Below are 283,881 nucleotides of genomic sequence, written 5' to 3'. Positions count from 1 at the left end.
GAATTTTGGACTTTCAGTCCTGTTTGATATTCACATACCAGTGAAGGTTAAACATTCAACCACTGTCTAAAACATAAGCAGAAAACAACAGTCCAATCAATACATGCATAACTGATAAAGAGAGCTATTCTTCACTATCTCAATCATTCAGACCAGGAGGAGTGGCGCCTATTCTGCAGCCTTTGATTGAGTCTTTGTCAAAGACAGAGGGCGTGTTGATTTATCACAGCTCCTTTCAAGTCAGGCATATGAAGAGACAACAACCACAAATACCTATCTTAAACATAAATCTGCAGGTTAAACTCACAAGTCCAACAGTATGGTGGGCGGCCTCAGATCACCTCCAGAACACAATTTACCGCTGCGTTTTGACAGAGGTTAAATCCAGGCTTTCTCAAAAAGGTATTTCAGCAGAGAAGTCATGTTTTCCAGGAGAGTTTTTTCAGGGTAAATATTAGGATATGACATTTCACAGTGATTTAAAATGCCTCTTAAACATTGCCACTGTTTAATATTATGTCAATTTTCACATCACAGCTGGTGTTCCTGCTACGTTGGAGTTGGGGTCAGACAAGGAATCCGTACTTGGACCAATTTACCTACTTGAGGCATTTCAGGAATTTTCACACACACACGCACACATACATTTCTTCTTCCTCAAGCCGTCTTGTCTACAGAGTACATCATCCATCTTCAGGCAATGACCGCTGTTTATTGGATTCATATGGGGAACCTAAACAAAGACGGGAAGGAAACACACTGTCTGCATGGGCGGACACAATGGGGAGCTGGAGAGAGGGCACTGAGTCAGTGGAAAAACATTCACCTGAGAGGGCAGACATGACATTCCAGATATCAAAGCACTTTTTGTTACGTTTCAGTATATGTGAAGACATTTGTTTTGTTTCATTAAAGTGTCATGAGTGCATTTCAGGTTTTTGCTACAAGCTGTCTCTCATTATCCAATAACAGTTCTCTCACCAATTTCATTGCGGCAAGTTTGGGACACAGCTTCACAATATGGAGTCTATTAAGGCAAGAAAAACACAGTAGGATGATTAAATATTCCACAGTTCATAAAATTTTAAACCACTCATTTGCAAGTGAAAACAAAAGTGAAAACACATTCAAAGTGTCTGTTACAATGATTAATTGCATAATAAAACTGCATGCTCCAACTACTATAACTAAAATGTGTTGAGTGAACGGTTATGGATGAAGATTTCTCCACAGAACAATTCAGAAGTTTTTTTGTGTCCACATCTGTGAAACATCTGAAAAACATGTGATACATGCTTGTTTCCTAAAATATGGATTATATATTGTTTTAGGTTTCCTTTCAAGTGTATTGTGGTTACAATTGTTAGTTTATATAAGGTTTTATTTCACATTAACTGCCTGTTTTATTGGTCCCATTTTCAAGTGCATCACTTATGGTCAACATTTAATGTATTAATTGATCAATTGAATAAAATGAATTGTTTTTAATTCAGTGGCTGGGCAAGCTCCCAAGCTACATTAATGTCAGTTGGAATATGTGTTAGTTTGTGTGTTAGTAGCAGGATCTCTTTCATACGTCGTCTGCTGTGACCTGTGACTTATATCTCTTTTGTTATTTGTTACTGTGGCTGGTTGACTAAACTGGTTTCCCCTCTGGGCATTAATGAAGTTATCTAATCCCAGTATGGAACCATAGGTCAACCAGGAAGACTCACCCCAAAATGTATCAGATGTTTACAACAGACATGAGCAATAACTTTACAAAGAAATGGCCTAAATACTGTAAAATGATTAATGTGTGGATCTCTCTTAAAGTTGTCTGATGGTTGGTGTCGTTTGCATTGATGGACTTTGTTGCACAGCTGTGACAGTGGACTCAAATCTCAGCAATAAAATTTGGAGGAATAATCAAAACTGATGGGAATGACATGTGAATGGGACATTATTAGAAAACTACTTTATATGGTTATGTTTTTGTTGTTTATATTAAAAAACAGCAGGAAACAGCTATTTAAAATTTTGCAGAAACATCTCTGTATCGTTACTGGAAAAAGTGCTAAAATATTTTTAGTCATACAAAACCTTTAAAACTTGTCTTTCAGCCAAGAGTAAATTTCAACTCTCTTAACAAACCATCTGTGCATGGCGGGTCTTTCTCTCTCTCTCCCTCTTTTAGGTTTCAGTCCCGACCCAGAAGTGAATGACCAATCAGTGAAATTACTCTTAGGTTACGCAATCGACCTCTCGTCTCAGCTGCATTGTGCTGCACCCTGTAGACGGGGTAAAAACATGGAGGCCCTTCATTATAATCACACTGCAATCTCCTTGGAGACACTGTAGCTGCAACTGTGCAGCTCGCTTGGCCCCAGGTCTGGTGGGATGGCCTGAGTTTCTCACAGACGCCTTTAGCATTTCAATTAGGTGAAGAAAAACACTTCAACTTGAGACACACTGGCAACTATTTTTTAAAAACAACATGAGAGGGAGGAAACTGTGATTCTTTTTGAACTGATATAAATGCTGTATTTTTTTTCCAATAAATGATCTTACCCAGAGAGAACATCACTCCACAGAACCATTTTAATGATGTATCCCTGTCATGTTGCATCCAGGTTTATTCCACACACTACAGATATTAAAAAGTCATTAGGAGAAAAGAGATTTGGACAAATTGCAGGCTGTTCCATCAACAGTGATTTAATTTGTCTTACAAGTATGAAAGCCCTTGAGATATACACATCTCATGCTCCACAATTTCTTATATCTGCCAAAACTCAACTTTGTGATGTTTTTTCCACCTTCATTCCTCATAATAAATGCAGCTGCCAATAAGAGCAGGGAGGGAATGACTGTGAATGAGGGATGATATTGTACGAGCTTCTATTGTATCGCTGTTTATTCTGGCTGAGGTCTGTGGATTTCAAAAGAACAGTGTTTGTACTGTGAGGCTGCAGTGAGTCTTGTCTGTGACTCTTTCATCAACTGTAAACATAGGTCTTAGGGTTACATGGTGTGTTTCTGCTCAGAATATTTTGGACTATAGACTCTGATTTAAACAAGGAACTCACAAAATGTTCTCATGAATAAAATATTGTTCAAATTAACCTTTTCACCTCAGTTATTGTGTTATTGACAGATGTGTTGCCAGAAGGCTTGATAAAACAAGCAAAAGAGGTGATGATTTTTTCATTTTACCTCCTCTTTTAAAAAAAAAAATTAAAAAAAATTGTGGTAAAGAATGGTGTAACTTAGACATTAGTTATAGTGAACAGTAATATAATGGTAATGTAATGTTGATTTCATGTTTGAAATATGTGTTGATTAACACATATGCACAAAATGTTTCATAAATTACCATTAATGTTTACTGATGCATTTGTCTGATCTGTTTTAATTATATCTTATTTATAACACATTTATTAAGGCTATAATATGTAACTATTCTGCATTAAAATGTTTAAAAACAACTATACCTGTTACATATTTGTTAAGTTGCGTACTTACATTATCCCAAATATTTCCAACAATTTTCAGACCCAGAGAAATCTGTAATTTAATCAAGGTAATGGTCCTTTTCATTTGGTCGCCTGACAATGGCATCATACCCCCTCTAACAAAGAGTATAAGCATACAAGGTAATACGTTGGTGTAGTGGTTGTCTGCCAGAATCTGTCATGAATTGACTTATATTCAGTTTTAAGCCACATTTTTACGATAAACTTTTTAGATCTTGGCTGTCTGTAACTGTATCTTTTAACCAGGTGAAGGATTTTAGTCATTGGACATCTGGATCTTAAGTTATCAGAGAAACAAGCTGAGAAAACGTGAGCAGCAGCTCGGCTAGCAGCCCCTCCCGGAAGTCCTGTGCCTGTCTCCATGGTCTGTACCTTGGATGACTAGTACCATCAGCGTCATGAGGAACAGAGGACTCAACTCCCTCACTTCCTTGCCCAGCAGCTGGACCTTAAGTTATCTGAAAAAACAAGCTGCGCAAATGTTAGCGGCAACTCGGCTCACAACCCCTTCAGATGTCCTGTGGGATAAACACTTTTTTAATGTGAAACTGCTTCATTCAGTGTTTTTACCTGTTTTAATCACCTGGTCTGTTTGTATCCGCAGAAGAGACCTCTGCGGATAATTCGGCTCCCGCTAAAAACCTCCTGAATGATGAATACTGACGTAATCCTAACCCAGAGAAGCTGGTTGTTTAACAATGAAGACAACAACTCCCATGATCCCATGCTACATCTCATGGTTGTCACACTCCGCCTTTTGTTATTGTTTTGATCGAGAAATTACATATTGTGCATTTAGCAGTTAGGTTGGGCTACAGTTTACATGTATCATACTTTATGATGCCTCTATAAATATATTAAAAATTGTTTACTATTTCTTGAAAAAAGATTGCTGTCCCTAATCTTAAAATGTATCAAAAACATATTTTCTGTCACTCTATCAGCAGTAATGAAAGATGAAAGTTATGAAGTACTGACAACAGTTTCATTTTGTGGCACCACATGCACAAATCATGGCTCTGGAAACCCCAAAGTGAAGGAAATGGAAACCAAGTTTACGCCATAAAATCATCATTTGATCGAGAAATGAACATAGCTGGAGGCTGCATTACCCGGGAGGGGATCGAAAGGAACGTCCGTAATCTTGATACTTCACTATGTTTGACAAGACTCAGAATCTGCTCTCCAACCTGAATACATGGCAGTGACTCCACATGTGACAGAGACTGGTTTGTTTTACAGTTGGACAACTTTTGTTTTGATATACTTAAGTAATAATTTATTGCAGATCACAACACAAAACAGGGAGAAGATTGTTCATCAGGACATTGGGGTCATGTCCTCTGTATTATTTTTGGTAATTTGGGGATTTTTCTGTAGGAGTTCACATTCTATGATTACAGACAAGTTACATGAATATCCTAAGTCACTTTCTGTTTTTACAGGGAAAAAAATGCGTTGAATTAAAATAAAACAGATAAACAAGATATATTTCTCAACCGGAATACCTGGCAGTCTGGAGAAACATTGAACAGCATTTAGACCATCATGTAGAGAGACAGAAATGACAAAAAATAAAACTTAATGTGAAAAACAATGTCTAGCTATGGTGCGTGACAGTTATCATTATGGCATATGACAAATATATATATGAATGCTATATTTAATCTTTTTTCAAAGTGTGCTCATGAACACGACTTTCTGGGAAATGACAAAATGTAAAAATGTTCAGCATATTTTTCTTGCTGACAAGCCTTCATTTTTAAAGCAGATACAGTCAGACTGTGATAAGGTAATGCTGCTAATCTGTGGCCCTCTTGCTGTCAGGGCAATGCACAACAGAGCTGAATATGACTGATGATTTAGTGAGGCGCCTGAGCCTGGGAACAGCTCCCCTGAACACTGTGTGAGTCTGGGTGAAAGAAGCAAAAAGGGGAAAACAACACAAGAGCTTGTCTGCACTATTTCCTGTAATGACAGTAATTAAAACAGAGAGAAGATAGCAGCTCTGCTCCCTAATGGCATGCTGGTACATTTTAATGTCCAGTGTGTGCGCGTGTGTTTGTGTGTGTGTGTGTGTGTGTGTAGTTTTCTCCATTGTGCATGTGTGTCTTTGTTTGTGCAGCAATCCTTGTTAGGACATTGCATTGACTTCCACTCATTGTGGACAGCCTAACACAACCCCTAAACCAAACCTTAACCAGGACCTCAGAAGTGACATTTTGCCTCATTAGGACCAGGCTTTGGTCTCCATGAGGACTGGTCCCAACAAGGTTGGTGTTTATACCAGAAACATACACACACATACACACACCTCACCATAGTAAAGTGTTATCTTGAAATATTCCCTCAACCAAAAGAAGAGATGAAGAGATGCTGAGATGATGACAGTTAATAAGCAGTATGTAGCCCTGAGGTGTTAATGGCTTTGGGAGTCAGTGTAAGGACATGGTTAGTTGAATTATCGATTAGTCGAAGAAAATTAATCAGCAGCTATTTTTGTGATCAATTATTCAGCTAATAGTTCAGTTAAGTCAATTATCAACAAATGCACCGAACATGCACTGGGTCCAGCTTCTCAAATGTGTCCATTTGCATTTGAAAACCTTATATCTAAAATTGTTTCTTTGTCAATCTTTCAGACAAGCCAGTTCTGCCAAAAATGGGTTAAAAAATTAAAAATCTAATGAATAACACACTGCAGCTCATTGCCCACTAATGTTTTCTTCTAACTTCTGATTATGTGTTTTCTCCTAATTTGTTCTACTAAGCACTCTGCAGCGAGTCAACACAGCGTTCAGAGCTTGTGTTGCTCTGTGGAAGTGGAGATATTTTCATTATTTAGATTTGTTTGGATGCTTCATATATTAAACAATAAAAGGAAATGAACATAATTGGGTCCATTGACTTCCTACAAGTCTGGCTCACTTGTCATGTGGTGAGTGGGCACTTCAGTTATGAGAGAACTCTGAAAACAGCACAGCTCATTAAATATCAGTCGCTCCCAGTGGAAATCTCTCATTTCTTGGCTTCCCGCTTTATTGTGAGTGTACACATTAGTTTTTTAAGGATTATGACAACATCCCCTCAAGCTCCCAAATGTAATAAAATGGTCTTTTTTTGGCTCTTTACATTCCAGGTTCATATGAGACAGCTATCAGACACACACTGACTCAACAGTTTTTAATGCTTCCTTGATGGCATCCTCCATCACTTTTGACACGTATCTTCACAATGTGGAGCACATTATCATATTATTGTGCTGCCAGGCTGTCATCTTATTGTGATAGCAGAGCTCTTACCCTTTGCCCTTAATTGTGGTGCTTCAGCTTCAGCACCACTGGCAAGTAATTTGCTTAATTTAAAGATTCTGGACAACTGTTGCTGATAATGGATCTGGGATTGGTTATACACGCAAGGAATTGTTGTACTTTACTTTTACACAAGACTATTCAAAATCCACCAGAGGAAGTGTCATTTTTCTTCATGTAGAAACCCACAGGAACTATTTCAGGAACCATTTTAGGAATCAGGAACTTTACCTTTGTTTCGATCATAGGCGCAGGCTCTAATTTTGGCTCCTTTATCATAGTTCCTGGCCCCCAAAAAAGTCCCTACTGTGGGAGTAATACGGTACTTTCCGATGGCTCAGGAATTATCAGGGTGGAGTTTGCAGTGCTGTACGTCACTAATTGGTCAAACACAAACTCTGCAGTTGCTACAACTTTTGTAGTGTAAATTTACATACAATGTGCAGTAGAATTTCACATCATGTTACACACAGTTCATATTTTTAAAGAATATTTTTGATTGTCTATAATATTTGACTTTTTAGATTTTTCTGCCATCAATTTACAATTCAATTCTATAATTCCCCCAAAACAGTCAATCTTTCTTTCTTTACCTTAAAAATAAGGTAAACACTCATTATTCTTCAGCATGACTGTATTTTTACAAGGTTTTATTAGTAAAAGCACACCAAGAAATTCATTTTACATTCAAATTTCATGATGAAAAAAAGCAAGGCTTTTTACAGTCAATGATAGTGATTATACAACACAAATGTATATTTACATGGTTGTGTTCGTAAAAAACACTTTAAAAATTGACTATTACAAGTAAAATCTTTAATGTCACAAAAGTGACAGACCTTTCTTTTAAAAATAATATGAAATGATGTTGATTCTACAAAATAGCTCTGTTAGGCATTTCTTATAAGGGTTATTGATGTTAAAAACAAAGTTATGTGTAGTTGACAGTCACAGTTCTAGATGTAGGGAAAACAAACAGAAAAGGAACAATACGTTCCTGTACAAGTATTGTGGCTCCTTAGTACCTCGAACTATTTGCTCAAAAAGGGGCATAAGGAGGAAAACGGGGAAGCGCCAATGATAATACAAAACAGCCAAGTTTGTCCTGTAGAGAATATAAGAGAGAGGCTATCGTGAAGAACGAGGAAAAAAGCAGCTGCAGTCTCTCATAAGCACAAAGTGACAGAGTTCAGGCTTGCACAGACATGTATGTCATATGTACACCATATGGGAATAGTACACTTTTTTTACACTGACACCCTGATGTTCTTATCATTTATCTAATGACATGCATTCTTTGATGGTTTGCTTATTGTGTATAATAACTTTGTTAAATCTCAGAGATCTGTGTTGACAACAAAAGAATATTTGTCAGTTTTAATTCAATTACGTATACCTCTGAATCATCATTTTGTACATTAGTATTGTTGCTGCTGTTAGGTTTATATAGGGCCAGCCTTAATAAATAATAAAAAAAATATACTGTCAAACTGTAATGGAAACAGTTGCATTTCTGTATGTCACTTTGTTTATCAATGGCAAAGTCCTGTGTGTGGAATTTCCCTTTTAATAGCTTATTAACATTGTAGTATCCTGTCAGGCGTTTACATGGTATAAATATATAGATGGTCTAAATCTCTGACAAGTTTCACTGCCTGCAAGCCAAGTTAAACTTAGCCTCTGGCAGTCTTGGATGACCCACTGCTCTTAGCAATCCAAGAAATCTAGAAAGCTTGCATCCTATCTTAAGAGCTCCCTTCAACCCAGTGAGTTACTGCTGTAAATGCTAAATCCCTCTAATACTGATTGGGTGCCTGTGACAGTCTGTTTTGCAAGTTAGAATACTTACTGTGGAAAGAAAAATATAATACGTTTTTGGTATGTATAAAAATACCCTGCATTGCCTCTTTAATAAAAGTCTTTACAACACTTTCAAAACTGCTGAACATCAGTTGCAAATACAGTTTTCCTAAAAGGAGCCTTTGGTTTGCAACAGTGCCGCTAAACATTATAAAATGATAACTTTCAACATATATGATATGTTACTGGAATCTCATGAATTGTCATGAACTGTAACCTGATAATGAAACTATACTAATCATCAAATAAGGTACATTACAGAATATGGAGCAATAAAACACGTCCCTACAACATGGGAATAATACGTTTTCATTAAAAATGAATCTGCAGCTATTTTTGTGATCAATTATTCAGCTAATAGTTCAATTAAGTCAATTATCAACAAATGCACCGAACATGCACTGGGTCCAGCTTCTCAAATGTGACCATTTGCAGCTTTCTCTGCTGTGTACCATTGTGTGTACAATTGGAGTTTTTCACACAAAAAAGCAATTTGAAGACATGTTCTTAAAATAACCATTAGTTGCAACCCCAAATGGAATATTTGACATTAAGGGAAATTACAAACCACATTCAGTATGTAATAAGCATGAATCACCACTTACATCTCTGACCCATTTGTCAGACATTCAAATACATGATGAACAAATGATGTAAAACAAAGGCTACAGCCTTTATCTTTGGCAGTCTGACGCTGTAGAGCGTAGGATATCACTAAACCACAGTCAAAACAGTCAATCTGAATCATTCCTATTTCTGGATATTATCACTACAGTAACTTTTTATGAGCAGATAAATTTTGGGTGTATTCATCCAGTTCTTGTTCATTATATTTGGACCTTTACTTGTTACATTTATGGAATATTTATGTTGTGGAAATGTGGATTTTGCAATGACCCTTTGCTGTAAATTAGACATAAAAGCTTTTTATGTCGACTAAATAACATCAACTTATGCTCTGATCATGTTCTTTGAAATTATAAAAGTGGACTGAAGTATGTGTGTCATGGCTTATTGTAAATGAACAGCATCTAACATTGGCTTCAACTATCATAGACTATTAATTAAATACATGACAACATATGAAAGCAGCAGCTGGAGCTATGAGTTTGCATGTCAACATATCTAATGAAGTTTGATACGATTTAAAACTTTGTAGAAAGCTATTAAGCAGATGCTGAGTTGTTAGTGCCTTACATTATGTTTTATACCTGTATCTCATATGTTCTGATTCAGTAAACTACATAAATAGCCATTTTAGTCTACTCGTCACAAAACTATGAACTTTATCTACCATGCCAGTGTTGTCTGTTTATATAAATGATTGCTATGGATTATGGCCGCTGTACAAGATGGCATGACAAATTGATTGAGACAGCTGTGGAAAAATTTCTGTTCACTGATTGCCAAAATCTAGAGGCACATTCTTGGTCAGTATTTTTGGGAAGACAAATTCCAAATATAAACCTCTCTTGAGGGGGAGCACATGTAACATATGCACGTACAGTCATCATCTCCTCCTTTTGTAGTGCACCATGACAACCACAACACAGGAACATGCTGCAGCAGGATGAGCAAACTTGTGTTTTTGACTGTGACTGTTGTAGTTTTTAGTAGTTGACATTAAACAGGCATTCCAGTGAAGCAAATGGAGGAGTAAATAGAGCACATTCTGTGTTTGCCTGTGAGGAATGTATGCTGCTGAGGCACTGACTTCCTGATCTGAGATATTATGACAACAAGAACTTCTAAAAAAAAATGTTAATACACAACAACCTCTTCTGTACTTTTAGCAAGCAAACTTAACTGAGGCATATTTGTCCAGCATTTCCACTCACAAATAACAGGAGGTAAACCTATTGTAGATAATTAGTCTATATTGATTCCATAACTACAGTAGCATGAAAATTATGATGATAAGTGTTTGATTGATCCTGCTTCCCAGGACACAATGAGGAAAATAAACACTGTATACTCAGTGATGTTTTCTGTACTTAAATTAGTGATAAATGCAAGCCCATTTGAAAACTCCTCCATACATAAAGAGATAAAAATGTGAAATTAAAACTTTTTTTTTTGTGTTATCTATCTAGAATAGCTCAAATTTGGCACAGCAACAAAATAAATGCAGGTAGAGGAACTGAGACTTAGTGTGGTGGTTTAATTAATTCACACAACTTCTTAAAAAATAAACATCATCTTTGAACTCAGATCTATTTCGACCTCACTGAGACTATCACCTTCGTCTTTACCTTGAATGATGCCATCATCCGCCTATCCTAAGTCATGTGACTGACCTTAAGAGGCTTGGCTAACCGCCCATAAGAGCATCCAGCTGAATATGCCTCCTCCTCTTTGCTTTACTCGCCTTCCGAGACCAGTAGGTAAGACGTGTTTGGGACTCCACTATCAACAATCCGTCTCTCTGGTGCAGGTGCCTTGTGTCCCTGATGACAGTGTGTGGTTTTCTTTTTTCTCTGTTCCGCTATTGTTGATAACAATTTGTTGGTGAGCCTTTCATGGTCTTCACTTGCATTTAAATAGCAGAGGGTTACACTGTTTGTGTTAACATCTTCTTTTCATTTCAGGTAGCATAATTTCTTGCACCTGGTGCTAAGCAATTACTGTAGCTTGCAGCTTCAGATAAGTGCTGTTTGTTTCATACTGTATGTTTCATAAAGTTTCTCCCTCTGTTAAATTAAAAGTATTATTGCCCTGCCAATTTCCCTTTTCACTTCTGTGTGCAGTAGGTGGGATTGTTTGCTTTTTTCTCCCTGTATGTGAATTACATTGGGATTTAAGTTGGTAATTGTTATTTTTGTTAAGTGCTGATTGTATTGCCGTTAGCCCCTGTTTGTAATGGGTGGGCTTCTGATTACTTCCCTTGTGAGGTTCCTGATTATTGGTTCCCCTTTTTCAGCTATCCATAGCTGTTGGGCATCTGCTGTTTATTTTCAGTTCACATTAAAAAAAAAAATTACATTTAAAAAAAAAAAAAGGCCTTACAGTTGTGTCGTTTTTGCCAGGGCATCATGGACCCCTGTGATGGCCATCGTGAGTGTCCTTTGTGTTTGGGCATGGCACATTTATTGGCAGATGTTGAGAACCCCTGTGGGGCAGTTGAACTGCCTGTGGAGTAGTGCATTTGAATAGCCTGACAGGTGGAGCAGTCTGTTCATGCTTGGGCAGTGCGGCCTCCACCCACCCAGCTAAGTGAAGGGGGACACGATTCTAGGAAACATTCCTGGAAGTGCAGATATGATCACACCCCTGATTGTATGCAGGGGCGGGGCCCAGATGAAAAACATGAAAAACATGCTCCCCAGCCTTCACATAGACCAGCTGGTGCTCTGGGAGATAAGGGTCACCAGGATAACACTCAGCTGCAAATCCTAGCTGCCGTGTGGTCTGTTAGAGAAATTGGGTAGAATTGAGGCCCAGTGTCCTGCTACAAGAACCACATCAGAGCCAGGACACTTGAAAGGACCCTCCCCTGACAGGTTACCTTAATTTTAGGGGGGGAATATTGATCAATCTGATGTTCTCTCTCTTTATGCTCGAAATTCCCCTTTTGGAAGTGATGATCAGTCTCATGGCACTGCTGGGTCAGAACAGCTCAAATCCTTACAATTTGAGGGGGCGTCCAACCTTAGCAATATGGGTGACAGTGAGCCCTCAGCCATGGACATCATCTCAAAGGTTATGAGTGGGTCAAAAATTGTGGAGCTTAATGCTACAATCAAGGCTCCTGCTCCAGTGGATGAAGTTTGGGAAGGCATCTCTCAGTCTCAGCAATCAGTTTTCTGTTCCTGTGGCTGGAGATTATTTGCAGATGCTCAGGAAGGCGTGGAACACCCATAGTGGAGTGCCTCAATTCAATTGACTATGGTCCAGTATGCTCCTGAGAAATGGCAGCCTTAACATTTCTGGGTGCAGAATGTGTGACTGCTAATCCATGCTGTCCAGTGAAAGAGTGCGATAAGACTGATTGACTGACTGGTGTGTTGGACTTACAATGCAGCCACAAAGGCAGCCCGGTCAGGCAATGCACTCGCCATTTTATTGGCAGCTCTCAGGCGAGTGGCCATTTCAGAGGAACAGGACACCATGAGCCTGATAGACTCTGCCCTTGTTACCCATTCCCAGCTTACAAGGGACATTGGTGCAACTGTGTCATCTGCCATTATGTTACAAAGGCAGGTTTGGCAAACACAGACATCTCTGCCAGAAAATATTAGGAAAGAGCTTACCAACATGCTCATTGTACCAGCACAAGTGTTTCACCCTGACTCCCAGGGTTTGTTAGATAAGGCTGAACAGTCTCAGCGTTAAAAGATTGCATTCAGTACACATTCAGAAAGACCACGGTTGCCAGGTATAAACCTATGGGCTCTCAGCCTCTGCACCAAACCTCTTGGGCTCATCAAGAACTGTGGGTGTATGGCAGGTGACGGGTGCAGGGTTAGGGCCTCTGGGGGGTGCCACTTAGGGGTGGGGGGATGGCCACCAAAGCTCATTCCCATCTATGCCTGGACAGCTGGGAAGCAAGAGTGTCAGACCCATGGGTACTGGCTACAGTGTCAAAAGGGTACAGAGTTCAGTTTTGGTGGCGTCCTCCTCCTTTCTCCAGGGTCTGTTTGACCATGATCAGGGATCCAGTCCAGGCTCAGATCTTGGCCGAGGAGATTTGGACCCTTCTGCAGATGGATATGATTATGAAAGTAGGTTACTGCCTTTTACTCCACATATTTCCTCATGCCGAAAAAAGATGGTGGATTACGTCCGATCTTAGACCTAAGGTGGTTAAATACCTTCATAAAGATACTGCCATTCAAGATGAAGAACACGGGTAAGATCTTGGAATCTATAGAGAAAGGGCGTGGTTCACATCATAGATCTACAAGATGTGTACTTCCACATGCACATCTGTCCAGACCACAGACCCTCCCTTGGTTTTGCCTTCCAAGGACAAGCCTATCAGCTCCAGATCCTGTCACTTGGCCTTTCCCTCTCACCGAAGGTGTTTACCAGGGTGGTGGGGGCTGCCTTGTCTAAGCTCCAGATGGGATAAAAATCCTTCCGTATTTGGACGACTGGCTGATTTGTGCTCCATCTCTCAGCCAAGTCATAGAAGACACAAGGAAAGTGATCTCACATGTACCGTCCTCGTGTTTCAAGGTGAATGTAAAGAACAGCAACCTAAAGCCAAGGCAGCAGACGATTTTTGTGGGAGTTTGCCTGAATTCCCTCACAATGCCGGCATCCCTCACCCCTCATAGGGTGATGAAAATTCTAGCCCTCCTGGACTAATTCCATCTTGGCAGGCAGTTAGAGACTCAAGCTCCTTATGAACCAATAGAGCAGTCCAACCATCAGTTTCTGTCTCACAAAAAAAGCTTTCCTCTTGGCTATATGTTCTGCCAAGAGAGTGAGTGAGTTACATGCTCTGTCTGTAAGTGAGGAATGTTTGAGATGGAAGGCTGATAACACAGGCGTGTCTCTCTGGCCAAATCCCTCATTTTTGCCTAAAGTGGTAAACCCTCAGACGGTTAACCAAGTGGTTGAGATCATCGCATTTCAACTCGATCCAGCTCTCCCACAGGGGGATGTAGGCCTGCTTACTTTGTGTCCAGTGAGGGCACTAAGGGCTTATATTACACGCACTCAGTCTCAGATGTTTACATTCTCAGTTGTTTGTCTGTTTCAATCAGGGTAGGAATTTTATGGCGGCCACAACAGCCATGGCCATCATTGCCCCTCACTCTGGCCATAATGCCCAAAAAATGATTGTATACCCTATGGTCACCATGGTATTTATGCTCCTGCTACTGTCAAAATCTCAAGGTTACGTCAGTGGTCTCTTGGATTGGTTGTGTGCCTCCTCTCCAGAACAAACATAAATGGTGATTAAACCGGTAAAAACACTGAATAAAGCAATTTCATGTTCAAAGTCAATGTTTCTCTGACCATGTTCGACAGACAGAGGATGTTGGGATGGGCTGCTAGCCGAGCTGCTGCTAACATTTGCTCAGATTGTTTCTCTGCCCTTACAAAAAAAGCACATGTGACTTATCACATGTGAAGTGCTGTTCAACATGTGATAAGTCACATGTGGTTTTACATGTGAAACATTCAAGGGCACACGTGGTTTTCGGACGTTTCACACTTTTTTCGTAAGGGTGACAATTTAAGATCCAGACGTTCAGGAGGTTTTTACCAGGAGTCCAAAATATCCGCAGAGGTCTCCTCTTCTCCAAAACAAATGTAAACTGGTATTAAAACTGGTAAAAACACTGAATAGAGCTGTTTCATGTTAAAAATCAGTGGTTATCCCATGCTGTTCAGTGGACACAGGACATCCGAAGGGGTTGTGAGCCGAGTTGCCACTAACATTTGCTCAGCTTGTTTCTCTGATGACTTAAGATCCAGACATCCGATGACTAAAATCCTTCATCTGGTTAAAATATATAATTAAAAAGGCCAAGATCTTAAAAGTTTATTGTGAAAATGTGGCTTAAAACTAGATAAAAAGTCAATTCATGACAGAGTTTCTGGCAGACAACCACAACGCTCACGCATGCGCACAAGATGATCATCATCTTGTGCACTATACTCTTTGGTAGAGGGGGTATGATGCCTTTGACAGGAATGAAACAGACCATTACCTTTATTAAAATTACAGATTTCTCTGGGTTTGAAAATGGTTGGAAACATTTGGGATGATTATGAGTCAGATTAAAGCCTCTATTTCTCTCTCTCTCACACACACACACACAGAGTATTGCATTTTAATACTATGTTAAATACTCTGTTGGTCCCAACAAGACCCCTCCCACGGTTCATTTTCATTCCTTTATTGACCTCTTCAATTGTATGACACACACCCTCCCTCCATCCCTAGAAAAACAGGTATGGCAATTGAGATTTGTCAGAGAGTGAGTAGAGGGTGCTTTACTTCCTGTTTTTTACTGTAGGTTATAGTAAGAGGCATAACATTAAAGAGGCATATAATATAACAACTTCAAATGCTTGTGTTTTTTAGTGATATTAAAAAACTGAATAATTTACGTTTTTCATGTCATTTGTGTTTTTTATTTTTCTTATTGGAAAGTCAAGTTATTTGTAGACTCCAAATCCTCTTATTTCACTCAGAGGCCTTTGTGCCTAAAGAATTTTGTGACACCAAAGGCCAAATGGTCTTGCCCCTAAAATGACAGAATTCCGAGCCTGGTTTCAATGATAAAAACTTGGGGCTCCTTGTGTCTAAACAGTGTTTATCCCATTGTATCAGCAACATGGAATGCAATCTGTACATTTTATAGATTTTACAGAGTCAATGTGGCATCCCCTGCACCATTGGGTTACACTGTTCTGCTCTCAGCTGCTAGGTGAGGAAGTGAAGGAATGGAGTCCTCTGTCCCTCGCGACACTGATGGTATTAGATAGATTGTAAGTTATACCTATAACTATGGATCTATAGCACCGAACGATGACTATCACCATCTCTTGTTGCTCCAAATGGCCTGAGGCATTACAGGCAAGAAGAGTAGGTGTGTTCACCCAGATGCTCTTATGGGCAGTGAGCCAAGCCTCCCAAGGTCAGTCACATGACTTTGTTGATGTATGGTCTCGAGAATAGCAAGATGTTGGCATCATTCAAGGTTCTCTTAAATCTATAGTTAGTTATAACTTACAATCTACATCAACTTTTGATATTTCCTCTGATATCACAAAATTCACTCAGTGTTAGTCTGCTATTTAAATTCCTTTGTTGTTGTTGTTGAGACTCAGAACAGGCAGGGTGGCATTCTCCACCAAGTGCAACTCCCTTTCAGGCAGTGGAGATAATGTGAAATAGAATAATTTCATTACTTCAACTTTATTAGCCAAGTACAACCAAGCAATTGATTTTCTGCAGCACACTGTTTACAATTACAAGTGGTGTGTTGATTGAACAGTGTCTGAAGCATATTCAAGAGCTTTCCCCAAGAGCATCCCTGGCTGAAATGATTAAACTACCTGTGCCTACCACCAACTTTAAGGAATCAGTTCACACATGAAGTGTTTCCTCATCATGAAGGTGAGGGTACATGAAAGATCATGAATTCATGCATGATTTCATGAAGCCAAATATCAAGTCACAAAACAGTCATGCTGAGTTAATCATGATTACAACACTTGGAATTCAACAGAATACGTTATGCACGAATGTGACTGGTCAGTTTTTTTAGCCTGTCCCTTTAACAGCGGACTTAGCCATGAAGAAGACACAAACATGGCATGCATGAGATATTGTTAATTCTTGTATATTCCTGAGAGTTCATGGGGTATTACCTTAATTAATTCATGCTTTTTCTGGCATGAATCTATAACAATTTATTTACCCTTACCATAAAGTGTTATCCTATAAACACATTTTCTCTCTAATGGTCTCCAACCATGCAGATTTTTCAGTTTTCAGATGTCTTCCTTCACCCCAATATAATAGGAGTGGACTGAAAAATTACATTTAGAAGACCTAATAGGAAGTTGTGTTTCCAGAGTCAGTGTCATTGCTCCTCAGCAGACCCCACCGTGAACAGTGTTCATTGGGACTACTTTTTGTCAGAGGCAAGACTTTTAGTTTACATGAACAACGCTGACTTGATGTTCTATGGATTATCCAGGGTAAAAGAGATATTGATTCTGGAAAGATATTTGTCTTTTATTCAGTGCTGTGAGCTTCACAAATCTTATTTCAAAACCGGGACAAATGAAAACAAAAATGCATGGCTAGATATAACTAAAGGTAAAATATTCAGCAAGTCAGCAAATGATTTATTACTCCCTCAAAAAAAGGTCTGTAAATTAAGATATTCTGCCTTTTGTTTGAATAGCTGAATCATGTTTTAAACAAAATGTCAAGATAGATAGTCTCATCATCACAGAGCCAACCAACTTGAACGATGTACATACATCATTATTATAATGATAGTTTTGTTCAATTTGTTTACAAAACTTGCTTAGAAAAGGGCACACAGTGGGCTGATGTACTTCACACCAATAAAATTATGCTGCAGGGAAGTTGTACCCAACGATAAACCAACTGCCTGTGTTGTAAAACTTGCAGCTAATCAAAAGGCTGCCTCAAGATTTCATCATCACAATATATTTGACAATATTTTCTTCAAACCACTGTAAGCTTGATGCAATGGAGGCTTGCCTACATGAGATTTATGTAACATTCATGTGAATCACTTCCTCTGCGACTCTCAAGAAGTCAGAGTTCGAATTCAAGTGGTAAAAACTTTAAATACAAAGTTCTCAACACATGAGTTGGTATTTAAGATGTTTATCTTTATGGGAGAGGAGGGTCTAATATGAATTCCAGCTCAGCTTTATGGAGGACCATGTTGTCTCTTCTGGCCAATAAACTGTGAGAAAAATATTTTACATAAGTATGAAAGATTTAAGGAGTTTAAGTGTTGTAATAAGACCCCTCACATTAAATAGAAAAACAAAAAATTAAAACATTTTTGTTGTGAATCAGAACAGTTACCTTCAAATTGTGTTTTGTGGTCTTTCTCTGAACCCTGTCAGGCAATTTCTCTCTGAGAGGCTCTGCTGTGCTTCACAAGGCACTTGACTCACTTCTCCGTGAGTTTAACAGTGACACAGTAATCTTGTATACAGAAAATGGGAGAAGTACATGTGATAAATGTGTAATACTGTATGTTATAGTATTATTCCTATTTACAAAACAGTTCCTTCCTGACTGGTGCAACATGGATGTGATCATGTTCGAGCTGCATTTTCTATAGGCAAGCTGTTTACACAGGCATGCATGTTGCTGTGGTTTTATGGCCCACATTAATCACTCCTTATGTACAGTATTTCCAGGACCTTCTGTGACCTTACATTGTTGGACTAAATGAGGGGAGTACAGGCAAGAAAACAAAATAGCCTGGTGTACTTTGTCCTGATTTCACACAGCTAGTGCCTGTGCTTAAAGGGTAATTCCAGTCGGGAGACAATGATGGTCAATTCCAAATGCCCTTGTTCATGTCCAAACATAAAACCTGAGGGGGATTCTGTGGAGATTAAAATTCCTGTTGTTCTGCCACCTTTGCTGTCTGGTCCTTGGTGACTGAAAGGGGAAAGTCATGTCCAGACCTTTGTTACAACTTTCTCAACAGGCACCCTTCATAAAAGGTTTATAAGATGTAATTAATGGCTTTGTCGATAGTGAGGGGATCATTTTGTAATGCTTCATTTATAGACCAGTTGAAAGTAATTAATAAGAACATACTTGGGGTTGTCAGGTTGTGAAAAATCTCTCTGGCTGGTGTTTATCCTATTTTAGCATGACACTCTGAAAAATGGTCAATTTTATTTGTCTAAAGTGCTTTACAATTTGCCTCTCATTCAGGCTTTCTCACACACTCATGCACCAATGGCACACAAAGCTCTGGCCCAACCATCAGGAGCAATTTGGGGTTCAGTATCTTACCCTTTGGACATGGTGACATGTGAACAGGCATCCTCCAAAACCTGTGATTAGTGGACAACCTGCTGTACTTCCTGAGCAACAGCCACCCACACTTGCTTTGTTTAACTCAAATTAACCCCTTATATTCTGGGAAAGTGCTGCAGAGGTCTCTAACCTGATGTTAGTGCCATGAGTTGGTTTAAACCACTGTCACTGGCTTTTAATGTGTACAGCTGACTCATTTTAAAACAAGAACCTGGTAAAGGGGTCTTAAATGTGCAACTCAGGGCTCCATGCATGATGTCGTGCTAAAACAATGAGGCTAAAGCTGCATAACCCTGGCAAAATGTCTGCATCCTCACCCACTGATGATCCATAAAAAGGCAGTATAACATTCCCTAAATCCCCCCAAAAATATTAGCCTAAACACACAGTGCCACAGTGCTAGTCATTCTTAATGTAATACCACAAACTAATGTAACCTTGTTAGTTAATGATGTGCTCCTTGGCCTTGGAAGAATACTGTAAATATGCCAGTTAGTCGAACATGCTAACGATTAGAGCTAAAGCAGACAAACACACTGGTCAATCATTCCTTACGCTTTTGCTCTAGTGTTTTTGGTTATGGAAAGATTAAAGACGCAGAACTCCAAACTCTTGAAATGCAGAGACCACTTTAACTACCACCTCATGAACACCACTTTAACATGTGTACTGGTGCTGTGGCTGTAGTTGCTAAGTTATCATTGGACAATTGCTGTTCAGGGGAGGGATTTGACAAACAGTCAATTAAAGAGTAAATAAAGACAAATAAAGTGTCGCAAGGAAAGACATCTAAACCAGACAGAGATTTGTCATATCCTGGCAACCCAAAAGTTGTTCTTATTGAGAGTTTATAAATGATTTTATATATATATATATATATATATATATATATATATATATATATATATATAAATCATGAATGAATTACTAATCATATTATAAAGTGGTGCTGGCCCTTTATCAACATACCACACATGAAGAAACAGATAAACAGGAGCAGCGCATGGGGGTTGTGGGTATCCATGGTGAAGGACAGACATTGCCTTTTTGGCAAGCCTAGTCAGTTTTCACATGGGAAGCTGGTTAGAGCAGCCTCTTGTTGGGACTCAGGAGGAAGACAGGGAGAGGCAGGAAGCCACAAACGAGAACAGAAGCTGTTTATATGGTCTTGTGCATACCAGACTGTCCATGTACACAGTTGGTTTACCCTCAGGGTGAGTGGTCAGATGCCCCAGGGCCACAGACCACTGTTGTGCGTGTAAACAAATTCCCAAATAATGTAATGTCTGTGCCTCTGTGTACACGCTCTCTGCAGGTGAAATTTAAGGCCTCACAGTACATTTTTACCCCCCAACACCTGTTGCAGTTTAATCTGCCTGTGTAGTTGTGAATAGGAACTTGCTCCTGAGTGAATTTCTTGTTTAAAAAAAAAAAAAAAAAGTATGGGGGTTAAAGGTTGAACAGGCTTGTGCAGAGGAGGACTTATCTCCTCAAGCATCATGCTGAGCAAACACTATGGTGAAGCAGAGAGTATCTGAGGATCTGAGGTCACACTTTTATCTACAGGGATAGAGTGTAATCTTCCTACTGTAAAACACCATTTTTACATGAACATATTGAGTCTGGAGAGATCAGTCAAAGCCAAAGAGCATCCTTCACAGCTTGATATATTATTCCTCTGTGATGTGAAGCCATGCTTGTAGCTCAGAGAGGGTTAGTGCTCAATCTCTGCAGTTTTAAGCAAAAGGATGCATTTCTGAACAAACTGGAACATCATCTCAGCCTTGTCAAGTTGTTCAAAAATCAGTTTCACAACACGAACACAGATGCTTAACAAGCTTAAGAATTTCCGTAGTTTGGGGCCGGATGCTATTCCAGTATCTTTTGTTCCCAAGGGAAACCAAGTTGATATATCCCCTGGGGTTATGTTTTTATCATCTAAGCAGCAGCCAGAGCAGTTTAAATGGTATTGTAAAATATATCTGTAAAATGTAATTCTTGGTGTTGACAACATTGGATAAAACGACCCAAAACCTACAAGACAAAGTTTGATTGTCTTAAAACTGTTGAAAGTTGGTAAGATAAGAGCCTCTACTAAAGAATCAAGGCTAAAAAACATGGCAGAGATTATGATCAAGTTGGCTAACAGTTATCAGACTTCACTAAGACAAGCTGAACAGGAAAACCCAAACAACGAGCCGCAGTGCAGCAGCTGCCATCGGTCTGGTGAGTTCAGTCAACCACAGTGGCTGTGGTCTGGAAGCAATTACTGCTGGCTCACACTGACGCTAAAATTGCAACTATTACTACACTTCGGCCTAGAAAAAAAAGGTCCTGGTTGATTTTTAAGGTAGTAATAAAGTTCACTTACCATGACTGATATTGACCAGAGAAGCAAATTTCAGATGCAGATTACGTATAATAAATAAAGATAATTACATTGTTATTTTTAATGTTCATATTTATGTTTTTACATTGCACAAGGTCTTATGCATTAGAAAATCACTCAAAATACTTAATGATATTCAGCAATTTGCAAGCCATTAAGAGGCCTTCTGTGTGTAATTCAGGCCCAGGTCATGAACAGATGGGTGACAAATTATGGGAAAAACCAACATAAAGTAAAGTAAGGTGTTGTGGCACCAAAAGCTTCCAGAACAACTCAACTGCTCCTTGACATAGATTTCCCAAGAAATCTACTTCTCTAACTACTCTATCTTCCTAAGATATTCCCTCATTTGGTGTTTTGATGATGGTGGTGGAGAGCGCTTACTAACACGTCGGTCTAAAATCTCCCATAGGTGTTCAACAGGGTTGAGATCCATCATTATTTCCATACTCGAACTATTTAGTAACCACTTCTGCTCTATATAATTTATTCAGGTTTTCCTTTAATTTGTCATGTCTGTTTTTGTGAGTGCATTTATGGTCTTGAATAACAGAGATGTTGGTAGTCCCTGAGAGCAGGTGGTCTTCATTGTCTGCTGAAACATTCACATGAATCAAACGTGCAATTAGTATTCTGTCATAATTCAGGAATGAACTTCCAACCTCGACTTTTAAGCCAACATTCGCAAGAAGTCTTTAAAACACTTGACAAAAAAAAAAAAAAAAGGAATCTACAACTCCACAACAGCTGAGCAAAGAAACAGCTCCCCAAAGACAAATAACAGCGATTATGTTTTACGTCTCGAGAGAGTAGTTCCTTATAAGGCAGATGCAACCGCGCATGCGCAGGATAGTTTTTATTATAAACAACTATTCAACTTGTATGAAGTTATTGTTAGAAAATAAAGTGCTCTTTACCTGGTTGTGGAAATGTCCAGTTATAAACTCAACAGAAATTCCACTTTTTTCCTTCGGATCCTGTGTTCTACTGTTGATGGCTGGATGCTAAAAAGAATCCAAGTTTTGATCCCAAAGTTACATCAGTGCTTACGAGCAAGACCGAGGTAACGTTAGCGTTGGCTGTTGCCCTAAGTCTTTCCCTCTCAGCATGTCTCTGAATACTCATAAAAGTATGTTTATATAAACCCATCACATGCGACGATTTCTTCTTGTGCGTCAGAAGATTAGCAGATTATAAATTTCTCAAAGACCTTACGATAGTTAAACAACTAGTACAAAGTCTAGCGAAGCTCTGTAAACAGAACCGCATTCCCGTGCAATGCACAATGGTGTCTGCCATACAAGGAACTTTTCTCTGGAGACTGAAAACGTGATTGCTGTCATCAGTATTTGGAGCCATTTCTAAACCGTCATGACTGGAATCTCTGTGGCAAAGGAAAATGTCACCCAGCGCGACGGCGTGACATGTTTTTAGCAGTTTTTGGACAACAATGAAGGCCTTCGGCACAAAATACAATATATCAGGTTTTAGATACACGTGCAGTGCTTGCAAGTAGGATGAGTTCATTGTTGGTTTGGCTCTGCTCATGAGATTTGTTGACAATAAGAAAAATATAGAAAATTGTCTTATCCTTTAATGACTGGCAGACAGAGTAAAAAGTGTCACAGGTGGTGTGTATTAAGCAGCAGGGGAAGGATCCAAATGCAGACTACAGAGGCAGGCAGTTGAGTTTATTATCAAAAGAGAAGCTACAAAAGCACACAGGCATAGGTGGCAAGACCAAACAGTCCAAACAGCAGTTGTATTAAATCCATAGAGTTGCAGGGACGAGACGGGACGAGACAGTCCAGACAGGCAGGCCAGCAGGTACAGGTCCAGGTAACAGGATCCAGAAAACAGAAGCTCGAAAACACTGACAAAAAGCAACATGATAACAACAATCTGACAAGGTAAGAAAGGATCTGGGCCGGTATATAAAGTAAGTGGCTGACGAGGGAATGAAGTGCAGGTGGGGAGATGGGCAGGGAAGCTCAGGTGAGGGGAGTGAGGTGATTGCAGTGATTGCAGGGCAGATGGGAGTGGCATGATCTGGAAAGCAAGGAGAAAAGTCTGAGGGCATCTGGTGGACTTGTGGAGAATGGCAACTAAGGGACCTGAGGAAGTGGGAATGCAGCTGGAGAAAGAGGCGTAAAGCCGGACTGTGACAAAAAGAGTTAAGAGCTGCCCTGAGGCTATTAGAGTGAAGTAGTGATTTTTTTAATTATTTTTTTTTAACTGTCTCTTTTGTTTGCATCCAAAGGAAGTTGAGAGGTCAGAGGTCAGGATCAGCTACAGAAAGGCGACCTTGGAGCTGGTTGAGCCTCAGTCCTGATCTTCCTGTCTTCCTTCTCACTAAGCCACCACACAGCCACTGATTATTTGCATCTATATAAATATATTTGTCTGCTCTGTCAAATTGAGGCAGGGCCAATTTTATTTCATGTGGTATTAATCAATCGGACTCGCCAATGAATGTCATCACAATATGTCAAGACTTTTCCACAAAGTTTAAAGGAAGCAATATTTGATTAATACTTTTTTGTTCAAAAATTCATCACTAACACGCTGTTAATGAAAATGAATTTCCAGTTATTCTAGCTCACACTGCCGGCTCTCTAAAAACCAATGTTCCTTGAAATTAGCTGTTTCTCATCGCTATCATCCAGGGCATTGATCCATTACCTGAGCTCAAATTGAACGGCACCTTTTCACTCTAATTAAGAAAATAGCTTCATAAGCACACATCTGCCAAATGGTGGAAACAGAGAGAGGAAAGGAGAAGAAGGTGTGCTATGAGTTGGAGAGAAGGGATGAGTGTAAAAGACAGACACAGTAAAACAGCCAAACAAAAAAGGCAAGGAAAATGACTAAAAGCTCCATTTTAGTCCCTATTAGTTGCTTAGTTGTTGATATTTCTGCATCAGTATTCAAAAGGGACTTTCAAAGGTATAATGGACATGCTGTCCATCAGTGTTTCCAATATCAGAAGCATGTGTAAGGACTGAACAGTCCCTCCAGGATTTCCAGTTTTTTTGTGATTATTGCAGCCAAAAATGCTTGATTTTGCAGCAGCTTTTCTAAAAAATTGCAATATAATTTGCAATGCTTCCTGTGTGGAAGCATCTGTTCATTATGTTTCTCCTCTCATTTATTCAGGTTTTTCCTTTAATTAGTCAGTTAAATGAAAAACTTTGCAGTAGAAAAGTGATGGTCCAGTGAAGATTTCCACTTGTGGTCTACCACAATGTTACAAGGAGTACAAAATATGTGCTCTAATGTACTGTAAATTATTTGCACAGTCTATGGCAGTAATTTTTGTTGTCCATCTTCCACCTGAATTCGCGCTGCAATGACATAAGTTACCACAATATGAAATGCCAAAAAGTTGCAGTGATTTAGCAAAATTACAAGCTCTTGCAAATATTGCTGAGATTTCTTGAATTTGCATTAATTATTGTGATCGCAAAATCACAGTTTCCTGGAGGGACTGACTGAACACAAACCTCTCTCAGGTTTTTGAAAATTAAATTCTTTGACATCTTTGTAAATGCGCTTATGAGATTTCTTGCTGACAGATAGATGAGAGGATCGATACCACTCTCACGTATGTACAGAAAATATGAAGCTAACAGCGTCTATACAGGAAGGCACTCATAACGTTGCACTTTTTTGTGCAAGTAGTGGAAATAGTTGTGTAAAAAATGACAGGTAGCTACAGAGACACTTTCTCACCATCACACAGCTGGCCAATGGCTGCATGAAGTGACTGAATGTAGGATTATCAGTTTTGGAAAGAGACAAGAGATGTCGGAAAGGTGTGGGGGAGGGAGTTTCCAAAGCTGTTTGACCATCTGACAGCTTCAGAAACTCTGATAATGAAGAATACTGGCACATTGCTGCGAGAGAGTTAAGTGTCAAACTATTTTTCTGGCCAGTTGCAGTAACTTAATGTCTAGTCTACACTGTACATATGCATATGCCACACACATACGGTGGATACACTTATATATGCAAACACATTTGTCATTGTCCACGGCTAATATCTCTCTCAGCGCTAACTGCAACCACGTGTTCCCAACTTGGAGGCAGTTGAGCTTTTCCTAAATATTTATGTGCTCCAAGTGGCTGCTCTCACACAGTTTCACAGCATCCAAAAACCCAGCTGAGATTTTGTTTTTATTGGGTTACACAGCTGATAATGTCCTCAAAGGGAAAATGCAGTGATTTCTATGAGCGGATATTAATGCCGAAGCCACTCCTGAACTGAGGATGAAGAATAGCTTTATCACAGCTCAAGGCCTTTGCTTCACCCCACACTCCAGGGATGAGGCATAAATCAGCTAACAGAAGCGGTTTTGATATCTGTGTTTGATCACTGGCAAAGAAAAGCACCTGAAATTAGTTTCCAGTGGGAGCTGAATTTGGAAACTTTTCTGCATGTCTCATAATTTGGAATTCAGCAAACACTAGTAATCCATCTCGCTCTTAGTGGCGTTGAATGTGTCCAGACCTATTTTTCGATCATCTACAGAAATACTCCAAGTCCCTGGTCCTCCTCGCTGCCCGAGAGTCTCATGGTCCACAACAATTCTCAGGATGAAAATATCTCCCTCCTCGCAGAGATTTGGCCATGGTCAATGTCAAGAGATCTGTTAGGCCTTATTTTGGGACTTATTTACAAACTTCCACACAAAGTTTATTTTGACTCATGTACTTTTTCCCTTTTGGCATCCAAAAAGATTCTGAGATGATCACTGTTTTGCTGTTCATGTTTCTTTGCATATTATGTAAACCTCCTAAACTAGAACACAGGAGTTGTGAATTTTTCCACAGTTTGTTGAAATGGCTACAAATCGCTCGCATATGATCCTGACTCATGATTACTCACAGCAGCAAATCCACATTATCTGTTGCCAGTTATCGACTCCGCTGTGAGGACGCACTTGATGTCCACACACGGTGAAGGATCCTGGAGCTCAGATTTATAGTAGGAGCAAAAACATATGACCCCATAAATATAACATCTACCTTTGGGAATGATAACTCTGTCCAGCAAGGAAAGCATCTCTCTTCTCAGACTTGGTGTGATGAGGCCTCCCAGTGAGGAAACATCAAATCATAACACAGCACAGCTTCTGTGCACCTCTCCCAGCCACAAAAAAAAGCTCCAAAAGATGAACCAGTGGTGACTGTGTGATGAATCTCACTTATATTAAGACATCTGACAGAAGAGACACAAATTTGCATGATATAGATTACCTGAGGGCTTTTCAAACTGGGTGACTGATTCATGCTGACTATGGGTCATGCTAATTTTACACTCACCACCTCCATTGTAGAGATTCAGGAAATATGATTCTATCAGACCAACGTATATCAGGGAATGCAGTGCAAGCCTCAAAATTAAGAAATAAACTTAAAGCAGCTTTAATCAGTTTTTTTAAAATACTATAAACTATGGATCAAATGACTGTTTGTATATGAAAATAGTCGTGCCGGGTGACGAATCCATGCAATTATCACCCAACTCTGTAGTTCTGGGTCAGTGTTACTGCTCTTGTGGCCTTGCTTTTGGTTGCAAGCTCTAAAAACCAACTGTAGTCTATACCTGCTCAGCACCACATGGCACATAGTTGAGCATTTATGGGTTCACCTTATCACACGTGTGTGGAATTAGACTATTCATTGGTTTAGGTTCATTGTGTGTCAGGACACCCTGAGAAAGGAAAGTGAAATATGGTGTATTTTTATGATGGACTAACCCATATTTATTTAATATTCTATTTTTATTTATTCTATTTTACATTTGTATGATTTTTTTGACTGATTATTACTGTTTATTGTCATCAGTGTATTATGTTGTAGCAGTCACCCATTCATGGGACTCGTCATTTCCCTGTCTCCCTGTTCCGGACAGTGGACAGTAATGCTTGTGATGAAGATGACTTTTTGGGTTTTTTGTGAAATTATGTGAAAGTAACTGTGTGAAGAACATGTGTAAAACAGCTAGGAGGCGGTGTTTTATTCGTGGGACTTGCTGTCATTTCCCTGTCTCCCTGTTCCGAATTCGGATAGTTGCATGTCTGGGTTGATTGGAGGGTTACTCAGATCACCTGTTGTGCAAGGTGTGGGGACTGGCTCCCAAATAGTAATTGAGGGCAACTGAGTTCATTCCCCTCATGGCCAATCAGGGTGTGACAACGCCCTTTTCCTGGTCACGCTGTTCTTTCCTCAACTGGTTGCAGACCTCATTTGTAGAGATTGTCAGACAGAAACTCTGGTCTGTTCAGGTCCTTTTGAGTCCTCTTTCTGGTCTTTTGCCTTTCTGATTTGAGGGAATACTAAAACGTAAACTTTTTGACCAAGTGACCTGCACTGGGTTGACGTTAGTGCTATTTGTGCAAGTGGTTGAGCTTGCACAAATAGCACTAACCCCTGCAGGCTTTATGTTTTGTTTATTTATTATACATATTAAAGAGGCATTTTTTCATTATAATTGTTGAAGAGGCATTTGTTTATTAAGGGGATGTTTCCCTATGTACAAGAACCTTGTGAGGTGGTTTCTCTAAGTGACTATTATTTATTTATTTATTTATTTATTTATCTATCTATCTAATGTGGCTGGGAGCTGGTTCTCTGGCTACTTTCCGATCAGCTGTGGTCTGGAGGATCAGTACCACCACAATGTGACCTGTGTGTTTAATGCCAGGCTGCAAACCAAATTTAATTCAAGATGGTAATAAAGTTGAATTGTTTTTTTTTTTTCTAATGCCACGTCCCACCCACTTTTTCCTTTTTGAAATCATTAATTACATGTTTTATATAGACTGTGATTCTACTTAGGCAGAGGTAAAGAGATGTTACAAACATGCCCTGACAGGCTTGTGGCAGTCAAGCCATGAGAACAACCACAATTATGAGGAAAAACCCAAGTTGAAAAATACTGAAAATTCCCTTTAAGAACATGAGATTTCACTCTCAACATTCACCACTTCAACATTGTGTTCAGACTGAACTTAGTTGAATTCTTCAGTATGTTCATGCTTCTTCTTGGGATGTGATGGAAAACTGCTGCAGGGGCAACGACCTTCAACTCAAGCACATACCAGCTAAACCACAGCTGTGTTGTAGATGTTTTTTTAAATACAGTGAAGGCAGCAGGGGCTCAGAGCAGAATCGTGTTTTCATGAGGAAAAACCAGTTTTATATACTGACAACTTTTCTTGCTCTATACAGGGAGCCTTGGGTGACCTCGGCTCGGCTGTAGAGGAGTCTTGAGGCCACGGTCATATTATCATTATCAGAAACCTCTTGCTGCTTTCAAAGACCCTTTCCAATGTCAGATGTCTGGGCTAACCAAACAGACCTATACTATGAGAAAGAGTGTCTCTTCCCACAGAAAATGTCTTTTTGTTTTTCTATAAATATGTTTCCTATACAAGAAAGGCCTCCTGTGGATCCCAGCATCTTGTTTTTGCTTTTAATTACAATGTGTACATTCTTTTTAAATGTATAAGACATTTTCTAAAGACTGGAGGGCCTTTGATGGGTTTCAGCAACTCAAAATAAACCAATTCACATGAGAAAAGAAGAATGAGAGTGGGACGAGCACAGTGCACCTGGATCTGAAGGAGGACAACATGTCCCTTCTCTTCAATGGAAAAAAAAAAAAAATCGATTTGCTTCCTGAGGAGAACAACCTTTGTTGTTACGTTTGTTTGGCTACGTGTAATGCCCTGGGCAAAGGGATGTATTTACAAGTTTTTCACAGGATATTCTGAGAAACCGAGCACCAATGAGGCAGGCAGACTCACCATCAGTTCACACAAACTCAATAGGTTTTCATTAAGGCCTCTGAGCTGAGGTCATGTGACGTCCTTGGCTCTGTGCTCTTTTGGATCAATGAACAAAAATGAGTCTTCTCACTTTACTTTGCTAAACAAGCAATATGTCACACCAACTGATGAGTTGTGAACAGATTGCCTATACTGACAACTACTTTTTGTACATTTTTGTGTTTGTAAAAAAAAAAAAAAAAAAACCTAAAAGCAAGTTCAAAACTCTCTAAAGAGATTTCGGGGTAACTTGGGTCACTTCTGTTGGGTAAAACAACTAATGAAGACAGTTCAATCTGCAAAAAATTTCCAAAGTCCACTCTCATACTGCACACCACTTCACTTTGTATAATTACTCTAGATCACGATTCAACAGTACAGCATATTACAAGATAAAATAATTGGAAAGGACAACAGGGGGCTGCTACAAAAATCCAACAAATTCATCAGCCAAGTTCTAAATAGATTCATGGCACACATGAGCGAAGACAGACGACTCTGAAATTTTTGGCTATCTCTGTCTAAAGTACATCTAGCATATTCCAAATCACAATGTCCTAAAACAGTCCACCAAAACAGAAAGTCAGATGAAAACTGTCAAACTGCAATCCTGAAAGAAAAAAGTTAATTTTATGAGCACAGTTATATACTTTATATATAAATTAATTATTTTTGAACAGGAATTATTATTTCTTCATTTGTTATGAAGCATACAGACTAGTATAAGTGTTCGAAGAAGACTCCAAGTTACAGCCATGCTAGCAGCTTTATGAGGCTGTAAGACACAGCGGTGCTTTAAGCTAAATGCTAACGACAGCATGTTAACATGCTCACAATGACAATGTCAACGTGCCAATGTTTAGCAATGTTTACCGTGTGTTCACCATCTTAGGTTAGCGTGTTAGCAAGCAAGCATCTAAACCTCATGTTGACAATAGAGGAAAAGTCAGATGATTAACAAAATCAATAGGAATGAATGTCTGCACAAAATGGCAAACCATCCAGTAGTTGTTGAGATATTTCAGTCTGTTGTGGAAAGACCAACCAACAGACTGACGTTGCCATCTGTGGAGCCGTGCCACTACTGTGGATAAAAATCCTCAATAAGCACATCATCATTTTTTATGATAAGTAATCCATAACGAGTCTTACTATGTGTATAACTTACCAAGAATATGTTTCCCTCTCAATGTCTTTCCTCAATCTTTAGTTTACTCATGCTGCTTCATCTAAATGAGACAGGTAGGACAACATAAACATTACCTTGATATATTATGAGAGTGCATAATTTGAATGAGTGGCTTTTACTGACAGTAATTCATTTAACTCTGAAGGCTCAGCGCCAAGTTTAAATTTAGTTTGCAGCACAACGTTGATTAACATACAGAGATGTGCTTATCATTCACCCATTGATTTCACAAAGGTCTCCATTCCCTGTTTTTTTAATTTCCTTGATGGGCTGAGACACAGCCGGATATACGCACTAAGAACTGAGTGTAACAGTGTTAGTCATAATAAAGATCTAAATTTGTGATTCTTGTAACTTTGGTTTCATTCGCATCAGCTAAAGGTTTGGTGTCAAAGAGAGACGAACAAAGAAAGCTGAAACACTATAATTTTTCTGATCTGTTCTTATTCTCACGTCAATACTAGTTTGTCAGCTCCATTTGTTCCTCTGACAAATAGTGCACTACACACTTACAGCCTTACATTTACATTCTGCACACTCTTTAATCACAACCTGTGCCAAAGTGACAATCAATCTCAAGTTATAAAGAAAGACACAAAGATGCACATACACGCACACACACACACACACACACACACACACACACACACACACACACACACACACACACACACACACACACATTCCCTTCAAAATGTGCAAAACATTTTCCCCAAGCACAAATTGCTTGTTACTTCCAGGTGGAATAAGACGGCATTCAAATAGATTGCTTGTATTCAAATTGAATGCTGATGTGCACATTCAGGCCTCTGAATTTGGAGCAAAATTACTACAATATACATTTTTTTTTTTTTTTTAGATGATGGAGAGCCTTAGGTTGCTACTAACATGCTATTTGACAGAGCCAATCGATGCATGTGTGAAGAACTAACAACCTGTCATTGGAGGTGAAATAGGATTCTTTTCTCTATTTTTTTTTATTATAGGTAAATAATCACCTGAAGGCTTCTCTAATCTGTGACTGCAGCGTGATATCCATTGGTATTTCTTCCGCATTGGTAAGAAAACATGCAGTGGACAGCTTTATGAAGTATCAAGGATGTTGCGGTACCCTGTGGTGGATCAAAGACTTCATCATCATGATCCTGCAGGGGAAACATTGAAGACATAACAAGTCTCACTCTCCTCACAAAACCTCAGAGGCAATCATCTAATGGTTGGGGCTCACCGCGCTGCTAAAGTGTCCACTCAGCAGCACTCTGTATGTCGAGCCTGGGCTCCTGCCAGGCCATTTCCAGCCCCGAGCATCATCGACAAAGAATCTCCTCTGCTAAACACACCTACCTACAACCCAACTACAGTCCGCTCCATCAGCCTCACACACACACATATACACACAAAACCCCTGCTCCCGATCCTGTTTTTGTCTTTGTCCAACAACCTGCTCTAACACATTGATTTTGCAGCCATGAGTGTTTCTGATGGGGTCAGCCAGGAACCGCACCAGAGCTTTATCAAATTTAAGTGATGCGTCCCTACAGACGCTGCTTCCAATTCCCTTTTGTCAAAACATAAATAGTGCTTTAGAAAGTGCTGGACTTGCATTTTTCCCAGGGAGGGAGGAAATCACCTCTTTGCCAGCTGTTCATTTCCAGTAGGGCAGGTCCCATATCGATGTGCGGCAGTAAATGCTCCTTTGCTTGTTGTATATAACTGTATGGGCAGTCACTGTGACTGCGTGGGCAGGTATGATAACTTATCCTGGGTGGCCAGTAATGTCGAGAGAAAGAGAGAGGGAGGGGGGGAGGAGGAAGGGAGAGTTGGGGGCTGACAAAGTGAAAGCCAGAGAGAAGCTGAGTAAAAAGATAGTGTTTCAAGGTATCTTCTCCCAGATAAGCTCAACCATGCCCTGGGCTCTTTACAAACAAGAGAAAGGCTATTCATCTGCTCTTTTGTGAAGCCGAAACAGTTCTCCTCTGGCTCACTGGCAGCCGAGCAGCATTGACGAAATCCACTTTCTTCTCTTTTCATTACTCTTTACCGACTGAGCCATCCCGAAGCTGTAATGTAGCTGTGTTGTCCTTAAATTATTGTACCACTCTGCTCCAAGATCCACAAGCGCAAGAGTAATTTCCAAATAGTTTAAACTACTCCAATTCAAATGAGACGAAAACAAACGAACCGATTGGATCAGATAGATAAAGTCACTGTGTCAACAAAACTGTTGCTGTAGATGTTAAAGTTCTAGTTTATCGTCAAGCATAAGAGAAGCATTTGCAGAGGAAGTTCACATTACAGTGTCATCAACACATAATACCCACAAATGCCAGCAATAATAGAACAAACTGCACCAACAGACATACGTGCACAGTATAATAATAAAAGATAATAATGATAAAAAGGGGAAAAAACTATAAAACGGAAAAGGAGAGTGAAGCATGTGTCTTGATTTTTTTTCCCCTCCCACTGGTTTAGAGCACTTAATACATAAAAAAACACTTGGTGTATAGTTTATTCACTAGTTCACTGAAAGAAAACTGGCACTATTCAACTCTCTATGATAACAAAACTGCTCCTGACAAGAAAATAATCGATCTCACTCTGATGTTTCAAATTAAATCCAATCTTGACCTTACCACAACATTTCTCATAGCCTTTAACTCCACTGTCTTGTGGCTGACGAAACCCAGAACCTGAGTAAGGAGAGTGAAATGTAAGGAAATTGTCTGGTTGCTGTTTACACACAAATTCCAATTTGACACGGGACAAGGGAGGCTGGGAAGGCGATGTGTAACGCGGGCGTTGTAAAGTATATTAAGTGATAGCTGGTCAGGGCTGTGTACATAATATCCACCGTCTGCAGGTATTTCCATTTGCTGCAGAAGGCATTTGCAAAGCAGCATAAATAGATCTGCATTCATAAAACATTAGGGCTAAAATCAGCAGTCTGACATATGGGTAGCATGGGGACATGGTTTCTATTCATCACTTCTACATTTCAGCTGAAAAGCTTTGGGCTTCTTCCACAGTAATTTAGCACTGCAATAATCACTGCAATACTATATTTCTGTGCACTGTCAGGAGGAATCTGTTTTGCAGCTGCTGATTAAAGACAAGTATGTCTATAAGGATAAAAAATATAAGACACAAGAAAAGACAGCAAATGGTAACTGGTCAGTTTATCTGTGGAGTTTAAGTTGTCATTATTATCTTTCGCTGCCTGTCAAATCGATTCCCAGTAAATTCCCACAGGACATTTTAACTTCACTTCTTATTTTAAGTGACAATTTTTGGAGGCTTGGACAGATATTTGGATTTCTTGTCCAAAATCCTAAAAAAGAAAGACTCAACAGCAGCCGCAGATGTCTGTTGTCGGGGAAACAAAAATATTAACTCAGCCACTGCCGGCATGTGTCTGGTTTCAGTGATGTGGTCAATGGGAAATGTGCTTCTAGGTGGCTACGCCTGTCACATCCACAAGCTGAGGTGTGAAACTGCAGCTCACTTGAAGGAAACCAGACGGGATCGCTCTTTGTTTTTGCAAGGGAGGGTTCACTGTTGAAAAGACAGAAGAGAATATATTGTTCAGTAAAATTGTGATATGTGTGGAAAGCTTTATGCAGTAAGTGCTGAAGGTATAATGCACATACTTTTTGCGAGAAAGGCTTTATCAGATTGCAAAAACAAAATAAAACTTAAAATTTGTCAGTGTTGACTGTTAAGTTTGCACTAATTTATTTCCTTACATATTATATTATTGTGATAGATTGTTGTGATAGATAGATAGAAACATAGTGATTAGATCCATTATTAAAGGATAGGTTCACAATTTTTCAAGTCTGTCTTAAAACAATAGTCAGGTGCCCAAATAAACATTGTCACATGTTTTTCTTGCCATAATCATTCCTCCTGTTCATGCTGGCCATTAGAAGATCCTTTCATAATGCACTTTCAATGTAAGTAATAGAGGACAAAATCGACAGTCCCTCTTTATAAAAATGTATTTAAAAGTCTATTTGAGGCTAATATGAAGCTTCAGGCATCCAAATTAGTTCAATATCTTTCAAAGTTACTGCCTTTTTAGTGCCAAATTCCCTCTTTCCACTGCAGCTGAACAGGAAAACACTGTACATTGAGACACAAAGAGGGTACTAAAAAAACAATACTGTGGAAAATACCCACTTAATTTGACTAATTCAGACAGCTGAGGCTTCATATTATCTCCAGATAAACTTTTAAATAAATTTTGCTCAAAACAAGGACTGTGGATTTTGGCCCCCAAACTGCTTTCACTTCCAATTTACTCCTCCCTCTTTTGTTTGTCCTTTGTGCGAGGAAGTGAGCAGAGCCACCAGCAGGGCAGCTGAAAAAAGGTGCTGGAGCCTTATTCATACAGGTGGAGGACGATCTCTCCACCAGCCCAGTCTGACCCATCAGACAGTGTGTGTGATGCTGATTGAGCGAATGAGTTTCATCTAATAGGAAATGTTGGCTGAGTTCATCTCATCTTATCCGCATTCTTTGGAACACTTTTTGCTCAGCTCTGTCTGTTTTCCTCATTTTCTCTCTCTCAAATTTAACACACCAGCCTTGAGGGTGAGAAGCCAGAACTAAGCGGTGTTCATGATACCTGAGTAAAGACAAACCTATACAACATGGACATTAAGTTTCTTAAATGGAATTATGGTTCATTAGATATTTTTTTTACCTTTTGTACTTGCAGTGTTTTGTTGAATGAGCAAAAGTTTGAAAGATTGTTCCAAAAGTATTAATAACCTCACTGATGACAGATTTGTTCTCTCTCATAATTGCAGATACACGCATAGAGTTTATTTTTACAGACATTACTCTAAACTTGCTAAATAAAACTTCCTCTGAGTGATGGATACAGAGCTTCAATCCTTCCGTTATTGGACAATGTGGTGTATCCTGTTATCTATGATTTTTAGGAGCAAAAAAATTCTCTCTGAGACAAGTGTTTGGAGAGGAGCGACAAAACTGGAAGAGCTAATCGTGTTCTCTATCTTGGCTCCTTGAGTCTATTTATGGTTGTTCCAAAATCACATTACTAATCCCAAAAAACAGTTATACAACAAAAAGTACTTTCTGGGTCTCAGCATATTACACAACATCATCCATATATGGTGTGGGAGAGACTACACCAGCAGGCAGCAGCAGCCCACTCATCCAGGTGGGCTGCTATAGATTAGGTCTGTGTGTGGGCTTCACTTCCAGCTGGCATCTATCTGCCAAATGATGAGATAAAAACTTCCAAACAACTACAAAAGGAGCTTTGCCCTCAAATGGGAACTATTGTTATATAAATGCAGACTGTGAACTGCTCATTTGTTTTCCGGGTGTCAGATTTGTTGTCAGAATCGCTGTCAGGTTAGGTCAAAAGCTAACGGGAAGTGATTATATACGTATATGTAGCTTCTACACCTCCTGTGAGTTTGACATCATCTGAGTCAGACCTGACAATTGCCACAACTGTCATTGTGTCACAACTGTCATATAGTGCTGTTAAAACACTTTTTCTGCAGTTAATCCCAGATCTTGCTGCACCCGAATCAGTCCTTTGTGCGTTCAGTGTTATGATAAAAGGATGTGTCGTTCAAGTTGAATAATGCCGAACATGTGCTCTCAGTGGCTTTCAGCAGAAGCAAAGGGTCAAAGGGAGACTATCACCTTTTGAACTCTTCACAGCAGGAAAAAACATTCAACTAAGGCAGCTGAACTCAACCAGTGTAATACGGAAGATCTGTAAATTATCCAGACTATTGTTTTATATCGTGACAAGCCACGTCAGACTGAAACAAAACTCACTCGAGTTTGAGAGGCAATCCTTAAAATATAACAGTTTCAACAGAACTGTACAAAGATAAATCGTTGACATTGAAAAACAAAATACGCCAAATGTGGAAATGTCTTTATCTACAGTCTAGAGAAAACATGTTCTTATTTGATTAATGGATAAATGGATGAAACTAATGACAAATGACTGCACACAACTACAAGCCCTGTCTTTAAAAAGAAATCAAACTGCTCCACGTCTTATGTAATTCAAGATTTATATTGTTTGCCCAGCCAAGAAGAAAAGTTGATCCTCTCGAACTAAAGGCAAATCCTCAGCACTGAAGCACACAGACAGTCAGAGGATGTCCCTGTAGAAGTCAGATTTCCAGTGAAAGATATGAGACTTTTCTCCATATTTCTCTCACCTGGAGCACTTGGCAGCAGGCTGAGCAGCAGAATCTTTTACGTTATTTGAAAGCTCAGTGTATTCAATCAAGTGAAATGGGCAGTGTAATACGCTTTATCCCAAGCACTGAAATCCAGTCTTAGATATGAATTGGTGTAATTCCAGGTGATTCATCTTTCAAGAAGGATGCTCATAATACCTGAGTACTCTGGTGCCTGTTGAAAGGTTGAGACACTGCGTAAGCGTCTAATGCCTAATCTCCTCTGAAGGAATGCTGCCCCACACTGTAAAAATTAACTTGATTTGCAGCTGAGGGTGATTGAGCTCAGAAGGGCCAAAAGGTCCTTGCTGAAACCTACATTTATTCATAGTGGTTGGTTGTGTTATACATATATGACTCAAGTGTTTTGTGTTAACCTTCAAAACTTCTTTAAGTAACCTTGAATCAAGGATGAGACCAAAGTTGTTAAAATAGTTACGACTCACTAAAAGTTTTCACACAGCAGCGAACTGAGTAAACTTAAGTTGTGAGCCTTGTGTTCAGCTAAGATTCAAGTTAGGCTCTTTCTTTGTTATAGTAAATACACAAAATGATGAATTACGACCTCATGAACCTGACAATGAGACAAACATAGAGGAGGGAGATGGCTGAGAAGAAGGTGGAGACAAACACCAAATAAAGAGACATTCATTAAAATTCACTTATTTAACTTTTCATTACAGTCATGTATTTTAATTCTCCATTTCTTTCAGAATTAAAATATAGTTTCTGAGGGATCTTTAGAATAAGCAACATAAATGTCACATGACTCTTCAGCTGAGAAACATCTATGACCATTTAAATCTTGTCCAAATTCATGAAATGCTCTACTTTTACGTTTGGTTTGGGTTTCCTTTGTGTTTCTATGCTCTGAATACATAAGAGGTGGAAGCTGTCACTTTTTGGTTAAGCTGTGAAGAACCTGTTAACACTAAATTGTTATACAATACAACTTTTATTAGGTAAACAAGTACATCTGTACATGGACAGCATATTTTGCTTCTTATAATGTAACGAGAATGTGTTCCTCCAGTTCTTCACACCATAATGTGTTGTAGGCATACAGAAGATACAGATACAATACAATACAGAAGATTTAAAAACTGAACTTAATGAGCACAGCAGAGAAGAATCTCTGAAGATCAATGCTTAAAATTATTGTGTTTGTCTGAAAAAAATTTTTAAAAAAATACAAAATTAACACATTAAACATGCTGATTCTAAAGGAAATCAATTTTAAAAAGATTGCTTCATCTTATCATCTGAACGTGGCTGAGATAATAAACTGAAGCTCTAGATAAAGACAATAAAGTCAATGCAGTTTAAGACTATAAAGACTAATATTCTATTTTGGATATCAAATGTAAAATCTGGTATTAAATGGTTGTAAATGTCAAACATTCAGTCTGGTTTATGAGTTAAAACCACCCTCAGAGTTTTAAAGATCCCTAAAAGGTAGGAGTTTGTGTTTATAGTAAATTACTGTCCAATAAATGGTTGCAAATCTTTGGCAGGTTTCTTCTGAGGCACCTTTTGCTTGTATTTATCCTCCATCAGTGTTGCATCATAAGTAACCTAAAACCTCTTAAACAGGAGGAACCACAATTTTAGGAATGTGTCTGAACTCAGCCCATTAAATCAGTCACTCCTCACGAACTGAGCTCGCATGCAAACTGAGATTACTTTGAGGGACTCTTGCGTTTGACCAAAATAGGAATCTATTTCACAAGAAATACCTGTTGTAGGAGAGAGGGATTGTATGTGATTTTATTATCTACTTTTGAACTTAATCAATTTGACCTTCCAGGCTTAATCTTTTAAGCTGCCTGCCTGAGCATCCTGAATATTTTCGGGGACCACAAAAAGAAGGAAACTGATTAATTTCAAGGCTTATTTACACTGGAACAAATGAGGCTACGATTTTAATTTTATATGCTGCATTTTCTCCTTTTTACTGCCATGAAAGCATATAAGACCTCTTAACTTAAAATCAACAATAGGTGGCTTTGGCACGAACTTCTTTCACTTGTAATTGTCCAGTTAAGCACCCTCCCACAGTGAGGATAAACAAATGCAAGACACAAAGAGGCGCTTCTCTGAAAACGCAACTCTCTGCTCCATCCCGCAAAGTTGCATAAAAATGAAGCAAATAGATGTTTTCTGTGGTGTCACGGCTCCTCGTGTAATGATGCGTCATGCGCGCTTCATAGGCTCGTGTTTAGGTATGTTTGGTCAGTATATGGCAGAGCTGTGTGTGGTGGAGAGGAGGCAGGAGATGACTGCTGCCCCCCTCACTTCTCCACTGAGCCCTCAGGAGAGTGGTGGGAGCGGGACTGCATGGGGACTGTACGACTGCACAGTAAACTCTTTTCTCTGATGAAACATCTCAGCACCGATTTGGAGACAAAACTGCAAACGCGCAATTAAACCATGCGGACTTAAGGCCATCTGTGCGGTTTATTTGTTTGTTTACGCTCTTTCGTGAGTTGCAGTTACAAGTGATCTGAAGCCTGCTATGGAGGACCTCTCGAGTCAAAATGAGTCTGAGCACTGACAATGTCACAAACTTGTGGAAAAATGGTTCCTCGGAACTCGACGGGGCTCCGGGTGTGTCATCCCAGGTCAACTTCACCAACAGCTCCGGGGGAAACCACACGGAGCCCAGCGAAGTGGCCCTTACCCGAGCCATCCCGCTCGCCTTGGTGCTGGGGGCTTTCATCGTGTTCGCCATCGCGGGCAACATCCTCGTCATTCTCTCGGTGGTGTGCAACAGGCACCTGCGGACCCCGACGAACTACTTCATCATCAACCTGGCCATCGCCGACCTGCTGCTGGGCACTACGGTGCTGCCAGTGTCGGCCACGCTGGAGATCCTAGACTACTGGGTGTTCGGTAGGATCTTCTGTGATATCTGGGCGGCGGTGGATGTGCTGTGCTGCACCGCGTCCATCATGAGCCTGTGCGTAATATCCATTGACCGCTACATCGGAGTGAGCCACCCTCTGCAATACCCGGGCATCGTGACCGAGAAGCGGGCTCTGCTGGCCATGCTCGGGGTGTGGGTGCTGTCGGTGGTCATCTCCATCGGACCGCTGCTCGGGTGGAAGCAGCCGCCGTCGCCGGACGACACGGTTTGCCCCATCACCGAGGAGCCTTTTTACGCGCTCTTCTCCTCCCTCGGCTCCTTCTACATCCCTCTCGTCGTTATACTGGCCATGTACTGCCGGGTGTACATAGTCGCCAAACGGACCACTAAGAACCTGGAGGCCGGGGTGATGCGAGAGAGGATGAACTCCGGCGAGCTGACCCTGAGGATCCACAAGGGATCTCAGGTGCAGGAGGAGCCCGGTACGTCCAGCACCAGCAAGGGCCGCGCGCACCAGGCGAGAAGTTCCCTCACGGTGAAACTTCTGAAATTCTCCCGGGAGAAGAAAGCGGCCAAAACTTTGGGAGTTGTGGTCGGCATGTTTACGCTTTGTTGGTTGCCCTTCTTCCTCGCCTTGCCCATAGGTAGGTTCAATGGGTCAGTTCACACTGTTCCCTCGCGCTCATTTCCTGATGTGGTCATAAATTGGCTTATGATGTTGACTTATGATCATTTCATTTATGATGTAAGTCATAAATGCAACTTATGTTTGTCCATTAACAAAAAATATAATACTGCAAACATTCTCTCACAACCGGCTCCAATTTAAAAAACCTCATGATATTCAATTAGTTAATGAGACTTGCAGAAAAGATATTGCATTCATCTAAATGTCTGTAAGTTAACGCGAGGCAGTTAAAGGCAGCTGCAGGCCTTGTAAATCATATCTATAGCTGGCAATGGAAAAGTCTCTGGGGTAGCATTTACTGCTCTGAATTGTCACCAAACCTATGAGTGGGCTTTGATATACTGTGGTGGTCGTTTTAAACTGCAGGGATATAGAATAACATCACTCATATATTATTGCAGCATTTAATTTAGGGCGCAGTAACAGTATTATTTCTACAAATACTCAGCCTCTTTTATATATAATTAAGTTAGTTTGCGTCATATTTTCTGAGCCAGACTTTATATTTGTACAAATTTTCCAATTCTGCAGCATTTATTCTCCTCATGTCAAAAGCCTCACTGCCACACTGACGTAGTCTCTGAATTCAGGGCCCATAAGGAGGGATAGAAAACATGTTTTTTTGGAGTCAGAGAAGAAATTCTCCACAAGCATATCCAAACATTATTAGTGTTATCTGTGCATTATTCACTGCGTCTCAGTTAATCTGTTGGTGCACAACAAATACACTCCTTACGTGTGCCAAATGAAGAGTAGGTGGCCTCCATCTGCTCTGGTCAGTTGATCCAGAGGCCTGTGGGGCCTGTCAGGGCCCCCTGATGCCACTGAGACTGGCAACCACACCGTCATGCTTTTTCAAGAAACTGCAGAGGAAATTAAACAATATATTCTGAGGTGAAATGCTCACGCTGTGGGCCGTGTGGTGGCAAGGAGGTTAAGAAAACACTAAGTCTTTATTTACAATGGAGTGCAGGCAGAAGGGCTCACTGAGCAGAGTCTGAACAAGCAGAGCTGCTGTATTTTAGATTGTTTGACCGGTTCCCTGATTGCCATTGATCCCTTGTGACACTGTGGGTTATGGTTGTATATTTATGTGAATGTGTTTGTTTATCAGCGTGTGCCCTTGTGCGTATACATATACTCATATGGGACAGTGTTTTTGCCCTTTGCTTCGAGCTGCAGCACATCACATCCTCACATGGACATACGCACATTACACATGGGGCATTCCTAGTTAGACGCCAAAAGCACAAAACAAATGTAATTTTCCAAAGATTGTCAGATCTAAGAGACTACAGAGAACAAAGGGGACTGAAGATTCAGGAAGGGCCTGTTTATGTAATACTAATCAACAAACTGCCAAGAAACCCCCAGAGGCTACTTTGCTGTGTACAATCTCTGGTGTAGCATACTGATATATTTTGACAAAGTGTCATACGGCGCAATTTCATGCTAATTTTTAACTAGCCTGGAAGATGCGTGAAAGAAAAACCACGTCCAACCGTCTTCTGGTGGGGAATTCACATAATGCAACCACTATAATCCAATTATAATATAATCCATAATATAATTTATCAAAGCAGGACACAGAAACTGCTCTCTTCCCCTCCTCCTCTATGTCTAAAAATGGGATATTTCTTGGAGATGTTGTTGTTCTTCAAATTAAGTTTGTTCTTCTGCACACTTCTGTGACTCATGTCTGAACTTACATAAAGTCTGACAGGGCAGCGGAGTTCTCCTCGTGTTGCTCCGTGAGTCTTCATTAGCCTCCACCCACAGAGTGGGATTTCCTGTCTCACACTTGTTATTACCCTGCTCCTTCCTCTGCATAAAGTCACTGATATAATGTATGCAGAGGTTTCTGGCTGTCAGTGTGTGTGTGCATACGCTGGTGGTGGTGCATGGCACGTGTGTTTTTGTCTGTCTGCGCGCGTGTGTGTGTGTGTGTGTGTGTGTGTGTAAGGGTGCTGAAATATTTATGTGTGTTTATGTGTATATATGCAAGTATGTTCATGTGGGTTTTTGAGTGATTGTGACACTGATTTCTAAAGAATTAAACACCTACAAAGATGATACAGAACCCCTCTGACCTCTGACCCTTTAAATCCTAACTGCAGACGATATGTCGTTTAAAAACCTCCTGAACTCCTTTTTCACAGTTGATCTCACCTTTTTGTTTCAAATTCTGTAAATACCTTGTTTTTGTTTTTGTACATAAATGGCAAATATGCAGCTACAAGTCCCAGAGTTTGAGTCTCTCCTTTTCAGGGTTTGAATTAGCATGTCTCCTTTTACGCCTTTAACTTGGAGCAAAGTAAGGTATACAGACTTCGGGATTATAAACATTACATCAACATTTTTAAGTTACTGTTACTCCAGGCAAGCTTTCTTGGACAAAAAGCAGCTCAAAATTTCACACACATACTCACCGAGCACTAACTTAGCTTGTTTGTCAGTAAGGGTGACATATATAAACTTAAAGTTACTTTCTTATATCACATTATGAAGAAATGACACTGCAACAACCCAATTATACAGAAATAATCAGAAACTAGAGCAGAAATTTACCAAAAAAGGCTTTTTAGGGAGGCAACCAACAAAAGCAGTCAACATTGCACAAAAATGCTGTTTTATCTTTGATGATAAAAAAGTATTTTTTCTTTGATACTATAAAAACTGCTCCAACTGTACCTGTCCCACCAGCAGGACTCCATGAAAACAATGTGTTGAGCAGCGAAACATTGTTTAAACACAAACACACAGACTTTATTTTAAATTCAAGTCCAGATTAGTTTCCAAAAATAAAATGTATTTCTATTATGAGAATTATGCACAAGACATTTACATTTTCCAATCTGATGTTATAGAGCAGTCATAAAATGATAACTTAGATTAGAATACTTTTTATTTCATTGATTTTGCCTTTAATATGTAACAGACAAAAAATAAACAATCAAATTCATTGATTAATTAAAGAAATTCAGGTTAGATGTAGAATATAAGCTTAATATTGTTTCAACAAAACATCAGAAAAAGCAAATAAAGAGTCAATAGACTGTAAAATAAGGTTGCAACTTTTATTTTTGTCACAGTAGTCCACAATCCAAAGATATTCAGTTAGTGTCATAGAAGACTAAAGAAACTAGAAAATATTCACATTTAAGAAGCTAGAACAAGAGCATTTAAGTATTTTTTTTCTTTCACAGCAATCAATTATTAAAATAGTTGGCAATTAACTCTCTGTGAATTGACTAATCGTTGCAGTTCTAATAGAAGACGAATCAGCTTAACACACAAGAGGAATCAGACTCCAGTTGGAAGCAGATCTCAATACACCTGCACACAAGGCTAAAGTCAAATGTGCAGGAAATTTTCACTATATATTAGTTTGCAAATAGTTTTCTTGATTGATTGATTAATAAAAAATAACCAAGGTGATCAGATTGCTTGTTTTTATCTGACCAACAGTCTTACTCAGTTGTAAGTATAGTAAAAGCAGCAAATCCTTACATCTCAGAAGCTGGTTCCAGTGAACCTTTGGCATTTTTGCTTGAAAAAACAACAAAGCTAAACGAAGCTAAGCAGACATAATCATATATAACTATTACAAGCATTTTTGTTTTTTTTAACTTGTAGAATTTAAGAGAAACATGAACTTCACTTAAGTTGACGAGGTTAACACATTGCACATGAGGGACATGTCTACATTTAGGTGTCTCAATGAGCTCTTTTTCTCATCTCCCAACTCAACCGAAGAGAAATCATCAGTCCTTGGGGGATACACGTGTTATTTCATTGCACACATTCTCCCGCGGCTCTTTAACACTCAGCACAGGCACTAATGTCCTGTGAAGGGCTCACATTAGGCAAGTGGTGCATGCAGTGTGCCCAACTGTTATAGAAACCAACGCTTTAAGGTGTTAACCAATTGTTTCCTTGTGTATGTGAGGGTTTTTTTGGAAGTTTTTTTGTGTGTGTGTGTGTGTGTGTGTGTGTGTGTGTGTGTGTTTGTGTGTCTGTGTATGTTGATGATATTTTTACATTGAGCTGGCCGGCTCAGGCGCTCCGGGGGTAATTGAAATGGTTTTTGAAGGGGAAAAATAATGAGGGTGTTAAGTGTCGGAGCAATGGAGAAGAAAGGAGGTGGCAGAGCTGACTTGAAGGGGCCACAGGGCAGCACGGGTGAAAGGGAGTGTCTCTGGGACGTCAACCCAATTTTCCAAAAATAGCTTCATGCTATGGTTTCATTGAAAGCAATTTGCAAGGGCAATAACACTTATGTCCTTTTAGATCAAGACATATTAATCATATTTCCGGGTGTGTTATGAAACAGGATGTGTGAGGTTTGGGAGATCAGATTGTCTGAATGTATGTGTGTGCGTGTGTGTGCGTGTGTGTTTTATGTGGCACAGAATAGGCATTGCTTCTTCCAATTAGTTAGAATAACAGGATGCTTTGTTTTGTTGAGATGTTCCTGTGTTTCATAGTGAGATGTGTGTGTTTGTGTATGTGGGTGTTTGTGTGTGTGTGTACATGTGTGTGTTTGCGCCTGTCCTCAGGAAGGAGGTGCAAACTTTTCTCTTAACAGAGGGAGCAAGACCAGCAATAACCCTCACATGGTTATCTATATACCATTGTCTTACAGCCAAGCGCTCGCATCCTCTGCTGTTTATACTATAGCCTTTCAACACAAACACTCTTCAAGGGACAAAAATGGGCCACATTCACACAAAAATTAAATCCACAAACATGTTCCATATCTGGCTACAGGAAGATCTGTTGTTAACCAGATTTCTTTCTGTCTTTCCTACACTTTTATCCTTACTTGTATAGAAAAGAGGGAGAGGAACATGCTGGCAGTCTCCCACCTTTTGGTCTCTGAAGGGGTATCCAGATGTTTAGGAGTCCTTCCTTGGAGGCAAGCAGAGCTACACAGCTGTGTTTGCCCTTGTAGATATTGTTTTTCTTAAGCACCTAAACTTAGTGCCCGAGAGGCAGTGAGTTCAAACAAACGATGCCAACTGTTCTCATGCCCATGCTCTTCAAAAAGTCTCACAACTGCCACCGATTATGCCTTACCCTCTTCACCCAAACATAGATGTTCTTAAGTCCATTATGTTAAAAAAAACAGAATATAGGTAACACATAACAATTAGTCAATTAATTGATTCATCAAACGACAGAAAATGTATAAATTTTCAAGTAAACACTCTCAGTTTCCAACTTGTCCGATGTTAGGATTTGCTTTTCTGTTTTATATGATTGTAAAATTATATCTGCCTGTTTGTTGGAACAAACAGGCATATTTTTCACTCTTTGTAAATTATGTTCATTTCAGCTCCAGCACAGAGCACAGAAATACTTATGGACGCTGTAACAAAAATAATAAAAAATGTTTTGCAAAATTGTTAGGACATTTTGGATCTTTGCCAGTATCAGACGGCTTTCTAATCAAGAATATTATCATTAAAATGACTGTTTATTATAAACTGCTACTAGAGTTATCTAGTACTGAAAAATATATAAATATTAAAATAGATAAAATAGTTGATTAATCAGTCAACTGAAACTTAATGACCTCGGTATCGTTTATCATTTATCATGTAAAAATACAAAACATTTAATGGTTAGAGCTTTATAAATGCTACAGTAAGCTCAGCTTGTTTCTTTTTTTCATTTGCTTTTCTTTTGTTTTGGCTCAGACTAAGAAAAACTCCAAACAGGTAAAATTGACTTGTGAGGTTGTCAATATTTACAACTAACTCAACCAACAACCAAGAAAGACAGCCAAAAGATGATGGAAGGAGAGAGAAATGAAAGAATAACCTCCACCCTACTCTGTATCCCAATCACAAGCATAACTCACGCTGTTATGTAATCGCATTTAAGTGCCGTCCAGAAGCGAAAATAGCATGTGAAAATACCACTGCCACTGTATCTACAATACAGGAGGCCAAAACACATTCAGACAGCATTCTCTAGTTTCATCTAACAGTCTGGCAATCAGAGCACGCGCACACACACACGCACACACACACTTGCAGGCACTCTGTCTCTCCACTTGTCATTTAAGAGCCACTTAGTTAAATGAAAGTTGGAAGTGACATATCCTCATATTGTTGCACAATCATTTTCATCACACGGACTGGAGCTTTGTGTGTGTGCGCGCGTGCACTTTCTTGTTACCTCATTGGGACTTTTTTCAGTATTTCGGTTATTGTTAAGGTTAGGGTTTGTGTTAGTCTGTCCACAATAAGTGGAGGTCAATGCAATGTCCCAATAAGGATAGCTGCACAAGCCTGTGTGTGTTTCTCTGGAACTTGAATGACGAAATAGACCTTCTGTGATGATAAAGGCTGCAGGTATTTCCACACATCAAACTGAAACTGATGTTTTTGATTATTTTCAGCTAACAAAGTGGATGAAACTCCCTCCAGCCTGTGTCATTTCAGCCCTTGGTCATGTATTATAATGTACCTTGTATCGTTTAAAATAATTGTAAAAGCTGTTGATCTGATATTAATGGAGAGACAAGCTGAGGTGTCCATCTGCCTGTAATATCTTACCAGAGGTAATTTCACACTTGAAAGCCTGAGATTATAGTGTATCCATGACCTCTCCAGGAACATGATATTCATTAAAGAATGTGGGTTGGTGCAAAGACACAATTTTACTCACATCTGCCCACATACAAACACACCAAGTCTTTCTTTCACACTAATCTCACACTTGCTGTGCTTATTAATTCCTCAGTTTATATTCCTCAGGCTTCCCCTTCTCACCTCATTAGCTTGTAAGATATTCTTTCTCCGTTTAAGCTTGGCTGCAGTGGGAGAAAAGGGTAGATTAATGCAATTCAAATCAGGCCTGACTCACTCATTAGCATACATGATGTTCATAGGTGTGGGAAAAGTCTTGCTGAGTCTTATTGACAACATACCTTCTCCGTCAACACACACATGCACTTACAACTTCAGCTGTTTGCCTGTATAAATGTTTTGCAACTGTGCATGCTACTTGACACTATCTGCAGGTGCAAAAAAGGGAGCTGTGGTAATGTAAGTAATATAACCTCAGTAACCTTTCGCAAAATAGGCTGCCCTTTCATTTCAGTAACATGTCTACTCTTTTCTCTAAGCAACACATCTCTCCCACAGTGTATTTATCCAGAAGAGAATTCAGGGTCATCCCCCTGTCCCTCTGTATTTGTATGAAAGTGCTCCAAATGAACTGTGAAAAAGCGGCTGAATTGGGTTTTTTGAAAAAGGGAGCACTTTAGCTGAAGGCCTTCCTAATGCAAGGTCTTTATTTAATGGCAAATAAGATGTGGAATTGACATCCTCTCTAGGCTTGACTGTAAAACCCTTTACTATTCTTAATCAATACTGCCACCTATTGGGTAAAATGTAGAGAGGATCACCAAATCTAAAGGACAGACTCTCAGTCAATCTGTGTTATGAGTATAATTCAGTGTTTCCAGTATCAGTTACCATCAGTCATTCATTCAGTCACAACAGGCTGGCAACTCATGTTACCTTACATTTATATGATTCAACAAATCCCACACAGGGAGAGATTCATACTTTGTGTTTGTTAAAAAAAAAAAAGAGAGAGAGCGAGCGCTGGTATCAGATTGTTTCTATGAGAAAATACCCTGAGTTGATTTATCGGAATCAGTATCATGAGAGAAAAGTTGGATGAGTGCATCACTAAATGAGATTTAAAATCGGCAAATTATGGCAAAATAAACAAATTATGTTCTCTCTTTCCCCTCCTTAGTAACCTTAAGGTTGGAAAAATAATCTATTATAGGGTAATTCCATCAAACTGAAATATTTTTAGATGTCTTCTGCATCATCATACGTCAACATTTCCCAGAATTCATCCTGACATATTTGGTATCTTTGAAAACTTTGGGATCTCAACTATAATTTATATCAAAGTTACTGAATGAGAAGATGAAAAATGTTGTAATGCCTGTCAGTGAGGTTTAAAGATAAAGTTTGACATTTTGGAAAATGCTCTCATTCGCCTTCTTTCCCAAGAGTTAGATGAAAAGATTGATATGTCTCTCATGTCTGTGCGTTACATGTGAAGAGCTAAGTGTAGCATTTAGACTGAAAGCAGAGGTAAGTGGATTCTGGCGTCTCTGCTTGTTGCTGGGCAACATCACAGTGATAATCCAGGAAGTCACTGCACCCAGCCGCTGTTTGTTACAACACAAAATCTCTGTTTGTGTATATATTAAACAAATATGATGCAGTGTGTTTATTTGTGAGCTTTAGAGGTTTTGCTTCCATCTAACTCTAAGCAAAAAAGTGTAAAAGTGAAATAAGCAGATTTCCCAAAATGTTGAACTATTCCTTGGAGGGATTTTGAGGTTTCTTCACAAAGCCACTGACCACTGAATCTAATATTTTCTCTCTCACCTCTCCTGTTCCCAGGGTCTTTTAATGTGAACCTGCGCCCTCCTGATCTCCTCTTCAAAGTGATCTTCTGGCTGGGCTACTTCAACAGCTGCCTGAACCCCATCATCTACCCCTGCTACAACCGTGAGTTCAAGCTGGCCTTCATTCGGATCCTCCGATGCCAGTGTCACCAGCGTAAACGTCCCGGGTGGAGGGCATACAATTACCGTTCCTCCAACTTCAGCTCCTCTGGACACTCACGCAAAGGCTCCACTGATCACAACTCCAGCTGCTTGAATGGCAGTCAGCGTACTCTGCCGTCCTCAGCCAGTCCAAGCCCCAGCTACCTAACCAAGGGTCTGGCACCTTGCCCTGAGGGGGAAACATTATACATCTGGGGGGCCACCTCCCCAACTCCCTCCACACCCAGCCTGCTGCCTGGCAGCGCCGCAGACTGCCAGCAGGTATCTCTGAGAGGGGAGGGAAAGGGAGTGAAACCAGCTGAGGAGACTACTGGTGGTATTTTTTCTTTCTCGTTTGGGAAGAATAGAGACAAGGGAGGCACCAACAAAGACAGCATCATGCCTGATGACAAGGTGTGAGTCTTGTTGATTCATCCCTCTATAGGGATTAAAGTCATCAACACAACGTGGATGTAGGACTTCACAGGTTTGCTGCATTCACTGTACATGATGTCATGATCATTCATCAGTCAGTGGATTGTCATTGTCATTAGTGGTCAATGTAAGATGATGATGATAACTGACTATGCTGCTGTATCCGAGGTATTTTGTCTTATGTTACTGTATCTGTGGTTGACATAGATGAGAAGGTTTCCTTCAATGGACAGTCAGACAAAAGATTTTAGGGAGAAGCTCAAGACACTTGATCAAAATCACAGACTGGAAAGACACCAGTGCATGCATTTTGATTAAACAAAAACGAAATATGAAGGAAAGAACTGTACACAACACAGCCTTTTAGTTAAAAGTCTGTGTAAAAAGACTGAACATGACAAAGGAGCTGACTTGTGTAAAATGTGTGATAAGAAAACGATCACCCTTCTGTTGAAATCACTTGATATCTTCATGGTATGTTGTGAAAATAAAGTATAACCTGGTTTATCTGCTGTGCGCACAATAATCAGATATCATCTTGTTTGTATGTTTTGATCTTCAAAAAAAAAAAGTTTGGAATATGGATATTAGAAATGTGTTCGATACATGAATAAACTTGTTGCTCAGATGCTGCTTGGAGGCAGACTCTTTAATCGCTCTACTTTCTGGATGTGGAAAGAATATTTTGAGATGGAAAGTGATTCATTATCATGGATGAAAATGTCAAACTGATGATAAAAGATCAGCAGTGAATGTTATTTGTTTAAAGGCAGGATGCGTCCTGAGTTTTGAGTGTCTGAGGTAAAGCGCAAACATTCATCTGTAATTTAGAGGAACATTACCCATGAACAGAGATAAATACAAGGGTTTATTGCTAATATAGAGAGGGACCTGCAATCATAACTCAACCATAAGACAACAAACTGTATATATCTACCTGTCCACTTACCTCATGGCCCACTGACTCCTGGAACATCCCAGTTAATCATTTACTCCTGATGGGCTTTGTTTTGACGTGGATCAATACTGGTCATAAGCACACCCACACACACACACACTCGAACAGACAAATAAAGAGAGAGTGTGGTACATATCACAGGACATGCAGCCCCATACGGTGAAGGAACACAACGATCATACAGGTTTAGATTAACCAGGCAGACATGAAGGAAAAGGCATCTAAGCAATGAACCACTTGGATTTATGTTGAATGTCTGATGGCTCAGTTCTTGCTGCATCATGATTTACATCCCAGGGGTGAACACCTCAGACAACAACAGCCTGACTACTGACGGCAGTGATTCGGCTCTATTTCACAGCAATACTATTAAAGTTTGTGTACTGTGTCTGCTCCTACCCATCCCCATCTTTGCCATCATGGGAAATCTTTTGATCATGGCTGCAGTGGCACGTTTCCAAAGCCTTCGGACACCCACCAATGCTTTTGTGGTTTCCCTGGCAGTGGCTGACTTCCTGGTTGCTGTGCTGGTGATGCCTTTCAGTCTGGTGCGATCCATCGACGGCTGGTACTTTGGGCATTGCTTCTGCCAAGCTCACTTCTTGCTGGACATGTCTTTCTGTACATCCTCCATTTTTAATCTCAGCTGTGTGGCGCTGGACCGATACATAGCAGTGTGCGACCCACTGCACTATCTTTCCCGAATGTCTCCCAAACGTGTGGCCCTGCTGCTACTGCTCTGCTGGATCCTGCCTCTGATCATCTCTTGCCTTTGCGTCTCCTTCGGCATGTACACCCAGTCGCCTCCTGCTGCGGAAAGCAGCGTCGCACAGCAGGATACTCAGACCTGTCAGGCCTCCTTTCATATCCCCTACGCCTTTGCAACCTCAGCCATCTCTTTCTTCATCCCCACGGGTTTCATGCTGTTTGCCTATGGCAAGATTTTCATGGCTGCCCAGAGACAAGCGAGGTGGATTCATGCAATCGAGCACCATACTGGGCAGCTTCAGATGAATCAGAGCTCCATGAGGACTGACCCCACAAGACGAGTCCATGTGGAAAGATATTCTCTGAAGAAGGAAAGGAAGGCTGCTAAGACATTGGGTCTGATCATGGGGGTCTTTCTGTTGTGTTGGCTTCCTTTCTTCTGTGTGAATGTGGTCCACCCTCTGAAGGGCTACAGCATCAACCCCCTCGTCCTGGAGGCCTCCATGTGGCTTGGATACGCTAACTCTTCTCTGAACCCTTTTCTCTACGCCTTATTCAACAAGAACTATCGTCATGCATTTGTAACCATGTTGGGTTGCGGGTCGTTGGGTAGGCACTTACGAGCAGGTTTGGAATACTCACATTTTTTTAGGCAAACACACACTGTTGTTACCTTAGAGACTATTTCAAGATGATCATTCAATGTTATATTTAATTTAAACATTTTAAGAGTAGGGTTTGAAAGTCCAGTCTAAACAGAAATTGACAAAGAAACCTCACCACAAGGTCCATCCAGTTGCTGTTCTGAGTTTTTGATCTCCAGATCAGCTAAAATGGAAATTTGAATATCTATAATTGAGTAGCAGTGTTTCCATTAACCTATTATCGCATCAGAAAAGCTTAATGGAAATGTGAAAATTTGAAAACACTTTTATATATGTATGTATTACTACTTATGAAAAAACTTCTGTGGAATGGAAATGCATTTGTCACATAAATGACGTAGCGAATGTTTAACTCACATAACTGATCAGTTGTTTCCACTCTCAGCGTCTTCCGGCATCTTCCTGGATATTCTCTGGCCAATACTAGCTGACATGAAAGAACATTTACAACTTGCCCAATTGAAACAAATTCCTGAAGATCTCTCTCCATTTTTCTCTCGTCAAGGCAATATAACTATTTGTTTTGTTTCCAGTTGGCAACATTTACTTCTTCTACTCTGGTTACTGGTGGATTATTTAAGCCTATACCACCATCTTCTGATCTTTTGTCTCCCCCATTTACATCTTCTGACGTAACCTAGTTTATTCACTTCAAACCAGTTGATGGAAATACACTTAAATCCCATTTTCCTTCCCTTTTTTCAAAAGTTTGTTTAAAATTCTCTTGCAAATCTAATGGAAACACGGTAGTGACAACTGGGCAAACTCTTTCTGTTGAGGAAGATTGTGAGATACAATCAAAAGCAACAGCTACTAACTGGACCTTATGGTGGGATTGCTTTGTCAGATCCCAAGAGGAGTGTCAGACAATGCGGAGACCTTCCTGTAGGTTGCATAATTGTAAAATGGATGAAATGATTAACTGCACTCATAAATAAACAAATTAATTTTAAAAAGGCAAATATGGCTTGTGATATCTTTAGCAGGTGTCAAAGAATTAACATGTTGTTGTCATGGAAACTGTTGCTCTACATCCACTTCACCAGTGAGGAGGAACACGTGGTTGAGTGATAAGTGGGACCAGGCCAGTGCGCCTTTTAATTGCCCTGTTTAGCTGAAGTGCCCATTTGGACAAAATAAATACATAATAATAATTACTGTTATCATTTTTACTAAATAGCTGTATTGTAGCTGTTGCTGCCACTGCTGACATTCTTAGGTTTTAAGGTGAATTTAACACCATATTAACTCATCTTTGTGAGAGAGTCTTAAGATGTATTCAGACAAACCACAAAGCAGTTTCAGAGGTGGGATGATTGTAGGAAAAGTCAATGGAGAGATGTGAGTGGGCACCAGAGATTTGCTCTAGGCGTCCAACTTGAGATGAAGATGTTAAAAATTTCAACTTGAGTTGAAATTCTGTATCAGCCACTTCTTTCTTGTCAGTGTGGGTGCTTCAGTGCTCGCAAGTGTAACAAGTAGCTTCCTTAGTAGCAAGCACAGTGTAAATACTGTATATATACTGTACTTTCTTTTATTTAAAAAAGGCAAAATAATTTTGTAAAATAGCTGGGCGCTGTGCTTTTTAGCAAACCTATGTGGACTAATATTTCTCCTAGAAATCAGTCTTTGTGTTGTCTTCAAGATACAGTATTACCAGTTCATAAAGTCCTCAGGGTGAACATGTTAGCAGCTTATTTACACATTAGCAGACACAGAAACATTATCATTAATGCTGGGTCATGTTTTAGTCAACACAACATATATCAATATCAAATTCATTCTCTTTTTACCTCTATTTTGGATCACCTACTCCTGATGTCTGGCTAGCTGCTAACGCTCCGCTATGTTCTTTGTCTGTCTGCTGTTTGGTGCTGGGCAGGTACAGTACACTAAAGTGAGTTTATCAGAGCTTTGTCACTAAAAAACAACAGCTGCGTTTTGGAAACAGGAGCATCCGGAAACAATGTTGATGAAATTAGAGTCCTGAAAACCAATAAACCCACATGCATTGAGCTGAGCAGACCTCTTCCACATTACACTTAAATCATTTTATTGATCGTTAATATAAAATATTCATATAATGATTGATTCGCTTTAAATATATTCTTTGGCATAAAACATTTACCCATGCTCCTGCTAGTGGTGAGTATTGCAGGAAAACATCAAGAACATAATCCAGGCAGCATTACAATTCCTACAAAACTTATTTGCTAATACAAATTACAGAAAAAAACTGTATACAAAATACATTATATATGTGCACATAACATTCACTGATTTTAAGTTTACAAATGCCCCTTGGTCCTTTTGTATAATGATAATATGATGAATGATGAGAATCTTCACTCTTCAGTTTTCTGTCAGTGCACCAGCAGCAGGGATGAGTGTGTATTTCGTTCTTCCTTGAATTCTGCAAGAAAAAACAAAATACAGCTGCTATGACTGTTCAAAACTATATTTCTTTATTAATTTTATAAATTATATTATAGTTTCAATATACTATAGAGTGTCACACCTGAACAAAAGCGCAGAAAGGTCTCCCTGGCTCAGGCACATTACAGGGACTGAAATTATTGTCATTATTCTCCTGGTTCAGTAACACTGATCAGCTCTGCTGAAGCAGAACTTATTTGGTTAAGCAGGTAGAGCAGAGGGAAGCTGCAGCTCAGCATCAAGTGTGGGCTCTCTGCTTTGAAGGTAATTAATCATCTTCCAGCTGGCTTTGTATCCTTTTCTTCTTACTGTGTCAATGAGGCAGCGTGACCTTCCCGCTCTGGCAGGGTTCTCCTGTGGTATTGAATATGTCTCCCCATCATTCAAGACACCATCCTCCAAAAGGTCATCCAGCAGCTGACTAATGACTTTGTTGTACACTCCCTCCTAAAACTTCAGCCTCACTATAGCTTCTAGAAAAATAAAGTCAAAAAATTAAGGTGGTTCATGGTGTTACAGATGAATACGCCTATTAAAAATATTATGTAACACTAATATTCAATGGACAGCCATATATTAGCCAATACTAATATAGCCCATATTGTTTCCTTACTTAACTTCAACAGGTAAAACCATAAATAAATATGTCTTTAGCATTATAGTACGACTCTGAGATCTATTTTTAAACAAAATGGGTTTTCTTACTCAAACAAAATGAATTGAACCAAATTTAATTTCATCCTTATACACCCATGTTAATAATTTGGCCCCTAATCCTCAACAAATACTAATAAATAAAACCAAAATAGATCCAAATGAGCAAATAAACAATTACATTTTTCATTGCTTTGGCAGCAAAAATCAAATATCTCATAACTGAAAATATATACAGATAGTTTCAGTTTTATATGTATTTAACACTGAAACTATCTGCATGGCTACCAGATACCAGAGGTAAACATACAGTAGCTTAGCAGGTCTTAATATCATTATTTGTTGCAGATTTGAATGATTAATATTACAGTTTATTCACAATGTGAGTGTTGTGTGAAGAATAACATCAGCTATTACAATGTATTAAAGTCTGGTGGTGTTAAACCATTTAACTTAAATTATAGCATACCCCCCAAAAAAAGTCTGACGAGGGGAAACAACTCAGACGTGAGCTGCATGCTGACACGCTGCTGGGTAAATACTCAAGTAGGATATCTCAGAAATGTATGAACAAGACGATCATCGGGTTTGTAAACTGTATATGGAAGATCTACTCCAGATTTTATGACACTTTAAACTTCTAGATACTCATCAGTGTCTTCTCATACATCACCTGTATATCACCAGTGTTTTATAGTCATCTTAAATAAAATGTAGAGAAACAAAATATGGACATTTTTAGTTTTGGTGATGTTGTAGTTTTATTCCCTAACAAGGTGTTTCAGTTAAATAATTGTGGCACATAAGTAGCGTAGATACACAATATTAATATCGTTTTATAACCACTGACCTTTTCAAACTGCACAGGTCCACACTGGTCCAGACTCATTTTTAATGTGAGCTTGATGTTACTCTCTGGATTTTCAAAGACTTCTTTGAAGACACTTCAAAGATATTTGGTTCACTACTTTCATATATGAGCTTTAACTTCTGTGGGAGAAATATCAAGGAGAAAAGCAGAATTAGACTTTGTGCCAGGGTTCATTTAGAAAAAAGTGAAAACTAATACTTAATTTGTCAAATAAGGTAAAGAAAAATGTTTTGATATCCTAATTTGGATCAAAGCGGTCTTAAGGCAGGGAGCCAAAGAGAAAGAGGAAACCTGGTAATCAGTGAGTATTAGAGGTGTTAGGAGGTGGATTTTGTTGCCTTTGGACAGAACCATGTTGGCTGTTTCCCCTGTTTCCTGTTACGTTAACCGTCTCCTGGCTGTAGCTGCATAGTTAACAGGCAGATATGAGATATGATATTGATCTTCTCATCTAACTTCTGGCAAGAAGCGTGTTTTCTAATATGTCAAACTTTTCAACCTTTAGTTCTAATGCCCCAGAGTTTGTTTTAGTAGAATGTGGATCAGTGTGGTCTTGGTTTCTGATATCTTTTGGAAGATGGTCAGCAGCGCAATATTGTCTTTGAAAACCCTGTTATATTAGATATTACAGGATATCTTTGAAAAACATTTCCATGGCAAAAGCTACTGGCCATACTGACAGCTATAAAAACAAATTATGTTTGAGATTATAATTAAAATGTTTTTTTATTTTACATTCAACAACTTTAGCTATTATGAAGGCCTAATATATTTCAAAAGCCTATGAGACTCTTCTAGAGTAACATATAAAATTAAAACTGTACTGCACTGTCCATATCAGCTATGATGATGAAATTATTGCACATTTTCAGGGACTTCTCTGGATATGGCTTTTGGATCATTGTGTATCCGCTGGATAATTCCTTGTTTTTTATTGTCTATGGAGGGAGTTATTCTCAGCACAATGAAGCTTCGGGGTTACAGTAGCCAAGAGTTTTGTCTGCCTTTTGAAGCATGAATCAATATGTTGGTATTAAGATTTGTCATAACCTGTTGAAGAGCAGGATCACAAGGGATCAGATGAACATGTAGTGTCAGGAATGCTTTGTCGGTCTTATATATTAACACTTCACAGTTAATTTTTTACTGGAAGGTTGACTCTCATCAGGACACCTCATGGAGAGAATATTGGCTGGGATAATTTGACATGGGTTGGTGTCACCTTGTTAAAGTAAAGTTTATTTTATTTAAAGTGCAAAATCACACCAGGGTGTCTCAATACACTTTTCAGCAGCAAACAATGTTAAAACAATCGACCAATATTAAGAGAGTCGAGGAGGGACAACACACACAAAAGGAGGGAAAAAAAAGATAAATTTAAAAGTGGTCCAAAACACAGAAAACCATCTGAGGTAACTCATCATGTGAAACATCACTACAACTGAAAGCAGGAATCGAGATTTTAGTGCGACAGTTTCCTCAGTGCCTCAGTGGGGTGAGGGAAAAGACTATATCAACCCATGTCAATGTTGTTAAGGCAGGTCATATGATTGTAAGAATAAGTATGTTTTGAGTCTAGATTTAAAGATTTCAACAGAAGTAGCTTCCCTGATTATAAGAGGTAGCTGGTTCCAGAGACAGGGAGCTCGGTAGGAGAACACTGATTTTTTTCTTGATTCTAGGAACAGTAAGATATCCAGCATCATGTGATCAGAGTGCACGAGGGGGAGTATAAGGGGTGATGAGGTCAGAAAGATATGAGGGTGCAAACCCATGTAGTGATTTATAAGCTAAGAGAAGCATCTTAAAATCACATCTGGCTTGGATTGGGAGCCAGTGAAGGGAGATTAGGACTGGAGTGATATGGTCAAATTTTGCAGTTCTAGTTGTTCCACAACATCTCCGCAGGTATCTATGTGCAGAACATCAAGGTTGTTAACTGCACAAAAGACGAGTCCATCAAGGTTTTTACAGACCTGCTATCAAACATTAATAAAGTTGTCACTTCTTTTTTTATTACGTCATGCTATCTTACCTGTGCAGATCCAGTGAGGCAGAAATACTTCCAGCAATGACGGTGATGTCCAGTAGGGGAGCTCCAGTCATGGATTACATGGTTTCCAGTCTCTCCATGTGTTCCTCCCAAGAGCCAAAATGGTACTTGAAACTGACGTTTTACTCACAAACCAAGCACAAGCCAGAGACACTGAACTCAGTGAGAGTCACCTGCTTCAGACTGTAGGCTAATTTGAGAAAGGAAAAACAAATACATTTAGCATATTTATTGTTTTTATTTGCTGTTGAATGTAACATGATCATAATAATGGTAACAACACTGAAAAATATCTCAGTTCTCCTTCTGTGAAAATTTGTATTTTGTCAGTATTGAAGGTTTTTTTTTTTTTTTACCTGCACATTAAAGCAACTTGTGCATCTACAGTTCACCTCAGGTTCAAGTGTTGTCCAGTCATCCTCAGGGATTATGTTGCATCTTAACATTCAACATCTTCATCATCAAGTCTAATCTAATGTAGTTGTAATGATGTTGTAATGTAATAATTCATAATTAGATTCTTAATTAATGTTTTTGTAACAGCAGGATGAAAGCGCCTTTAAGAATTTCAGATAAGACTATGTCTTCAAAAATAAGGTAAGTATTATGAAAAGACCTTCTGGGGGTTTTTTTACAGCTTGAATTCTATTTATACAGAAAACTTTTAAATTACCTACATTTGAATATTGATTTTTGAATGCAATCATCAATTCACAAGTCTCAAATGTAAAATCAAGGATACAATGAGAGGCACAGAGTCCACAAGTCAGTAAGGATGCTTTAGACAGTTAAGGATCTTCTCACTTTCACACTTATCCTGACATTTCCGAAAGTTTTCTGGCTGCTGTATCAGTCATCACTTCCCCCGACTGAGCAATTAATCTAAATAGTGAAGGACAACTGTCATTAGTTACTCATGGTCATTGCAATCTGTTTCTCCAGCTGGCAGGAGGAAACATCAACTTAATTTATTTATTTACTAATCTTTTAGTTTATAAATTAGCTTCACTGATCAAAACAGAGATGGCAGTACAAAACATTTTAACTATGTACAAGTAAAACATGACAGGTTTGGTTTTACATGAACATAAAGTACATTAAAAATAAAATAGTGTAAAATGGCAATTTGCATTAACAAACTAAAGAGATACAGCAGAACTATAAATATTTTCCTGGTGTGATTGTATAAAACATTTTGGGTATCACTATAACATTTATTTATTTGTCTTGATGTCCTCAATAAGATGCAGCTCCAGTTTCTCATCGATTCTAGAAAACATTTTTTGCCTCCAACTCTTCAGAATATCAAGAAGTTCCCTCATATTCTCCTCAGAGGTACAGCAAGTCCTGATTTTTTTGTAAGCTGTATGTTGAATAACCCCCTTGGTAAGGAGTTCATCCAAAATTGTTTGAATGTTGTACTTCTTTCTGTATTCAAGTGTATCTGATGGGCATTCATATTAGAAGATTCACACTTTAGATTTTTAAAGAAAAGTTCTTGAGATTGTCATAGTGGTTGTTAGATGTTACAGGCCTCAGCGTGCAATCTCAGTGAAACAAACGAGAGGACACCTGTGACTTCCAGTTAAGACTAATTGCTTGAACAAGGTTATAAAAGAATCTGTGAACACCACAACCTTCTCAGTTTTTGGCTTGAGTTGTGTCTAATGCAACATGGCTCCACATGGTGATGATCTGTCTGAACAAGTAAGAAGAGAAGAATAAGATAAGAAAGCTTTATTGTCATTTTACTGCTGTGCAAGATGACAACACAGTCAAAAAGTCAAGATTACTATAAAGTACAATATAATATATAAAACAAAATAACTATACAAAATAGTACTCAAGGTGTTATTAGTGTGCAAATAAACAATGAATAGTTAGCAGCACACAATTTAGCCACAAATAAACAAGTAAACAAGTATGGCATATGAGCATATTGCACAGGAGACCAGATTGTGAGACTTCATAAAGATGGGAGAGGGTACAAGAGGCTACTGAACAGAAGCCAAAACCTCAAACAGTGTATGAAGTCAGTCTCAACAGACGACATCCAGAAAGAAAAGCATTGCTCACAAAACAGCACAAAACTGCAAGATTCAATTTTGCCAAAGAACATGAAGAGAAGCCTGATGAATACTGGCGGCACATTCTTTGGTGAGATGAAACCAAAATAAATTTGTTTGGATCAGATGGGGTCCATCGTGTTTGGACTACCACAGTGACTGCACAGTGCCGACCGTGAAACATGGAGGTTGGAGTGTGCTGATGTGGGGCTGTGTGAGGGCAAAAGGTGTAGGGGAGATGACATTTATAGATGACACAATGAATGAAAGTTTGTTTACCCAAATACTGAATGAAAAGATGACTTCCAGTCTCAAGAGGTTTGGCAGGAGAGTATGACAATGATCCCAAACACACAAAACGCAAAATTCAGCTGGAAATAGAACCTCTGAAACTCACTGGCTGTCGGGTCCGTCAGCGTGTCTAATGAAGCATGTTTGGAGGCCATTTCTCACAATTCTACCACCCCAGAATAGGCTATATAGTCCGCTCCTACTTAACAACAGTCGTACTTTCACCCGACCATGAAACTTCACCTCAGGACAGAAAGCCTGTCATCTGAAGTGCCTGCAGGTAGACACACACGGTGCCTTCAAATGTTGTTGGAAATACACAGATCATTCCAGTCTTCTTCTTCTTCTTTGAGGTTTATTGGCAGTTAGCAAAAAACAAATTGGTGCATGCGAATGTGGATCAGAATGTTTAGTATTTACAATATTCATTAAAAATTCATTAAAAAAACAAACAAAAAAACTCTCGTATCTTTAATCAAATTTGATAACACTCATTTCTTGAGTTCAAAGTGTACTTTTATCTTTCTGAGGTTTTGAATCCGATGCCTTCTTTCTGCCTCAAATTCCTGACAGTGCATCATAACATGCTCGACTGTTTCTTCTTGCCAACAGCAGTCACATCTGCCTGTATTATGTTTACTTGTTTTGAATAGTGCTCTGTTTAGTCCAAATCTAAGTCTTGATATTATTGTCTCATCTCTCCCGTTCCTTCCTGCACAACTCATTTCTCCCACTTTGAACTCTGTAAAACCATCATCCTCTCCTCTCTTCCTCACATTGCTTTTACCACCTCTCCTTCAATCTGCTTAATAACACTCTTGATTTCTCGCTGAGTCATTCCAGTCAACCCAACAACATGGTGCTGAGGGTCACTTCATATCTGTATTACAGGCACAGGCTTCATGTATTTCTTGTTTTTATATATTTATGTTGTTACAGTGATTGAATTTAAATAATTATTGAAAATGACTTTTATAAATTTGGTGTCAATGTCAATATTAACACCAGCATTGATGTGTTTCATCACAGTACAGCCATATAATTTAGTTTATAGCTCAAAAAACATGTTTAAGTGTGCAGAACCTCTTTAATGTATTTAAGATATTAATCTCACATTTTTTTCTCACTTTGAATTAAACACATGCAGACATGTGTCTCGTGTAGCACAAAAGATTAAAGAGTGGCTGACCCACTGAGCATTTTTGTGTTATCGATCAATAATTATTTAATGAGACAAAAAATATGAGAACCAATTGCACAAATGTCTTCTACATGTGCGTAGACTTCAATATCTTACAGTGTAACAGTGATTATGGGCTGTGTAGCCGCAACTAGAAAGCTTTCATTTGACACTTCACACTTTGGCTTTTGCTTGATTTTGTGGCTTTTTTTCACCTTGTTTTATATTAGGTCTTCTCTACCTCGCTCTTTCCCTTTTCTCTTCCTATAAATCACTTTGTAACCTCTCTTTTGAAAAATGCTGTATAAATAAAGTTAACTTGCTTGCTACTAGCTGAGAGAAACAAGTAAGTGCATTGTTCACTTACGACAAGAATGACCTGCACATCAACTACAACTTATTGATATTCTTAGATGTACAACTTATCCTGATTCAGGGCTGTAGTTAACAATAAATTGATTATGCCTTGTTTGTGCCTAAATAATTCATGCCTTCAATGTCTTTGACTCATTTCAGCTGAAAGAAAAGTGGTTCTGTTGAAAAGCTCCATGTTTCATGTTACAGCACTTTTCAGGCACACACTCTCACCAATCAATAGTCTTCTCAGGGATTAGAGCTGAAATTGTCAATTGATGGATTAGTTGATCAACAGAAAATTAATCTACAACAATTTTGAAAAACAATTCATCTTTTAAGTAAGTCTGTAAACAAAAATGCACTGGTTGCAGCCAAATGTGAATATTTGCTGGGAGGTTTTGATAGTAAACTAAATATCTTTTGGATTTTGGACTGTTGGTCCAAAGCACTGACAGATTTCTCAGTGACCACAGGCCATAATTGTAACAGTTAATATTCATTGTATACAGTGTTGTGGTGATTGATGCTTATCTGCTGATTTGGTCTTGTTTGTTTTTTTGAAGCAGTTCCTCTTCAGGCTTTTCCCAACATGAGGCATCACATGTTTTAACCACAGCTGCTGACTTCAGTCAAGGATCTTATTTTTTAATAAGCGCTGAATCTCAGAGAAAATTGAAGAAGAAGAAAAGAAAATCAAATGCCTACAATCACCTCTGTTTAAAGGGCGATGGTCGTAGTGTCTTTTTCTACACTGTACATGTTCCAGCTTGCAAAGTAACTGAATTTCATGTAGCATGACAGAACTGATGGAAAAACCTGATGCTAACAGACACGGGAAAATACTTTGGATTTTTGCCGAATGACAACATTGTAGCACAAAACACAATGCGACAAACTGTCTTGGACGACACCACTGTCATTTTTTGACATACATCTGTCAACTTACAGTGTGACTGGCACATGTTTTGGTATGAGTGGGAGGAGAAGAAGAGTCAGGGTTGGCAGTGATTCATAAAGGTCGGAAAGAGTTTCAGCAGCAGGCCACTCCTCTTCTCTATTTGTCTTATAAACTCCCTCCTTACTTCTTCTCTTCTCTTTCACCAACATGGCTTTCACTGGGAAATATGAGCTGGAGACTCAAGAAAACTATGAGGAGTTTCTGGAAGCAATTGGTATCATGTTTTATTATTTTTTATTAATACACAAAAACCATGAATATCACAAAATAGATAAATGTGACTCATCAGGCGTCACTGGCTTAACTTCAACTTGTCAAATGTCTGTTTTTGGAATGTCGCTTGCTCTGCCGCAGGGCTTCTCAACGCCAAGACAGACCACAAAGTGGTAACAGAGGTGCTTCAGGATGGGAACGACTTCACCTGGACACAAACCATCCCCAACTGGACCTGGTCCAATAAGTTCACCGTAGGACAGGAATGTGAGCTGAACACAATGATGGGCTCCAAATTCAAGGTGAGTTAAAATAAAGATTTGAAAATATCTTAGAGCTGATTGGATGATTTCCTCTGTGACCCTTTTCTCCTTATGACCTTATAGGCTCCTGTCACTTTGGAAGGCGGCAAGATTTCAATACAGTTTCCTCAGTACCTCTTCACAGCAGAGATCATTGATGATAAGCTTGTAATGGTAAAAGAAGTAACCACCCACTAAATAATAATCCTCATTGTAACTTCAATAACATGAATAGAAGTCGTAGTTTGTTATCATTTATCCTAAATTGTCTTTTTAACTTCTCTTTTGTCCTCTAGAATTGCGTAATTCCCGGAGAGAAGGGTGTGACATTCAAAAGAGTTAACAAGAGGATCTAACGCTGCGAGACCCAACACGCTTCAGCGGAAAAGAGGAAGATTAAAACAACATAAAAATGCTTGATAATGATTTTTGAGGCAAGAGGAAGTGACGAGGAGCGAGTGCAACATGTCTTGGCTTCACAGGACATTTAACTTGATAGAAATGATGAAACACTATGTACTGTATTAACACTGATGACACAGTTTGCCTGTGTTAATGTTTGATCGTTAATGTGATTTTCTTTCACTTGTTTCAACCCATCAATGCTGTATTAATGTTTTTCCGTGTATAAAAAAAAACAAATATATGCATTAAATTTATTGTTAGCATGTTTACTTACTTACTTGCTCCTAAAGATAAAAGAAACTCAAGTGTCGTCTCCTTCTCAAATGCAGGTTTCAGTTTCTGCTAATAGTCTTTACTGTTGATACTGATGTTTTTTTCTGTGCAACAAAAAACCACCATTTCACAAGAAGATGAGACAGATAAATGTTTAAGGATAGATGTTATAGTTCTTTAAATGTTAAAGTTTGAATCCATAAACATGAGCTGATATTAAGGCACAGACGCACGCAGCTCATTTCTACTGAACAAATGTAAAGCTCCTTTCTTCCTCCAGTCATTTGTATCTCCAATAAGCAGAAAATATTTCTTTTTAAACATGAGAGAGGAGAAGAATATAACCTTAACTTGATTTTTCTTTTGTTTTCGCTCATGTGGTTTGGATTGCAGTAGGCCTGCCTTTTTGAATAAACAGTACAATCGTAGGTGGTCAAAATGAAACTGGTCTTTGTTCGTTTTTTTTGTTGTAGGTGGGATGTTGTTGTTTAAAGGTCCCCTGTTATATTTAGTGATATGTAAAACATTTTGGTCAGAAAGGATAATCATGCCTTTCATGGTTTGTGGTTTATGGCTTGCAGAATGTGTCCAAAAACTATAAATGTAAAGTTAGCTGTGGCGACAAAAAATACAGAAAAAATGTAAAACTCAAAATGCTAAACTTAACTTGAACTTTCCATGTCATAATCTAAACGTTTAAATACTTGCAATACATGAGAAAAAAATCATATTATTATCATTATTATTATTAGCAAACTCTATTTTTAGCCCTTTATTGAGAACACAGAGCTCTAAAGGATATAAGCGTTGATCTGTTAAACCATTTTGGTCTGTTTGGAAGCAACATCTGTGGCTGCAGGCAGAGCTTTACATCAAAATGATCTTGAAAACAGGTTTTAAAAAGCTTTCCTCATTCTGTGCCAGAGCGTGAATGAGAATTATTGTTAACAGATGAATGATCAGTTACCTGTTAACACCGTGAAATCATTTGCCAGTGGGCACATTTCTGCAGACATATCTTTCAGTACGACATTGTGACAATTACACAAATCTACACAGACACAAACAGATGCCAGTTGAGTGCTTGAAACGAAATGATTTATTGCTGCATCTTTAATGCGGCTTATTCAGCACTCGTTAAATGAAGCAGTTCATTGTATCTTCTTGCTAATCATCTTGTTAGTAATTCCACCAAAATAAGTGACTCGGGCCACTTTATATGCTGTTTCTGTTCTGATCCCATCATGCAAATGTTTGGACAGGGCTTATATCTGTTTTTTACCAGTTTAGCCAAATTCACTGCAATCTTTAAAGAGATACTCCTGTAACTGAAGATCTGCAGTCGGTGTTTTTCCTGACATGCAGCTTAATAAGCAAATTAACAGCAGGATTTTTTTCCATCCCCATTTACACATTTAGGTTTACCCATCAAAAACTTACAGCACATGAATTATTTTTGTGTTAGTTTTGAACTCTAACATATTCCTGAAGAGAGTTCTGTGGCACAACGTTAAACTGAGTGCACAATTCACCCAATAAATCAAGGAAATTAGGCCGGAGGTAACATAAAGTGTAGTTTTTATACTTCATTTTTTTTGTACAGATTAAACTAACATGTTGATTAGTGAGCTTTAGAGTTGTTGAAAGGAGGATTTTGTTACTTTGGACAGGGCCAGGCTTGCTGTTTCCAGTGTTTGTGCTAAGCTAACCGGCTGCTGATTTGCAGTTTCATATTTTGAGTACAAACATCAATCATCTAATTAATATTTCCCAAAATGTCAAGCTATTGCTTTAATAGTCATCTATCATCACTGTTTGTGCAGATGCCAAAGAATGCGAAATAATAATTGTATAAATCAAACGTCATTACCCATGATTACCCATAATGACCCAAACACATCAGGGGCCAAGTCTGTATGTATGGACACAGTGTTTGTTTGTATATCTTGTGTGTCTTATGATTTGTAGACCAAACAAAGAGGTGCCATGGCAGTAGCATGATTCCAAATCATGAACTAACTTTGGTTTTATCCTCACCCACTATACAACAGTATCTCGCTTTTCACTATGCCCCGTTTCACTTATTTGAATTGTGTCTCTTGCTCATATTAAAATTTTACTTCCATCTCTGCAGGGTTATATATTAACTAACTAACTGTGGCCTCGTGGCAACTTGTCCCACCATTACTTTGTCACACTATGCTATCACTTTGGATTTTACAACAAAATTGAAAGAAATCTTAAACTCACAGTACAAAGTGATCTACAAACAAGTAGAATTAGCTTCTAAAACATCAAAAACAAACTTTTGGTTATCTCCACACATTCCCTGAAAATCCCCCACAGTGTGTAACTACATCAGACAGTCTGACACATCGTGCCAGATCGACTACCATCTGTGGTTTTTATTTCCTCTTCTTCTATAAAAACCTGCTCACGTCTCCTGCTGTCATGACACCAACAGTCCTGCCTGTGTACCCGTTACAATGACGCAGTCTGCCGTTAGAAGACCAAATGCTGCAGTGAAAGACTGGAAGGTCTCACAGCTCCATTATAAGCTTGATTGATTGTCAGGGATGATCAGTAGCCACCAATTGCTTTCATTCACACCGACAAGGAAGAAGGTGTTGACAGACATGACTCAGCCACCTCAGGCCTTTTTCACTGCATTGACCCAGGGAGGAAACAAAGTGAAGTCAGTCATTCCCATTGGTTATGAATCAGTCGGTTTTTACTGGAGTGTTTAGACTTGTTTTCTTTTACTTTATTGTATCTACTTGAACTCAGAGGAGGCCTCTCTATGAGTCAATTATTTTATGCATATCTTGTTTGTCTCTCACTTCATATTTCTGCTTTGTCTTATTCTTTAAAATGCAAATGCACTAAATTAAACCAAATGTCTGCTGGGGATGTCGGTCTTTTGTCAGCATTACTAAGCAAAAAGGAAGTGCTGCAGGCACAACATCTGAGCAGGGCCAAGCCTCGGCTTAGCCAAGGTGGTAGAATATATTTAAATAGATATTTGATTAACGTCTAGTGTGCCTGAGGGGATTCTGGCTTCATAAACACAATATCGTCAACACCTGCGTAAACTATAACAATCCAAAAAACTACCTCTGTGAAACATATTGTTGTTAAAAGGTGTTCATTCAACTTTTTCAACAGCTACTTTTTAATGTTGTAGGTTTTTGGTGTTGTTTTGAATTGCAAAGACTCCAGTATATTGTAAAATGTTAACAGGCCTTTTTCACAGCAGACATTTCGATTTTCATAATAGGAGAAGCACAGTTGTTACTAATAATGTAAACAATGGCTCTGTTGTGTCCCAGTGACCCATGACATGCACAATACCAGGACCCTGAAACTGGTTGAACTGGACGGTTGTCACTGTTGCCAGTTGCCTAATTTAAAGAGCAAAGTGCAGCAAAAAAAGAGAAGAAAAAGTGAAGCAGTCACCATGATTTCATTATAAAAAAGATACACAACTTCCGTTTGAAATGACAAAGCAACACGGGCTTCAGAAACATCCACTTAACTTCCTCTTACCTGCTTTTTGGACACCAAACCTGTTGTTAACACTGAAGTGAAGGAAAAGTGTCCCTTTCACCTATATTCACAGTTGTCAAATGTCTTTTTCATGTTATCACTGTGCATTTCTGCTCTGCCCCTGCATTTCCCTGCATTGACCACTAAGAGGCGCCCTCATTCTTCAATGAAACACAAGAGCTCCTTTAAAGGAATCTAGGTTAATGTAGTTCACTGCATAAAGTCATGTTTTTCTGCTTTTTGCAAGAGGAAGCAACAATTTTAAAAAAAGATCTAGAGAATTACTGTTTCATTGTGTGACTAATTTTGCAGCATATGACAACAAAACTCACGTCTGTAAAGCTGTAATTATTCAGTAATGTTGATGATAATCAATCATCTGTCCTATCAGCATTTTGGGATACAGATGTTACTAATCTTACAAAATATTACAAAGTTTAGCGTTTTTGACTCTTTATGAGAGAAACAACGTTACAAATTTAATGAGTAGAAGTTTATTATTATGTGTTCTTGTGAAACTCCAACACCCTGCTCCCTCTGTTACCCATCTGGACATCAGACAGTCTCGCTGACATTCACCCACTCCTCCTGGACATTTGACATGCCACATTTCACCATGAAAAGAGATAAATGGAAAACATGCTCATCAAAGAATCTGCTGCTGTATGACAAAAATCCTGCATATGGTATCACATCACAAGGTTTCTGTCATGGAGTTGGACTGTATAATGAGTGTAACATCACACGTTACAAGTCACTTTTCTGTCATGTGTAAAATGACACAGACTGGACTCTCATTGTATGTTGTGACTTTTTTCAAAGGCCTGTTTTTACTTTTGGATCACTGAGAGGGGAATGGATGATAAAATAAATAAATGTCATGATGATAAAGATAAAACATGATCATGTATTTAACTGCGAATAAAGGAAACATCATCCGAACAACTACCACAGATACTGTTTACTGTGTGTGGTCATATTGTGTGTTAAAAACCACTTTAATGGCCTTTTTTTACCACAGACATCAACCAAAATTAAACAAGACAGAATTTATTTTTATTATTGATATTATTTGGATGCCACTTAATTTCCACATCAATGACTTCCCTTGAAAACTGACACAATGCTGTCATTTCACCACAAATAGACACTGTTTACTTGTTTATGTGTTTTAGGAAGGCCGGGTCTGCATAGGTTGAGTTTTTCACAGCAACACAAATGTCTAATGTCTTCCTCTGATCCCATCTACATCTAAGTTTATCTGGTGAGAAGAAAGATTTACACTAAAATACATTATTTTACATCATTACAGATTATTTTAGTGTGTACAATTAACAATATATTGAAAGGGAGTGTCACCTCAACTAATAGTGCAGCTTTGAAGCATCACAGGAACACGTCATGTAGCAAGTGGATGCAAGAAAATGATGTTTAAGTATACTGTACATGAAAAGAAAATCTTTGATAGCCCACTGGCTTCTTGCATTGGTAAACTAACATCTTTTAATGTTGATATGAGTTCCCTGATTCCTGCATTACTGTTAATTAAATGTACTGTAACCTTAAAGCACAGAAACATCCACCATAAACACAATGTGAGCAGCTCTGTGTGCACCCCACCTCAGCCTTTTCCCAAATTCTTTCTTGAGAGCACATTTCAGTCAGCCAGCAACTTCTTTAGACCAACATACAAAAGCTTACAGGAGACTGTGAGAATGATCCGTTACCAAACTGACGGCTCTGACTGCTGCACTGCCCCCCTCTCTCTCACCGGCCTTTACAGATGGACAACTTAGCTCTTTAAATCCCGAAGTACATCCTCACTAAACACAATCTCAAGATCTAAACACACATTTTTACCAAATGTTCAGTTAAAAAAAAACCCAACACAAATCATGTAAACAGCATGAGCCAAAATACTGATTGCTCTTTAATCTGTATGCTGAATTAATTACATTTTGATCAGTCTCATTTGGAGGAACGTTGTGCAGCTCTATTTTCAAGTCTTTCCTTATTTAGCTTAATGCTAATTAACGATCTGTGAGCTGATATGATTAGGCATTTGTACATGATTATATGTTTCAGGGCTTGAAGCTTAAACATCGACAAAAACTTCTTAATTTCATGATTAAATAAACTCTTGTGTTTGAGAGAACAGAGCTACGGCTCAATCATTTTCCTAGTCCACTGTGCTGTGTCCAGCACAAGAAGGATGGTCAATTTGCAAGCATTATATAGGAGTATAATGTGTTGTGTGTGTGTGAGAACACCATCGCTGAATAGTTTTCTATATATCAGAATGTCAAGAAAACACAGAAAGCTCTGACTGAGCTGTGGAGGCGGAGTTAAGGAGCAGAGGAGAAACTGTAACTTTGTCTGTATTCAGAGAAGTATTTCTTCTTATGGATGTATTATTCCACCCATGGTTACCAGTGTGGGAATGAAAGATTAAATTATTTGCTTTTGATATGACCTCAGATACAAAGCGTACTTTAGTTTGGTTGTGTGCTATACAGTGTTAATGCATTGAGAGCATGAGGTCACAGCTGGAGAATTGTGCATAAAACCAGCTGATCTTATCTCTGTTACATCATTCATCTGCATACATCATCCTTCTGAATCAACAGTAGAGATGCAGTGGAGCCCATCATTTCTCCCAAGAGCTGCAGGCACTTCAGTCATGCTTCCTGAGAAGAAGAAACACACTGACACAGTCGAAAACTCAGTTCACATGTGTGTTTATTCTCCCGTGGCACATCATGATAAAAGAATCCCTTTTATCGGTGTCACATAAAGCAAGACTACAGATTGGTACAAAAGGATATAAAAATATAAATTGGAAGTTTGTGGTGTCATTTCATTACTATCACATTAGACAAGTGTTGTGTGGTGTGAGTAATATCAGCACCTTTACCGGGAGAGGAAAAAAAAAAAGCACAGTAAAACTCTAGCGAAAGACAAAAAGCATTCAGTAATATCTATCACTCAAAGGAGGTGGCTGCAATATGCAACATATTCATTGTGTTCAGAGCCCACTGCCCTCTAGAGGAAATCAAGCTACAGCAAGTCAAATCACACAATTATCAAAAAAAAAATAAGTTACAAAAGATGAACCAGTGGTGTACACGAGACAGTGATGGCTGTGGTCAGTTTCAACAGAAAAAACAACATATTGCACCTTTGACACCTCAGTGAGAAGTTGCTCATGAATTATGAGGAAAGAGCAAGTTGACCTCTATATAAAAAAACAAAACAAAAAACTACTTCACACCAACAGCATTCATCATGAAAATCACAAAAAAAAGCTTTAACTAAAATACACTGAAAACAAAGGGAATGTAAAAAATATAACAAAACTGTACACAAACAGCAAAACAAAGGCATAGTATCTTCGTCACTGAAAAGCACATAAACATGTCTGTTTCAGTGGAGGGAAAATGTCTAGCTGTATAACATTTGGTGATACGTGATTATATTAGTGTTGCCGTTTCAGAAAGCTTCATGTAGTGTTTTCTGAGAAATACAAATGTCTGACTATGAAATCATGGTTCACAGCTCAAGCCTGTCAGCTGCTGAGGACGAGGCACTGACATGTACGATGTCTGGTGTCCACAGCAGAACGGTTGGAAATGTAAAGTCAGAACATTCAAACTAAACGCAGATCAAGGTTTATGTGAGAAACGGCAACCGTTATTAATAATTCCTTCCAGAAGAAGCTCACAATACTCCGCGACACTGAGAAACCGTTCCTTTCAGTCAACAACATCCGAGGAGCTGGTGTCCATGGTCGTTTTAAGGTATCACCATGGTAACCAGTGTGCAGCCCTCATGACTGGCACTGAGAATCTGGATGTGGTTAGACTTTAAACAGGAAGTAGGAGATTGGGAATTGCAGCTTTAGAAATCTGGAGAGCAATTACAAACTGGCTGCAGATGTTTGTGTGTGTAACCAGTGACCATGAGGCTGTTCCACTAGGATGCAAACAGACTGATTCATGCATTCAGTTAACTGAGTTGGAAGCAGAGTATGGTCCAGTGATGAAGAAGGGGAGTATTTCAGACCCCACAGATGCAGCATTAGCATCTACTTAAAGCATAATAGCACAGAATGATGGGAAGGCTGCTAGTTTCAGCCTTAAAACCTGAGCCTGAATATACAGTTTCTATGAACATGTACAGAGAAAACTATAGTTATTCAATGGTGTGTTTCTAAGTTGGTATAAAAAGCTACTCTATATCAAACAAATGAATTAAAAAAAAAAAAAAAATCAAGAACAAGAAAAAAATTAGTCATCATAAATAAAAGCTATGGCATGTTTCAATGGCATCATATTCAAGTAATCTTGTTCAAGTCCCTGATACTTAGTGGTTCATGTAAACATCATTAACACAGACACAGAACCAACAGTTCATAAGAAGGCAGCAGCAATTCATATGTACAGTACACACAACCGACTTCCACGTCTCCTTCACCACGCTGGTCCAGTCACATCAGTTTGTGTTCAATTCTTTGAGTGGAGCTGGAGACACAAATTAAAACTTTAGTATGACAAAGCCTGTGGCTGAAGTGAGCCGCATGTTCCCCTCCCCGGGGTGTGTAAGGCTCCGCCACGAGGCTCGACTTTGGAGATGGGAGAGAAGAGATGACGAGGACAGAGAGGAGAGAGAATTTTTACTTAAAAAAAAAAAAAGCTACACACTGCAGGCGTGTTCGAGCTCCGGACTTCACCTGCTGTGCGCAAAACAATGAATTCTTCGTCCCCTCTGAGGACTTATGCAGTGAGGAATTCCCAGAGGGGCCCTGACACAGACTACAGGCATTAGATCAATGTTCACTGACATTCAGGAGACGCAACCCGTTATTCCTTGCCAGATCAGCAACAAGCCCTTTTCTTCTTCCATCTCTCGCTCAAATGATGGCTCAAGAAACAATACCAGCCAATTTTTCCACCTCTAAAATGTGTTCAATTTTTGGGATTAGAGAAAAATATGTCAAGCAGCAAGATATCCTTTATCACAGATACTTTGTGTTCTGTGTACTTCTAAAATTGGCTCAGCTTTCACACAACTGAGAACAGGCACTGAATGAGGTGGGAGTTAGATCACACTGCTGCTTTCATCTCATTCACAGTGATGACAGTGTCGTAATAACACAGATTTCATAAAACCAGTTAGGAATATGGCAGTAGCATTTTGCAATGCCTCAGTATTTTAAACAAGTCTGTGGAGCATTTGTCATGTCAGTGTGATGACTTCCACCGGGTCTGTCTTGCCTTTGGACCTCTGCTTGCGTTTGAGGCGTCTCTGTGAGAGGGCCGGGGGAGTTGGACTTGCTGAAGGTGTTGCAGTGCCGACGGAGAGAGAGAGGAGGTCAGTAAGTGGATGTTTCCGAGTAGTAAGCTGGGGCGGAAGCATGGCAGTGAACTCCCGTAGGGGTTTTTGTTCCCTCTCCGTCTCCTGGCGTCACCTGTCGAAGCAGCCGGCTGTGAAAGTGTGATGGGCCCCCAAGTAGCCGCCGCTGTAAGCCATACTCAGGCAGTGGCGTGGTTCTCCCGCGAGGGCCATCTGCACAGAAATGGGGCCCTGCAGCGGCAGCGCGCGAGCCCCTGGCTGGAGGCCAGAGGTCAGGCTCGGGTAGGAGGGGAACCCACCTCCAGGAGTAATGGAAGGAGCCCCAGTAAGCAGGCCCATCCTGTGGCTCTGAAGAAAGTCCTGAGACATGTTCACCACAGGCCCCAAAGTCTGGGAGTCGGCTAGCGCTTGCAGCTGGGACAGGGAAGGGGAATGCTGGGAAAGGTGTGGGAAGCCGTCGGGCTGAAAGAGCAGCTGTGGTGTAGTGGAGGTGGAGGAGGAGGAGGAAGCTGGTCTCTGGATGGCTGACACCGGAGAGAGGTGAGAGGTCTGCGGCTGAGACTGCAGAGAGGAGGGTCGGTGCGGAGGGGTGGATTTGGTTTTGTTGGCCTCCTTAACATCGTTGTCATGAGCACTGTGGAACAAAAAGGCACACATATCAAATCATTACCGCATCAAAAAATGATGAAATTGAAAACACAAGGGCAAGCGTGCGACTACTTGAGTGAGAGCAGCATACGGGAGAAAATGGCTGCTCAGAGAAATGCATCAACAGGAGCGTAGATAGGTCTGTACCGCCCCTTTTAACTCCCACACAATTAGAGTGAACATGTGCAAACAATTACACTTACACAGATGCACACAAATTAACACACCCCGCTGACCAAGAAATGTGCAATCTAATTACGGTTGTTCAAATACTCGGCACTGCGGCTATCAGCTAGGATTATCAGACAGACAGGCTTCATCAGATGATACACTCAACAAAATAAGCTTCAACGAAATAAGCTTCTAGTGATTTAAAAGAAAAGCTCTCTTGTAATCCAAAACCATGGCAACCAAAAACACTAACCCCACACCCTGAGAGGCTTGTCTAAGTATAGGTTTTTTTTGTTTTTCTCTCCTTGAGCGTATGTGTGTGTGTGTTTGTTGGTGTGTCCCTTACAGCAGCATGAGTTCAATGCACTGGGTGAGGTGGTCCCAGGTGTAGCCTGTCAGGAGATGCAGAGAGGCCGTCCAGCTCGGGGAGATCTGAAGGCAAATACGAGATGCTGCCACACACGCAGCGGCAACCTGGGATGGTCGGAAACTCAGGAAGGCGTGGTCTATAAAAACCCAGAGACAAGAGGTTCATAAATTCTTTGAAACTACTTTTAGTCATATCACAAGCTAACCATGTCATGTCCAACTCCAAGTCCAGTTCCCCTTCCTCCTCTAAACCCACCTTGTAGTGAGACTTCCAGGAAGTAGTGAGTGTATTTGTCCATGAAGGCCTTGGTCTTGGAGAGGGAGGACAGGGGCCAGCCGTTGTATAGGTCGCCCTCCTGCACCGAGGCATGGAGGTAGTAGTCAATAAAGTGGGCGGGTGTGGGCATGCACAGATTCCAGCCAAAGGTCTCCAGCAGCAGAAGCTCCATTTTGATCAGATCCCTCTTGTTGAGAACCAGGTTCAGGCTACACATGAAGCCCAGAGAGTTCAGCTGCTCCAGCTTGGGAACCCGGTCCTCCTTTTCCTCAAATTTACCTGGAAATAAACAGATTCATCAAGGTTACAGAACACCATCTGCTGCAATTTCACTTTCATACTCGACAGCCACACTTGACAGTTTGAAGTGACATGATGTCACCTCATAACAGAAAGATTACACACATATTTAACATATTTTGTGCATCATAGACAGTTAACTTCCTATGACAGTTCACATTTAAATACAACAAGGATTTTCTTTGTACTGTATTGGGCGTTTTTAACAAGATGAAAGTGGCATTACAGCAGCTGAACATTCTCCACTTTATCTTTTGGATTTTGAGATTTAAAAAGATTTTGAACAATAATGTGAAAACACATTATCTGATGAAAACAAAAAAACAAAACAAACAAATTTGGGTCAAATATCGAGATAAAATGCCAAATATTCCAGCTTCTTAAATGTTAGAATTTGCTGCTTCTCTTAGCTCTTTATCTTTGTAAAGTTAAAATCTTTGAGGTTTAGACTTTTGGTTGAACTTTTTTTTTGGTTGAAATTGTCCCCTAGTGCTTTGGATATTGTCTTTTTTCACCATTTTCAGACATATTATAGAGCAAATGATTAATGGATTAAGCAGAAAGAATAGCCATTGACATCACATGTTCTAACAAGTGGAGCTTCATTTGTTTTAATGCTCATGATGTCTGCATTAAAACATTAAATTCTCACTTTAACTAGTTTTAACAAATGAAACCCAACTTTTCTGCTGAAAATCTTGAATCCAGTCATCTTGACGGGGGTATGATGATAGATCTTTACAAAAGAATGTTTACTAATTGCTTTCTTACCAGTATTACGATGAATATGATCATCTACAGTCACATGCAGCAGGTTTATGGTCAGCCTTTAAGAGCCTTACTCCAGCTTTCACAAAACAAGTGCCTGCTAAGCATTAGCAATTAAGTTGACTATTACTGAACATCTGGCCATAAAGCTAAGCTATTACACTAACAAGCCTAGGAAGCATCACTATTGGCATACAGAGTGTAGGGCACTTACTGTGGATTATACAAGCCTGACACTTTCTATGAAAAAGCCAGTCAGCTTGATCCCTGATATTTCTGCGCCCCCTCCCTCGCTCACTCCAGATCCTAGCAGACATTACAGCAGTGCCATTATGGTGAGCCCCCTCCCCAACTCAAGACATCCTCCCTTCCATAGCAACAGCCCTGAGGCCTCAGGGGTCTGTGTGACCAATGAAGAGGGGTGTTTCTGCCTTTAATCTAAGAGTCCAACAGGCCTCCTTTGCTCAAACTTTAAGAATGAGGGCGGAGGTGTCAGGTTACTCTGATACAGGCTTCTGAAAAACACCCTGTGCCTTTAAGTGGGAATATGGGGGCATACAAGATAGGCTTAAAATGGAGCTGACTGGCACCACGATTATTCTTGATTCATCAGATTTGTGGAAAGTACAGTTAGCACGAGTCCAACATGAGTATTACATAAATACATTTGCATCAGCATAGAGCGCCCTTCACAATTTATATAAACATGCAAACAAGCACACGAATGCAAACACACTGTGCCGCTCAGTCGCTTTTGTGGAATTACTTGGCTTTACATCCACGAGCTAGGATTAATAAGTTATGTATCGGCTTTGTCAAAATATCCATCCAGCTGAGATTCTGAACAACCCTCTAGTGGGGTAAATCTTGGCCTCAAATCGAGAACCATGGCAACCAAACATTAGAAATACGGGCTTTATTGACTTTTCCAAGCTGCAGTTAGAAGTGGATACAGTGAGTGCTCCAAGCAACAATTGTCATGCCATACCACAGCTATTGTGGGAGTCTTTGATGGACCTCATTCACCTCTTTATGCCCGCATCTAGGGGAGTGGACCGTCTTCCAACCGAGTGCGAGTTTTACCACTGATGTTGCGACCTACCATTAAGGGGGGGTGGAGGAAGAGAGAGGGAATGGTTGAGAGAGCTTGAGTGGAGGGGTGTGGGGGATCTGCAGCACAACAGGCCAGAGGGGTAATTAGCAGAGAGGCAGTAATGGCGTCTCTCCACCAGAACAGGAAGCACTGTGAAACAGGGCTGTTTACACCCACTGGGGCTCGTTCCACGGACCCAGTCCACACTTGCCCCATTCTCTCACCCTCATATCCTCTGGATCCAGGGCTGTGTCTGCTGCTAGACTGCTATGTCCACACAGACGCTGCCATAAAAAGCCATCAATACCCCCAATCTCCACTCGGCCTCAGCCCCTTTGATCTTAAGAGAGACACAGTGCAAGTCAATCTCCTCATTGTGCTCTGTGATTACTCCTTTGGTTGACTACTGTGAGTGAGTAGGCACATGAGAGACATGGGATGCCGAAAACCTTTGAAAACAAAAAACAAAGCTTCTTCAGAGGAAGTACAGTATGATTTAAGCCGCAAACCGGTTTGACTTACTGTAAAAAAAACAAAAACAAAAAAAACGACTCTTGTATATATTACAGTCTGTATGTCTGTTATCTCTCACAAAACAGAGGTCTCATTCATTCCAACGAGTTGGCACAGCAGGGGTGCAACCGCCGAGGTGCTCCAGGAAAAACCACAAGGTAGTAGTTGATCCTGGTTCTACTTTTTCTGTAGCACAATGCAACATCATCAAGCAACAGGACCAGGTATCATTACAAATCTTTAGATAACAATGTTTATTAGGGCTGCAACTGATGATTATCTAAATTAACCATTTATCTGATGATTATTAAGAATATTTTAAAAATAGCCATCACATCCTGAAGCTGGAAAGAATATATTTTTGGAATTTTTGCTTGAAGAATTACTTTAAATGATTAATCTATTACCAAAATGTCGATTGGCTAATCCACAAATCGTTTCCGCTGTAGTGCTAATATGACTTTTTAGTGCTGATACCAAAACAATTTTATTCATTACTTTAGTTTGAGGAATATAAATATGCTTTAAACAAAATATTCCAAATTTCTCAAAGCATTTGTGTTTAATGTCCAAACACAAACAGCTGTACAAGATCTTTGCCTGCATTTAGGCAATGTTAGCTATTATTTATATCAGGAAATGTTTCATGAATTAAAAAGTAAACAAGAATGTGAAGCCAACTTCAGATACTTGATAGTTTTTGATACTTGATGCTACAGACAAATTTCAGTCATGTTAAAAAATGCTTTGGTTCAACACCAAACAACATACTGCATTGGCCAATAAAACACATGAAAGCACACACACACCAATTTTGAATACCCTTTGGTGTGCATGCCTTATAGTATTGTTCTATTTTGCAATTTACCTCATGAGCTTAAAGACAAAAGAGCCCTGAAAACTAGAGGTGTAGCGCTTTGTGTATTCGTCCCTAACTGTTCGGTACAGGATGTTCGGCATGCTCCCTGACCCAAACAATTACTGTCAAAATAGTTTAATAATCCACTTACTCTGACATGCAGAAAAGTTATTCTAGTACTTGAGTTCCACCTGGAACATTTTGGCAGTGCACCACCTAGATGTAGCATGCTCATTGATGTATGCTAGCCGGCTTAGCCAAAGTTAGCCTGGTTACCCTGGTTACCCATGCTCATGTAGTGTCGCTGCCATCATTAATATTGTAATACATGCCATCATCCCCTTATTTTAAAGATATCACTTCTCACTGTCCCTCTTCCCTCTCCGTGACAGTCGGCTTTGAGTGAAGCTGTTCGGAACAACTATAAACAACTTTGATTTCTAACGTGGTCGGACACGTCGTCAGTTCTGAGTGACCATAAATCAGCATAAAACAGCTGTCAGCAGATGTCTTGACTCCTTGCAAGAAACAGAAAAGTTATTTTCCTTTTCCATTACAGCACAATTAAACTGTTTCAGTAATAGTTTTGGCCAATGAGCCATTATTGGATGTTTACATTTTTCAAGATGTTATTTTCTACCTCTCTTTTTTTCTCTGATGTACTGAAAACGTACCAACCATGACCCCAAAAACCGAGGTACATATCAATTGAACCATGACATTTGAGTCCCGTTACACCCCTACTGAAAAGGGAGTTGTACAATCCTGCCTTGAAGTAGTGTATGAACAGTCATGCTGTGACTTTACATTTGATAAGATACAACAAACTGGACTTCCTGATTCACACTGTATTTTTCACACCGATTACTAACCCTATAGTAACATGCCAAGAACAACGCAGTCCCTTATACTGTTCCGCTACAGTGCCGTTGTCATCCTAAATGCGGCCTTTGAGAGGGGGTGCATTCCTTGTCTGTGAGTTCAGCCTACCTGGAATGCAGGCAGCTAAATGATCCTATCTTAAGTCAGCGAGCAGTGAAGGGACATAATAATGCAAAAAAAAAAAAAAAAAAAAAAACAGCCCTCCTTTTCATCTACACCAACTAACCCTCCATAGACTTCCAACTACAGGACACCTATCCTTTCTCATAGCACCCACAGGTGATGGTGACGATGAGAAAAGGTCGAGTAAACAGGGAAGGGTTAGAGGTCAGGGGTTAGGGAGAGGTAAGGGGAGGATGCAGGGCCTCCTCCCAGGTGTGCTGTTTAGGGAGGAGGTGGGGGTTGGGAGGGATTTTGAGTGATAGGGGCTGTTAGAAACCTGAGAGCTGTATTCTTACACAGAGAATATCCTCCATTTCTGTTTCTCTCCATTTAACCAGCATCATGTAATTCATGTCCATTTCGCTCTCTCTCAGTCCCTCTCAAAGAAATGTGAGGTGACTAAATCAATTCTGTGTCTCTCCAAATAATTCCTAAGATAACAATTCCACTTGTGCCGTCATATAGACATCTTTAACCCTGTAATTTCTCTGAAGAAATTGTAAAAATGACAAATATTTAGTTTAAAAACTATTATACTACTATTAAAAAGGCATTACAGGGACTTGGGAGAAAATGGCGCCCTCAACACAGGTTAAATGAAAGGAGTGGTGTGCTCAACTCACAGTCCTTAGAGAGTAATGGGTGTGGACACACACACACACACACAAAAAAAAAAAAAAAATCACAAAAATAACAAATGGTGACATTGGAACAGAACTACAAATGAATCCATCAACATGAATGATGGAAAAAAGTGTTTTAATGTATTACCAAGATATTTTTGTTGTCAATTTTGCTTATTTCTTGCAAATAAAGATTTAGGGGGAAAAAAGACTTTTAGGGTCTTGTGAGCATTCTTCATTTTCTTCTTCATTCTCTCTCGCTCTTTCTCTTCAACTTGACAGCCATGGAGGAATTTCCTCTGCTCTTTAAACTCCTTTTATTTGCTGGTTCATCTTTCATTGGGAGTGTGAAATTGGTCACAGCTCCATCACAGAATCTCTGTGTTGCCACCCCTGGCCCTGACGGCTCTCACAATGCAGGCCCGAGCCGACCCTTGACCCTTGATGCTAATGCCCGGGTGACCAGGGAGAGGAGGAGAGGAGAAACCCGGCGCTGCATATCTACAGTATGTGTGTGTGGCATGTTGTTGGGGGGGGGATAAATCAACTGAGGGTGTGAAGCGCATTGCCTTATGGATGATGAAGGCCAACACAGAGAGCGTGTGGGCAAACAGAGCCTCAGGCATTGCACAACAAGAATTCTGTTTTACAGTTTGTAGATTATAATTCAGTAACAGCTCTCAAATAAAGAAAAAAGGTGAATGTGTGCTTTGGTAGCATCTGATAACAATGAATATCATTAACTTTTCCAAACCCATTAATACAGCCCTACATCATTTCTTTAATTATGGGAGCCCCACATGACAACAATTCCATCAGAATTATTGTCAAACCTCTGAGAGGGGAATAAAGAGGGAAGTGGGTTCTCTGTTAATCTACATTTCAGGGCACCCTGCTGAGTGGTTCAGTTCTAACATGTCCCATTTTGCAGGCCACCACCTCTCCCTCCCTTTCTACCCTGTTTAACATCAGCAGCCGACCTGCCTTTGAAGTACTGCTCCACTCATTTCCCAACCCCCCAGGGATGTGGGGCTGCTTTTACTGGCTGCCCTGTCCCAGGACTGGCTCGCTCTGCCTGTCCCTGACAAGGTGAGAGAATGAGGAGGAAACAGAGCCGGCAGCGAAAGGTAAAAGGACACCACCAGAACCTGGTCAGTTAAACTGCTATGTGGCAGTAACGTAATGCCCCTTCAAAAGGAAACTCTCTAATGTATTAGACTTGAATGTGGATCTTAATGAGGTGATTAGGGGGAAAAAATCCATAGGTTTATCACAAGGTTGCCACAGCGACCATCTCCTCATTTAGCAATGTTAGCTTACGGCAAGTCTCTACCATACACTCACACACACATACACACACACACACACACACACACACACAACCTCCAGCCCTCAGTCTCTGCTCCCCTCCCCCTCTCTGGGAAGGGTCTGGCTGGCTGTCCTGCTTGCATTGACGGGCTTTTGTTTGAGGCCTGACTTGGAGAGCATATGGCAGGTGCCCCTCAGCACACAGTTCCTCCCCACCCCCGGGCTCCGAGGCCTGTGTAAATGCACTGTGTCGTCAATATGACTGAGCTTCTTGTGTGTTTCACAGGATGCTCTTTTTTTTTTGTAACAGATCCTTCACTGAATCAGGTTCACTGAACAAAATAGATGAAATTCATTGTCAATCATAACTTGCTGTCGAAACACGAAAAATAGATTACAAGAGCATCCACGGATCACAATCGAGAGCCAAGCAACAAACGTAACAAAACCTATAAATACAGCATAAATACAGCATTGTGACAACTACAGAATGTGTAACATTCTTGTACTGGCTGGCAGCAGCGGAGACAAATCAATGATGTCATTTACCATAACAAACAGCTGATGTATGCAGAGCTCTGACTTCAGGGACTAAGATCTGCCAGGAAGACTGATGTGCTCACTGCAGGACTTCATGGAGTGCAACACAATAGAAACATAAAGTTTGGGTATGTTGACTGATTTTTAAATAAAATAAATGGAAATATAAAGTATATACATGAACAAACTTCACTGAAAAACTTCCCAGGATTTTTTTTTTTTTCCTGAAATACTAGGCTGTAGTTAGGTCTCTAAACAAACGGTCAACAGTCAATAACACTTAATCCCTGTGGGTTAGAAAACTGACCATAATCTTACTCTTGCAAATGAAGAAGAGCTCATCCATTAACAAACATGCACACACAAACACACACACACAAAGGAGTAACAGGATTAAGCAGTGACTGCTGAGAGGCACAAAAGAGGTAGCGATTAATTAACTGAGTGCGGAAGCCAGAAAAATTTAAAGAAAGACAATGTGTATGCCTGTCAAAGGCATGCAGGGGGAGGCAGTTCAATAACTAGGCCAGATTCCAGAGCACCTCAGGACAGATAAAAAACCGAGACAACTTTGAATCAAACGCCCTTTCAAGCCTTCATCAATCATGGCAGAGACTCCCTGGAGTCCTGGAGGAGTCAGATGCAGTAGAGCGGAGAGGAGAGCCTGAATAACCGAAAGACACAATCAAAAGATTCAATAAAAAGCTGATTAATCTATTATAGATAGAATAGAAGACGAACATCTGTCCAGGTTGGGTTGATAATATTTATATCACTCCATGAGCAAACTCTCAAAGCTATTCTTGGATTCCCATGAGATTGCTTTTAAATAAAAACCTCTTTCAAGTCTCATATTCAAATTTATCCCACCACAGAGACTACTCTGATTGCAAAGATGGCTTTTGCGTCAGTATGCATGCACACACACGCACACACATACGCAACCGTACGCCGAGCCCTCCCAAGTGAGAGGGCCCTGCTCCAGACTCCCACTTTGACGGCATCATTAGTCTAATTACCCATGTTGCCAAGGGCTGCATTAATGTACCGAAAACCTCACAGTCTGTTAATCACCAGACAGACACAGAGACACTAATAACTACCACGCAACCTACACGATGCATCAGCAGGGGGAGAATGAGTAACACACCTGCTTTACATGAAACACACACACAAAGATATGGTTTTATATTTAACGGCAGAAAAGTACTTTGGACACTTCACTCACTTCTACAGGTAGACGGACTTGAGAAAGGCGGCAACTATAAGCAAACAATAACATCAAACAGCCGACGAGAGACGACGAGATAGTTAGGAATTCAAATCCAAAGCTTTAACTTGTTTTCAATCTACACAGCGCTATCACCAAGCATGCCTTCAGTCAGACAACAATTTAAAGGATAAGACTGCTGTTATTTTATATTTTTCCATCAAAGAAAAGACATCAAAACCAACCATTCGACAGTCTGTCTCTCAGTAGTGTCCGACTAGTAGTGCACCAAGCCCATTCGCCTAAGACATCAATCTTTAAAAATGGATCGAGATGTTTTAATTTTAATTTTTTTAAAAAGGCCACAGATTACACAGTTGGTGCTCTGGTGGCTATTACCGTTAGCACTACAGTGTCTGTGGGATCAACTGAAAATAAACTACAGTGTCCAAGTTCATCATAATGAAGGAAAATGTCACCCGGTGCAGAGATGTAGCTCAACAATGGAGGTCTCCGGATACGTCAGCTTCAGCTACACAATATGCTTTAATAGGATCAACTGTTGCTTTTTTTGTGGGATTTGCTGAGAATAAAATATTGAATATCGTTACACATATCCTTTAAGTATGAAAACATGGAAAAGGGAGAAGTGCCATAAGAGAATGAATCTCAAGCTAAAATGGATTCATATGAGGAATGTAGGTCGACTGTAGCAACAAACCACATGGCTTCAATGACAGTGAACAAAAAAAAAAAGAAGAAAAAAAAACATTCACACCTTTGATTGAAGGACATTTTGACCTATGCAGGTGTGATACTAGCTCATCTCTAACTGACTGCATGGGGCTTTGGTAACAGCAGCATCCCCAGACATGTTATTACAGCCAGGATCAAAGACATTCACAAAGTTCAGTAGACAAGAGCATAATCCCCGACAGTCAAAGCAGGTTTCTCCTAAAACAATGGAACAGTCATCCTACAACAATGGCAACATCGCAGCTAGCAGTAAACTGTCATTACAGGCTATCAGATCAGTCTGAAAAGTGGAGCGGGAAGAAGAAGAAAAAAAAACAACATCATGGTCTCCTGAGCGTAACTCAAATTAGCCTTGTTGCAGGAAGTATTTCACCTTGAGCCATCTGTGCATAAACCACAGCCGCAGTATCTCTTTCAGCTAAGGCGATTTACGCTGTAGCTCTTCTACATTTACAAGTTCAGTCGAAATGAATCCCAGAAGTTGTCGTAAATTGACTCTTGAAGATTGAGTGACTAATCTAGATGAGGATACCTCTGTTTTCTATGCTCTGCTGTGGGAAATCCAGTTTCCAAAACATCAATTTAAGACCTCAGAGTCTTAAAACCGCAAAATTTAGAGTTGGTTTTAATAAAATGTTCCTGTTAGGGAACCTAAAACCTAAAGCACAAAACAAACATATTGTTACATTTAATGAAGGAGGTGGAAGGCTGTTATTGGACTTACTAGCTAGGAGCAGACAGGAGAGGGCGATGACATAGAGCTGCTTGACGGCCACATCATAGTGGTCCATGAACAAGTCCAGCAGGTAGACGGCCAGGTGACGTGCTGTGGGACAGAGCTGGTAGCGATTACTCAGGATGGCCAACAAGTCTGCAAAGTACCGACGCATGCCGATCTGTGGAGAATGGGCCCGGTAGACCGGTAGCTTCAGCTCCTGGAGGAGAAGAAGAAGAAGAGAAGAGGGGTGAGGGGGGGGATGTAAATGACGGTGGGGGGGGGGTGAGAGGAGCAGGGTGGGCAGGAGGCAGCGGTGGAGAAGCACAGGGGTTGTAAAGAATATGCATAAGAATAGTGAGGCATGCATGTCTCTTGCTGGCTGGGTTTAACAGCTGTGTGTCCAAAACACTCTTATCACGAATCAAACTCCATTTAACATCAGAAACTCTTGATTATGCTTCGGCCTCATTTCAATTCCATTTAATTCGCCATCGCTGCAGAGAACAGGAGATAATTTGGGTCACTGCAGATGTCTTTGAGCGATGGGCTGAGGGTGCTGGTGTGTGAGTCTGTGTGTGGTTGGGGGGGGGGGGGGTAAAGGGGGGGCACGGTTCCTCCAGTGGAGGTTGATGGGTAGATAGGATTAGGTTTCACCCCTAGCACATCTCCTATTCATGTTCAATTAGCTGCATGTGTTTCAAAGTGGAAGGAAGATACTCAGGGGGCATTAGCATTGAATCAGCCTCGGGTATCTTCCCAATCAGCTACAGAAAACAGGAGAGCTTCAAGGATCCAGTTTCAAAACCTACCCCAGACTAAGAAACGAAAAACATTTAAGCACTGGATGTACAAACTCACAGCACGGCTACTTCTTCTGGATTTAAGCTGCTTATACCAGAAAATGTTTTTGTTTTCAAAAATGTTTTTTTTTTTTTGCTCTCTGTCAATCTGAGTAAAAACAAGGGCTTTTGATTTGGATTTGATAAGAGATTGAGGATTGGTAGATTAAGCTCCTTAAATTCAAATAGCGAGGAGTTCTTACATGAGAAATACAGAAAACATCCAAATCAAGTCAGGACCGTTATTGAGTAGCGTGCATGATTAAACTGTCCAAATGTGGCTTTCAAGCTCAGTGTTTCATCAGTAATTCTTAGAAATACAAGCTACAGTCAATTTGCTGTGAGCGCAAAATGTACCAACACTGTCAGGTTTACACAGACTGTCTCTTATTTATTTTGAGCGCAACTAAAACAACACTTGATTCTCAGACTGACACTTCAATGGAATCCAAAAATAAACAGTATCGCCCCTCCCAAATCCACATAGAGCAGCTCCACCCCCGGTGCCACAACCAACCATACCATCCAACCCGCCTACTGCTTCAGCCCCTGCCTCTGGTCCATCTGTCTGTCTGGGGGTACAAGGGCAGCAGGAGAATAGGGGTGGATGTGAAAAGGGTGGGGTGGGGGGGTCGGTGGGGGTGGGGGGTTGGGGGGTGCTGGAGTCTCAGGGGCTCCGGGGGGTTTGTGTGGGGTGGAGAGGTGCCTTTGTGGGGGACCCGCACCGTAATTAAGGATTCCACAGCTGCCTCCGCCTGATTTGCATGTCTGATAATTTGCCACATGCTACACACCACCGCTATCTCCCACATCAGGGCATTACCACCGGAGCAAACGTCATTAAGGCTGGATGAAACTGTGGGGGAGCAGGCGCCTTGCAGGAAAACACTGTGTGAAGGCCTTTTTACACACAGCTCTGGTACCAATTCCACCATTCTTCCCCCATTATGCATTTTACTGTGGTTTCAACGTACCCATATCATAAAATACACACATGCAGGCGACAAAAGTTTTCGAACACCAAGACTTTGAGCATTTTGGGTTGAATATAAAGCAATCTGCTCATTGTAGATATCTTAAAATTATAAAGCTGCAACAATTATTTTTTATCATCAATTAAGCTGCCAATTGTTTTTAGTTACACTGTTTGGTAGATACATGTTTTTCAGTGTCAGAAAATATGGAAAAATGTCTGTCATAATGTCGAAGTGCCCAATACGACTTTTCAGATTGCTTTGTTGTCTGACTAACAGACTAAAATCTAAATGTAGACAGTTTATAATCATTCAAAATAAGAAAAAAGAGAAATGCAAATGTTTAGCTTTTTTGCTTGAAGAATAACTTAAACTATTTGATTATTAAAACTGTTTGTTTTCCCAACTGTTGTCCTAACTTTCTGTCAGTGCACTAACCTATTAATTGACTTTACTATCTTTCAGGATAACATAAGAGGAACTATGATATGAATTTGTAGATCCTTAAGTACAAAGATTTCAGTCTTCAGTGGAACAGTACGGCACTCAGATGTAACCATGAGAAGTAAATGTACTGTAATGAATGCCTTCATTTAATAGTGATAGTGGAGTGAGACAGGAAATGCGGGGAAAGAGAAAAAAGATGGTCTTTCTGGGAAAATGCCAAAAATCTTTCAGTATCTTTATGCATCATGAGTTACACTATTAAAGGATATCTAGAATCTGGGAAAACTCTGCTCTAAAAAGGTCTGGCAGACATACTGCAAGAACTGTTGTTAGAAGTCAGTTCTCAGACAAATATACAGTATGTTTTCAGCTACAAGTCACTAAAAAAACATGATCAACTCTTATGTGTTTCCATTAAAATGAGAAGCATTTCTTCAATTCACTTTATGTATCAGATTATTTCTATCTTGTACCTTTGCCACATTCATGATAAATGTTTTATACGACTGAGTACGTTGTGTAGTGAGCCTGTTGCTTTGGATTTAACCAGAAATGCTGATACAAGGTGATCAAAGCCTAACATTAGACAGACAGTTCCTCTCTCTCTCTCTCATTATCGTATATATGTGAAAAGAGTGGGTGTGTTGTTTAGCTTCAAGCTCTGAATACAGATTTTCAGGCGTGCTGACAGCTCACTCTGAGTCACACACTGTCCAGCGTGAGTAAACTGAATCAAACCGTATGCGTACGTGAATGACTCATTACAAGGCTCACAAACATCCGATGCATAATCTGATATCTACGGTCTCCGGTTTACACATGCGTACAATCTCCGGCACATTCGAGCACCTCATGTCTAAAACCTGATCTGTATTCTTCTCCCTCAGTGTGAAGCTGGCAGGAGAGTCCCAGCTCGAAGATGCCAGTCGAGTGACAGATGTCTCAATTAAAGTGACACATGGCAAGAAATATGATCACACTTCGAGGTTAATTAAGACATTCTCAATTAATGAGCCTTAACTCCTCCATGTAATCTAATTTAGATCATGTTTAAATAGACAACAGGAGCATGTAATTATATTTCCTTTCAAACTTTCAATACACTGTGTGGTACATAACATGCTAAGACACTGCTATCAAATATCAACACAGTCCTGCTGGTTTGTATTGTCTGATTTGTACGGCTGCAACTAATGATTGTTTTCGTAATTGATACATGTGCCAATTATTTTCTTGTAATTATTATCATTTCTCAACTCATCATTTAACTCAGAAAATGTCAGAAAGTAGAGAAAAATGTCCATCACAATTTCTTTCTGTTTATCAGTTAATTGTAAGGCTGCAACTAACGATTATTTTCTCGTTTTCAGAGGCCATTGTGACTTTTTAAGAAAGCTTTGTTCGCTCCAACTAACAGTCCAAAACAAAAATATATTTATTATGATAGAAGAGCAAGAGAAACAGAGAAGACACGTCTGAGAAAAGGAAAATAGTCATTCTTGCTCAAGCTACTAATTAATTATTAAAATGGTTGCTTATTAACTTTCTTAACTAATTGGTTGATCAATTAGTAATTGGAGCTCTAATTAATTATTTATCCAACACCCCATTTTAGCTTTATTTATCTGTCCATTGTTTAAACATTTTACACAATACAACACTGCTATTTTCAGGTTGTTGGATGAATAAAAAGTTAAACAGATTGTATGATTCAGGTTTTGTATAACACACAGTCTAAAAACAGGTTAGACTCTTGCTATCAAACAAACAAACAGTTTCTTATCACAGTGAAGGAGTGTTTTTAACGACAGACTCACCTTGATGCGGAGGGATTGATGGATATCTGCAGCTAGCTGTCCTTTCCACCATTGCAACTCCCTCTCCATCTTTCCCATCCAGAGGAGACTTCAAGGATCAAGTTTTACCTGCTGAGGCAGATGAGCCCAAAACAACACACAGTTCAAGAGATTTAATGAAGTGCTGAGGACAGCTAGAAAATATAAACATTATATTTACTTAAAAAAACATTTGATAAGGGGAGCGTGAAGTTGATTTAAAGTTATTCACAAATTTCCTGATGAAAATTGATTTTTTTGGATATATAATAAACTAGAGACGTGTGTTTGTATTGACAATAAAAACAATGCTCTTTCATAATATAAATATTGTTAAGTAATCTACTGGTTTTGATAAAGTTTTTGAGCACCTTGCTAATCCCACAGCAGATGTCTCTCTCCCTCTCTGCATAGGCCATTTTCTCTGCTGGGTGAATTAAATGGCTCAGTTAAATGCCCGCTCGACCACGCTGTAGGTCAAATGAATCAAATCACTCTTTCATTAATGTCACTTTTTGACATGTTTTTTTTCCCACAGCGACGGAAAAATAACCATAAAATCCACACTTTGTCATTCAAAACGCGTCTGCAGCACCACGAGACAGCGGCCAAACAGTGAGGCTGCACAAGTTAACTGCCCACCGAGCTCAGAAACACTCGTTTAAAAAACACACAAAAAACAGCCCGCCGTGATAAAACTAAACGTCTCCACACGGATACAGCTCGTCTCTCTCACAGGACAACAACCTGGGAAACTTTTCATCTCGCTGGTTATTAATTGTGCCACTCACCGCTCCGACGGGAATGCCCCCCAGACCCCTTTGTCTCAGTCCGACATCCTGAATGAGAGAACTCCTCTCCGGCTCAACTTTGAGAAAGCCCTCTTTTTTTCGGCGATGAGACAAACTTCAAATCCTCTGACAAGTTCATTCAACAGCTGCCACCGCCAAATCCCGACAACAGGCGTTTCGTTGCGCCGTTTTCTCCGAACTGTTTACACTTTTCCGAGCGATTTTTTCCTCAGCCGTTTGCTCTCCGGTAGCTCCGCTGTAACAAAGTAGCCTCCTCGGCTGCACCAGCTGCTGCTGTTGCGGCGCGAGGCTCGTGCGCTTCGACGTGAAGGTCCCTCCTATAGCCTGGGAGTTGTAGTCCGTTAGAGGTCAGTCTCAGAACTACAAATACCCAGTAACCAAGACAGGGGCTTTTATAGCCTACTACTTGTGAATTATTATATTATATTATATTATATTATATTATATTATATTATATTATATTATATTATTTAGTGGTGGAAATTATACGGTAATTATGTACAATTTATAGGTACTTGTAAATTATTTGAGTATATCCATTTTATGCTATTTTCTACTTCTTCTTCTAGGCTACTACACCACTATTGTAGATACTCCATTACATTTGCTCAACAGCTCTAGTTGCCAGTTACAGATTCATATTGTACATAGAAACATTGGATAATATACAATGCATTGTTAAAGATTAAACCAGTGATCTTGTCATATTTCAGGTGGTGTTAGCAGTTCCACCAAAGAGTTACTCCCCCTCTTAACTGTTCAGATGGTTTAATTTAAATAACAATTTCAGGCCAAAGAAGTAAATTATCCAATATCTCACAAAACAGCAAAGATTTGCAAAGAAGAATTCTGTTTTTTCGTCTCTCCTATGCCATTAATAATCTCACAATCCCCCAGAGATTAATTTTGTGAGTGAGGGGTCCCAACCTCTAGGTTGGGAACCACTTGATCAAACTACCTAACCATTTTTAAAGTGTACAAGCTAGCTCCACTTCAACCAGCTACAAAAGTAAATGCTGTTTACACTTTGTTTGAGCACATTATTGTAACAATCTAATCATGTGATAATAATATATCAGTCATAGTCTTTCTCTCTGCAGAACATGTACTTTTACTTTTGATACGTAGTAGTATATTATAGTAGTATATTTTGCCGATAATACTCTTACTTAAGTGGGATTTTAAATGCAAGACTTTTACTTAAGTAAAAGATCTGTATACTTCCTCCACCACTTATAATAATCCTTGTGTGAATTACTAGTTATTACTACAGTGTTTATAGTTTTTTCCCTTGTTACTGAGGAGTGTCACTTTTAGGTTTAATTTACCCATAAAACATCTTTAACAGCATATGAAAGTTGCCGCTGTAGATGAGAGGTGGAAAGTACACTTTTGAGGTACTCAGAAGGAAAGAGTGTTATTTCTACTACATTACATCTTTTTGACAGCTACTTGGTACTTTGTGCATTAAGAGTGCAATTAAATGACAATCAGTAGAGGGAAAAATGAAAATGTAATTTTTCCTTCTTTTGTTCATTCTTCCCGTTCTGATCATGCATCCTCTCATCTTCAATCCTATTAAATAAATTAATGGTTAAATTTAACAGTTTCTTCAGTTTATGGGAATCTGATGAGCTCTCTTGGTGGTGCATAGACCCTGATTTGGGAATATTGTAGTAATGCATGCTAAGAACACTCATTATTAGTTGAGTCAAGCCAGATTTTTAATGCACTACAGTATGTAAAAAAAAGCTTAATGTATAAATTACACTATCATAAAAAAGTACAAAAAAATGTTCTAAATATTCTGTAAAAGAGTAAAAACTGGTGGTCGCCTTGTGGCTCCTGTACAGTACATGATTCTAAAAGAACCAAATATGGGAATGAAAAGTTGAAAGACAGTATCAATTATCATTTTTTTAAATATTTTGTGAGAACTATAGCACCATGAATGATATTTCAGCCAAAAGTTATGGCTTTTCAGTACTCATGCATTGTTTAGTAGTTCCCCAAATGCAGTTGAATGTTTTCTTTCATTTGGGTGCCACCTGCTGTCAGGACTTGTTAAAATACTGAAAATTCCTGAAGCCTGCCATTGTTGAGCAATCTTTTCCAAAATTGATCTCCAAAACATTTTGGTATGAAATAAAATCAATTATGGAAACAAACTTATTTCAGGATTAAAGTATTAACTGCCACTTTCAGCATTAGCTTTTCTATCCGCCTCATTGAGATAGTCCTGGTCAGCGTAGATAAGGAAGCCAGTGAAGGTGCTGTCTGTCCAGAAGGGGTCAAAGAAGAGTCCGTTCTGCTCCGAGTAGAAGATCTGCAGCCAGACCTGGTCTAAATGCTTCAGGTGGAGAACAGTGGAACCAGATGCCACATCATTGTTCCCTGTATTTGCATCAAATGTCTTAATCTTGTACTGTCCGTTTTGGACCAGCCCGATGGCCAGGTGCTTGTTGGCCAGTGTGATATCATAAGTGAAATAATAGACCCCAGGGATAGCACAGACAAACTTTCCACTGCTGGCATTGTAGTGGTTCCCCTCATTCAGCAGGATCCGGCTGAAGCGGATGGGCATGCGTTCTTTAGGATAGCTCTTTGTCACAGCCACAGAGAAAGCTGAACGGGCTTGGCTGCCACAATTGCAGCCTCCAGAAGCTCCTTGCTGGCCCGTGTCACCCGCATCTCCTTTTTGTCCCCTTTTTCCACCCAGCCCTGCTTTTCCACGGAGCCCTCTCAGCCCCCGAGGTCCAGCCTTGCCGATAACACCCTCACGGCCTTTCACACCTGGCTTGCCTGGGTTCCCGGTCCTCCCTGGATCACCTGACAACAGAGGTAACATTATGAAGAATGACAATACTTACATTTTACATCTGTGTGTAATATAACCACAAATATTAAAAACAAAAACTCAGTAGAGCTAAGACTGACTCTGACTTAATGTGTTACAGTTTATCATTTGCAGGAACCTGTTACTGCTAGTTATGTACAGAGGCTCTGGTGTTTATCAATTTAACATTCATCATTTGTGTTTTGTTGACCTTGGCTGTACTTTCTCATTGTTTGGGGTCCCACAGACGTCACTGCTGTATGTGTACAAATAATAATACACACTGTGTAGAGGGCGACAATACACGGAAATGACCATAAAGAATTGTATTTTTCTAATGTTTTATGTTTTATATGTTATATGAGCTAAAGAATACATATTCTTTTTGCTTACCAATAGTCATTCACAGAAAAATAAAGGATGTTATCCAATACACGTTTGTTTAGTGTCAATTAGGCACCAGAAAGTTCTAATTGATTGTTAGACCACGTATGAAAAAACTGTTATAAAAATCCAATAAAAAGAAATCCAAATAGACTTGATAGATTTGGGTAGTAGAAGTATTGCTGTGTAATAAATACTATCTTTGCATTTAACCATGTATTTGCAGCTCTCTGAGACCCCAAACAGATGTAAAACAACATTTTCTATAGCGGATTTCTGAAACATTCAATTCTTATTGAATCAGCAAAAGTCATGAAGTATAAAGACAATGAAAAAATGTGAAGCATGTGGTTTTAAAGAGGGCGAGAACAGATCTTTAGGGTTAACATAACAACAGAAGAGAGTCAGTCAGTAAGTACCTCTATCTCCCTTTTCTCCCTTCTCCCCATCTTTCCCATCTGGGCCATCCTTCCCTGGGGCCCCCATTGGCCCCATGGTCCCCGGTGAGCCAGGGGCTCCCGGGTTTCCTGCAGGTCCTGCTGGGCCTGGCAAACTACAGACCAGCTGGGAGGAGTGGATAGTGATGTTACGACCTTTCTTGGGTGCAGAATATGTTGACTGGGAGAGGACGACTGACAGCAAACAGAAGATCACACATATCTGGAGCATGATGGTCACTGTGGAGTCACGAGAAGATGAGGGAATCAATCAATAATTGTTGTAATTATAATTACAATGATAGATTTTCTTTCTTGGGAGGGGGATGGGGGGTCTGTCGCAATCGGATGATGCAAATCCATCAACAAAACAACAACAAAATATGCCATCCGTGGTGGTAGAGTGCATGTCTTACACTGCAGAATCCCATGAAAAAACATATAAACAGCTATCAGTAAATGGTGCGGTCATGTTTATGTTATGACTGCATGCTTCATGATAAATATGAATACATGAATGATGAATGATACATGAATTCCACACGGGTTAAATCAAAGCAAAGAATGCAGCTTAGAGCGTGTTTTTGCAAAAGAGAGTGAATCAGATATTTTAAAAATGCAGAGAAAGTACTCACCAGTTGAGAAGTTATGACGCATGGGCATTTTTCGGCACTCTCCAAGTCCTTTTTCTGCATGAGAGTGCACAAACTTTCCTACATGATTTTCCAATAATCAAGAGACATCGCATTCTTCAAGAGAAGCGCTGCAAAGAAATGTGTATCCCAGTGAATCATAGTCCATAATATCCGCCCTGTTTAAGCAAGTGCTCTGCCAAAAAATACTTTCACCATGATGTCATTAAATTCAAGTCAGTGCAACAGTATCGCGCAGCTGAAGCAGTGATGCATCCAAAAAACTTGTACCATGGAAAAACACGATGTTATACAACAGACATGATTAAAAAAAAAAAAAAAAAAAACCCCGAATAAGCAAAGTCATCTAGTTTTTGTTATATATATGATTATATTATATTATATAGGCTGCAACTTTGTGCATTTTGATTTTAAAAAAGTCCCAAAAGTACTTTTCTAAGTGAGTAAGTAAGTGCAAAATCAGTGGACGGTGTTCTGCAGCCGTGTATAAAATGCACTATGAATATGACCAGATGTGTTTGTGTTTATTGCTGTGATGCAGAGCCAAGACCTGAGAGACCAATAAAAATGTTCCAGCTGCTGGACGAGGCAGTGCTTTGTGTTGAGCCATCTACTGTATTCATTTCTAACTTAAACCATGTGAACAGAAATAACATAAGGAGTTGTTGCAATGTTTGAGCTTCTTGAAGTGAAACGGTTAACTTAAAGTCCTCTTCCACTCTAATATGTGTTTTGCATATTGTTACTTCTTTTGGATGTTTGGCCTTCACTGTGCAGAATGATAAATGTGCAAAGACTGTTTACTTGTTCATCTGCTGAAGACATTTACGTACAAGATGATTTGTGACATCATCAGTTTTGAAGCGAATTGTAGTCCAGTATGTAACCTACACAAGTGTAATGTGGAAACTGAGAATGGACTTTACAATGAATTAGGAGTCATCTTGTCTCCACAAAGAAACATTTGCATATTCATAGAAATCCATCATGCTGGATCATGGAGGGATTTGCGAGGTAACTGAACGTTTTTGTGGAGAAACCACATCAGACAAAAAATATTATTCAAAGCATTGTCTTAAATCTTGTCTGGAGGGGATCTTTTACATCTGGTCAAGAGAAAACACTTGAAAATGAGCATTTTGGCTGTTGATCAATTTGCACTGTCTCGGTAAAATAAAATACAACAATCTTAAACTTTTTACACAACACACAGTTTTAGACAATTTTATTTAAAAAAATGCATTAATCCCACAAAAAATAGTTATGTTCCTACAATTACTGTCAAGACTGAGGGCGGCTCCATGTTGCGTTTAAAGGTCATCAAGACAGAAGAAAACTACTTTTTACATTTCTTACATGGAACTGAAAAGCGCACATCACTATTGTCCAATGCTCTGTCATCTGTAGTCCTGTGGCAACCAAAAGTGTAGAAAATGACAAACAAAATATTGTACAACAACAGGCTCCTGCTCCAAGTTTACGAGATCAAAGTTTAGTCGAATGAGTCTCAGACATTTTTTTTTTCACCGAGCGACAGCTCTGGTAGAGTCCTTGGGAAAGGTTTCTGGGAGTAAGCAGGAATAAAGAGAGGTCACTGTCCCAGGAAGGAAGCCATGGGATCATCTGGCCGGCTGCGTTTCATGCGGAAGGCCTCCATCTCCTCCTCAGTGGGCGCCTTCACTTCCTGCAGGCTGCTGTACGGCCTCTTCCTCTCATCCAGCTGCATTATTGCTTCCACATGCTTCACCCTCTTGTCCTCTGCTTCCAGGGCCTGAAGCAAGAAAAAAGAGGAGGTCAGTCACAGAAAACAACCACACCAGGGTTACAAACAAAGGAATGCAGAACCAATTAAAGAGAAAAATACTTTACCTTCCTCAACTTCTCTTTCTTCTTCTCTTCGTCCTCTGAATCGCTGCTGTCAGAGCTGTGCTTCTTGTTCTTTTTGCTCTTCTTTTTCTTCTTCTTCTCTTTCATCTTATCCTGATGCATCTGATGATTGAGAGCATCGACATGAAGGACAGACAATGAGAGCCACATTTGTTACTGACGATAAAAAACACAGCCATTTTGATTATCAGTAACTGCTCTTCTACAGCGTCACTTACCTCCAGCAGTGTTTTGGGTTGTTCTTCCTCCTGCGGCTCCGTCAGTCCCTCCTCAAATGGAACACAGTCCGTGTTGTTCTTCAGGTTATTAAAGAAGAGAGAATAAAAAAGTAGGTAGGTTACAAACAAACAAGTTACAAAAGCAAGCAGATATACCTGAATACTGTCAGCACATTGACTTACTATTCTAATTCCAGCCTCTCCTGTGCAGTAACTCTGTTTGACCATGGAGTGGCAGCACTTGTATCCCCAGAAGCCGTCCTTCCAGTAGGAGCCCCAAATACACTAGATGGGAGAATTTTATTAGAATACAAATGAACAAAAAGTGATTTTTTTTTTTCCCACAGGAGTTTTTTCACAGTATGCACTGCCGTCCTTACAGTGTGGTTGTTGATGAGCACATCCTCCTCGTACTTGGAGCGCGCCACGGCCTTCTCAAGACCCTTCAGTACAGCGCCGTGACGAGAGTACTCCACATAGTCCTCCGTCTGGGCCAACAGCAGCTCCCGCGGCGGTGCGTCCAAGTGTTCTTGACCTCCATACTGATTAACACACACAAAAGCACAAACTTGGTAAGTGAAGTCATCAGCCAGTATGCACTCTTGAAGCCTCTAATATGCTGTGTGATTTTAGGCTCTGCTAGAAAAGAGCTGAAAATCGAGGGAGAAATGTAACAAACATTTTCATAGTCAACACAAAAATGTGATCCTAGATCACACTATGAGACATTTGGTGAGCAAAGATGTAACAAAATTCTGGTAGTGTCCAAAGTCAGGACCAGTCTCTCACAGTGTGACTGCTGCTACGACCCATGACTAGATATTAAACTAGCACGACGCAGAATACATTAGCTGACCATTGATGGCGTCATTTTTTTATTGTTTTGCTTCATTTCCAAAGTATGAGAGCAGCGCAGATGGATGTTGTGACACATCTCTGCTTGCATTTTTGTCTATTTACATCGTTACGATCATTCACCAGGCATTCATTTCACTACTTTATATGTCTTAAAATTGATATCTTACAGACTTACAGAGATTTTATTAGACCCATCACACACAATGTGACATTTAGACGAGATTTCTGTTAATGCACGGTGTGCAGTGGCTTGAAATTTTAGCTGTGTACCTTCTCCAGGATGCTCTCCCTCTGTTTCTCTTTGAAGTCCTCCTTCTTGACCTTGAAGGACCGGTGGAGCAGCTCCAGCTTGGTGGGGTCTGCCTGCAGATGCACCTCAGAGCCTCTCTCATAGGCCTCCCAGGCAAACACTATCAAGAGAACGCATTGAAACACATGCTACATACATATTTGGGACTGGATGTAATTTGTGAGGTCCTATCAAACATGTGAAAACACTTACTCACAGTATGACATAACTGCTATCAATCAATGCTCTGTACATAATATACTATGTATCACAGCAGAAATGGCATTTATCAAAGACACATAATTCAAATAGTATGTATAGTCCTGATGTTCAATATTAGAAACATGTGAGCAATGTGTTTTTGGACCTTCAGGGCTCTTTGATAGTAAAACTGTTTATTTTAACCATGCCTGCTAGCTAAGGCGGCCAAATCTCATACTATTAAAAGTAATTATAGGATATAACTTAAACACATAAAACTAGAGACCACTGCTGTGAACAGGCCTAACATTCTTTAAGATATCTGTGTAGCCTTTAATTTAAATGTTGCTGATGTTCACTTAGTTACAGTACACATTCACTGTTGACGTCTTCTTTTAATCTTTCTATATAATATATAATCTATTTTGTTGGCACACACCAGCTCCAACCCCTGAAACTATTTGGTCTGTTTTAACAACACCTGCATACAAGTAGCTTCAATGTCTCTTCACTGTACAATGATCCAAGCTAAAAACATAGTCACTTATTACTGCAGTGGTAAAAATATACTATTTGTAGTATCAAGAAAATCTGACTTCCACAACTGAGATTGACTTACATTGTGTTTGAGCCATGGTGATTGTGTCCCCAGAATAGCGAGCAAAGTTGTCTCCAGCGTACCCGACTCTGTCAAACGAAACAGTGCAGGGGAAATTATGTCCATGTAAGTTATTGAGAATTTTTTTGAGACACGAGGAAACACAGGAAATAGAGTAGCAGTAACTTACTCGTCGGAGTTCTTGCCAGTGTTCGCGTACGGGCTCTCTCTCATAGCTCGAGTCTTTGGATCATAGTAGGCAGAATTTGGATCCAGATTCCTCAAGTACTGTGAAAAACAGACATGAGAAATTCAGTGTTAGTAACAGTCCGTAGCCTCTCACTTCATCAAACATGTTCCACCACAGAAAAAAAAAACAATAAGCCGAGAGTAATATAGTAGTTAAACACAGGCGATATGCCCGGACTCTTTACTTTTGCTGTGTCTTCTCTGATACGCAGATTCCTGACGGTGATTCGTCTCTTGGAGTCAAAGTTCTGACCGGGCATGTCGATGTCATCTGCGTATTTATCTTCATCCTCGTCCTCACTATCATGTTCCCGCTCCTGCAGAGAAAGATTCCATGAATCAAATCTCCCTTTTATCTCTCAAAGTGGACGACAATTCTATTCATTCTTATAGTCCAAACATTAGTGAACACTTACAGTTTGGTCCAGTTTTCCTGAAGCCAACTCATCCTGTAGCTTCTGTGCCTTCAGTGTCCTTTTGGCCTAAGAGACAAACAAATATAAGAAATCAGAATAATTAGGTAAATTGGAGATCAATGCAACAGAAAATCCCAGTAACGTCTCTGCACTGTTATTTACCTTTCATAGCTTTCAAACAGATAAAAAAAATGTGCACAAATAAATCAGCATTCAATAATGCTGTATTTACAACTGGACTGCTTACCAGATCTACTTTGGCGTACTCCTCCACGATGCGCTGGTGTTCCTCAGGATCGTACCCGTTCCAGCGATCCCGCTTTCCATCATAGTCCAAGCTGAGCTGGACCTGACTGTGCTCATCTGGAGCTATGCCTGTCCCTGTGAACTTTGCCCCGACTTTTCTGGGTCGCTGGTGGGAGAAAGGTTAAGGTCAGAGGTTGACGTTTATGTATACAGATATAACATTCTTTTAATGTACAGGATTGAAAATAGTTGACAGTTAATCTCTTCTGATAGATGAAAGATTGATTTATCCATTTTACCTCCAAGCAGTCTTTCTTCTTGTGTGTCATGGCGCCACAGTTTTCACAAGCGCCCTTACGAAATTTAGTGGTAACAGTATTCTGTTGGAAAAAAACGAAATGAAGCTATTAACTTTAAAGTTCATTTGATTTGAATATATGAAAGTGACTTGTTGATTCACTCTCACCTCTTGCACTCCTCTCTTATACCACTCTCCGATGGATGAATACTGTTCCTGACTTTCTGCCTGTGGTCTCTGATGTTTCAGTGTGGGCCTTTTGGATGGGTCGATATACCATGGCACTGATGAAATATACTGAGGGATGTGAGGGTTTATGTCCCTGGAGAGGAGAAGAAGCAGAAAAGAAGTGGCAGTAGCTTCATTGTAAATGTGACAGTAAAGGGGCATGTTAACAGTTTTACACGTAAGCAGTTCTACTCAGACTATTATTAAATGTCTTCTGTGGCACTGTCTGTCAAGTCAGAGACAATAACCTGATGATGTTATCAAAGCGTCGACTTGGAGACTACAAATTGGAGCATGTAGGACATTTTGCCACATTCACATCATATAGAGACAGAGCACAACGCGTCATACTCTGAAAACCACAACCACCAGAGGGGAAAACAATCAGCACCATAATATGCAACCAAGGGCTGAAACACTAACAGCTAGCTAAAAACATTAGATTTCAGCGTGTCAAAGGATTATTTTTGCATCATGTCTCTATGAGAGGAAAAGGTAGTTTATAGTATATGCTGGAACCAGTTACGTTGTATAAGCTAAGATGCAATACAAGAATACAAACTCCACCACATGGCAGGCTGGCATGACACTTTTCACAGCTGATATGGTGACTACAGTTTGTAAACACAGGCTTTTTTTACAGTTAGCATTTCAGCTGAATGCAGATTAGCTATTCTGTGATTTAAACGTCTATTACAAACACTGCATACCTTTCAATTAAACAGCTGTTCTGTTTTTACTTTCAACCTGCGTGTTCTCTGTGACTAGCAGTGTGTCCAGGTATATGTGTCATTTTTACAGAGGTTTTTGAGCTGCAGACTGTCTGTGTGGAGCTCAGGTCCGATCTGTGTCTTCCACCACACGGCACACAGCCCTGTAACATCCACTTTTGTCCCCTTAAAGGTTCAGTTTTTCATTTCAACAGCTTATAAAAACTTAGTTCTGGGTTCTTTAACCTGTTTTTAGTGCATCCCGCCACACAACAGCTTTTAGGCATTTTTCTGTTGTTTGCCAGCAGACAAAAGTTACAAGGAGGCACTGTAACTCAATACAAAGTCAATGGAGAGTGATGAATTGTTTTCCCCTCCAGGCTGGGCGAGACTTAAATGCGCTCTGTCTCTATGGGAAGGATGGTAGAGATGGGAAAGATTCCCATGTTTGCGACTTGGGAGCATTCATATCAGTTGTTGTATGAGGCTTAAAAATACAATGCATCAGAAATATAGAACAATATCCAATAAATTCAGTTTTCTTCTTTTATTCAGTTCAGTTTCCTTGAATGATGGATTTTGTTGATGTGAGGCATGCGTGTTGATCTGGTTTTCCTGAATTTCCATGTTATGACGCACCAAGTCAGATTTTTTTACCCCCAGAAATCAGAGTTTCTTAATTATGGGGTGGATGCTGATGTGAACACTACTAACAAGTCGAAATCTGGTATGTACGTTAACTCTAATATGACATGAATGTAGCATTCACCAGATAGGGGAGCACTAATGAAAGATGCTACCAGGTTGCATTATGGGAATTGTAGTATACAGTGTTTTAGGAGTTTGACCAATACTGAGGAATTAAAGTCAGCCGCTACTACATTGATGTTGACCATTGTCTCTCACAAGTATGCTTTAAAGAGTACTACATCAATGGCTTCTGCTAGTTAGACTTTTTAAATGACCAGATATAAACATTGTACTGTAATTGCAGCGTTAGGAGCATACTCTGGAGGAGCCACTTTCTGTCCAGACATGAACTTACTTTCCCTCCTCGTCCACCTCAGCTGGAGCGTTTCCCAGCTTCCTCTGCTCCTCCAGCTCCTTCTTCTTCCTCCAGTCCTCCCTCGTCATCTTCTTGGGTTCATCCAGACCCACGATCCCCTCCGTGCTAGCGTTAACGTTAGCGCTAGTCTGCTGCTCGGCCATGACTGAACCTGCCACCAGAAATAAACATTATTGCAGCCGTCTAACACAGTGACATGTATAACACTGAAGTTAGCTTCTGGTTTAGTGTTTAGGGGAAAATAAATAATGGTATTTAGCGGCTTTATCTCCGTTTTTTGACCACTTGCACTTAAGAAAGAGTGTTAGACATTGAAGCTAAAGCCTTAACGCTGCTTAAACCCGCTTTCAGATTTCTGAAACTTTTATTTTGCTTATGAAAACAGGACAGAAAAGGGCGATTTCACTGATATTTCTCCCTCCAGACCACATTAGACCAGGTCCAGATCAGAACCCTCTATATTAGAGTTGTAAAATCTGGACTGGATTAACAAGGAGACTCCAGAGACTCATTAAACTCACAGTTTCAAATTTGTGAAACCTTTATTTTGCTTATAAAATCTGAAAAAGGCGAACATGCTAACGTAACTTTAGCTAAGTTAGCCTAGCTGTTTTCCACTTGAGCAACATAAAAGTGACAGAAATTTCGTTATCTCTAATAAATTCATTTAATAGACAACCTGGTTACCTTAATGAGATCCAACAATGAAAACAATGATTGACGATAACTTCGTAAAAACGGGAACGTTCACAGAATCGTACGATTTTTTTAAGATCGTTAAATGTGTTTTGGTTTTGACTACGCGACCGTCGCCATTTTACATCAACCACAGCTACGTCACATCCCTTTTCTTTCTTCCTCTGTGGTGCAGAGATCACAACTTTGACGTCACTGCCGGAAAGTGCGACATCTATCGGACACAGCTGCCTAATCGATCAGTTACTGTTCACCTCGATTTACCTCCTCAGCAGCAAGTTGTTGCATAACTGCGACGTCATTATCTCATCAGTAGTTATTTTCTTCATGTGTGGTAGATACTATATTTTTTAAGAACACTTCTAAAATGTAAAACTAAAACACAATATCAAGTGATATAAGGTGGGTCTTGCATCAAAATCTAGTTTTATAAACTTTTATTAAAATTGTGTGCTTATATAAAGTTTAAAAATATAATATATATATTGTTAATTCCTAACCCTAAATTTATATATTTAATCAAACTTAACGGCAAATCTGGGTCCAGGTAGTATTCTAGCATAGAAACTATATACATTGTACAAAAAATGAGAGGAGTGAAGAGTTAAGTCAGAACCCAGCAGCTAATTTAATCCAACTGTAGTCATTTATCATGCAAGCTCCTTGCATGATAAATGACTACAGTTGGATTCAGCCATGTTTAACAGCCTTAAATATAATCACAATGCAATACATAATATAAAAGACTACAAGACTGATAAATCGAAAACATGGTCAACATAAAGCACTACTTTTTATCAAAAAAGGCTTATTATTATCATTATAGAAAATAGACTGTAGTTAAAACCCTAATAGTTACTTAACAGCCATACCTAATGGGAAAGAAGTCAAGCTTTCTGACATTATTTGTAGTAAACATCAGGTAAAAAAATAATCTAACAAGTTACAGGAAGCTCACTGAGTACCAAAAATAAACTTAATTTCGAGGTAAAAACTTGCAATTTCTTATCTCTCTCTCCTACTGCTAATACCGCCTACTCATTTATCAAATATGTACAAAAATGAACACAACATGATAGGTTGCAGCAGCTAACTTAAAACGTAGCCTTGTGATGTTACTGTATTGCCCCGACTCTTACAGACAAGATTTCTTCTGCAAGATGTGTGATGTGAGGGAATGAAATACTGGATACCAAGTAAATAAGTACTTTGATTTTATTCTAACTTGGAAAAACGAGACAGTATGGGTGCAAAAGCAATGTTAGTGATATCTGATGCATTTAGACACGAAGATGCACATGACACATCACTGCATGCCATGACATTATTTTATTCCTCTGTGCCTCTGGACCTGAACTCTTGACTTACCTGTCGGGTGGACAAAAAGGATGAAATTACAAAAAGAGCGGACTGCATTTGTCATGAGAAGAATCATCTACAGTTTTGATGACTCCAGTGGATTTATTGTTGCATTCCTCAGAAGCACCAAGCAGGTATCACTGTGTCTAACTGTAACACGGACCAGTGAGAAAACTATTATGACCACTCTTGTAATTAGAAAGACAAGGTTAAGACAGTAACAACAACAGAAGATGCCCTTGATGGTGACAGTTTGGTCAGGAGAAGCTTCTCACCTTTTTTTGTTGTATTCCAAACATTTTTTTTTTTAAAAAAGGCAAAAATGTAAACAATGTCGAGAGAAAGGAACAAAAGAACATAACAGCACCAGACACAAATAAACATATCGACAGAAGTATAAAGAGACTGAGTGAATCAGTCTTCGAGCCTTAGCACCAGTACGCATCCCCTACTGTCACAGTTCAGCAGTCTGTGGATGAGAAGGCAATTTAGTACCAAAGTGAAGGCAGCGTTGCGTTCACGTGGGTACCAAAATAACAAACTCTTTTTGTCTTTTCAAACGTTTTTGTCCTTTGAATGTTTATTGAGAGTTTTAGCTGAGTATTCATGAAGGAACGGGTGGTCACTTGTCATCATCTTCCACTCTCCCCCACTCCTCCAAGTCCTCCCCCTCCACCTCTCCATCATCAGCGTCCTCATCCACATAATCACCCCAAGTTTCATACACATTTGCTCCTTCATCCTCATCCTCCTCCTCCTCCTCCTCCTCCTCCTCCTCCTCCAGCAGGTCACCTCCATACAGCGGCTCATCCTCCTCATCTTCCACTATCTCCATCTCTTCCATTTCATTGTCTTCCTCCTCTGCTTCTTCTTCGTCATCGTCGTCGTCATCGTCATCCTCGTCGTCTTCCTCGTCGTCTTCCACCTCTTCCACCTCTAACCCACACACCTCCCCATCCTCCACCTCGCCGTCCTCTCTCTCGTCCTTGGAAGAGGTGGGGGTGGAAAACCCTTTCCCTTCAGTCCTGTCTGTGATGTAAGACCTGCTGGTGGGGATGAAGCTCGAGGTAGCGGTCTTTGTGTTGATGTAGAGACGAGGAGGAGGCTCCTGCCTGGCCGACCCAGCTTGGCCAGCAGGGGAAGTGACGGGAGCAGAAGCAGAACTGGCTCTTCTGGAGTCTGGGATCAGAGAGGGAGCGAGAGGTACGGCCCCAGGCCTTGCAGAAGGTACGTATTCACGAATCTCCCCTGGCTCCAGCGGGTCGGGCCCACAGGGGTCGTGCTCGCTGCAGGACAGCTTGCCGTCCAGCTTGGAGATGAAGAGCATGCCTTCGCGATGCTCCTTACAGTAAGAGCTGGGGCACATTTCACAGAACGAAGCTGCCTCTTTGCCACAGATGTCACACTGGTGCCATGGACACTCCCATCGCCCTGGAGACAAGATTACTGTCATTACTCAGGAAAGAAAATATATGTTTGAGCTTATTTTAGGTTAAAAAGATACAAACAGTAAAATGTTTGACCAGATAGAGGTTTATAAAACATGATCAATCACATAGTTTAGCATAACTAGACCATCTCATCAAGTTCATAGAAGTCTGGTGAAAATTTAGATAATGAGAGATAGAAATCCAAAGGCAGTCATTCAACTGGCTGTGAGTTTGAAAATGTCTGTCTCAATAACCAGCATGTTATCACCAGATATTCATGAACATTATTTTGTTGGATAAACCTGGTCCATCTGTAAACATTCTTCATAACATAGTCATAAAAATGTTTGCTGTTTAGTCCACTTTTAGCCTAATTAGTTCTTTTGATACTTTTTGATTCAAGTGTATTTTGTGAAAACTTTCCATTTTAATAAGTATGAATCCCATAAATCATTCCTTATATATCTGAGGGTTTTAAAAAAAGAGTTTAGAGAGAGAGAGGAAACATGGTAGAAAGAAGATGACATGCAACAAAGGTCTGCAGCCAGAGTCAAACAGCGGACGTTGTGGTTACTGTGGTTAACCAGCAGGCTACCGGGTCACCCCAATAGTTCAGCTTTTACTTTCCACCACAACTGGACCTAAATTACACAACTGACTGTTGGGAACATAATTAGCTTTCTATTCCAGCAGACAGATGTTTCCTTCTTTGGAGAACTATTGTCAGTCTCTGCCCTCAATTCACCCAGTGTATATTTATTAGTTTCCTTGTGTGTCTCCAAAAATGCTGCAAGCTTGATAAGAAAGAAGTCTGACTTTAACAGGAACAATCCTCCTCCTCTACTTGCCTGCAGGCCTCTTGGCCAGGTTGAGACAGTCAGCATGATAGACCTTCGGGCAACCTGGCTTCTTACAGGACACTATCTGGCCCCCGTCACCACAGCTGAAGCACTCATCCTCCCTCTCCTTCATCACTTCTTGCTTGGTTTTCTTCTTCATGGGGATCTTCCTCTTCCCTTCCTTCAGTTTCATTTTCTCAGCTGACGGCTGGTTCTGAACAAGTCCAAGAAATTAGGAGGGTTACAAAGCAGGAATTCAATGAAGTTGTAAATTTAAATGGTGGTCAAAGGGTCATCTGAGGGGTGAAAGTGCGCTCAGGCAGTGCTAAAACTGTTTGAATGTAAGCTTTTACCTTTGGCCGAACACCCAGGAAACCGCTGCAGTTTGGTGCTCCACATTTACAAGCAGTCTTCCCGTTGCCAAGACACTCCAGGTTGTAGTTGAAAGTCAGCTCCTCACCTAAAGTACATGTTGTATTAACTCTATGCTGTGCAATTATATACAATACAAAATACCAGAAAGAGTTGTAGCCTGTCACTAAAACCTTTTGCAATGTCTTGTAGAGCAAACAGCCCGACCCTGGTGTCACCGTTCACAGTCCACTTCTGAGTCTCACAGTTTGGGTTGCAACTGTGGTTCATGAAGCGAGCCTGGTTCCCTTTGGGCCCAGCATCAATGATCCGGTCCTGGAATAATATACAAACTGGTTTGTACCAACCATCTGAAGAGTAAAGTGTGTTGCTAAGCTGTACTACATAGAGATTATTGTGTTTGTGGTCATTGGGCGCAGAATCACCTTGTCCAGTGTAAGCATGTAGAAGTTACAGATGTCGTTTTCCTGAGCGTGTTTGATCCTGGCTCGACATTCTTCTTCATCGATCACCTCTCCCACATATTCACTCACAAAAGCTCCCTGGGAACAAACAGAACAAGAGCAATAGACTTAATTCATAATAGAGAGAGATAAGATATTTGTCATGATCTGATTCCTTCCAACCCACCTTCTTGATGTCAGACACAGCACGTAAACCCCAGCCACGCGACAACGTCCTGAAAATCTCCACAGGTGTGTACTGGCGCTTTGTGAAGGCCTGGTTCTGACATCGCTCCCCTGCTGCGCACACCTGAGGGTGGCACTCATACATCAGCATGTGATTTATGCACTCTGAGTCGACGCCGCATGGGTTCTCATCAGATGCCTTACAGTTACAGCGTGGGATCTCTGACAGGTCAGCTGTAATGATCTGCACCTTCCCAATTGGCCGGTTTACCTTTTGAATCAGAGACAGGGTTATGATTTTGTTTTTATTTTGTCTTCGGTCAGACTATAAAAACACAAATGAGTATTTGGTGACACACAGTACCTTGATGTGCCGGTATGGAGGAGGTTTCTTGTCATTCTTTCTGTCCTCCTGAAGCTGCTTCATTTCCCTTTCTGCCTGAAGCTCTTTGAACCTCTCTGCTGCTTCATTAAGGGCTATTAACACAGACATGATCTTTACTCAAACCATTAAAACACAAACACGAGCTCCAGATAAAATTTACGATGTGGGAGAGCTCATTTTAACTTGAACATCATCAACAATCTCAAGTACATACCCTTCTTGTACACTGCGTCTGCACCCTTGCCCATTTTCTCTATGTTGTGAGTGTCACCCTCCATGTAAGGGAAGACTCTGGCCTGGTATGTCCACACGAAATCTTTGGAGCCAAAAAATTGCACTGGGAACTCTCCCACCTCATGTTTCATCCTCAAGATGTTATTTGGAACATCTTTGGCCAGACACACTTCTGCAGGCCACCACCTAAAGAGTCAGATCAGGGTTTAGAAGTACAAATAAGGGTGCATCAGCTGTTGCGTATGAAGAAAGACAATTGTTGTGTCCTTACCTGTAACGTCCCCATTTGACCCACAGTATGTCCTTAATACGAGGCTTCTTTCCAGCTTTGCATTCATTGCAGAACCAGCTGCCCTGAGGCATCTCCATATTCAAACATTCCCGATGGAAAGCAGCAGGACAGGCTTCACAGCAGAGTAGACTGCCCCCTACAAAAATCATAACCATTTGAAACCTTATACATTCTGATATATTCACTTTCTGGTAGATATCTTGTGTTAACATTTGAAACATGAAGACAGTTTGAAAAACGGTGTGAAAACAATATGACAAATTAAGGGAAAACCCTAAATAATGAATGCAGATGTTTCCACACAGATGCACTGCATTGTACAATTAAGCAATTACCATCCAATCATGCTCTGTGACATGTATAAAAATGCTGAGCAGGCCCAGTTGATTCTGATTGTGTATCATGATGTCAAGAGGAAAAGATCTAAGTCATTGTGAAAGAGGGTTCATTGTTGGGGCACGAATGACACGAGCTTCAGTCACAGAGACTGCTCAACTGGCTGGTGCTTTAATAGGAACAGTGACTAGAGTGACATCTGCATTTAGATCTAGGGGAAAGACATCAGTACATAGGGTCAGAAATTGTGGTTGACAGTGCCCATTTGATGACCGTGATACTCCTGCATTAGTATGATATGTAAGGAAAAACAGAAGAGTAACTCTTTCTCAGGTGACTGAGAATGTCAATGCAGGACGTGATCAAGCTGCGTCAGCAAGAACAGTTCGTCGACAATTACATAGAGAGGAATATTATAGCAGGGTTGCAGTGCATAAACCTCTCATTACAAAGACGAATGCATGTTTCAGAGTTCAGTGGTGCAAAAACCATCTAGGCACTGGTCTACAGAGATGTGGAAAAAAAGTGATATGGTCAGATGAGTCATCGTTCACCATATTCTCGACAAGTGGGCATGTGTGGCGTCCACCAAGAGAACAGTACAGGCCTGAATGCTTGACCCCTACAGTGAGGGGGTCCAGTGGCTCTGTTATGCTATGGGGGGCATTTTGCTGGTATGGTTTAGGTCCACTTGAGTCACTACAAATCAACACAAAGTTGTTCTGAGTCATCACCTTTATCCTATGATGTAACATTTCTATCCTGATGGATTCTTCTAGGATGACAATGCCCCCATCCACAGGGCATGAGGGGTCACTGAATGGTTTTATGAGAATGAAAATGATGTGAATCATATGCTATGGCCATCTTGTTAGACAACACTCTCCACCATCATCTTTAAAACACCAAATATGGGAATATCTTTTGGAAGAATGGTGTTCATCCCTCCAGTTGTGTTGCAGAATCAATGCCATGGCGCATTGAGGCTGTTCTGGCAGCACGTGGTAGCACTTTACTAAGACACTTTATGATGGTTTTTACTTTAATTTGTCACCCGTCTGTATATGATCTTAGTAGTATAACTGCTTTGATAGTGTCGCTAAGTTACAATAATCATGAATCATGACCAAACTCACCTTCCGAGCAGACAAAGCACCAGCTAACATTGATGTGTTCATGGTTCTTGCAGCCCTTACGGGGAGTGAAGTGGTTTGGACAGAGAAAACTGTTGTTTGCCAGCACCAAGCTGCCCGCTGCCATGCAGTTGTCATTGGCATGATAAGCCACAGGGCAGCGCACACATCGAGCCAACCGACCTGCAACAGAATACACGAGAACAAAGAGCACTTAATCTCTGTAATTGAAGTTTTGTAATAACTTTAAAATACACAGTGCTCTCAGTCCACTAAATGCTTTATGGAGAACTTTAAATGCACTTTCACCAAGCAGTTTTCTTCTCTTTTGCCTTTTTACACTGATCAAGTTGATTCAATTTTAGGGTTCAGGATTATAAAAAAGAATTGCACAAAAAATAATTTAAAAGTGCCAAGTTTAACTGACATCCAGTAAACTGAGTCTAAATCCTCTGCTGTATTTTTCAAAAACTACATATAGAGCCAAATCTCTCTCTTGTTACTCAAGGTAACACACACCATTTATGTTGTAGTATCGGGCTCTGTTTCAAGGATGTTAGAAACAAAGAAACTCAGGCTTCTGGCACTGATCTTCGTGGCACATGAACAAAGATGCAAGAGTTCACTAACAGTCACTATATTAGGTTTACACAACCAGCTCACTGCTCCACACAGTGAGTCTTTTAATCACCAAAACAAGTCCTGACAATTGCAGGCATGAGACTAAAAACATGAAAAATAATGAGTCTAGAAGAGAAGTTCAAGGTGATTTTTTAACCAACGAGTAACATGGAAATAACCAAAGATGGTCTGCAGAAACTAAGAACATGCAACTTTGAGCAAAACAACACCTTGATGGGCTCCATGACTGTCAGGTTAGAACAAAGAGGTGAAGCTCATTGAACGCCCTTAGTGCATAAACATTGTTGTTTAAGAGGTGTATCCTATCAAGGGAACAATATACCCTTTGGCAAGTGGATACAGGAAGATAAAGCACCATTTTAAGATGAATTTACACCAATGGGATGCATAGTTCCCAGATCTCAGCTCGATAAAACAGGAATATCTAATACGTCACATTCATCATATTATGTAGTTCAGTAGAGTAATGTTGGAGCTTACCTTTAGAGCTGCAGATGTTGAGAGGATTGGTGATGTGGCAGGACAGACAAACATGCAGGGGGCAGCGGAAGCCTTTGTTATGTGGCTGTGTGGCTGAGAAGGCCATTATACAGTCTGTATGGTAGAACTTCCCGCACAATGGTATCATGCATCGCTTTATCCCGTTACTAGACTTCTTGCACACAAAACATGTGTGCGCACCTGAAAGGAACAAAAAATTTCAAAAATTTTTATGTCTTCCTTAACTTTAGTGGATAAGGATCACATTTTATTGCTTTCACACCCTTGTCAGACTCAAGTTGTACCCACCAGTGGTGCATTCTCGACAGAGGAATTTCCCCTTGGGAGCCACTGACAGGCCAATACACTGCGGGTGATAAGCTCCATAGCAGTGGCCTTCACACACCAGCAGGTCTCCTGTCCTCTCACACACCTGTACAAACATACACATAAATACACAATAAGAGACATGCTAATGGTCTGTTGTTACAGATGATGGATGTGTCTGGGACCTAACTATACAAAGTAAAACATAAACTTTCTGGTAGATCATCTCACCTGACAGACATTCTCCTTTAAGCATGCAGCTCCTATTTTCCCTTTTACATCCACCTGGGACGAAAGGCTGTCATTCAAACCAGCAGACAGCACCTACAGAGATAACGAAATGGTGATGACGAGGATGACAAATGACAACATTCTGATTTGAATAAGCTGAACAATATAACATGCACACCTCAAGTTTGGGAGTTAGTGTTCCAGTGTGTACGTTTTGCTTCTCCTCAGTGTTGCAGACTTCCATCTCTGCCTCCTGCTTGGGGGTCTTACATCCTTGAGGGCTGGGAGGTCCATTTGGAGTAGGAACCTCAGGGAGATCTTTGTCCTCCGAGTGCTGAGGGGCAGTAGCAGGAGCAGAAGATGTGCTGGGTACAGGCTTTTCTTTCTTTACGGATCCAACCTGTCCAAAACAAGATTTAATTGGCTTTACGATGCTTTTAGCATCATATTGTTTCTGGTGGAATATGAAGATACTAACAGGATTTTCTTTGAGCTTGTGCTTTTGTAGTACCTGAGTGTTCTTGACTAACACCTTCACCTCTGAGGTAACTCCACTGTGTCGATTTGGCTGCTAGAGGACAAATAGATAAATTGTGAACATAAACATTTTCAAAACAATTTTAAAATACTAACTGGAATATTTATGTACTTATTTCCCCTCACAAAGCTTGCTGCCTTCTCAGTCACAACATACCTTCTTCTTTGTTGGAGCAACAGACACTTCTTCTATGGTACATTCCAGCACCTTGTGTGAAAGCTTCCTTGGCCTCTTTCTTTCTTGGGCTATCAACCCCATGCCTAAGGTCAAAATAATTAAATTATGTAATATTCTGTCCAGCAACACAAACCTATTCAATATCATACAGCAAAATAGTTGATACTGGATCAAACATAATATTTTAAAGAAACACTTATTTACCAGATTCAGGAGGTAGATCAGTTTCTTCTGCAGTCTCTATGTTGAGGGAGGGCTGTGTAGTGGCTGGGGATACTGAGGGTGCTGCAGGAGAAAGTTCATCCTGAGATGGACTATGTTCCAGTACTGATGGAGCCTCGGAGGGCTCTACAGCAGATGAGGCTGAGGTCGAGGTGGAGGTTGAGGTAACAGTCCCCGATGTGGTGCTCAGATCTTGGAGTGCTGTCATCCCTGATGTCTCCTGCGAAACATTTTCACTGGCTATACCAATAACCTGAGTGGCACACATGCAAACAAAGCACTATTGGAATACATTGTATGTAGTTATGAATATAATACACAGGGTGTGTTTACCTGTGTTCATAGGCAACATGTTACCGACTGTTGAGTAACAAGTTGAAATGCCGTTTTACTTTTACCAGACATAAAACGTGTAACAAACTGCTATCTTTTCTATGTTTTCATAACTTATCAAGAAGACCATAAGGGAGGGATCACAAAGCCTATTTGTACAAACATACTTAGGATGGTTTATTTATTTCCTATAAAAGAATTTCAAAGCAATTCACATGATGGATTTTATTTAGTCTCTGGAAAGTACTAGGACATCTGTTGAATCTGCTAGATGAGTTTGAAAATATCTTCATATATAGGACTGTGGCGTACCCTTTCATACATGTACACAATGTAGAATTTTCTCAGTGCGACCTTGGAACACATTATATAGCCTGCACAATGAACAGCAAAAGGTATATGACCTCAAGATTAAAAAAAAAAAAAAAAATACTGTTATACTGCAAACTGCTCTGGATGTTTACCCTTTTATTTAAACTTAGAATACTAGAAAAACAAATGGATAAAAGACACTTTATATTCACATTCAGTCAGTGATTTCTGTGCACTTCCATTTATACTGTATGGGACCAAATGAAGAACATCTTACCATTCTGGAAGATTCTGAGGTGCTTCTCTTTGATTTCTTTTTTGGAGCAAATATTTGTTCATACTCCTCAGTTGACTCCAGGAGCCTTTTAGTTGGTTTCCGGAGTCGTTTGTTCTCTGAATGTCCTGTGTAAACAAACATAATATACATTACTTTCTTACTCATTTTACCAGCTCTCTGGTTCTCACTCAGACTAAACAGCAGCATTTTGTGTCTTACCGACTGAGCTGCTCGTCTCTGAGAAGTCATTTTCTGCCTGCTTCTCAACTCCCAGATCAAGATCTGGAGATCCTCTCATGAGGTAAGACCCATTCATCTCAGCAGGCACCCCACTCATAACTTCAGCCATTTTCTCAGCAGCACTCTCAACCATCTGCCAGCGCTTCTTTGGAGCCACTGTGGATTCTGTGTTCTTATCGAGGTAGCTGGCCGAGGGATCAGCAGCGACAGGAGGACCAGATCCAGGACCAGCTAAGTCAGCATGGCCACTGACAAACTCCCTGCCGTAAGCCAAGTCGGCCAGGTCTGAAGACAGGCCAGGTATGCTGAGTTTCAGTTTCGCAGGCAGCCTCTGCTTTCTACGCTGCTTGTCTGAGCTGCCGATCTGAGAGTGAACAGGAAAATTTTCACAATGGTAGGTGTCAGCTGTCATGATAGCTTTAGTCCTATTCTTGGTTTTTGCCGCTGTGTTTTGGGATGTTGTGGATTTTGTTGACTGGCCATTCTCTGTTTTGATCCCTTGACCATCAGAAGAACCCTTCAACGGGTCACCTCCTGTAGAAGTAGGGATGACCAGGGGTTCCTCCTTGATCAGGACTGGTGATGGTGGGAGAGTCAGGGGTTTACCTTCTTTTTCTCTGGTATCATGCATATCTTTCAGGAGCATAAGGAAGGTGCTGAATTTATAATTGGAATCAGGACGAAACGCAGTTAACTCAGAGTCACTGCTGTCCTCCTTCACAAGAGATTTAAACATTAGTTCCTTGACATCCTGGAAAGCATCCATGGGAGACAGTGATGAGGAGGGGGAAGAAGAAGATGATAGATCTGGGACAGCGTTTTCTGTTTTGATTTTAACAGGTTGCACAGTGGAAACACTTTTAGACTTTATCAATGAGCCATTACGAATTTGTTTCTTATCGGGCTTCCTTGCACGCCTCTTTGGAGAGCTGTGATTTGCAGAGGATGATGCACTGGTGGGTGATTCCCAGTTGGGAGACACTTCAATTTTGATTGGCACAGCATTAGTGGCTGTATTATCAGGACAATCATCAGTGTGGGCATCTGTTGAGATTTGGCTTGTGGCCAGTGCATCTTTGAAATCCGTGTCTTCCTCCGCTTTCAGGGCCCTCGTCATAAGACGACTGCTGGCAGGAAGATTTAGAGAGTGCTTTTTAGCTGAATTGTACAACAATTCATTACAGCTGCCCAAACTCTGTTCAGAATTTGTATCATTAGATGTCCTTTTATTTGTTGTAACACCTGAGGAATCATTGAAATCTGTAGAATGCTTCACTTTTTCAGTAAACTTTGTTTTAACTTTTGTTGAAGCCTGTTCTTTTCTGACCGTTCTGTCTATATCCTGTATCGGGGACACTGTTGTGCGTTTAGGACGATGCAGCATTGGAACTGTATCCAGGTCTGCATAAGGTGAGTCCGTTGGCTCTTCTTTCAGTGCACAAGTTGTTGTATGGAACTGGTCCACAGTGTTCGTGATGGTAGATGACTCCTTTGATCCACCAACTATATGACCAAATATGTCTGACAAACATTTCTTTTTCCTCTTACAAGCTTTGCTCTTATTGGTCTGAACTGCTGCAGAGTTTTTGATGAGATGCTGCTTATTTCCATTGGGGGCCATATTGGGTGATGGGGGTCGACCTAGGTCCACAGAGAGAGGGGGGGCCTCCTGTGGCTTTTCAGTAGGGAGTGGGCTGGGTACACGCTCCTCTCCATTGACAGATATTGTAAGCTCACTCTCAGCATCCCGTTGTCGACCAGGGAGCAAATACTCTGCTTCTGCCACACTGACTTTCCATGCAGTCAGTAAGCTTTTGGGTATCTGCCAAGAACAGAAATAACATCAGAATCAGAAAAAGGTTTATTGCCAAGTAGGTTTGCATATACAAAGAATTTGCCTTTGTGTTGTGGTGCATAACAATCAAAATATGCAAAGTAAGAGTAAATACAACTACCACAAAAGACAGGTGATATAGATATATAAATAACCTTTGATAATTAAAAAATAAAACATGGTAAATATAATAAAAATATATTTCAAGTGAAAAGAGGTGTTGAGTTTTAAAAATATTGTACAAGATATTGACCAGGAATATGCAAATGTTCAGTGTAAGTTCAACAGTATAAATGGTACATGTAATGTGCAAGTGTAAAAATACTAATAATATTATTATTAAAGATTATATGATCATTTTTAAGTCGTTTTATAAATTTACCGTATACTTGTAGTCTTTCTCCTTCTGCTTCCCTCTCCTTCTAAGCACAGGAAGGTCTTCAAACTGATGGCCTCCCTCAAAAGGAAGAATGGCGTTCCCCGGGACCCAGGCACACTCTATAATCTCCCCAATAGTTTCCAGGAAATACATCCGACAAGGACGGGGACTGGGCACTGGAACAACAACAACAAAATAAAGGTGAGTTTATTAGTGACCTTACACACTCAGTATAGTTCCCTTGGTTGATGTTAAATAAAGGTGTTAGATAAAGGTCAAAATGCGGAAAATAATTTGATTATTAAATCCACGTTAAAAATCAAAACCTCTCACATCAACTGCTCTTTAAGAATGATACCTCACCTTTCATCTTAGTGTGGATCCCTTGGTCTGAGTCGATGGTGACTTGGCAGGGCCACCAGGGCCGTCTGTTGAATTTAGCCCACACCAAGTCACCTTCCATGTATTTCACTGTAGGAAGAGGCTTTTTCTTTGGGCTGTTGGACTAACCAGGACAATGAAAACAAATGAATAAGTATCAAAATTCCTGTCATGATTGAACAGACATCCTGGGTAATAACACATTCAAAAATACAATTGCATCCCAATACTTTTGCAAGCAATAGTAGCACTCCTACTGATTAGATTTCCTCCAACGAAATACATAAACATGATAAACCTTGACAACATCATGTAGCCTTGGTAATACTGAGGTTATAATGTAAGTATCCCAGGTGTTGCAGACTCACATTAGAGTTGGTGCCAGCTGGTGAAATAAGTTCAGGGTCAATAGGAGAAGTAAGTTCACCATCGCTGTCTGATTCCTCATCCATGCTCCATCCATCTCTCATAGTGATTTCTGGCAGTGCGCTGGGGCTTAGTGTAGGGTTGAGTTCAGATATAGTTTTAGACATCAGATTAAAGACAGTAGGTTTGTATGTTCGTTTGTCCACCCCTGAGCTGCATGTGCTCTTACAGTCAGTAGTAGTTCGCCCCCTACTCAACTTTGGGGAGTGGTGAAAAGGTGTCAGGTCCTCGCTACTGTCGTGCTCCCCCTCATCGTCCTCCTCCTTAATGTCACTGCTGTCAAACAGCGTGGACTCAAAATGCAGGTAACCGTTGGGGATAGGAGAACAGCGCTCCAAGCTGTCAGGACTGTGAGGGGAGAAGCCATTTCTCTTAACGTCCTGCAGAGTCTCAAAAGGCCCCATGTCGTCATTGCCAGGAGAAGGAGGCAGCTGTACAGGCGGTGCCTCAAACTCATCATCGTCACTGATTGGGCTTGCACAGTGCAAGTGGTTCCTAGGATGGAGGTCCCTCTCTTGGTCGGGCCTGTTGACCACAGTGTTTAGGTCCTGAAGCCTCCTCAGCGGGCTGTAGCAGTGAGATCGGTCCGGCTGATTGTACCCCAGTACGGCTGGCTGTTTGAGACTAGAGGATGGTAGTTGCACGGCTGACAGTTGGTCTGACCCACGCTTCACAATGCCACATTGGTTTCCATAGGAAGTGCTCATAAGGCCATTGCGGGGCCTCAGCTCTGGCTGGCCTGAGCCAAACACTGAGCTTACCCTAACAGCCGGTCTGTATGACTGACTCATGTTGTCATGGCTCTATCCTGTCAAACAAACAAAAAAAAGAGACAGATTAGACCAGTCAAATATGCAGTTTAAGTTTCTCACTAACTGTAATCTGTAGATGTTATTAAGGTTTTTACACTGTATAAAACAATCAAACATGCCAACAGACACATAAAAACATTGTGGAAATAGAGTCCAAGCCATATCCAGTCCGACAGAAACCTATAAAGAATACCAGTCATAGAGTGCACACACACACACACACACACACACACTCACTCACTCACTCTCTCTCTAATAAGCCGACATTGCATGGCCTCCATACTAGAGGCCGGTCGGACGACACAAGGCAAAACACAAGACACAATCGCTGGCCCGCTCCGTTCACACATTTCATTCACAAACTATCAGAAAATAGTACCGCTTTGTGTGATGACTGTAGGTCATGGCGATCGCTGACTAGTACAATCAATGGAGGAGCGCTCAGTCTGTAGTAGAGGTGGTGACACTGAGCCATCACAGAAACACAGTGAGTGGCTCACACAAACAAGCTACAGCCACACACCGACATAGGAAGCTACTATTAACTCACAAAAAAGGGGGCTGATCGGGGACTAAGTTCACAACACTATCAACACGTGGAAAAACGCGAAAAACTCACCATTTGGAGGTCGGTCACCGTGAAACCAACAGCGGATGTTTGATAATGTGGCACAAAGCGAGTGTTTTGCTCGGTTTGTGAAAGCGGATCTGCACAATCCCAGCTGCAGCAGCACTAGTAGTAGGCCAAGGCACAGCTCTCATTCTCTGCACTTCATCGCCTCATCAGCGGCGGCCCTCTAAAAAACTGTCACCTTAAATACTAAATAACAAGTAAATCTCCATTCCGCTGCAACATCATACAGCGGCGAAACTCAGTGTGCCATTACCGGTCCCCTAGCAGCCACAGCAGCTTACTACATGTTTTTTTTTTGCCTGCTGTCGAAGTGCCCCTGGTTATGTTAAAACAAGCCCAGACTGACTGTGGTGAGCAGCAACCAATCGGCACGGCTACCCAACCCCCCGTCTGCAGAGGGCCGTGACACTCACTCACCCTCCTCACACACACATACACACAAGCACAAGCACGCACGCAAACACACGTATGCCCGTGCACGCGCATGCACATCCAGGTGAAGTTTGTAATTATACTGGTATATAATAAAGGATATATGACATAATAATTAAGAATGAATGAATGACCTGTTTTTTTTAGTGGTTTGCTCTATTTCTGCGCATCTGCCCCATTGTTTTCTGAGTTAAACGCTACTGACTGGTCTGGGCCTGTACGCGTATAAGCGGCAGGAAGATCGAGAAAACAAAAATGATTGCAGTGCGCAAACAGCAGTTCACACACACGGCCTCTCCGGTCAAACTAAAGTCTGTGCGCCATGTTGCCTCTTCAGAGTCCTCTGACATGAGGAAACAGGCCGCTAGGCGCCGAGGAAAAGAAGATAAAGAAGGAGTCACGGGCTTTTAAACGCTCATAAGAGTCGGGTTTCGCTCGGATAAAACCACCAGTGGTCGTCTTCCTGCTTGCCCTCACATAACACTAATGAGGATTTAGTGCGTAAATCAAATTGATCCACATCCATATACGCGCAAACTTGCAGAGAGCACAATAGGCTCGCAGCAGTGGGCCAGTCCTTGAAGATCAAACAAAGACCATGCAGTCACACGCCGACTTGACAGAAGAGGAACGAACCTCTCTGCATATTTTTTGCATACTATCAGGGTTGTTTGCTGAGACGCCTAAATTTATTTCCGCAACCGTTTTGGTGAATAATCCGGTAGAAACCCCAGGTTGATATGATAAGTAATTTATCCACCTACACCAATGGATCACCAGCCTGGCGTTTATGGTATAACTCGGCCCTTTATTGGTCTTTTTTTATTCGATTTTGCTCTCAAATCGTGTTCAAAAAGTGATAAAATTAATGTAAGTATGGCGTAATTTAATTTAACAGAGGGTAAATGGAGGTATTATTACAAGATGATTACTTTAGTCTGGGGACACGGGCCCTCTTGTGTGTACAGGGAGAATTGCATGCTGTCAATATGAGGAAATTGTTGTGTGGAAAAGACAATTTATTTTATTTTAGTTTTACATACAGCACATTAGCGTTTATTACAGTCAACAAAGCTTTTTTTTTTACTTCTTCTAATGAACAGCACAACATACAAGTGAGTCTGAGGACGAAAAGAGGCTGTTATAATACATAATCAAAACCATTATTCACAAAGTGCAGAAATAACAAATACTGTGTTCAAAAGGAGATTGTGCATTGAATTTTTACCAGTTCAAGCGGATCAAAAGTGTAACACAGTGCTCCCATTTTAGGTATGATGCAGGATAATATTTTTTAAAAAAAATGAAAAATACATTGCACTGGACAACACAGAAAGGACAACTACATTCACATAATTATGCACAGGAATAGCTGACATGATTGGCTATTTATACTAAAATGCAACTTTTATAAATGTAGAAAATATCACAAGAACCTGGTCATAGAAATGTTAAAGCAGGGTAAGAGAACATGTCACTTCTCAGAAACAAATGCCTGACGGGGAAAAAGATCCACTCCTCTGTGAGGTTTGAACCACAAACTGATAAATACACTTTCTCCGACTGGTGTGGTTAATTCATACGCATGCATCTCTGCAAAACAGGATTTTAACATACTTCTACGTAGGAGTCATTTCCGTCATTTATCATGAGAGAATGAAGACAATGTCAAACGCTGTACAGTGAAAACTTGGAGTCATTTCTAAATGACAAGAAGTTCTTTCTTCCCACGTTTCAGATAAATGTTTTGCTCAGCATCCTCTTGTTCATGCACTCAAATGTTTTTCAAACTCTGCGGAAAAAGCTTCAGAGCTATTCGCCGGTTTCGTCCACTTTTCCGCCAGGCTCAGAGAGGTCTGTTTTCTCCATCATGGTGTAGGGAAAAGGTGGAACATCACAGCTAGTGAAGTCCAGTTTCTTGGAACCGCCGCAGTTGCTAAAGTCTAGTTTCTTGGCGCTGTCACAACCAAAATCCAGCTTCTTGAGCCGAGCTAGACTCTTGATGCTGCCGGGGGGCCTGCCGGGGCTGACCTTGTACCCTGCCGCTTTGGTGGTGCCAAGGGGCCTCCCTGGACTGGTTTTGAACCCAGCTGCTCTTGTGGTCCCAAGTGGACGTCCAGTACTTGTACGATAACCAGCTGACTTTGTGGTCCCTGATGGCCTCCCTCTCCTCCCGGACTTCACTATGCCCTTCTTTTTCTTAGAGCCATCGGGCCCTGGAGCCTCACTACCCCTGATTTTCACTGTCTGAGGCTGAAAGTCGTTCTGGGCGTCTTGCATCTGACACGCCATGACTTTGTGCATGCTCTGTGGCAAAGGGCCGAGGCCGGCAAGGGAAAGCTGCAAAGCAGGGTTTGTCGGCGTTGGGTAGAATTTGTTGATTGTTGATTGAGTGCTACAAAGATCAAAGTGGCTGGCTGGATGACAGTCCTCTGCCAGGCCACTCATACAGTAGTCACTGCTGCTGCTGGTCACTTGATGCATCATTTTCTGTTGGGGGTGCAGAGAAATAACATAAAAAATTAGGTAGGAAAAACTGAAAATGTACACGTACGTATAAACAAACAGAAAATCCCTAGGGAGCAATTTAATAGCTTTCTTTTGGTGGAGCAAACAGGCCTTTTAACGTTGCAACACTTAAGTTAACCTCGCTTTGTCTTAACACAAGCTAAGTGCAATTACAGTCTGCAGATAAACACTGCACACACAAAAATACATTTTAGTATTTACTGCGGAAATGCCCGACCATATCAAGAACGTAAAATGAATAGTTCGTACCTCATTTGTTGGTGGATGTTGGATTAGAAAGGGTTAATTTCGTATCGCATACATTTTTCTTCTCTGACAGCCGCAACATCTTTGTGATGGCGCCGCACAAACTACGCCCTGGTGTCCATGGGCATTGACTTGAAGCGGGACTGCGGTTTCTGCTGGCAAATTTATAATCATTTAATCCTTTAGACAGAGGTTAAGATGAGAGAGGCAGCCATTTTCGCCTGGAAAAAAAATTTAGTACAACAGGATGCACCGACCGCGCATGCGCACGTGGGCTTCCTGCAAACGCAGGACCCCATCACCGCTGATCCAATGTGGTGCTGACAAATGAAGCATATTAAACAAAGAAGCACCTTCACGACAATGCGTATGCCTCTAGTTACAACGTAACCAAGATTATAATATTTTACTGCAACTAAACAATTACATCATTTATGAGAACCTCTCTCTGATTACTCTGTTTAATAAACAATGTATCTACATCACCACCACAGGTCATTGTTAGAAAAATATGTGCCAACAACTGTCACAATCACAACAATGGGGCATTTTCCTTTTTTATTTGTAGAGTTTTTATTAACATCCAAATGAACTTAAGCACAGACGCTGGATTTATGGAGCAACTGCAGTGCCAGGTAGCAATATACATTTAATCAGCATTTCTCCCGATGCTCATCTCCAATCTTTTGCAAGATTAAGTCCACAGGACTTAGGTTTCCCTGATGAGCTTGGTCAGCTTCTGAATCTTTGTTTTTGTGGACATGTCCACATACTTGTCGCCGATACTGACGATCATGCCACCCAGGATTGAAGAATCCGACTGTTGAAGAGGATAAAACAGTTGAAATTACAAACGACTCTCAAAATTATTACTTTATTTTCTGTTAATCACCTTCAGTTACATTGAAGATGAAGTCTCAACAATTTCCAAAAAGGTAATTTGTATGATTCTGTGATCACACATTAAAATTATACCTTTGTTTCCAGCTTGATGGTTTCACCCTTCTGAAGAAAGCCCTTGAGAGCAACTTTCAGTTCAGCAAGATTGGCTTCATCCAAAGGCTGAAATGAATAAATATTAATTGGGTGATTTACAGGGTATCTACAGTAAAAAGCATGTAATTTGTAACTTTGAAGTAAAATAAGTAATATGTGATTCAAAGAGGATGTGCATGAACAATCATACTATACATGTCCACCCATTTCATACCTGAGCAGTAGTGACGGAGCAGATGACCTCTCCACGGTGTGCGCTCATCATCTTGCCAAAAGCAGTGATAACATCACCAGTAAGAGTCAGGCGACCATTGTCAGCCAAAACATCTGCAGAACAAAAAGGCAAGATACACATGAGTGAGATTCACCACTTCTCCATTTCTTTTCCTCTGCAAAATGACCTTGACTTGAGAAAACGCCGTTATTCAATGCATAATACTCAGTCACTCACATCAGTTCAAAATAAATATATATTTTAAAAAGGTTTTGTCCTGTCTGGCTCTTTAAGTGTTCACTTTATGTCTTAATTTTAAACAAAAGCTTCAAAATATATTCACACCAGATCCAAGGTCACACAGCACTTAAAAGATGATTGAATCATAGCTTATGTGGTAATGCTGCAGTGAAAAATCCATTGTGGGACTGAACAGTTGGTGAACTGATTTTAATCTAGATAATTTGTATTTGAGGAGTCGTTTTCACATAATCATAGTTGTCCTGATTAACTGAAAACCTTGTTTAACAGACTTCTTTCATATTTGTGCTGGGGATTGTTTCAAACAATCCTTCCAAAGATTCTAAGAGTCTACAGAATGAATAAAATACTAACCAGCCAAGTAATGCTTGGTTGCAGACCATTAAGTCTGACGGTTGTTAGCTCCCCGTGACCTCCATAAAGGTCAAAGGAAACCAAGAAAGACACAAGAGCTGCTGCCTATTTCAATATGTTTCCATGAGCTTAACTATCCATCCAGTTGTCTTTTTTTTTTTTTTTTTAAAAAAGGACACTGTCCAGATAAAGGATTCAAGTAAACATGTTTTTTGTGAATTAAACTTCACATAAAACAGAAATGGTTTGTGTATACCATTCAACACATGTTTGTAAAACATTTAATTTGGCACAGATCATAAAAATAGACCTATATGAGACAGAACCAAGTCTGTTACATTTATGTTAAAAATACATTTTGAAACACTGCATGTTTAAGTTTTCCCAATGCGATACTTCCAAATAACTAAAATGTTGGTAGACATCATGCCACCTGACAAAAAACAAACCTATACAATGTAAATTATTTGCATGTTTATCCTAATGAGCAAACATATACCATGGAAACATGGTCATTCCTGTGATTTTATGTGCAGTATAATGATTAACAGCATTAATATTGAATCTGTTGGTGGACTATTGTTCATTTTACAAACCGCTTTTAATGCTAAGAGTGAGTACTGGGGAAAACCTTAGTAGGTCAATTTAAATTCCAGTAACCTCTGTTTACCTAAGACTGAAGACTCAAACTTATTACATTCACTCACAACACCAAAAATGGGTTGTTTATGTATGATTAGGAAAACCCCCATAATCAGCAAATCAAAGCATTGAAGCAAAAAAGACCACTTAGCCCACATCACTGATGACTCACTGATGAGGTTGACAGTGATAGGGGAGACTTTAGCCTTTGCAAGAGCATCATGGAAGGTCTTCTGCTTGAGGCTGCGCTTCACATGGGGATTCATTACAATAGTGGAAATCTTGGGGTCCTTGATGAGGGTCTGGGGAAAAAGATGGCACACAGAAATAAGGCAATTTAGTTTATGTGTGAGAAGAAAAACTACATTTGGCTAAAACGGCCTGGATTTACAAACACTTTAACTTGGACAGTGATAAGATCATTCCTTAGATATAGAGTACTTTTAGACTTCTTTATTATATTATATCATGCAACACACCTGTAGCAACATCGTCTTGAGATAAAGTGTTGCGGAAAATAACTACCTTCATCATGCACTGCCCTGATGAGCTGTGATCTATAAAAACTGCATCCACATTTAGAGCTAACCTCAAAACCTTCCTATTTTCTCAGGCCTATGAACAATATTAGTGTGTTTTTGTGTGTGTGTATTTGTGGTTCAAGAACAAAAAAAGTTGTACACATCACACCATTAAAACCCTGCATTGACTTCTAATCATTTTCAGAATCCATTTCTAAATCTTTTCACTTGTTTTTAAAATCAGTCAACATCTTTGGCCTAAATACACTGCTGAAATGCTAAATCATTATGAACCCACTAGACCCCTCAGATCATCAGGGACCGGTTGATTCGTCCCTCAGATAAATACTAAGTAGGGGGGATGCAGCTTTTAGTCACCCTACTGCCCGTTACTGGAATCAGCTTCCTGACGACATAAGACAGGCCCCATCTGTAGATTCATTTAAAACCAGAATAAAAACCTGTTCTCCAAAGTCTTTGACTGACTACTACCTGTGATCTCAGCACAGTCACTTTAAATGCTTTATGCGTTTACATCATCATGCTTTTATGCGTTTAAAGTTGTGTTTTAATTTTTATCATGCTTTTACATGTGTTTGCATAGTAAACACTCAGTTTTACATGTTTAATTTATTTTCATTGGATTGTTTTTTATTTTATTATCTTCACATTGGATTTTTTTATCCAATAACTTTAACTGTTCTGCTACAATATTCTTTTTTATTTTCTGTAGAGCACTTTGAATTGCCCTGGTAGGAAATGTGTTATGTAAATAAAGTTGCCTTGCCTTTAACCTATGAAAATGTGTGCTCTGTATGACCTTGCTATACCTAGTATGTGTGTATGTAGGTATTGTAGTGTGGTATGAATAAATATATGTTGTTTCTTTATTATTTATTTAATCTTTTCATCAACTAATTTCTTTTCTACCACTGCATTGCATATGCTAATTGCTTTTATGTCTATTTTTTTTATGTAAACCACATTGAGTTTTCTTGTCATGTAATGTGCTCTATAAATAAAGCTGTCTTGCCTCTACACCATTAAACTACAAATATGTGCTTGCATTAAATTATGTATGATTTTTTTTTTTTTTTTGACTTACAGACACTTTTCCCAGCTCCTGCTCCACTTGGTCCAGTTTGTTCTGCTTACTGGCAGCTGAGAAAAGAGCAGTGGCATAGCGGCCCTCCACTCCATACACCTGGATGGGAGGCTAGAAGGAAAGATACAAACACATGACCTAAACGACCACTAATCATTTATATAATGAACTGCAGAGGCGCCGTTTTGTTCCGTGCAGCCTGACGTTATTTACCTTAATCAGCTTTGCTGCAGGTCTGATCACAGACGTGCTGAACTGGCGGGCCTGGACAAGCAGAAATAGCATTATTTCAACACTGAGAAACCAGAACTTGAGCGGATAAACTTGAGCGTTGCACCGTTGACGTTAAAGACAGTTAGCTAGCAGGCTAACATATTAGCAGTCATTCAAGTGCAATGCCTTGTGTAAGTGTTTTTGGACATTTAGCGTTACCTCTTGGTCTCCAGAAAGCATACAACACTTAGATAAGTTCTTACGCTATAAAAAACTCAGTCAGAACTATTATAAAAGGATTAAAATCACCAAAATCATTGAATGTCTTACCTGCTGTCCTAGCATGTGTGCTGCCATTTTCTCCTACAGCTGTCCAGAGTGGAACAAACGACTGCGCATGTGCAACTGACAGGAAGACGTCTAGCTATGGGTAATGTAGTTTTTTCCAGTGTAGCACATTCTGTACGGAGGGGGAGAGGCCATCTAAACTACCACAAATGTTTAAAAACGCTAAAAAAAAATTAAAATAATAAGAGCCATCAAAAACTTTATAAATAACGTTATTCTTTTATTTTAGTACATTTATATTTATATTTCCTATCTGAATGAGGAACATTTCTTAAAAGCCCATTTATGATGGTATACTACTGACTGATGAACTTTGCTTTTTTTTTTACCACTTGACATGAGCCCACCTCACTTGACGAAATGTTTTACGCACAATAACCCCTTGCAATAGATATGCTTATCCTGACAGGATGAGATCTCAATTTAAAATACTTTTAAACATGGATATAAAGAATTAATTCTTCTGAGGGGCAGTTCAATCCCACCCACGCTCTAAAACTAGCTGGATATCGAAGAGACTCACTGTTTTGGATAATTCATTTTCACCACTGGGAAACTAGTCTCATGCTTCATCGTAGATCCATGCAAAGAGCCATGTAAAAATATATATAGTACAAATTATAATTTTATACAACACATACACACGTCTGGACGACACACTAAATCTTAATCTCATCTGATCCACTCATCAGTGTTAGCCCAATTTGAATAACCCACTGACACAGTTTTGTAAATGGAAAGTTTCCAATAGCTCAGAACTCATTAATTATGAGGTGTACTGATGTTTTAAAATATGTTGGCCGCTACCAAAGTTGTTTTTCCCCAGGTTTTCTTGTGTATTCTTTACTTATGTCAAAACATGCTGTTAAAATGCAAAAGCACAAAATCATTCAACATTTCTGAAATCGATCAAGAATATTTTAATTTTTGTCTGTTGCCTATCTACTTGGTTGGTTCTTATAACATCAACAACTTGAATGCCTACCATGTGACATATGAACCCATGGAGGTTGTTTTTTTTATATTTATTCAGTTGTTCAGTCATTCCCAAATATTATACTCAAATCAATAAGCCAGAAACTGTGATATAAAAATAAACTCATTCACCATTCTTATAAAGAGAACAAGATGATGACCATTTTTATCTGTCGCCTAGCAACAGTGTACACAAGACTTAAACACAGCAATTGAAACTTCAATGAAGCCAATTTCAAAGACTTAATTTAGAACAAATGAAACTGAGTAATGGGCTAGTCCTGAAATGTGAAATGAAATTTGACCCGGTATATAGTTATATGGACAAATCAGTAGAGCTATGCTTTATTGAGATAAATCACTTGGCTAACTGCTAATGGTGCAAAACTTAATATATTTGCTGTTCGCTAAAATATTTTATTTTTTGAGTGGTACCATTAGGTGGTCTTAGAAAGTTGAATCAACTAAATGAATCAATAATAGGCTTTTTCACAGCAGACACTTTGACTTGTAGAAGAAGTCAATTAAACCATAGCAGCATGACAGTGAGGCAATACACACAATAACAGGACCTTAAATGAAACAGCTACATGGAATTCAGCCATCATTATTTTTTATTATTTACACCTGTGATTTTCCTACTGTGACATGTAAAATGTATTCTGTGAAAAAAGCCTATTATTTTACATTTTCATGATTATTTTAGCTACTATGTTGTTCATACGACTACTATATCGTTTTAATAAAATAGTCATAAATCAGTAAGAATATTTTTCTTTATAGCTGCATTATTTTTTATTATTTTTTGGGTGCCTTGGGGCCAGAAGTCCACAATAAACTGAGAAGGCACATACATCAAATATCATCACCTTTTGAAAATGTTACGGACAGTGTGCTGACAGAAAAAAATCATATTTACACATCCAACCAACACATAATATCACCATTAGCTTAATTTGTTAATGTGTTTGGCCACCTGATGGATGCAGTCCAATATTCTGTCTCCTTTAGCTAATTATAGTCTCCACCAACTCCAGAGACAATCTGAATGTTACTACAGGTTTGACTTTTGGCACAAAATACCTTCTAACTTTGTCTGTCAGCCAATTGGTGTTTGGCAAGTAGCATACAGTTGTTTCATCAGAGCTTTTTTATGTTTACCTGCTGCTGGGGACACCATACAATCTACTGTATTTGTGGGATATAAAACCAAAACAATGACCCAAAAGAGGCAAGAGGCTCGAGATCACAAGTTAGTTGTTTCGTTATCTTGAGAAAACAAGCGTTGTTATTTCGAGGTCACAGGATAATGCATGTCATTCCTCCATGCATTGACCATTATGTTGAACCAATGCTACATCTATAATAGTGCACTCATAATAGTTATTACACAATTGCTGTCACAAAAGAGAAATCATGGAAGAAGTCTGAAGAGATGCACTCGGCGGTGGCACATCTCACTACTACACTGTCCTATAGCCAGAAGTCAGACTACAAAGCAGAATCTCTGATACTAAAAAAATACTTAGACTGATGTGTGTCTCCATGAAAAGATAATAAGTGTTTCCCCTATATTTATTTAGCAACGCCGCTGCTAAAATTTCAGACAATCATTAATATAAACGAGCGACTCATGATTATCACTCGCACACTGTGCAAGCACAATAACACCCTACGTTATTGTGGATTTAGTCATCCTCCCTCTCTTCGTTCTTCAAAGGACATCTACGTGAAAGGTACAAGAGTAGCGTAGCTCCGTTAAGGAATAAGGCAGTGCGTGTGTGTGTGTGTGTGTGTGTGTGTGTGTGTGTGTGTGTGTGTGTGTGTGTGTGTGTGTGTGTGTGTGTGTGTGTGTGTGTGTAAATGTGCGTGTGTAGTTGTGCGAGCGCAGAAGGTGAGCGGCAGAAACATGACATGAATGTGAGCGGAGCTGAGGAAAAGTTTAGCAATAAGTTGTCGATCTGACAGTAAATGTACAGTACAGGCTGTTTGTCAGTTCATAAATGCTGCATCTCCTCCAGATAAAGAAAGTACTCAGCTATCGAAGGGGGTTAGCCCCGGAGTTAGCAACTACGCGTTAGCTTAACTTGACCTGGCTCACTGAAGGTGGACTGACTTTTAAGGTGGAATTTTAGTGTCAATCTCAGCCGCTGTTTAACAGAGAACAGAGAAATGTCTGGTTGATGAGTCTCTGTCTTGAGTTTTTCATATGCCCCCCTCCCATATGACAACATCCCCCCGCTCCAACGCTGTCAACCTAGGGGAAACACTGTATGCATTGTTATATTTTCATTAGGTTTATTATTATTGATATGAAAGTGTTAGTGGTATAAACTGGACCATTATGATAGCCAATGGAGTACACTATGCAGTGAATGGTTATGGTTATGCTGATTTATTTAATATCCTGAGGTTTTGAATTATTGTTCACATGAAATGGATAACTCATTCATGCATTCTCACTTATGTTGTCAAGTAAACATAGCATATCCATGTGGCTTGAAAATGAAGAATACATAGTTTTCAACATCCGAGAAAATATGACCTCTCAACCTGGTGGTCCTGGTGGATGAAGGGTCTATTAGCAAGCTCGTTTTCTCGAGATAACGAGATAAATAACTCGTGATGTTGAGATAAAGGCATTTAAAAAATAATTGTAAGCACGGCCGTCTCGTCTTCCGTACTTTTAGCTAAGTTAATGCCATAATAAATTACTGTTTTAGATAACTTTTCTTTGAACTGTAGCCTATGTAAGCACATTATCTTTAAATACATTTGGAAAATAAAGACGATTCAGATTTCCTCTTTGATCTTCCTTCGTAAATTAACGTTGCTGGCTCTGATTTTATAGCAAATTATCTTTAAAACTAGTGTTGTATAAATTAGGCCCACTAAATCACATTGTAGTAGTTTATTTTGTTTTTTTCATGAGCATCAAGCCAACCCAACTCAACTGACCCCAACCAAAGCCTACTATGTTATCGTTGTAGGACAAAATGTATATATTTTGTGGGCTACAGTTTAGCTACTTACCGACCAACGGTAGCTAACCAATGAATGTCTTGTTTTATTTTTGGGTGATGTTTTTTTTATGTCTGTTGGTCCTGACTTTGCCCTGTTTCATCCAGAAGGGGGCAGATAAATCAGAAATTACACTATTCAAACGATACTAAAAAAGTAACTGCTTGACCTTGGTCGTTAAACGATGAGAAGTACATCATTTATATATCATGTGAACTAGTTAAAACACTTTAGTCCCCACCAACCAAACTGCAGGGACGCACGACAGTTGACGCATTCGTTTTTGGCGGAGCGCGCGCACACACGCACACTGCTGCGAATGACCAGAGAAGAGCCCGCGAGGACGTAACTTAGCGTAGTCGGGCCATCAAAACGTAACGATATATAGCGAGAGAGGTTTTTCCTGAGGGATTTTAAAGCTGGTCGGCTCGCTAGCTGACGGCAAATTAGGCATGGACGACAAGTCATTCACCAAGGAGTTGGACGGATGGATTGAACAACTGAATGAGTGCAAACAGCTATCAGAAAATCAGGTCAAAGTACTCTGCGAAAAGGTAAGCTCTGCGCCAGGAGGGCAGGCAAGCTATTAGTGTACCCATCATCCGCTCTCTAACGTTAGGATGCAGCTAGCAGAGCGTTACATGTTATGTCGCATGGTTTGTCGGGATCAGTACATGTATTTGCTGCACTAACGTCAGCCAATGCATGTGTGGCCTTGCTTTGGAGCACACCATTTGGCTGCAGCTGCACGCAGTACATTGCTAAAAGGGAAACCACTCGCCAAGAAGATGGAGGGGGATGCCTGAGAATATGTTTTCCCTAGCTACGCCCACCCTTGGTACCTCTTCAGCACTAGAGTGCACCGGCACATCAACAGCATGTAATAATCAAGTATCCTCCACAATCTGAAACTGGATAAATATTCAGTGTTTGGCTCTGACAGACTTGTTTACAACACATGTTCATTGTGCGCTCCTACACTGCACCACACTGTGTTACCTGTTTACCAGCCTCATCCTGTGTTTTTTTTTTGTTTTTTTTGGTACCCCTCCCTCTAAGGCTAAGGAGATCCTGACGAAGGAATCCAATGTGCAGGAGGTGAGATGTCCGGTGACCGTCTGTGGAGATGTTCATGGTCAGTTTCATGACTTAATGGAGCTGTTTAAGATAGGTGGGAAGTCTCCAGACACCAACTACCTCTTCATGGGAGACTATGTTGACAGAGGCTACTACTCTGTGGAGACAGTTACGCTCCTGGTTTCTCTTAAGGTAAAAAAAACTGATGCTTTAATATTAATCTAGATGCCAAGGAAATTTCAGATATAGATTTGGAGCGGGGCATGTGGTTTGTAAATTCATTTTTCTTTGCAGGTGAGGTTTCGTGAGCGAATCACAATTCTCAGAGGGAACCACGAGAGCAGACAGATCACACAAGTGTACGGCTTCTACGACGAGTGCTTGAGGAAATATGGAAATGCCAATGTTTGGAAGTACTTCACAGATCTGTTTGACTATCTGCCCCTCACTGCACTGGTAGATAACCAGGTGAGACGATGTAGTACATTGTGTGATGTACCATGTGAAGCACAGATACATGTGATTTATTTTCTCTTTCTTTTTGTTCAGATTTTCTGCCTACATGGAGGGTTGTCCCCTTCAATAGACACCCTGGAACACATCAGAGCGCTGGATCGCTTACAGGAGGTTCCTCATGAGGTAGACTTTACTGTCAAAGCATTCAGATGTTTACAGATTTCTATTAAGGATTATGTACCAGCAATGGTGCTCCAACTTTTGCCAACTGTTTACAACATAACTTATCCTGCTAAGCTTGCACATTCTGCAGATTTCCATATTACATCCTAAAATCTGTAATTTTACAATATGTGACATTTTCTCATACTGTAAAGTTCTGTATATATATATGTAGATTTTAAGCGTAACAACGCTGCTTTCCTGCATGTTTCAGGGTCCAATGTGTGACTTGTTATGGTCAGACCCAGATGACCGTGGTGGTTGGGGCATCTCCCCCCGTGGTGCTGGTTACACCTTCGGGCAGGACATCTCTGAGACTTTCAATCATGCAAACGGCCTAACTTTGGTCTCAAGAGCCCACCAGCTGGTGATGGAGGTACCTGCTGAAAGCAGAACTTTTTTTTTTTCTTGGAGGCACCAAGATACAGCTACTACAGTACATAACATGTTGCAAATTTAAAAGAGTTAACAAATCTTGTCATTTAGGGCTATAATTGGTGCCATGACCGAAATGTAGTGACGATCTTCAGCGCACCAAACTATTGTTATCGTTGTGGAAACCAGGCAGCAATCATGGAGCTTGACGACACATTGAAATACTCCTTGTAAGTAATCTTTTAAAATATGAATTAAATTGTGTTTGACACGTACATATAGTATTCTACAGCTCTCTTCACACACAACATATTTTTTACTTCTTCATCCTAAAATTTTATTTATATATTTATACCACCTATCTTTTGTGGTAGTTCTATTTTTCTCCCTTTGTATAGACACTTTTTTTCTCTTACCTTACATTTTTGATTGTTATGCACCACTACACCAAGACAAGTTCCTTGTATGTGAAAACTTACTGGGCAATAAATCTGAATCTGATTCTTAAAGACAATTTCTTGTTTGTTTCTATTAAGGACATTTGTCCTTAAAAAAAAAATCTGAAAATCCAAGTTGATGTGTAGTCCTTCTCTCTCGTTGTTTCAGCCTACAGTTTGACCCTGCACCACGCAGAGGGGAGCCCCACGTGACGCGGCGTACTCCCGACTATTTCCTGTAAAGATCTCCGCACGTGGGAGGGTGTTGAGCGGAGCTGGTGAGGATGGCAACAGGCCGCACGGAGGCTTGAGAAAAGAAGCATTCATAACCCCATGGACCAAAAAAATGTGTGCCATAATCACAATGAAATGGAAACTATATTAACTAGCTAATACCACCACCCTTACAACCTTTTTCTCTCTGTGCATGATGTTTTTATTGCTAGAAATGATTGCTACTATGAACAATACCTTCACAAATACCTGCTGGTTTGTCAGGAAAAATGAATGAACTAATGCTGAGAATAACAACTAAATGTAAGTGATCTTTGTGATAGGGCATCAATGATGACCAGAGTGTGTTGCTATATACAGTATATAAGCTGCATCTTTCACTTGGCATGGCCTCAAATCAAAGGTTGCAGTAAATACAATGTGAACTTATTTTCTTTTTGTAACTAAAGCGCAACAACAGTTTATTTTGTGAAGTGAGATGATTAGGGTTAGATGTCGGGAATGTTCTCTTTGCACTTTTGTATTTGATTTTTATCACATGGCACTGACAGACTGCGTTGTTTTTTATACCCTGTTACAGTGTAAGTAGCTCTCTTTTTGCTCTGCTGTCTCTACTGGGAGTTAATGTTATTAATTTAAGTAGGCAATATTGGTACAAATGACATCAGTGGTAAAAGTAACTTGCTGTTTTGCAGCCACAACTATACAAAATAAAGTCTGAAGTTGCTTCGTCATTTATTTCTAACAGGTACATTTTTTAGCTTTACTGGCCACAGCTCTCACCAGTCACCACTAGATGGAAACAGACACCCAAAAAATCTGATGAGAACTGATGAAATAATCTGCATGGCGATAATCAGCCTTACTGTGAATGTGTGCAGGTAACAAGGGAATTAAATTTCTGTATCAGTTTATTTTCATTACAGTCATATATTTATGATTTGAACCATGAAGGGACGAACAGCTGGTCTGCTGCTGCCATTCAAGCCATGACTAATTATGTATTTCATTTAGTTTTGGGGGGTTTATTTGGAAATGTTGACAAGCACAAAATATAGTGAACATGTACTTAGACTAATATTTCCTTTAAAAAAAAAAATACAATAAAGAACATATGAATCCACCTGAACATGGAGTACATTCACCTAGATGAGCAGAGATTTAAAAAATATGAATGAGGTCAAATTTAGCCATTCTCAATGTCATTATGTGTATGCATATATATATATGTTTATGCATACATGCTAGCATTGATCTACCAGGTAAATACATAGTAAATACAATATACATACATAGTAGGCATTTACCCAAAAACATTTTAAACATTTGGAGTGGCATGTGGAGAAAAACAGCAGTCAGACTTTATCCAAGCTCTGTCGTGAATACAAACTGACAAAAACTAATAATGATAAATATAGAAATAATGAAAGTAATTGGTACAGAACAGACAGATACAATTATAAGGATAAAAGGAAAAAAATATAAGAAAGAAAAAATAAATGTGTAAATCTAAGCAGTGCTATTAGTCAAACTATATACACTGTGGTCTACGTGATTAATATCCTGAAGTGGAGTAAAAGCTGCTATAAGTTTACCTCAATATGTCAAAACCGGATCCCAGATGCAGAGGAATTTGTCCCTGGATCCCCTTGTGTGTTGTTTTTAATTTTGTTATTTATTTTAGTTTCTCCCATGAACCAAATATAATTGAATAAAACCGTTACATTAAATAATTGCTTTTTAATTATTTCGTTTTAAGGGTCACCTTCTTCTTAACTACACACTCGTATTATCTGATAACGTCAGGCTGTTGTTTTACTAGTTTTAACATTATATATTAATGATTTACTGCCTGTGCATCAAGTCAGCGAAAATGTCATTAACGGATGTGCTGCTCAGCGCGCGTGCGAAAATAAAGTTGAAAGTGAATTCGTCACCTCAGATGTTTACGTTAAATTCAATTGATTTATAGAAGAATATGACATCATTTTGTATTGTCTGAACTTTTTCCTGTCGGTTACTGATCGATGCAACTACACTGTTGTTCAGCGACTCCCTGTTTTTAAGGCAGGACTTTTAGTTTCTTAGTGAGATTCCTTCCACTGGGGGATGTGGTCTGTGTGAGTATATGTGTGAGTGAATGCGTGTGTGTGAGTGACTGAGTGTGTGTGCGTGTGTGTGTGTGCTCACTAGCTGTGCTGACGCTGCTGCATGTAAAATTAGCTGGCTGCAGCCTTTCAGGGACACCTCTTGCGGACCGCCGGAGCCCACAGTGCAGTAAGTAACCTCTCCGCATCTTTTCATGACACACAAAGATGTCGAAATTCAAAAACACCAGCGTGCACGTTTCGTCTCTAATCGGGGGGGACGGGGGTGTGGGGTGGGGGGGAGAGAGTCTGTCATTTAGACGCGAGAGTCTCCTTTGAGAAGCCCCGCTGGATGTGGGGATGTGGCAGGCTGATACTAGTTGAGTCTGGGGGCGCACAGCTGGACAATTATCGGGCTGGACAGATGTTGCACCTAATTAGCCGTTTGACAAGGATGATATTTGGATTATTATTGTTTGGTGGATGCTTTTCACCGCTGTGCTCAGCTGCAGGAGCACCTTCCCAGTCCAGATTTGACTGGTCTACGTCGGGTTGAACAATTAACCACAGCATGTTTACCCTCCCGACCACTGAGAGAAAGCAGCTTCTCTCAGTGTCATAGATGTCGGATGTATATGAAACGAAGGCTTATATGAAATCAGTCTCCAGATGCTGCTCGTAAGCGATATCTTTGTTTGTGAGGAGTTGCTGTGAATTGCAGGTTAATGTGTAGCCACGCAGGCCGCCTTTGATTGGCTGAGAGTGAGGGCAGAACCAGCTGAGGGGTTTATAGATCAAAGGCCGTGTCAGTCCAAAGTTCAGTCGTCTGATATAACCTTTATTAGTAATTTAGCATCGATTAAAGCTGTTAACATGGCTTTGACTGCAGCTGCCTCCTGTACAAATCATACCCACTGTGTGTTTCAGTGTTTTGCTGGATAAGCTGTAGTGAAAGGGGTGTTTTGTTGCCATCTCGTGAGAATCCCATGGAGTTTAATTCAATTTAAAGAGACAGCACGCCTCATGCACTTTAACAGCCGCCAGCAAAAACAAAGAGAGAGAGAGAGAGAGTTTTCTGTTTTGTTGTCAATCCAGCAGCCATCTTTGGTGCAGTTTCAGGTGGAGGTTCATCATGCTGCTGCGAATCCTTGTATAGCCTTGATTTACTTTGGCTGTGCTCGGTCCTCTTAGAGGCACAAATGGTTAAAAACCAGATCAGACTGGGTTACATGGACCCACACACACGCACACTGTCCTTCACTGGGGAGAATGAGCATGCATGCACACATCCACAAAGCATGTTTTTGACAGTGCAGTGTCAGTGCAGGCCAGTTTTATCTGGTTGCAGATTGTGAAATCATAAATGCATAAACATTTAATGAAATACTCACTAGAGGTGATAAGAAGCCCAAATATTGCATAACCTCCTGTGCTTTGCTCACTGTACCCTTATATGATTTGTAATTTATTGATAAAAAATTAATGATTTGTTTGGCCGTTTGCAGTCCTTCACATGCAGAGGGCTTCGTCACTTTCCAAGTGCTGCTTTTCAGCCATAGTTTGGGGGTTGGTGTGTGCCCATAATAGAGCTTTGCAATTTAGCGCTTCACAACCCTTGTGTCAGGTCAGCCATTGCCATAGCAACATTATGCTGAATTAGCAGCATGGCAATCCAGAAAGGAGCTTTTTTTTTCACGAGTCCTCCTTCTCTGACTTGTGTCTGCAAAAGAAAACAAGGACTGAGAGGCTGCACAGCGCTGGAATTCAGGAACAATATGAGTCACTATTAGCGTAACACAGTGTAGTTATGAAACACTTTAGTTCACTGGAGTTCCACTGTTTCGTGCATTGAGAAACCTCTGATATGATTTTTTATAACATTTCCTTTTCACCAGATAAATATGGCAGCAGAGCTATCCACTTCCATAAACATCAAGGAGCCCCGGTGGGACCAGAGCACATTTGTGGGCCGAGCTAAACATTTCTTCACTGTCACAGACCCCAGAAACATCCTCCTCACCAACGAACAACTAGCACACGCGCACAAAATCATCACCGACTACAGGTGAGCCAGGCTAGAGCTACAAGGACAGATGTATCAGTAGAAGTCCACTTAGAGCCGCTGTTAGGAGGATTTCTGTCTTTACTGTCTCTCAGGCAAGGTATAGTCTCTCCGGGGTTGACGGAGGACGAACTGTGGAGAGCCAAGTATGTTTTCGACTCAGCTTTCCATCCCGATACTGGGGAGAAGATGATCCTCATTGGCCGCATGTCAGCGCAGGTTCCAATGAACATGACGATCACTGGATGCATGATGACCTTTTACAAGTAAGAACTTGTAGGAGTCTTATATCAGACTATAAAATTGTGACTCTAATTCCCACTACTACTACTACTAAAAATACGCTACTACTTCTAAAGCTAGTACAACCACTACCCCTACTACTAATATAGATATAAATATTGTGCATTTATATATATATATTACTGGAGGACATTTGTCTAGAAGAAAATTTAGTTTAATCCCAGTAATTTAAATCTTTCAAACTCTTTCTAAAGAAGTCAAATTTCAAAGTTTGCAAATTGAAACCAGAAAATCTAAACTTTAGCTGTAAAATAAAGCTGCTAGAATGAAAACTGCATCTTTACACTTTCCTCAACACAAACTGCACTGTTTGCAATCTTGCAGGACAACTCCGGCTGTGTTGTTCTGGCAGTGGATCAATCAGTCCTTCAATGCAATAGTCAATTACACCAACAGGAGCGGTGATGCTCCAATCACAGTCAGGTAAGAGACGGACGTTTTTTTGCCACTGACACCAGCTCATATTAACCCTTTTTCATTCAACACTGTTTGTGTGGACTGCTGATGTGATCGATGACTCTTCTGTTTGCAGTCAGCTTGGCACAGCTTATGTGTCTGCCACCACGGGGGCAGTTGCCACCGCTCTAGGACTAAATGCACTAACAAAGGTATCAGTTCATCTAACCCCATTCTACATCTCATTTTAATGTATTGACCTCAGACGATGGCGTCAGCCATGCACATATAGTCTCTTTGTCATAGAAGAGCCATATTATGCACAGGGTCATGCTCTGTAATCGGCATGTTGTCCCGCTAGCTATTAATAAACGCTGATTTATAGTAGAAAAGCATAATGCATATACACAATATCAGAAATATAACCTGCAATAACCCGCAGTCCTTCACTAGTGTGAAAGGTTTGCGCCAAGCAGAGTAATGTGATGTGATTCTGTTTCATTTCCTTCCTTCCTATTTTTGTGCCTCCTTTCTCCTGCTGCAGCACATCTCACCCCTGATTGGACGGTTCGTTCCGTTTGCTGCTGTAGCCGCTGCTAACTGTATCAACATCCCACTGATGAGACAAAGGTAAGGAGAGTGCATGATGACATACATGATCGGAAATGTCACTGATATCAAAGATTGTAAGGTCTTTTCTCTGAGTAGGCTAAATCCTCTTCGCTCCCTCCTGTCCTCAGAGAACTTCAACACGGCATTCCCGTAACAGACGAGAATGACAACAGGTTAGGAGAGTCGACGAAAGCAGCACAGCAGGCCATCTCTCAGGTCGTGGTCTCCAGAATCCTCATGGCTTCTCCAGGAATGGGTATGAATATCTTTGTATCATCAGACAGCTGTTGGCATCATTTAATTGACAGTTTTAACTGAAAATGCATGACGTAATAATATTTTAATTGTGTCTTTTCAGCTATTCCCCCGTTTTTAATGAACCATTTGGAAAAGAAGGCCTTTCTGAGGGTAGGCATGTTTCTGATTTAGTTCCATTCTTTGAGACACAAACTCACAAAAGAGGAACGCATTTGCTCCTCGACATCAACTTCATCATCACTGACTTCAAATACCGTGAAGGTTTAAGCTAAACTGTGGGAACTCGGTGTCCCACTCTGCCTCTGCCACTCGGTTTCCTTTTAGTAATCACACATCAGAGCAATGAAAAGCACCGAGGACATGAGGCCACTCTAGTATGGGAATTCACCACTGCTTTTGTGCCCCTCATTCGTTTTTCTGCCTGGTCTTTTCAGAAGTTCCCATGGATGAGTGCACCTATTCAAGTCAGCCTGGTGGGATTCTGGTGAGTCGTCAGAGATGGTCCACCTGATAAGCCACCATGTGTAATTCCTTTGAAAGTACAACCTAATTTCTTACAACATGGATATGAAACCCAGTAATCTTAATGTTTTTTATATCACTTTAAATGTTGTTAAAAGTTATAATCAAGTTCTCTTGTCACATCTCATTGTAAATAGAGTTCAGAAACCTAATCTGTGGCCCAGGCATTCATATTATATTGAGGATAAACTGCTAGTTGAGGTCAGAAGGCTGATTTTTACCATCTTGACCAATATATCCTGCACTGAGTTTCACTGCTTCCTGGCTTCACTTAACCTCCTCTGACCTCAGGATGAGCAATTACACTCATGTGTAACATGCCTTTAGTTCAGCTCAGATGACGTGACAGTGATCAGCAGCACATCCTGTAAACTAGCACACACACACACACACACACACACTTTATAGACGTGTTCTGTCAAATAATTTGAGACACATGCCACAAATTTTAAAGCTTGTAGACAGGAAACAACCACCTCGCTCCGACCACTAAATTCACCCTCCGTCATGTTCATTGGATATCTTTTTAGCCACACTAACGGTGTGGCTCAGCAATCAGTCGGTCAACCACATTTGTCCAGACTGAAGTCTCTCAGAAACAATTTAATGGTTTGCCATAACTTAGCACATGAAACCATCTTTTAATATTTGTGCAAAACACCCTTTAAAGTTCAGCTGAAATATGAGGCTTCAGCAGTCTTGGGAAAAGTGTTTCAAAAAATTTGAACTTTTCCTTTAAATCAGCGGTTCTCAAACTTTTTCACGTCAAGGACCCCTAAACTGATATAAATTAGACCACAAATCCCCTTATGATAAGATTTAGCTTTTAGATGTTTTTTTTTTTACAGAAATTGTATGAAACCCATGACCAAAACACTCATACATTCAGTCATTGTGTTACTTATGGATGGAAATTATAGTGAAAATAAATGATTCCCCTTTTTGCTGGAGACCCCCTGGAACCCCCTCAAGGACCCCTGGGAGACCCCGGATGCCACTTTGAGAACCACTGATTTAAATGTCCCTGGAGGATGAATCCTAATGACTTTGGGGATCCCCTTACTGTTCCTCTAGCACCACCATGAGGTGGACATCTTTGTGGTTTAGTCACATGTGTCGACAACTGGATCACCCTGAAATTCAGTACAAGCTCTCACGTCTCCTTTACGACCCCTCTGAATTTTTCTCGTATTATCATCAAGTCAAAAGTTTAATTTGTCCAATACTTCGGTTTAAACTAATGACATTCACATCAGCCTCAGTTGTACTGTCAAAGTGCTAATTAGCTCTTTAGTGCTAAGTAGCAAATGTTAGCATGCTAAACTATGATGATTAACATGGTTAACATTATACCTGCTAAACATCAGCATGTTAGCATTATCATTGTGATGTTAGCGTTTAGCTCAAAGCACTGATGTGAAGCAGACAGCCGCTAGTGTGGCTGCAGACTGTCTTTTTTGACAGGTGACGTCAGAACAGGAAGCTCTGGACTGTACGTGTGCATGTTTCATCGGTCTGTTTTTATTTTCAGCCTTGTGTTTGCCACCCCACTGTGCTGTGCGTTGTTCCCTCAGAAGAGGTGAGTGAAAGGTTTAAACTTGATTGTGAGGAAAAAGTTTTAATTATGCAGATTCTCCGTTGCATAATACAACTTAATGTGTTTGACGCATTAACCCCTGCATTTCTCCCCCCGTCATCCAGCTCTATGTCAGTCAGCGGCTTGGAGCCGGAGCTGCAGGAGAAGATCCGGGCCAACCACCCAGGAGTTGAGAGGGTGTACTTCAACAAAGGGCTATGAGTGTGCAGCCCCCTCATCCAAACACTGCCATAACACAGCTGCAGGCTCAGTCCTCGCCTCTCTGCCAGCCCTCCTCATTCAGTGTGCCAAAGTTAAGTTTGTGTCTCCTCATTTCCACCATTCAGATGGATGTCTGAGGACTCCCTCTCTCAGTCAGTCTCTTTGTAATGAGATGTTTGCTTTTGTCAATGTGATTGTTGATTTTATTGTTAACTGCTTGAGAAGATTTTCTCCCCGAGTGGGCTGGATGAAAAGTATGTTTTACCATGACAGATATAGTGGCCCGTGTAAGACCGATTTAAATGGACATTTTACTTTCTGTACAGTATTTTCTTTTGTAAAGTTGGTGACTTGTTGATCGTATGTCGCCGCCAAACCATTTTCACACTCTCCTACCTAAAGTTGGCAGGCAGTTGATGATAATAATCAGATTTTGACCATTGATTAGTCAAAGACCTCTGCAATTCATGCATTTGCCAAAATCTGTACTCAGATTTTTTTTTTTTTTTTAGACCTCTCAACGATTGCAACCTCCTACTCTCAACAGTGTTATTTTAAAGAATGACATTCACTTTTCTTCACTTTAATTCAGTTCGTTTTGCCAAATGAGTGACATTCAACAATCTGAACACAATTTTCCAGGGATCCACCCTATAAAATGTGATGCTATGAAGGTGGCAGCCATTGACGGGCCAACACGGTGCTATTTGATGTCTTAATAATCAGTGTTTATCACAGTATTTATTCTGCTTGCCAAACATGCATGAACAAACCACTCCGCATATGAGCATCATGGTATTTAACTATGGGGCCTCTGCTTCAAAGAAAAATTCAGGAGAGCTGAACAGTGGTGACAAACAGTGTTGTTGTCAATCTTTTCAGCAAAACACGCCGCTTCCATAATCCCCAGTCCAGGATTTTGTGATTTCAGTATTCCACCAAAATTGAATTCATTCATTCATGCCTTACACAGACCTATTTTTTTATGTGACTCACTCTGTCTTCTGTACCTTTATGCCGCATCCTAAGAGGTTTGATTTTTACCGCACATTTTAGATTTATGTAGTAGTTTTATCAATTGTTTTCCAACTGTTATCGTACATTTTTATATTCATTTGGAGCATATGTTCGATATAGATGTGAAGTTTTGGTGAAAAAAATGCCAAATATGCTCTCAAGATCATATTTTTCAAGGCAAGGATGAAGATATATCGAAGGATCCATCTGTCCAATTTATGTTTAAACTCTAACTTTAGTCATTAACATTGCAAAGTGAAACATTTCAAAATCACAGTAAACGTAATCACTTTGATCTCAGCCTGATGAGTTTGAGAAATGTGGAAGTTCCCAGCTAAAAGCTTGAATCAGCAACAAACATCCTGCTTAGAGTTTCACTACAGTATTTCATTGTGAAAGTGAGAAACATGTGCACTGTAATAAGCACATACAGTTACATCAGCACACACTATCTCAGCTCTGGCCTGGTGAGCTGATTAAAGCAGGTGAAAAATCATGGACACCTTGTCAGTCTGATGTTCAAACTTTTGTTCTGTACTTGTGCTGCAGCGTCAGTATTCACATGATGATGCCAGTATTAGTGTGTCTGGACACAGTTGGCGTGTGTGTGCGTGGGCCTGACGGCTGTTGTGGTGTATAAGACCGATGGCCTGTCTGTGCCACATTAACAGCGACTGTATGAAGTTGGGGTTGTAGGCTGATCTCGTATCAGAGAGACTGGACAGCGAAATCATTGGCCAACTTTAAAATCAGGGATCAGAGGGAAAAAGATGGACTTGAAGCCACAAAATGTTTTAGCAAGTTGTTTGACCAACCTCGCCTCATTTTGAAACTTTAAAAAAAAAATCATGTATTTTTAAGGACCCAGTGTGTGTTGAAACCATTTGGTCCGATTAATGCATATGTTTACATTTGAAATTTAAATACATGAAAATGCTTGTGAACATTGATTTGATGACATTGCATCTTTTGCTCATCATGGTGTGTGATTTCCGTAAGGTGTTTAATGTTTAATATACTGTAAATCTACTAACATATATTGCTGTATAAGTAAGTTTATTTTAGATTGTCAGTGTTTCCAGAGCGAGTCGGAGCCGTTTCCCCCCCCTTGCTGGTTTGAAGTGAAGTTTGTTATTCTAGTGCTAAAGGTAACTGAATGTAGCATTTTCCAATTACAGCTGTTTTCGGTGTGTTAGTCCAGAAAAGCACAATGTTGTAACAGATTTCAAATGCTGCACATTTTTAAAAACTTGCTCAGTTTCCGGTCCACAACGCTTTTCAGTACATCTTTGATCAGCGAGGGAGAGACTGATGATAAATATTAAACTTGCCCTCTGGTAGACATTATTTCTGAGTGTCCTTTAACCTTTAACTGCATCTAACTAGACCTGATTCCTCTTTAATGTGTTCAAAAATGTAAAAATTAACTCCTTAATAACATGTTCACAAGCTTCAATCTACCAAATCAAAATCAATGTCACTACAGCCAAAGCGATACAAATCGACTTAAAGGGGAATAAGTCATTTACAGTTTGCATTAATTGAAATGAATATTTTTAAGAAAAAGAATATTATGACAAATGGTATTTGATTGTTTTGCAGTACACTGGGGTGATGTAATGTTTAGACTAACTGGATGAAATAAAGATGATGAAATATTGTATGTGGTGTTGGTTGATGTTGACGGCTCCACAGCGCCATCTTCTGGTTTAAACCGGACACAGCAGGGTGACGTTACAAAAGCGTTTTAATCCAAGGCACATAATGTTCATAAGAACGATGACGGACAGCAAACATGGACTTGCTTAATTTGACTGCACATAGATCAGAAGCGCTTAAGGACATCATTACAAAGTAACACACAAACAACTGATTGGCATAATTGTGCTCAGCAAGTTTTCACAACCTTAGAACATAATGCATCATGGGAAAGCGGCAGGACAAACTGATAACTCAAAATCAGCGGAAAAAACAATCTATTAGGAGTAGCTGGAGTTACGCAAAAAGTAAAAAGAAAATCTTTGTAATATTTTACAGGAGAAACAATAAAGCACAGACAGTTTAACAGTAGCTGTCCATGACTGTGAGATGTAATTAGTGTGAAACTTGAACAATGTGATTTTATTTAACAATCTATTTAAATCATCAACATTTGTTTTCTCAGTAACTTGTTTGGTGAAACTGTCGGGACTCAGCTGTGTTTAGTCTGCTGTTCCTGTTCCCCTGGGTTTAAAGATGTTTCTTTGATCGAGTGCAGTAATGTGAATCATATGGAAAAGTTGAGAAATGAACAAAAGAGGTTGAGCATCCATGATTTAAATTCTTAGAATCAGAAAGAAGCTTTGAAACAGTAACACCATCTTGCTTGTTGTGGTGACATAAGAAACACAAATGAATTCACAATTTGGCCTTTTCACAGCAAACTGCATCGCAATACAAAACATCTCTTTGCGATAAGCAAATAAAGTAATCCAAGAACAGTGTCCTTCATGTAACAACTTCTGTTTAACAGTAAATAGTGTTCACATTCATTGACAGACATCTCACTTCATTAACCAAAGAACCAGAGGGGTCGACACAATTATAGAGTTTATAGGCCACTTTGAGAAACTTGTGACCAAACTCTTCTACAGTTGGCATCAGTCAGTTTTCTTCAGGTCTCTGCTTTAAGTCCTTGACCTTATCTCTGTTGACACTTTTGAACATTATGTCCAAGGTGACCTCTGTACAGTGCTATCTTTGGAATGTGTTGGACTTTGCCAAGGTGGCGATTTCAATTGGCACTTGGGTAACGCTGACATAGACAACTCACTCCATTAGCATTCTGCACGTTTTGCAGCAAGTTACAAGACTTCTTGGATTGATTCAGTTTTTTTTTTAAGCCTTCCTTTGTTCAGTAATCACACATTTTGGGAGAAAAAATGCAAACTGGCATTTGGATTCAACAATTTCAGTTTTCACATAGGATATAATGAAAATGAGATAAATAAGGGTAATATAAATACTCTGAAATAGAATTATACAACAATGTTATTATAATTTTCCATAGAAGGAAAATTAGTTAAAATATAACTCTGTAGTGTCCACTCCTACATGGGGCACCACTGTTAAAATGTCTTTGGATATATGTTAAAGATTGTACTGGCAGATGATCACAGTGGCGGAGTTGATCATTACTCTGCTTCCTGGTTGTGGACATCTGCTTCAAGGCTCTGCAGATGCTGAAGACGCCCCCTGCACACTCAAGAGTGTCAGAGGATCAAAGTGTTAAAGGTTTGGTCGGAGAGTGTGCCCGAGGGCAGTGACCTAAACAAAAGAAAGTCAGCTACTGAAGGAGAGGAAGTCACCCCAGCATGCTCTGAAGTGCATGTGATCAGCTAAAAGAAAACAAGGGGCATATAAGCTCTCTTCAAGTCGACAGAGCGGCCCCCCCGAGGGCACCTACAGCAGATGGATGGGCCATTATCCAATGTAACCCTTTCAAGCTTAGTGTAGCCCACCCTTGAATAAATGCAGTTAGTCTACTTCAGCATACAAAAGCCTTTGCTGGCCCATGTGAGCGTTACATATTCTCTTCTCAGCAAAACTCCTCCTCACACGGCGCCTCCCCCACCAGCAGCGAGTGTTTGTCGGGCTCGCTGAGCACCAAGCTGTTGAGCGAGTGCTTGTCAGATCGCAGGGAGTTGATGGAGGCGCGGCTGTAGTTGACGATGCGGTCCAGCAGGCTGAGTTTAGGGGAGGGTCGACGTAGCTCGCCCATGCCGATGTGGACGCTGACGTTGGACAGGCTGCCCTGCTGCCTTCTGTTACCCAGCCGGGCCTCCAACTTCTCAGCACTGGGCTTAGTGTAACTAGACAAAAATATCGAAGGGAGAAAGAGAGACGCAAATGTTTTTGTTTTTTTTTTTTACATATAAATACACTCAAAAGGCAGAAAAACAAAGCATACAGATAAGAAGTGACATTTACAAACATCAAACAGCTCATTACCATTTGAGTAGAAGTGAGGACAAAACCACAGAGACAGATGACAACGCCATCGCAGCAGAGCCCATCCATGGCTGCAACACCAGACCAATGGGGAGGAATACACCTGAAGACAAACACGGCTCAGATTATTGTTACAGTCAAGGTTGTCAATGTGATGATATTATTCCTTATTATATATTTTTGGGGGCATTTTATGTCTTTATTATAGCGACAGTAGAGATGACAGAAAACGAGGGGAGAGAAAGAGATGGAGAACAACACGCAACAAACGTCCACTGTCGGATGTTGCTGTTATGTGGCAAACATCTTAAGCAGTAGGCTGCCGATTTTATCATTTCAATAAATCTTGTGGGTGGTCGCCTACCTGCTGCAATAGGAATGCCAACCAGATTGTAGATCAGAGCAAAGACAAAGTTAATCCTAATCCTCTTGACGGTCTTTTTGGAGAGGTCGATGCTGCCCACCACATCCAGCAGGTCATTCTACAGACAAGACAAGAAATGCTATGAAAAGGCCAGTAATGTTACTTTAACTATGTCTCCTCTGCAGAACAGTTAACAGTTGAATATTTGAAAACAGAGGAAAATAAAAAATATTAAAAAAACAAAAAAATTAAATCTAGAAGCATTATTCTGACACTGTATATGTGAAGTGTCAGAATAATGTTGAAATCATTGACTGTATATAAAGATGGACTTCATGACAGCTCCCCAAAAATGAAGCCAAAACATCTGGATTGCCCCCTAGTGGCTGGCTGGAGTATAGGTCATAAATCCCGCCCCTCCATGTTAGCAGATGGGACATGAAACAAAAACAAAAATATAAAAGTACACATGAATTTTTTTTTTCTGATAAGTTTGTCTTTAATTTGTTATTAGACGATATAAAAGGGGGTGTGACGTCATGATTGACAGCTGTGTAAGCCGGTCTCAAACTTCCATCAGGCGGCGGGACAGCTGAGGCGGCGCGTCCTGCGGGCCATTATCTCGTCACCCGGCTCTACTACGCAGACTCTGGCTGCAAATAATGTCACACAAGCAAGATGGCAGCTCCCGGAAAGGAGATATTTTGGCTTCACTTTTGCCCGGCTGTGGGAAGTGGAGACGCATCGTCCGTATTTATATGCAGTCAATGGTTGAAATTTAAAGTCTGTGTTGCTGTCTTGCAAAATATGACATATTGCAGAATCAGCTATTATTATACTTTTAATATCACGGCCAACATATGATAGTGTCTTGTACACTGTGTTTGTTCTGTGATACTGTCTATTGCCACATCCTAGGATTCACACTGCGTCCGTACTGCAGTATAAATATCATATTTGATCAGCTTCCGTGTTATGAAACAGCTGATCTGTAGAACAAACACATACATTCATGACAGACTTTCAAAAATACTCACCCTGATCAACACCACATCTGCTGCCTCTATGGCCACATCTGTCCCGGTTCCTATGGCGATGCCTACGTCAGCCATGGCCAGAGCGGGCGAGTCATTGACACCGTCACCCACCATTGCAACTCTCTTTCCTGCCTGCTGCAGCTGCTCCACCTTGGCCACCTTGTGGGAGGGCAGCACCTCAGCAAACACCTTCCTGATCCCCACCTGGTAGAAGAAGCAGAGAGACAGACAGGCTCAGAAATACACGAACAAACATGATGGGTTTCCATTTACAACTTAATACACAAAAATGGTCGAGCTGTGCAATAAAAAATTACATTTTGATATTTTTCAGCTTTAATTAATTTGCTTAAAAATACAAAACAAGATATTGTACGGGGATGTGTTTATTGTGACATTGTGATCATATCTTGCTATACATGTTATATTTTCTGGTTTAAAGGCTACCTTTACGTCAATGTTACTGTTTTCTTTGCAACCATAATCACCCACTCCGAGTGTAAAGATGTTTGTATTTTCACAATCAGCATATCGTCCACACCTGAGCAGCGATGGCCCGTGCTGTCTTGCTGTTGTCTCCCGTCATCAGCACCACTTCCAGACCCATGTTGGTCAGAGTGTGGACTGCCAGCTCAGCCTCTGGTTTCACTGTATCTGCTATGGCTATCATCGCACACAGCAGATCTATGAACAAAACAAAGTGTTGAACGGTAAGAATTAAAGTATTTTTTCTACAAAACCATTAGTGAAGAACAGATATTAGATTTCATGTGGTACTCACTGTCTACAGCTACCAGGACAGCAGTGCGTCCTCTGCGCTCATGCTCCGTCATGGCTTCATCTATATCTGGTCTGATCTGCAGGCAATTCCTCCTCATCCACTCTCTATTACCAATCAGGACGGTGTAGGTGGCTGACTGCACAAGGCCTACACGTAGAGATCACATGAGTTAGATTCACAACAGCAAGGAAACATAAAGGGGAATGAAACACAACTGTATAAATGACTACAAAAATGTTTCCCAACATACTAAGTGGCTGTGGGTCCATGATGAGTGGATGGGAGCTGGTTGACACCCGGGTGTCACTGATCTGGACGAGGACACTGTTGCGCTGGTTGTTGTCCTCACTGTCACTGTCCGCCTGTTTCAGCAGGGTCTCTGTGTTGCTGACCTGACACCGGATGCCGCAGCCCGGCACTGCCTGAAAGTCTGTGCATGAGCCAAGAGACTCTGTGCCAAGTTCCTGCACACACACAGATATTAATGGATGTTTAATATCACTTTTAATTGTAGATCAAACAGAGGACTAGTGATCTAAGATGAGGACTTGCTGGAGGCCATATGAGGGTTAAATCTAAGGTAGAAACCAACCTGTTTGCAGTATTTGGTGATAGCTGCTCCCAGAGGGTGTTCGCTGTTGTTCTCCGCAGTGCCCACAATGGCCAGCAGTCGGGAGCGCGGCATCTTGTTACCCTCCACAACTATCTTGACCTGGATTACCTTCGGAGCACCGTATGTAATGGTGCCAGTCTTATCAAACACCACTGACTGGACCTGTGTGTAAAAGGTTGTTTTTAGGGTATTTAATCAAAAGAGAAATATCTACACTGGTGTTGTACTGTAGCCTTGGAACCCAAAAGCATTTCATAATGTGTTTAAATTGACAGTTGGTCTGTTACATAATTGGCTGACTACATACAGTATCAGAGCCATCACAATATCATTATTAACACACCTTATGTGCCATCTCGAGTGGCTCCCCTCCCTTTATCAGGATGCCATTTTGGGCTCCAACCCCTGTGCCCACCATGACAGCTGTCGGGGTTGCTAAGCCAAGGGAACAGGGACAGGCGATGCATAACACTGTTATGGAGGCCTGGAAGGCGAAGCGAATCACTGCCTCAGCCCTAGAAATGCTCTTGTCATAACCCTGCAGGAAGTAAAGGGAAATTTTAGCTTTTTTAAAATTTATTACAAGCATCTTCACCTTCACTGATGAAACATGTTAAATAGGCAGAGATATTTATTAATGTTACTTTTTATATCTGAAAAAAGGATTAGAGAGTAATGGATGTGATTCCCTGATGCTACACTGAGGAACAATTAGACATTTAGATTAAAAAGAAGACTCACAGGAAAGTACTTCTCCACCAGAGGGAAGTCCAAAAATCCAATGAAGATCCATGCGATCAATGTGAGGACTGATATGCCGACAATGAAGGGTACAAAGTAGCCACTGATCTTATCTGCATACTGCTGGATGGGAGCCTAAAAATAAAATGTCAGCTATCAAACACCTGGACCATGTGAGAGCAGGTAGATACAATGCAGATCTCAACCCCCATTATTCACCTTTGAAGTCTGAGCCTCTTCGACTAGTTTGACAATCTGAGACAGCGTTGTGTCCATGCCAACATGTGTAGCACTGACCAGCAGAGATCCATTCTGGTTAATGGACCCTGCAATCACAGAACTCCCGGGCTTCTTAGTCACTGGCATGGCCTCACCTGGAGTCACAAAGCAACAGCTGGTCAGAAAACACAAAAGTCCAAAGCAGCAGCAAGTAGCAGCAAGTCATCTGGAGCAAATGCTGGTGCTTTGGCAGAAACCTCAGCTTCTATAATAACCACAGACTTCACGTATGGTAGGACTGGTAATTGATTATTTCATATTATGACAATGTTTTCAGGTTGAACACTGATATTACCTAATAAAGATAAATTAAGGACAATAATCCTTGTACAGTATCTAGCCCTTAATAAATAGTAACTAACACTTGCCCCTCCATTGACTGTGACCAACCTGTGATGAGAGACTCGTCAGCCATGGAGTGCCCCTCAATGACTCTGCCGTCTACTGGAAACTTCCCTCCAGGAACGACTTTCACCACATCACCTCTCTGCACCAGCTCAACATCCACCTGCTCCTCACTGGAACATACATCAAACAAATTTAAAAGTCACCATAAATAATACAGTTCCAATATTTTAATAAATGTTAAAATATCACTGTAGTTTTATATTTTTTGATACCATGATTAACAATTCTATTTAGCCAGATTTTTCTCTGCAAGACAGAAACAAATGAAACTCTTTTTTTTTTTAATAAGGTCCAATGTGATGGACATAAGAAAGACCTGACTTGAGATTTTCTGAATCAGATATTGGTACTAGGCAGTCCTGGGAAATGTAAATACTGTATATTGCTTGAAACTGCATAATGCCTTGTTTGTCAAACATGGTATTTATAACTGTTGGAAAATCACTTGCAGCTTGTTTATGTAGTCTTTGTTATGCTTTGTTGGACTTATCTACTGGCACTTCAACTGCAAAGATTCAGATATGCTGTAATCTACAGCCAACTAAAGATATGAGAGGTTCTTGTAAACAAAACAAGTGAAGAGAACAGAAAGTACCTGAGAATAGACATGTCGCTGCCAAGAGTGACTACTGTGGCCTCAGTAGCTTGTAGAGACATTAGCTTGGACAAAGCCTCGGATGTCTTGCTCTGAAAGGAAGAAACAGGCAAACAAAACCATTTCAAAGTGACTAATAAATACTATCAAGGTTCTGAATTTTATTATGGTACATTAAAAGTCATAGATATCAATAATGATAACAAGTTCAACCTTGGCTATCTGTTCCAGCCAGCGTCCCAGGGAGATGAAGACAAAGAGCATAGGTGGTGTGTCGAAGAAGGTAATAGGGTTTATTTTTGCCTTCTCCACCATAGCCACTAACAGCACGACGAATGAGTAGGTGAAGGCTATGGAAGTGGCCAGAACTATTAGCACATCCATGTTGGCAGATCGGTGTTTCACAGCTTTGTAGGCTTGAATGTAGAAGTAGCGTCCTCCAATAAACTAAAGAGAGGAAAAGACAAAAGGCTGAGCACCAAATATTTCTTTCTCCATCACATCTGGTGAAACTGCTGAATAAGTGCCTCTTTCACAATCCCAAAAATGTGCAGCTGAAATTTCCATATTATGTTTTCTGGGAGTGCAGTTAATCCATCCGAATTACCTGTACAGGCACACAAAAGAGGAAGGAGAGGAGGTTCATGATGGAGAGTCCTGGGAGCAGCTGTCTCTCCAGGAACATAGTGGAGTGGTAGTGGTTGCGGTCCTCTGCCGTGGCGTTGTGTTGATGTGAGGCATTCATCTGGTAATCCATGATGATCATGTACATCATCATGCCCATCACAGGCACGCAGAAAATCAGGCTCACCAGGAAAGATTTCTTCCACCTTGAAGAGCAGAGACATTTGTGCATTATTTAGTTATTTAAAGATATACATTTTCCTAAAAAACAATGTTTAGGCTCATTTAAAAATAATCTCCCAAACATCACTTATGACCTAGAAGTGTGTGGCAGTGTATTTATCTGCAGAAACCATGTCCTTTGCCTGTATTTTCTTATTATTTTGCTGTGTTCAGATGCTTCTTGGCATCAACTTTTGGGCAGTGGGTGTGTAGCCCTCAGCCAATAACAGTGTGCAGGGTGTGAGGTCGTGACTTGTAGCATAGCGACCAGGTTACATCACTGTCTCCGTCTCTCTCCTCTGCTCCGCTCTGCTCTCTGTCTCTGTCTCTGTGTCATGGATGTACAAAGAGCAGCAAGTCTGTGTGTCTGCTTGAACGAGGGCGGGGCTGAGCTACACACACGCAGAGCTGAGAGGCCACAGTGGACAGGATGAAGCTCTGCATTCACACAAGATCTGGCAATGTGGCACCTTCCCACAGAGTTGTGCAGAGGTGTGGGTGTGTTTATCTGTGCTTTAGAACATAACCGCCTTGAAACAATCACAAAATAAAGTTTTATCTGATTCACAGCTTTGTTCTCGCCAGCACTGCTCGCTCTCTTCATTCACTCTCTAGCTCACTCGACTACTGCTGCTTTACCTATAAATATACATTTTATTTTGTGATTTACTTTTTAACTCTGTTTAGAGGAAATGTACGAGATTGTTACTCATTCATGAATGTACACAGTGTTTATTCACTCAGTGGCCACTTTATCATAGGGTGTACGTAATAAAGTGGTCACTGAGCATATATTTACACATATATGCAAATATATGCCTGCACACCTGCTCATTAAAGTAAATATCTAATAAGCCAATCATGTGAAAGCAACTCAATGCATAAAAGCAGACAGATCACAGGGTTCAGTTGTTGTTCAGACAAATATCTGAACAGGAAAGAAATGTGATCTAAGCAAGTTTGACTGTGAAATGATTGTTGGTGCCAGATAGGGTAGTTTGAGTATTTAAGAAACTGCTAATCTCCTAAGACAACAGTCTCCAGAGTTTAGAGAATGATGCAAAAACAAACAAACAAACAAACAAAAAAAAAACACAACAATGGGCAGTCCTGTGGGTGAAAACGCCTTGTTAATTAGAGAGTTCAGAGGAGAGTGGCCAGACTAGTTCAACCTGAGAGGAAAGCATCAGTTACTGAAATAACAACACATTACAACAATGCTATGCAGAAGAGCTTCTCTCAACGCACAACATGCGGATGGGCTACAGCAGCAGAGGACGACGCCAGGTTATGCTCCTGTGAACTAAGAATAGGAAACTGAAGCTACAGTGGGCACAGGCTCACCAAAACAACAAAAACATCACCTGGTATGGCGAATCTCAATTTCTGGGGGCAAAAGGAGGTCCTACCTAGTATTAGAAGGGTGAACCTAACGAAGTGGTTGCTGAGTGTATATATTATTATGTGTGGATAATATGTCCAAAATGAGCCAAAACCCTTAACCCTCATATCCTTCAGTCCTCCCCCAAATAAAATCACATGCAGTACCAGTCAAAGGTTGGGATGGGAATGTATGTTCAACCTGTATGTTTCAAAACATTTTTCCCCAACTAGAGGTTTCTTAATTGTCATGAAACTCTCCATAGACTTCAACAGGGCTTCTTGTCTTTTCCCTGGCACTAATGGTCCAAGTTATATGGAGAAAAACTGACTGGGTGTTGTAATCCCAGAATCCATTGTGTAATGTTAAGTGGGGGTGTTTCCATCTCTGTACAAGCATTTTAGCAGTTGCCAGACCTAAAAAAAAGAACTCTTTTTTTTTTTAGAAATAGTAAGATGAATAGTTGAGTCATCATTTAAAAGAAAAAACATTTGGTGTAATAGTAATTCAAGCTCCAGTTAAATCTAACAACACACAAGCTATGTGAACAAAGTTGAAGTTCGAGAGATGGATTAAGATTGACAAGCTTAAACTGGTGCTTTTACATGTTCTTGACCGTAGACAAGCAGACAGAAACACGCACAAAAACAAAATGCTTCTTACTGTCGTATCTCTTTGCTGTGGTCCAGATGACTGGCAGTGCGGTCCCTCTTCACCAAAGATGCCTCAAACCCCAGGTTCTGCAAAACAGTCAAATTTAATCATAAGGTTATTTATGATTATAAGAGTATAATAAAATTCACTAATTCTCTGGTTTGCATGAATATGAGTTGGTGTCAACATGCAATGAGGAACATTGCTAAAAAATAACTGAACAAATGTATAAATAACAGGAGTAATACCTCAATCAGCTTGATGATGTCTCGCGGCCCTATAATTTCCGAGTCGTACTTAATGTGTGCTTTGTTGGTTGCTAAGGCAACAGAGGCATATATAATCCCCTTTTCTTTCATAAGGCTGGATTCAATTTTGTGAACACAAGAGGCACACGTCATTCCCCTGACCTGAAAGAAGGTGAAGAGGAGCAATCAAGTAGAGAAAGGGACAAAAATATATAAAAGAAGGGATGAAAAGAGGAGCTGACATGATTCATTTAAGCTACTGAAAAGCAGCTCATATGTATTAGATATTTCTCTCAACCAGGGATGGAACTGTTTATTTATAGTTTTCATGTTGGAAATAAATTACTGTGTTGAATGCACCTTGTCTTTTTAATACAACATGAACATAATTTAAACGCAGCCTTAATCTGACTCACCACTAGTTCTAGGTTTCCATCTGAGCCTTCATAGTTCTCCATGACTGAGGCGGTGAAGCCGAGCTCTCTCACACATTCTGCTATCTTCATTGGGTCGATGACTTCAGGGTTATAACGCACCTCTGCTTTACTGGCCATTAGTGCTACCAGAACCGAGTAGATACCTGCACAAAATTATAGATTTTCCCTTTAGATCCAATCCAGACTCATGAGGTAATCTTTACTGAAATTAAAAAATATATTAATTTCTGTGCTTTTACAGACCAGGTTCATTTTTGAGGTTTCGCTCAATGTTTGCCACACAGGAAGCGCAGGTCATGCCTCCAATCTGGATGAAGCATTTAGAGTGTGTGTCTCCGTTGCATCCCTGGAGTGTTTCTTTGTGTAGGTCGTTGTCTAGCTCCTTATCTTTCACAGGTGCGACACTTGAAGACTTTGAGAGACTGGTATTTGACGTAGGCAGCAGGGAATTGGTCTCTGTGGACAACAAATCATAGTTATTAAAAAGGAATCCGAATTTTCAGTTAGCTATCATAGCTCAAGTACCGCAACTAGATGAGTTGGATTCACAGAAATAAGTTGAGGGAACAGATAATTGAACAGAGGGGAAACATCCAGAGGGAAGGAAAATAAAGATCCCCTCTGGATATGTTTTAAGACATAAAGAAAACTTTTTGCTTTTAACAATAATTTGTGTCTGATATGTTTTTTTTTAACTGCTGGACACAACATGTCTGCTACTTCACAGAAAAGTCCATTCTCTGCATATGTGCACTGAAGGTACACTTGTATAAGCTGTATACTGGACCACGACTGGCTTCAAAAGTTGGACTGGTGTCAGATTCTGCACATACATAGTTTAAGGCAAACATCCAAGTGATCAATAATGGGAAAAACAATTCTCCCATCATGTCACTAGAGTAAAACTGCTTTAACGATGCCACTATCTGAGTAGTAGACTCTACAATCACACCATCTATCCTCTCACCAGGAAGGAAGGCGTCAAAGCCCATGTCCTCTATGGCCTCCCTCAGCTCCTCTGGTGTGGTCAGGAGGGGATCGTACTCAAAGGTCCCCTGGTGATCCGCCAGAGAAACCTGGGCTGACATCACGCCCTTCCTTTGGGAGATCATTCCTTCGATGGACTGGACACAGGAATTGCATGTCATGCCTTCAATGTGAACTTTAACCACAGATGCCAGTGGCTGACTAAAACAAGGCTGTGAGGCAGCAGCTTTGGCCTGGGTCGCTCCAAGAGATCGAGGTGATGATAAGGCCAGTACGGGCAAGGTGGATACAGGACTGAAAAGGCCAGCGGAGTCCCAGGGTTGAGTCTTGAAGTTTCCTGGAGGCAGTGCCTCAATTGCCTGCTGCAGTTGAGGCACTGTGACTGTCATCGGGTCGTAGCAAATGGAGGCTTTCTCCTGTTCTAGAGAGACCTCCACAGAAGATACACCAGGCAGCTTGGAGATATTGTCTTGAATATTGACCACACAGGACCGGCAGTGCATGCCTTTCACCCTGAGCGCGACAAGAGTTGTGTCTATGAAGATTTCTGTCTCCTCTGAAGTCTCTGATGGTGAAGAAACAGCTGGTTTTTGAGAATCGACAAAACGTTCGATTTCACTGGGGGACAGTTGAAGAGGGCGGGGCTTAGATTTCACAACAGCTTTGAAGCCGGCCACGGCAATCTGGTCGATGATGGTTTGGACAGTAATGAGGTAAGGCAGGTAGACAACTGCAGCTTCTTGAGAGTCTAAAACAACTGTGGAAAATAAAGACAATGTTTTCTTTTAATAAACACGGCATAAAGTACTTAAATTTAGATTATTTACCTATAACTGAAAGTGACCATGCATGAAAAGATGATGCGGATTCTGACATGAAATTTAAGCACATGGAGCATTCAGTCATCAAAAAATTTGGTGCAAGTATTAAATTTTTGTGCTTTACAAATACTATATTTTGAAAAAGAAATTTGGAACAGTGTATGTAAAATATATACCATATATAGCATTTTCAGTCAGTTCATACACAATTATATTTCTGCATACAGCAGACATAATCTTATCCGACTACATGTCACTCCTTGTGACAATGCGAGTGAAAGGATTTTATGAGTCATAGTTAAATCCCACTGAGCAATCTGTCAGTGGTGAATCTACAAATAGCCTGTCATACACAATGACAGGACACCTGTGAACTGTAAGATGTGCATTCCAGCCGTGCAGCAACTGTGTCACAACAACACTTTTTTCTCAGACAGTGAGGTCGTAGAACAGGTCAAGTACATCACCTTTGATCTTCTCAATCCCTTTCAGTTTTCCGATCTTCCCTTCGATAGTGGTGGTGCAGGAGTGACAGGTCATTCCTTCAATGCACAGCTTCAGGAGTGCCACTCCGCCTCCTGTGCTGTGAGACGGGGACAAGGTTGGGCCTTTTTGCATAGGGCTGCTGGGTGTGGGGATCTCCAGAGGCATTACACTAGCCACCGTTTCACTCAGCTGCTGCACAGAAGTCAAGGACGGGACGAAGGTGACAGTGAGACCCGCCTGGGCCAGGCTCTCTCTGACATCTAGTACTCCCTGAATCTGAGAAAGCTTCTCCAAGGCCTCCTGTTGGGCTGCAGGTGTCAGGCCTGGGGTGGGGACCAGCTGGGTATCTGTGGAAACAGGTGTGGCTGTGCTGGACTCTGATGGGCTTGATTCAAACCCCATGTCCTCAATGGCCTCTGACAGAGACTCTGGGCTCTGTTGGCTGTAGTCATATATAACGGTGGCATTCTTCTGCTCTAAAGACACCTATAAAATAAAAGTCATGTTATAGTTCAAGATAAACCGATACAACATAGTCATAAAATATGACAAAAGGGTAAAAAAATCCAGCTAAGATAAATCACTTCAGTAGCTGCGTCTTAGTGGAATGTGTAATTCTACTAGAAAAATAAAAACTGAAAGAAATTTAGTTTGAGAAGGTGACATTTAAAGAGTAACTTCACCCAGTCTAATAATCTGGCTCGACCAGCCAACTCTTTAATAACCAGTTTGACCAATGAAATGTGTAAATGTTCCTGGTTACTTTCTATTTCTAAAATACTACTAACACACTCTTTCTGCATCGGTTCACTCACATGAATGATATTTAGTAGTTTTCAGTCGATTTTCCTTCTAAAAAGCATTCTCTAATTTCTTTTTTCAGTTTCTGATGAACTGTAGAAAGTGCATTAATGAACCAATAATACTGCCAAGCGCTTAAAGTGGGTTCATTTGCCTTTGGTGAAAGCCTGGATTCAGTATATCATCAATCTTTAGAATCAGTCTTATCTCAACAATGGAGCTTTACGATATAAAAAATGGGTAAAATGAGTCTGTGGCCTTGGTAAGCTTACAGCGTGTTCCGAATGCATGATGACCCTTAGCTTTTCCTATTCAGCAGGAAGGAAACATGTGACACACTGAAGGGATCACTTGACTGGGCCATAAGTTACAAACCACAGTGGGGGTTTAGTGGTAAGTGAGTGTGCCTGCCTCTTGGATTTTCATCTGAGAATGAGAGAAAGAGGGGGACTAGGAATGACACAATTACCAGGAAAACCAATTCACTCCTACCAGATCATGTTCATATCGATTAACATAAAATGAGCCAGGCACTAAATTCTGTAAAGACACAAAATGACATTTCCTGTGGGTACAGACTGCATATCGACCTGCTGTCACAGTCCTGCAAAGGGCAGAGCTCTATCGGGAACACACTATTAAGTTATCTTCTCATTTAACCTCAGCCTGAGGGGTAAACACACAATAAACAAAAGAACAGGCCACAACTATTGCAATTTGGCTATCTCTTGTGGCTACATGGATGTAACTTGGTTGTAAATCAAACCAGCTGGTCCTGAGGGGGTAAGGGTATAGGACAAATATCTATTACCTGTATAACTCTATTACTTTATATGGGCAGGAACATTTCATTAATTTAATTATATAAACATATCTGCCTTATCCACAAGTTTCTAATGTTTGAAAAATGATGGCATTGTTACAACATTAACTCATGCCATTTCAGATCCTGTTTTTGAACTAGAAGTGCCTTGTAAGAAATTTGGAGTCAGCTAATTTCAAGAACTGCTTCAAATTGCTCAATGACACTGTAAAAGTAAAGAGTGTCTTTATGTCTTTGCAAAGACAGCTTTTAAATGTTGCATGCGAAAATTTCTTATCATTCACCTTTATATGGATTACTCCAGGGAGGGACCCGATGCGCTGCTCTATGGACTGGACACAGGAGCCACAAGTCATACCCTCCACTCCGAGGGAAACTGAACACAGGTTGACTTTGTGCGTCATGATTCTTGATCTAAAAAGGACAAAAGGAAAAAAACTCATTGTATATTGTCTAACATACAAACATACAAAGCCACTGAGAGAAAGCCTCACAAAGTCAAGACAAAACATAGAAGAGACAGGAAATGTAAAATAAAAATAGAATACTAAAAATGCTTCATCGCTGCAAACAAACCACACTAATTCATATAAATGTTTGCCATCATTTCCACTTCTGGCACCTTCACTTGACAAAAAAAAATGACATGAAACAAAGCTTCTTTGTACAATAGTGTGGAAAAAATGCAAAAACACTTGAGGAGTCGTTCTTATTTCATTGCTTCCTTGCTAGAACAATAGTTTGGTTAAAAAAAACATTGCTGTCAAACAATGACAGATTTAAGCTTGAAACATTATGTAACATTTTAGGGAAAACGAAAGTCCGATAGCATTACTGTCCTACGAGGATCGTGGCCGGGAGACAATTCAGTTGTCACTTCGTTATCCACACAATGTTTACCTGAAATGTGACATTTGTCACAGCATTGCCACACCAGTATCACCTTAGCTCAAAACTTTGGTCATATTGACATAGAGACTTTTTTATATTTTCAAATGTTTTACTTCCAAGATACCAAAATGAATGCCACTAAACGGACTGATAGGACAGAAAACCAGCAGGATGCTGGGTCTTAGTGACCAAGACTGAGAATGAGAAACACTGAGATAATGAAACGGCTTCAGAAAAAAACCTCAAGGAAAATGCAAGTCACTATTATAAGTGCGAAAATAAGTTAACCTGATTTTGATACTCTCTTGGGTAATAAGCAGTTTACCCATCAAAATATAATTATACACAGAGTTAATGGTAGGTACATCAAATTTGTAACGTTAGTTTTGTGACTTTTAGTGACGGTGACTGAAAGGCTCAGACATTTTAACGTTAACATGTCATTTAAGCCAGCTAACAGTAAGCTAGCGCCCGCTTGTTGCTTAACTCCAAAAACAATGTATGATATAATCATATCAGCAATGGTGTCAACAAGAAAAATAAAACTCTTTCCTTAAGCTGTTAGACAAATTGTATGTTCTGTTAAGACACAGCACACGTTAGAGTTAGCATGAAAAGTTAAGAAAGCACAACTCTTACCTTACTGAAAGGGAAGTAACCGGTTAGTTAGCTACAGGCTATTGACGTTAGCAACCTAGCTTCTTCTCTTCACCCTTCGTTACAAGCAATAAAACGGACACGTCTCGGCATCGTGGTGCCTCTGGAGAAAAACGGAGAGTGATGAAATGAGAGTTTTCTCCTCCTGTAAGCACAAAACTGAGCTCTGTGAAGCTGTTTTTGTTTCTTCTTCCCAAGCCGACGTGACTGACGGCTGCACAGCGTGACGTTGGCGGGGAGGGGCGGAGCTGCACGATGGGGATCCATGACAACAAAAATTTGGGAAAATATACCCTGGGAGTAACCTAACAGGCTGCAATTCTATTTACTCGTACCATCAACTCAAAAATAGCGATCTGCTAGTCGGATATTGTTTGTATTTAGATTAGGAAGGGTTTATATTAGGATTAAGACAATGGTTTAGGTTAGGATATGCTAATAACTGACAAGGACATAACCTGAAAATTAAGTAAGTGAGCCTAAAAGGCGTAACTCGGGGCCTATTTAGCACTCTAATTAGGATTCGTTTTTTTAAGTGACCTCGTCTCCTTGATCCCTTCGTCCGTCACCTTGTCCCTCCCTTCGTACACCTGACTATTTACTGTCCTCCTGTCATCATTTAGGTGCCCTATACTCTCTAATATGATCCTATATCACCATCGGTCTTAGATTGTTCCAGTCTTTTGAGAAAATACACTTACTACTAAATACTTCTTAAAGGATAGGTTCACAATTTTTCAAGTGTGTCATAAAAGAACAGTCAGGTGCCCAAATGAACATTGAAAGAGGTTTTGTTTGCTGTAATCATTCCTCCTTTTCGTACTGGCCATTAAAAGTTCCCTCTAAATGCAATTACAATGTAAGTGATGGGGGACAAAATCCACAGTCCTCGTTTTGAGAAAAAATGTATTTAAAAGTTCATCTGAAGATAGTATGAGGTGTCAGCAGCCTGAGTTAGTCAAATAAAGTGGCTATCTTCCACAATTACAGTCTTTTTAGTAAAAAGTTCCCTGACAGTCTTTTCCCGTTGAGCTTGGTGGAAGTGACAAAAAGGCCAAATTTGGCACTAAAATGACAACAACTTTGAAAGATATTGACTTGATTTGACTAATTTGAATGACTGAAGCTTCATATTAGCTTAAAATAAACTTTTAAATACATTTTTGCACACAGGGAGGGCTGTAGATTTTGTCCCCTATCACATTGTAAGTGCATTATGAAGGAAACTCTTAATGGTCAGTATGAACAGGAGGAACGATTACAGCGAGAAAAACCTATTTCAGTGTTCATTTGACCTGACTATTGTTTTAGGACAGACTTGAAAAATTGTAAATCCATCCTTTAAGGACACCAAAAACAGTTCAGACTGACCCTTAAAGCTATTTTGATTTACAAATTTGGATGTAAGTATTTTGGTAAGTGGACAATTCCTACTTATTATTTGTGGGAAACAACCTGTTTCACTTGTTACCTAAGAGGTGAAATAATTGAAGTGTTAAGATTGTAGATTTTAATGCAGCTCCTAATTGCTGATATTTTATTCCTCCAAATGACTAAATTTGAGTAGCCAAACAAAAAAATCTTGAGCCATTTATGTTGTTATATTTGAGACATAAATGCATGCATTTTAAGAGTATGTGGAGATGAAACTAGGATGACTATTTGTAAATGTACATAGGAGTGAATTCATTTTCTCTGAACTGATTTCAAATGTGTAATTAAGGAACAATCATCTTGTTCAGATGCAACCAGGATACTGCCCTCCAACATGAACTCCTCCTGCAGTCCCAATTATATGACGCCAACACATTTTCTGTTACCAATTATTGATTTATTTTATCTTTACAGGGAAAATGGACATTGATCAACATCATCATAAATGTGCCAGTGTTAGTCAAGAGGCTAATTTTTAACTGTTGTCCCTTCGCCAAGCTTAACAGAAGATGAAAAGCTAAAAACAAGCAAGATCACTGATTACTGAGCATGTCAATAAAACCTTATGCTTTATTTTATTTATTAATTTTATATAATGGTGACGGGATGAATGGTGAACTGAGAGAGGGAAAGATTTGCCACAAAAGTAAAGGCAGAAAACACATGCAGCCAAGTCAGTTAAAGTAGGATTAAATTAATTAATTAAGTTAATTAAGGATTAAAAGTAATCCTTACCACTTGGCAGTGACATTACCTTCCTGTAGCAAAGCAACCTGCTCACAACTAAAACCCAGCCATCAACTACAAGCAGTTACTCCCCCAGTTGTCCTCCAACTCAGTGTGCAGGAGACATCCATCAACAAAACAACTGCTAAATATCAATAAAAGCATAAACAACTAAACACTAACAGTCTTTTTGTTGGCTTTTATAAGCAGCAGGAAGATGAAATGCCATCATGAAGATCCACCACTAACCAATCCTGTCTGTCACAGCAGAAGTAAGTCTGTGATATTTCTGCATATTGTGACAGATTCCAGGTTTACACAGCTGGGTTTTTTAAACAACTTTGCTGCCTTGAGTCAGTTATGGTGAGTGCACGTGAAATTATCTGAGAAAAGGTATGATTGAGACCTGATCTGAGTGGAAATATCCCACCGGTAGTGGTGAGATAATAGCCTATTGCCAAATGTCATTTCTTAGTGGCCAACAGAAATCCACTGTGCATTCATCATAATTATGTTTTCTTTTTTTCAATTGTATAAACTCACTGTATTCCGGATAATACAGAAAAATCTGTAACCTGCAATGCAATTATTGTTAAGTTTTTGCAACTATTAGGGGCATTTAGTGCATTTATCCTGAGCATTATATAATATAAAATATAAATGTATAATGACCATTTTCAAAAGTTATATAGGCAATACCTCTCTTTTCACAAACGCACACACTCTGACACACTGACCTACTTTCCCGTTCGCGTGCACATAGCTGTGCACATGAATCACGACAGGACAATAACACACACAAAAACACACACGCACGACCGTGTAAATAAATGAGTCAAAGTGATGATAAATTGTCATTTAAAAGGTTTAATTATGAGCGTGCACTTCCCACGCTGATGTGTATCCACCCTCTGATTTGCTGCATGTATGTACACAATATGGTGGTGGGAGATGCAGCCCAGCAGGTCCATGTTTTCCTCCGCTCACGTGTACCGGCTGCTCGGCCGCGCCCGTCAAGCTGTCGCTAAAGCCGGGAGGAGCTGCTCCTGCTGCTCCTGCTGTCCTACATCAACAGCAGCCTGGGTCTCTCCAGTCATCTCCAGCCATGGCTCTATGTGAACGCTGTCTACTCCACCGACAGAGCACCGAACCAAGAGGAAACTGCTGTTTTTAAGACGTTCATGTAAGTAAATAAGACGTGTTTTATTGACATTTTGGTCTGTTTAGTTATACGTGTTTAATTTATTGCTCACATGCAAGTGAAGGTCACGTGAGAAAAGTGAGAAAGCCTGTCAAACGGCACTTATGTGATCTGATGCTCATTAAGCCCCCAGTTCTCTGTAGGATTCACTTGGCGCCACATGTGGTGTTTTCTATCCAGTTCAGCTCAATTCAACCATAATAATATGATAATAAGACGAAGAACAGCAATACAAGAACACTAGTTATAATAATAACACAAATCTTTACAGTTAATTAGAGTTATCCTTTTAAGGAGAGTACCGACATTCAAAATATGTTGTTAATCAATAGCCTATTTTTTTGGCTGGAGCAACATATCTGAAAGCTGACTTCTCAATATCAGTTTTCACTTGAAATGAAACAAATCTTCAGAGCGAGTTTGATGAGCTCCAGTCAGACCTTCTAATGAGAGGTGATATACATAAAATTATTCCCTTCATTAGATCTTCATTAATAAAAAAAGGGCCAGTTGCTCTTCTTAAATAGGAAGTATGTCACAGTTATGAACCTGATGGCTGACATAACGTAGATGAGATGGAGGGTTTTACACTGGAGGTTGGTACATGCATATAGATCACATGATTACATTCAAGGACTGAAGAGGGAAGATTGCTTCCACAAGGTGGAAATCTCAGGAGGGACAAGAAGGCTTTATTTCAGCATCACCCCTGATTCATTGTTAGTGCTTTGGCAGATTTTTTGAGGTGAGTTTATCATCATTCAGTTCAATTCAGTAAATGGGATTTGAACTTATTAACATGTTCAATACAGGTTCTACGTGAAATTGTCAGTTCTTGTTTTGGGAAAATAATGTAAATATAACTTTGTCTGCATTTAAAATAAGCTTTAGTTTAAAAGTGCTCTTTTGAAATGATTGAAAGTTGCTCCACAGTATTCAAAGTTTAACACAATGTATATGGTGAAGAACTTATGGGATCTATAATCTTGATACTACAAGCTACTGAATCAAAGCAAAAGAATGAAACCTTTTTTTTTAAAAAAAAAAGAATGGGTTGCAAATTAGTTTTTTAATTCAGTAAACAATAGAACGATTTAAGCAGCTTGCCATGCATTTTGGATTTTCTATTGAAACAAGTGTTAGATTTATGAAATATGAGAAGGATGATAAAAGCAGAACAGGAGCAGTTTACTCAATAAAAGAAGGATACAGACAATCCTTATTATTTGATTTATTGGATCCAATATTACAATATTAATGAAAATCCTTCTGTAAAAAAGTAAAAAAAAAAAATTAAACATTCCCAGTAAGAGTAAAATATACTGCTGTATACATGGGACATGGAGTTTAAAACAACGATTCCACCACAGTCAGTGATTCAACATCATACCGTTACTCTAAAGTTGTGATATGCTATTAAAGAATAAATGCTGTCGTATTTAAATGTTCTTAATCTCTCATGATCCTGTTGTGCACTGATTTGTTTCAGAATGAAACGTGGAAGGACAGGTCTCAGATCAAAGTGCCAGATCTTCCCGACCCGTGAGGAGAGGGCTAAGAGCAAGAAGCATAGTGCGTCCAGCTTCGCCCTGAATCCAGCAGAGGAATGGGGTAACCTGCCCCACAACATCGTGCTGCAGATCTTCCAGCATCTGTCCCTCGTAGATCGGGCCAGGGCTTCGTCTGTGTGCCGACACTGGAACGACATCTTTCACACCCCAGCCCTGTGGAGGAGGTTCGAGTTTGAGCTCAATCAGTCGGCCACGTCTTACCTGCGCTCCACTCACCCTGACCTGATTCAGCAGATCATCAAGAAGCACGCCCAGCACCTGCAGTACGTCAGCTTCAAGGTAAAAGTCCTCCCTGGCCTCCTCTTCACCCCCTCTGGCCTCCTCCGTTTTCACATCGCAGCTGTCTTAAAAACAATATGTGCTCTCCTTAATCCAAACCATCTGCTGCAGAATCCATCGTGACGCATCAGCTGTCTTGGCATTAGTGTGCTTAACACATCTAGACTGAGATGATTCTGACACCTCCATCTTTCCGTTCCTCATTTTTGTGTGTTTTCATTTATTTATTTATTTGTTTTACCTAAACGGTGAATCACTGCTGGTAAATCAGGTGGACAGCTGCACAGAATCTGCAGAGGCGGCCTGTGACATTCTCTCCCAGCTGGTGAACTGCACCATTAAGACCCTGGGGCTGATTTCCACAGCGAGGCCGAGCTTCATGGATGTTTCTCAGGTAAGAGGAAAGCCTGTGCTTCATGTGCACAACGCAGCACTTTCATCGCATTCCTGTGTGTTATAAAGAAAGAGCTGGATTAGTCACATCAAATGTGCCTTTTGAGCATTTGCCCAAAGACTGAATTTTGTGGGGTTTTTGTCTTAAAATGCTTAAGATCAGATTTCTTAATCAGCTTCATTTGACTCCTCAGGCCCACTTTGTGTCTGCACTGACAGTGGTGTTTGTCAACTCCAAGTCCCTGTCCTCTATCAAGATTGATGATACGCCAGTGGACGATCCGTCCCTGAAGGTGCTGGTTGCCAATAACAGTGATACCCTTAAGTTGCTGAAGATGAGCAGCTGTCCTCATGTCTCCCCAGCAGGTCAGTATACATTAAGTGTATTTTTATGGCACTTTTTTGGTTTTATTTTATAGCGTATATGAAGAGAGAAAGAGGAGGGTGGTGACATCAAATGTCCTGGAAAAGATGTTGCAATTACATTGTCAGCATCTTAAACCCCTACCACACGAGATTGGATTCTTTGTAACTACCTACAGTCGATACAAGCCAAATAAGCTTCAAAAAATATAAATAGCGATATATTGCTTAATATTAGTTTTTTTGAGAGGCATGTTCTGACTTCTCTTTCTGGCCTCAGGCATCTTGTGTGTGGCAGACCAGTGCCACGGACTCAGGGAGCTGGCATTGAACTACCATCTGCTGAGCGACGAGCTACTGCTTGCCCTCTCCTCTGAAAAACACGTCCACCTGGAGCATCTGCGCATTGACGTGGTGAGCGAAAACCCTGGCCAGACGCACTTTCACACCATTAAGAGGAGCAGCTGGGAGGCTTTGGTGCGACACTCACCTAAGGTCAACATTGTCATGTACTTCTTCCTGTACGAGGAGGAGTTTGAGCCCTTCTTTTGTGATGAGACCCCTGTCACCCACCTGTACTTTGGCCGCGCAGTTAGCAAAGGGATGCTGGGTCGCATTGGACTGAACTGCCCTCGGCTGGTGGAGCTGGTGGTGTGCGCCAACGGCCTGGAGCCCCTGGATGAGGAGCTGATCCGTATCGCTGAACGCTGCAAAAGCTTGACGGCCATTGGGCTGGGCGAGTGCGAAGTGACCTGCAGTGGCTTTGTGGAATTTGTGAAGATGTGCGGGGGCAGGCTGACTCAGCTGTCAATCATGGAGGAGGTGCTGATCCCAGACAGCAGCTACAACATGGAGCAGATCCACAGCGAGGTCTCGAAGCACTTGGGCCGCATGTGGTTCCCTGATATGATGCCCACCTGGTAGGCTGACACGAAGCCAGAGTGGAGGGTTGATAAGGAAGTACGTGACCTTTAAGTTTCAACAGAGTGTGTCCACAGTTACACTTTTCACTGTGAAACTGACACACAGTTTCAGTATCAGATTGCAGTGTAAACTGTCTGGCTATTGTGTGAGCACTCAGCTTTCTTTCTATGCATAGATAGCGTGATGTGAAATTTTGGACTGTAGTAGGTATTTTCTCTCTGTGATGGAGGACATTTTGTGCAATGCCACATTTACATTTTTGAACATGATCTAAATTTACAGTCACTGCAGCCTTTCAGCCGTCGTGTAAATCTATCTGTATCTGCCATCTGCTGGTTGCTTATGTTTAAAATATCACGCTTAATCTTCATCTTGAACATCATCAAACATCAAGGAAAATTCCACCTTCATGTGCTTTTACACTGCTGTATATCTTCAGTATCATTAACTTGCGTTGCAAAATGCATTCCAGGTGTTTTTGTTATTGTTGTACTACACATTTTCACTCTATCCACTAAACCTCAGCAGGCCTCATCTACTTCTGCCTCAGTTCAGGATTTCCTACATTTCCCAGAATGCCGTACAGTTTGAGAAGCAGAGACTCTGCCTGGACTTGCTGCATCCAACTGTGGGTAGAGTGAGAGCTCTGACAATAATGATGCTAATGCAGTGCAAGGAGAACAAGAGTTTCCAGTTGAGTGAGAATCACACCTTTACAAAAACACAATATGTTTTTTGTATTCTTTGTCTACGTCTGCCAGTATCAGTCGAGACTTTGATATTAATTACTTAACAATATCTTCAAGTAAAATATCTGAAAGTGTTATTTAATTTGAAGGCCCTAAATGGTGTTACCATATTGAACTGTTTAGATTGTGGTTGTTGTTAAACCATTCATACAGATTGTCTTCTGACAGGTCAACAGTTCCTTTCATTTTTTCACTGCTGAAATCAGTTTTTACTAGTGCAAAAGTCTGAAATCTAAGTTGATTAGATTTACAGACATCTTATCTTATTTTTACCTATCAAACTTCATTGTTGCTGCAATGGAAATATCTCAGTATGATGTTTGTCTTTTTTGTCACCATCTAATCCTCAAGAATAAGATTAAATCCAGCCAAACAACGAAATGGATACAATACAAAGAACAATGTTAAAGCGTGTTGGTATATTTTTCTTTTTGTTGTTACAGAAATAATCAGTAACAAAACATTTTGATATTTACTGAAGAAATTTAAAGCTTTTTTTAATGAATAAAGTTTTAAGATATACTTTATTTTTGTAATAGATGCTCATCCCTGTTCATACTGGCTAAAACATTTTAAAGATTTTAAAGGTGTTTAAACTGCTAAACATCTGGTTATGTTATTTTGCTTTTCTTTTACTACGTGGTACAAAAGTATTTTAAGCAACATTGTTCTTGTGCTTTAAAAATAAATAAAAACAACACAGTGCCACATTAAAACAACATTGTAGATTTGCCTTGTGTTTGTTAATTTGTCTATAAATTGTAAATGAAATATATGTTTTCATGTGTGCAGCAGTGATCGGGACTAGAAGACATCTACTTCAATGTAACTAGTATTTGTTTTACTCACACTGCATTTAATTCTCAATAAAAAAAAAGTGTTAACAGTTAAAATGTTGCATGTTCTTCATAACACAATCAAGCCTCAGCTGAGATATTATAATGTCTGTTTTTTCTGACTTTGTCCCATTTGACCTTTCTGCAGCTCTTTCTTTATGACACTAGAGGGCAGCAATGACCTAACAGGAGGCAGCAGGACGTTATATAAGCAGTGCTGCTACTGTATAATGAAGTATGCCAATGATAACTCAGCCCTTTTTACAAGTGGATTTGGCTAGTGCACACTGAATTTACATAAAAATGCATCAGACATTGTAGCTTAGAAGCTGTTTCTTCTGATTCTCATGAATTTACCCTTTATTTTTTTTGTTTGAACTAGTTGTTGCATCTTAAGGCAGAGCTAGACACACACACACACACACACACACACACACACACATGCACATTGCACACATTAGGAAAACAACATTTTACTTATTGCCACAGAAAAAAAACACATACATAAACCTAGACACAGGGCCAGACATTAAAAAAACATTCACTCGTTCATACAGGCAAATTTAAAGGGAAATACAACAACAGTGAGTGTGGCACTTGCAAAACAAACGTATGTCTCAGTGACAGGATGCATTGTGAGTGTTTGGGGTATCTAGGTGAGAGGAATATATTAAACCAGCTAAGCATTTTGTTCTGGAAAAGTGCCACTTTTTGGAGGGGTGGGCGGCATGACTAATTGGGTTACCACTCTGCTCTGAAAACCCATCAGGAAAGTAACAGGCTTATGTGTTCAGTATGGCAGCTTGTTATGAGGGGAGTAAAGGAGGAGAGGGGCCTACATGCTTTCTTGACAAGCGGTTCATTACAAAATGAACTCATCACCCCGATCGATGATTTGTCACAAGTCGGAGAGGAAGAATTGCTCTCCCTGATTGCATTTATGTAAAACCACCCCTTGAAAACGAAACTCTATACTGCAATATGTCCACTCATGAGTCAGTTCAAAATATTTACAGTTTTATGAATAAATAATCATCATAGTGTGTCCTTCAAGTTTCCAACAAGTTCCTCATGTGTGCACAGGTCTCTGATAGTTTGTGATCACATTCAGTGTGAAATCATCCCCCATGATATCAGAGACAGCTGGAGACTGGGGATAAATGTCCGCAGGGGTCTCCAGGGTGGGAGAGGGTGGGGTAGACAGCTCGGAGCGTTTGACCTGCCCTCCGCCCCTGAAGCTCCTCCACTCCTTGATCCACTGCTCCCTCGCCGAAGGGTCCAGCCGGTCCAGATGCCTGGCTTGCACGAGCGGAGAGGGGGCGATAGAGTTCCTAAGCACGTGAAACATGTACCTGGGGGAGAGAGTGTGGTGGTGAGAAAGTAGGCCAGTGAAAAATATGCGGCCCTTTGATGTAAATCAGAGCATTCCCTCTAAATATCAGCACTTTCAGAGGCATCAGCAACCAGGAGGAAGACTGAGTCGTGGTGCAGTCGTTCCTGACCTTCACAATTAACATTATTTAGTTACAAATCAGCCTGGACTGTCTATGCACCAAATTAACTCACAATCTCATAGCAGTTAATGAATCTGTGTGAATGCATACTCCAAAATAATACCTAAATAGTAGAATTATGAGGTTGATTGGGTTTAAACATGATGGCTAAAACAGTGACACCCAACCTTTTGGACTTGTGACCCTGAAAAATGAAAAATGTCTACTTGTGATGCCTCATCATAGGATCACCATAGTGTGGAGTGATTTTGCCTTTTCTGATTGTTTTATTTGAATCCTTTTGATTGTTTTATTTAAAGTATCCAGCATTTCATGAAAAAGGGTAAAATTAGGGCAAACAAAAGATAATACTTTTTTTTTCATATCCCTTTAAAAATCTCTGGACCCCTGGTTGTATAACTGGACTATAATATTCTACTCTAACCTTGAAAGGGTCATCCAATGATGAACATCTGTCCTTTATCCTTAAATCTTGTAGGTTTTCTTATGAGGAAAAACAGATTTAAAGCAAACTTAATTGAATATTCTCCTGAATGTGAATTAACTACACAAATGTGTAAGCTGCTCTATAATCTATAATCTTGACTTGAAAAATTGTTGAGAACAATATTTCAGAGTAGAGTTACTGATAAGAAAAAGTACTCAAAAAGTACATGAAAGCTACTCTGTTACAATGACAAGAGCTCTTTAAATTACTATCCCCCACTGGGTTTCTGCAGTGACAGACAAATGGAGGATAATACTGACGGTACCTGGGCAGCAGAGCTACAACAGTACTGATGGTGCAGATAAGGTAGAACATGGGGTCTGCCATCTGGCTCTGGAGGATCCAATATGGGTTGGATGGGGGGTTACAGGTAACGCAGATGGCGCTGTAGACCAGCGTCACGATGAAGTACAGCGCCACACTGCCCAGCATGATTACCCAGTGAACCACCGTCTACAAGACAGTCACATAACACAGTTAGATATGTTGAAACAATCCCATCAGTCAACTATATATATATATATATTTTAAAAAAGGTGAATAATGTGATGCAGTACTTCTAGATGCTTCAAATAATTATGTAGTATATTACTTTTCAAATGGATACTGACTGAAATTATATAATGATAAGAGTTTGATTGACTGGAGGTATATTGCGAGTATATTTAGAGATAGATATTGATCAGTTCAGCACTCACCCAGGCTTTGATCTCTATTGACAGATGCAGCAGGATGGTAAATAAAGAAATTGTGTTCAAAGGAGTTCCAAAGGTAAAAACATCAATGTCTGAATCCTGGTAAGCCTGAGGTGAAAATAAAATACGTTGTCAAATTTTAGCCAGTAAAATACATGGAGAGTCAAAGAATGCACCATGACAGATACAGCATGTGTAATCAAAGATGGAGCATTTAAATGTCTCTCTTACCAAGTACGGAATAAAGAAGCACACGAGACTCTGATAGAAAGCATCGAGCATGGAAACCCAGAAAGTTGAAAACTTGTATTCCTAAACAAACACACACACAAGCATAAACAAGTGTATTTTTTCAAAGACGCAGCTCTATAATACTAATAAAAATACATTTTGATAGTGCTAGGCAAACCATCACTGACCCCTGCACCCTGTCCGGTCTTGTATAGTTCAGGAATACCCAGCAGCATCTCTGCAGAAACATCTTTGTCCATTATCCCGAACATGATGGGTGGTAGGGAGGTAAAGAAGAGGTTGAAGAAAATCATCAACCAGTAGTCGATCATAGTGGTGGCAGAGAAGCCGCAGAAGAACTGATACCAGAACAGCAGGTTCACATAGGCCTGGAAAACATGTGACATTAAACTGTAGATGATTAGATGAGCGATCGATGCAGGTGGTTGATTAAGATGGCAGAGCGCTCTAATGTAGATACAACACTCACCACGTTCTTATAGAAGAAGTAAATGATCATGTTGGCAAGTCGAGTGTAGCACCAGTGTCCATGAACCAGGAGGAGTTTTTTTAGGTGTTTGAAGCGAGATATGGCAAAATCACTCGCCATGACCGCCTGCAGACAAGGAGGATTCATGAGAAGTTTTGGACTGTAGAAGAGGGCACAATACTTTTGAACCAAAGGGCCTCAGTTCTAACCTGCATCCCCTCCTGACCAGATATCCCAATGCCGATATCGGCTGCCTGGATCATGTTGACATCATTTGCACCATCACCTAAAGCCACAGAGTGAATGTTAGTTTATGTACAGATACAGAGCCTTGAAAATATATAAACATCCACTGACTGACAACATGCATTTATCAGGGAATTTACTGTGAGTTTTATGCAGTACACTCTCACTTTTTAATGTTTTTTCCTACATTTTCAAACATATTCTGCATATAATAAACACTACACTACACTATTTATAAGCACTAATAAACACGACCCTAACATCCTCAAATTTCAATCCAAAAGTCCTTCTAAAAGTACAGGGACCTGGTCTAGATATCTTTACAATTTTAAAAAGTCTTAAATACAGTAAATACACTATCAAAGTGGCACTCCTGGGTTTCAGGGTGTGTGAGGATCTCCATGCTCTCCTTTTCTTACTTTCAACTATACATTTCTCAGGTCTTGGAGGTTCAAAGACTCAACAGGATATGAAATGAACAAGATAAGATCAAGAACCTGAAAACCTAAAATAAACTATGCAACATAAAGGAAATAAATCTTTCAAGGCCTTTTGGCTTCCCTCTGACTGTTTTGGAGAATTACACTCGTTTTTAACACCTTGTATTACACCATGGTAATCAATTAGTTGGTTTTTAGTTGAAACTTGGCCTTAAGTATACTGACACGATAAAGTAAAGAAGACAAAAATGACTTGAAAATCTTAATGTTGTCGTAATCAAGCTCAAACAACTTCTTTATACAACTTCTTTCCTTTGGATGGTGTTTTTTTTAAATCTCAGATTAAAAATCCCACAGAGATGTATTTTAAATAGGTACATAGCTAAACAAAGTGTGCAAAGACACTCAATTCTTGGAGTTTCTTACCAACAGCTAGTGTCATGACCTTGAGTTTCTCCCTGATGACCTTCACCACTCTGCTCTTCTGTAAGGGTGTGACTCGACAGCAGAGCACAGAGCGGCAGCGTTTCGCCAGGTCCACGAAGCGGTCCTGCAGGTCTGACGATAGAACCATGGTCAGGGTGTATCCATCGATCACCAGAGAGATGTCTGGGGTCATATCCACATTACGAGGTTCGTTTGCGTACCTCCTCACCTCCTCCAGAGTGCAGTCCAGGATGGAGGTGCATGTGAGCTGGAAAACAACATGTGCTTATTTAGTTTGAAGTAATTTGGCTGTACAGGCTGCACAAAAGACCATCAGTGGTGAAAAAACAAACACAAAGAGGATGACAAGACTATTCCTCTGTACAAGAACAAATTACAGCATGTGCTGGTGAAAGAAACATTACTCTGTTGTTGAGTGATGTTCGTGATGCCTGGCTACAAGCAATTACAAGGCCCAGATCCCATCAGACTCATCATTGTTGTCTGTAAATAACTCAAGCTTCTTAGCCAAAAGAAAAACCAACATGATTTTAAAAATGGGTCACATCCAGTTTTTATTTTATCTATCAATCGCTGGCAAAATTTCATTAGGTGCGGTGGGGTGATGAGTGTGGGAATGCATCCCTCAGGTGGTCATTGTGTTACAGTGTTAAAAATAGTTCATAACCAATATGCCTCCACTCTGGATCATGAGAGAAGGGGCATTTCCTCTGAGGGTTGATTATTAGACTGTTAATTAGATATGAAAGCATTAGTTATTGTATTGGGGGTAGCTCACTCCATTCATCATCAATGACTAGTCCCGTCTGAAAGGAGTGTGGCAGTGCCTTTGTTCCAGAGAGCTCCCCATGTATGCGTTAGAGCTGCAAAGAGCTGACAGGTAATTTCGGTCTATTTGAGGCCAAGGATGATTAGACATGGTCAGGTTGTTATGAAGGGCTCATTCCTGTGCTACTAGGTCTTTAATGACCTCTGAGAAGCAGGGTCCACACCTGACACCTTATCTTTCTCAGATGGAAATGTGAGGGTTTGACCTTTAGTTAAAATGTAAAAATGGTCAAAAAGGTTTGGCCGTTTAAATTGGAGAGAGAAAATCTCACAGGTAAAACCTCCTGAACCCACTGCTTGGAAAACATGACTTAACTGAATGACCAACCAAAAAAGTTGTCAATGCTGCCATCTGAAACAAGCTGTATGTGATCAAATATAAGTTACATCTTGTCTTAATCTGTTTAAAAAGGCCAGCGTTCAGTGTTAAGAATTTACAGTGTTTGTAAAATATTTTAAGCAGTAAATCATTTAAAATTTCATAGGATCATGAATCATCAGCTGTAATGCATCCCATTTTATATCTCTCTATGCAGATGATATTTTACTTTATTCTTTAAAAAAAACACCCAGTCAATATTCCCTCTTTTACGAGTATTGGACAGGTTTGGTAAGATCTCAAAATACAAGATTAACTGTTTTTGGTCAGCACTACTGCCCTTGAAGGAAATCTGATGTTACACTCATAATAATTAATAGTTGATTAACATTTAAGCAAAAACGTCCAAACATTTGATGCTTCCCCAATGTGAGAATTTGCTTCTTTTTCTTTGCAGTTTTCTTACATTATAGAAACCTGAATACATTTGGGTTTTGGATTGTTGGTCCAGCAAAAAAAGCTATTTGAAGTCATCATTTAGATCTCTGGGATATTATGATGTTCATTTTTCAAAAATATTCATATGTTTCACAGACCAAACCACTAATTGATTAAATTTGAGAAAATAATTAAAATAATCTTTCATTTCAGCACTATATAACAGAATTCAGTTTAATTTCTTGTTTGATTTACTGAAACTAATTCTAATTGTAGTCTAAGAAATGTATCAGAGATGCACCACCATTTATCATTTCACATTGAGCAGTAAAGGAAAGCAACTCTGAATCAACAAGGCAAGCATTAGTGAGGCAGACAGCGGCCTCCTCACCTTGTTTTTGCAGCTCATGTTAATCACCAGGTCTTCCTCTTCCAGTAGCCTGCAGGCATAGCCAATGTTGACAGCTGTCTCCGGCTTGTCACCAGTCAGCACCCACACCTGGATCCCTGCCTCCCGCAGTGCCATGATGGTGTCTGGGACGCTCTCCTGCAGACGGTCCTCGACGCCCGTCGCCCCTGCAGGAGAACACATATCCAGAGTCAAACATGATTTACAGACAGTTTAGCACAAATATGTGTGTTTATTACGTGTTTATTTGTGAATAGGCCGGCATGTTTTTACCTAGCAGGGTGAGGTTTGTTTCTAGCTGCACAGCAGTGTCCATGATGAGCTGCTCTCTGTTGTCTATAGCAGCTAGAGCTCTCTGTCTGTTTGCTGACCAGCTTTCATAAGCTTTGTCACTCACAACCTGCAGCACACACAACCATAAGATGTAAGAGAGCTATTTCAACAGAAAAAAAGATGCTGAAAAAAATCTATATATGTGAATATACACCTTTTTTGTAAAGCAAAGTGTACGCAGCCCATCTTTAGCATAGTAGTCAAGGTGATGCTGAGTATCTGCTACCATATTCTTCTGATTCCCACTAAGATGTTCTGAAAATAACATGACAGAAATATTTCTATAGTTTTCTTTTGAAATATGAAGTCACAGTATTGATTGACAAAATGTAAACAATATAGTAAATATGAGTACATTTAGTTTCACCTACACATACCTGCGTATGGTGTACCCAGTAGCTCCATGATAGCGTAGTCTGCACCTTTAGTGTACAACACGTACTCTTTGGTGATTGGGTGTCGCACCAAGACGGACATTCTCTTCCTGTTGGAGTCAAAGGTCAAGGTGTCCAGCACCTCAAACACCAGGTTCTGCCCAGACGGGAGCCTCACCGTCACGCTGTCATGGGTGCGGCCCAGCAGAGTGAAGCCATATGCCTTGGCTGCATACACCAAAGCTGCCTCGTCTGGACTCTCTGCCTCATAGCACAGCTTATCTGAGGTCGCAGCAGGCTTGTCGCACTGGGGTGGAACATGGAGCGAACACGTTTGGGCCCCGTCGGTGTTGAGGTCTCCAGCCCTCTCCATTTTTACAGGGGGGTTAAAGTGGTCCTCCTCTATAACTGAGTCCTCTGATAAGGTATGGGTCCTCTTGGGCATTCGCTGCCAGGAGGTGAGGATGTGGCGAAGAGAGCCAGCCTTCCTCACCAGGCTGGACAAAGTGTCCAGTGGATTATTTGTCTGACAGTAGCGTGGAAACCCACTCGCCTGAAAAATTAAATAAAGAAAACAGAGAATGTATGTGTCATATACATGTGGCATTTTTGTATTGACATTTTGCAAAAACACACAGATGGTGATAGCACACAAAACCTCTTAAAAAACAACCTTGTCATCCATTTCCACTCTATTTCCTTTGGTGTTTTTACCTTTAATTACAAACTCAAGGGAAAACCCACTGCTTTCTCCCATCTGTCAGACCTCAGAACAGCACAGTCAGGAGTAGTGAGTAAAATTAATAAAGGTAACCCCGATTGCCCCTGCAAATCCCCCCTTACTATGTGGCTAATTTAGTGAAGACTCAGAACCTTTGCAACTGGGACTTTAAAGAAAAATGAAGAGCAATTAAGTACTGACCACTGAAGAAAGAGGAGAAACTTTAAGCTAGCAATTTAAGAAGACCTTCAAAATTTAACTAAATCTGAGAGGTTGATAGGAAGAATGAAATCTTTAAATTTGTGTCTGCTGCTGATTAAATCATACATTTCCCTGAATTATTGCAACCAGAGAGCTAGACAGCAGGTTTTAAGAGTTATATAAATCATAATATAATCAATAAGACAATTAATTCTCTTGCAGTTGTTGTGTAAGTTTGCATACTGGGAGTTTCAAGAGAACAAATCCTCCGCCCATCTTCTCCCTTCTCACTGCACCCTCCATCTCTACTTCCCATCCACAGTCACAGTAAACGGAGCACTCACCCTCTGTCTCTGAGCTGTTGCCATGGAAACCACCACCGTGTTGCAAATGGCGAGAGCCAGAAAAAAGTCCAGGTATGGATCCATCTTCCGGCTGCTGCTGCTGCTGCTGCTCTCTGCCCTGCTAATCTGCTGAAGCAGCTTCCTGTCTGGAATCACCTGAGTTTCCTGTCGGAGTAAAGTTAATCAGTTTGTTAATTAAAAGCTGCTGTTCCTTGCTTTCACTGATTTGATGTGACAGGATTGGAATAAGTCTTTTTTTAGCTTTTAACCTTTTCATCCAGTTTTGTTTTCCCACATACAAATATAAAATCTCCAAGGAATATTTATAGGAAAGAGGAGAGGGGGATGGAAAAAAGGGAGAGAATGAAGGCAGTTTCCATTTATACAAACATGCTGTTCTGTTATAGACGCAGCATGAAGAACCAAAGATGGGCTGAGCGCCTCGTTGGAATAAACACAAGACTTTTTCTGTCTCAGCCTGCTTCATTTGGCCTCTGCGTTTTGCCCTGTGGACAAAAATAGACACAGAGCTACTGTATATTAAGACGATGATGACTAATCTATAGTGCACGTTTACAGTTTATGTGACATCAGTGGTCTCTAGCAAAAGGTGCCCAGCATGACCATATGTCCCGTCACAGACACAGGGGAAACTTTGAGCCAAAATTGATGTGCTCATCACTGACATCTAGCAGCTTGGCCATCTGCAGTGGGGACTGGGAACAGGAGGCCTTTTGACACAAGGATGGGTGAGATTTGGGTAAACAAATGTCAGTTTGAGGTCCGCTAAGTATGTATTCGCACATCAAGTATGTTTAACAAGGAGCATTGTTTTGTGACAATGGTCAAAGGTTAAAAGTTACATCTTGAAATCCTAGAAATGCACCTGTATGAGTCTGTGCATATACATATAGATGCCATTATCTGAACAAATTTGAAGGAAAGAATGAGAATCAATACTGGCTGACGTACAGCCTGAAGTCAGTTTTGTCCACTCATACAATATTGATCTGAACTTAGCATTATCATTGAATCCTGACCCTTTTCCAATGCATGCTGGGATAAGCTCCAGCACCCTGTGACCTTGGGCAGGATAAGCAGTTTAGAGAATGGATGGAGGGATGAAATTTATATTTCCATACTGGTAAATGCAGTCTTATTGGCTAACACATTAGATCTTTTGGCAGTGTACACTGGTAAGACATCATATAAACCCGATAAGGAAATTGTAAATCATTTTAGTTTTACATGGAGCAGCGCCGAGTGCTAAGACAAGACGTCTCAACAGCCATCACATTAATGTTTAATGAGTTGGACTGCAGTTCAAAAGCTGGAGGCCAGTTCACTTTGTATCTGCGATTCATCATGTTTGAATTTGAGCCATTTATTTGAATGATGATTATGACTGCAAGGACACTTATTAATCAAGAAGAATAAATCTAATTTGTCGGCCTTGAGTGAACTACCTGTTTTCACCTCCTGCATGAGCAATCGAGGGAAATACTGATTCCCTATTGTTGCTTCCTGTGACCCTGTTCCTGCCTGACAATATCAAACCAGCAAATCCACAACCCCACCATCTCCAGGACCTGGAGTATCTGCTTCCTGACTGAGACATCATCTTACCAGTGGACTGCTGAAGGCCACATTGCTCTGGGCATTTCCTGCGCCCTTGCTCTTGCGACGGCTGCCATGGTGATGCTGTGTGTTCTCAGGGTTAGTGTCCTCAGTATCCAGGGACCATCCCTTCTGTAGGGGTCGGGGCCGCTGGTTGAAGATGACCTCCTCCTCTGAATCTGGTTCATCAATGACAGTGAGGCGGATGGCTGCAAAAAAACAAAAAAACATGTTGATTCACATATAGTATACAGTATGTCAGGTCAAATCAAGTTCAGTTGTATGACCCTGTATCCCATTTAAAGTGGCAAAGACCCACATTAGACAGGAAAAAGGGACACCCCTGTCCAAGTGAATAAGGAACGACTCAAAAACAACACAGATTAAATAAATAAACCTTGTTAAGAATGTAAGAGGGGACTCAACTCCAGGATAAACAGATCCGTGATATGGAAAATGGAAAATGGAAATGTCTCTGATCAAGACAGAACACAATAATCAAGCAAAAATGATAAAATATGTTAAGAGTCTCATATGTACTCACTTTGTATCTTTTCTCCACTCCTTATAAATTTAGCATATATTCTGTCAGAATGGTATTTGAGAAAAATGCATGTGTACATCCACATACAAGACAAGAGTCCCAATTGCACTTCAACATAATATCATGCAGAATCCAGGAAATCCAAACCAACCAAACATGTTACACAACTTAATCAAACCATTGTGTTTCTTAAAGCACGTGAGCAGCCCTGTGATGCTGAAACACAACAGAAAATGAAGAAGTTTGTTGGAAAGATTATTTTTAAATGAAGAGGAAACAAAGATGACTAGTCTTAGATCATCAAGGAAAGCTAAATTAAATCAGCCTCAGCTGTATTTAGGTTCATCTGTGCTTTGGGCTAATGCTAACATTAGCTTTAACATTAAATGAATATTTCAAAATTTGGGGGCAATTATACACATATTTGCTTTCCTGTTAGATGAGATAGAGTGAAGATCAATACCTCAATGTCTTTGCATTAACTAGCCTATGTAGCTAGCGCCAGGAGTTATGCTTAACTTAACAGTGTTGTTCACTTGTAAGCTTTAAAGGTGTTTGTTGGTTGTTGTTTTTTTCACTATTGACAGAGCCAGGCTAAATGTTTCCCTCTGCTTCAAGTTTTTATGCTAAGCTAAGCTAATCAGCACCTGGCTCCAGCTACAGACATGAGAGTGATATTGATCCTCTCATCTAACTCTTGGCAAGAAAGTGAGTAAGCACATTTCCCAAAATGTTGAATGATTCAGCGGAATGATTAGTGGAAGTGGCGCAAGATGAAACGTCAGGGCAATTTTATTTAGGGACTTTTCATTCTAAGTCAGGATTTTTTGGGGATTTCGGGGATTTGGCTACTAGGACTATGAATTTTTGTACCAATTTCATGGCCATTCATTGATGTTGGTTTATTAACTGTCCAGATATTTCACTCTGGATCAAAATGTTGGACTCATTTCAAGGACATAAATACTTAGATCAATGCTACATGCTGCAGCTGCACATTTTAGGAAGTTCTGAGACTGCTGCACAACTCAACATGCATACTGCAGCATATCACAGATGGACTTTAATGTCTAATGTACCGTTCTCTTTGTGTGGGTACTCTGTGCCCATGATGGAGCACCGGCGAAATACCATCTTGTTCTCAGTGAGGGTGCCGGTCTTGTCTGAGAAGATGTATTCAATCTGGCCCAGATCCTCGGTGATGTTCAGGGCCTTACACTGCATACGGCTGTCTGTCTCCTCATCGTACAGATCGATGTCATTGGTGATGAAGTAGATCTGGCCAATCTTCACCAACTCAATTGACACATAGAGGGAGATAGGAATCAGAATCTGCAGAGGAGGGGAGAGGAGAGAAAAGCTTAGTTTTATGACTTTAAAATGAGCAAAAACACACTTCCAGCCATCACAAATAGACACAGACAGACTCCTTCACCTGCAGCAGGATGATCATGGTGAAGAACATGTAGAAGCTAGACAGACTGGGACTATCCAGGTGACCGTTGCTGTTGGGGACCAGGTAAGGGGGCACACTGGGCAGCGCCTGCAGCCATAAGAAGTGACCTGCATGTGTGAGGACAGGGGGATTAATCACACCGACTGTCGCACAGGGAGGGAGGCTATTTTTGGCAACCACACCTTCCCCTGTCTCCTCCCTCTTCTCCTCGTATGTGTTTAGGCTTGTGGCCAAAGTGACTGATCGGGGGCTATTGGAAATTAAACGTCCCCTCATGAGTGTAAAAGCATTAATCATGAACTGGTCTGTGTAGCGATTTTATGGTTAAGTTATGTAATTCACCACTGACCTACTGCGCCGACGAGACACATACTGAGGAGGAGAATGACACAGAAGATGACGTCTATGTTCAGTTTCCGCTCTAGTTTGCTGCGCTTGTATCTCGGCCCGTTATTGTTGAGCATGGTCTTGGTTTCATGGCCTAAAAGGTGAGATCAGAAAGTGTTGATTCAGTTACCAACAACAGACACTCCACAGCCAGTAAACTCCAAAGGAAACTGAATTTTATATCTTAAAAACGCCCTCATTCAAGGTCAATTGATACAAAAACCAGACAGTAGCTACCATAGAGGACAGAGAGGTCACGTCATCAATAATGTTTCTGGAAGTCTAAAATGACATAAAGATGACTTCACACTCTGCAATTATACAAATCTCACACATTTTGGATTTTTCAGACTGATTCAGATATTTTCAGCCACATCTAGTGCCATCATCTGGTCAAATTTGGTTGGTTTATGAGCCTCATCTGTACTTTGTGTTGAGTGCTAATCAGTAAATGTTAGCATGCTAACAAACGGTGGTTAACATGGTAAACAATATACCTGTTAAACATCATCATGTTAGCATTGTCATTGTCATACACAGTATATATGCATATGTTAGTATGCTATGGTTAGCATGTAGCTCAAAGTTTAGTAGAGCACAGAGCAGCTAGTGTGGCTGTAGAAATTTAGTCTTGTTTAGATTAAACTAATTTTTTTTAAAAAAGGTGAAATTGTGTGATTTTTATAATATACTCTTTTAATTTTTTTTACAGTTTGTTTGGTTGCACGGGGGAAATCTGGACTCATGACCTCTCAGATCCTGGCTACGGTCCTGCATAGACAAAAATACCAAAGGCTCAAGGTCAAAGCAGTGAAACAGCTGAGAAAATGGAGAATATACCTGCATACACCACAAAGCCGACAGCATGATCTGTGTTTCTGACTGTGCAGCCTCGCAGCAGCAGACTCTCAATTCCAGCGCCCACCTTGTCCTTATCAGGTTTCTCTCTGCGGCAGGAAAAAGTGAGAAACCTCCTTTGTACTGTCAGACCTTGTTAGATATTCATTACTGCTTATGTATTCCCCATTAGCAATTTTCCTGCTTTACAGCCATAGCTGGACAGCATGGGTACACCAGCTAAGCGCTGTGGTGCCCGAGGAAATCGATTATAGTCTATTACAGCCCCAATAATGCCTCCAGTGGCATCAGAAAGTGCAGCGAGTGGGCTGGAATTAGTTTTGCTCGGCTGCTCTGAAAGGCTCAAAGAGACAGTTTGGGGGAATCCATGTGATCTGTGTATTTGATACTCACACATAACACTTGAAGTGATTCAGGTTGTTGTTGGGCCTTTCACACACCACAATACTGTTGAAGCTTTCAGGTTCAAATTCAGGATCCTGGGAAATGAGAACGGGTGTAAAGCCACTATAGTAGGAATTGAAACTTATGTAGCTTAACCTGTACTTCCAGAGTGACATAATGATTATTACTGGCAGGAAACACGGTCCAGAAATGTACATATAATGTATGTAATCCAACAGGTATTTTGTTACCAGCCTTTCATCTTTTGACATTGACATAATGTTCTGCAGTTACTGTAAATGTTCAGTAAGTAATGTCAGGACACGTTGTAGTTATTCTCACGCAGTTTGTTAAATGTCAGTAAAGGTGAGGCAGTACAGAAGAGATGGGGATACAAGATTGTGATGAAAGTAGAAAGACGGGAAGGACGCTAAATACACATATTTCTCAGAGACTCACTGAGGTGCAGAAGCCAGACACCACCCTCCTCTGTTTCAGGTTGGTCTCTCCATCCAGGTTGGCTGTCTCTATGTGACACACACCGTTCGGGTCTGATGTGTGCAGGAGCAGGAGGTCCACAGAGACAATCTCATTGCAAAACACTTTCACAAAATCTCCCACCCGTACATCCTTCCAGCACCGCTCCACAAACTGCTTGTCTTTCCTGAAATCAAAGATGTGAGATACCAACAGAGGATTTTCTAAAGAGACACACAGGTCCCTGTAGGTGACTTTTATATTGATTTTTGTCACATATATTAACTGCACCTGTGGCATTGTGGCAGAATTTCTTTATGTTTATGCAATCAAATGAAATATTGACTCACTCGTTATGGATACAAAATCACAGCACCTGCTTAAGTTAAGGAATAAACAATACAACCACCAAATGAAAAATCGATGCTGTTGTTTTTGGAGAGCAGCCCAGATGTGTTTTGTGTGTTTTAGAACAGGGAAACTTTCCAAAAAGGTTCAAGGCAAACAGCGATTTAGAGGAAGACACAGAGCCACACACTTTACTGTGTAAATCTGTATGTTGAGTGCTAACTAATCACCAGTGACAGAGAGCAGTAGGTATGCTGCCCTGCATGTACGACCTGACTGGGTGGCTTCCACACAACACCACACCTCACCTGAAACAAGCCCAGAGGGGGAGATGATGTATTTTTAGTATGTTGTGTTTAGATAACTCCGGGTTGCATAAATATTCTGTCATGTCAAGGAAGCTTCATTTTACGTCAGGCAGCCTAATTATTAGTTTCCAGTCATGGGAAGGTCCATTTCTCAGAAGTGTGCCATGTTCTCACATCCCATGGAGTCTATTACATCCAGACATGCAGTGGTGGAAAGAAAATCTTTAAATATTTTACGCTGCTTTCTGCTTCTACTCCACCACATTTATTTCACAGCTATAGTTGCCAGTTACTTCTCAGATAAAGACTTTAAATGTAAAACATATGATCACTATATAAAATATAATGCATTGTTATAGATGAAACTAACCAGCAGTATATAAAGTTGTTAAAATGACAGCATTAAAAAGTAATAAAAGTAATAATATAAATGATAAATGCAACACTTTTGCATAATACTTCTGTACTTTAACTTAAAGGATAGATTCACAAATTTTCAAGTTTGCTCTAAAACAACAGCCAGGTGCCCAAATGAACATTCAAATAGATTTTTTTTGCTGTAATAATTCCTCCTGTTCATACTGACCATTAGAAGATCCTTTCATAATGTAAGTGATGGGGGACAAAATCCACAGTCCTCCATCTGTGAAAAAGTGTATTTAAAACTTTATTTGAAGCTAATATGAAGCTTCAGCCATCCAAATTAGTCAAATCAAGTCAATGTCTTAAAGTCTTTTTGGTTTAAGTCGTTTTAGTGCCAAAGTCCCTCTTTTGGATACGATCCTTCGAGACACAAAGAGGGAATTTTGTACTAAAAAGACTGTAAATGTGTCAGATATCCACTTTATTTGACTAACTCAGACTGCTGAAGTCTCATATTAACTTCAGATAAACTTTTAAATACATTTTCACTCAAAACAAGGACTATGGATTTTGTCCCCCATCAATCAACATTGAAAAAGTATTATGAAGATATCTTCTAATGGCCAGTATGAACAGGAGGAACAATCATATGGGCAGCTGACTGTTGTTTTAAGACAAACTTGAAAAACTGTCTGACTTTTACTTGTAATGGAATATTTGTTTATCTGTGTTATTGATCATTTAACTGAAGGAAGTTATCTCAAAACTTCTTCTACCACTGCAGACATTAGCGTAACCACTAAACTGTTTTAAATACCTCACACGCAGTCTTTCTGATGCCAAACTACATGGCTGTCTAATCATCCAACCAATCAAATCATTTTTTCTAATTTCTAAATATAACGCATTTCTGATCTTTAAGAAATAAATTTCAATTGCTTTTGTGACTTTAGCTCTTCTCCAAACAAGCTTCCTAATGTGTCTTTGTGATAATGCCTCAGAATGTGGAGAGTTTGTGGAAAAAACCCCTACTCATTACAGATAAAGTGACACTTTATAGATAACGTGTCATTTGATATTAGCTGTGATAAGAGTCACATTCATACAATGTGTAAATCAACTCTTATAGATCATTAAACAGCAGGCAAGAACAAGTTTAATGCGCTGCACTGAGCAGACAATAAAACAAGACGTTTAACAATGTAATGACACAAGCTGGCACTCAATCAAAAGGATTAACTGCCAGCCTGTGTTTGGTACGTTTGAGCGCAGGTGGATTGACAGGAGTTTAAGATATAGAGACGAGATAAACGGGATGACCCTGAAGATAAGGTATGTCACACTCAAACACACACATACTTCACACCTTTCTGGAAACAACATGCAGGTGAGGGGTGACGGCAAATAAAGACATGCATCCAAGAAGGTGATGAATAAAAGCTGAACCCTCATCAGACTGCATTCCATGTGGGCTTTAGTGTGCACTGTGTGGCAGATGTAAGATCCCTCTTTCATGATGTGTGTTGAGACTTCACCTACATATGGAGAGAGATGCAGTGTGTGGAATCCTGAAATGTATTCTTGGGCTTCTTCTGGAAACATTTGTAAACTTCAAAAGAAATCCCAGCCGGTCGATTGCACCGACTTGAACCTGTTCTTATCTTTACAAGCCCAAAATGAAGCTTTAGCATCTCCACCATGAGAGACTCACGAGAGCTCAACTCAACTGCTGCTTATCTGATTGCGTGAGGCAGTGACGACTAGTGTCCGCCAACGGGCCCAGAGGGACTAGCGTGTTCTCCGAAGTGTCTGAAATGCAGCGTCTGGAGTCTGCACCTCGGGCCACCTGGACACACACATCAACACACACACACACACACACACACACACACACACACATACACACACACACACGATGCACGCTGAGGCTGCACTTCCCAGCATCCCTGCTGACTCTTCTTGGGAAATATGAAAGCAGGCAGCTTCTGGTTAATGATAAAACCCTTACAGAGGGTGAATCTGTGAGGATTCATCATTGGGGGGGTGTCTTGTGAAACCCTCCAGTCTCACATCATATCCAGAGGAAATCCACATCCCCTCTTCCTCCTCCTCCTCCTCCTCCCACTGTACTCCAAAATCACAGCAATGAAAGAGTTGAAAATGACAGGGTTTATCCTCCTTTGTGAATTATTCATTTTTCACCAGTAATTCAAAAATAGATAACCGCTAACCTTTACTGTCTTTGCTGACGCAACACCCAGATGAGGATTTCATCAAATGTGCACAATGCGATGGTGAGAGATATTGTTGTGAGGCTCTTCAAAAGAGGAATAATCTCCCACACATTTTCTATTTCTAAGTCAAAAATTCCCACGGGGTGCTGAAACGCAGAGGAGGTAAAACACACACACACTGTAGCACACAATCACATTAATCTACACACTCACACAGACATCAACACGCTGGATGATGAGAAACACAAACACAGATGTGGAGTGTTTCCTCTCGCCACATCATGTGTGAAAACAGCACAACACTCTGTTTCTATATTCAGGACGTGATTGTCTTTGACTGTTACCTGCTGTAGATGAAGCACGGTGTGTTGTTGAGCTTCCTGTCCGACTGGTACCTCCTGAAATCCTCCCAGGCGTCCTTCAGGGCGGTCAGACACAGGATGACACAGATGGGGATCAGAGCTACCTCGGGCTCGAAGGCGCTCACCACAGGGACAAAGTTCAGAATAGCCAGGCCCACAAAGTAGATGTTCGCCAGACGGTGAAACTGCTCAAAGAGGTTCATAGGGATGAAGAAGAGGAGGGTGTATTTGGTGGTCTTGATGGCATTGCTGTAGAAGTGGCGGTTGGGTTGCTTCCCTTTCTCCAGGCCTTCATAAGGCAGGTTTGACACCAAGTAGCGGAGGTCCCTCTCCCGCGCCCTCTGACCTCTCAGAGCATCCCTGACCAGAGCCAGAGGGCTCCTCCACGTCATGGCTGCTTCGTTTGTCTCCTTTTTTTCCTCTTCCCAACCTCTCAAAACTCACTGATCCTGTGATTTAACAAAACTCTCCTCACACCCATTCCCTCCTTCAGTCTGTATGTGTGTGTGTGATCTATAGAGCCAGGTAAAAGCAAGTGACAGCACACCTTTCCCTCCTCTGAGTCCGCCCCTTGCATTGACAGGTGTGTTTGCATTCCTGCTTGTGGAGTCAGTAAGTTTAGTATCACAGAGAGGCGACTAATTACAGTAGAAAATTCAGTTGTAAGTGCTCCATTGACTCAGTTGATTTTAATTTTGCTGTCAATAATCTCATTTCAGCAGAATCACTGAGCCATTAGCATGTTTTCAGCTCCCTGACATAGTCCTTCACACTGCATCATAATGAGTCAACCTGTCATTAATAGTTTACACACTGATGTTATTCTTGTAAATTAAACACTGAAAAAGTAAAATTCAATAAAACACTAATACAGCAGACAAAACCGCCAAATGAGCTGACAATCTAATACTTGCAGAGCAGAAAATTGGTGCAGTGGGTCATAAGGAGATTTGAACTGACAACACAACACCGAGCAGAGTGCGACTACTGCTCGGGGCAAACATATATGAGGAGTCTGCACTGTGTGAATGAACACAGCAGAAGGGACTTACACACTTCATACAGCTTCAGATGGACAACACACATCATTTAAAGATACTGAGATCATCTGTCTGAGATAAACATTATGATACTTTATTGATACCTGCAAGAAAATTCAGAGAGGTCAGAGGTCAGCTACAGAAGATTGAACTGTGGGCTGGGAATTAGTTTTACATGTTGAATGATAAAAGTTGGATCATGTCCATCAAACAGGATGAATGTATTTAAATGTGTTTACGTGTGTGTGTGTGTGTGTATACGTATGACGGACTACAACAAAGCAGCTTCTTGCACAGATGGCAAACATGTAGGATTCCTTCCACTTCCTCATGTTGACATATGTTGTCTTTTCCAGAGCAGGCTGCCGAACCTGTTTAAACAGGACAGATTTGCACGGTGTCAGTCATTTATTGTGCTCAGATTTAAATATATGGTCCTGCTGCTGAAACTACATGCACCCGGTTATGATATGATGCAAAACATTTGGGGATGTTATTGGAAAATTGCTTTAAAATAAACGTGAATGGACCTTTATTGTCTTTTTTCTTTTTTTTTTTCTTTTTTTTTAAGGATGTCATGCTCAACCTTGCAGGTGATTTATTATCAGTCAGATGTAAATGATTTCCTGTTTCCTGTCCTTGAACAGTTGACGCAGGTGGGTTTGTCTCTCTCCTGGGCAGCGCAGCCTGTTTTTCCATCACATACGTGTAGCAGGGGAGCGGCATGACGCGTGTGTCCCAGACTCACCCTCTCACCCCGTCCCAGTCAGTTCTGGCCGGGTTTGGCTCTGCTGGCACGCCGACTGCACAGTGGCGCAGCTGTGAGTCCACACTTTGCACGTACACACAGAGAGAAAACACACTCAAACAACAAAACACACACACACATGATTCTACAGAGCAGAGGGCTGTGCATCCCTAATTACTCCAGTGACATGGAAACACTACAAAGTAGAAAGCATCTGCCTTTTCCCCCCCTCTCTTACATGTCAACACTAATGCCCTTTTTGAAAAGAGGAAAAGAGAGAGAGAGAGGGCCAATTTAGCACAAACCATCTGTCTACTGTAGTGAGATAATACATCTGTTATTCTGAGTATTGTAGAGCTGATTTTTACCGATGCATGGAGGAACCTGGAACAAGGTTACATGTCAAGTTACATCAGTTTTTACACCACTTTACCTTTTTAGGTAGTTTTGCTCTGCCTTTTTTTTTTACTCCCAGAAGCATCACACACTAACACACACACACACACACAGGCCACGTTCAGTCCTGCTCGGAGCGTGGTTGGGTCTCTTCTGTTACCGCAAAAACAAACTCCAGCTATAAAACGCTCCAACATGAGCAGTTTCTCTGTGTTACATGTTAATCTGCCCTCCATTTTCATAGAGAATGAATAAATAAGTAAAGTCCACTTTATTTAAAGGTTTCTGTGTGTCTGAAGCTGGACTGAGCCATTTAACAAACTCAAAACTGCTATTTCTTTATTTCTAACCCATTATGTTCTTCAGAGATTTCCTTGGTTAAAACATTCGTTGGTGTCTCATTGTGTTCTTCTGGTCCTTTAAGTTCAATATCAAACATTAGCTGCACATTAGTCAGTGTTAGAACAAAATCCCTTTTAAAATATTAAATATTCAGTGTTTTGCAACATTAAATATTCAATAGCATCCATTTAAGGGCTGTAACAGCGGTCAGGTCAGCAAGCAAGTGCAGCGCAGAGTGCTGAGTGAGGGTAAGATGCAGGGAGAGGTCGAGGCATGGATGGATGGATGGATCACTCTCTTTCTTGCCCTTTATTTTCTTTCTTTTCCTGTCTTTTTTTTTTTTTTTGTAGCTGGCGCTCTGGCCTCTGGAGCCAGCAGGCCACAGTTGAGTCCACAGAGTGCCTCCATATCTATGGCTCTCTGCGTTAATGTCCCCTGAGGCCGGGGTTGGCCCTCAGCCCTGCTCAGACCCCAGCCGAGCCCATCTCAGCCCAGACCACTGCAGCCCTCGCTCCAACTCCTCTGCCTCTCCATCCATTATGCAGCCAATAGTCCCCAGCTGCAGCCCCTGACATCTCTCTATTCACCCCTACATTTGCTTCTCTCGCTCGTCTACTCGCTCCCTGTGTCGGGTTGAGTTGTTCACTCACTCATTCAGACACTCAATCAGCCATGAGGCCGACAGTCAGCACAATCATGAGCAGCCTCACATTCACAGGACACATAAAACTGCCACCCGCTTACTCTGTTATTGAAGTGATAGACTGAATTGAGTTTTAATTGAATTTAGATACATCTTCATAATTGCTGACAATCATTACACAAGATATTTACAGTCATTATGAAATATTACAATTGGAATTTACAGAAACTTTGTACAAAATATGCCTGACTTCAATGCCTGGATAGTGGGGTCCTTGTTAAGTCGTTTCTGGAGAACAAAACATTGACCCAAAAGTCACTGGTGTCTGGAAGTGCTTTAGTTTCAGCAAGTAGATGCTTTAAGAGTCCATTAAAAAGAAAGAAAAGAGAGAAAAGTCCCAAAAGTACAGAGTCAGCAAAGTTGTGAATTGTGTTTTTCTTTTTCCTCAGTTAAATTGCTCTTTTTCTTTTTTGACTGAATGGAACATTTGATCTGTAATTCAACTGCAAAAACAACAACAGAGACCCATTTAAATAGAATAAATCCATAATATTTACACATAATGTGAGTATTGATTTATAAAAATGAATCATCTCTTTTTCTTTAAACATGATTTATGTTTATCTACAGTTTTCAAAACAGAAACCTAATCACAATGGAACGCATCATACTTCTATCATTCAATTCTACTGATAATGATGATTGTGGATTGCCATATTTATGCAGCAACTCTGGTTGCGATGAAAGGGCTTAAACTCAGCTCATCTATCAGCAAAGTTCTTACACCAGCTTAAGTCATGTTAAAGCCATTCTCCGCCTCTGAAGCTCCTCACACGATGGCAGAAAGTACAGAGGAGTCAAATGTTCTCTTTAAAAAAGAAAAAAAAAAACACATGGTGAAATGGACTTGATTCTGTCAGCACAGCGAAAGCAAAACATAAACTCGGCCAAAGCGTCAGTGTCCAACAGTCCCGCTCTTTCACCGGATAATATGGGACCTTCAACAAACGAGGAAGCCTTCTCTGTCCAGCGTCAGCACCGTTAAAGCCCCACAGGGACGTCCAGAGAAAAGAGCGACCCCTGCTGTCCACCTGTTGTCATCCAGCGAAGCTCACACCAGCCGCCCGGGTGTGCCATGCTAAGCCAAAGCTGCGAAATGGTAACTGCTCTCGCTAAACAGAATAACCTCAACTAGTAAAACTAAAATGCTTTGCGCTCCATCGTCGTCATGACTGAGATGCAAATGAAATCAAACATAAGCATGCTTTTAAAGGATGTTTTTGATATACAGTAATTATAGGAAAATAGACTATCAAGGATGACTCCTTTAAAATCATTTATAAAGCTTTCCTGGATGCAGACAGCTCGGCTACGAAGTAAATAGATACTAAACAAAACAAATCCTTAAAGTATATGCAAACACAAGCATAAATATTTGATCCACAGAGAGTAAGCTACGAATGACAAATATTAGTGATATATTGAAATTCTGGAACAGGCACCATTTCTGTCTTTTTAAAACTCGCTCTTCTTTTTAGAGTGTTTGTCAGTCGTTTTAAGGTGTTTCCCAAATCCTAAAAGAGTCACTGCTGACTGAAGTGTTGGGTGCTGCTGCAGTCCATCCAAAAGTCTTTGCATTCTCCTCACATTTTTCTAAAATGAACCAGCTAAAAAAGTTGGTGCACTGTTTATCTCTCATTCTCTCTCTCTCTCTCTCTCTCTCACATCACCTCTCATCTCTCTTTCTTGAACTCTCTCATCCCCCTAACTCCCCTTCCCCTCCCCTCCCTCCCCCCCTCTCTTCTTTGCATGCCCGCCACAAGATGGCCACCGGACACCGCCAGGCTTAATGGACGTAGTACAGCCAGTAGACCACGTTGAAGAAGGAGAAGACGGTAGGGAAGATCATCCTGGACCACTTGTCGATAGAGTTCACGTCGGACAGGTCTGGGATGTTCACCTTGAGCTGGGAGGCCCGTCTCCGTAGGCGCGACTTCTTCTGGGCATGGCGCTCCAAAGCGCTGTGGCCATAGTTCTGGCGGGCCATGGCTGCCCTGCGGTACTGCAGTGTCGAGCTATCGTAGGCCAGCATGGTGTTGCGGGGGTCTCCGGGTGCTCCCAGGCCCCGGGACAGATCCCCGGCACCCCCCATCTCATTCTTCATCTCCAGGGTGCTGAACAGGATGTTGTCGTCAGGAGTCATCTGTGTGAGGGTGCAAAAAACAGGTGGACCCATGAGAAGTGACGGCCAAAGGGAAGTTTTTAGCTTCAAAGTATGTTTAGCAAAATCATTACTGAAAACAAGTGCATCTAAAATGATCAGTAGGTAATTAACTGTGTGAAAAATACTGATGAGGTGCTAGAATGGGTAATGCAAATGAGTCAAAATTGTGTTACTTACAGTGAAATTTTAAGCACTTTAAAAGCACTACTTAAATTATTGATCATCTGTCAATCAATATCTGAGTGATAATACAACCACAAGACTATGAAATAACATTCCTGGAAGAGCACAACGCACTCCACAAACTAATTCTCATGGAGAAATCTTCATTGTCATCTCAGAATTTCAACCAGAGTTTGGTTAAAATTCTGTCGATTCACAAGACAAACTGAATAAATAAAGAGAAAGCAAAGGAAAAAAATGTGACAGAAGAAGGTTGAGAGAAATAGTAAGGACTTTGCAAAGATGGAGGAGAGGCTAAAAGGTTCGGGGGGCAGGTCAGGAAAGACGTTGTGGGAAGTGAATTCGGATCAACATTTCTTCATCCATAGCCTGACTTCTGAGGAAAAAATGTCCCTATAATCCAATCCTGTCCTGTTGTAAATGGAGCTTTTGTTGATTTTGTGTAAGTCACTTTGAAGCGGAGCCACTTAATTGGCACTATTCATCAAACTGCAAATGATCTCTTTCTCTTATCTGACGATCCATTTTTTTTTTTTTAAATTGCTTCACTTAGTCTTAAGAGATTTATCAATTGCCTTTGAGGTTGTACAGTATTTGTATCTAAACCATATTATCTTAAGAGAAGCCACTGATGTTTTCTTCTCTTTTGCCATATTTCTCATTTCCCATCAATTTAGATTAGTTAATGCCTGCAGAAATCAAACTGCTAAGCCATGTTTGTCAGGAAAATGCATGAAGAGCAAACCAAGAGAGGGAAAAAACACAATGGTGGGAGTGATGATCAAAGTTGCCTTAAAAAATCTATAGAAATCAAAGAAATGCACAAAAACTACAGCATTTTCCTCTGATCTGGATTGATTCAGATTGATGACATTGTTAGTTTTGACTTTCAAAACCTCCAGTACCTTATTTCTTTGCTCGCCTAGTCCTAATGCGGCATCGTCCACAAAGATGGGATCCCACATCGAGTCATATGCGTCAATTTCCCTCTGTTTCATTCTGGCATACAGAGCATCATCTCTCTGAACTACATTTCCCACCAGCCACTGCAAGCATACAAAATCAGCACTGTTACTTCGGGGAAATCGTAGCTTGCCACACTCAGAAGGAAAGGGTGTTTTATTTTTTATGTTGCTGTTGTTCCTGCTAACTTTAGCAGCTGAATAAAGTTTAAAGGGAAGGCTTTGGCACCACAGCCAGTGATTTCTCCAAGGCGCCTTGCCCTTTGAGAGACACAGAAATATGGAGATAAAGTATAAGCCAGTCATTGCTTCTGCATTCACTGTTTCAGATCCTAGTCTGAGTAATCATTCATTCAGCTGTTGTTGATACACAAGGCTAAACTAGTGAGAAACGGAGAGCTAGAGCTAAGAGTAAAGAGTGCTGGTAAAGGACATCAAGCATTGATCACAGCATCACATTGACCTTGAGAGGAGAAAAAAGTCATTTGCTCCCACAGATACAAACACACACATTAACTAACAGAACAAATACTTTCAGAGGAAGTTCACCCGCACGTGTACCTTGTTGGGGTCGGGTCTCAGCTTCTCGTTATTGGCCGTGGCTGCTTTCTCAGCCGCCTTCTTCTGTCGCTGAGGGCCCTGGCCGAAGAAGATGTAGTTGACGAAGGCGTACTCCAGCAGGGCCAGGAAGACAAACACAAAGCAGCCCATCAGGTACATGTCAATAGCCTTCACGTAGGGGATCTTAGGGAGGGTCTCTCGCAAGTGGGTGTTGATGGTGGTCATGGTCAGCACCGTAGTGATCCCTGGAGATCAGCGGAGTCACACGTTTAGAGAGAAAGTGAAGTCTTTAAACGCTGTAAGACATCTGTACATTTAAATAATAAGCTTGACTAAAGGTTATATGAGATCCCAAGATGGCAATGTTGGTTGTTAGGTCCACAACTTTGGTCCAAACTTAAATATCTCACCAACTATTATATGGATCAATTGTCATAAAAATTTGGAAAGACGTTCATGATCCCCAGAGGATGAATCCTACTGACTCTGCTGATTCCCTGATTTTTCCTCTACTGCCACCATGAGGTTGACATTTGTGGTTTTGAGTGAAATGTCTCAACAACTATCGGATGGACTGTTGTGAAATTTGTTACCGATATTTATGTCCTCCTCAGTTTGGACTGTAGCAACTTTGACTGACCCCCTGAGTTCTAGCGCTATCATCAGGTAAATTTTTTATTTTTCCAATACTGAAATACCTGCATAATTAATGACACTAACGTCAGCCTCAGCTGCTCTTTGTGTTTGGTGCTAATTAGCACATGTTAGCATGCTAAGATGGTGAAAACAATCAATATCATACCAAGTTACACCAGCATGTTAACATTGTCATTGTGAGTATGATAGTGCGCTGATGTTAGCATTAAGCTAAGAACAACCCATGGATGTATTAAGAGAGGTAGATATGGAGCCGTCACTCAGCCTTGCTGCCAGTTTTTCCTAGTGGCCACTTACAAAACCATGAAGTCTTATATTTGTAAAATTTTCCCAAAAGCTTAGACAAGTGAACAATGTCAACATAATATAAGTCTAAATGGGCCAAGCGGGAACATGCAGCTGGGGCCAGCGGGAAAAACACTACTGCACATATTCAGTGGGCAGCACAACACCAAAGCAAACCCAGAAGCTAGAAAACTTTTTTGGCTTATGCCCCAGGTGAGCAGTTTTCATTCAAGTCATTCATTTATGTCCGGTCTCTAGTTCCTATAGTACATCCATGGTACAACCTCACACAGCTGCTTGCACGGCTATATACTCTTGGTCTTGTTTCATTGATATTCACCCGACATCAAAATAACCAGGATCAGGTGCTCATCTTTAAAGGATGAGTACGTCCTTGTGGGCATGAGCATTCGAGTTTATCGAGTACATTATATGGTATTTATTTATAGCAAGCAGACGGGCCTGACATAATGTGAACCCATATAGATAAAAAGATCCCTCGAAACCTCCAGAGACTGAAACTGTGTATGTGTGTGTTTCATATGAGTAAGGTTTATATCCAATTATTTATCCAAATGGACAAGGAACAAACTGTAAGCTATATAAAAAGCACAGCGTTGCCACTGTAAACATCTGCTATTAGTCACAGCACGATTCACCTGTTTTTTTGACATACACGCATTGTGTTTGATACATTAGTCATCTGCATGCACAATCTGCATTTGGTCAGATTCACACGTATTATAAATAACCCATCAGCCAGCAGTGTCACTGTAGCATGGAGTCTCGTCTCTCATTGGCTGCACTCACTCGCTGCATGTTTGCAGGACGCTGAGAGCAGGCAGATCTTTAAATCATGTTACCCTCCGAATGGCAACCGTCTGGGGCTCCAACCCACATGCGTCCCACTTCAAAAAACAAATGGTGTGTGACAAGAACGACACACATAAAGCTCACAGCCATTCCCTCTGCTGCTCTGACCTGTCATAACCAAGTTTGACACTAAAGGGAGCTTTGTGGCATCTCAGTTTAGTATCAGTGTTACTTTGACATTGGTGTAAAAACATTACCTCAAGAGGTGCCATTTAAGCAAATGTAGCCACCTTTCGTTCACTGTAATAGGCTGTAATTTAGCTGTGATCTGACTCTGATAAGCTGGGATCTCCGGCCAATGAGAGGCTCTGATAGACAGACAGGCAGAGAGGAAGACAGCACGCTTCAAGGTCGAGCTGCAGCGCTTCTCTCACTGCATGAGTCATGCATATAGTCATCTCTGAACAACAGACATTTAGCCAGGCAGCCTATCACAAGCTGCTATCACTCACATGCTTAGAGCTAATGAGAAAAAAAGTAAATGTTGGGAAAACTGAGTCAAAACAAAGATCAAGCTCAGGACAGACAACATATAGCTATAGAGGCATCCTAATGTAAAAGGCTCAATGTTTGCTTAATGGCTATTTTATGGTCTGTTGTCATTTAGCTTTGGGTTATTTCCCGGGGTCATTGTTCAGCAGTGGCGAGGCGATCCTACCCAGGGCCACTCTGGCAGCAGAGGCGTCATAGTTGATCCAGAAGGAGACCCAGGAGAGGATGGTAATCAGGATGGAAGGCATGTACGTCTGCAGGATGAAGTAACCAATGTTCCTCTTCAGCTTGAAGCTGAGGGACAGGCGGGGGTAGGAACCTGAAGGAGGCAGAGGGAGAGAGGAAGTGGGATAGAAATAGATTTTTCCTCAATGACGCCCACTAAAAGCTATATTTTCCTTGATACAAGAGAGCCTGCCATTTTAATGTTAAAAATAAAATCTAGGATCTAAGTTTTTTATTTAGAGTTAACGCCCCATATCCTAATAAGCTCCTAGTATCCTTTACATAGCAGCCAAAGCAGATGAAAAACTAAAAAATCAAAGGAGCAAGACAAAGTTAGCGTTGTTTCGTGTACCTGTGGAGAAGACCACATTCTTGGAGATGAGTTTATAGTCGACAATAGAGAACTGTGGCAGCTCTATTCTGTCCACCCCGGACACTGCGCCATCTCCGCCTCGCCAGTAAAACTCGATATCATCAGTGGTGTAGCCATCTGCAGAGGAGAAACCAAAAGCCTGGACACTTAGAGAAACAGGTCCATGTCAATGTTTTTGCATGTTTTAGCCTACAAATGGTGACAAACATTTGCTAAAGGATACACACATTTTTAGATTGATTTCTCAACTGCCAGGTTTCCTTTTATTTCAGGATGCTAAATTCAACTTGCAGTGACTTGAAACCTGCTTCAGATTTGTAATGCCTCCCATTTAGTGAACAAATAGTCATCAAATAGCATTCAAAGTGCTTGCTTGAAGCTCTGGAAACATAATTTAATTGACTGTAAGCAATATTTTAGTACTGAATACTTCAACATTCATGTTTGCATATTGAGTATCTTCTGTCTTTTATTTCCCATAAACTTAGTTTGTGAATAAATTGTTGTTCAACAAACTCTCAAATCTTGCATGTTGGAGGGCCCTTGAACAAACCAATAAGGAAGAAAGCCTCTGTTCTCCTCCATGTCTGTAATGGATTACCATCTCAAGCAGGTTTGTTTTCCAGTGGTGGAAAGTAACTAAGTACATTTACTCAAGTATTGTACTTAAGTACAATTTTGAGGTACTTGTACTTAACTTGTTTATGTCCATTTGATGCTACTTCATACTTCCACTCCACTACACTTATTTGACAGCTTTAGTTACTTTTCAGATGAAGATTTGACACAATGGATAATATAACAAGCTTTTAAAATACAACACATTGTTAAAGATGAAACCAGTGGTTTCCAACCTTTTTGGCTTTTGACGTCTTACAAAAGCAGTTTGTAGTCGGGGTCACATTTCAGATGTCTATGAGTTGTTAACAACTTCACCAAATAGTGATTTTTCCCTCTTTTTACTTTTTACTTGTAATGGAGTATTTTTACATTGCTGTATTGATACTTCTGAGTACTTCTTCCACCACTTTTGTTTTCATAATGTACTTACATCAACTTAAAACAATGGTTGTAACTGTGAGGTAAGACTTTGATTTGAATTATATTTGTATGGTTGTGAGAATGGGTGGCAGTAATAAAAAGTATGGACCTTTAAAAAAAAGCATTCAAATTTAAAAATGACATATAGCAAGTCACTTAAAAATTAGAAACTTTGAAGCTGCTCTGTGCCTTTTCAGCAGAAAACCACTTTCTACATTATGTTTCATATATTGGGATCCACTACGGGTGTTCATTGTAGAGATGTTGTAGCGAGAAAAAAGAAACAAATTCGTGTGATTCCCTGCATAGCTCCACCCAACTTACACCCGACTAGAGGTCTAATCAGCCAGAGTAATTGAAAGCACCTGTGTGGTTGTGCGGAGCCTTTAACGCTGCATAAGAGCGAAAGCAGGCAGCAGAGATTGGGAGCTGGATGCATCCGTTCGGTGCACATGGATGGAAACTGTTGCAGTTGCAGTCGGGGGACTCCAGCATTGCAGACTGACTGTCTGTCTCTGACATGAGCAGCGTCGAAGGCAAACAGAGAGCAGCCATCTCCCTGCTCCGAGTTCTACTTTGTCTGCCTCATACTTAAAATAGAGGCAGTGACCTATTCAGATGTGATGAATAATTAAACTGCAAGGCTCTGATTTTTTTTAAAAATTAACACATAATTCTTTGTTCCTTTGGTGGTGACATTTAAGTTGGAGCTGGTCGTGATGCTGGTGTTGGGTTGTTATTGGTCGGACGTGCAGCTTACTTCACCCACAGGCCTTTTTCCCAGCAGACATTTTGAGTTGTCGTAGTAGGAAAAGGACAGGTGTTATAATAATATTAATGATGGCTCTGTTCAATTTAAGTGTCTCGGTCAGACAGTGAGACTTCATTTTGAAGGTTAAGGTTGGCAATATTCTTAAATATTATATATTGTCAACAAATCCCGTGAAAATAACAAAACAAACAATGTGTTAGACCATCTCTCATTACTTTCTTACATATTATACATGCTAGTCTTACATACTATGTCTGTGGCACTCAGCCTCAAGCCCATTTGTTCATACTGAAGACAAAAATCTTCAAAAACATATCACAAATATATAGTTTAATGTTTAAACCAATAATTATAAGGATTTTATATGCAGGATTTACTCAAAATACCCATGTTCATTGTAATGAAGGAAAATGTCACCCAGTGCAAGAGTGTGGCTCACTGATGTGTTTTTAGTAGTTGAGCTCTACGGCACATAAGCTTTATCAGACAAAACTTTTCATGGGATTTGTTGAAAATAAGAAGAGTATTGCCAGTCTTATCCTATAAATGTTGCATTTACAGGACGAAACGAAACACAGAAACGAAATCCATCAAACCCCTGCTGCGGCTGTAATGTAGTTAATGCTGAAATTGTACACCAGCAGATACAATAAGCTCTCACTGCACAACAGCTATCGTCTGCATTATCACCATCCCAGTCTTTCACAACCCCACGTCACCCCAATTAGGGACGAGTGAGTCCACCACGCTGCTGTTTTGATGTGCAGCTCGGTTCAGTTCTGCTCAGCCATGAAGGGCCCGCATTCAGGAGGGCGTTGGGGAGTTTTGGAAAAAGGGAGGTTTCAGCATGAAGAACAATGCAAGAGAGCATTTTCTGGCCTGTGCATTCACTGCTCAGCCAGTCTCTAGATCCGTTAGTTCGTGGCCAGTGTCTCTGAGCATTTTTCGGATAGAGGTCTGTCAGCGTATTACATCACCGTACTCGTCCGGGGGCTGTCATGTGAGTCCCGAAAGAATGAGAGAGAATGAGAGGGAAAGACAATGTAACGGGTGTTCTTCTATATGCACACATATGTGGGTGTGTATTTGCGTGTGTATGTATGCAGTACTGAAGGGGTCTACATCAGTTATTACTCGGTGCAGCCCAGCATGTGACCAGTGTCCTGAGCCACAGTAGTGAGCTGCTGATGTATCGGGGGATCTGGGGTTTTAAGACTTGTGTCTGTTAAAAATGCATCAAGTTTATCAAGGGAAGTGAGAGTTCTCTGGGCTCATTAGTCTGAATAAAATAGCATGCTCTGGCATGAAGCAATTCCAACGTTAAAACCGTTGCCAGTTAATCCATATGAGAGCAGATACTGCCTGGTGATCAAAACTGGAGCTGTGTGTGAGAGACTGTGTGTGTGTGTGTGTGTGTGTGTGTGCATTTTGTGTTCTGCTGCCTGAGAGAGGAGGAGGAGGAGGAGAAAAAAATGAGAGTATGAGTGATGGAGAGAGAGATAAAAAGGCTGGGAGAGAGGAAAAAAAAAAAGAAGAGGATGAGACTGTGCAAAGAAAGGAGATGAGAAACGGAAAGAGGGGAGTGATGAGGGAAGAGATGGTAAGCATAATGGGAGAGGAGCGGAGGGAGGCGGTTCTGACCCGCACTGTTTTTGTGCTGCTTAACGCTGCTGGCAATAGTGTGATCAAACCCGGAAAGACTGAGCCCTACACCACATCCCAGCCCCATAATCCTTTTCTCCGGGGACCCAGATAAAGCATGCAGAGGACCTCGTCTTTCTCTCTCATGTTCCTCCGTGCTCCCTCCCTCCCTCGGCTCAAGAACGCCGGATCACGTACAATTACAAACTTCATGCGAAATGAGCTCTTTGTACTGTACAAACATGGAGGCAGTTTCAGGAGAATGCCGCACATAACATCCACAATCAGCACAACCCTGAAACACTGGACCTAATCAAGCTCCTCCACGCTTTGGAAGCCAGTGGAGTTGAATTAATTAGGGTGGATGTTATCAGTCAGTGAGCCATTAGTGATGTTCTTCTTCTTGATGTGTATCTCCTGATATCTCATCAGCCTTTCTCAGCATTTTTTACATGCAGTCTTATCAACCTTCCCTCTACCTTTGCCGCCACCGGGCCGGCAGACATGTTTTCAAAACCTGCAGCTCCAGATTTCAGAGCTGTATGCGTACGTGGGATCTGTTTAAATCTACGTCTACGTGTGGGAGTGAGAGCTGGTTGTCAGGGACAACGGTACTTACAGCTTTCGATCTCTAGGGTGCAGTTTTGCTCATCTAGAGGGTAGCGGCGCAGGTCCATCATGCAGGCTGCAGTTGTGGTGATCCTAGACACAGAGTGGGATGGGATATAAAGGATTCATCAAGGCAGCCACAAGCAGCGTCCATCTCATTTGACCTTCACCACTGAATACGATACACACATTAAAGCAGGATGATGACAAATCTGTATGATTCAGCAGTGCCTGATGTGAAACCATTCATCAGAAAACAGCAGGTTTCAATAAAAAATGTCATTAAAAGGTGTTTCAAGATCAACTCAACACTTTGCCAGATCTGACAAAGTCATCCTAGTGGTGGAAGAAAATTAATTGATTGACTAGTAGCTTTGGTGTATCTGCTCCTTAAATTTGAATAAAACCAAGACTGCACCTCCTGCAACTAACTGAGAATGCTTTTCTTCAACATTTCCACCCTCTTATGTTATAAACTCTCACTTCTCTTCTCTCCGCTGGTCAACTAAGCGACAAAAAAATACTCCCATCTTCTTTTAGGCCACAGTTCAGCACTACAGCCCAGTTTAGCCCATTTTTGCAGCAATTAGTTGGCTGTTGGTTAACCAAATGGTTTAAGTCACAGTCACAGTCTCAGTCACAAGCTATTAATAAGAGCAACTTTTGGGTTGCCAGGTTGTGAAAATCTCCTTTGACTGGATCCATTTATTAACAGCTTGATAACATTTACAACTGCAGACATGATGGATTAAATACCCTTTATTAATGACTTACTAACACAACTACAGGCTTCTGAATGAATTACTACAGAGTTAGTAAGAAATTACCAACATTATTAGAAAAATAAAAGGATAAACACCTGCCAACAAGATTTTTCACAACCTGGCAAACCAAAATTTCAGCCATTAGAAATAAACATTTTATATGGGATGACTTATTGGAAAGTGATACCATTTTGATTTTTGTTGTCTGTGTTTTCTGTGATATTGGCATTAGCTTTCTTGTTTTTATAGCTCTTTACAACCTAAGTTTAGTTTTGAGTATGTCGTATGTCCACATTTTAAATATGCTTGAAAAAGTCAGTTTGCATACTAACTAATATCATTGCGAGCTGTTGTCCCACAATATCAGTGCATCACAGTGAACAAAGGGATTGCAGAAGCTGCTCACAGCTGCAAATAATTAAAATTGATAGTGGATGGTGGTGAGACAGCTCCAGAAATATTTTGAAAAACAAAAAAAAGTACAACATTTTGTGAAAAACCTTTTGCTTTGCACAGTGTCGTTTCAAAGTCAAAGTTTGTAATACGTTGGCATTTATTGCATCATTTCCTGTTTGTATAATGGTGAAATACATTTATTTCTTGTGTACTAACTGCAAAAACAGTATTCGATAAAAAATAGTATATTGCATGTGCTATATACAATATATATGGAACTGGGTCGTAGCACTGGTTTTATGTTCGTCCCATATGCAGATAAAACAGTTCAACCTCTGGTCACACAATCCTGTAATGAAGAGTCATGGAGCGTGAGCCAGCCGCATCCGACAGGTTCACTCAGCGTGACGTACTTCCTGCTACACACACGACAAGTTGGCCAGAGCTGAGACGGACTGGCACCCGGCCGTGCCAAAGCCCCAGGGCTGTCTGAGAGAAACTGGACGCCCAATGTAACTACAGGGACTAAATCTAGCAACCTAGGCTTGTTAGACAGCCCCCACCACCACCACCACCACCACCACCACCACACACACTCACACACACACACACACTGATTGATATAGAACATGATAGCATCATGCAACCATTAACAAGAATAGCAGCCTGTGGGAGAGTTCCCAGTATAGGTTGAAGCTTAACTTTGAACCAGACTGAGCAAACCTCTGAAGACGTCGCTGTGGGCTCTGGAGGTTGGTAGGCTTGAATTAGTTCATTAGTTATTTTGATGGACATTTTATAGACTGAAAGATTAATCGATTAATTAAGAAAATAATTGGCACGTTAACTGATACTGAAAACAGTTAGTTGCAGCCCAACTTAACATAATAACTAATTAAAATCAACTTGTTTCAATTTTATTTTCTTTATAATTGTATTATAAAGAAACAGTTTGAAATAATCTCACTGTGCAGTTTAACTTGATAATAGAAGTAGGCGATATTTATTAAATCCCTTATATAATTCTGTATGATTTTATATCATGATATAGTTAATTGTCTGGTAAATAATCTGATAAACTGTTTATGGATAAAATCAGCAGATAGGAATGTCTGTTTTTGGTGAATTGAACAAATTAAACTTCATCTATTCATCACATTGATGCAAAAAATCAAACATAAAATCCAAACTGTTGCCATGAAACAGTTCTGCTCATTGATTTACACATTCACGCACAATGACCCAACACACCCACAGATATTAAAGGATAACTGTCATAGTATAAAACATGAGGTTTAATCTCTGATGACAGACAAATTAATTTAGTCTGACAGGATATTGCATATTGTCATAACACCTACGGTATAAACAGCAAAACAAAACAAAAAAAAAGACTTTTACATTTTATGCAGCATGTGTGGTACCCACTTTTTTTTTATTTTTCAAAACCAGTTTCAGAACTCGGCCCTGCTTATCAAACGAGAACAAACAATCGTACTATTGAGCAGAGGGACACTGGAGCAGTAAGAATTAAATCACAATGTCTTTCCTCTCTTAACTTCATCATAACTACAAACTTGAAGAGCGCTTTGTCTTTAATAATTAAGAGCAAAAGTTTATTTGAAATCCTTCTACATAAGACTTGCAGCTCCCCTGGGCCCAGCCTGGCAAGTTTGGGATTTCATTTTTTCGAGATGTAGAGACACACACACTCAGGCTCTCCGTCTCTCTCTCTCTCTCTCTCTCTCTCTCTCTCTCTGCCTTCTTTTTCTTGCTCTCTGGGCTCTTATATAAGAGCCAGTTAGCAGGGCCATGGTGCACTGGGGGATTAACACAGGAGTCTTATTTCTGTCCTAGTTTACCCCTTTATGGTCAAAACTTACTGGGATGTTGCGTTCGCCAGCCAGTCACTCATCACTTACCATCATCACCATCACCACTAAATCATGGCGGTGGCAGAGGAAGCGCAGGGGAAAAGCGGAAATGAGGCCAAAATGGCAGGGGTAAAAATAACAGCCTATTTATAGCCCACCTACATCATCAGCAGAAGTCTCGAAGCTTTTTTGTCTGAGGAGAGACTCGGCATCACTGATCAAGAGCTGCGGCTGCATCCCCTGGCCCAGCTAGCGCGTCCGATACCCACGCTAACAATTAATAAACAGCAAATAACGAGCGAGGAGGAGAGACGGATGAGGATTTCTCTGCAGGATTCCCTCCCCGTCTTTGCCTCATCCTCCTCCTCCTCCTCCTCCTCCTCCTCCTCCTCTTCGTCTCCGCTGCAGCGAGAGTCTGCCGTGGACCTCTGCAGCAGCAGCAGCAGCAGCAGCAGCAGTGCTCATGAAGCACAGGCTTGTTTGCTCTTCATCAACATCAGGGGCCAGTCCCTCTCTCATCCCAACCTGCCGGAGGAGAGGCCACGCTCTACCAGATCACGCAGATTCAAACACGCTACATTTGCTCTGCGTCGGAGCTAATAGGACATGGAGTTCTAAAAAAGCCTGTTTTGTTTTGTTTTGTTTTTTTTCTCTCCTCTCCGTACATGTTCTCTCACAGTTCAGCCCAGGCAGTGTGTGTGTGTATGTGTGTGTATGTGTGTGTGTGTGTGTGTGGACCCCCCCTAAGGCAGCCTGTGCACCTTTATTCCAAATGACCTTGTTTACGGACATAACACAACCACCACAAATTCCCAGACAGAATCTCATTTCGAGGGAGCATCACAGCAGTGAGCGGATGCAGAGGGGGGGAGAGAGATTTCTGCGAGCAGGTTACAAACCTGCGCACTCTTTAATTAAACTGACACTCGCCAACAGATCACATTTTTACCTCACTGATGTTGTAATGAAGCTAGGAAGTTGAATTAAGATGGAGAAGCTACCTCCATTTTGGATAGAGAGCCCATGTTGAGCTGAGGAAACATGGCACGCAGGATTGTCTCTCCCTGCTCAGGCTACTGCCAAATTTGAAAATAAAATGTCTGCAGTGGCTCTACAAAGAGGGTCCCGTGTGTGCGCCAAAACATGCCCCATAAAAGCGGTGTTTTCTTAATCTGCATTTACAGGCACATCCAGATACATTCGACATACACACCGCCCTGCCTGATCAGTAGTTTTGAGAGAGAGATGGGTAACTTTGAAGGCGACGCTAAGCCCGTATTGACGGTATTGACAGAAAAAAAAGGCTGATTTAAATCCCCCCTCTTCCTCCACTCAGCAGCTTTCTCCTCCTGGCCATGCGATGTCATCTATTGAGCTGCAGAGTGGAACGCTCCTCGCCCTGACAAAAGAGGACGTCAGTCTCCATAGCACAAGGATATGTCCTCTCACAAAAGGAGCTACAATATTCACAGAGAAGAGGAGGAGGAGGAGGAGGAGGAGGGGGGAGAGAGTGAAGGGAGGGAGGAGGGAGAATCCTAATAATTTCTCCATTTTGAATGAAGTCTGACCTTCATGTCTCTTTCTTTCTCTCTCCATCTCTCTCTCTGTGAATTTTGAGCGACACGCATCACGAGCCATGCGCGGAACGTTTCTTTTTTTTTTTTTTTTTTTTGGTCTTTCCTCTCTTCCTGCATAAAATGAAACCTTAAGTGGAGTTTGTGTTTTTCTGTTGTGTATATGTGTGTGTGTGTGTGTGTCTTTCCTTGCTGCCTGGGCGGTATCTGTGTTATTGGCTGAGCCTTTTCAGGGGTTGGGTAATTAGATCAGACTGCCTCTCCCCGAGAGTCAAACCAAGCTCTAAAGTGACAGTTGGGAGCACTGTTGTAATTTTCTGCTCCTCCTGGTAATTGAAGACCAGGATTTGGCAGGATTGGGATGCACTATATATCCAGGGAATAAGGAGTAAACAACACCCTCACCCTTCCTCCTCTGCATGCACCCCGAAAATAACACTCGCCCACTCACACACACCCACCCGCCCACAGACACAGATCCTACACTCACACACTCACACACAAACATCTAATGCCTCCTGCAAACTAAACAATGCTCTAATCTACTGGTGTTCCCCAGGTACGGTGTTAGCTAATTTCCGTTAGTTCAGCACAAATCCACATTCACCTTTGAGGCCAATAATATGTTTACTTTGACCGCTTATTATGTAAGGATTTAGAAACACGGCATGATGTTGTAATTTTAAAACTCTAACACCGATGGTTTGTACACTGTTAACAGAGCGTTTCAGTGGTTGCATGCTGGGGTGGAAAAAGTGTTTATAACTGTGCAGGTTTGGAACGAGAACATGGAAGTCATTGTTCACTGCATTTAGTATTTATTGTACTTTCCAGTGACTGATCTGGTACAAAGCAGCTCTTCTCTTTGTTTTAGATTAAAGGGACTTGCAAAAGCCAGATTTGAAAAAGAATGAAGAATCAACATAGCTGAGGATGAGATATCCTGTCTTAAATTCCCTTGCACACTTGATCCTACATTTCCCATAATGCACTCGATAGCATTTTTTTCATTTGATCATGCATGTGGTAATAACTCACCTCCTCCAAATTCCACACCTCCAGTTTATAACACAGGCTTTCTGTAGTCTTCACGCCCAAACTGAGCAAATTATTATTATTATTTATTTATTATTTACTCATTTTAAACAGCTTATTTCAGAACCACAGAAGACATCATACAACTGTTTTCACGGGCTGAGTAAAACTCCTCATGACTTTGACATGTAAAATCTATAGTGTCCCTTTAATGTTTATTGTTGACAAATAAATGTAGCAAACAAGCACAGACAGTGGATATTGATCTTTGAAAATCAGATAGAATCACACTTATGGTGATAATTATATCATAAACTGACCTTCAGTGGTAACTAAGAACATTTACTCAAGTACTGTCCTTCAGTGCGATTTTGAGGGACATCCACTTAACTCGAATACTTCCATTTTGTGCTACTTTAAGCTTATAGATCACCACATTTGAGAGGGAAATATTTTACTTTTTTGACTCTACATTTATTGAGAGCCATAGATACTTTACAGATTAAGATTTTACATATAAAACATGTGATCGGCTTTAAAACACGATGCACAGTTTTAGATTAAACTACCCAACGGTATGTAAAATAGTTAAATTTAGCTCCAGCTTGACCAAATACAACATTCAAAAGTTGCTTACATATTGATGCATCAGTAATTACAATTCAATAACATGATATATAGTTGTAGCACAATGACTGTTTACTTTTGATATTTTTCTGATAATGCTTTAATAGTATTTTAAATGCTTTACTTTTACTTGTAATGGAGTATCTTTACATTGTGGTACTTTTACTTCAGTAACAGATCTTAATACTTCCATCTTTACACTGATAATAATGAATGAACTTTGCTCTCAGCCCAGCAGATAACGACACAGACTCTCTGACTGGACGTGTGTTCACATACGTCCTATTTTCCCGTTGAGGACTCCTCTCAGTTAGCCATCTTCCACCACATCCACTAAAGCCCTGCTGTTGCAACCAGCCCGCCCGTCTCTACAGGTATGTGTCAGTGTGCTCACAGCGCACAGGCATCTGGTCCGGGCTGACTCTGACAGCAGCTTGTGTCTGGACTTGCTAGCATCAAATAAAACCTGGACCAAACCCACGAACCAAATAATGGAGGAGCCGGGAGGCACCGGCACTGACAAGGACAACGTATCTGAGGTAACAACCACATCTCTCTGCTGCATGCACACTCTCAAATTCACAACAGCCCTCTCCTAGCCTCCATTCCTTTTTGGCTGTTATGCAAAAAAATATGTGTTGGGCTTATATAATTGAGTCAGAGCGTTATAAATTACATTTCTCGACTGTTGAAACAAAATGTAGCGATGAATAATCTGGTGCAGTGCAGATACTTAAATTTTTTAAGCAGTCTTTGCGCAAGAAGGGCATCTCAGTCTAGAGAGAGAATGAGTGAATGCTGCAACATCTTGAATTAGCAACAATAATCTCATCTTTTAAACGCGGACACTAATCTGAGATCATTTGCACAAGTGACACACACACACACACACACACGCATACTGTATGAAGAGGAGGCGACAGATCAGAGGAGGCAGCAGCAAAGTGATGGACGGGCTGTGCTAGCCTGTGCAGTCAAATACGCAGCATCAGTACAAATACAGATTCAGTGTTTGTATTGAACTGCTACATTATTGATTATGAGATATCAATTATGGATGACAGTCTCCTCAGAGGCATCACAGTCCAACATCACAAAGAGATGTCTTGTAGACAGGCTGAACCATCCTGCACAATCAGACTCAGTTCAGCTGTTTGTACCACCCTGCTTCATTATTGATCATGACCAATCAATTATTGATGATCATCAGGGGATGTGGAGGGCTAAAACATGAAGGCATGTACCTCCTCCTATACACAGCTGGTAAAGCAGAAGTCAGTTTTATTACATCTTAGGTCTTATTTTTGTAGTTTTGTCTCTATTGGTTATAATAACATTGTTCTCACCAAAGTATTTACTGAGATTTGGGAACACGTGTGTCATGAAACACAAGTGATCAGACAGGTTGTAAACAAACCGACTGGTTTGACCATTTACAGCCAAGAAAAGCCTCCTTGTGACCCCAAACAGTCTCAGTCACAGGTCTCATGTGACCAGTTCAACCAAAGAATGATGTTTTCTTCTATAATTATTTCATTTTAATTGTTCAAATAGATCGGCCCTGAAGAGGTAAAAATCTTCGGTATTTCAGAAGAAAAATGTAAAAATTTGAGAACTAGTTTGTCTATAAAGATCCCTGGTTGTTTTATTTAAAGGTGCAGTGTGTAGGATTTAGTGGCATCTGAGGTTTAAGATTGTAACTAACTGAATACCCCTCCCCTCCTCTTCCAAGCGTGTAGGAGAAACTACAGTAGCTGCCAAACTCACGAAAAACGTGAAAGGCCCTCTCTAGAGCCAGTGTTTGGTTTGTCCGTTCTGGGCTACTGTAGAAACATGACGGTGCAACATGGTGGCCTCCATGGAAGACAAAAACACAACAATTCTTATTTTCATGGGATTATACACTAATTAAAACATACTTATGAATGTTATATTCCATTTCTGCCAAGTCCGTTCAATTAGATTCTACAAAATTCTACACACTGCACCTTTAAATGGGGGATTCAATTAGATTTGGGACTATTCATTCATATCCGGCACTCCACTGTAATCATATTCTGTTTTATTCAGTTGTATCCGATTGTTATCATTTATGTTATTTTACTTTTTTCAATCATGATATACAGTATGTGTCCTTTTATATTTTATTTATTTATTTATTTTTTAAAATATTTTTTAATATCTTGTCTTAATGTCTCTTTATGACCACGCTGTTAATAGGTGCAACACAAATAAACTTCTCTTTCCTTGTTTTGTCTTCTTTCCAATCTTGTTAAACTCTCAGAATAACTTTCCAACCTCTTGGACGGTCCGCTGATCTTAACCACTTTATTTTGAGTTGAGCACACCCAAAACGTTTCAAACAATCCCTCATTGCTCAGCAACACTGTAAGTACAGTTTGTCAAAGTGAAATTTGGAAGTGAGCCTCTTCGACCGTGACTTTCTACCTTCATTTGCTCTTCTAAATAAGTATGGGGTTTGCTTTCTGCTCATGCGTCTTGCCCTGTTGGACTTCCTTTTAGTGATGTCGTTCTCAGATTTCAGCTGTTTATCTGTTGAATACCATTGCCAAAACTATGATAAAAGAGACCCAAGCTGTAATAAACCAGAATTATCCTTTAAACATACATTCTGTCATGAAATTAAGAGCCACAATGGTAAAAATTCAATACTTGAGGTTATTAAAAAGGCTTAGTCAGATACGACGCATCAGATACAACCCTGTTACTTCATTAAGCTTCGTGATCAATCTACTAATTATGAGACGCTGGGAAGGGCAGCTGTAAACGGCTTACCTGAGTCCATAAAGCACCGTGCCGTCAGGGTGGAGACGGATCATCCTGTTCTTGACTGTGACTCCGTGGACGAAGGACTTCTTGTCGTTGAGGAAGTAGGTGTCGGGGACCCACAGCTGGTCGGCCACTCGGTTATCCAGAGTCAGGTTGTAGGCGATCTCGGAGTAGGAGAGACGCTTGTCCCGCCATGCTTGCTGGAAGTACATCGTCAAGGTGTAGTCCTGGATGACAGAGGAGGAAGCCACAGTGAGAATCAATAACGCTGATCCTAATTACAGCATAAAGCCAAACAACAAACACTTTCAGTCTTTTTTTTTTTTTCCACAATCATCTCAAGTGGGAAACACATCAAGCGCCAACAGCATGTCATCCTGCGCTAACGTTTGAACATGCCTCCATGGATGTGTTACAGCACGTTGTCTGGACTCTGCATAGTGAGAAGGTCAGCCAAAAGGTCGCTGGTGGTCTGAAAGGCCACGACCCGTACTAGAGGCCATGGTGGCTGAGGGTTGGGGGGTTAATATTCAACTATCCTCACTTAATTTTGAGACCATAACCAGAGGGGAACTTTCTCAGCTGGCTGACTATTGTCTCACGCTAAAAATATCTGCTTCCACTTGAACGAGTGAAGGCACTTTCCGCTTTACAGAGACGATACTGCCCATATTACAAATGGCTGATAGGTTTCTGCAGCTGGGGCCTCCTCCCTGTCTCTGCTCCTGCGTTTTAATTCTGCTAAGTAATAAATAACCAGAACGAGCGAGATGTAGGAGAAAGTTTCCCAGATTTAACCTCAGTGAGAAAACTGCATCTTTACTGTGCAGTTCTTTTTTTTTTTTTTTTTACACATGCTCAGAGATGTAGCAGTAAACTGTACCTCCTCTCTCTCTCTTCCTCTTTCTCTGCTTCTCACTGTTAAAAACTGACACCCACACACCCACAGTGAAACATAGCACTGCAGTTGGATTGGCTCTGTTACAGTGTATTGCAGCGCAATCGCTGAGTGGGAAAACAAATTAAAAAATACGGCCCGTGAAACGAGGCCTTTGAGCTTTTACTCCAAACAGCCATCATCATTACTTATCACCGTGTTTCTATGTTTCCAAGCCATTTTTTTTTTTTGCCGTCACACATTGGTGTGACACTGCAAAGCAATTGCTTTAGTCTTAAACTCATTTCATGCAGTGTGTGCAACCAAAGATTGTGTAAAAAGGGGCATCTAAAAATATGTGAGGTGCTGACGTGTTGATTTTTTTACAGGAGTGAAAAGTCGAGCGAGGACGGGTGCATCCTTATCCTGTTTTACAAGAGTTCCCACTGAACCTTTCTCACACACTCGCTCCCTCTCTGTCTCATTATCAGGCTGTCGATCGGATATCTCTATCACCTTTGGGATCGTTAGCTGCTGCCTGCAGGCTCGGTGTACATCAACACACTGAGGCAGCATCTCCCCGCAATACGTCCCTGTCTTTAGTGCCATCCTTCGCCATATTGAGGAAGAAACACGGCAAGCCTCTCCCTGACTAAATTAGAATCAAATGATATCAACTAGAGCCCCGCAGTAACAGTCTGAGCAACGTGATTGTTTTGAAGCAGAGATTATTCACCCACATGGTCTCATGGACAAAAATATTTTGCTCTACACTGTCTTCAACATAACTGGAGGGAAACACCCTTTGACATTTTGGTGGATACGGTAACAACAGAGCGTGAGTGTGTCTGGTGTCTGCGCACGTCCAAATGCACATACACACAGGTTTTAGATGTTTGATATTCACATTCATAGTTTTTAATCTGTGAATCTATGATATTAACAGGGTTGGGATGCAACTAATGATGCTGGAAAACTGTCCTAAAATGCCTGTCACTGTTACCCAGAGGTCAAGGTTTGTCAAAATTACATTGACAGAATTTCTTGTATTGTCCAACCAACAATTCAAAACTTCAAAACAGATAAGATAAGATATTCCATTAACAATGATACAAAACAGAGACAATTAGAAAATCCTCACATTTGAGAAGGTGGAACAAGCACAAATGTTTGGTGCCATCTTGCTTGATAAACAAGTTAAAGGGTTAATCAATTATTAAAATTGTTGCCAATTCATTTTCAGTCAATTGCTTGATTGATTAATTGTTTCAACACCAGCAGAATTTGCAGTTACAGGCTTTTTTTTTCCACAGCAGACATGTTAACTTGTTATAGCAGGAAATGCACAGATGTTACTAATTATTTGCACTTGAGCTTTTTCTACTGACACATGTCAAAATGTGTTCTGTGAAAAGTGATTATTGAATGAGAATCATTTAGAAATGTGCTGTTAAGTTATTTGAGCCTGTGTTCAAAGGCTCCTGCTCTCATTTTCATGTGTGTGTGTGTGTGTGTGTGTGCATGTGTGTGTGTATAATCGTGTACATTTGGGGGTTTAAGAGTATAGAGATGCACAGGGAACACCTGGGCCTGCACGCTGCCTCCTGGCTGTGCGTGCTGTAAAAACGGCAGCGCAATTACGGCCTTACAGATGGTGCTGTTTACCTTTGCTCGGACATCACTTGAGCTTCGAGAGGGACACAAAATACAGCTGCCTCCCACCTCTCTGTTTTTTTTTAAGTGCAGTCAATGTCAGCTTGATTAATTGTAGAACCAAATGTGCAGCATAGACTAGTGTGTTGTGAGGCAGTACATTTTGTTTTGTGATCTCTTCTATTACCAGGCAGGAAAATCATGTTGCAGTAAATTTTAAACTGGTCAACATGCTCATTTTATAGTATTTTTTTCTTAAACTAATAAAGACATTCTGTCAAAAAAATCTGCATATATATATATGATATTCATGTTATAATATTAAGCAAAACTCTGCAATATATGCAAGTTTGTTAATATGGTGCAGCTCTGGTACTAAATATGTAAGTGAAAACACCAAAACAAAGCATTTCTTCACACAGTACATTCTCATTAACTCACCACAGAGAGCAAAATCCTTTAAATTAAGCAGTCTGACTTGATTTAACTTTTACTCTCCTGGACTAAAAATCATTTCTGAGTAATAAACAAGACATTTAATACGTTATGTGTTAAGAGCTGAATCTCTTCCTCCTCACAGATGAGGAGCAGAGAGAAAAAGAGGGACAGAGAAGCAGGTGAGGTGGACGACGCAGTATGAAGCATCCAAAAAAGCTGCAGATAACTGAGAGGCAGACCATCCCATGTCGGAGTGTCGGCCTCCGGAGCGACCTTCAGTCTCCTTGTCACAAGCACTCCTCAGAAACTCCATTAACATCACACACAGACGGCCCAGTGAGCAACAGTGAGGGAGACATCTTGTGGAGAGCACCAACATTGAGAGAAGGAAAAAAAAAAACAAAAAAAACCCCCAGCATGACAGCACTGAATATATAAACATGATGAAGATCAAACAAGGCCCGGCTAACTTAAAAAACATCAAGGCATGGTTGCACGGTGACAGTCTCACTACAGATACGTTTCTGGGCTAACAAACCCCCATTAAGAGTCTGACAGAGTGACAAGGAGTACATTTGTGTTTCCCTGAGAAATCTGACAGGCTACGGTTGTTACAAGACCTCCATTACAACTACATCAGCTGTCACAACCGACATGGGAGGGAGCTGCCAATAAGCGAGCTTAAACACAACACACACACTAGCTCTGTTTGTTCATTTGAAGAAACAGCTGACGTTAAAGCATTCACTTTTTCTCCTTTAACGGAACCATCTTGCCAGTTTGAGTTATGGTTATTTGTGTTTCTAGTATTTTAATAATGCTGCTGCCAAGATCAAAAAAAGAAAAGAGAGACACGTCCACCAGTGAAGTCACTCTGATGCTCATTTTTAGCACGTTTCAAGTCCTTGTAATAAAAGAAAAAAAAACACTTTCTGTTTCCCTCCTTTTTTTTTTTAAACTATCCATGAAGTGTTGGTATGACAGCTCTGCTCTCTGCTGCCGTACGGCGCCAGACAAACATCCACCGTATTGCTAACGCTTTCATCTGCCGTGTCCTGCTGCAGAGCGCTGGAGTAGAAGCAGGGAAGAGTCTGCTGATAGTAACAACATCCACTGTGCACGACCGCGAGGAGACGATTTGGGCAGTAACAAGCTCGTCTGCAGACATCGCAGCCTCTTGTCCCTTTGCTTTCCCGTCTACTAGCTGGAGGAGACGCCACAGCACGTCAACTGGTCAAGCTGAGTTTATTCATTTGTTGTCCTCACTGTGTCCGGTTTAGTACAGTCTTCAAATTAAATATTTGGGGTCAAGGGGGGAGTTAGTGCATTCTGAATGAGTTGCCTGCCGCATACATCCTGAGGGAAGTGACAACATTGACGCTTTTATGACTCTCTTTCCAATGGGTCATTTTTCAGCTACTTAGCTTCAGTGGGGGGAAAGTGCCTGACAGAATCATTAAGTGAGTCATCAACACATTAAAGGCTTTTAATGGAGCTGGCTAACTTACTCCCTGTTTTTAAACACGCAGCTTTTTTGTTCCCCCCGTAACGGCCATAATGAAAGGATATTACGACCAATTTAAACTTGGCGTAACATCACTATTGCAGCGGGACTCTGCAAGGGTAAGTGTTGGTAATTAAGCAAATGGCAAACCAACCAAAGGAAAAAAAACAAAAAAACTCTTTCATTATTTTAAATCTGATTGATTCATTTGGCTAAAAATGCATTAGTGGAAGGAAAGGAAAACTGACATTAATTATAAATTTACACAATTAATGACACACAACCATTTTTAGAATATTTAACTATAATGTATAAAATATAGGCACTTTATGTGATTAACACCTTTCTTTACTTTCACAAATACAGTAATCGTGTCTTTTACAGCTCATGTTCTGCCACTGACATTGTTTTATCTACAAACGAGACCCGGTCTCTGCGGAATAAACACTGAGCAGTGAAACCAGCATGCATGTAAGAAAGCTGCAGGATTAAGTGTTGTTCTTGTGCTGTAATTATGCTGCTGACCATATTAATCTGTTACTCTGTGTGTCCACTCAGCATAACTAATGACATTGTTCTGGACAACCTGCATTCTTGTCTTAAGCTTTTTGGAAAAGCTCAGCAGAACAAACAGAGCGGGAAAAATCAAAGCAGCACCGGATGAACAAAGAGACAAAATAATTCTTATATTTAAATGTAAAAAAAAGAAGAAGAATAAACTAAATGTGTCTGTATAAAAATGTGACAGATTGAGTAATAGCCAAGAAGTGACAGTGAATATCAAACTCTAACATTTCAGATTAGAGCTGAAACACTTAGTTGGTTAATCAATTTGTTAGTTAATAATCATTTATCAGGCAAAATTGCTGCTGGTTCCAGCTTTTCTAATGTGAGAATTTGCTGCTTTTCTATATTTAACATCACTGTAAACTGAACATCTTTAAGTTTTTGTTCTGTTTGTTGGACAAAACAAGTAATTTGAAGGTGGCTCTGATGAATTGTGATGGACATTTTTCAGTATTTTTGGACATTTTATACACCAATTATCAGTTGTAGCCTTATTCAGATACTATAATCATTATCATTCCCTGTAATTATCAGTTATTGAAAAGACAAACATATCAACAAAAAGTTAAAAACTCCCAAAAATCTGGCATCAACCTTCACCTGGATTATAAACGTTAAAACCTTGAAAAAGCCCCTAGAAAAAGAGGAGGCCTTCTTTGCTTTCCTTGACTTCCCTAGATTCACCAAAAAAGGCTGTGTTGTCATGGCAACACTGAGTAAAAATAACACAAGCTTATTTTCCACAAGCTGAAAATAAAATGGAACAGGATCAGTTTGGACAAACAAGATCAAAATGGTTGCTAATTCACAGACACAAGAAGCCGCGTCTCTCTCTCGCACAGACGTGCGAGTAAGGCTGCGGCCTGCGCTGCGTTCCCGCTGGTCATCGGCTCCCGTTATCTGATGGCCAGATCCTCTTACTCATGTAAAGAAACCAGCGCTTGTCAGGATAATGATCGTAATAAAGGGAACGCTCACGCCCCACTAATTCCTCCATCCCAGAAGCCACCACAGCTGGTTTGTTTAAATCTTTTAATTCACAGCCAGCTAATTAACATTCAGAGAACAGTATTATAGTACAGGCAGTGCCTCTTAACAACCACCAACCTCAGGTATTTTACATGTAATTAACGAGCAGGATGAAGAAAAGACGAGGAGGGAAAATACTCATTTACCTCCCTCCTTATTCCAGCCTCGGAGCGAATATTGTAGCTCTACTCAACATATGGATGGCATGCAGGAGATGTTAATATGCAGCACTGATGCATTGCTGAGACAACAGACTCGACTTGTATTTAATCAGCTGCACTGGCTGTGTGCAGAACACTTTTTAATGCACCATAACCAGGGTTCGGTTCCTGGATCTGTGATTTCAGCAAAAACAAACAGCATTATGCAAATGCAATTTCAGCTGCTAAGTGAGGGAGATGAGTGATGAGCGAGATGCCAGAGCAAGAACAGACAGACAGAGAGGAACACGGAGAGATAAACTGGGGATGGTGGGAAAGGGGGGGGGTGGGAGGGGGGGGTCTCTCGGCCATGATATCATATCTGTGCCATATTTTGCACTAACCCCAGTGAGTCAACATAGCCCACCCAGCAAGGATGTGTGGTCACACCTCGTACTCGGAGGACACTTCCCTCTCAAAATAGCACATTTGTAATGTCATGCAGGCGAGGCTGCTACCACGGTGCTGACTGACCTGCAGATTTTTATTGCCTGACAACATGGCTGACCTTTGAGCCTCAACGGGCCATCGCTGTGGATCACACAAGAATGCACCAAAAAAAAAAAAAAAAAAAAAGACTCGTACATATGCAAACCTGCCTCCAAAACTACTAAATCCCACTCAAACAGGCATCATGCCCTTCATGTCAGCACGCTCCCCACACAAGAAGAAACATGCCACAATGGCTTCAATCAGCCCCGACCAAAATGCAGAGTTCATTCTCCACCAGAGGCGTTTTTATCTTTAATTAGAGGAGCGAGCAGCTGTTTACAACCCAAACCCCGCTCACCGCCATGATGGCAGGCCTGCACACAAACACTGATTTCAAATCCTTTCGCTCCTGACAGCAGATTCCTCCATTTTCCTTCAGGTTCACGTAGCGTAGAGGCAAAATCAAGCGTATCTGGTGTGGATTAGGTTGGTGTGATCATGTAGAAAAGGCTGTAAAAATTAGTCTTATTGATAGATTATCAATTATTTGACAACAATTTAGATGATTTAAGTCATTTTTAAGCATAAATTCACTGATTTTCACTGAGTCTTTTATGAGATTACAACATACAAGATATTTAGGCACCTTTTGAGCATGTAATGGACTTTTTTACCAAAAACGTTCAATGAGAAAATAATCTGTACATTAGTTGGTGATGAAAATAATCATAGTTGTAGCCTTTCATTAGAGAGTCATAAAATTAGTTGTGGAGTCTAGTTTTGTTTTTAATCCCTCAAACCTGAGTGAAGCACCAGTAAGCCAGTCTTTACTGTGCAGCAAACTCACAGATTATCTTAAATTGTATCAAGAGATTCTAAAGATCCCAAACATGTCAGTCTTAATTTTTGCAGAGAATGATGCACAAGATATCTACAAAATTTCCATTTGATGTAACTCTGCAGCCGTAAGAAACACGGAGCCTTGGAGTTTGAGTATTTCACTCAGTTTGAACATCATATCGCTTCAGGGAAGAGTTATATCTGTGATAGTGTAAGATTGTGTGGAATAAGATGATTTTTCCAGCCTTAAAGCTACATAAGTGGAAAAAGAATCTGTGTGTTGAGGGGGGTTAATGAAGCGTTTGGCTCTAGATCTCATGGAGAGCTCTGCAGTAACTTTTTCCTCGGCTGCCACCAGGATGTAGACATCATTAGAGGAGACGGTGAAACTGATAACAGCAACCTTCACCTCTCTCCCACCCTGTTCTTCACTGCCTTCGTCGGTTTCATCCTTTCCTCTCCTCTCCTCTCCTCTCCTCTCCGTGTTGTTTTCCCTCTCAGCACTTTAATCTTAAAAGCGGCTGCCCCTGATGAGGAAGATCAAAGCGGCCCCGCGCTGAGCACAGGTCACCAACTCCATCCTCGTGATCATGGTGCACGGTGATATTATTGATTTCTCTGAGATCAATCTTGTCAGCTGCTGTTATCCTCTATTGTACCAAAGAGAGCTGGACATGAAGGAAGAAGAAGAAGGAGGAGGAGGAGGAGATTCCGACCGGTTATGTAAGTCACGGGGAGGATTTTTCACAAGGTAGCGACAATGTATGGAACGCAAGTCCAACAAGATCTTGGAGTTGTGTGTTTTTTTCGGGTTTTTTTATAACTTTTCATCAAAATTCGTCCGTCGTGTCAGAGGGTGTGCGGATCTAGAGGGGGGGGGGAGCTTTTCCGAGAAATGAGCGAGATGAATGCTCTCTCATAGCTACAGGGAGTTGCATGACGTCAGACGCCATTCACTGTTTGTGCACACTTTTGTGTTTTGTTACACACACACACACACACACACACACACACACACACACACACACACACACACACACACACAGGGATGTATGAAGCAGTGTTTTTTTCCATATGAATGCTTGCATAGATGCCTAGTTCTTAAGTAAGATAACCCTTTGGAGCAAGGCAGAGGTGGATTACATGGCTGCTGAGCCCAGAGTCACAGCCAGGGATCCAGTCAAAGTGGTGGGAGGGAAGGATGGAGGAGGGAGAGAGAGAGAGAGGTGAAAGCGAGTGAGGGGTTTCTATTTCAAATCTCCCCGGACCCCCAAGGCACTTCCGTTCTGGCTGCATCCTCCACCAAAATAAATCATTTTCATCAAAGGAGACGCTCTGACCATTCAGTGCTTTTTTTTTTTTCCTCGTGCAAAGCAAACTCTCATAAGCTGCTGTGTTTATCTGCTAAACACTCATCAGTACAGTTTAAAAAACAGCCAGTAAGACATCCAGTTTTGACAGGATGATGAATCAAAATCCATTAGACAAAATAAAACACATTCTGAAGACATTCGCTTTAAAAGAAAAAAAAAATAAAGGGCTCAATTAATAATAGAAAACACGTCCTCTTCCATTCCGAGTGGCAAACTTGTTTTTCATGCCATTATATAACATCTCTATTATGTTGGTCCATGGAGAGGCTGCTTTGTAAATGATCTTTCCTCACACTCTCAATTCTCTGCAAAGACTGTCCTTAATATTTTTTCTGAATGCTTCAAAAATCCCACGAGCAAAAAAAAAAAAGCTTCTCTGATAACCAGTAATTCTACAGTAGAAGTAGAGTGTCTTTAATGCAGTGAAGCTACAGCTAATGCACCACTGAAGCAGTTAAAATTGCCGTCAGTTTCATGTGGGCTGCGGTCTATCTGTCTGTCTATCTGTCTGTCACACGGATCAATAGGTGGTGCTCTTGCATGGGCTGCTGAACTTTTCCCCCTGTCCTCTCCAAGTCGCACATGACGCTCATCTTGTGCACCAGAGCTCGCTTTTAACATCCGAGCTGTTTTATTTATTTATTTATTTAATTATAATTGTAATTGTTGCAATGCCGCTGTGTGACCAGACATGTATTATTAACAAATTGCTTACGTCATCTTACAAGTAGGGCGAAGATCATTTACGTAGAGACGGTGATGATGTGATTGGTAGCCGAATTTTAAAAAAAAAAAAAAAAAAAAAAAAAGGCGAAAAAACACCAAATGATGCCAGTTTTGGAGAGAAGAGGGTGTTTTTATTCATTTAACTGCATGGAGAGGAGAGAGGAGGAAGGAGAAGGAGGAGGAGGGGGGGGGGGGGGGTGCGTGTCAACAAAATTACACCACCGAGGCTTGACAACGTGAAGCAGTCAGGAGCACACACACACACACACACACACACACACACGCACACGCACGCAACGCAACGCACGCAGCTCTCCGCGCGCGCAGCCAGGGCTGTGCGTCCGAGTGCGCCAGTGAGTGTGTGTTTTGAATTCAAATGCAGCAACACACCAGAGCTGCAAATGCGGGACTGAGAGGAGGATGGCGATGATGTGTTTGGGAGAGGAAGCCTCCCAATTTTTTTTTTCTCTTTCACCCGAGTAAAATATATTCACAAGATGTCTCACAACCGGCTCGGGTTAGCCCGGCACAACACACACACACACACACACTCTCACACACACACACACACACTGACCCGTGATAAGTAGCCCACTTCAGAGGAATTCCAGCCGTGCCAGGCACAAATTGGCCACATTATAAAGCGGAGGGGGGATAATAATTATGAAGATGCACCTACCATATTGACTTCAGACACCATGTCTATGCTGGCTATGTCTATATTCATTCCCACCGCCACCGGTGCACCTGCGGAAGAAAAGGATGCATTAACACAAGAGATCTGAATAATTCTCTCTTCATATAAATTTAACAAATTCGTGACGCGCGCACAGGTTCTTCTCTGCTCCCCTCCACCTACAGGAGACATGAGCACCATCAGCCTGAGAAAAAAAAATCTTCATGTTTAACAACGCAGATGAGCGTAAAATGCCGCTCATTTCGTCTTTTTTAGTGGAATAATCAAACATTGATGAGCGGGATCGATCAAGTTAAAAAGCCTTGTCTTAATCTCCTCATCAAATGAAATATGCACATCATTTCTCACAGCCTAATTGGAAAGGCCTATTTGGTCTGTGAAGGGATGATTATGTAAATTAAAGCAGATTTTGCGATTCATTAAACATGTATTGCACGTCACCGAGGGTGTGAAAACATGACATTCCGTTTTTCAATTTGCTTTTTTTACCTCCGAAATCTGGCCTCAACCGAATGTCGTATCCTTTCATCAGTCTGTCCACTGTTTCTTTTACCAGAGGCATATTGCTTGGATCTTTGATATCCTTGACGCTGGGGAGAAAAAAAGGTGGTGTAATGCAGAAATAAGCTTATTAATATCACACGGCAGGCACGCTTCAACACGGCTACATGGCAAGACAAGAGGACGCAGACATGCAAAAATCGGTTTACCTTTGAGCCCAGACAAAAGTCACGAGTAAGGAAAAAGTCAAAATCCCAAAGTGATTTTTCCTGATCCTCCCCATCGCAACAGTGTTTGAGGCGGTTTCGGGATGCGAGTGAGGAGAGCGCACATCCAACTTACTCCAGACAGTGCAGAGGAGCCAATGAGGGGCGCATGCGTGCAGCCTGCCCAAGATCAAAGAGTGGAGACTGATGATGGTGGATGAGCAGTTTCCATTGCAGAGAAAAATATTAAAGGGACAAGTGGATGTGCGTAATGAAGAAACAAGCATTTATGCCAGGAGTGAAATGAACAACAACATTGTTAATTGTAGGCTCGTTTTATTCCTCATGTTCATTACATGGCAGATAAGTTTGTCTATAATCTGACAAGGTCAAACAACAGGATGCACTGTAGGGTTAAAAATGGTCAGACTGACAAGTTAACAGCAAGTTTATTCCTTCAGTTTTCATGGTAGCTACTAGACATGTTAACATGGTTAAAAAACAGAATAATCCATCACAGGTATGTGCATGATATACAAACATCTGTCCCAAACAACCATGCACCATCCATACAAAAATAGAAAATTAATGTCATGAACACCCATGGGTATTATCCTGCTCTTCCCTGCAATGTTTTCAGAGGACCTGCAGTAGATCTGAAAGTGCAAAAGGGAGCACCGGAGTGCCAGAGCAGAGAGGTGGGATGGAAAACACAATCCCCACAATTCATTTTCTCAGGTTTGAGTACATTTTTGAAGCCGCAAGGAGGGATGCGAGCCTCCTCTAAATTGCCTTTGATCTTGTTGTAGTGGGAGCTATGCTTCTGTAGAGGGCAGGCTTCTGAAAGCATTGGTTCACTGTTGCATCACCACCAGTTACAGCCATCATAGATTATATCATCCACTTCTTTTTGATGTGTTTCTTGGTTTGTGTGTGTGTGTGTGTCTCAAGTGTGTGTCTGAGCGTCATTGTGTACTGTATGTGTGTGGCGTCTGTCTCGGTCCGGGCCAAGAGAAGTTGTTGTGTACGTGGCGGGGTTTAAAGTGATTGAGGCCCCGTGAAGGGCAGCTCTTCAGCTACTGATCAGAACACAAGTGGGCAGTGGTCACAGCCTGTGAAATGAATAGATGTGCGGCAGGAGAATAAATGAGTTTCTGATTCATTTCCTCTGTCAGATGAGAGCAGAGCAAATGCTGAGAGCTTGTTCACAGAGAGAGAGAGAGAGAGATGGGTGGAGGTGGGGGGTGGGGGGGTGAGGGGGGGCGAGGTGAGGCTGAATGGATGCTGAAGGTCTCTCTCCGGCTGCACGTGCCCTTTTCCAGGTCCTCTTGGTTTTTAAGAGGCTGTATCTACGTCCCTGCAAGACCAGAATACAGCAAAAATGTGAGAGGAGCATACCGAAACCTTTCCACAGCCTGAGACGCTCTATCTGCAGTGTATGTGCACAGCCGAAACTGTTACTGTGCTCCCTGTCCTCTCAGTGCCTTCTTCAAAAGTACCAAGCGAGGGACATGGTGAAAATATGTAAAGGGAATAGATGTGATGCAGCTGTTCTCATGCTCTCCATCTTGTCTCTCTTGTTATTCTGCAGAAGGTTATAAACAAAACAACCATAAAAATTCTCTGACAGGAACATGAGAAGCATGATGAGCAGATTTGCACTCCCCAGTGTTACATAACACATCTCTCTCTCCCCCTCGTCTCTCTCTCTCTTTTCTCTCTGTCTTTTTGCACTGTATCTCTCTCTTTCTTTCTTGGACATGGAGCTTTGTGTTCTATAAGTGGCTCACTTATAAGCGGGAAAGTGAATAGTCACTTTTTCATGTGGTTAATGTACAAAGTAAGCGCTGGTTTATTTCGCCTGTGAGTCCCACTCCCCACGGAGAAACAGTGTTGTCATTAAAGTGGCTGGGGTTTTGCCAGCCCTCAGGTAAACCTTATATAAAAGCAGAAAGCTTGATGCATATTTTTTCTCCTCAAATTAACTGAGTGCCTGGCCCTTTTTCTATTGTAAATCTATGATGATGAGGATGATAAAAGCCACAGTGCTGGCGTCAATGCAGCAACAACGCCACCTAACATCATTCGCCTCTTTTTTTTTTTTTTTCGCCTACAACTCCTGGGGCTGTTTCAGCATTAGAAATTATTGATGTCTTTACTGCTTAGATAAAAGTCTTTGACAAAAATTGTGGGTAGTTATTGTTCCACTGAAGCTATCAGATTAAAGCTATTTTAGATACAAATGTGCATAAACATCTTTTTTCTTCTTTTTACCTTATTTGTACAAGAATGCTGGAAACTCTCCAAGTATGTTGCTGCTATGTTTTACTATTTTGCATGAAAGGTTTTTTGGATCTGCTGCTTTGTCACATGTGACTGAAAAAGTGAAAGGTTAAACTCCAAAAGGGACACTTACTTGTAAGATGTACATGTACGTTTATGTCAGTGCCTCCAAACGTATATTTTTCAATGACATTTCTCAAATTTTTCAATGTATTGTTAAGTAGTGGATAGTTTATCACCTCAAACTTCTTAATATTATCTATCACAACCCAAAAAGGTTTGGAGTAACTTGATTTCATGATCTCCAACACTTACAGTGCAAGAACAATTTAAGGATGAGCTTGGTGATATTCTATATTTCTGTCAACAAATTCCATGAAAAGAACAAATCCAACAATGAGTTAGCCCATTGTCTATGCTCTCTGAGTGTCCTACCTTGTCTGTGGTTCTTACTGAAGACATAAATCTTCAAAAACAGGTCTCAAATACATGGTATCATTTTTTAAAAGGCTAAATAATTTCCTAAAACAGCTGGGCATTGTGGTTTTTAGCAAGCATTACTCAAACAGGACTAAACAGTGTCTTGGTTGGGGATTATTTTCAGTCTCAGTGTGCTACAGTAGGAAGTTATGATGGTGTATGTCAATCGAATTAAAAGAAATTACAATGCACATGTTCATCATAAGGAACATGTCACCTGGTACATTATATACATCATTGATGTGTGTTTAGCAACAATAGAGCTCTATGGCACAGAGGAATAAGCTTTATCAGGCTTTGATACACAAACAGCACTTGTTAGTTGGATTAATTCATTGTTGGTTTTGGTCTTTTCATGGGATTTGTTAAATGTCTGGACTCTGTTGTGCCTTAACTTATAGATGTACCACCAAGATAGATGTAGATGTACAATGATAATTGAATGTGGCAAGTGTACCTGGCCTTCTCCATGGTGTCCTTGCCCAGGTAGATGTACCAGTAGACAAGGTTGAAGAGGGCGAAGCCCAGGGGGAAGAGGATGCGGGCGTACGCGTCGATGGGGCTGGTGCCGGCCAGTTGCGGGATCTGGGGAAAAGCTGAGCCCTGCTGGAGGAAAATCGGCAGCGGCGGACCCTCCCCTGCCTCACTGCGACACACCGAGTGGTTTCTCCTCCTCGGGCCTTCCTGAGGGCTGCTGTCCATCTGGTGGGAAGGGGTGGAGGGTGGTGTGATTTGAAGGAATAGCAGAAACAGGTGAGATCTGATAAGTTTGTGTTGATCAGAGAGAGAAAAATAGTGAAAAGTATGGAATGAAATAATAAAATTAGGTGACTATTGAGCCAGCGATTGCATGTATGGTGATTTTAACATGCTGGTGTCATGTATACTAGGCTGTAAGTAATGTTTGTACCCATGAGCGCTTTCTCTCAATGACATGCCAACATCCCTATAGAACGCAGCAGGTAGTTTGCTGTGGATGCCCATAGGATGGTGAGGAGATTATGCAGAGAAGAGTGCTGGAGTTGTTCTCTGTTCTCACACTGAGGCTATTTTTAAAGCATCTAACCATGAGCCCTACACGTGAGACAGATCCCAGGAGGACGCTGTGGTGGCTTACTGTATTAGCATAAAGCATATAGCCAGAGATGAGAGCACTACAACGGCACATATTACTATTTAATGTGTAGTGTGCCCTGAATGGGAAGAATGGAAGAGGCAGGGTGACTACTTGGAAATGCATAGGAAAAGACCTCCTATCTGAGGCAGGATTTCTCTCTCTAAATCTGAGTGTGAAGCTGTTGGCTCTTTGTTCATCATTAACATCACTGCATCAAACTCTGCAACACTGAGGAGACTCTGTATCTCCATTCACCATCAACATCGGCTATGTAAATGTATCTGAGATGCCATAGGATATAAATCAAACCCCTTCTTCAAGTGATAGCAAAAGCTTATGTTGCTGAATAGGTCGCTATCATACATGCTCTCAATTAATTAACCTGGAAGTTAACAAATTGCACCAATTATTCTATAGTTAGTCCTTTTAGCAGCATATCTTGCTGTATATATGTATATTTATCCCTGTTCATACCCTGGAAACCAGTGAAATAGTGGGTTTTTTTCTGTTTTCTGAAGACTTTCTATCATTGCAGCACAGTCCAGTAAGAAAAATAGAAAAATGAAGAATAGAAAAAAACATGTGAACTGTTCAGATACGAAACCAAATTCAAAGCTTTATTTTTTACATTTTTACCCTTGAATATACAGTATCTTGGTCTTGCTTTTTATGTAAAAAATAATAGGCCTATTCATTAGATTCCTTACACTTCTACTCTTACAGTTTTCATGTACTACTTTTCTACAATTTGCTATTGTTTTATATAATGAATGACTTGAACACAAAAGGTCAAAGTTTTTGTATGTGCAAACCTAAATGATAAAACTTTATACTTGTGATTCTGATTCTACAAGAAATTATGTAAAATGGGGCAAGGGGCATTGAATGAAAACTACAGTGTGCTCTCAGGTTATCTGTTGCACTTATTTAAGTGATGACAATGTGATTCATTGTGAATTTATCTTACATTATCGACATAAAGTCAGCTGCTTACCGAAACTGTGTCTTCATCGTCGCTGCCAGAAGCCAACATTTCAAGCCTGTCTTGTCTGGCTTTCAGTTTCTTCAGACGGTTGGCCTGCAGTGTGGCAAAGTAGTTCACCGCTGCAAATTCGACAAGAGCCGACGCCACAAAGGCAAAACACACTGCAATGAACCAATCCATGGCTGTGGCATAGGCCACTTTAGGAAGTGACTGCCGGGCGCTAATGCTCAAGGTGGTCATGGTCAGTACTGTGGTGATGCCTGGAGGAAGACATTAGGCTACTTATAAAACACACATGTACATGGATATACACACACATATCACAGATGTATTATATCAAGCATGATTAGTACATATTAATTAGTGGGGAGAGGGGATATACCAGCAACTGTGCGAGCAGGGACAGACTCCTTGTTGATCCAGAAAGAGACTTGTGACAGAACGACAACCATGATAAGGGGAATGTATGTCTGTATGAGGTAGTATCCCAGCTTCCTCTGGAGGTGGAAATGGACCACCTGCACAGAGTAGTGACCTGCAAGATAAACAGCACGTGTGAAGAGAGCAACCCCGAGGGACAGAGCAGGGTAACGCAGAACGTATGCCCTTGCCTGCCCTTGAAACAGAGGAGCTGCTGAGGAACACATACTGTAGATGTATTGCTGCTGTTAGAACTGGAATAGCCCACAATCTGTAAGATAGCACAGGAGAGACAAGAGGGGAAGAGGAGAGGAAGGAAGAGAGCAGGACAAGAGGGAAAGAGGAGGAAGCACAGCAGACATTTGGAAGTGGGATAAAGTCAAGAGGAGGAGGAGGAAGGAGCGAGTGAGGAGGGGGCAGGAGGAGAGCATGCAGTGTCACTATGCGTAACACTGCCCTGCTCTGTCTAAACACATGCATGCAGGCATTCACAGACCAAAAAACATGCTGCATCATGCACACATACATATAGAGGTTCTCTTTCTCTCTTTTTCTGTTTGCTAAATGGGTATCATCGCTACGTTTTGGAGCCTGCCTCATCCATTTCCTCTCTATTCCAGGAATCAGCTGGGTTCACAGCAGGGGGGCACTTCTCCTTCTTCTGGGTAAAAGAGAAGATGCACACACATACACACACACTCACACACTACTCCATCCTTCCTCTCTGTTGGTGCATTCACTGGGCTTTAAACCCTATAGTTCTTTTTTAAGGCACACCGTACGCATTAGGGCCTGACCACTTAAGCATCTTAGATGGCTGCTCAAGGAAGTCTTTGCTTTTATGTCGGCTCTACTGTGGGGGAGTAATGGACACTAGTGCAGAGTTTAAAGAGACTAATTTCTAAATCTACACTCAGATTCATCGGCTCATGACAAAATTTTGTAATAACATTTTTAAGTGCAGGTATGACTGCATGATGTATGTCGTGTTTGCTTTGACTGGGATGACTGACTGTATAGCGTTACCTGTGTTTGCTTTGAAAATCTCACTGGACAAAGTTTGTCCCACCAGATCATACTGCAGAAGACTCATGGACTCCTTGGGACAGTCGACAGATGCTGTTAACCCCTTCCTCCAGGTGAACATAATTTCACTGTTGGTGTATGCATCTGAAAATGCAAAGGCATTTAAGAAAATCCCCCTCAAGTCACATTTATGAATCTGGACATTCCTTCCTTCCCTCTGTTTGTGATACAAATCTGATGTACTCACAGCTTCCAAACCTGAGAGGGCAGGAGTGACCGTCCATGGGGAAGTCCATTAGCCTCATCGGACACTCTGCACTAATTGTCAGTCTGACAGTGAGAGGACAAACAGAGATCAGTCCACAATTTGTGTCCACAAAAAGAAAGCCTCATAAAAATAACAAGAAATATAGAATGTAAGATCACCTCATAGTGTAGAGGACAGTCCCATTCTGCATGATGCGGAAAAGCTTGTTGGGTGTAGTCATGTTATGGGAAATTGACTTCTTGGAGTTTCGGAAGAAAGTGTCTGGCGTCCAGATCTTGTCTACCATGCGGTTGTTCAGCCGTAGGATTTCAGTGGGACCTTCAAATTTCAGCCGCTCATCAACCCACATCTGACGGAAGAACATGTCCATGGTGTACTCCTGATATGTGAACAGAACATGTTAGTAAACGGTAATAGACCTTAAGTTCTACAAACCTACAACGCAAAGTTCTCACTGTCAATGCAGATCTTTGCCCACTCACGCAGTCACCTTCATTCACCAGCATGCATAATGCTGGAGAGCCATTTCAACTTTCTGCTGCCAATCCACTGCAGTGGAAGGTGAGGAGAGATGATGAGCCAATGATGGATGCCACTCATCCCAGATAATCATTAATCAATCCATTCAGCCATTCGCTCTGTCTGACATGTTGTCATATTGATTTAGAGACCATCAATAATGGAGTTATAGGGCTGGTCAAACAGATTAAAGCTCATTAGATGGTCTCATGGCAGATTGCCCACAAGGCAGGCATTCAGTAGTCACTGAAGCACTGTTATCTCCCACAGTCAGCACATACACATTTACTTGGGGAAGTAGCATCTTACCATCTCAACATCTGAAACAGGTCCAAAACTGGTGACAAAGATATCTGTTTTCACCTCTGTAACACCACCTGCAAGAGTAATTAACAATGCACACAATAACAAAAGTTGCACAAAATAGTCTGCCACAAAGCACTTAATTTATCTTAAATATGTACGGCTTTGGGAGCAAGGCTTTAGGGTATGAAGTCTGAATTACCTCCAGATCCAGGTCGCAGTCTGTTGTCATAACCATCCAAAAGTCGGTCCAAAATGCGAGTGATGTTGTCTGAGTAAACCTTCTCATTTCCAAACACATTACCTAAACTGCAAGAGGAAAAAAAAGATTTTTAACTCTTCAGCTAATTGTGTGTTTTGACCTATGTTTGAGCAGAGGGAGAAGACTTACCTTATCCAATAGATAAACGTAAGTAAACAACACAGCGACAGGATGGCCATCTTTGGCAGCAACTATCACCAAATTTCCAGTCAACTCTCTGAGCAACTCATACTTCATAAAACAGCATGTGAGAGGAGGTAAAAACAAGTAGCGCAAAGGTCTTTCTTAGTGTCGTTAAAGTGACTGGCAGGTATGCATGAGAGCACAAGAGCACCAAGGCAGGAGCAGTAATCTAATTAACAGATTAGTAAATCCACTCCATTTTTAGACAAACAGTGTATTCTTTAGGTTTCTGTTTTAAGCAAATGTATGTATGTAATTAAAACACAAATAAAAAATGAAATCAATGCAACACAACAAATTACAACAATGATAAAATGTCAGAGAGAAAAGTCTGTCGTGTGTCATGACAATTTAGTTTTATTTGTAGTTCGTTTAACCAGACGCCGGATGGCGCTGCTAGCAACAACTTTGCATTCAGACGGAAATGAACGCTAAAAAGAGAAGAAGAAGAAGTTTCGAGATGCAGAAACAACTCGCTGAGAGAAAAAATAACCAAGAAATAATAAACTAATTCAAATTGAGACATTATTAACAGCAGTCTTACAAAGCAGGAAACAAATTAGCAGTGGTAAATATTAACTTCGTGGCCAAGTAATAGCACAACCTCTCTATACGCAGAGGTGAAGTTAGTTAGCTGCAGTTAGCCGACCTGTCAGCCGGTGTGAAGCCGCAGCATGTCGGTGCACTTTGAGGAGAGGAGCGGGGTCGTCCCCTGCAAGACACCCTGGGGGTCCTGGTACCAAACCATGGAGGAGGTCTTCATAGAGGTCAACGTGCCTCACGGGACGTCTGCTAAAGAGGTCAAGTGCCATTTGGGGTCTAGAGACATCGAGCTGCTCGTCAAAGGGAAAGAAATAATCAAGGTAGGCTTTTGAGATGATCCTCTGGACCTCTTCTTTCTCTCAACAAAGCTTATTATTACTCAAACGAAAAATATGTAAATAAAAGAGGTGTGGTATCAAATTTAAGTGGATTATATTTAACATTTTCTTGATCTATTTGCTCTGGCTTTTAGTATGCAGAGAGTAAAACAGGGATGGACTTCATTTTTAATCTTGCATGTTGTTTTAAGACACTGAGACCGAGAGCAGGTTGTAAAATCAATGTCTATCACCCACCAATCTGTGCCACTCCACATATTTTCTCAGCTACAAAAGCTGAATTTGCAAAGGCCGTTTCGTTTTCAATGAGCTTTATTTTCCTTGACTTTTGGCTGAAAGACAGAAAGTGTTTGCAGGTGTTTAAAGGTGGGATTAATTCCTGCTCAGATTACAAGATTCCCTTGTTACCTTTGTAAAACTGACAGTTTTTACTGTTGTTTGAACTAATATTCAATGTCATGATCTCTTCTTTTTAAATTCTGTCAGGGAAAGTTCTTTGACACAACCATGTCTGACGAGGCTACGTGGACACTGGGTAGGTTGCATCCACATCTACAACGTTTTCCTTTTACAAAAGCCACCCTGGTCTCACTCCTGTTTACCTTTTTCTCTCCTCAGAGGACAAGAGTCTCATCCAGATTGTCCTGATGAAGACTAACAGAGAGGCGGGAAACTGCTGGTCCTCTTTGTTGGAGGGGGAGTACTGTGCCAACGCCTGGGTCCAGGACCAGATGCAGAGGAAGCTCACACTCGAGAGGTTCCAGCGAGAGGTTAGTTTCACCAAGGGCTGTTTGATGAGCCAGTACAGAGCACAATATATTAACAAATACCTGTCGACGTATGTGACTGTATTTCTCACACATTCCCTTTACACATAACTGTATCAGTGCAACTTTAACCAGGTAGAAACATAAATTGCTTTCTTGCGAATATAACCTTTGCTAGCATGGTTAGGAAATGTTTCCAGCATGACAGATGTGCTTTTTGACATTGGCTCTCAAACCACTTCTTTAGGTGATATGAGAAAACAAATATTACATCAGCTTGGGTGTATCTGAGTTAAATTTACACTTTTTCTTTTGGTCAGCTCATAAAAACAAATAACGGTCAAAGATCAATACCATTTTAAAGTGAATTCGTGTTGTAAGTGAATGAAAACACTTTTGTGTGGCAGTATGGTTCATCCATCTGTTAATTAATTTCACTCCTCTTTTCCAGAATCCTGGATTTGACTTCAGTGGTGCCGAGATCTCGGGGAATTTTGCTGGTGGTGGTCCGGACTTTTCCAGTTTGCAGCAGTGACGGACGCTTAAAGCCTGATATGTGCCCAATGAACACTGCTGAGGACATGCATAGCATGCAGACTAACAAGCCAAAAAGATTTGCCTTCACAATAATCTTAATATTGGGCGTCTACAAGACTTTATTGTATGAAGAAGTGACATTTTTCACAGCAGCCGTATAATCTGGCTTTTCTTGACTGTGGAGGACTGATTTTGTTAAGCCTGCTTTGGCAGGTTCAAGGCCTGTTAACAGTTGATAGGAAACGTTCAGTCTGGATATAAGATGCCTTGGAAATGTGTTGTCTTTTAAAAATGAGAAGAATGCACACAGCAATAGCTTTTCAATAAAGTTTTATTGAAAGGTACCAGTACATAGGTTAACTAGATGGTGTATTCAATTAGCCACTTTGAATTTCAGAACACATTTTATTTTTGTCACTAAGAGAAACTCATCATACTAGACAGGGAAACTGGCAAAGAAGATGCAATACAAATTCCAAACCACATTTCTACTGCAATAACCATTTTTTTGTGTGTTCTTTGCATAATTGACAATCAATACATGTGGTGCTTCACTCTGTGTCCACAATTTAAACATTTTTAATCAGTGAAAACAACTCATCTATAACCGCTGACAACATTATCAGCTCAAAGGGCATGGTTAGCCATACATGACAAGATCGTCACTAGCTTCACTTCACTGGAGAAAACCAGAGCTCCCTCGCCGTATCAAAATAAAAAAACAAAATCATCACCTTGGGTAGGAGTGTGCATTGAGGACAGTTTAGCAACCTAGGGTGGGAGTTAAGGATTTTGGGCCCGATTTCTTGGTTCCATTTTTGTTGATCGCAAAATCCTTCTCCCTCCTCTTCCACATGGTGGACTGAGGACCTAGGTGGTTCTATACTTATTAGCTTAAAACCAGCAACCCGTTCCAGGAAATACCAAACACCTTGGTACGGATTTTAACAAGAACATACTGTACACTTGTGCAAGCAACTCAACCAGGAAAGTAAAACTTAGCAGGATGGTAGAAGATAAACCTTTCTGACGAAGCATTACTCCTTGTCATTGGGTCAGATAAAACAGCATGCTTGATCAATGTATGATGACAAAAATGAGTGAAAAAACTAACAGTTTAAACTTTTCCTTAAAGAAATCCATCATCCTTGATGAAGATCTTTAAGGAAAATAAGTGGAGCTGTACGTAGGTGACCTTACTGCGAGTCAACCGACAGTTGAGATCAAATTTACATCAGATCAGAGAACAAATAGTTCATTTGGGGACAGATGTTTTTCCTTGCATGATAGGTCACCCGCTCGTACTCCCCAGATTTAACAAGCTGACTCAGGTATGGTGGGAAGATGAGTGATCTTGTAGTAGCTGTGCTTCAGCTGACGTGCAGTTCTTCCCGAAATAACCCAACGGAGTCTCTGGCCGTTAGGCTTGGAGCACCTGGTGGTGGCATATTCAGCCAGACATTTTCCAACCAACTCCCGCACACAAATCAGGTCCCCATCTTTAATCTGAAGAAAAAGAAACAACATGCAGCAAAAAAAAAAAATCAATTGTAAATCAGATAATCATGACAACACATCCAAGTTTCTTCTTAAACTTCGCCAAAAAGCATTATAATCCAAATATAATCTGTCATTATTAATTCTGTTCAGTGTAGTTCACATATTTAAGATTGTAGAGATAGTTGATACTTACATTCAGCTGCTGCTGCAGACCTTTCAGGGCCTCTGATATGTTGTCAGTGTGTTCAGGGTCATGTTGATCCTGGGCCTCAAAGCACATGAGAGCCATGGCAAGCAGAGATGGCTGCAGAGAAACAGAGGAATAGTTATCAAGAGCTCCTAAATGAGTTGAAACTGCAAATACAGTCAACACAATTCAACGTCTGTCCGAGAAGTCTGACATAGAGAGAACAAAACGCCTTGAAAGTGAATATGTTGACCACAGATGACCTAATTATTACCATGCAGCATGAAAGCTGTTTATTTCTATTCAAATAGTTTTACAAATTAAACAATCGGCTGCTACTTCTAAGAAGAAAATATGTTATTTACAGCTATAATACATTTTGCTTTGCAGGAACTAACATCTAAGCAAAAGTAAGTTATTGTTTATAATGTTGGGAGACCAGTTGTTTTGGCCTACACCTACCTTTATTTTAGAGAAGATAAATGAGCAGTGACAGGCTTTCAGCTGAGCCTCCAGTCTCTCAAGGCTCAGTATCGTCTTGCTGTAAAAAGAGAACACGTTTAGGTCCAAGATTACAATTTTTATATACAATGGATACGAGACAGATTTCTCTAGAATAGAAATGAATCAGCTTCAGTCAATTTACTGACAGAAAAATTACAACTAAACTGATTTTATATGTTTTCAGTTCAGTGCAGCACCATAAACACTCATGCGACTCATTTATTTTCTAACAAGTTGTCACATAATGTCTGAACATTACACAATTTCAAATGGGACTGTGCCTGTTGGCCCTAATATATTTTTGGCTACTGTTCTCTTTAAGGACAAATATGAGAAGACACATTTATTAGAGTAAATATAATCTTGTTGAGTCATGATTCAGCCCTGCAGGTTGATGTGACCGTCTGTCCTTACCTCTCAGCGTCGAGCTGCTCCTGGATGTGGCTGTGAAAGAGGCGGAGAAAGCGGAGGGCTGTGGGGGCCTTCACCTTCCAGTAGAGCTTCTCCATGATGATCTTCTCCATCCTCATCATGTCAGACACTGTGAAGCGATTCTGACTGATGCGGATCAGGTCGTTGGCCAGAGGCACGTTCTTCTCCTCTTCTGACGACTTCACGGCAATGTAGAAGCAACACAGGCCCACACAGGACAGGTGCTTTGGCTGAATCTGTAGAGGACAGGAAAAGGAAATTAGATTAATAAATCCAATTTAGATAACTCCAAGACAGTCGACAACATGTGAATTGCAGACGTTAATGTATTTACAAACCTTCATCACAGAGAGGAATCGATCCAGCAAGCTGATGGCCAGCGAGAAAGTCTCCGAGCTGAAACCAAAGAACCTGGTCAGAGAGAGCAGGTCCTTCACCTCCAGCTCCCGGAGTCTGGCGGTCATCCTGAGGCCGTTGTCCTGGGCGCCCTCGATGAGCCTCAAGCCACTCAGCTTTGGCTGGTAACGGCCCTCCGCATCCATGAGGGCCTTCAGCTGAACTGCAAAGGGCAGTGCTCCAGGTGCTGTCACTGTGTCAATCATCTGTGCAGATATGAAACAAATACAGCTAAATAACACTAATTAAACAATAAAATATATTTCTGACCCATGCCCTATACACTGATAATACAACACTGTGACTATGGCCATAAAAAAATATGTACAGTCTGAATCTTCCTATATGACTGTATATATGCCTATATGACTACAGATGTGCTTTGTGAAATATTGTACATTGGGCTGGGACAGGTGATATGGACACAGACACACAAAGACATAATGAAAACTCAACTGTAAAAGTCAAATGAGTCATAACCAAAATCCCTGACACTATCTAGCCTTTTAAGATACGTCAATAACTCTCCTTGTTTTACATAAAAACGTGAAGCTCTTCAGTGTATTTTATACCATAGCCCAGAGGGAAAAAATAAACTTACAATGAATATTTAACAACAATCTCAATCTCATAGCTAATAGTTATTCTGTTCAGGGTTGGTGTTTTAATTTTCCGAGTGACTATTTCGCCTTTGAGCAGCTGTACTGCAGTGAGAATATATCATCGATATGGTTTACTGGTAAGAGACCATTTAGATTCAGGGTGTGTGTTGGTCAGTTAGTGGAGACATGGGAGCCTTTCCAAATGTATCCAGTAACAAGCAGCTGTCAGTAAACTGGACTCAACTGGACTAGAGAGGGGTGGTACAAGGATACATAACAGGGACATGTCTGAAAAGTTTATCACGTGTGTGTAGTATAGCAATATTATATGACGTAAAAGTAGTAGTGGTAAAGAAGCGTTTCATAAAATGTAGGATTCAGTCAGTTTTTTTTTTAACATTTTGGCAGTCTGAGCGCAACATTAGGCTGGTTACGTGACACCAGGCCCTGTGACGGCGGGCAGGACCTGCGTCATGCCTGGACATGTCCCTGCCATACAAACTAACGGGGAGCTAACACTGAGCCGGATAGCAACAACAAACCAAAGTGAAATAACACTGTTCAAACTGAAAAACTATAGCTACGACTATAATACACAGCACAACTGATGTTAAGTCAATTTGACGTTAGGTTTCATGAAGTTAAATGGGGAAATGACGAACTAATTTTACGTTAACATGGCCGTTAAAGTTAGCTACAACCGCTATGCTAACATCAATTCCCATAACGTTAGTTTTAGTTTCTTTGTAGCTACTGACAGCCAACACAACAACTTGAAGGGTTTAAATCCCCATATACCACATATGGTTAGTTAACTTGATATAGAAAGAAGATTGGTTTACTTACCTTGGATCAAGTTACGCTGCTTGTAATGTTATAAGAAAAAAGACCCCACACGCTTTAAACAAGCGAGTGAAAAGAGATTTAAAACACAAAAAAAGTGTAAGTATGAACTTTCACTAAAGAAAGTTTTAAGCATAGGTTAATTTCTGCCTATGCACACCCCCTACCCTTGGCGTAAGGCGATGGGGAAAAGGGCAGTTTACGTATTAATGCAGGCATAAAACCAAGCCCATGCCCTAATATGCTGAACTTTCATTGGTCATCGACGGACGGCATTCTTTGTTCTACATTCCAATTGGACAAATTGCCAGTCAGTCACGATTAAATCCCGCCTCCCATAACTGGGAGGGCCAATTGCAAGTGAGGGGGCGGGACATGACCAAAGATTGCAACCTACTGCGTCTCTTCTCTTATTTTGGCCATAAAATCATATTACACTTAGCCCATAAGTGCAATTATTTATGAATTAATAATTAAGTGGGACAATATACATAATAAATTCATACGGTCAGATTTTAAAATTATTTAGGCGTTTCATAGAACAGAGGCCAACAATATGTATACAACATTGTAGTTGTAAATTTAAGAAAACAGCATAATAGTTTGTAAATTCTCCTGGAAACGGAAGAATTTCTTACAAAAAAAATAGCGTACTAATATTTTTAATAGGCCAGGCATTAACATATTGTGCTGTCACTGCTCTTTTACAATGGACACCTACTGGCAGGTTTCTGGAACAGTCTAGAAGGAGCCTGAACCTGCTGACACCACTGCTTACTAAAGCCTGTTGGCTTTTTTTTTGTGGACATTTCTTTGTCATAATGCGAAATTATGGAGAGAACAAGACACGTTTTCAATTAAGTAAATCTTTATTATATCAGGATATACAGATCTTCAAGATGACACACTCACCATATAGATCTACTGACATTAAAAGTATTGATCCTGACTATATATATATCCACGCTTTTTCATTTAAATAACAACAGTACCCTACTATATATATAATCTAAAACTGAAATACTTCTAACTGGATCTTTATGACACAAAATAAGGACTGACAGGTTAGTATGACAGGGCACTTTTTATATTTATTAAATATAGTACTATGATTGATTTAAAGTGCATTTAAACTATAATATAAAGTAATTTAACAGCAATATCATGTCACTTTATGATATATACCTCACAGTGTAAATTGTCAAAGTCAAAAGCTACAAGCATAACATAGGAGCTGAAAGAGGGAAACACTTTAAGTAGAAAAACTGAAACTTTGGCTATGAGGATCTTACTTGTAAGAATGATGGTTAAAAGCCATGCAGAAACCATGCTACAGAGCGCTGCTGGAAAGCTTCAAGGAGAGAGAAAAACAGACATGGAAGACTTTAGGCAACACTTCCAGGGATGTAAGTGCATTTCTATAAAATAGTTGTTATTTCAAATTGTAAAAATAATACACTTGATAGTTAGTCTGTGATCTTTTGATGTGGTAGAAAGTCTTCTAATTCAAATTCCTTCCTGAGGTTAAGGAGCACGCAGATGGAAGACTAAAGAAGCTATGAAAAGGAAAGAAAAAAACATGTTATTTATCTTAACAAGCAAGTTAAAACCTCAACATGATACTGTATGTACCTCAAAGTTTAGTGCAATCAAGTTCGCTAATGATTTTGTTATTTACCCTGTTAAGCCAAAAACAAAAGTGAAACCTGAGTTAGCCAGCTAGTTAGCTCCCCTTTATGTCATGATGACAACAGCTGCAAGATGAAATGCTTTAAATGATAAAACTGATTGATGTGATGGAAATTCTCAAAACAGTGAGAATAACGATGAAAAAGGGGTTCAGTTAACCAACAGATGAACTGATGCTCTTCTAAGTTTTCTTTATTTGAATGTAAATGAGAACAAAATATTTGCGTTTCCAGACTCACTGTAAATAAATGAAATGTGTTTAAAACGTTGCATAGAACAGTGATTGGACAATAAGTATCTTACCTCAAACTACCAGCAAGAAAACCCAACAATATTTTTTATGCACATTATCAGATAATCTTTATTACACTATTAATTATTAACAGTATTGGAGGCTATTCAACTTGTGAATAATTAATACATAGAAATGCTGACTTCATATTAATATATAAAACATAACTCACAAACATCAGTTCAGTTCAGTCAGTAACTGGCACTCTCCTGTTTCTATTAAGTCCTGTCAGTGTCTGACTGAGAAACGGAGACTTAGATTTACAACAGGAGATGAACACACATTCATGGCAAGAACATAAAATAACACAAGCCGCGTGTTATGAAAACAGTCCATGGATTTGTTATTTTGTGTCTAGCAGAGTCAGCATTAGGGACAAATTAAATACACTGAGCAAAGCTACCTTTTTGATCCATAAGTACACAGTGGCACATTATTCTGGCTCACAGAAGTGCATTGTCACTGTGTCACTGAGTCCATACATACAGTGTCAGTAAGTAATGCCAGATATGACAGTCTCTTTTTCCCATGCTGATGGTAGACACATTCCTGGTTTCCCTGGATGTTTGTTCCATAAATCAACTGAAAGGGGGAAAGAAATAAGACAAAATATGGCAAAAAGAAAAAAAAACATGCAGGATTCGAAGTATGGTAGAAATCAAAAGAATAAAGTGAATGAAATGGGAATGCAACGGTGCTTTCTATACATGTAGTTCAGACTAGCCGCACAAATCTAAAATCAGATTCTCTCATGGACTCATGTTGTTGCAAATCATATGTAGATCACATTCACAGATGAAAACCAGAGATATTTCACAATCTGATCAATCAAATCAGAGTTTAAACTGTCTTTCAGGTCACATCCAACAAGACACAGAACACTGACAACCCTTCTAGAGCAACAGCTAACCAGCCATGACTGTACCAACAAAAAACATAGCATACAACAACTTTACCAAATGTATAAACCAGTATTTTGTTTTTAATATGTTTTATTATGTTTCCCCTCTAAACAATTGACTAAAGGAATAGTGCAACATTTTAGGAAATACGCTCATTATCTTTTTTTTTTTCGAGTTAAATGAGAAGATCATTACCATGCTACCGTCAATTAGCTTAGCTTAGCACAAAGAATGAAACATCTAGCTTGGCTCTGTCCAAAGGTTAAAAAATCCACTTACCAACCCATTTAAAGCTCATTAATTAACACTGTGTACCTCACGAAATGCTGCACTATTCCTTCAACCTTTAAAAAGATGTCTAAATTGTTATAGACTCTTAAGTAAATGTTTAGTAGCCTGTATAGCCAGCATTTTGAAATACAGCATGTAATAATGTATTTACTGCTTTGTCTAAACGTGGTTATCGAGCCAAAAAGATCATGGACTACAGAGCGTAGACCCTGAGTTAAAAATCATTACATTAGCTTAATACTTTCGGTATTGAACAGTTTCACATACACAAAACAGTGTGTTACAGCCAGAAAAGACTGTTATTAATAGTCAAATGAATGTATGATGATGATAGGAACCAGACGTTCATTATATTATACATTATAATGTTTGTGTATTTTCAAGCCTAATCTTGAGCATCAAACTATGCATGTAAGTTTTGAGCGTACATAATTCATCCTGACATATTTTTTCCACCTGCAGAAATGACTGGTTTTATATGTGATGTTTGAGTATCATCTGCGTTGCACATGACGTGAGCATCGGTGAGACCGGTCGTATGTAAACAGAAGTGCCCCTGCCTGAGATACAGTCTGGCAGGTCAGCCTGCAGAGACATAAGCATCAGGCTGTGTCATGCAAGCTGTGACCTGTCCTACTGTGTCTGGGCACACAGTGTCAGTCTGAATCTGTCCCTGTATCAGTTCTGAGCCAACATGGCTTCTGGGAAGATAACACTATCTCATTAATCACGTTCTACGCCTCCCCCCCTCTGTCCAATCAAGTCCAAATACACTGGCTTTGAGAATAGTCCATGGCTTGTGAATATAATGTATGTATGACATTTAATTAATTATCCTTTAATAGCTTTAAAGATCTTAGCTTAATAACCATTTAGTGGAATTGGCACCTGTATTAAAACCAAACCCATTGTGTAAAAAGAAACCACTTGAGCAGCAACACAAATTAAATACCTACAGAGATACATAAAGAAAAGCGACTCACTTCTTCTTGTCCTTGTCCTTCTTGAAGGGCTGTTGTGAGCAGCCTTGGAGTGCCTGGCCCATCAGCGTCTCAGCTGCAACCTTTCTCCTATTGAAGGCGTTCATCTCCTCCTCCAGTTCTCGTCTTTTCTCCTCCAGGTTCTTCTTTTCGTCCTGGTGCATCCGTTTGAGCTGCTCAAACCTCTCATGAAGCTGGAGATGATGATGATGGGACAGGACACAATGTGAGACATACCAAATGGTATATTTTCAATGAGAGCTGATTTTATGACGATATCAATCCTCACTTCTTTTTCCTTCTCTTTCAGCTCTGCTTCTGTCTCCTTCACTTTGTTGACAAACATTTGTCTCATTTCTTCCTCTTTGTGCTGCAGCTCCACGAGGAACTCCTTCCTCTTGGTTTCGTATGTCTCCTGAAGGCTGAAGACAAAGGTAAACTCAATGTTAAACTCAGCGTAAAGCCATATTTGGACAGTTGGCCATTATAAGGAGCCAACTGTTTATAAATTCAAATTTAGTCTAGTGGGAACACAATTCTTTACTGGGTGGGGATTAAAGCTAGTATAAACTAGTTCTTTCATAGAAATTAGTATCTACTTAAATAATTACAACCAGTAACTGCTGCAACAAAACAAGCTTGTTAAAATATGACCCATTTAGATAGAAAAGCAAAAGAGGTAATATGGAATAAAGTCGACACATCTGATCTGACACTTGGTCAAAATGCTGCTTAATAACAAATAAACTGTAACAATTACATGTCACAAAAATAACACTAAAATTACAAAACTGTATGCTAATAACAGTAGACAAAATGACAAAATGATGTAATATGTTTGCGTAATCAATATTTTCCACTCACTTTTAACTGTACTGTACTTACATATTTGTCCACGTATGCATATGCACATAAAATAAACCTACATTTACAAAGATTGTCAATTAGGTTTAATGTACAGTGTGGTCCCTAAAATTGTCATATCTGGTGGTTATTTTACAGTTTGCAATGCTACAGTAGACTTCCCGTTTACATAGTTGATTGCTATTGTTTCCTGGCAACTGATTTACACATCGCTGTGATCTTCACTAGCTAAGACCTTCCCTAGGTTTAAATCAGGATAAAACCTGATTAAGTTAATCACTAGTTTGAAATAAGCTACTAGTTACTAATAACAACTTAAGAGGGATTTTACAAACAAATGTAGTTCTAAGTCTTGTTCTATAAAAACTATAAGAATCTAAAAACTGTCCAACAGTATCTGGTGAAGCACATCAGTCCCATGAAAAATAACAGGTAAATTTGCTGTGTTATTTAAACTGTGGACACACAGAACACAGTCATGGCCGATCTGGGTGAAGTTAACATCACTGGATATGTGATACAAAAAAATGACCTAACCTACCCTGGAGGAATGAATCCCATCTGAATAGTGTTCAGATGGGATTCATTCATTTACAAGACACCAAATCATATAAGCATGGATTTTATTGTGCTGTTTATCAATAAAGTCATTTATCATAACAGTTTTAACATTATAACAGAGCGGTTTCTTTTTCTAGCAGTTCCACTGAAGTAAATTGCCCAAGTGCATCACATCAGTGCTATTTCTAATTTCACCTGAACGACTGGCTGTCCGGGTCTGTGTCCTTGAAGCCCATCTCTTCCAGCTTGCAGCGACGGTAAAGTTCATAGTGTCGGGCGTGTGTTTGCTCTCGGAGGTCCTCCATGTTCACACGCAGCAGCATCTCCCTCAGCTTCACAAAATCACAATGGTTCTCATTCTCCACTAGAAAAAAAAAAGGTTGACGTGGTGCATTAACTGTAACTCTTAAAAGACAAATTTGTGCTTAGAGGGCTCATAAAAACAGAAAATCATGACATAGGCATAGCTAGGCAGCATCCATCTGACTTAACACTACTACTGTTTGGGGGACTTTTACAATGCTTGTAATTGTCAGTTGGACTCACCCTGTACTGATCCCCAGGGGTACAGTCTTGCTTTCACCATTTTATTGCCTACTTTAACGTCTTCTACACTTCCAACCACAGCGAAGGGAAGATGAGTCTGTAAACATACAGTAGCCATATTGTTGAAACATGGTTAAACATGATAACACTGCTGTCATATTCAGGGCCTCATTCTGCTATTGTATTTACTACATGCTACTAAATATAAGTTCAAACTGTGGCTTATGTTGTACGACTTCAGTTGCTCTACTTAATTGCCTACATTTTTTAAATTGTCGTTTATTTTCACTTCATTTTTCTATTACTACTATAACTATTACTGTACTACTATTGTATAACTATTATATAACTATTATAACCATTATAACACTATCATTACGATTCTATTGAACCATTAAAAAAATCTGAGATGTGGGCAGCGCTTAGAGGTCTGGGAGGTAGGCTAATAAAATGGTCCAATGCTCCAAATTGAGCCACATTGTAAGACCTCGAAGTTTAATATAAATCACAGTGGTGGAGAAAGTGAGAATGCATACAAACTTAAAATCTGGGTTGGGTGTAATGGTGATATTGTAAATATTTTGTATATGTAGTGTAAATGTACACATTTTTTGATTATACTTTATATTTTAATATGGACCCCAGGAAGAGTAGTTGTCTCTTTAACTGACAGAAAGGTTACTACAACTTCTCGCTACACAAAACATAACACAGATGTTAGACTCACATTCATGGAGGAGTTGATCTCTGCAACAGCCTCATCCTCTGTAGGAAACTGATATATCTGCACTCCATTACTGACCAGCTCACTCATGATCTTTATCTTTAATTTGTCCAGTTCAGTCTTGGATACTGTGTCTGCCTTTGCGATAACAGGGATGATGTTCACCTGCATGGAAAACAAAAAAAAAAACAATCTGGATGACAGACTGAGAAACAAGGAACGTTAACTCATGAACAAAAATAGAGTGCCAGACTCTGTGGTCACCTTGCTGTCTAGTTTCTTCATTGTGACGAGATCCAGGGATTTCAGGGAGTGTCCAGTGGGAGCGATGAAGTACAGGCAGATGTGGATTCTTGTGTCATTGCAGTTCAACAGGGAACGCTTTATTTTTAGCTCTTCTTCCAGGTACTTTTCAAACTGGGCATCAATGTACTCAAGAATGGGTTTGTAGCTGCACAGAAAATAGTGAAAACAGACATGAAACATAAGCATCATTATTATATCCTCATATGTACGAACAGAAGAAATAACATTGCTTCCCTTGTTTGAGTATTTGTATCCTGGTTACAAACTCTGTAACTGTGCCGTCTCGCAGCCAAGAATGCCCACTTTTTATACTCCCTGCTGTCGGAGCACTCAAATATCTATTGAGGTTGCATTCGTTCTACCAGTCAGTCCATTGTTCTCCTTTTTCCCTTCCAGTTCACATGCCAAACACAGGGAAGATCTCTTTCTCTATTCTATACATTGGAAGTGTGTTGGCTGAAGACCCAGAGCAAGAGGGGAAATGACTAATAGCTCATCAAACTTCTTACCAAGCTCTGTCTATTTCTCAAGACTGGTATAAAAACAGCAATACAAATTACTTCAACATATTTTCCACAACATTTTACAATTTCTTACATTTTTTGTCCTTTGGGCAGGACAGTTTCTTTATTATTACTTGTTAATTTCTAGTTGACATTGTGGGTGTATGTGATGTGCTACTGTGTGTAGCTTTGCATTTTGTATAATGTGTCCTGTGTGTTTTTTTGTTTTGTACTGTTTGTTATTGTGCTGTTATATGTTTTAATTGTAAGGGACTGCAAATGACAATTAGTTTAAGCTAACTCTAGTGCAGTACATCAAATATTAACATTTATGTTTAAAACTATACATTGTACAATACAAATACAACAACATTTTTTTATATTTTGATTTCAAACAAACTTGATAAAAGAGATTTCCACACACTTAAATCTATGCAGTATTTAAGTGTTATTTAAGTGTGTGGAAATCTCTTTTTTTATCAAGTTTGGATGCATCGATGCTTTGCCCGGTGGGGTGGTGGTCATCTTGCATGATTTCAAACAAACTACAAGAGTTAGTACCTTTCCTCTTTGTTGATCTGGTCTCCAAAGCCAACGGTGTGCACAATGGTCAGCTTGAGGTTGACGTTGCTCTCCTGCAGATCATACGTTTGGGGGCGTAGATGTACTTGGTTCTCGTAGTGGCTCCCTTCTTCATTTTCAAACATTGTGTTGAAAAGAGTGTTCATTAACGTTGATTTTCCTATCCCTGTCTCACCTGAGACAGGAAATGAATGACACGTGGTGAAACGGAGACGACGGAAAGAAGAGGCGACGCATTAATATTTCAAATTGAAAATTGCTGCATGATACATTAATATTAACTCAAACTTGGGATTATGAACTGCTCCTGGCTTCAGACATACCTACACAGAGGATGTTGAAGTTGAATCCCTGTGCGACTGATTTACTGACCAACTGGTCTGGAAGACTGTCGAAGCCCACATGGCCCCCGAGCTCCAGGTTTCGCTTTTCTTCATTCTGCAGTGTTTGGAAACAGGCGGGACGAAGAGTATACTGGAATAAACGACTTGCATTACAGTAATATTTCATCATATTTGTCTTGTACCAGTAAATATCCGAGGAAACAAACAATAGAATGGAAAGGTTACACAAGTCCTTCTGCCAGATCCCATCCTCACATTGTGCTTTCAAGCTTAAAAGCATCCTTTGCAAATGAGGTCATCTTTCTCTTCCACTTAACACACCGAATAGTCAGACCTATAAAAAGGTTCTGTCTGAATATCACAAACTAAATCCCTCCAGGGAAGACACACTAATCTGACACGTAAAAAAAAAAAAAAGCTGAGAGATAATAATGTTTTGTGATTGTAACGCTTTTATTTAGGAGTGAAACTGATGATTATTTTCATCATTGATTAGTCAGTCAATTATTTTTTCAATTAGTCATTAAGTTTATTTAATAACAGAAAATAGTCAAAAGAGTCTATCATGATCTCACTAAGCCCAAAGTGACGTCTTCAGATTGCTTGTTTTGCTCAACCAGCAGCAAAAAGACCAGATATATTTAATTTACAATGATATAAAACAGAGAAAAGCAGCAGATTGAGGGAGGAGGTAGACAATTTTTGGCTCTCTTGCTTGACAAATCGCTCTTTTAATTGGCCATTCGTTTTCTGTTGAACGACTAATTGATTAATTGACTAATCATTTCCAGTGTTACTGTTATTCATGTTTGGAGACACTTGATTGAAGCTAAAAGTAAATACAAATTATGATTAAACTCAGTGCACAGATTTTCCAAGCATCGTGTTTGGTTTCATGTCACGTCATTTTGGTTCTCATGTCTCTACTTTGCATGCTCATCGATATTCCGCGGATAATATATGACGCCTGTTGAATTTGTCAATAATAATGCTGACTATATAAGATGTGTTTTGCTCTGGCTGTTGGAGCTGGCGTGCTGTTCCTCCCTCTTATCCCAGATTCACACTGGGACGCTGGCATCTTGCAAAAGGCTCAACATGAGGACCAGGATGTGTTCAATACAACAATCATCCGTTTCTGTGTCTCTCTCTTCTCTCTCTCTCTCTCTCACACACACACACACACTCTCTCTCTCTCTCTCTCACACACACACACACACACACACACACATACACACACATACACATACACAAAGAGCTCTTTATCTAGATGTTATTTCACAGGGGTGGGAGGATATCCAAGCTGCTGCCCTGGTAACCCATAACCCCCCTTCACAGTTAGACAAACACATCACCACCATCTTCACAAAATCTCCCACACAGACACGTAAGCTATGATGACTTTCTTTCTTTCTTTTTTTTTTTTTTTTAAATAAACACGTTGCCATCAATTACACGTTTAACTGATACAATACAGTATTTAATTTTTCGCTGAGCAATGAGAGGCTGAATCTTGAGGTAGCTACCACTTGGAAGTGGCTGCTACTTATGTTTATCCTCTTAGTCTGTCATTGCCTGCTGCCCTGTGTTTCATTCAAATACTCGGTCCTGTCAATTCAGCAGCGCCCGTACACACCTGTCACAAGTGTTACGACAGTAAACAGCAAACTGTCTTCGCGTTGCTTCATGCTCAGATACGCTTTTTTCTGCACAGACTGCTCTAAAAAACAGGGTGACTATGCATCATTTTCTATGGAAGCATCCGTAGCTGAAAATCCGCCTTTATCCAGATACATTAAACATAACACGCTTTCTCAACACCGCAGCGATGTTGCTGCATTATCGACACACACGCACGCATATCATCACCCTCACCTACAGTACAAACACCTGAGTGTCACAGCTTAGCTAGTTTAACTCCTGCATCTAGTCTGAACACAACAAATCATTAGTCACCGCAGGCCCGCAGACTGTAGCTCATCATACTTACTGCGAAAACATCTAGCTCATTGGCCGCCATCGTAGGAATGATGTCTTCAGCCAGACCTGCTCTCTACATTACAGAGACAGACTCACGCTGCTTTCAGTGTGGCCGCTTGGAGGCAACACCCCCTCCGTGCTGTAGGGCGACACTACAGCAGGCAACAGCTCTACATGCTTCAGCCCGTATTACACTTTTGAGGGAGATAGTGTCAAGAGTTGTTTTAATTAAGGCTATAGTAATAATCCCATGACGTTAACTGTTTAACCGGTCTCAGCGTGGCAACTGTTGCCACGGGAGACGGCAAGCTGTCACAGAAATATTGTGGCGTAGTCTGCAACAGTTTTCCTCCATTTTCAGGTCACATAGGCTATTTTTCTTCTTTTGTCTACTTTAGGAAATTGGGTTTTCATACATCTGTGTTTTAAATGAATCAGTTTCCCATTTTGAGTCCAAGTTCATCCAACAGTTATAAATTTGGACACCAGCTTCTCCTCAGATGACAAAGAAGAAGAAGCTCCACTGCTCAGTTTGGCAGAGATGGAAAGTAACTAGACTTAAGTAGCCTAAAGATTTGAGGCATTTAATTGAGTACACACATTAAATGACTTTATAGCCTTCTACTCAGACATTGTATTTTTTCTCTCCACTACATTTATTTGACAGAATAGGTACTTTGAAGATCAAGATTTTACACACCAAGTGCACCATTAAGATGTAAAATATGATGCTACGCAACAAGTTGTTTTTCTTAAATATCTTCACTCTACCGGCTGTAATAATCATAGTAGTAATAATTATCTAAATATATAATCCTCTGACAAGGCCCATTCTGCCGCCTGGGTATTATGAGTAGGTTCTACTTTTGCTACTTTGAGTATATTTTGCTACCAGTGCTTGCATACTTCTACTTTCGTAAAATTATAAATTTAGGACTGAAAGCAGTGTTGTTACTTGTGTTGTTGTTTGTTACTTTTACTCACACTTCCATCACTGCAGTATGGATAGGCTACAAAAGCAGAAGTTAACCACATACTGTAAATACACTAGATTACATGGTTTCCACAAGATTATCAATATTTATATCCTTCAAATGAGTTTACTATTCATGTTTTTGGTTATGTTTGAATAATGTGAATCCTCTGATTTATTCAAAGGTTTTTTTCTGAGCCATGGAAAGGTTTGTTTGTTTGTTTAGTTTGTTTGTTAAGTTTGAGGACCTCATTTGATGTCATAAGACAGTAACAAAAGATTCAACATTTACTGTTGTTTAGATGTATGGTTAGTGTCATAAAGTGACACAATATTAATGAGGCAGGGCGTACTTAATCAGCAGGTATATATATATTGTATACATAGAACATTCATATAAAATTATAACTTTTGTATATATGATCGATAGAAAATTAAGTTGTTATAGTAATTAAACTGAGTATGAGATTAAAAAACAGTATAATGTTACGACATGTGGTTGTTATAATATTCATATCGACATTTTTTCTAATCTCTAAATGTAAAAACATATTTTAAGAAATACAAAGTCTTATAGTCCTGGTGCATTATAATCAGGACGCGTGTATCTCTACCGGAGACTGAAGTGATGAAAAGCGGGTGAGTTTGTGTGGAGAGGCGCCGGAAGCAGCAGGTTGGTGGAGGACAACAGAGAGGGGAGCACGGGGAGAGAGGGGAGAGATTATCCCCCCGGGGCTTTTAGGAGCTACATCGCTTCATATTTTTGTCCGAGCAGAGCAAGATGGCTTTGACCCAAGAATCTCTTCTGTCATTTTTACTGGAGCGCGGAGGCAAAGTGAAGAACTCGGAGCTGCTCAACAACTTCAAGAGTCAAATCAACTGCAGCGATCCCGCGGAAAAGCAACACAACAGGGAGCTTTTCAAGAAGCTGGTGAACAGCGTCGCTGTGGTCAGACAGATCGACGACGTGAAGTTTGTAGTAGTGAAGAAAAGGTACCAGGACTTTGTTAAAGACGATGCCTCGCAGAAAACGCAGATGGATGACAGCTTCTCGAGTCAAAATACGAGCTTTTCGTTCTCATCTCCTCATCGACCCGAGTCAAAGATGCTCCATGCAGACATTGAGAACAATAATATGTGCTTTCCCTCAAACACAAATGGTGGTTATTACACTGATGCCAAACACATGCCCGCGGTGAGCCTGCACAAAGAGAGGCCTTTATCAAGAAAGGTTAGTAGCGTGGACACAACCACTGTCAAAGTCCTGAATATCTCCGGGGATCAAGCGAGCAGAGTGGGCAAATCTGGAGCTGTGTTCGCTGTCATAGCAGTAAAATCCCCACCTAGAGTGTTTGCACCAGTAACACAGGGTGGATTGCATTCCCAGAGGCCTCTGCGTAAAGCTTCAGAGAAACCAATCACACCATCAGTGCCAAATCTGAATTCTTACTTTCCAGCTTGCATGAAAGATGCATTGAGTGACTCTCAAAGTTGGAAAAACAGACAGACAGATGACATGCAGCTCCCAAGCTTTCCCCAGGCGAGGCCCCAAAACAAAACCACAAGACAAGGAGATGATGCCAAGTACTCTGAGTCGGTGCCTTTGGAGCCATTAGCTCATGAGTGGTTGGTCAAGTGTGCTGCTGGACTGTGGGGACAAATCTATGCTCTGCTGCTGCAGGATGCTCGTTTAGCACAGAAGAAAGACTTCATGTCAGGTTTCACTGCACTGCACTGGGCTGCCAAGGATGGCAACGGTGAGATGATCCATAAGCTGATGGACATCTCCAAGAAAAGAGGCGCTTACATCGATGTCAACAGTAAAGCTCATGGAGGATACACACCTTTGCACATCGCAGCTATTCACGGCCACACTGAGGTGATGCTTCTGCTCGTGCAAAGATATGGAGCCAATGTAAATGAAAGAGATAACGATGGCAAGAAAGCCTACCACTACCTGGGCGAAGGGGTGTCGGATGAGGTCAGAGCGCTGCTTGGAGGACTGAAGAACAACAAGTACAGGGAGAAGACAGAATATGAGGAATACAGAGAGCAGCTGAAAGGCTTCAACACGATTAGTAAGCTGTTCCAGCCTCACACAGCGAAGAAGCAAAAGCCAACGACAAGGTTTGCTCATGACTGGTGAGAATGACACAAAAAAGAAGCAGAGACATGGACAATAAACACTGTAAGAAATAAACACAACTTGTTTATTAAGCTTTAAATCATTTAAAGTCTAAAATTAGGACTGAGTTAGTACTTATTGCAAGCTCTAGCTGTCTTGTACAGTGTATCACTGTATTTATGGAGTATATTTATAATTGTCTTTTTATGTCTGTAGTTAAATTTTATGTATTAACCCTCATTATTTTGCAGCCATTTAACTTGTTTTATTAATAGTAACACAAACAACCTGTAGTACATATTGTCATTACCTATAGTGTAATAAATCTTTATGAGTAACCTCTTGATTCATGATTTCAAAGTATGAGGAAATATGAAAACAGACCACTCCTGGGAAACAGTTGCTATCAACACCACTGTGAAATGTCAATGTGTTGTTTATGATTCATGCAAGCAGATCATGTGTTTATATTCTGATCATCAAAAATTAAATCAGTTAAAGTTCTTTAAAGCAGAGTATTGTAGAAAACAGTATAAGTAAAGGGGACCTACGTGGGGGTCAGTAATGCAAACCAGATGGAGTTGGTGAAACGTCTCCTTTTATCAGTTTCTTTGTGAACTTGAGGTTGTGATGGACGATGAAGGCCTCCTTTTGTGGTGCAGTGTGGGCCCCATTCTCTAGACCACTGTGGTAGAAAAAAAAAAGAAAGAAAAAAGAAAAGGGATAAATAACACATTTTCAGCCATGACCCCAAAACTACACATCAATCCATCATTTTAGTAAACATTTGACAAAGTTTCAACCAAATACAAGTTTGACATGAAGTCTCTCACCTGTAAAAAGAAGCGATAGTTTAAATTGTAGGATGGAGTCTGCAGAGGTGTTTACATTGCTTGAAAAACTTTCATACATTTTTGTCAAATTTGATATAACTGTAAACCTAAATATAAAGTAATCAGTGACCAGTTTTTAAATCAGCTTTCACATACTTTAAATAAGGAAATAAATCTAAACAAACAACTTATTCAAGCACGTTTTAATGTTCATGTTGTCATGAATGAATGACCTTCTTCTCTCAGACCAGACATACATGAAAACAGTATTCTGCCTTTCTTTTTCTGTACAGTACAAAAACACAATTTTTATCCTTAACTGACCCAGAGAAAAACAATCCCTGGTGACATGAAAAGAGTTGGAGCTCACACAATGACGCCAAAGGCAAAACAGTGCCAGAACAATGTCCTTTGTCTTATCTGGAAAAGAAGCTGCCTGCATAATGATCCCGACAAAGGACAGCTGCACTCACAGCAACTGCATTATGTTTTGTTTTGTTTTTTTTAATATCCCACCTCAAACCTTTTTCTTTAATCTTGCAAGAGAACTGATTATAAATAGGAATCTACCCAGAAAGACTTCCTATATTTAATCTTTAATGGTTCAGACACAATTTGTGAATATCAAAGACTGTCTGGCAAAACTGTGGTGTGATCCAGGTCTTGTATCATTTACTGTATCATTTCCCTCTAAACTAGTCAGTATAATAAGCTGGAACTGGGACATAGATACAACTTAACACTAATGTCCAGCTAGTGGTCCCTGAGGGTTACAATTACAGCTCATAATATGAAAGTGTTGGAAGGCACAAACAACATGATTTTGCTATTTTTAGTCTTACAAGCAATGGAGCTAAAAATCTGAAGTGTGTCCTGCACGAAGGTCGTTCAGCCCCTTGAATCAATCAGCATTACATCAACAATAATGTTTCCACATAAACATTGATTTCCTACCACATGACCCTGGAGGGCTCGAGATAAATCACATTTATGTGTTTTATGTTGGTCCTGAATTAAGTTAACTGTTGAAAGGGCAGAGCAGTGCAGTTTATATTTGAAGCCAGTAGAGGGCAGAACATGCTAATATTTCCATTACAGCTTTACCTGCTAACTTAAATTGTCATATAAACCAGTTTTCAATTGTAGTGAAACTTTTTCATTTGGTGAGAAGCATGACATTGGTAATTATGACTGTTTCACTTTGATATTTGTCAAGAGCTTAAGTAAGATAACATGTGTTACAGGCTTGAGAAGGAAGGATTAGTTGTATATGTGCAGAATTTGCAAAACAAGCAACTTAGCTGGGCCAGATGGTAGAAATCTAACTCACAATATTAATACGATTTTTCCCCCAGTTGTTATACAGTGTATGGCAATATGGAAAATGTACATAAAATCACATGAACTAATCAGATGTTCTGTGCAATAAACTGTGCATTACAGGGCAACCATCACATACAATATGTTAAACATAAACTTTTACTACATCATAACATCTTTTTATTTATTTATTTTTACAACAAAATACATTATTTTGCTTCTATACCTTAAAATTATTTATTTGTACAACAAAAATATATATAGGCCTAAAATTATAATGATATAAAATATAATCACAATAAGATTACACTGACCATCAATAAATCATTGTATTGAATTATTTGCCCTGCTACCAACCAAGCGGCAGACAGCCACAGATAAACAGAACCTCCAGCGAACAGTAAAACTGTCAAGTCAAGCTTAAGTATTTAGTATGTTCAGTACATCCAGAACATTTGACTCAAAACTAGATCTACAAAGCCTTGTCTGGCGAAGTATTGCACGTCTAGAGGTGAAAAGCACGTCACTGCACCACTCAAAAGTACACATAAAACACACTGTTGTTTAGTGACCATGTGATAAAAGCCTTTATCAATCTCACTGACGCACAAAAAACATTCTTTGCATACTTTTTTGCCACAAGATATTACAGTTACAACATTATAATACAGGCACACTGTAATTTGCAGATTGTCACATTAGACCAAGAGCCTCTGTAGCTTCAAACAAAGCAATATCAACATTAATATTTAATAATATTACTACTGAAAGTTGAGCTTGAGCATATGGCCAGTCTGCCAGAGTATATTATTGACTCATTCATCTTGGTAAATGTAGATATATAACAAACTCTGAGGGCAAGATGACAGAAAAACAGCTGAGTTTCAAAACATCAACAGTGAGTTATGTTTGACATGAAAGGCACTTTAATAGTTGAATAATAAAACAATTTTGTGTTCTCTGTGAATTTTGAACATCCTCACCAGTGGATCCATTTTCCTGTCTTGCTTTGAACATAAATGGTGATAAGCAGAGACGGGAGCTACACTGTACTACGTCCTTTACCAGTGGAAACTTTATCATCTGTTAGAAACCCAACAAAACAGAAATCACATCCTTTCTTGTCTGATGCAGGGTCCAAACTGTTCATTTTACACACAGTACCAGTAAAAATTTGGACACACTTTCTCATTCAAGTGAATGGGAAATGAAATATTGCTAAATACTTATATATATTAAAGAAAGTAAAGAAATGACTAATGAAAAGGACCAAACACACTGCACAACAAAGAGACCCAGATATTTTTTTTCTCAGGAGTAGGCAGAACAAACCAGTGATCAAACATGAATGAATAATGGTCCATGTTGCTTTATTTCTGTTGGATATATTTAGTCATAAGAGTATGATACATTGATATGGTGCTACTGTACTGTATATTGGGGTTTGTTGGTTTGTTTTGGACTATTTTTATAGTCTATGGTTTTGGAGAATGCTTACTTCCCTCTAGTGGACAGTAGCTACACTTCTTTTGTCACTTTTCTCTCCAGTGAACATGACACACTGCTGAAAGTATTCCTTATTAAATTGAGACAGTTATTACCTGTTTTACTGAGCCAATCTTACATCTGGTGGTAAATCATTACTAGAGAACAAGTAAATTACCATTAGAAATATATGATGTTAAAAGTTGATATTGTGAAAATAAATTAAGAATGACTTAATGATGAAATATTTTACACATAGTTAAAACTTAGTTAGCAGCTTTGGCTAAATTTGGCTGTAATTTAGTGGTAGTAACGTACTAGTGGCTAACATTAATTAACTTAAACACTTTTGTTAGCTTCAATTTGGCAGGGTTGGGTTACTCAATAAGGAAACTATTTGCGATTCTACTCATACATCATTTTTGTACCTTTTATGTAAATATTACTTAATGTGTTAACTTACTTTAAGAATAATGTGAAGTATTAGCTAGTCGTTAGCTAAGCGTAACTCCCAGCTATCAATTTGCTAGCGTTAGCCATGGATGTATAAAGAGAACTGGATACAGCGTCGGAGGCGGGGCCCCGTTCATTTCTATGAAAGTTGCTCAGTGGCGCATGAAGCCCAAAAAAATCGACTTCCCGGTATGAAAGTATCCGGATCTTCCGCATTGTGCGGCCCATAGAGCATGCGCACTAGTGACTTTCGCTGGCCGAGTCGGCTTCTTTCGGTTTGGCCCTCCGGCTAACTTCAATGGGGATAAAATAATTCAATCATGCGGCTCTTCTAGGCTTTTTAAATGCGATGTGATTTAATTCTGATAGTGAGACAAGTCATTTCGCGGGGGTGGTGACGCTCAGAAAAAATTATCCGCTGATTTACAGACGTCTCTTTCACAATGTAAGTCGATGGGAAAACGTCTTTTTGGGCCAGTGTGCATCATGTGACATTGTAATTACACGGTTTGGTCGCTATGTCAAATTTGCTTCAAAGCCTGGCGCTCTTCCTGTATCCAGTTCTCTTTATACATCCATGGTGTTAGCTAACGTTACTTTTCCTTTTACCGTTAGCCAATTTTTTTTTTTTTTTTTAACCAAGGAGGCCGAAGTCATGACCCGCCCTCCTCGGTCTCTGATTGGCTATTACTCGTTACCTTCGTTGGCTGGGTTGGTTAGGTTTAGGCATGAGGAGTGGGATTGGTTAGGGTTAGGGTAAGAATGTCAGGGTCAGCCAATCAGAGGCAGAGGAGGGCGGGGCATGACTTCCCCGTCCTAGCAAAAATATATCGCCTAATGTTAATGCTACATCTTCAGATTGTCAGATACGTCTTGAAACTACCTCCAAAATAACAAAATTCGTTTAATATAGCTCAATGGGGGGATATTTTTTGTAATACATAATTTAATACATTCTTCAGTGTAAACTGAGAGTTAAACCCTGGCAGTCTCTTTACCTGACACGGTAATATGAGTGATAGAGTTGATTGCCAACACCTGTGCGTGTTGATCAGGGACGGCAGGTGTGTGGTCCTGTTGACCTCGAGCTCTCAACGGAGAGTCTCACTTTTACAAGCTGACTGGTTTCATTGTTTATACTGGAAAAACAAATGCTGATGGCAGCTGTCCTTCGTTATTTTCGCAATGTTATGTTACTGGTGCTGGTCACTTGTAGCTGCCCGCTGGTTAGATCCTCTCTTGCCACCTCTAATGCGCTGCACACACTGGGCGACTTTACCCAGTACCCGTACGGCAGCATCTTCTCCCCGCTGCTCAAAGCCCTATCAGAGCACGGAGGGTCGAGGTGGAACCCAGACTTGAAGAAAAAGATGAAACCTGAACACAGGTATATGAAATATCTGACCGAGGTCTACAAGAAGTCATCCAGAGTGCAGAGGAGTCTGGACGGGAATAAAATCTACAACACACTCCGACTGATCAAGCCACAAGATGAGTGTCTTGCAAAAAATAATGAAGGTGAGCAAGTGAAACATAATATGACTTCACATTGACAGTACAATTCAGTGCACATAACATTCACAGCACTTGGACTTGAAGGCAACTTAAATGTAAAAAAAATGAATTCCTCCTCGCCATAGTGAGTGATACCCAGAAACACTTGCACATGAAGATATAGTTTCATGAGAAGCTGAAAAAGAAATACAAATTCACTACTGGTAGTTGACATCAAGAGTAAATGTGAAGCAAAAAGGCCATAAAATGATCAGTTTGGGCCAAATTACAGCACCAGACCAAAGTTTAAACATACTTTCTCATTCAAGAAAATTGGACAGTATGTCCAAGCTCTTGTCTGGTACTGTTTTAGCTTAGTGTTTGTACAATCTTATGAATAAAGGTAAAGCATATCCCTGACAGCGTAGTGGGGTCAAATATTGTTTAGATGCCAGACTTTCATCAAGTGCCATGCAGCAGAACACTACAGCACTCAAACAAAAAGCTGTTGTTTTATCTCTCTGTAACAGATTTGACTAAATGTTGATCAAACTGGGACAAAAATATCAATGTTGGATTAAAGATTAGGCTTTTTTTTTTTTTTCAGACCCTGTGGCCTGAACAACATATTTGTAATTATGACTTTGATATCTTATATTTCTCTGCATTGATATTGGACAAAGTTAGTTAAATAAGTAGAAAATATATAGAATTTTTTTTTTTTAAATTTCTTTAATTATTAGTTTTCACGAGGCACTATGTAAAGCAGAATATAAGCTACAACTTTATTTTTGTATAATTTATTAAATTATAGTTATTGGAGCAGGCAAACATATTATTTCACATTTGACAAATTCAACAAATTGTCATTTGGACATCTTGAAAAAAAGGCATGCAACATGGACATGTTTGGCTAAATCATTTTTAGTATAATAATAAGTACACAAATGTTTATATCATGACATACGATGGTGACACAGCGCTGTGTGTGTTTTCTCATCTTTCCCTCAGAGAGTTTTATGCAGGATCTTTCCTACAGACTGGATCAAGTAAGAAAAAAAGAGCAACTTTTGAAGTCGGCCCTGCTGTACAACTTAGACCACGTCAACTCTGTGTGTTACCTGAGTATCAAGGAGCAGGAGCACTCGAACCAATGTCCGCTGTGTCCTGGGATCCACCATGCTCTGAACTTCACAGCCAGCGAAGATGGGAAGAGCAGGAGAAACTGGGCGGAGGTTGACATCACCTTATTTCTTCAGCCTCTCCTAAGGTTTCAGAAGCAGAATATACACCTTCTCATCAATGTCACCTGCCCAGAGGAACAAAAAACCACGGATGATGGGCGTAAAGGCCCTCTGGAGTTCACCATGAGGTCCCCTCCTCTGCTTCTTTATCTCAATGACACCAGCAAAGTTGCCCATCAGAGGTTACTGGTCAGCGCTAAATCAAGTCAAAGGTCGTCCACCGCTGCGAACACATTTCACAAGCAGATGGTTTTCAAACCGCAGCAGAGGTTCGGGCGCAAGAGGAGATGGAAGAGGGAATCTCCAAAGAGCAAACGAGGTGATAAAAGCCTGGATATCCACCTGCCTGAGCTTCTCCCAAGCTCAGAATTCCCAACAAGTGACTGTGCCTTATATGATTTCAGGGTGCGATTCAGCCAGCTCAAACTGGATCACTGGATTGTTTTCCCACCAAAATACAACCCCAGGTACTGCAGAGGTATCTGCCCTAGGACCATGGGCTTCATCTACGGTTCACCTGTCCACACCATGGTGCAAAACATCATATATGAGAAGCTTGACTCCTCTGTGCCAAGGCCCTCGTGTATTCCCTCCCATTACAGCCCGCTGAGTGTCATGATCTGTGAAGAGGACGGCTCCTATGTCTACAAGGAGTTTGAAGACATGGTTGCCACTAGGTGTACGTGTCGCTAAGCCAGCTAGCAAATATGTCTTTTTTTTTTCTTCGTCATTTACAAGCTGAATAGAGCATCACCACAAACCTCTTCTACAATCATCACAGGTCACAGGTGGACTCTATCCAAGTATTAGATAATCTGACCAGGCTTAGTGATTTCATGAATTTATAAAATCGTTGTGCATGAAAGAAGTTTGATCTGGAGCAGGTGTGTTTACTTAATCCAAAAGTATTTTATCCTTGTGAATAATGTGGAGACGTAACATTTATTTCCTTTTTGTTTAATGCGTGACAAGAGGGGGTGCAATGGCATCCTGTTCTTCAACTTACTGTTGGTATTGAATTTAACACACTTGAAGAAGAAAATGTGTGATGTATGATTTTTTTAAGTTATTTTTTTGTTAACTTATTTTGGGTGTGTGGTCTGTCATTATTCTTTAATTTAACACAATTTCCAAGTTTTAAGTAGCCCTGTTCTGGACAAAAGATGAAAAAGCAGTCACAAACTCTTATCAAACCTTTTACATATCGTTTTATTCCTGGAGATTACCGACAGCTGTCTGAAGGGCAGCTGTCTTCTTAATGTCCAGAATGAAAGCTGTCAAGGTTTCAGTGTGTGTGTATTACTTCTGGTCACTGAGTGACTGCATTCGTATGAATTAACTGCATACTTATGAATTTGCACTGGTTGAATGCGAACTAAATGCATGTCATGTCTATTTATGCAAATTGTATGAATTCACTGTGTGTCTGTGCTCAGCTTAGGGATAATCAAAGGAATGAAAATATGTAGACATATTCTCTGAAAAATTGGAAATAAAAAAAATAGCATGCATACATTTTGTCTTTGTCTGCATACAGCTGGCTGAAAATGCTGATCCAACAAATGTTTATGCACTAAAGAAACAAGAAATATTCTTGCCCCCTATAAGAGAAGAGATTGGTTAAAGAATGTCTGATATTTGCTAGAAGTAGACTGCCAATACTCTCCTGTACAGATGTCTTTCTAAAATATGTCACTCTTTTGTGTTTGTGGGGATTTGAAGGTCAGATGAAAGCACGTTTTCATTTATGGTCATGACCATGTTGTGGAAATGTACCTGGATCTCTAGCACGTAACAAGTCAATTGTACATATCAGTTCAGAGGAGTTCCTCAGGCTCTTTGTTAGGTTGACGATTTTAGTTTTTGGCATTATACTGTAGATCTCCATGGTTGCAGGTGTTGCCCCCATCTCCGTTTCTTCTGTGTTGCATTCCTGAGGAAAGCACAAACAGGAAAACACAGTGGAATTGCTGTTAATTACACTAATCTTAATGAACGGACACATGTATAGTATATGAGCCAAGCTGTGAAGCATTTCAAAAGCCTCAGTCACCATGACTATTGCAGCTATCAAGGCTTTCTGTGGTGTCTACCTTTTCTCGGATCAAGTTATTATGGATTTTTGTGCATAGTTTAGACAAAAAAATATTAAGCTTTATTTCTGTCAATAAATCCTTGGTGGACTCTGAACTAGAACAAAAACGTCCTGTTAGTGTTGTTAGCTTGACTAAACTCCAGTCCATTAGATGGCGATAACGCTCTCAATGTTGACATCCAATCGACGTTTAGACATAAAGGAAGGACGTCAGAAGCTATTTTTTCCCCTTAGGATGTGAAGTCATTGCCCGCCCTACTTTGTTTCTGATTGGCTAGTAGGGTAAGAATGTCAGGATCAGCCAATCAGAAATAGAGTAGGGCGGGTCATGACCTCGCCATCCTAGAAAAAAGACACCGCACACCGGAAGCCATTAGGAAACTGTTGAGAAGCAGTACGGTAAGCTTCAATGTCACGATTTTAACGTTGTAGTTTTGCTTCCATTTACTGGTATTAACGGATTGTGTGCAATATAACCGCGTCTTTGTGTTAGGAGTGTTTTAGGTTTAGCCTCTTTCGATCAAACGACCACTGTATCGTGTCAGTAAAGGAGAAGTCTCAAGGTCTCTGTTTGTACTTTAGCAGCCAGCTAGCGTTAGCCTACCGAAGCTAACGGATGATGCTAACATTCCGCTAGCACAGCTCGTCCTGTGCTCGATTAAGAGTCAATATTTGGTGGGAAAAGTATTCAGATCCTTTACTTAAGGAAAAGTACCAATACAGCAACTTAAAAATTCTTCATTACATGTAAAGGCCATGCATGAAATATCCTATTTAGGTAAAAGTAGTAGTTTGGTCCCTCTGACTGATATATTATTATATATGACATCATTAGATTATTAATATTGAAACATCAGTGTGTAAGCAGCATGTTACTGTTGTAGCTGCTGGAGGTGGAGCTAGTTTGAAATATTTTATATATAGTTTGTTGGTTTAATCCAGTGGTTCCCAACCTAGGGGTTGGGCCCCTCCAAAGAGTCACCAGATAAATCTGAGGGGTCGTGAGATGAGCAATGGGAGAGGAAAAAACAAAAAACTAAGTGTTGATACACAAATCTGTTTTCAGTTTTTGGTGAAATAATGGATAATTTGAACATTTACTGAAATGAAGCCATGTGAGAAGTTTAGAGCTAAAAATCACTATTAAGAGCAGCTGTTAACAACTCAGACATCTGAAATGTGACCCCGACTACACACTGCTTTTTGTAAGACGCCAAAAAGGTTGGAAACCACTGGTTTCACCTCTAACAATGTGTTGTACTTTAAAAGCTTGTTATATTATCCATAGTGTCAAATCTTCATTTTAAAAGTAACAAAAGCTGTCAAATAAATGTAGTGGAGTAGAAAGTACAATATTTCCCTCTGAAATGTAGTGGAGTAGAAGTATTAAGTAGCATTAAATGGAAATACTTAAGTGAAAGTGCCTCAAAGTACAAGTACCTCAAAATTCTACTTAAGTACAATACTTGAGTAAGTGTACTTAATTACTGTCCACCACTGTTATTTTGCAATCAAAAAATACAAAAATGTATCTGACCTGTATAACCTTGCATGATAACATGTCTTTGCCTCAGAGTTAATCCATGTTGAGCTATTATGAACATAACGTTACTTCATTTTTAGTGCAAGTGTTCATGCTAGCAGTCAGGGAAACTGGTGAAAAGATGCAGATATGTTAGAGGGATAGGTAATTGTTTTAACCTTTTAATTGTCATTAACTAGCTACATCTTCAAAACATCTTTTTGTTGTTATGTTTTTTTCACCTGCAAGTGGCACCAGTGTATTTATCTTTTTGGGGATTTTTTTTATTGTCGTTTCAGATCAGCTCTCTGGTGAACATGGGCTTCCACTTTGGAAACTTGGCCAAGGTCAGGCATGTGATCACATACAGTATATCCCCCTTTGAGCAGAGGGCTTTCCCCAGCTACTTCTCCAAGGGAATCCCCAACGCGTGGAGAAGGATCACAGCTTCTTTCTTCAAAGTTGCCCCCCGTGAGTTTTTGCTTTTATATGCCAGTTTTTACATTTACAGCTGATCTCTTGACAGATTTATCAGAAGCTATCATTTTATCTCGGCTCACATTTTGCAGCTGAAAATGGGATTGTACTCATAGACTAGCAGAAATAATTCCTGTTCTTGGATAGGTATGGACAGAATTTTGTATCATTTAACGTATTAATCTGACAGACGTTTTGTCCAAAGTGACGCACAAGTGAGGTACAATCCAAACCACAGTAGATTACTGTATATTTAATTCTGTATTGTAATATTGGGAAATGTTCATTAGATTCATACATGAATCAAAATACAAAATTCCCAAAAAGCAATCCTCTACGTATATTCAGTTGCAACATTGCAAAGGCCCGTTGTCAACGGCCATGTTTCCACACTGGAGTTCACTAACTTTACACTTTGTTTTCTGAACAACATTTAAGTTTGTGCCTAATAATAAAATGTAGAGCTCTCACCCATTGTTCACTTTACAAATGTGAAGCGCGAAGTTCTTCAAAGCTATCAAAAGAAATCAGACATGGATTTATTATCCTACTCAGTTTAATCTGGCATAAGTTTTGGTTGTCTGCTCACCTAAATTCCTACATTCATCATTATGAGTGTTTGGGTGTTGAGTTTGGCTGGTGTCCAGTCATATGTCACATGTTACCTGCTTTGACCCCAGCTTCTATTTTAGTTGAAGGACAAGTCACAGTGGATGGTAGAAAGATCTGACAAATTTTGATGCCAAGTGCTCACAAACCAAGTTTTACAGACTGATTTCAAAGATTCTTCAAAATTAACAATTTTAAAAAAAAAGGGGCCCTTTTTTAATTTAAGTTGCTTTAATTTTGTTGTTTTGAAAGTAAGATTAGTAGAGCAAATACAGCTGATCTTGCATAAATGGGCTAATGCAACCAAAATCTCATTTTGAATTGACTGTTTTTTGTTTTTTTTTAACATTAAAAAAAACAAATTTAACATTATTTTCTTTTTTTTTTCTTCATGTAGAGTGTAAATCTGTCAAAACAGAGATTCCTTCCAGTTCAACATGTAGAAGAAATGGTTTTAAGTACATTTGAAAGATGTGGTTAATAGTCATTGTTTTATCAGGATACGTCCTGGTGCTAATTTTGTTTTATGATCTTCCTCCTGCAGCAATGACTCTCATGTATTTGACATACAGCTGGGGCAACAACACCTACATGCAGGGCAAGAGGAAGAATCCTTCTGACTATGAGGGCGATGAATAAACTCCTGCCAGCTTTCTGAAAGCTTCCCTCTGTTGTTAATTCCAGCTCTATATGTTTCACCAATAAAGATGTAAAATATTTATGTGAAATCAGTCCTGACTGAATTAATTCAGCCATCTGCTCTTGGTAAACCTGTGAAGGTACTTTCACTCTGGTGTGTGGATACTGAAAGTCTGAGTGTCAGGATTTATGTTTGTTATGTGAAGTATTTGTCAAAACTATGCTAGTTTTACAAGCTTTAATATACAATTAGTGCTGTAAATTATTAGTTGGGAATGAATTAGTCGATTGACAGAAAATGAATTGCTGTTTCATTTTATTTTTGATATTTATCAAACCACAATGCCAAATATTCACCATTTTCTACAGGAATGGATGTTTTTTTTTACGCTTTTGTAAAAGTATTGTTGGTTTGGACAGTAGGTCAAACAAAACAAAACACAAGACCACCACCTCTAGGAGAGTCTGATCATGATTTTTGACACATTATAGACTAAAATCAAAAGGAATTAAAAAAAGTAAGGGACAGAATCAATAGTACAACTAATATGGTATTGATAGCTTGATATTGTGTATTTTACGTGAAGGGTAAAGCAGTTGCTGTAAGATTTATCTTACAAATCAAAGCACATTCAAGACCTTAGAAAGGAAAGTGATAAAGCAGTTTGTATGTGGTGGTGGGGTCATGTGTTTTTATACTGACAGGCTACTGGAGATTGGGGAGGTTTTTTTAAAATGTATTTTTATAATACTTTATTAATAGCAGTTGAACACATCTACATTTCAAGTTGGGGTCTAAGACGATATACAGACAGATATAGTGGGGCGTGATACATGAGCACAACATTGCCAACCTGTTATGAACTCAGATAATCTGACAAATTATTATTATCCAGAGTAGCCCCCTTCTCTCATTTAAAAATAAGAAATACTGAGGTATAGCCTTAATAATTTCAGAGTTTCTTGTCTGTTACACATTTAGATGATTTAAAATAATTTATAAAATCAATCCTAAAAGTAAATGAGGGGTTTGATGCCTTTCAAGTCATAATAATATAATAATAATACATTTAATTTTTACTACAATTTTCATTTATAGTGAAACTTAAATTGCTTCAGTATTAATAACATAGAACACACAACATAAAGGAAACAGACTTAAGATGAAAAACATGAGGTATGTATATAATTTTTTCTCTATTCTTTTAATAATACAATAATACAAATCAATAACAATTCAATTTAAACGAATTATAAGTAAACAAACAAACAAAAAATGAAGCAGGGGGTCAACATAAGGAAGTAGAAAGTCAGTTAAGTGAAAACATTAAATTGGAAGCACAGTCTCAGTTTTAATAGCTTGTGCTTTTTTTGCAAAAAATTATAATGAGATTGATTAGAAAATACTCTCTTGTGTTGATCTTAAACAACAACAAAAAACATTTTCCAGTAGAGGCTCAAAGTCAGTGGTGGAAAGTAACTAAGTACATTTACTCAAGCATTGTACTTAAGTACATTTTTGAGGTACTTGTACTTGAATATTTCCATTTTTTTGCTACTTTATACTTCCACTCCACTACATTTCAGAAGAAAATATTATTCTTTCTACTCCACTACATTTATTTGACAGCTTTAGTTACTTTTCAGATGAAGATTTGACACTATGGATAATATAACAAGCTTTTAAAATACAACACATTGTTAAAGATGAAACCAGTGGTTTCCAACCTTTTTGGCTTTTGACATCTTACATAAAGCGGTGTGTAGTCGGGGTCACATTTCAGATGTCTATGAGTTGTGAATAGCTCCACCAAATAGTGATTTTTCCCTCTAAACTTCTCACATGGTTTTATTTCAATAAAACTGAAAACAGATTTGTGTATTAGGACTTTGTCTTTTCTTCTTTCTTCTCCCATTAATCATCTCACGACCCCTCAGATTTATCTGGTGACCCTTTGGAGGGGCCTGGCCCCTAGGTTGGAAACCACTGGACTAAACTATCCAAGTGTATATAAAGTAGTTGAATAGTAGTAGATATATCAGTCAGAGGACCAAACCACTACTTTTAGTGCAATACTTTAACTACATCAAGCTGCTAATACTTATGTACTTTTACTTCAGTTGTATTTTTCATGCAGGACTTTTACTTGTAATGGAGTATTTTTACATTGCTGTATTGGTACTTTTACTTAAGTAAAGGATCTGAATACTTCTTCCACCCCTGCTCGGAGTTACGGATAATATAATCCGAGATAAATCAATTTATGGGTTTGTAAACATTTCCAGAGCCGATGGACAGCAGTCTCGGTATGACTGAGACACAGAAGGCACAGCTTAGATCAAAATAATGTGAATTTAACAAAGACTTAACTTCTTTTGTGTGTCATTTAAAACTGGATATGCTACAGCAACATGTCGGACTTTCCTGGCCGCTGGGGGGCGCATCAGCGTCTCCGCAGTCGGACGCTATTGGTCGGCGGGATAGACACGCATCAGCCGGCGTTACCGCACCGCATGCTGCCGCTGCTCAGCTTCATGGAACAAGAACAAGGGTGGATCACCGTCCGCTGACTGAAGCCCACCGTAGTTGCCGCTGTCACTCTGAGCTCAAAGCTGTTTTCCTGTTCTTCCCTGTAGTCACCGCACTCAACGTTGTTCAAGTCAGCCAGTGAAGATGTCAGTTGTCGGATTTGACGTCGGGTTCATGAACTGCTATGTAGCAGTAGCCAGAGCCGGAGGGATTGAAACTGTCGCTAATGAATACAGCGACCGGTGTACACCGTAAGTACGACTAACCACAATATTTCTCTATCATTTTGTGTTGAATAACCTGCGGTGATAACAAGTCGGGAGTGTAAATGAACCCACTTCTGTTCATCCTGATATTGAGGGCTACCTAGCTAGTTAGCATGCTAGCTAGCGGATTTCACAACAGGAAACGGCATGTGAGTGCTAAAGCTAATGCTAGCTGAGACGAAACCATTGTGAGTTGAAAGAAATCCCGGTGCCACCTAACGTAATGAAACGCTTCTTTAGGCTGTCCAACTACAATAAGACTGTGGAGATAATCTACAGACTCTGATAATCGACCTGCTCAGTCAGCTGATGGATATTAATTTTATACTGCAGGCATGAATGAGCGCATGATGGGAGGAGGCCGGATCCTGGCTGTCAAAACGGCTTCATCAGTTCATTGTACTTCATATTTAGCTTCTTGGTCCATTAAAAGAAACGACAGATGGACATATAACAGATATTTGCATTCAAATATAGCAACATCAAAAACAACCAGCTCATGAAATCGCCATCATCACTATTAATTACCAATTTGTTACATTAACTGAACAGTTTGTTTTTAAATGACAGATGCAATAACTGAATTCTCTTTTCTATTTTTAGAGCATGTGTTTCTTTTGGACCAAGAAATCGATCCATTGGTGCAGCTGCAAAAAGCCAGGTAAGTGCGAAAACATGATCTGCCAAACAAAAGAGGAGGGTATGACCAAGCACGATGTTTGTTGTGGGTGCAGCCTGCATCAAAACAACATGCTTTCACGTCATGAAGGGGGTAGGGGTTTCTGGCACAACTTCACCTACTTCCATGGTGCATGGAGAAGGGAAACAAGTCTAAAGAGGTCAACACTCCAGCAACACTTATAGTATATAGAACAATTTTATTGTTAGACCAGTGTTTCCGCTTGTGGCCTGGCTGACCCTGATGAAGGCCACAAGCTGAAGCGCGTTGTTCTATTTACTAGAAGTACTGCTGGAGTTTTGACCTCAGTTAACTCGTGTGCAGTCATTTGATTCTTTTTCTTTTTTTTTTCTTCTGTGAAACAGGTCGTCACAAACTGCAAGAACACAGTCCAAGGGTTCAAGCGGTTTCATGGCAGGGCGTTTTCAGATCCATACGTGCAGCGTGTCAAATCCAGTCTGGTCTATGATATTGCACAAATGCCTGTGGGAACAACTGGTATAAAGGTGAGAGAGGAATGAGAAACATTCACTCATCGTTACATCTGTTATGTTTAGATTGTAGTAGCCCAAACACATTGCGTGTGTACATGATCCTTCTGTGACATGTCAAGTGCTTATAAATTCAGTTTTAAACCAAAGTTTAAAATCCAACAAGCACTAAAAGCTTGTAGATGAACAACATTTTATTGCACCTGTGACGCAGCACGTCTGTACTTCTTGGGGTTGTAAAATGTCTGTCTGTCTCATTACAACCTAAACTACAATATACAATTTGAAACATAGCCTTTATGATAACAACTGAGTGAGAGATGTTGGTGTTTCAGGTATTATTACATGAAGCAAAAAGTCAATGTGTGCATGTTTGGAAACATGACTTATTGTTAGATTTGAAGGTGAAATAATTTGTCTTATTTGTCCAAAGGTTGAGATAGATAGTTGTTATATTGACAGCAGTTGTAAACAGACATCCGGAGCAGCAGTAATTGTTTTATAATTTGACTGTTCCTAAAGGTTATGTACATGGAGGAGGAGAAGGTGTTCAGCATTGAACAGGTCACTGCCATGCTGCTGACCAAGCTGAAGGAGACAGCAGAAAATGCACTGAAGAAGCCTGTGGCTGACTGTGTTGTCTCTGTAAGTATCACATTGTACCGTACAGGGTTTTTTTTTTTTTTTTTTTAATGTTGTCTTTGTACACGATGTGCAGAGTTTGTTTTTGGGAGCATATAAAAGCTGCACACACCCCCCAACCCAAAAAAAACACACACACAAACACACGCTCCACCCACACAGGTGTTCTCACTTATCTCTTGTTTGCCTGTTTAGACCTGTTATCATTATGTTTGGTGATATAATGATAGTTGCATGGTTACACCCAACTTAAGCCTGTGAAAACCTGTGTGAGTGTGCAGGGCCTTTAAGATTACACATGAATCTCTTCATGTGCTCTTTTACTGTAACCAGGTTCCCTGCTACTTTACTGATGCTGAGAGGAGATCAGTAGTAGATGCTGCACAGATTGCTGGACTCAACTGCCTGAGGCTCATGAATGAGACAACTGCAGGTCTGTACAAGGGTGTTATTAGGCAAGAATAACATTAGCAATATGCACTAATAGGCCTTTTTCACAGCAGACCTTTTGACTTGACATAATAGGTAAAACACAGGTGTTACTAATAACATTAACAGCTCAGATCCATTAAAAGTTGTGTCCCAAATCCATATGACATACTCATCTGTACAGTATACTGTTTTTTGCAGTTGGTATACAAAATTTCAACACATGTTACTGTTTTACTAACAGGAAATAATGCAATATGTGCCCCGTTGTATATCAAACTGTGACTTTAGAATACCACCGCCAAATAAACTTTACAGAGACAGCAAAATGTTTTTCCAAATCCAACTGTTTTCTGATGTATTTCCAGAGCAGTTTTAACACCATTTATGTTTAATTTCATTTTTTAAATAAACTAATAAACAATATTGTCACAATAGGGACAAGCGTGTACACCAAAAACACCTTTGTGAACACACAGCATATTCAAAACCTGCCTAGAATTAGCATCTGATATGGATGTGGGACACAGTAAAGGTTGATTTATAGTTGTACATTAAGGAGTTACAGTTTCTGATGAAGGTGGACATTAAGGTAAGAGAGGCTCAGATATCTTCTCTTTAGTAATACACATCTAGCAAAGCTACATGGAATTCAGCCATTATTAATTGTATTATTCACACCTGTGATTTTCCTACTATGACACGTCAAGATGTTTTCTGTGAAAAAGGCCTATTGGTGTACTGACTGTAGCTGCCCCTGAGGCCAACAGTACTCGTAAAATACACTCTCTGGCCTTGATTTCAGTACTTGTTCACTTCATTAATAGTCAAACACTTTTCCTTACAGTGGCGTTAGCATATGGGATCTATAAGCAGGATCTTCCTCCCCCTGAGGAGAAGGCCAGGAATGTGGTGTTTGTGGACTTAGGCCATTCTGGATTCCAGACATCAGTGTGTGCCTTTAACAAGGGCAAACTCAAGGTGTGTAGTCAGCGTCAAAAACATACTGTAGATTCTTTTATCTGAGCTATTACAGGCTTCGTTTTATTCCTATAACTATCTCTTGGCCTCTTCTCCCCGTCTCTCAGGTCCTTGCTACAGCCTGTGACCCTGAGTTGGGAGGGAAGGACTTTGATGAGGTACTGGTCAAGCATTTCTGCGAGGAATTTGGCAAGAAGTACAAGCTTGATGTCATGTCCAAGCCCCGAGCTCTGGTCAGGCTCTACCAGGAGTGTGAAAAACTGAAAAAACTGATGAGTGCAAACTCCTCTGACCTGCCGCTCAACATCGAGTGCTTCATGAATGACATTGACGTCTCTGGAAAACTGAACAGGTGGGCCAACGAGAAGTCATTTATTGCTTTTAGTGTTCATGGTTTATATCTGCTGTGTCTTACTTTGAGATGGACATTTAAAGTTTAAGTCTACTTTTTCTCTTTCACAAGGGCTCACTTTGAAGAGATGTGCACTGATATTTTGGCAAGAGTCGAGGCTCCACTGCAGAGTCTGCTGGAACACACCAGTGAGTATTAATTCTAATATTTGATTTACTTCCTTTTTAATACAGGAACATAATTTATGTAAGTTACAAATGTATGCTGTAATGAAACTGTCTTTTTGTTCCATAAGAACTGAAAAAGGAAGACATCTATGCAGTAGAGATAGTGGGTGGAGCCTCCAGGATCCCAGCGGTCAAAGAGCGAATCAGCAAATTCTTCGGGAAGGAATTGAGCACCACGCTGAATGCTGACGAAGCAGTGGCCAGAGGATGTGCTTTGCAGGTATATCATTCTTCAGTGTTTGTAAAGCTGGTCTCCACCCATCCCATTGCTCACCAGAAAAGTGTCACTTATCAGCAGCGGCAAAGCTTCAGGCTTGAACAAGTATCTGTTGATGTTTGAGAATAATGTTAGTCATGTCTTTGACTGTTGAGTTAACATTTCTATCATTCATTACAATGTGTAAAAAAAAAAAAAAAAACACTTGTTGTGTCTCCACAGTGCGCCATACTGTCACCTGCCTTCAAAGTGCGTGAATTCTCTATCACAGACATCGTTCCATACCCCATCTCCTTGAAGTGGCATTCTGCTGCCGAGGAAGGTGTGAGGTAAAAAAGAAGTTTTTTGATCATCTCTTTTATTTCTTTTTTACTGTTTCTGGTCTTTTTATTATTGAATGTAATAATTATTATGTAATATTTGTTTGTTATAGTGATTGTGAGGTATTTCCCATGGGCCACGCAGCACCTTTCTCCAAAGTGTTGACCTTCTACCGGAGAGAGCCTTTCTCTTTGGAGGCCTACTACAATTGCCCTAATGAGCTTCCCTACCCTGATCCCACTATTGGTAAGAAACTTAAAACTGCTTAAGTGATTGTTTCCAACACAAACTCACAGAAACGAAGCTAAACTCTTGGCAAATAATTTCTTACCTAAACATCCAGCGGACACAGAATGACATTGGGATCCACATACTGCATTGTGCAAGTCCAGTATTCATTGTAACAGTTTCTGGATTGATTAACATGAGCGAAACGAATTACTGACTTCACCTGCAAATAATAATGGCATCAGGAGAGGCCTAATGGCTGTTGTGCTTACTTGATTTTGGTCATAACTTTGTGTTTTTTGTTTCTTCCCTTCAGGTCAGTTCCTGATCCAGAAGGTTGTCCCGCAGGCATCTGGGGAAAGCTCCAAGGTAAAAGTCAAGGTGCGAGTGAACATCCACGGTATCTTCAGTGTGTCCAGCGCCTCCCTGGTTGAAGTGCAGAAGTCTGATGAGACAGAGGAACCCATGGAAACAGAACAGACCAATGACAAGGAGGGGGAGGTACTACAGCCAAATAAGTGTCTGATTTGTCACCATAAAGTGTCATTTTACACTGAGCAACAAGTGGATTAGTATATGTACTAGTGTTTGAGACGAAAACATGACTGGTTTTTATTTACTCTTCTGCAGAACAAGATGCAAACCGACCAGGAGGAGCAGCAGGGTCAGGGAGATGGTCAGAAAGAAGCAGAAGAGAAGACGCCACGTGAGAATGAAGAGATGGAGGTACGATGCTTTACCACCTTTTTTGAAATAGTGAAATAGTAAATACAGAGTTACCTGTGTATTAGTCTGTTCAGACAACACTGAAACACTGTCAACAAACGTTTTATTGCAGGGCTTTTGCATTAGAATACATTAGATTGTACAGATGTTCTAATAAACTTGTAAGTCATAGCTTTTCTTTATTAATTTTACATTTTGGTTAATGGATTTCACAGCAGTCATCCGCATTACACTAAGAGTCACTAGTCTATCTCTGGATTTCTTTCTGCTATGTTGAATTCATTTGTGAATCGTGTTTTGAATCTTAATTCCCATTATCCTACCTGTTCAGACCACCACAGAGGAGAACAAAGGCGAGAAGAAGTCCGACCAACCTCCACAAGCCAAAAAGCCCAAAGTCAAAACAAAAGTCCTGGAGCTTCCGATTGAAAACAGTCCACAGTGGCAGCTAGCAGATGACATGCTCAATCTTTTTGTAGAAAATGAGGTAACAAGCCTCCTACATATACACATATTAATAAAACCATCCATCTGTCATCTTTAATTGCTTGATCTATTTTGAGGTGTTTTAGTAAGTTACAGTTGCTGTTTGATTTCTCCTCAGGGTAAGATGATCATGCAGGACAAGCTGGAGAAGGAGAGGAATGACGCCAAGAATAATGTAGAAGAGTATGTGTACGACATGAGGGACAAACTCCACGGGATGCTGGAGAAGTTTGTCAGTGAATCTGTGAGTAAACGATCAATGTCGACCACTTGCAAAGGAAGAATTGAGGTCAAAGTTGGTTCTTTTAATGCCATATGATCATTTTATAACAGATTTGCTTCTGTGTTTTTACGTTTTTTTATTTTCAGGAAAGAGATACCTTGTCATTAAAGCTGGAGGATACTGAAAACTGGCTGTATGAAGATGGAGAGGACCAACCCAAACAGGTGTACATTGACAGACTGGCAGAGTTAAAGGTAATTATTGTTAGGATGATTCATTTTGTCCCCCTCCATTAATTGGCTGGCATTTATATTTAATTGTTTTCAACTGATCGTACTCTGCAGAAACTTGGCCAGCCCATCCAGGAGAGGTATACAGAGGCTGAAGAGAGACCTAAAGCATTTGAAGAGTTGGGAAAACAAGTCCAGCAGTACATGAAATTTGTTGAAGCGTTCAAAATGAAGGTACAACAAAAAAATCTTGTTTAAAGTAGAATATTGGCATTTTATTATTTATTTTCTTCGTCTTCATTCATTTATGTATCTCCAAATTTATGGATTATTATAAAGATTAATTGTCATTATTCAACACTAATATTGTTATTTCTCTCTGTTTTCCAGGAGGAGCAGTACGATCATTTGGATGAGGCAGATGTCACCAAAGTGGATAAACAGACCAACGATACAATGATCTGGATGAACAGTGCCATGAACCAGCAGAGCAAACAGAGCTTGACAGTGGATCCCTCTGTCAAAGTCAAAGACATTAAAGCAAAAACAAGGGTGAGTGAGAGTCTTGTATCAAGAGAAGATTTTTAATGTAAAATTAAAACAATCATATCAGTCTAAATCATGAAGTGAGGTCGCTAGAGTTGCTCTGATACTGATATCGGAAGTGCCTCCAATACTACCTAAAATACTGGATTGGATATTGGCGAGTACACGATTCTATGCACTGATCTGATACCACGTAATTTATTAATAAACTTTAAAGTAGTTTCACACCTGCATAAAACAGCGTTCTTCCCGGAAAACAATTATTCTTCGCTGTTCTGAAACATCAGCCTACACAGTTATCTGTACTGTGCAGCCACTGGCAACTACTGTTTTAGAGTGATGAAGAAGAATTGATCTCCTGTAAATAGCGTAACGTTAGCCGTCAGCAATTTGTGAATATTTTACACTGGAAAGTCCCACCAGTAAAAAGGCAACATGCAAGGCTTTAGTTTCGAGGGGTGACACTATTGTTGCCAATTTCAACACCAGCAATCTTATCAAGTGATTGAAGATGCATCATGTGAAAGATAGAAATCATATCGTATCTGTACAGGGTTAGTAGTATACAGTTGTTAATTTATTTATTTTTTAACACAATGGTATTTGAAAGGAAAAAATGGTATCAGAACATCTCTAGAGGTCACAACATCTCACTTAGATAGAAGATTTTCCTGATAAATTCAAATTATAACTTTGTTAAATTGGTGTTGTGTTAACTTTTAGGAAGTCAGCCACATACAGCCAAAATAAAGGTGTGAAATTAAATCTAAGAATGAAGTAAAACTAACTACACATATACATCTACCAGCTTGTTATAGAGAAAGATTAGGGGTCTTCATATTTTAGGATTTCTGGTTATTGAAATTGTCAAAATTCATACATTTGTTAGGGAAACATGGTCATTCGGTCATTTCTACTTTTACTCGTCCAGTTGACCAAGCGATCCATCCCCTTTGAATCAACTTCACATTGTGTTCTTGGTGTAATTTTCCAGGAGCTGTTCTCTGCTTGTAACCCCATTGTGACCAAGCCCAAGCCCAAGGTAGAGCTTCCCAAGGAGGAAACACCCGCAGAGCAGAACGGGCCTGTCAACGGACAGGAGAAAGCCCAGGAAGATGCTGCTGACAAGGGAACGACCGAGAGCACAGGCAACCCCACCTCAGAAACTACAGAAAACAAGCCTGACATGGACCTTGACTAAAGCAGCCTGACGCTTCCCTAAGCAGAGCTAAACGGGGAGCCGGTTGCTTCAGATTGAGATGCAGCCTGGGTGTATATCAGAGCAGGTGAAGTGTTTCAGGAACTGCACTCCACAGTCAAAAGCAGGCAGGGTGATTAGCACACTGAGCCCAGCTCCTGGTGGTATCTCTGTCTGATGACATAGCATGCATCTCTCTTTCTGGATGACATAAATCAAAAGCCAGCCGCAATAAGCCTGTTTGACATTGAGCGCTGTACACATGATGGTATTTATTTCTGTTGTGTGCCCTGTAAGTGTTCTGGTCTGTGTCACAATATGGTTTTAATAAAGTTATTGAAAATCATTTGTACCATTTTTCTTGCTTTGGTCAAAGAAACCTAAGACTTAGCTACTGTTGAGTCATGGTCATATCCAGTCATATTCCTGTAAAATGGGGGGTTTACATGAAGAGGAAAATACATTTCATGATACCAAACAAATACATACATACACATTAAGTTCTCAGAGATTATTCTACTTTTTTTTTTAGACTAAACTACTGTTTTAGGGCAAAAATACAGATTTAAAAAAAAAGAGGTTTGGCATTCTCAACCAGAATTACATGCAGTGTAGAGAAACAATATCCCTATAATATAAGAGACTGTTTATCAGAGGGAAGGGAGTGGCTGGGCTGGCATAACTTAAGTGTCATGAGGACACTTGGTAGTTTGCTTTTTCCCCGACGAGAGAAGAGGGGTCAGAGGACCAAGGTTTAAGAGTCACAGTTCGCTATTAGACGTAATGGTTGGAAAAGGTCAGCCTTTGCTTTTTATTATCTCCAATACTACCTACCTTTGGTGTGAATATAATAAAATATGGTAATTTATGGTGGAGGGAGGGTCATACATTTCCCTCCAGTCACTCAGGGAGGCTCAAGGAAAAATATTTGTGGCCACGCGGAGGGTCAAGATAAAAAAGAAAACAAAAAACAAAACAAAACGAGGTCCCCTCCTTCTGATAAATAACGAACAGTTATAACGACTTAAATTTTTTGGAGATCACTTCATAATTATGGAAAACTCGAAATTGAGTGTCTGGTTCATGAGATTTCAGCCTTCAAGATCACTGTCATGACTGTCAGGTAGGATTCGTCCCAATTCATCAAAGCTTTTATAAAAGTAGTTATTATGGTTAACTAGGGTTACTATAAGTCATATTAACAAATGAAATATGACAGAAAACATCAAACAGATGACATAGTTTGCCGGTTTCATGACGTCTTGCCCTGAATCCTTACAGTTGCCCAGCAGATGTCGCCAGATGTTTTGACTATCAAATGCTTCCAAAGAGTGAACCATTTTCAACGCAAATGCTTCAAATTTCCACAAATATAAAACTGAGGTATGCTCATCATTGTGTATGAAATGTTTGGAGCTTTTGTTTTTGTTTCAGTTTTGTTTTTGTTAAGCCTAAACCTAGTAGTGAAAGGGCGGGTGTAATAGTTAATTGTCATCAGCCTGCACCTTTCCCGTCAATATTTGTGTTGTTTTCCCTTTAATTTAATGCCTTATTGTTATTTATTTATTTATTTATTAATTTATGTGTGCATTCTTTTTGAAAATGTGTTAATAAGGACCAAAATAAATTACTACTACTACTACTATTACTACTACGAGTAGTAGTAATTTACCACTACTACTTCATATGATTCACTGCATCAAAACTAATGCTGCACTCTCTGATAAACTGATAATGATAACTGATAAATAATAAGTAATAAGAGGAGACTCTTATTGTATCTTGTTTTCTCGCGATAAAGGGTTGATTATCTCATTATGTCCGTCTCTTTATGTCGAGATTCCGAGATAATTAACTCGTGATCTCCAGGTAACGGCGTTAAAAAATATTCGCAAGCACGGCCTCTCTCGGCTTCCGTAGCACATAACACAAACAGTAATAATCTTCCTTTTGTTTGTTTTCGTCTTCTTTTTTTGGTTTATATTGTCTCTCTGTTTATATATCTTATATCTGTTTTATACATTAACATGCGTACAATAAAGGATGTGAGAAAAAAAAATGTTTCACTCGAAAACAGGAACAAAAATCCACTAGGCAGCAGCAGGAGTCACATGATCTATCCGGGCGGCTCTGAATAAACGCCACAGATAGTCGGAGGTGAACATTAGGTGGATACAATAACTCTTTTCTTTGTATTTTATTTTGGACACTACAGTGAAAGTTTTTGGTCGCACTGCGCGGTTGCGTCAAAGCAGTGAAAGTCTTTTTGGCAACCCTGATGCATTTACAGTGATATAATTCTTTTTTTTTTTTACTGTTGTCGGATGATAAAACTTACTTCTTGATGAGTCTAAAGTCTGATTGAGGCGTGTTTTGTACTTAAGTGCTTCGAGGCTGAGCTCCGTCAGACCAGCATACCGTGTTCCTCTTTTGTACCTTTTGTGTTCAAGACGATGAAGCTGATCATCCTCAATGACTACGACCAGGCAAGCGAGTGGGCTGCCAAGTACATCAGAAACAAGGTTTTATTGTTCAAACCTGGTCCGGACAGATATTTCACGCTGGGACTCCCCACAGGTAAGTAGAAGAGGGGCAGCTGTGTTTAATTATCTGTGTCACATCTTACAGTTGGTCCCACTTCTGTATGCAAATGTAGAAAAAAACTACAGCAATACATTAGATTTCAGGGGCCTTACATATTCTGCATGCATAAAACCAGTACTACGGCCATCATATGTATATATATATTAGGAATAAGTGCAACTTTTTTCTCTGAAATGTTGCACAATATATGTATAAAGTCTCCCAAAATGGAAAGACTCAAATACTGCAACTCAAAATAGTACAGTGCTCCAGGAAGGGATGTTCTGTAAGCTTTTTTTGTTGTTGCTTGTCCTCAGGAAGCACTCCTTTGGGTTGCTACAAGAAACTGATCGAGTACTACAAGAATGGAGAAATCTCATTCCAGTATGTTAAGACTTTCAACATGGATGAATATGTAGGTAAGTAGTCATTGTTCCTTTTCTGCACATAAGATGGTTTGATAAAGGGATTCACCGATCCGGCTCTTTCAGTCCCGATATCGATACCTGGGCTTCTGGCATCCGCTGATACAGAATATCGATCCGATACCAGTGTGTGGAAGAGACTGAGATCATTCTTTTATGTGTAAGGCAAAACCAGGCTTGACTTAGGCCTAAACATGACTTTCCTAACACAAAAAAACAAACTTAAAACAAAATGTAACAAATAAATACATGGTTATGAATTTAATGGTATCCAATACCAGATCGGCCCGTTGTCACTGATACTCGATCCAGCTATTTGAGTTAGTATCGGACCAATATCAGTTTTGGTATTGGTGCATCTCTAGTTACATATTGAGGGATTCTGGAAAGCGTAGGTTTTATATTGACTGAACTGTCATAAAATCCTGTGCAGGTCTTCCCAGAGATCACCCTGAGAGCTACCACTCCTTCATGTGGAATAACTTCTTCAAGCACATAGACATAAAAGCAGAGAACACCCACATCCTTGATGGCAACGCCACCGACCTGCAGGCAGAATGCGCAGCCTTTGAGGAAAAGATAACAGCTGCCGGAGGAATCGAGCTCTTTGTTGGAGGTCAGGAGGTCACAATGCTAATAGTGAATATACTGTACCACATTTAAGATTGAGCTTGTCATTGTTGTGGTATCAAGTGATTATGTGATGTCAGTAAAATTCAAACTGCTCCTCCTGTCATGGCAGGTATTGGACCTGATGGCCACATCGCCTTTAATGAGCCTGGTTCAAGCCTGGTTTCCAGGACCAGGGTAAAGACCCTGGCAAAAGACACTATTATGGCTAATGCCCGATTCTTTGATGGAGATCTCTCAAAGGTGCCCACCATGGCGCTGACTGTAGGAGTGGGCACTGTCATGGATGCAAAAGAGGTTAGATGCCACTTTTTGTTGTGTTATTGTTGCTTTACGTTTCTGCACAAATATCAAATATACTGAATGTTAGCATCATATCTGTCATAACTTTGCTTTGAGTTGTTAAACAAGGATTGTTCAGTGATCTTGTCATGCTCTCACTCAGTCATAGACGCCACAGACAATATTTTCATTTTCTTCTCAGGTCATGATTCTCATCACTGGAGCACACAAGGCTTTTGCTTTGTATAAAGCTATAGAGGAAGGCGTGAATCACATGTGGACAGTGTCTGCGTTCCAGCAGCACCCACAGACTGTTTTTGTATGTGACGAAGACGCCACCCTGGAACTGCGAGTCAAAACTGTGAAGTACTTCAAAGGTGAGATCAAATCACATGATTTATATTTCAGTTATAATAAACTGCAACCTTTGTTACATTAAGACATATGCAAAGTATGCATGAATCATAAAAAACATGCTGATTCTTGCTCTTTCTCCAGGGATGATGCACGTACACAACAAACTGGTGGAGTCTCCTCCCTCAGGGTCCAAGAATTGAAGAAATGTCTTCCAAACTTTGTTGATTTATGTGGCATTTAAAAAAAAAAAGATAACACTCTAATGATTCCTTCATCTTCTAGGGGTGAAACATTGGTGGACAATAAGCAGTGCTTGGAGTTTACCACAACTAATTCTTGTAGAAATGATCAGGTGCTGATATAGTGCAGCTTTTCAGGTGATTGTTCACACAGCCTTGTTTCTCATTTGTCCTTTTTAATAAAGTACTTTAAATTTGTATATCTTGTGTGTGTGTGATAGTGCTGAGCTTCCTCTGTCACATGACAGCACGGAACAGCTCGTGTTGCGTTTAAGTGTTCCTTGTAAGCTTCTACATCCAAATGTGTTGTGGGGAGAAGTGGCAAAATGGCCCTTTTTAAATAAACATTTGTTTTTTAGAAAGAAATGTAGGAGTACTAACTTTTTCTTGCCAGTGATGGAAGTTATGCATATATACTTGTGTGTACTACTAAAGTGCAGATTTGAAGTACTTGTACTTTACTGAAGTATTAAGATTTCCTCTTCTACTTTATACCTCTACTACATTGTACTTTTACTCCACTACATTTATCTGACAGATATAGTTAGTAGTTACTTTGTTACTGCTGGTTAATTCTAATATAATAAAGCTTTGGAAAGTACTTGTTTTTGATACTTAAAATACATTTTGCTGATAATAATTATCTACTTTTAAAGGGCAGGTCCTCAGTTTTTCAAGTCTGTCTTAAAACAACAGTCGAGTGCCCAAATGAACACAGAAAGAGCGGTTTTCCTTGCTGTAATAATCCCTTCTGTTCATACTGGCTATTAAAAGATCCTCTTCAAATGTGTTTTCAATGTAAGTGATGGGGGGCAAAATCCACAGTATGTCCACACAGTCATTTTGTACATATATGCATTTAAAAGTTGTCTGAGTTAGTCATATCAAGTGGATATCGGCCACATTTACAGTCTTTTTAGCATCGAATTCCCTCTTTGTGTTTCCTTGGACAGTGTTTTCCTGTTGAGCTGCGGTGGAAGTTAAGCAACAAAAAGAGGGACTTTGGCACTATAAAGACTGTAACATTGAACAATATCTACTTGATTTTACTAATTTGGACAGCTGAAGCTTCATATCAGCTTCAAAAAAAGTTTAAAACACATTTACAGAAGGAGGCTTGTTGATTTTTGTCCCCATCATTTAATTGTAAGTGCATTATGATGGTAGTATGAACAGGAGGAATGATTATGGAAAGAAAAACCTATGTCAATGTTCATTTGGGCTCCTGACTTTTGTTTTAAGACAGACTTGTGAACCTGTCCATAAAATTCTGAATGCAGGACATAAACTTGAAATGAAGTAAATTTTACATTGTAATATATCTACATTTTCTTCCACTATTTTTTCTTGCTGCTGACCTACTACTTCGTCATAATACCGCCTGGGTAGTGATATTTCAGTTTTTAGGATAATGTAGTTCCAAATTCGCACTCATATTTTCCACTTCTGTCTGCTTTACGATGTGCAAACCTACACGTAACAAAATATTCCGACGGCACCTGAAGGCGGCACCCGACCCTGTTAGTCAAAGGAGAGACGGAAGGAGATGGCCGACTAGTAGGCAACAACGATACCTTTGCTACTTCGTCGGCGATATTCGTTTTTATACAACACATCTTCACAACTGAAGTGGGGAGAGGACGTTATAAACACCCCCGCTCCTCTTCCACAATGGCAGAACAAAACAGCAACGTCAGATATCAAGAGGTAGGTAACAGTTTGCTGTCTCGGTAAAACGTAGCTAACAGGGTTGTGTCTAGACGGTAACCCTAGATTCGCGAAACTATCGCGAGATTTGTGAAGTAATAGTAAATTTAATTCACATCAAGCTTCAAGTAGTTATTTCAACCCAAACCGTAACTAAGTAGTTTTTGTGCCTAAACCTAACAAGACCGTAACCACCGCGTTGTCACATCGTAAATCAGCGAAACGAGAATATTTTGAAGCGGCTCGCGAGAGTTTCGCCAATCTAGAGTTACCGTGTAGACACGATCAGCGCTAACCGCTTAGCAGCTGCCCAGTCAGCTAACATCACCAGTCAACATTATCCTGTCACTGAGGGGAAAACAACCAGCCCAACACACTGTTGTTGACGGGCTGGGCCTGAGTAGGCAACACATATCTAAAGCTTACATTTAAACAAATGTCTCACACTGGAATAAACCATTACATGTGTGATTATAATTTCTGTACACCGTATTTGAAGCCGTTTCCATTTAGCAACTAGTTGATTAGTTATCAGAAGCCAGTGCTGTCTGGCCTGAACCACAGTCAGCTGAGTGTGGCTCTGATATGAAGCTCCATGATCAGGCCAGTACTTTGATACGTGTCCAGTCCTCCCTGCCTGTACCAAACTCCACAGACAAAACAGGATATTTAAAATAGACTAAGATAGCGTGCTCATTTATCAACATGGATATGATGTGTGAAATCCTGAGTGCACAGTTTATATTTCAGTCGCGGCCATTTAGTCTTATTGATGTATCAGAGGTTGATGTGTTATAATTAATAAAGTAATCAATGCAGTTAATCTTTGCCATTTGGAAAAATAATGTCTATCTGTCATGACCACCTGTTGCACAGTACATTACACAAGTGTTATTTCTTTTGTTCCTCAATTTTCTGCATTATTTTCTCTTAAAACCTTCAGTGTATCTGTATTATATTTGGAGGTTAACTGTGTTGATGCTACAGTATAGTTTCCTTCTTTAAATTCTATGGTTTTTTTTATTTATCCATTTTCATTATACACAAAAACACACCAGACGACAAAAGAAATATATAAATCCGCCCCCCACCCTACCAAAAAAAACCCAAAAACAAGCAGAAACAGTAAACAGACCATATACATCATTGCCAGACTGGAAACAATTAATTAATTCAATGATGTTGTTCAAAAAGACAACAATATGTTAATGTCACTCTTATGTATTTATTTTCTTGTAAATAATTTCTTCTTGTCCCATGTCTGTAGAAAAATGTTAAATTCCACTTAGCCAACATGAAAGCTTTCTTCAATGATGCACTCTGTAAAACCTTGTGATTTCATTTATTATCACATATTCAGCTGGTGAACGAGGAGGAGCCGGCTCAGCCATCTCAAGAGGGTCCCGCCCAGGACGCACCACCCCCCTACAGCAGCATTGCTGCAGCCAATGCAGGTTAGGAAGCTCTACAGCTCCATCACATACAGCCCGACATCTCAGAACAAACATTTAGAAGTGGGAGAAAATAGTTAAATCCATAAATATCAGTGCCACTACATACAAATTCTCCTTTAAAACTCTGTATCCTAAAGCGGGAAGATTGTAGAAATCCCTGCAGTGAGATGTGCTTAAGAAACAAAAGCAGAAGTAATCTTTGGGAATGATTCTTTCCACAATGTCACATTATTCCTGCAAAGTATATGAATCATCTGTATAATAGCTGTGACTTATATATGAGCAGCCTCAACTTGTACCAAGTATTTAAATGTTAAGCTACACATACTGTTGACTACTGTCTGATCTTGTGTTTTGCATCTAAAACCTTACTCTGCAAAATAAAAAGTGGCTATAGCCATCAGATTATTGTTAAAAACCAAGTTTTGTGAGATTCCCCTCTGAAAATACAATACTTGAGTAAACATATGTAGTTTTATGGTCTAATTTGTCCTAATCTGTTCGCTTTAGAATGAATAGCTTAGAGGGGAAAAGCTTGTGTGCGAGGCCGTTTAGAAACGTCTGGTATCTCTAATCTCACTCAGAGGCCATAGGTCAACACATTATATAAGTGGGTGTAGCCTTGAGCTTTTCCTGGATGAGTCCATGGATCTGGTTCAATGCTGTTTGTGTTTAAACAACACAGAGGCGGCTTCTGGATAGCAGCCAAATGACCCAGATAAAAATCTTGGCGTGCATGGGAGAGAACATAAACAGTAATGGACATATATATAGTACTAATGTCTTTCATCCTGCTCTGGTTTGTATAATTATCTGCTGCTTCTTGTCTTTCCAAAGGAAGTGAAAGCAGCATTTTTCAGCAGTCAAACCTCCATATCAGCTGCAGATGAAGTCAGCACCCACTAACTTTCAGTTCTGCTATTATGACTGACCTTCTTTAAATACAATTTAAATTTCATATTAGAGTCAAAATAATATTTCTCTGTCTTTTTTTAAAAAAAAAAAACCATCTGTCACACTGTCTGTCTATTTGGGTCTTTCTGTCAGAGGAGATGCACACTTCATATGTGGCATAGATATGCTCCAAAATTACAAACAATAGTCCTATTTAGGTGAAATTATTTTTAGTTCAGTGTTTCTTTGCTTTAGGCTGAAACATGTAAAGTTAATCAAAACTGACTAAAAATAGCTTGCTGTGGTTGCAAAACGGTCTGTTGAAAAATGATAATCAGGTTTGTTTGGCCATACAATACTGTACTGCACACTACAAAGCTAATCCTGACCGACTCCATCGCCCCAACATTCATGATGCAATACTCTCCACAAAGGAAGTGTAGACGTAGTGATATTAACCCGACCTGTGTGATAAATCAGCACTTTTCGTGCCAGTGTCAGCCATGTTCAGGAGTTTGTTTATTATGTTCAGAGAAGTTCATTTTAATAAAGACCTCTGTTCTGGGATGAATAGTGTTTTGCTCATCACCTCCACAGCTTTCTTTGAATACAAGGAAGATGGAGGGAGATTTCCTAACCCTCCGTCCTACAGCGTTGCCACCACTCTGCCCTCCTATGATGAAGCTGAGAGAAGCAAAGCAGAGGCTGCCATCCCCCTCGTCGCTGGAAGAGTCACGGTACGTCTGTCTCATTCTCAAACATCATGTAGAAATATTCCTGCTCACTACAGGTCTCATCATGTACCAACATCTCAAACTTTCAAGCAAAACAGATTTTGTAACGTGTTTCCATATTTCAGGAGGAAGACTTTGTGGCCAGGGACGACTTTGAAGACGCTGACCAGCTGCGAATAGGAAATGACGGCATCTTCATGCTCACTTTCTTCAGTAAGAACTGGTCGAGCGTTTCAACAGTTGTTTCATACAATTCTCTTTAAAAGAGTAAACTGAATTTCAGTTTCAGTTTCAGTTCCATAGAGCTGGCTCGTAACCAGACGGTTAATCAATATTTATCTTTGCTTATTTATCTGGTAACCTGACGCACCAGATGGTTTGTTCCATGGAACCATCTGAGAATTCGTCCATGGAAACTGTTTGGAAAAGAGCAGGCACTTTCAAAAAAAAAACAACCTGGCAGGTGATTTGATGAACCATCTGTCTGTCACTGTCTTACCTTGACGCAGCTGCATTCACAAGATCATACCTTGAAGCCTGACAAGATGGATTCTCGCATGATCTTGTGAATCCAGCTGCCTCGCAAGGTAATTGATCTGATGAGTGAACATGTAAAAGTTGCACTCGTCCTACATTTAACATTTGTTGTGTAGCTGCACTGGGTGTCATCACACTCGCTGCACAAGATGTATGGAGGAGGAGGAGGAGGAGAATGTGTGCCGCCAGTTTGATGACTTCAAAAACGAGTGACGTCTTTGAATAAAAATCTCCTGCTATCTATCGGTCATTCTTTGAAAATGCCATATTTGTGGATCATGGTCCAAGACAGTTTGGTGTTATTATACCAAATGTTGTCTCTTTTTTTTTTAAATGAATCATCGTCTTTCTGTCACCAGTGGCATTCCTCTTCAACTGGATTGGCTTCTTCCTGTCGTTCTGTTTGACCACATCTGCCGCTGGTCGATACGGGGCCATCTCTGGCTTTGGCTTGTCCCTCATCAAATGGGTTCTTATTGTCAGGGTGAGAGTTAGTTACTGAATATGTACCACTCTAACTCTATAGGATCATATGTTACGGCTTTATTCACTGGAATCGATGCACTGCTCCTAACAGGTATTATCTTGTTTCTTCCAGTTTTCTACCTACTTCCCTGGTTACTTTGATGGGCAGTACTGGTTGTGGTGGGTGTTCCTGGCCCTGGGTAAGTGACAGACATTATTTTATAACAAATATTATAATTTCCCATGATTGGTAATTGTCTTTTTATGTGTTTTAATGTCTTTCATCATGAACCTTTTTCTTTGGACTCCAGGCTTCATGCTGTTCATCAGAGGCTTTGTTAACTACTCCAGAGTGCGTAAACTTGCTGATCCCACCTACGCCACTCTTCCCCGCACAAGGGTACTCTTCATCTATTAGAGGTAAGTTCTGTTATACTGGTCACGCTCGTCATGTAAACCAGGTTCGTTGTTGCACAAAATTCTCTGTTTTATTTACTGTGAGTGATGAGATTAACAACAGAAAAATACATTTTTGACCTTATTTACCCCCCAGTAAGTGTCAAATACCACTAGCTTTTTTCTTAAGTAAATAAATGATCCAGTGTCACCGTCACCGTCTGGCAACTCTTTGAGTTTGTATCAAACTGTATCAAGATTCACTGGACTTTAGCATCTGAATGTCTAAATGCGCCCGCAAGCTTTTGAGCGTAGTTTCCACTTTATTTCAACTTGGAACACAAAACATCATGTTGTTTATTTATCGACGGCTCTGTGCAACAAGTAAACAAAATTAAGACATAAGAAGATTAAGACTTACAGACTAATAAACACATATTTCACATGACTAGTCACGGCTGAATTTAAACTACAGCATGTTCACATTTGATTATCAGCTGGAGATTTAACATCAAACCTGCCTATTCATGGAAAAATATTTCAGGCAGGAGATCTAAGAATTGCCGTTTGCCAGCCTGTGACAGGAGAGCCATAAAGTTTCTGACATACTGTACTTACTGAACCTTCAGCACACACGATAGTATTAAAATATCTGAAGTAATTGATCATATTAATTTGGTTCAGCCTGACAAGGTGCTTCGTTGTGCTTCTTACATCGTTGTTCAGCAGAAACGTAGCACTGCAACACTTACCTGGGTCCACAGTACCAGACAAAGACATTATTATTTGACCAGTGACTAATTTATGTTTAAGTAATAGTCGGAAATCCATTTTAAATGGGTCTTTACATGATAACCTCATGTTGGTAACTTAATCATTTTAACACAAGACATCAACAGGAACAATTTGGGTTATTCATGTGCATTTAACCACACATCCTGAATAGATGAAGAGTCTATTTTTTAATTCGATTTTTACACCTTCTTTCTACCAGAATTCAGGATGTCGGATGTGGAAGAACTGGACACGACCAACACAAGCAGCAACCCAGAAATCAGCCAGACGAGTTAGAGATGAAGATTACCGACGACAGTAAAATATTCAGGAATTCTATCACTTGTTTTATTTTGTTTGAAACTTTATTAATGGAAAGCGGTTAACAGTAATTAGTCCCTCTATGTACTCATTAGTGGCGAATGTTAAGTGCTATTTACATCTCTTGTCTGTAATGTATAAGTAATGCCTTATATCATTTGATGGTAGCATACGAGCATGCATCTGCTCTCGAGGTCAATAAATAGAGAGTCTCGTTGGTGTTGGCGACACGTGGCCGTAAAGCCAACAGGTATTAGTTAATACAACACTCTATAGACCTGCCGTAAGCATGCGACATACTTTGTAATCTGCACTAATCTCACCTCATGGGTTTGTTGTGACTATTATAGGCTGTTTCTAGATACCACATACACTTAAGAAGTTGTCATGAGGCTGTAAATGACAATGCTGATATCCACATTAGCACATAACTCGCTCACCTGTTGGCTTTAAGTAGTGTTGCCCTGATTCTAGCCAGGAGGCGGCAGTGTTGTCTGCTGCTTTCAGGTGGCTAGAAACTCTTTATTAAGGGCATTGTCATAATAAAACATACATGCTTGTGATTCAGATGTTTTTATCCAATTCAAGTGCAGTGTCAGTGGAACACACCCAAATTGCATCCATGTGTCAGAAGTTATGATTTTGCCTGTTTTTTTTTGCTGTACATTAAATCAGATAAAAAAAATCCACCCTTAAAATGGAATTTAAGCTTACAGACGTGATCTTAGACCAGTCCGCGTTGTCAAAACACGAACAAGCCGCAGCTAGAAACCAGGTGGCCAGAAATGTCAAGTGACAAACCCTCCGCAACCCGGAGCGGCTCGGTCAGCAGTGACGGGACGATGACTTTTGGACAGTGACAGCAACCGGGAGGGTTTTTTGTGGGCGTACGAGCACATTTTCTGGTTCATGTCCTTTAAAAATCCTTTAGATGTTAGAGCCTGACCTTTTATTTTTTTTTTCCTCTGACTCCTCAGTGAGTCAGTGGAGTCTGCATCCCGTTCACTGTCAGTGGAAAAGCTCCGAGTCTCAGCTGTCTGGATTTCAGCTGCTAATGATCCTGCTCAGACATTTGGATCCAGTTATCTAAGAGCATAAAAATAGCTCACATTCCATTTTCAGGCGGGGTTTTTGCCATAAGATTTAATTGACAGGTGGGGAAGGGAAATTTTTTTCTTTTTTCTTTTTTTTTTCGTTTTTCTGAAAATTATTCATAAGGTGTAAGATGCTATCTTGTGGGTATCAAAACTATATCAAAGAATGTTGTATGCAGGTGCACTTTTAGAAACATAACCAATAAAACCCAGAGGATGTTCCCATCATTGTTTGAAGTCCCAGATGTATGAAACAAGGACTGAATGATGCAGGATGTTGTTTCTGTTTTATATTCTGGGGGAAAAGAACATGTCAGGATAATTAAGATGTTCATAATCTAACCACTGATTGTCAATTGAAAGAGTTAATATGGATTTTAGTCTGGCCCAGCAAACTGATCTGTTTACCGAATCAGTTAAACTCATACGACATGGCTTTGATACAGACCCATATGCTTATTTCTATGTGATGTAGAGCTGCAACCCTGGGGTTTTGTTGTTATGAAACTGTACAGAAAGCGTTTAGTGTTGAATAAATGTCACTTTTAATGCGTCACTTTCTGAGTTGTGTGTTGTTGACATCCCTGTGTACCAAGATAATGATATACAATGTCACAAATACCACATTAGCAGTTTTTATTGGACACTTTTGATACAAGATACGACATTGTTTACATTGTTACAGGTCGGTATTATGAAGCTGAGGTATTGGAGGAAGAAGGACTGAAAATTAAAGATATGCTGCTGAAGATTACAACTGAAAAATGCTTTCATGTATGTTTAACGCTGCACTGGACGACATTGGCAGCACCAAGTGGCAGCAATGTGTTACTGAAATATAAAACAACACTCAGAAGACAGAGGAAGCTGTAACTCTTTGGTTTCTGACACATCAGACAAGACATTACGTCTCAACACAAAGTATAAATGACCAAAATATCAGACTGAAAAGATGGATCTGCATCAAAATACAATCCTGGACTACATATACAGTACAGCAAAAGTTTGAGGCACTTAAGACGTTTAAATTTTTATTATGCATTATGCAACACCATCAAGGAGGCGTCTGATTGGTTCCAAATTTATTCTGCAGCATGACAATGATCCCAAACATACAGCCAGAGTCATAAAGTTCCTCAGCAACAAGAACTGCTGCTGTCAAGCCAAAGTGTGCTCACACCAAATATTGATTTCATTAAGGTTCCTTCTGTTGAACTTTGCATGAAATCATCCTCACTTTACTGTTAGTGGCTTAAACCTTTGCACAGTACTGTAGTTTTTATAGGAAAAGAGTAAATGTCTGCACTCTTCAAAGCCACAACATTTATTCAAAAGTAAGTGTGCAGGTTTTAACTCTTCCTGTTGATGTTGATCTTTAATAGCCTTGCATCTATGTGATGTGTGTATAATTACATCCCTACATATGTTTTTTTCTCACTCAGACAAGTGCTGTAGTTAATGTGGAAATAGGGCAGTTTTTATTTAT

The 283,881-nt window shown here is 40.1% G+C and overlaps 25 protein-coding genes across 36 annotated transcripts; 13 read left to right on the top strand and 12 right to left on the bottom strand.

Annotated features, from left to right (window-relative positions):
• The first annotated feature begins 37,596 nt into the window (after positions 1-37,596).
• On the top strand, positions 37,597-50,061 carry LOC122991014 (alpha-1A adrenergic receptor-like). Its single transcript, XM_044364606.1, has 2 exons — positions 37,597-40,364; positions 48,853-50,061. Exons 1-2 carry the CDS (start codon positions 39,392-39,394, stop codon positions 49,416-49,418), a joined length of 1,539 nt encoding a protein of 512 aa, XP_044220541.1. The 5' UTR covers positions 37,597-39,391; the 3' UTR covers positions 49,419-50,061.
• A 59-nt stretch (positions 50,062-50,120) lies between these two features.
• Positions 50,121-52,670, top strand: LOC122991015 (5-hydroxytryptamine receptor 4-like). Its single transcript, XM_044364608.1, has one exon. The coding sequence runs from the start codon at positions 50,673-50,675 to the stop codon at positions 51,792-51,794; it is 1,122 nt and encodes a 373-aa protein (XP_044220543.1). The 5' UTR covers positions 50,121-50,672; the 3' UTR covers positions 51,795-52,670.
• Positions 52,671-62,734: 10,064 nt separating this feature from the next.
• Positions 62,735-64,263, top strand: LOC122990384 (gastrotropin-like). The gene is made up of 4 exons (XM_044363729.1): positions 62,735-62,844; positions 62,985-63,145; positions 63,230-63,319; positions 63,442-64,263. Exons 1-4 carry the CDS (start codon positions 62,778-62,780, stop codon positions 63,499-63,501), a joined length of 378 nt encoding a protein of 125 aa, XP_044219664.1. The 5' UTR covers positions 62,735-62,777; the 3' UTR covers positions 63,502-64,263.
• A 5,828-nt stretch (positions 64,264-70,091) lies between these two features.
• On the bottom strand, positions 70,092-89,215 carry ccnjl (cyclin J-like). Of its 2 annotated transcripts, none has more exons than XM_044364479.1 (6): positions 88,805-89,215; positions 87,996-88,106; positions 83,925-84,135; positions 74,166-74,465; positions 73,887-74,046; positions 70,092-73,355 (listed from the first exon to the last, which is right to left on the bottom strand). In XM_044364479.1, the coding sequence occupies exons 2-6, from the start codon at positions 88,071-88,073 to the stop codon at positions 72,833-72,835; spliced, it is 1,272 nt and encodes a 423-aa protein (XP_044220414.1). In that variant the 5' UTR covers positions 88,074-88,106; positions 88,805-89,215; the 3' UTR covers positions 70,092-72,832. The 2 variants fall into 2 exon arrangements, with proteins under 2 accessions (XP_044220414.1, XP_044220415.1); XM_044364480.1 differs by having other exon boundaries at positions 87,996-88,103.
• Positions 89,216-90,531: 1,316 nt separating this feature from the next.
• Positions 90,532-93,693, bottom strand: c1qtnf2 (C1q and TNF related 2). The gene is made up of 3 exons (XM_044363654.1): positions 93,118-93,693; positions 92,465-92,722; positions 90,532-91,654 (listed from the first exon to the last, which is right to left on the bottom strand). The coding sequence occupies exons 1-3, from the start codon at positions 93,143-93,145 to the stop codon at positions 91,014-91,016; spliced, it is 927 nt and encodes a 308-aa protein (XP_044219589.1). The 5' UTR covers positions 93,146-93,693; the 3' UTR covers positions 90,532-91,013.
• Positions 93,694-94,324: 631 nt separating this feature from the next.
• slu7 (SLU7 homolog, splicing factor) lies at positions 94,325-101,246 on the bottom strand. Its single transcript, XM_044364341.1, has 15 exons — positions 101,087-101,246; positions 100,379-100,550; positions 98,564-98,717; positions 98,397-98,477; positions 98,099-98,263; positions 97,852-97,917; positions 97,621-97,752; positions 97,377-97,474; positions 97,208-97,275; positions 96,369-96,508; positions 95,621-95,782; positions 95,424-95,525; positions 95,241-95,318; positions 95,005-95,124; positions 94,325-94,906 (listed from the first exon to the last, which is right to left on the bottom strand). The coding sequence occupies exons 2-15, from the start codon at positions 100,540-100,542 to the stop codon at positions 94,727-94,729; spliced, it is 1,710 nt and encodes a 569-aa protein (XP_044220276.1). The 5' UTR covers positions 100,543-100,550; positions 101,087-101,246; the 3' UTR covers positions 94,325-94,726.
• A 1,046-nt stretch (positions 101,247-102,292) lies between these two features.
• nsd1a (nuclear receptor binding SET domain protein 1a) lies at positions 102,293-117,485 on the bottom strand. Of its 4 annotated transcripts, none has more exons than XM_044364515.1 (23): positions 116,916-117,485; positions 114,846-115,711; positions 114,460-114,601; positions 114,100-114,272; positions 111,863-113,705; positions 111,644-111,768; positions 110,704-110,974; positions 110,479-110,582; positions 110,296-110,355; positions 109,963-110,184; positions 109,785-109,877; positions 109,536-109,659; positions 109,227-109,427; positions 108,108-108,287; positions 106,615-106,771; positions 106,324-106,529; positions 106,089-106,201; positions 105,726-105,995; positions 105,521-105,637; positions 105,269-105,410; positions 105,077-105,183; positions 104,733-104,937; positions 102,293-103,885 (listed from the first exon to the last, which is right to left on the bottom strand). In XM_044364515.1, the coding sequence occupies exons 2-23, from the start codon at positions 115,692-115,694 to the stop codon at positions 103,077-103,079; spliced, it is 6,513 nt and encodes a 2,170-aa protein (XP_044220450.1). In that variant the 5' UTR covers positions 115,695-115,711; positions 116,916-117,485; the 3' UTR covers positions 102,293-103,076. The 4 variants fall into 4 exon arrangements, with proteins under 4 accessions (XP_044220450.1, XP_044220448.1, XP_044220451.1 ...); XM_044364513.1 differs by lacking the exon at positions 116,916-117,485 and adding an exon at positions 116,335-116,867; XM_044364516.1 differs by lacking the exon at positions 116,916-117,485 and adding an exon at positions 116,335-116,867 and having other exon boundaries at positions 110,296-110,352.
• A 300-nt stretch (positions 117,486-117,785) lies between these two features.
• On the bottom strand, positions 117,786-119,823 carry si:ch1073-44g3.1 (uncharacterized protein LOC797133 homolog). The gene is made up of 2 exons (XM_044364520.1): positions 119,560-119,823; positions 117,786-119,271 (listed from the first exon to the last, which is right to left on the bottom strand). The coding sequence occupies exon 2, from the start codon at positions 119,266-119,268 to the stop codon at positions 118,594-118,596; it is 675 nt and encodes a 224-aa protein (XP_044220455.1). The 5' UTR covers positions 119,269-119,271; positions 119,560-119,823; the 3' UTR covers positions 117,786-118,593.
• Positions 119,824-120,101: 278 nt separating this feature from the next.
• Positions 120,102-124,292, bottom strand: atp5po (ATP synthase peripheral stalk subunit OSCP). Its single transcript, XM_044364521.1, has 7 exons — positions 124,193-124,292; positions 123,863-123,913; positions 123,650-123,760; positions 122,196-122,325; positions 120,767-120,879; positions 120,532-120,618; positions 120,102-120,376 (listed from the first exon to the last, which is right to left on the bottom strand). Exons 1-7 carry the CDS (start codon positions 124,217-124,219, stop codon positions 120,266-120,268), a joined length of 630 nt encoding a protein of 209 aa, XP_044220456.1. The 5' UTR covers positions 124,220-124,292; the 3' UTR covers positions 120,102-120,265.
• A 3,955-nt stretch (positions 124,293-128,247) lies between these two features.
• LOC122990941 (serine/threonine-protein phosphatase 2A catalytic subunit alpha isoform-like) lies at positions 128,248-131,741 on the top strand. 2 transcript variants are annotated; one of them, XM_044364517.1, is made up of 7 exons: positions 128,248-128,760; positions 129,266-129,475; positions 129,578-129,751; positions 129,833-129,922; positions 130,176-130,337; positions 130,448-130,566; positions 130,943-131,741. In XM_044364517.1, the coding sequence occupies exons 1-7, from the start codon at positions 128,659-128,661 to the stop codon at positions 131,013-131,015; spliced, it is 930 nt and encodes a 309-aa protein (XP_044220452.1). In that variant the 5' UTR covers positions 128,248-128,658; the 3' UTR covers positions 131,016-131,741. The 2 variants fall into 2 exon arrangements, with proteins under 2 accessions (XP_044220452.1, XP_044220454.1); XM_044364519.1 differs by lacking the exon at positions 128,248-128,760 and adding an exon at positions 128,769-129,086.
• Positions 131,742-133,150: 1,409 nt separating this feature from the next.
• On the top strand, positions 133,151-141,725 carry sfxn1 (sideroflexin 1). Its single transcript, XM_044363003.1, has 11 exons — positions 133,151-133,284; positions 134,990-135,159; positions 135,252-135,422; positions 135,784-135,882; positions 135,992-136,067; positions 136,400-136,485; positions 136,596-136,723; positions 136,826-136,875; positions 137,160-137,209; positions 138,779-138,826; positions 138,949-141,725. The coding sequence occupies exons 2-11, from the start codon at positions 134,996-134,998 to the stop codon at positions 139,043-139,045; spliced, it is 969 nt and encodes a 322-aa protein (XP_044218938.1). The 5' UTR covers positions 133,151-133,284; positions 134,990-134,995; the 3' UTR covers positions 139,046-141,725.
• A 66-nt stretch (positions 141,726-141,791) lies between these two features.
• On the bottom strand, positions 141,792-158,396 carry atp7a (ATPase copper transporting alpha). Its single transcript, XM_044363002.1, has 23 exons — positions 157,885-158,396; positions 156,639-156,768; positions 154,712-155,216; positions 153,404-154,180; positions 152,680-152,892; positions 152,416-152,579; positions 152,000-152,161; positions 151,761-151,837; positions 149,478-149,700; positions 149,084-149,317; positions 148,871-148,962; positions 148,258-148,385; positions 147,808-147,962; positions 147,589-147,723; positions 147,191-147,385; positions 146,827-147,009; positions 146,485-146,698; positions 146,235-146,381; positions 145,995-146,137; positions 145,454-145,657; positions 144,417-144,534; positions 144,053-144,155; positions 141,792-143,913 (listed from the first exon to the last, which is right to left on the bottom strand). Exons 2-23 carry the CDS (start codon positions 156,756-156,758, stop codon positions 143,640-143,642), a joined length of 4,566 nt encoding a protein of 1,521 aa, XP_044218937.1. The 5' UTR covers positions 156,759-156,768; positions 157,885-158,396; the 3' UTR covers positions 141,792-143,639.
• Positions 158,397-159,174: 778 nt separating this feature from the next.
• Positions 159,175-166,021, top strand: fbxl3l (F-box and leucine-rich repeat protein 3, like). Its single transcript, XM_044362812.1, has 5 exons — positions 159,175-161,245; positions 162,753-163,113; positions 163,385-163,507; positions 163,701-163,872; positions 164,150-166,021. The coding sequence occupies exons 2-5, from the start codon at positions 162,754-162,756 to the stop codon at positions 164,791-164,793; spliced, it is 1,299 nt and encodes a 432-aa protein (XP_044218747.1). The 5' UTR covers positions 159,175-161,245; position 162,753; the 3' UTR covers positions 164,794-166,021.
• An 845-nt stretch (positions 166,022-166,866) lies between these two features.
• Positions 166,867-184,639, bottom strand: atp10b (ATPase phospholipid transporting 10B). Its single transcript, XM_044362868.1, has 21 exons — positions 184,216-184,639; positions 180,601-180,805; positions 180,151-180,236; positions 179,740-179,846; positions 178,862-178,993; positions 178,492-178,619; positions 178,136-178,388; positions 176,522-176,721; positions 174,896-175,060; positions 173,633-174,182; positions 173,410-173,510; positions 173,196-173,322; positions 172,905-173,089; positions 170,908-171,175; positions 170,005-170,081; positions 169,796-169,921; positions 169,494-169,694; positions 169,306-169,386; positions 169,078-169,182; positions 168,645-168,832; positions 166,867-167,730 (listed from the first exon to the last, which is right to left on the bottom strand). The coding sequence occupies exons 1-21, from the start codon at positions 184,623-184,625 to the stop codon at positions 167,448-167,450; spliced, it is 3,978 nt and encodes a 1,325-aa protein (XP_044218803.1). The 5' UTR covers positions 184,626-184,639; the 3' UTR covers positions 166,867-167,447.
• A 4,562-nt stretch (positions 184,640-189,201) lies between these two features.
• gabrb2a (gamma-aminobutyric acid type A receptor subunit beta2a) lies at positions 189,202-218,600 on the bottom strand. 2 transcript variants are annotated; one of them, XM_044362934.1, is made up of 10 exons: positions 218,407-218,582; positions 218,186-218,286; positions 217,679-217,746; positions 207,367-207,587; positions 198,311-198,393; positions 194,217-194,354; positions 193,806-193,958; positions 191,333-191,577; positions 190,715-190,855; positions 189,202-189,605 (listed from the first exon to the last, which is right to left on the bottom strand). In XM_044362934.1, the coding sequence occupies exons 1-10, from the start codon at positions 218,478-218,480 to the stop codon at positions 189,249-189,251; spliced, it is 1,581 nt and encodes a 526-aa protein (XP_044218869.1). In that variant the 5' UTR covers positions 218,481-218,582; the 3' UTR covers positions 189,202-189,248. The 2 variants fall into 2 exon arrangements, with proteins under 2 accessions (XP_044218869.1, XP_044218870.1); XM_044362935.1 differs by lacking the exon at positions 190,715-190,855 and having other exon boundaries at positions 218,407-218,600.
• A 122-nt stretch (positions 218,601-218,722) lies between these two features.
• On the bottom strand, positions 218,723-226,572 carry gabra6a (gamma-aminobutyric acid type A receptor subunit alpha6a). 3 transcript variants are annotated; one of them, XM_044362936.1, is made up of 10 exons: positions 226,196-226,572; positions 226,007-226,113; positions 225,811-225,878; positions 225,141-225,361; positions 224,962-225,044; positions 224,715-224,858; positions 223,651-223,803; positions 223,278-223,528; positions 221,624-221,868; positions 218,723-219,760 (listed from the first exon to the last, which is right to left on the bottom strand). In XM_044362936.1, the coding sequence occupies exons 1-10, from the start codon at positions 226,243-226,245 to the stop codon at positions 219,739-219,741; spliced, it is 1,344 nt and encodes a 447-aa protein (XP_044218871.1). In that variant the 5' UTR covers positions 226,246-226,572; the 3' UTR covers positions 218,723-219,738. The 3 variants fall into 3 exon arrangements, with proteins under 3 accessions (XP_044218871.1, XP_044218874.1, XP_044218872.1); XM_044362939.1 differs by lacking the exon at positions 226,196-226,572 and having other exon boundaries at positions 225,473-225,878; positions 226,007-226,036; XM_044362937.1 differs by lacking the exon at positions 218,723-219,760 and having other exon boundaries at positions 221,702-221,926.
• A 116-nt stretch (positions 226,573-226,688) lies between these two features.
• Positions 226,689-229,531, top strand: nudcd2 (NudC domain containing 2). Its single transcript, XM_044362941.1, has 4 exons — positions 226,689-227,112; positions 227,617-227,665; positions 227,749-227,900; positions 228,349-229,531. The coding sequence occupies exons 1-4, from the start codon at positions 226,924-226,926 to the stop codon at positions 228,430-228,432; spliced, it is 474 nt and encodes a 157-aa protein (XP_044218876.1). The 5' UTR covers positions 226,689-226,923; the 3' UTR covers positions 228,433-229,531.
• ccng1 (cyclin G1) lies at positions 228,748-233,103 on the bottom strand. The gene is made up of 6 exons (XM_044362940.1): positions 232,902-233,103; positions 231,396-231,659; positions 231,040-231,293; positions 230,584-230,662; positions 230,128-230,238; positions 228,748-229,940 (listed from the first exon to the last, which is right to left on the bottom strand). Exons 2-6 carry the CDS (start codon positions 231,657-231,659, stop codon positions 229,749-229,751), a joined length of 900 nt encoding a protein of 299 aa, XP_044218875.1. The 5' UTR covers positions 232,902-233,103; the 3' UTR covers positions 228,748-229,748.
• Positions 233,104-233,744: 641 nt separating this feature from the next.
• LOC122990525 (septin-8-A-like) lies at positions 233,745-250,771 on the bottom strand. 4 transcript variants are annotated; one of them, XM_044363891.1, is made up of 11 exons: positions 250,662-250,771; positions 247,112-247,245; positions 241,466-241,576; positions 241,118-241,313; positions 240,012-240,198; positions 239,751-239,912; positions 239,024-239,120; positions 238,673-238,841; positions 237,342-237,474; positions 237,056-237,246; positions 233,745-234,454 (listed from the first exon to the last, which is right to left on the bottom strand). In XM_044363891.1, the coding sequence occupies exons 4-11, from the start codon at positions 241,282-241,284 to the stop codon at positions 234,400-234,402; spliced, it is 1,161 nt and encodes a 386-aa protein (XP_044219826.1). In that variant the 5' UTR covers positions 241,285-241,313; positions 241,466-241,576; positions 247,112-247,245; positions 250,662-250,771; the 3' UTR covers positions 233,745-234,399. The 4 variants fall into 4 exon arrangements, with proteins under 4 accessions (XP_044219826.1, XP_044219825.1, XP_044219823.1 ...); XM_044363890.1 differs by having other exon boundaries at positions 241,462-241,576; positions 250,662-250,770; XM_044363888.1 differs by lacking the exons at positions 247,112-247,245; positions 250,662-250,771 and adding an exon at positions 243,473-243,974 and having other exon boundaries at positions 241,462-241,576.
• Positions 244,997-247,098, top strand: sowahab (sosondowah ankyrin repeat domain family member Ab). Its single transcript, XM_044363887.1, has one exon. The coding sequence runs from the start codon at positions 245,217-245,219 to the stop codon at positions 246,579-246,581; it is 1,365 nt and encodes a 454-aa protein (XP_044219822.1). The 5' UTR covers positions 244,997-245,216; the 3' UTR covers positions 246,582-247,098.
• A 680-nt stretch (positions 250,772-251,451) lies between the features above and the next one.
• Positions 251,452-254,900, top strand: gdf9 (growth differentiation factor 9). The gene is made up of 2 exons (XM_044364163.1): positions 251,452-252,169; positions 253,157-254,900. The coding sequence occupies exons 1-2, from the start codon at positions 251,803-251,805 to the stop codon at positions 254,080-254,082; spliced, it is 1,293 nt and encodes a 430-aa protein (XP_044220098.1). The 5' UTR covers positions 251,452-251,802; the 3' UTR covers positions 254,083-254,900.
• An 892-nt stretch (positions 254,901-255,792) lies between these two features.
• LOC122990708 (cytochrome b-c1 complex subunit 8) lies at positions 255,793-258,820 on the top strand. The gene is made up of 3 exons (XM_044364164.1): positions 255,793-255,883; positions 257,306-257,477; positions 258,637-258,820. Exons 2-3 carry the CDS (start codon positions 257,324-257,326, stop codon positions 258,729-258,731), a joined length of 249 nt encoding a protein of 82 aa, XP_044220099.1. The 5' UTR covers positions 255,793-255,883; positions 257,306-257,323; the 3' UTR covers positions 258,732-258,820.
• Positions 258,821-261,199: 2,379 nt separating this feature from the next.
• hspa4b (heat shock protein 4b) lies at positions 261,200-269,849 on the top strand. Its single transcript, XM_044363832.1, has 19 exons — positions 261,200-261,512; positions 262,131-262,188; positions 262,572-262,712; positions 263,220-263,342; positions 263,673-263,772; positions 264,616-264,749; positions 264,857-265,101; positions 265,213-265,289; positions 265,397-265,548; positions 265,768-265,874; positions 265,979-266,112; positions 266,411-266,595; positions 266,725-266,820; positions 267,152-267,307; positions 267,425-267,550; positions 267,676-267,783; positions 267,874-267,993; positions 268,150-268,311; positions 269,300-269,849. Exons 1-19 carry the CDS (start codon positions 261,406-261,408, stop codon positions 269,504-269,506), a joined length of 2,538 nt encoding a protein of 845 aa, XP_044219767.1. The 5' UTR covers positions 261,200-261,405; the 3' UTR covers positions 269,507-269,849.
• Positions 269,850-271,565: 1,716 nt separating this feature from the next.
• On the top strand, positions 271,566-274,219 carry gnpda1 (glucosamine-6-phosphate deaminase 1). Its single transcript, XM_044364621.1, has 6 exons — positions 271,566-272,080; positions 272,404-272,505; positions 272,945-273,127; positions 273,254-273,438; positions 273,626-273,800; positions 273,922-274,219. The coding sequence occupies exons 1-6, from the start codon at positions 271,957-271,959 to the stop codon at positions 273,978-273,980; spliced, it is 828 nt and encodes a 275-aa protein (XP_044220556.1). The 5' UTR covers positions 271,566-271,956; the 3' UTR covers positions 273,981-274,219.
• Positions 274,220-275,524: 1,305 nt separating this feature from the next.
• Positions 275,525-282,951, top strand: LOC122990446 (NEDD4 family-interacting protein 1-like). Its single transcript, XM_044363814.1, has 8 exons — positions 275,525-275,726; positions 277,087-277,180; positions 278,672-278,811; positions 278,934-279,021; positions 279,705-279,829; positions 279,944-280,010; positions 280,122-280,230; positions 281,201-282,951. Exons 1-7 carry the CDS (start codon positions 275,691-275,693, stop codon positions 280,226-280,228), a joined length of 657 nt encoding a protein of 218 aa, XP_044219749.1. The 5' UTR covers positions 275,525-275,690; the 3' UTR covers positions 280,229-280,230; positions 281,201-282,951.
• Positions 282,952-283,881: the final 930 nt, after the last annotated feature.

Source organism: Thunnus albacares, chromosome 10 (assembly GCF_914725855.1).
Source record: "Thunnus albacares chromosome 10, fThuAlb1.1, whole genome shotgun sequence".
Lineage (NCBI taxonomy): Eukaryota > Metazoa > Chordata > Actinopteri > Scombriformes > Scombridae > Thunnus > Thunnus albacares.
This window is presented reverse-complemented; position numbering and strand designations above follow the sequence as displayed.

Coding starts and splice junctions, on each gene's coding strand:
- fbxl3l (XM_044362812.1), top strand. CDS start 162,754: ATGAAACGTGGAAGGACAGGTCTCAGATCAAAGTGCCAGATCTTCCCG. Junction 163,114..163,384: donor TGCAGTACGTCAGCTTCAAG/GTAAAAGTCCTC, acceptor CTGGTAAATCAG/GTGGACAGCTGCACAGAATC. Junction 163,873..164,149: donor TCCTCATGTCTCCCCAGCAG/GTCAGTATACAT, acceptor TTCTGGCCTCAG/GCATCTTGTGTGTGGCAGAC.
- LOC122990708 (XM_044364164.1), top strand. CDS start 257,324: ATGGGCTTCCACTTTGGAAACTTGGCCAAGGTCAGGCATGTGATCACA. Junction 257,478..258,636: donor TTTCTTCAAAGTTGCCCCCC/GTGAGTTTTTGC, acceptor TTCCTCCTGCAG/CAATGACTCTCATGTATTTG.
- LOC122991014 (XM_044364606.1), top strand. CDS start 39,392: ATGAGTCTGAGCACTGACAATGTCACAAACTTGTGGAAAAATGGTTCC. Junction 40,365..48,852: donor CTTCCTCGCCTTGCCCATAG/GTAGGTTCAATG, acceptor TCCTGTTCCCAG/GGTCTTTTAATGTGAACCTG.
- gabra6a (XM_044362936.1), bottom strand. CDS start 226,245: ATGGCCATCCTGTCGCTGTGTTGTTTACTTACGTTTATCTATTGGATA. Junction 223,804..224,714: donor GATTTTCAAAGCAAACACAG/GTAACGCTATAC, acceptor TTTATCTTGCAG/GTCACTACTCTGTGCAGGTG. Junction 223,529..223,650: donor CCCTGCTCGCACAGTTGCTG/GTATATCCCCTC, acceptor GTCTTCCTCCAG/GCATCACCACAGTACTGACC.
- c1qtnf2 (XM_044363654.1), bottom strand. CDS start 93,145: ATGCCCATGCGTCATAACTTCTCAACTG. Junction 92,723..93,117: donor GCGTCATAACTTCTCAACTG/GTGAGTACTTTC, acceptor GTGACTCCACAG/TGACCATCATGCTCCAGATA. Junction 91,655..92,464: donor GGGAGAAAAGGGAGATAGAG/GTACTTACTGAC, acceptor CTCTGTTGTCAG/GTGATCCAGGGAGGACCGGG.
- atp10b (XM_044362868.1), bottom strand. CDS start 184,625: ATGACGTGGAGGAGCCCTCTGGCTCTGGTCAGGGATGCTCTGAGAGGT. Junction 173,323..173,409: donor CACTTTGCTTTACAAAAAAG/GTGTATATTCAC, acceptor TGTGTGCTGCAG/GTTGTGAGTGACAAAGCTTA. Junction 167,731..168,644: donor GTTGTAGCTCTGCTGCCCAG/GTACCGTCAGTA, acceptor TCTCTCCCCCAG/GTACATGTTTCACGTGCTTA.
- sowahab (XM_044363887.1), top strand. CDS start 245,217: ATGGCTTTGACCCAAGAATCTCTTCTGTCATTTTTACTGGAGCGCGGA.
- gabrb2a (XM_044362934.1), bottom strand. CDS start 218,480: ATGGGGAGGATCAGGAAAAATCACTTTGGGATTTTGACTTTTTCCTTA. Junction 217,747..218,185: donor GTTGAGGCCAGATTTCGGAG/GTAAAAAAAGCA, acceptor TTTCTTCCGCAG/GTGCACCGGTGGCGGTGGGA. Junction 189,606..190,714: donor TAGGCGAGCAAAGAAATAAG/GTACTGGAGGTT, acceptor ACCCTCACACAG/ATGACTCCTGACGACAACAT.
- gnpda1 (XM_044364621.1), top strand. CDS start 271,957: ATGAAGCTGATCATCCTCAATGACTACGACCAGGCAAGCGAGTGGGCT. Junction 272,506..272,944: donor CAACATGGATGAATATGTAG/GTAAGTAGTCAT, acceptor AATCCTGTGCAG/GTCTTCCCAGAGATCACCCT. Junction 273,439..273,625: donor CTGTCATGGATGCAAAAGAG/GTTAGATGCCAC, acceptor TTTTCTTCTCAG/GTCATGATTCTCATCACTGG.
- si:ch1073-44g3.1 (XM_044364520.1), bottom strand. CDS start 119,268: ATGATGCATCAAGTGACCAGCAGCAGCAGTGACTACTGTATGAGTGGC.
- sfxn1 (XM_044363003.1), top strand. CDS start 134,996: ATGGCAGCAGAGCTATCCACTTCCATAAACATCAAGGAGCCCCGGTGG. Junction 135,160..135,251: donor AAAATCATCACCGACTACAG/GTGAGCCAGGCT, acceptor ACTGTCTCTCAG/GCAAGGTATAGTCTCTCCGG. Junction 135,883..135,991: donor GATGCTCCAATCACAGTCAG/GTAAGAGACGGA, acceptor TTCTGTTTGCAG/TCAGCTTGGCACAGCTTATG.
- atp7a (XM_044363002.1), bottom strand. CDS start 156,758: ATGACGCACAAAGTCAACCTGTGTTCAGTTTCCCTCGGAGTGGAGGGT. Junction 148,963..149,083: donor GGCTGGAACAGATAGCCAAG/GTTGAACTTGTT, acceptor TCTTCCTTTCAG/AGCAAGACATCCGAGGCTTT. Junction 147,386..147,588: donor TGGTGGAGAAGTACTTTCCT/GTGAGTCTTCTT, acceptor TACTTCCTGCAG/GGTTATGACAAGAGCATTTC.
- LOC122990446 (XM_044363814.1), top strand. CDS start 275,691: ATGGCAGAACAAAACAGCAACGTCAGATATCAAGAG. Junction 275,727..277,086: donor GCAACGTCAGATATCAAGAG/GTAGGTAACAGT, acceptor TCACATATTCAG/CTGGTGAACGAGGAGGAGCC. Junction 277,181..278,671: donor CATTGCTGCAGCCAATGCAG/GTTAGGAAGCTC, acceptor TCACCTCCACAG/CTTTCTTTGAATACAAGGAA.
- slu7 (XM_044364341.1), bottom strand. CDS start 100,542: ATGGCCGAGCAGCAGACTAGCGCTAACGTTAACGCTAGCACGGAGGGG. Junction 95,319..95,423: donor GAGAGGCTGGAATTAGAATA/GTAAGTCAATGT, acceptor AATAACCTGAAG/AACAACACGGACTGTGTTCC. Junction 94,907..95,004: donor AGAAAGAGAAGTTGAGGAAG/GTAAAGTATTTT, acceptor TTCTTGCTTCAG/GCCCTGGAAGCAGAGGACAA.
- LOC122990525 (XM_044363888.1), bottom strand. CDS start 243,502: ATGGCGGCCAATGAGCTAGATGTTTTCGCA. Junction 241,314..241,461: donor CTTCAACATCCTCTGTGTAG/GTATGTCTGAAG, acceptor TTCCTGTCTCAG/GTGAGACAGGGATAGGAAAA. Junction 238,842..239,023: donor CCCCTGGGGATCAGTACAGG/GTGAGTCCAACT, acceptor TTTTTTTTCTAG/TGGAGAATGAGAACCATTGT.
- ccng1 (XM_044362940.1), bottom strand. CDS start 231,659: ATGATTGACACAGTGACAGCACCTGGAGCACTGCCCTTTGCAGTTCAG. Junction 231,294..231,395: donor GATTCCTCTCTGTGATGAAG/GTTTGTAAATAC, acceptor TGTCCTCTACAG/ATTCAGCCAAAGCACCTGTC. Junction 229,941..230,127: donor GTCTGCAGCAGCAGCTGAAT/GTAAGTATCAAC, acceptor CTTTTTCTTCAG/ATTAAAGATGGGGACCTGAT.
- nsd1a (XM_044364515.1), bottom strand. CDS start 115,694: ATGAGTCAGTCATACAGACCGGCTGTTAGGGTAAGCTCAGTGTTTGGC. Junction 105,411..105,520: donor ACATGCTTACACTGGACAAG/GTGATTCTGCGC, acceptor ATATTATTCCAG/GACCGGATCATTGATGCTGG. Junction 104,938..105,076: donor TCCTGGGTGTTCGGCCAAAG/GTAAAAGCTTAC, acceptor GGACTTGTTCAG/AACCAGCCGTCAGCTGAGAA.
- nudcd2 (XM_044362941.1), top strand. CDS start 226,924: ATGTCGGTGCACTTTGAGGAGAGGAGCGGGGTCGTCCCCTGCAAGACA. Junction 227,666..227,748: donor CGAGGCTACGTGGACACTGG/GTAGGTTGCATC, acceptor TTCTCTCCTCAG/AGGACAAGAGTCTCATCCAG. Junction 227,901..228,348: donor TCGAGAGGTTCCAGCGAGAG/GTTAGTTTCACC, acceptor CCTCTTTTCCAG/AATCCTGGATTTGACTTCAG.
- LOC122990941 (XM_044364517.1), top strand. CDS start 128,659: ATGGACGACAAGTCATTCACCAAGGAGTTGGACGGATGGATTGAACAA. Junction 129,923..130,175: donor TACAGGAGGTTCCTCATGAG/GTAGACTTTACT, acceptor TGCATGTTTCAG/GGTCCAATGTGTGACTTGTT. Junction 130,567..130,942: donor GACACATTGAAATACTCCTT/GTAAGTAATCTT, acceptor TCGTTGTTTCAG/CCTACAGTTTGACCCTGCAC.
- LOC122990384 (XM_044363729.1), top strand. CDS start 62,778: ATGGCTTTCACTGGGAAATATGAGCTGGAGACTCAAGAAAACTATGAG. Junction 62,845..62,984: donor GGAGTTTCTGGAAGCAATTG/GTATCATGTTTT, acceptor GCTCTGCCGCAG/GGCTTCTCAACGCCAAGACA. Junction 63,146..63,229: donor TGATGGGCTCCAAATTCAAG/GTGAGTTAAAAT, acceptor ATGACCTTATAG/GCTCCTGTCACTTTGGAAGG.
- atp5po (XM_044364521.1), bottom strand. CDS start 124,219: ATGGCAGCACACATGCTAGGACAGCAG. Junction 123,914..124,192: donor CACACATGCTAGGACAGCAG/GTAAGACATTCA, acceptor CTGCTTGTCCAG/GCCCGCCAGTTCAGCACGTC. Junction 120,377..120,531: donor CCATCAAGCTGGAAACAAAG/GTATAATTTTAA, acceptor CCTCTTCAACAG/TCGGATTCTTCAATCCTGGG.
- LOC122991015 (XM_044364608.1), top strand. CDS start 50,673: ATGATTTACATCCCAGGGGTGAACACCTCAGACAACAACAGCCTGACT.
- ccnjl (XM_044364479.1), bottom strand. CDS start 88,073: ATGGGAAAGATGGAGAGGGAGTTGCAATGGTGGAAAGGACAGCTAGCT. Junction 74,047..74,165: donor CCTGGAAGTCTCACTACAAG/GTGGGTTTAGAG, acceptor GGGTTTTTATAG/ACCACGCCTTCCTGAGTTTC. Junction 73,356..73,886: donor TGCATTGAACTCATGCTGCT/GTAAGGGACACA, acceptor TTTGTTCCACAG/TGCTCATGACAACGATGTTA.
- hspa4b (XM_044363832.1), top strand. CDS start 261,406: ATGTCAGTTGTCGGATTTGACGTCGGGTTCATGAACTGCTATGTAGCA. Junction 266,821..267,151: donor GTGAGAATGAAGAGATGGAG/GTACGATGCTTT, acceptor CTACCTGTTCAG/ACCACCACAGAGGAGAACAA. Junction 268,312..269,299: donor ACATTAAAGCAAAAACAAGG/GTGAGTGAGAGT, acceptor GTAATTTTCCAG/GAGCTGTTCTCTGCTTGTAA.
- gdf9 (XM_044364163.1), top strand. CDS start 251,803: ATGCTGATGGCAGCTGTCCTTCGTTATTTTCGCAATGTTATGTTACTG. Junction 252,170..253,156: donor TCTTGCAAAAAATAATGAAG/GTGAGCAAGTGA, acceptor TCTTTCCCTCAG/AGAGTTTTATGCAGGATCTT.